A 227837-nucleotide genomic window follows, 5' to 3' on the forward strand; every position below is an offset into this window, starting at 1 on the left:
CGCTTGCCTGCATAAAGCCTAAAGACTCAGGTTTGATTCTCCAGAACCCATGAAAGCCAGCCACACAAGGTGACTCATGCACACAAGGTGGCACACACGTCTGGAGTCCAACTGCAGTGGCTAGAGGCCCTGTCATGGCAATTCTCTCTCCCTTTTTCTTGCTCTTGCTCTCTCTCTCATAAAAAGAAAAAAAAGAAGAAAAAACCCAACAAAAGAGAGCTTTCTTTTTTCTTTCTTTCTTTCTTTTTTCTTTCTTTCTTTCTTTTTTTTTTTTTTTTTACATATAGCAGTTTTTGAATCAGATTGGCATAAATGCCTTCACTTGCCAAGATGGCTAATCTTGATTATTGATTTGATTGAGTCTAGGATCACCTAGGAGGCAAATTTCTGGGTATGACGAAGGAGTTTCTAGATTAGGTAAAAATGAGTTGGAAAGACCTACCCTATAGTGTGGGCAGCACCATTCTATGGGCTGGGGTCCTGGGCTGAACACAAAGGAGAAAGTCGGGCTGGAGAGATGGCCTAGAAGATAAGGTGCTTGCCTGCAAAGCTGAAGGACTCAGGTTCCACCCCCTAGGGCTTCATCTAAGCCAGGTGCACAACGTGGTGCATGCATCTGGAGTTTGCAGTGGCTGGAGGCCCTGGTGCACCCATTCTCTTTTTCTCTACCTCTCTCTGAAATAAATAAATAAAAATAAAAACAGTTTTTAAAAAAGGAGAAAGTTGGGGCTGGAGAGATTGCTCAGTGGTTGAGGTGCTTTCCTACAAAACCTAATTACCTGGGTTTGATTCCTCAGTATTCACATAAAACCTGATGCACAAAGTGGTTCATGCATCTGAAGTTTGCTTACAGTGGCTAGAGGCTCTGGCATGACTATTCTCTCCCTCCCTCCCCCCTCTCTCTCCTCTCTGTTTCTCTCTGCATGCAAATAAATAAATAAACAAAATATTTTAAAAATACGGAGAAGGTGCGGGTTGGGTGTGGCATGCCTTTAAACCCATAACTCCAGAGGCGAGGTAGGAGGATCACTTCATGAGTTTGAAGCCAGTCAGGGGCTACAGGGTGAGTTCCAGGTCAGCCTGGGCTGGCATAAGACCCTACCTCAGTGCCCCCCCCACACTCCACACACACACACAAAAAAAAAACAACTAAAAGGGAGAAAGTGAGCTGAGCACATTCATTCTTGTTTTCTGACCAAGGCTGCAATGTGACCAGCTGCTTCATGCTCCTGCCACCACACCTGCCCTGTCACGGTGCACTGCATCCCGGGAGCTGTGGTCCAAAGCAAACCCTTCCTCCCTTAGGCTGCTTCTCACCCGGTATTGGTCACAGCAAGGAGAAGAGCAGCCAGAGGCCCCTCCGGCAACCATGACAGACAGGCGCCGCCAGTCACTCTCGAAGGTCCTCTGGTTGCAGGCAGAAGGCTTAGGGCAACCTGAGCCCACAATCAAGTAGTCCAAGGTGCCTTCTTAGGGGAGAGTATCTGCGACCCCTCTGCCAAGAAAACAGACTCAGATTGTCACCGATTTCATAACTGGCCTGGGAGAATATGAGGTTTTTGTAAAAGACTCTAGAAATTACAGGGGGGTGTAAAACAGAAGTTTCTGTGCAAATAATTTGTCTTTCCCACAACCCTGAACTGTGTCTCTTCCAAATTCAACACGTTGACATTGTAACCCCCGCAATGATGGCATTGGGAGATGGGGCCTTTGGGAGGTGATAAAGTCATAAGGGTGGAGCCTTCACAAGTGGGATTGGGCTATTACAAAAGAGGCCCCAGGGACGCCCTTCACCCTCCTACCTTATGAGGTTAGGGTGAAAAAGTACCACTCTTCCAGGCACAACAGAATACTCACCAGACTTCAGCTATACTGACACCCTGACCTTGGACTTCTGGCACCTAGAACTGTGAGAAATGAATTCCTGTTGTTTATAAGCCACCCAGTCCATGGCATTTTGTTATGGAGTCTGATGTAAGACAGAGCCCTACCCTCATTACCTCATCTGAACCGAATCACCGCCCACAGACTCCATTTCCAAACACATCACACTGGGAGTCAGGGCTTCATTGGAGGAACAGTCTAGTCTGCAGCACCTATTGTGCTCCAGGCTCTGAGAGAGGTTTGGGGGCGCAGCAGTGAATCAGACCCGGTAGCAAGCCAAAGGACTAGACTCTTCCTTAGAGAGGAAGGATGAGGCAGGGCAGCTAATCCTCCTACCTCCACCTCCCAAGTGCTGGGATTACAAGCATGTACCACCACATCCAATGCCAATGACATTTTTTTCAGGATGTTTATATAGTGAAAATAATGCCAGAAGAGACTTTGCAAGTAGTTTATATTAAAGGTTATTTATTTTAACATGGAATGTACTATAATATTTAGTTGCCTACAAGAAAATGACAAGAGTTTTTTTTTTTTTTTTTGCCAGGGGGGCTGTCATGCCTCTGAGATGGGCCAGGTCCTGCTTGTTGTGGGGAGCAGGAACTGAACATTCTGGGGAAAGAGGTCACGTAAGCCAGACACAGAGAGGTGAGGCAAGCACAAGGTCACACATGCCCACTGGATGGTGCAGGTGTCTGGAGTTTGATTACAGTGGCTGAGGCCCTGGCATGTCAATTCTCTTCCTCTCTCTGTCTCTCCCTCTCTTTAAACTGAAAAAACAAATTAAAAAAAAAAAAAGTCAGCCTGTCACAGTGGTGCATGCCTTTAATTCCAGCACTTGGGGGAAAGAGGTAGGAGGATGGCCGAGAGCTTGAGGCCACCCTGAGACTACATAGTGAATTCCAGGGCAGCTTGAGCCAGAGTGAGACCCTACCTCAAAAAACAAAACCAAAAAGTCTGTTCAGTCTCCTTGCCCAGCCCTACCCTGCATTTGGGTTAATTTTTTTTTTTTTTTCAGGTAGGGCCTCGCTCTAACCCAGGCTGCCCTGGAATTCACTATGTAGTCTCAGGCTGGCCTTGAAATCATGGCAATTCTCTAACCTCTGCCTCCCAAATGCTGGGATTAAAGGCGTGCGCCACCATGCCCTGTAATTCTTTTATTATATTATTTCTCTCTCTCTCTCTCTGTGTATTATGTGTGTTAATCAGATGTGCAGGTGTGTTCATATATGTGTGGGTACGTATGTGGATGTGCCTCAACATGGAGGTCAGAAATCAATGTATAGTGTTTCCTCCAATCACTCTCAGCCTTATTTTCTGAGGCAGGCTCTCTCACTGAACATAGAGCTCACCCAATCAATTAGACTGGCTATCCAGGGAACCCCATGGATCAGGTAAGTCTGCTTCCTCAGCACTGGGGTTACAGACACGGACCACTGCTCCTGGCTTTTAAGTAGGTGCTGGGGACTTGAACTCAGGTCCACATGTTTGCATGATAAGCTCTTTATTCACTGAGCCATATCCCTGGCTTCACTTTTTTTTTTCTTTCTTTCTTTTATTTTTTCGAAGTAGGGTCTCACTCTATTCTGGGCTGACCTGAAATTCACTAGGTAGTCTCAGGGTGGCCTTGAACTCAAGGCGATTCTCCTACTTCTGCCTCCCAAGTGTTGGAATTCAAGGTGTGTGCCACCACACCCAGCCTTGGCTCCACTTTTTTTAAAATTTTTGTTTATTTTTATTTATTTATTTTAGAGCAACAGACAGAGAGAAAGGCAGATAGAAAGAGCGAGAATGTACACTCCAGAGCCTCCAGCCACTGCAAATAAACTCCAGATGTGTGCATCCCCTTGTGCATCTGGCTAACGTGGGTCCTGGGGCATCTAGCCTCAAACCAGGGTCCTTAGGCCTCACAGGCAAGCGCTTAACCTCTAAGCTATTTCTCCAGCCCCCCACTTTTGGTTTTTAAAGAATATTTTCATATGGGCTGGAGAGATGTCTTAGTGGTTAAAGCACTTGCCTGTGAAGCCTAAGGACTCAGATTCAGTTCCCTAGTATCCACATAAGCCAGATGCATGAAGCCCTGGTATGCCTATTCTCTCTCTCTATCTGCCTCCCCACTCTCTCCCTCTCTTTGTCAAATAAATAATAATAAAAAGAATATTTTCAGGACTGGGAAGATGGTTTAGTGATTAAGGCATTTGCCTACAAAGCCAAAGGACCCAGGTTTGATTCCCTAGGACCCATGTAAGTCACATGCACAAGGTGATGCATGTGTCTGGAGTTCATTTACAGTGGCTGAAGGCCCTTGCATGCCCATTCTCTCTCTCTTCCTCCCTATTGGCCTCTCTCTCTCTCTCTTAAATAAATAAAATAGAAAGAGTACTTTCAGTGTGCAATTGGTTAAATCCATGGATGTAGAACACAGATATGAAGGGTCGACTGTACAAAAGCCAGTTCTTTATTGTTAGAGTCAACTCTTTTTCATTAAATTGGTTTTTTTTTTGCTAATTAATTTTATTTGAGAGTAGGAGAGATAGGCAGATAGAGAGACAGAGAGAGAGAGAGAGAGAGAGAGAGAGAGAGAGAATGATAGAACTGATATAGTAGGGTCTCTAGCCACTGTAAACAAACTCCAGATGCATGCACCACCTCGTGCTTCTGGCTTACGTGAGTACTGGGGAATTGAACCTGATTCCTCAGGCTCCACAGGCAAGCACCTAAACTGCTAAGCAATCTCTCCAGCCACCCCCGTTTTTTGAGGTAGGGTCTCACTCTGACCTGGAATTTACTCTATAGTCTCAGGGTGGCCCAGAACTCATGGTGATCCTCCTGCCTCTGCCGCCTGAGTGCTGGGATCAAAGGCATGTGCCACCATGTCTGGCTCGGCTTCAAATTTGTTTTTATATTTTATTTTTATTTATTTATTTCTTTGACAGAGAAAGAGGGAGAACAAGTGATTGAATGGGCGCACCAAGGCCTCCAGCCACTGCAAACAAACTTCAGATACATGCGCCCCCTTGTACATCTGGTTAATGTGGGTCCTGGGGAAATCGAACCTGGGTCCTTTGGCTTTGCAGGGAAATGCCTTAACCACTAAGCCATCCCTCCAGCCCTTTTCTTAAAAAATATTTAATTAATTTATTTATTTAAGAGAGAGAGAGAAAATGAGCATGCCATGGCCTCTAGCCACTGCAAACTAACTCCAGACACATGTGCCACCTTGGACATCTGGTTTTACATGGGTATTAGGAAATCAAACCTGGGTCCTTTGGCTTTGCAGGCAAGTGCCTTAATTGCTAAGCCACAATTTTCTTTCAATATTTATTTGAGTGCTGGAGAGAAGGCTCAGCAGTTAAAGATGCTTGCTTGTAAAGCCTGACAACCCAGATTTGATTCCCTAGTGCCTGTGGTAAGCCTGATACACAGTGGCAAACGCATCTGAAGTTTGCAGTGACAAGCAGCCCTGGTACACCCATATTCTCTTTCTCTCCCACCCTCTGCCTGAAAATAAATAAATTAAACAATGTTTATTTGGGGGCTAGAGAGATGACTTAGAAGTTAAGGTAGTTACCTTCAAAGCCTAAGGACCTAGGTTAGACTCCCCAGAATCCATGTAAGCCAGCTGCACAGGGTGGTGCATGTGTCTGGAGTTCATTTGCAGTGGCTAGAGGCCCTAGCCATGCCTTTTCTCTCTGTATTTCTGTAATAAATAAATAAATAAATTTTAAAAAATGTTTATTTGAGACTTCCGGTCAGGATGGTGTCTGCATAACTACACCTCACCTCACAGGGAAGGAAAGATGGATGCAGATCCTAAGAAGAGAATCAGCCCATTGCACCTCACCAGGGCCTCAGCTGAAACCATAGAGTAATTGGGGAAATGAGCAAGAGTGCTGCTTTCTTGCTGATACCGGCCCTAGGGTGAAGGAAATAGACACAGAGAACACTCAACTCCTACCAAACCAGAGATCCAGAGACACAGAGGCTCCCAAGACCTCATCACTGAAACAAACATAAAATGAACCCAACATGGCTTATGGAAATTTGTGGAAGAGGGGGAGGAAAGGTTGTTAGAGTTACAGGTTGGGTCATTATGCACGGACCATTGCCTCTTACCCGTAACTGACGGCTAACCCCACAATGCCCGACCCACATTTCCCAACTTGGAGGGTCCCTACAGAGGGGAGGACAGGGAGGAGGCTAACGATGGTACCAACACAGCTGTGTCCACACTGTGTACATAACTAATTTAAAAAAATAAGAAATAAAAAAAAACTGGAAAAAAAACCAAAAAAAATCTTAAAGGATACTCTCTCAATTCTTGAACATAATTAAAGTCCAAAATTTCCCATTCATACTTAAAGCTTTTTTTGACATGGTTTATTGAATTAATAAAAATAATATTGGGCTGGAGAGATGGCTTAGCGGTTAAGCGCTTGCCTGTGAAGCCTAAGGACCCCAGTTCAAGGCTCGGTTCCCCAGGTCCCACGTTAGCCAGATGCACAAGGGGGCGCACGCATCTGGAGTTCGTTTGCAGAGGCTGGAAGCCCTGGCGTGCCCATTCTCTCTCTCTCCCTCTACCTGTCTTTCTCTCTGTGTCTGTCGCTCTCAAATAAAAAAAAAAAAAATTAAAAAAAAATAAAGTCATGTTCACAAGCTGGGGAGACATGGAGCCAGCGGAAGCTGGAGAAGGCAACAAAGGATCCTGTCTTCTCTGTGAAGCTTAGGTTGGCCTGACCATAGACTTCAGACTTCTGCCCTCCAGCCCTGTGAGAGAATAATCCCTGTGAGAGAAAAAACTTCCTTCTTTTACATTTTATTTTTATTTATTTACTTGAGAGATAGAGAATGGGCACACCAGGACCTCCAGCCATTGCAAATGAACTCCAGATGCAATGGGTCATTTTGTGCTTCTGGCTTATGTGCATCCTGGGCAACTGAACCTGGGTCCTTAGGCTTTGCAGGCAAGCAGCTTAACCACTAAGACATTTCTCCAGTCCAAAACTTTCATTCAAAAAAACATTTATTTAGGGCTGGAGAGATGGCTTAGCGGTTAAGTGCTTGCCTGTGAAGCCTAAGGACCCCGGTTCGAGGCTCGGTTCTCCAGGTCCCACGTTAGCCAGATGCACAAGGGGGCGCACGCGTCTGGAGTTCGTTTGCAGAGGCTGGAAGCCCTGGCGCGCCCATTCTCTCTCTCCCTCTATCTGTCTTTCTCTCTATGTCTGTCGCTCTCAAATAAATAAATAAAAAATTAAAAACAACAACAACAACAAAAAAACCAAAAAAACACATTTATTTATTTGGGAGAGACAGAAGGAGTGAGAAGGAGGCATATAGAGAATGGGTACCCCAGGGCCTCTCTAGCCACTGCAAACGAACTTCAGATGCATGTGCCACCTTGTGCATCTGGCTTACGTGGGTACTAGGGATTTAACCCGGGTCTTTAGGCTTCGCAGGCAAGTGCATTAACTGCTAAGCCATCTCCAGCCCCAAACTTTCATTTTTTTAAGCCACCAAGTTTGTGGCAATTTGTTAAGGCTCCTAGTGTAGGTATCCTGGAACAGAAAAAGGACATCAGGGAAAAACTAATAAAGGGCTGGAGAGATGGTGTTGCAGTCAGATTTGCATTGCTGGCAGAAGTCACTCAACCAAGAGCAGCTTGTGGGAAAAGAAAGGTTTATTTTGGCATACAGGCTTGAGGGGAAGCTCCATGATGATAGGGGAAAATGATGGCATGAGCAGAGGGTAGACATCACACCTGGCCAACATCAGGTGGACAATAGGAACAGGAGAGTGTGCCAGAGCGGAATATGAATGGGTCCTGAACTCTTTCCAACCATGTAAAAAATATCATCTACTTTAACTTACCTTTGATTCAGAATTGGTGTGCCCTGAGTTTGGACAAGACCTTAAACATCATTTGGAGAGTGACTACACTCCTGCCCTCAGCCTTTTTGAGAAATTTTACACCCATGACATGGTTGATGTCTGTCACCACATTTCATGTTTGAATCATGAGACTCTACTCCTAAGAGTGATTCACTGACTGATCAGGACTGAATGCCTGACCCAGGGCAAACCAAGTCTACATTCTTGCCAATGGCCTTTCAAATTCTCAAGAAAGAATATGAATTATAAAACCCAGAAACAGAGAGCTGCGAGTTGAGTCACCATGGTGGGGCTGTCTCAGAACTGATCTCATCACAATCCTTCCACAGCTGAGTTGTCAGCTTCTCTGGAGATGTGATGTGAGTTGAATTGCTGTCATTGTTGATTAGATAAGGTCGTGCTCTGGGTAGGCTGGACAGCTAAATTCTGTTTTTTAAACTTTATATTTATTTATGAGAGAGAGAGAGAAAGAGAGAGGCAGAGAGAAAATGGGCATGCCAGGGCCTCCAGCCACTGCAAATGAACTCCAGACGCATGCCCCCTCACCCTTGTGTATCTGGCTTACGTGGGTCCCAGGGAATCAAACCAAGGTCCTTTGGTTTTGCAGGCAAAGGCCTTAACCACTAAGCAATCTCTCCATCCCTGGACAGCTAAATTCTTTTCAGAAACATCCTTCAATCTGAGTAAATCTGAGAAGGAAGGATTCCCTTCATGAAATGGAAAGGACATTACTACTAGGCATAGTGGTGCACACTCAGTACTAGGGAGGCAGAGGTAAGAGGGTCACTGTGAGTTCAAGGCCACCCTGAGACTACATAGTAAATTCCAGGTCAGCCTGCACTAGAGGGAGACCCTATCTCACAAAACTAAAAAAAAAAAAAAAAAAAAAAAAAAAGGGGTAGCCACTGGGTTAGCCTACTCATTCTGTGTGGAATCAAATGACCATTTCTTACCTGCTTGAATTCCATCAGTGATAAGACCCTCACTAACTCTCATTGCTACTCATTTCATATGGGAGAGTTCTACTCTTAGAATAATCTTTCATTTATTCTGCCTCAAAAGTATTTGAGGGGACTGGGAAGATTGCTCAGTGGTTAGAAATGCTTGCTTGCAAAGCCTAGTGGCTTGAGTTCGATTCCCTAGTATCCACATAAAGCCAGATGCACAAAGTGGAACATACATCTGGAATTTTTTTTGCAGTGGCAAGCTTCCTTGGCATGCCCAGTCTCATTCTCTCTCTCCTCTCTCTTTCTCTCTTTGCCTGCAAATAAATAAATAGTAATATTTCTTAAAAGTATGGGGGGACCCTGGAGAAATGGCTCAGCAGTTAAAGTCCTCTCTTGCAAAGACTGATGGTCTGGGTTTGATTTCCCAAGGCCCACACAAAGCCAGATGCATAAAGTGACACATGTATCTGGAGTTTATATGCGGTGACAGCAGGCCCTAACACACCCATAAAAATATTTAAGATGGTGATAGTGGTACATGCCTTTAATCCTAGCACTTAGGAGGCAGAGGTAGGAGGAGCACCTTGAGTTCAAGGCCAGCCTGAGATTACATAGTGAATTCTAGGTTAGCCTGGGCTACAGTGAGACCCTACTTTGAAAATTGAAAAACAGTATTGTAGGCTGGAGACATGGCTTAGCAGTTAAGGCACTTGCCTGTGAAGCCTAAGGACCCATGTTTGACTCTCCAGATCCCACATAAGCCAGATGCACAAAGGTGAGGCAAGCACAAGCTTGCACATGCCCACTAGGTGGTGCAAGTGTCTGGAGGTCAATTGCAGTGGCTGAGGCCCTGGAATGCCAATTCTCTCTCTCTTTAAAATAATAATAATTAAAAAAAAATTAAAAAAAAAAGTTGTTTAAACTGGGCATGGTGGTGCATGCCTTTAATCCCAGCCCTTGGGAGGCAAAGGTAGGAGGATTGCCGTCAGTTTGAGCCCAGCCTCTTGAGACTACATAGTGAATTCCAGGTCAGCCTGGGCCAGAGTGAGATCCTACCTCAAAAAAAAAAAAAAAAGAAAAGAAAAGAAAAAAGTTGTTTTAAAGAAAGTACTGTGGGGGCTGGGGAGGTGACTTAGTGGTTAAAGGTGCAAGTCTTCCAGCCTGGGTTCAAATCCCAAGTGCCCATGTAAAACCAGATGTACCAAGTGGCACATGCATCTGGAGTGCATTTGCAATGGCAAGAGGCCCTGTGTGCCCATTCTCTCTTTCCTCACATATAAATAAATAAATTTTTAAAAAAGTATTTTACTTTAATCCCAGTTTTTCCATTTTGGGTCATTCAGAAGAAGTCTATCTCTTAGATATAATTTTGTTGTTCTTTTTCCTTACTTACCAAAAGGATACTGAGTCATTTTTTAAAAGTCAAAACTCAGGGCTGGAGAGATGGCTTAGTGGTTAAGTGCTTGCCTGTGAAGCCTAAGGACTCCGGTTTGAGGCTCAATTCCCCAGCACCCACGTTGGCCAGATGCACAAGGGGGCGCACGCATCTGGAGTTCATTAGCAGTGGCTGGAAGCCCTGGCGCGCGCCCATTCTCTCACTCTTTCTCTCTGTCTGTTGTTCTCAAATAAATAAAAATTTTTTAATTTTTAAATTTTTTAATTTTTAAATTTTTTAAAAGTCAAATTTCATAAATATTGCTCCTCCCCCTTTTTGGTGATTTTGGGGTAGGGTCTCATTCTTGTGGCCCAAGCCAGCCTAGAATACATGGCAAGTCTCTCTTCTGGGATTAATGGTATATGCCCATACCTGGCTCTTACAGATACATTATAGGACTGTTGTAGTTTCCTTCTTGTTAATGGGACAAGGCATCTGACCAAAAGCAGGGAGGAAAGGATTTATTTTGGTTTATAGTCTCTAGGGGATTTATAGTATATATAGTTTATAGTCTCTTTGTGATGCCAGGGGAAAGCCGAGCATGAACAGGGGACATCACCTCTGTCACAGCAGGTGGAAACGAGCAGCAGGAGAGTGAGCCAATCTCTGGGAATGGGGAGCTGGATATAACACCCCTAAGCCCACCCCCAACAACACATCTCCTCCAGCAAGGTGCCACCTCCCAAAGTACCATCAACTGGAGACTAACCATTCAGAACACAGGAGTTGATTGGGGGACAATTGCTTCAATTCCCACAAATGTTCTAGTCCTTTTTCTACATGATAGCCCTTCACCTATTGGAAGAAGGTGATCCTCTCTGAGCCAGGAACCCTTTCAGTTGTTCCGCACACAGCACGTAGTAGAGTTTCAAAATCTCCACAGACCTGATTTTAGTTGTTCTGCATTCCAATGCAGACAGTTATGAGTCATGAGCAAATCCATGAGGCCAGCACACAGTGTGGTAAAGATGATCTCATGGGTGTGACCAAGATGATGTGATGGGATAAAGACTGGAGATGGCCTTGGGAGGGGACTCAAAAGAACAGCGTTCTTAGGAAGGAAGAGTTTTAAGAAGCCATGTGAGTGCTTCTGGAATTCTCAAACCTCAAAGCTTGCCTATTGAGGGTGAAACTGAGGGGGAGTTGTCATTGTGGGAGAAAGTAGAAGAAAGCTCTGACCTAAAATGGGGGTGGGGCTGGTCTACTGGGATGTCCTGCTTGTTTCCCATTGAGGGTTGCATCCAATTCCCAACTTATTTGCATTCTGAAGTCGAATCAAAGGGAACTGCTGCTTTGGACCAAGTTCTGAACAAAATTGTGGAATGGGGGTCTGGAGAGATGACTTAGCAGTTAAGGCGCTTGCCTTTGAAGCCTAAGGACCTAGGTGGCACATGTGTCTAGAGTTCATTTGCAGTGGCTGAAGGCTGTGGTACACACATTCTCTCCTTTCTCTCTCCTTTGCTCTCAAATAAATATATTTTTTTAAGTTGTGGCATGGTGGTGTGGGAGTAAGTACACCAACAGAGACTTTATGACTAGAAGTAAAAGAGTGGCCAAGGGCTGGAGAGATGGCTTAATGGTTAAGCGCTTGCCTGTGAAGCCTAAGGACCCCGGTTCAGGCTCGATTCCCCAGGACCCACATTAGCCAGATGCACAAGGGGGCACTTGCGTCTGGAGTTCGTTTGCCGTGGCTGGAAGCCCTGGTGTGCCCATTCCCTCTCTCTCTCTCCTCCTCTCTGTCTGTTACTCTCAAATAAATAAATAAAAATAAACAAAATTTTTTTTTTAATTCTAAAAAAAATAAAATAAGATTAAGAAACCATGTGTAAACCTAATTACTAGCTAGCAAATTAAAAATATGTAAGTATTGAACATAGATAATGAACCAGAAGTCATAGGTTGTTATTAGTAAACTTTCAGTGCCAGGGGTGGGCTGCTTTCCAATGAATTGTTAGCCAGGGAGGCCCTGATGTCCCCTAAACATTACAAGTTATGGCCAAGGCCCTGGGTCGTGCCCTAGAGCTAGTTGGTAAGACTTTTACTGAAGATCTAACCTGCTTAGGCTGCAAGTCACTGAGAAGTCAAGCTGGAGCTGAGATGGAAGCCTTCTTCCTATTTTGTTTTTTTTTTTTGTTTGTTTGTTTGTTTGCTTTTCGAGGTAGGGTCTCACTCTAGTCCAGGCTGAACTGGAATTCACTATGTAGTCTTGGGGTGGCCTCAAACTCATGGTGATCCTCCCACCTCTGCCTCTTGAGCGCTGGGATTAAAGGTGTGCGCCACCACAACTGGCAGCTTTAAATTTTTTTGTTGTAAAGATTTTTTTTTTTAATTTGTTTGCAAGCAGAGAGACTGAGTGGACACATCTGAGCCTCCTTCAGATGAAACAAACCTCAAATGGATGTGTTGCTTTGTGCATCTGGCTTTACTTGGGTACTAGGGGATCAAACCCAGGTTGTCAGGTTTTGCAAGCAAGCGCCTTTAACCAGTAAGCAATCTCCCCAGCCATGTTTTAATTTTTAATTAACATACAAGTTAACAGATTTCTCTGTGGCATATTTTTTCAAATAACTTTTATTTATTTATTTATTTTATTTGATAGAGAGAGAAAGAGGCAGATAGAGAGGGGGGAGAATGGGCACACCAGGGCCTTAAGCCACTGCAAACAAACTCCAGAAGCATGTGCCACCATGCGCATCTGGCTTATGTGGGTCCTGAGGAATCAAACCTTTGACTTTGCAGGTAAGCACCTTAACTGCTAAGGCATCCCTCCAGCCCCAGCATTTCTTAAAAAAATTTTTTTTTTATTGACAACTTACATACCTACAGACAATAAACCATGATAGTTCCCTCCCCACCCTACTCCCTTTCACATCTCCACTCTCCATCATGTCCCCTCCCTCTCTCCATTAGTCTGTCTTTTATTTTGATGTCATCATTTTTTTCTCCCATTATGTAGGTCTTGTGAAGGTATTGCTAGGTACTGTGAGGTCATGGATATCGAAGCCAGTTTCTGTCTGGACGGTTGCATTGTACGGAGGGGTACCCTTCCTTTGGCTCTTACATTCTTTCCGCCACCTCTTCCGCAATGGACCCTGAGCCTTGGAGGATGTGATAGAGATGTTTCAGTGGGGGACACTCCTATGTTACTTCTTCTCAGCACTATGTTGCCTTTAGGGTCATCCCAGTGGTCACTGCCATCTGAAAAGAGAAGCTTTTCTAACCAAAAGTGAGAGTAGCATTAATACATGAATATGAACATTAAATGTAGTGTTTTCAGGGCAGACAAGAGCAGGCTTTATACCCCTAAGGCTCATGACCTTTCCTGCCATAGGTTTTTGATTAGGTTTTCAGTACTAGGCATGTATTCCCTACTATAGAGTGGGCCTCCAGTCCAATTAGAGAGTAGTTGGTTTCCCCCAGAGCAGACATGCCACTATTGCACCTATTTGGTCATTTGGCCTGTCTGGCCAAACTTGAGGATTCCGGTGTCCACTGTTTTCACTGTTGATGATGTCTGTCTCCCATAAGGCTGCATACAGTGCAGCTTTTTCCAGAATTCAGTTGGCTTAGCTACAGGGAGAAGGTTTTGTGCTCAGCACCAGCTTGATTTCTCAGTGACCTTGCTACCAGGCATGTGAAGTCTTCAGCAATAGGGTCTTACCATCTGTTTCTCATGGGAAACCAAGGGCCTTGGCAATAGCCTGCAATGTTTTGGAAGCAACAGGGACCTCTCTGGCCAACAACTAACTGGAAGGTATACCATCCCTGGAACTGAAAATTTTCTAGTAGCAATCTATGCTTCTGGATGTGCCATTATCCAAAAAAGTAGCCTTTCATATATCTTATTCAGAATATCTTGAATTTTGATTGACTCTCCCCCCACCCTTCTTACTCAATCTCTTCCCCTGGCCTCACTTAGACCATTCCACTCCCTGTAATCTGTTCTTCTACTTACACATATTCAATACCATCCCCTTAAGTCCTTCCCTCTTCTCCCTCCCTTATAGCCTTTTTCTAGCTTACTGGCTTCTGCTACCAATTTTTGGTTCCAGCTCACACACAAATTTAAATATTTGTAGCTAGGATCCATATATGAGAGAGAACCTGTGACGTTTGGCTTTCTGGGCCTGGGATACTGCACTTAGTATAATCCTTTCCAGATCCATCCATTTCCTTGCAAATTTCATTTTCCTTTACCAATGAATAGAACTCCGTTGTCTAAATGTACCACATGTTTATTGTCCATTCATCTGTGGAGGGACATCTAGGCTGGTTCTGTTTCCTAGCTATTGTGAGTAGAGCAGCGATAAAGAGGCTTGTACAAGTGTCTAAGGTAGTGAGAAGAGTCATTAGAACATATGCCTAGGAGTGCTATAGCTGGATCATATGGTAAATCTATTTTTAGCTCTCTCAAGAACCTCCACACTGATTTCCACAATGGCTGGATCAGACTACCTTCCAACCAACAGTGTAGAAGAGTTCCCCTTTTTCCATATACTCGCCAACATTTATTGTCATTTGTTTTTTTTTGATGGCAGCCATTCTGATGGGAGAGAGATGGAATCTCAAAGTAGTTTTAATCTACATTTCCCTGATGGCTAAGGATATAGAACATTTTTTAGATTTTATATGCCATCTGTATTTCTTCCTTTGAGAACTCTCCATTTCGTTCCATAGCCTATTTTTTTTTTTTTTTGATTGGGTTGTTTGATTCCTTACTGTTCTGTTTTTTTTTAGTTCTTTGTATATTCTGGATATTAATCCTCTGTCAGATGTATAGCTGGCAATGATTTTCTCCCATTCTGTAGGTTGTCTCTTTGCTCTATTTACAGTGTCCTTTGCTGTACAAAAGCTTTGTAACGTCATGAGATCCCAGTGGTTGATTTCAAACATATTTAGTTTGGGTTGATCCTCTCCTCTCACCTGTTCCTTCCTCCATCTTCCTGCCTCCTCCTCCTCCATGCATGTACCCCAAAGCCTCCAGGAGTTTCCTTTTGCTGTTTCACCTCCTGGAAGCTCTCCCAATCTTTATTCCTGGTGTTCTAATACATCATGATAGGTTTCACTTACTGTGCTGAGCATTAGTTGTGCTTTTCAATTTGAGAGTCCATGTCACCGAATTTTGGGAAGTTTCATATCAATTATTTGATAATGCCATCCAGTTCATTTTCAAAATCTCTGTAATTCTGGCTAGATTTTTCTGTGTTTTTAATATTTCATATGTGCAATATTGTTTTCCTATATCTTTGAGTATATTAGTAGTTTTAATGTTTTCTTTTTCCTGTCTGTCTGCATTGTCTCTGGGCTTTCTATTTCTTTGCCTTTGGGCGGGGGTCATTCCGTAGCCCAGGCTGGCCCAGAACTCACTATGTAGTCCAGGACTGGCTGGCAGTCCTGCCACAGCTTTCCAAGTGCTAAGATTACAGGTTTGCACCACCATGTGGCTTTCATTTCATCTTTTTTTACTGTTTGATAGACATTTATTAAATGTATATGTAGACATAGCTTTTGGTTAGTCTTTACCAATTAAAAAAATATTTGAGCAGTGTGTGGTAGCACAGGCCTTTAACCCCAGCACTTGGGAGGCAGAGGTAGGAGGACCACTGTGAGTTCGAAGCCACCCTGAGACTACATGGTGAATTCCAGGACAGCCTGAGCTAGAGTGAGACTCTACCTCAAAAAACCAAAAATTTTTTTAAAATTTTATTATTATTTTTTATTTGAGAGAGAGAGACAGAGAAAAAGAGGTGGGGAAGGGTGGAAATGGGTGTGCCAGGGCCTCAAGCCACTGCAAAGGAACTCCAGATTCATGCATCACCTTGTGCATCTGGCTTATGTGGGTCCTGGGAAATTGAATTTGGGTCCTTTGGCTTTGCAGGCAAACCCCTTAACCACTAAGCTGTTTCCCCAGCCCCGAGTCCCATGTTTAACTGGAAGATTCAGGGTCTTCCCTGCAGGGAAAGAAGAGCTAAGGGAATGAGAACATGGGCTTTGGTGCTAGACAGAGCAATAGTCAACTTCCAGTTTTACCTCTTCATAATCCAATGTATCTTCAAGTAAGAAAATGAACCTTCCTGAGCCTTCAATTCATCACCTGAAACGTGAGAAAGTTGTCACCCTTAGCTCACAGGGGTGTTTTAAGTATTGACTCTGATAAAGCAGGTTTGAACCCAGGCTTATTAGTATAAGGCCATGCTCTGAACCATCAATGCAGCCTGCCTTAAAACCAGCATGACTCAGAAAGTGGCTACTTTCAGCCTGCGTTCCTGGAGAAAGATGTTATGTAGAGTAAAGCCATAGCTGACTCATGCTGTGAGGGCTGAATCTTGATGTTTACAAGCCACTAAGATTCTGAGATTGTCACTGCAGTACCGTTTGGTGAAAACTGACAGATGCGACAGCAGCCTACCGCTTCAGGAAGATGCTAGGTCAACCTGGGTAAGGCCAGCAGATGAGGCAGCCAGGACGTGTGTGAGATTGACAACAACAGAATCTGGGGCAGTGTGAGACGCAGCACCAAACAGTGGGAGGGGGGCAAGATGACTTCTGGAGACATTAACTTGTTCTCACTGGCTTTCCAGTTCCCCCTCCCCAGCTCTTTCAAGCAGAGAGTAGCCCTTGCTATTTCCTTGCTTTGGTTATTTTTGGTGGTCAGCGCCTAGAAGTTACTGTTATGAATCATTCTGACCTTTCTCTTTCTCTCTCTTACTTTCTTTCTTCCTTTCATTTTTAACTATTTTTCTTTATTTATTTGAGAGAGAGAAAGAAAGAAAGAGGCAGAGAGAGAGAGAGAAAATGGGTGCGCTGGGGCCTCTAGCCATTCCAAAAAAACTCTACTACCTTGTCCATCTGGCTTTACATGGGTCCTGGGGATTCAAACATGTGTCCTTTGGCTTTGCAGGCAAATACCTTAACCACTAAGCCATCTCTCCAGCCTCTTTCTTCCCTCCTTCCTTCCTACCTTTCTTTTTTTCTTTCTTCCTCCCTCCCTCCCACCTTTCCTTCCTTCCTTTCTTTTTTGAGGTGGGATATTACTCTATGCCAGACTGACCTGGAATCCACTATGTAGTCTCAGGCTGGCCTTGAACTCATGGCAATCTTCCTACCTCTGCCTCCTGAGTGCCCACACTAAAGGTGTGTGCCACTATGCCCGGCTTCTTTCTGACTTTTTTTTTTTTCCAGGTAGGGTCTCACTCTAGTCCAGGCTGACCTGGAATTCACTGTGTAGTTTCATGGTGGCTTCAAAACTCACAGCAATCCTCCTACTCTGCCTCCTGAGTGCTGGATTAAAGGTGTATACCACCACACCTGGATCTTTCTGTCTTTTGTAATAACCTTTTTTATTTTTATTTTTGTTTTGTTTTTGTATTTTGAGGTAGGGTCTTGGTCTAGCCCAGGCTGACCTGGAATTCACTATGTAGTCTCAGGGTGGCCTGGAACTCATGGAGATCCTCCTACCTCTGCCTCCTGAGTGCTGGCCACTTCTTGATCACTTATACATGAACTCCTTAAAATTCACCCAGACATAGATGGAAATAAGGAACATGAAGGCCAAAAGGAAAGAGGAGGTTACATCCCAGAAAGGTTTCATAAGCCCAAGTTCCCAGGAGACCTGGTACCAGATGTTATCATTTGCAGCAGCCGAGTATAGTACTTGCTGCTATGGGGACAGCTCTAGGGGCACATTGGTAAGAAACCTACAACACCTAGGGGTGTTGCATCATGCCCCAAGGGACTGTTTCTAACAAAACATCGCTGTTCCTGGAAATACCATCTCCAAGTGCACCCGGGCAACTCAGGAGCTGTTGGGTTTGTGGATGAGTGTGTGCAGTGGGTGGGTGGAGGGGCAGGCCTGGGATCAAGGGCTTGAGGCAGAGGTGTTTGCAGAAGGTTTAGTGAGCCTGAGAGGCAGGATTTACTGCTAGGCCTGCTGTTAGGTGATAGGAAGATCCAAGTAGTCCTGTGCTTGAGGAATAAGTGGAGGCTGAGGCACCCAGGCAAGAGGCATAGAACAGGAGAGTTTTACAAAACAGTTTATTTGCAAAGATATATAGCTTTATCTATATTTATATATCTATATTTATCTATACACACACAGAGAGAGAGAGAGAGAGAGAGAGAGAGAGAGAGAGAGAGAGAGAGGGAGGGAGGGAGAGAGATTGGGTGCACTAGGGCCTCTAGCTGCTACAGATGAACTCCAGATGAATACACCACTTTGTGCATCTGACTTTACATGGGTACTGAGGAATTGAACTCTGGTTGTTAGGCTTTGCAGGCAAGCACCTTAACTACTGAGCCATCTTTCCAGCCCCAACCAGGAGATTTCAAAAAACATTTTATCTTTATCATCTCCATACATATATATAATGTACCCTGATCATAATGCCCTTCTACTACCCTTCTTTATTCTCCTTCCTTCTTGTTTTTCAACTAGTCTTTCTTCTTTTTTAAAAATTATTTTTATTTATTTGAGAGAGAGAGAGAGAGAGAGAGAGAGAGAGAGAGAGAGAGAGAGAGAGAGGCAGGTAGAAAGAGAGTGAATGGGCATGCCAGGGCCTCCACCCACTACAAATGAATTCCAGATGCATGTGCCCCTATGTGCATTTGGCTTATGTTGGTACTGGGGAGTTGAACCTGGGTCCTTAGGTTTTGCAGGCAAGAGCCTTAACTGATAAGCCATCTCTCCAGCCCTAGTCTCTCTTCTTTGGAGGTCATCAGTTTTTATTTATTTTTATTTTCTTTGGTTTTTCAAGATAGGGTCTTGCTTTAGCCCAGGCTGACCTGGAATTCACTATGCAGTCTCAGGGCAGCCTTGAACTCATGGCAACCCTCCTACCTTTGCCTCCCAAGTGTTAGGATTAAAGGCGTGAACCGCCACACCTGGACATTTTTAATTTTTGCCCTCACATTATACAGGTCTTATGTAGGTAGCTATAGCCACTGTGAGGTCATAAATGCAACAGCCACTTTGTGTTTGCATGACAGTATTACAAAGCACTCTTCCCATCATTTGGTGCTTACATTCCTTCTACCTCTACTTCCAAAATGGCCCCTGAGCCTTGGCAGGTGTAGTAGAGATGTCTGTCTTCATGCTGAACACTCCACTATCACTTCTCAACACTTTGATGAGTTTTGAGCTGCCGTTATAGTCACTGCTATCTGAAAAAAAGAAGTTATTTTTTTAACAAAAAGAGTAGCATTAACATATGGGCATAAACATAAATATTTAGAAGGAAATTTGATGGGCATAACATAACCAGTAGTAGCGCTCTTGCCCCCCTACCAGGGCCCACGACCTCTCCAGCCATAGGTTTTTGACTAGGTTTTCAGTACCAGGCACAACTCCCCTCTGGTGGAACAGAACTCAAGTCCAATCAGAGAGCAGTTGGTTTTCCCCGTAACAGATATGCCACTGCATTACCAGGTGGCAGATTTTGCTTGGCTGGCCAGACATGTAGCTTATAGGGTCTACTTCTGGTTAAGACTATTAATGACTTTGCTCCCCCAACAGGCTGCATAGTACTTTACAGCATCATAACAACTAGTCAACAGGTAGGAGGCTTCTCAGCTCATCCCAGAACTCAAACTCACTATGTAGGAAAGGATGACCTTGAACTTTAAAATATATTTTAATTTTTTGTTTATTTATTTATTTGAGAGTAACAGAGAGAGAAAGAGGCAGAGAGGCAAAGAAAGAGAGAGAGAGAGAGAGAGAGAGAGAGAGAGAGAGAGAGAGAGAGAGAGAGAGAATGGGTGCACTAGGGCCTCCAGACACTGCAAATGAACTCCAGATGTGTGTGTACCTTGTACATCTGGCTAATGTGGGTCCTGGGGAATCGAGCCTTGAACCAGGGTCCTTAGGCTTCACAGGCAAGCACTTAACCTCTAAGCCATCTCTCCAGCCCCAAATATTTTATTTTTATTTATTTATTTGAGAGAGAGACAGAGAGAGTTGGGGGGGAGAATGGGTATGCTGGGCCTCTAGCCACTACAAATGAACTCCAGACACATGAACCACTACATGCATCTGGCTTATGAGGGTACTAGGGGAATTGAACCTGAGTCCTTAGGCTTTGCAGGCAAGTGCCTTAATCACTAAGCCATCTCTCCAGCTGCCCCTTTTTGAGGCAAGGTCTTATTCTAGCCTAGGCTGGCCTTGAGTTCATGGTGATATTCCTACCTCAGCCTCCCAGTTGCTAGGATTAAAGGTGTGAGTCACCATGCATAGCTGACCGTGAACTTTAAATCCTGCTGCCTCTGTCTCCTGAGTGCTGGATTATAGGAATACAATACCACTCATGGTTTATGTGGTTTGGGGAATAGAATCAAAGTCTTGAATATGCTGGGCAAGCACTTAGCAACTGAGCTATGTCCGCAGCCTGACAGGGAGACCTCTGAAGCCCAACTTACCAGCCAATCCCAGTCCAGTTACCAGAGAGGGCCTTGTAGTCTATCCCTGACATTTCCTGGTTGTGCCTCCTTCCTCTTTTTTAGCATGATGCTGTCGGATTTTTACCTACGAACTAGTTAGTAATGCCTCCTTTCTGAATGTTGTGAAGGCAGGATGCAGAAACTCCATCCACTGCCTAGTTGGACATAGTTCTTGCTTTGGACTTCTTCCAAGGTGATGGTCGAGCTCTTAGCAGGCCTGCTGCCCTCTGGGCCTAGAAGGACCATTACCAAGATAGTCCAGATGGTTCACTTGGCAGGAAGATACTTAAGTGTTTTCATGGCATGGTGGCTACTTCCTCCACATTGAGTGATCCAAGGGATGGAACAAGGTGGAAGCCACGGGTCTATTATGACCTTGCCATCTTGAATACTGTGGTCACCATGACCTCATGATGACACTGAGCTAATCTTAGGACAGAAGTCCTTGCCTGATTGTGTTAGGTACCCTCAGTTCTGGTGTTATTGTGTTACACTTACCCCTTAGTATCTTGATATATCTTCCTACAAGTTCCCTTTTTTGTCAAATGTTGTGGTTGATACCTATAATCCTACTTGGGAGGTAGAGGCAGGAAGATCAGGTGTTTAAGACCATCCCTGGATACACAGTGAGTTAGAGGCTAGCTGGGGATAAATGAGGCCCTGTCTTAGAAAAGAAAAGAAAAGAAAAGAAAGATTCCCTTTCTTACTAAAGTTGCTAGAGTTGACTTTGGTGACATACAACCAAAACCCCTGACTGAGGCTAGAGAGGAATGTCACACTGTCTGCTTGTTAAGAGACAAGGGAAAGGGGTCTTGTCAGCTAATGCTCAGAAAGGTGACCCCGTTTTGTAGGGTTCAAGAACAAGCACTGTGAGGGGAAGAAAGCCCGCGCTTTGCATGTGTGAACGGTCAAGATGAGCCTGAAGGACAAATGCTTGCAGTTATGATATGACTGGATCTGCCTATTTCTCCAGCTGCGTCTGTGGCCGAGCCTCAGCCTAGGAACAGAATCTGTCTCTTCACCCTCTCCTTCCTTAGATTCCCTGCTTAACTTTGGGGTTGGGCAAATTCCAGCAGAGTGGCCAGCACGAAGGGAATCTCTGAGGTTGGAACGAGCAGGGAGAATGCTGAATGTACACAGGTTTGGTCTCCTCCCAAAACTAGGCCAACAAATCAGGACTCACTGAGCTCTCTGTTGCCTGCATGCGGGCACTGGCAAGCAGCCCCGTTTCCAAAGGGAGAGATGCCGTTTGAACTCATCCCCTTCTGATCTTGTGCATGGGCTGCAGCTGGGGCCACAGTTGCTGGGTGGCCCACAGAAGCTGGCAGCATAATCACTGACAAGCATGGTAATTATGTGCTGGGAAGACAGGGCTCCGCTCCCTTCTCCAGCTGGGCCCCAAAGGTACACATGCCCAGGGACAGGCTGCAGAGTGGAAAATGACCAAGGGTCATGTTCATTCCATTCATTCCAACTCACACTCTCTTTTATTTTATGTTTTATTTTTATTTGTTTATTTGCAAGAAGAGAGAGAGAGAGAGAGATCGAGCGAGCGAGCCTCTTACCACTGCAAATAAACTCCAGACACATGTGCTACTTTGTGCATCTGGCTTTATGTGGGTACTGAGAATCAAAACCTGGGTGGGTGGGCTTTGTAAACAAGCGCCTTTAGCCTCTAAGCCATCTCCCCAGCCCCGTATCTCATGCTTTTTTTTGCAGCTCATAGAGGCAGTGATGAATGAGGAAAGGAAGCATTTCTCCAGACACATGCACTACCTTGTGCATCTGAGTTATGTGGGTCCCGGGGAATTGAACCTGGGTCCTTTGTCTTTGCAGGAAAGCACCTTAACCACCAAGTCATCTTTCCAGCCCAGGAGGCATTTCTTAGAAGCAAGGTCTGTTTAGCAATGACCTCCAGCATTCTATTTTAGGACTCAGGCAAAAGGGCAGAGCAGAAGAAAGAGAGTGCTGGCTCTGCATCTTCCTCTTTTGCCAAGACTCAGTTTTCATCTTTGAAAGATAACAAATTGAACAATAAGATGTCAGATGTAAGAAAGACAGAGGAATTTTTCTGGTGGCCTAGTATGTAAAATAAAATGTTTCTGGGTCCAAGTAACAAAGACTCAACTACAATTAGCTTGAATCATAAACATGCGTTTCACCACACAACAAGGCGTTCAGAGATTGGGTGGGTCACAGTTTGTTGACTCAGCATCTCTGTGATTACATTTTGGACATAATGATACAGGTTCATTACATCCTCCCACTGGACTTTCCTCTGGTGTCAGCAGCTCACTGTCACAGAGGCCAGATGTCAGTAATAGTTCCAGGTAGTTGCAGGTAGTTGAGGCATAAAATGTTTTCCTACCTTCCTTCCTTCCTTCCTTCCTTCCTTCCTTCCTCCCTCCCTCCCTCCTTCTCTCCCTCCCTCCTCCCTCCCTCCCCTCCTCTCCCCTTTCTTCCCTTCTGCTCTGCATCTCATTGCCCCTCCAGGACACCCAACACGTATCATTGACCAGAATCATGTCGCATGCCCATGATTAAAACAATCCCTGATGTGGAGATAGGCATGGCCACCTTTGGCTCAAAACAACCAACCGTACCCCTTGGATTGGGAAGGTCCATGAAGCACAAGGAGGGAAGCGGGATGGTGAGAGTGGAACAGTGTTATTGTTGAGCTTCGCCTCTAGCAGACGGAACTGGGGTTGGGAGGCATTGCTTGGAGCCAAGTCCTGCAGCAATTGATAACAGTTGGGGTGATTGTAAGCAATCACCCCAGACTGTTGTTTCTGGCCTTTATAATCTCTGGCATGGAACTGAAAATTTGATACTCTATGGATGCTTTTCCTTCTAGAATCACCCTAGCCCAAAAGGTATTGGAAGGGAAAGAGGAATAAAAGCATGGCAGAAGTGTCATCCAGGGATCGGGAAGCTGCTATGTACACCCAGGAGCCTACACACATCATTACTGAGCCTCTAGACGTGCACCTCCCAGCCCTTACCCAGCTACTGCCGCTGTGTACTCAGCTAGACAGCCGTAGTTAGTGTATTGTGAAACAGGCACGGTGACACTGAGTGGTGAGGGGTAGGCTCAAGAATATGACCATAAAGGACTTTAGCACAGCAGCTCAGGAGGAGGGACTCAACAGAAGTGGGGGTTCTGTTCACCGTTGTCATCATCAGAACTGTCATCCCCTTCACCACCATCACATCATCATTATCACTGTCATCACCACCACCACCATCACCACCACCACCATCACCACCACCGCTGTCAGCAATCACCCAATGCTTCTGGTCACAGCTTTTACAATAAGCTCCCAGGCCTCTTTACATCAGGGCCCTACTTACTCTTCCAGGGACAATTAGGGCTTTCATAAATCTTTTATTAGTCCCCCCTCCTTTGAATTTACCAAAAGTTCTCACATGGTAATAGCCATGCTTCCTGTCTTATGACAGAACACATCAAATGCCAAAAGTTCCCATGAATTAAAGTACACCTTTGAATGACCTCATTCTTTTTTCCTGTTATTTAGAAACCAACAGATTCCTTGAAGGACTGTCCTACAGCCTGAGGCTACCTTCTTTGGATGGGGAGAGCTCTTTAGCTTGAGCGTGGATCCTCCTAGTCCTGAAGCTGAACGCTTAGCTAGGCTGTCAAAACCCTGCATGGTCGGCTTTATCGCTGCCCACCTCTCCCACTTGTTTTGCCACTTACACCACACTTCCCTTCCCTTCCCTTCCCTTCCCTTCCCTTCCCTTCCCTTCCCTTCCCTTCCCTTCCCTTCCCTTCCCTTCCCTTCCCTTCTTTCCTTCCTTCCTTCCTTCCTTCCTTCCTTCCTTCCTTCCTTCCTTCCTTCCTTCCTTCTTTCCTTCCTATCTTCCTTCCTTCTTTCCCTCCTTCCTACTTTCCTACCTCCTTTCCTTCCTGATGAGAGCTCACAGTGTTTCCCAGGCAGGATTGCAACCTTGAGATCCAGTGGTTCCCCTGCCTCAGCCTCCAAAGTAGCTGGGACTATAGGCATGGGCTATCACATCCAACTCCCTGCTTCCCTCTGTTGGACATATATCTATGTCCTCTTTCTGTTTTATCCTCCCATTTAGAGGTCTTTATAATTTCTGTTACTTCTTCCTGGAATACACACTCATACCCACCCATATATACACACACATGAAGTAATATATAAGAAGTATATATCATAAGAGAAATAATGTTTTATACACACACACACACACACACACACACACACACACACACATATATATATATATATACACATATATATAAATTGAACTCCAAATGTCTGCAACCTTGTGTCACTGTGCATCTGGCTTATGTGGGATCTGCAGAGTAGAACATGAGTCCTTAGGCTTCACAGGCAAGCACCTTAATTGCTAAGCCAGCTCTCCAGCCATTTATTTGTTTATTGTTTTTATTTATTTATTTGCATGAGAGAGAGAGAGAGAGAAAATGAATATGGGTGTACCAGGGCTAATACAAACTCCAGATGCATGTGTCACTTTGTGCATCTGGCTTTAAATGGGTACTGGGCAATCAAACCCACACTGGCAGGCTTTGTAAGCAAGCACCTTTGACCACTGTGCCATCCTCACAGTCCTGCTCTTATTACTTCTGACTCGCCCTCCTAATACAGATATTTTTGGTTGCAGCAGTCCAAAACCCAGACCAAAAGTGATGTAAGCAAAACCAGAAGTTATTGGTTGTTAAAGCTGAAAATCCCAGCTTCAGGCATGGCTTGATCGGGGCACTCAAACAATGACATCAATACTTACTAACGCTGAAGTGGCTCAGGAGCCCATTGGCTGAGACCCATTGCGGTGGCCAGGGAAATGGCCCATGCTAAATGTCACACCCAAATAAACTGAGCTGATACCAGGAGGAAGTAAGGCTTCCCCGAGGAAGATCAGGTGCAGAGTTAAGAAGGAAGAGTGAGTTTGAGGAGTGAATGCAAAACAGTGGCTCCCATGTCTCAGGTCAGGGCAGTCTCTGGATGCTGGCTCTCTCCCCGTCCTCCTGGGATACACACTTAGAGCCTTTGAACTTCTTCCACCAGATTATGCATTCCCAGGAGGCAGGAGCTCTTTAGCCGTTGTGTTCTGAGTGTCAGGGCTGATGCCTGCATGTAACAGTTTTTTTTTTCTCTCACTCTTTTCAAATATTTTATTTATTAATCTATATTTATGAGAGAGAGAGAGAGAGAGAGAGGCAAGAGAGAGAATGGGCGCACAAGGGCCTCTAGCCACTGCAAACAAGCTCCAGACACATGTGCCACCTTGTACCTCTGGCTTTAGTGGGCACTGAGGAATCAAACCGGGGTCTTCAGGCTTTGCAGGCAAGATCCTTAACCACTGAGCCATCTAACCAGCCCCCTCCCACGCCCCTGTCTCTCTCTCTCTCTCTCTTTTGGTTTTACAAGGTAGAGTCTTGTTGTAGCCCAGGCTGACCTGACTCCAACTCATGGCGATCCTCCCACCTCTGCCTCCCAAGTGTTGGGACTAAATGTGTGTGCCACCACATCCGGGTCTTTTTTTTTTTTTTGAGACAGGATCTCATGTAGCTCAAGGTTCTTTGAACTCACTGTGTAGCTGATGATGTCTTTAAACTCCTAATCCTCTTGCCTCCACCTTCCAAGGCTGTCAGAGGGATAAGTCTGGGGTCCTTTCTATGACCAGGCTGAGTTGATTGACTTTCCAGCTGTGCCATCATCTAGCTGTCTAATTTCCACAATCCTATAAGCAAGCTTGGAGAAAATATACAGGACACATCTCCCCCCTGAGATGTGACAGTTTTCTCATGGGACCAGGCCGGCCTGCATCCCAGGACCTGGGAGGGGGACTCTATGAATCAGAAAAGGAGCTGGGCAGGGGGAGGGGAGGAGGTTACTTTGGATTAAGAGTTTTAAAAAGGGTGATTCATGATCATTGTGGCTGACATTTAAAAAGCCCCAAATACTTTTGGTAACCAGCATGCTGCTTTGCATTTTGCCTCCCATTTATCCTGGGAACGGAGCAGACCGCGGTTGCCCTGGGGTATATCATATTTCACTTTCTGCTTCTGAAGCTTTGGTGATGTTTGACTCCTCAGTTTCCCATATTTAACCTGTTATTCCAGGACTGATCATGGAAGCTCTTGCACAGTGTAGACAGGGGTTTAGGTGTCGGATAGCCTAGAGCTGGCAACTTGCTTCTTTTCTGCCATCTGTTGTGTGACTGAGGAAGGCTACTTACTGTCTCAGAGGCATTGAATCCTCTCCAAAGAAAGCAAGGACAATAATGCCAATGTTGTAGGGTATTGGAGGGCATAGGTGGAGTTATTTCTGTGTAGTATGGACTTAAAGTTTAGTTTAAACTATGATGGATGAGATGGTGGAAGGTAGGAGTGGGCAGAAGCAGGTGTCTGGTATGGGGGAGGAATGTGGGTATCTGTCCTGCTAAGGCATTGGCATAAGTCTGAGTGCCCACAAGAAAGTGTGGGTAGAACTTGAAGGGTTTGTTGGATGTAAACATTGCAAGACATAGGGCTTCCTGGCCAATGTGACATTTGTGGGACTTTTTTGTGGTGGGGGAGGAGTTGGGAAGGGTGGCCCAGTAGCCTGGGTTACTGGAACTGTGGATCTTCCCACACACATATGGACTTTCAGAGTTAACACTCAGAGTCTTGGGCACTTCTTGGCGGGCCACCCTGTAAATGTGTTCTCAATTGTGCCTGGGACTTGGAGGAACTTTAGCACCTCCAAGGACTCCAGAGCCTCAGCTTGCCCAGCCTGATGCAGGCCACCAGGGGCAGAGAGGACACTAGGTGACCTCATTATCTCTCCTCAGACATGCTCAGAAAGACTTGGTTGAAGGTTTGCAGAGGCTGGAGGCCTAGATGGATGAAGAATTACCCAAGTAGAGTGCTGCTTAATAAGGCCTAAGGAAACATGGACTCCATACTCTATACAAAGTGCTTGCCACTCGCTGAGATGTATGTTTAAATTATATGTACTTTAACATTTTTATTTGTTTATTTGAGAGAGAGAGAGAGAGAGGGAGAGAGACAGAAACAGAAACAGAGAGAATGGGCATGCCAGGGCCTCTAGCTGCTGCAAACAAACTCCAGAAACATGTGCTACCTTGTGCATCTGACTTATGTGGGTCCTGGGCAATCAAACCTTGATCCTTTGGCTCATCTGGAATTCACTATGTAGTCTTAGGGTGGCCTTGAACTCACAGTGATCCTCCTTCCTCTTTCTGCTGAGTGCTGGGATTAAAGGCGTGCACCACCATGCCTAGCTCAAAACCAATTTTTAAAGCTTTGAATCTGGTCATATTAGAAAAATCATTCATCTTAATGTCTGAGTTGATTCCCCTGGATTCTTGGACATAAAACCACATTATCTGCTGTGCTGATCAGTGCCTTCTCTGGCTCCTGCAACTGTGCCCTATTGGCTCCGTTGCGCTTCTCAGAACACACAGACAATCTGAGATGACAGTAGCCATGGTTGTTTGTGGGTTTGTTATTCCTGTCACATTAGATATGCTCAGGGAAGACTTTGGTGTCAGGACCCTCTTCAGAAGTACACCTACTGTGCCCTAGCCCCAGGGACCATGCTAGTGCTTTCCTGTTAAACATCTCGAAGGCTCTTAGCTGGAAAGAAATGACCTCTTTTATTTATTTTTTATTTTTTATTTTTTTGACATAGGGCCTCACTCTAGCCCAGGCTGACCTGGAATTCACTATGTTGTCTCAGGGTGGCCTCTAAGTCTCTATGACCCTCCTACCCCTGCCTCCCGAGTGCTGGGATTCAAGGCATGCACCATCATGCCAGGCAATAAATAAAAATATAAAAAATAAAATATAAAAAAAACAGGGCTTTGAAAGTCAGGGGAAAGAATCTAATAGAAGACTTAGATTTATAGGGGTAGGTAATTTTCATTTTCTTCCCCTAACAGTTTCTAGCAGTTAGGGGCCAGGATTGAGCAGGCCTAGAGCAAGGTAGGAGGGCGCAGGGCACAGTGGCTATTGTGGGCATTTGGCAACACAGCCCATCTAATCTCTGCGAGGCAGACATCTTTAATCCTAGACTTATATCAGAGGAAAGCAGCTCAGAGAGGTGAAGTCAGCAGTCCAAGGTCTAGGAAAGGGCAGTGCTGACACGGGGGGGGGGGGGGGGGGGGGGAGGATGCTACAGTGCTCCCTCCGTTCCAGACGAATTCAATGAGGAGGCCTGGGGAAGGAGGCCCTGGCCCTCTGTGAATGGCTGACCCCTGTGCGGAGAAGGAAGTAAGATCCTGAGGGAGAAGGCATGGAAACTGCACTTTTGCATTTAGATAGCAAGGCAGCTCATGCCTGTGATGAACTGAATACTCCACCCCACCCCCCCTCCCAGGACCGCAGTGTCTTCTGGGAACTGTTGAGTGCAATCTGGTAGACTGATGTGTCAGGAGGGAGACTGGGCAGAGGTAGCCAGGTTTGTCTCTCTTCCCAGCCACACTGACCGCCTGCCTGACCTGAAACTAAGAACTGAAATGGAAATTCAACTGCAAGTCTGAGCAGCTCTGGCTAGAGTCCCTGTGACCATGGGGAATGGATTGAAGCCTGGTGTGGAGTGGGCTCTGTTGTGTGCTAGGGACGCTCCTACTGGCCGGCTACGGCGGGCAGAGGGGCACTTAGTCTCCAGTAGCACTAGGGCTGTTCTTGAGTCCACTGACACCTCCTAGTGTTAGGATTTGTTTGTTTGTTTGTTTTTGTTTTTTCCAGATAGGGTCTTGCTCTAGCCCAGGCGGACCTGGAATTTATTACATAGTCTCAGCATGGCCTCGAACTCACAGTGATTCTCCTACCTGTGCCTTCCTAGTGCTGGGACTGGAGGCGTGTGCCACCACGCCAGGTTGGATTCTTCCTTCTCCTCATGTATGTGTGTGTGTGTGTGTGTGTGTGTGTGTGTGTGTGTGTGTGAGAGAGAGAGAGAGAGAGAGAGCGAGAGAGGCGGGGGGGGGGGGAGACACAGAGACACAGAGAGAGGGTCTTACTACATAGCTTGGGCCAGTCTAGAACTCACGGCGGTCCCCTTTCCTCAGGCTCATGAGTGTTAGGATCACAGGTCTGAGTCATCACTCTTGGCATCTCTGGGAGTCTTGGGAACCTTACTGGGTGGCTTACCCGGAGGTTTGGATTACTTCCATCTACGTGACCCTTTTTTAAATTTTTTTTTGTTCATTTATTTATTTATTTATCTATTTGAGAGCAGCAGACATAGAGAGAAAGACAGAGGGAGAGAGAGAGAATGGGCGCGCCAGGGCTTCCAGCCTCTGCAAACGATCTCCAGAAGCGTGTGCCCCCTTGTGCATCTGGCTAACGTGGGACCTGGGGAACCGAGCCTCGAACCAGGGTCCTTAGGCTTCACAGGCAAGCGCTTAACCGCTAAGCCATCTCTCCAGCCCTACGTGACCCTTTTTATTGTGGCAGTCCTCAAGGCCTGCAGAAATTCTCATTTCACAGGGAAGAGAAGTGTTTGGGGATCTACAGGTACAGGTCCAAGGAGGGGTGGGGTGAGTTATTGTCCACAGCCCAACACTGTGACTTCCTGGAGTGTCCCAGGCTAAGGTTCTGAGTAGAGCAAAAGTGGGCTCTTAGTGATTCCACAAGTAGATGTTCCTCACCTTCCTATCTGTCTCTAGATCCTTCTTAACCTTAGATTTCTAAGTCTACAGTCCCCGAATTGCAGATCTGGAAATTACTTTTGAGGATGGAAAGGGTAAGTGATCAGCTCAGGATGGCACACGGGAGGTACTGGGGCAGGGAACCATTGCCTGTAGTCTTTGCTGAGCCTCCAGACCTCAGCACCACCCTGTCATGGGCATAAGGCTCAAGGATCCCCAAAGGGGAAGCAGGGACACGAAGAGCCAGCCAAGGAGGACAGGGTCAGGAGGGCTGGAGCCTCAGAAGCAGCAAGGTCATTGTGGAGTCATCAAGGTCAGACTTCTGGCATGCTGTGCAGGGAGAAGAAAGTGGTTGCTCATTGTTACTCGCATGCACTTTAGTGGTTCAAGGCACTTTCTCCATGAATTACTCTTGATTTACAGGGATCCAGATGCTAGCTGAACAAATTACCCTCTCAGATTACACATCCAAGGCATTTGAAAACACACTGTAATTTAGGTGGACTGGCAGGTGATATTGCAAAAAACCCTTTCCTGTTTTTCAAGACATCATCATTGAACCAGTGGTACTTTTATGGGATAGACATTGTTTAACGTGCTTTTTAACTCGACCAGTGGCCAGTAAAAGATGACAAGCCGCATAGAGGGGCTGTAGGACTACTTGCTCCTCTCCTCTGGTTTGCTGGAGGCTCTGGGACATCTGGGCTGTCTCGGGCACCTGCATCTGTCCCAGCGCCGCCGCCACAGCAGGGACTCCAGCCTGGAGCACGCCTCCGGGTCTTGACTGTAGCTGGCTCGTGGCCCAGGCGGCGGCCTCTCAGGGTCGCTCCTGGACCGCAGTAGGAAAGGTGTGGACCGGCCAGAGAGGAAAAGCAGCGCCGGCGCACCAGGGTCTCGGTGGACCTGGACAGCTAGGGAGGGCGTGAGGGCCACCACCCCTCCCAAGAGACTGTCTCCGGGTGTCAGATGACATTCAGGGGCGTCGCCCTCGGCTGGTGCCACCGAGGTTTAGAGACTCACGTCCCATACACACAGCTAGCTGGGTGACAGACAGCATGTGGGGCATGCCGTTTTGACATCGCACCCGGGAATCCTCGTAGCCCCCATTTCTGCAAGGCGGACGCCCCTTCCCTTGGTTCTGATCCTGCGAAGCAAGGAGTGGGGCACCCGGACTAGTCCTTTGGTTAGGAGACGAGGCCCTCCTCGCCCAGCCATCACCCTCGTGCACACCGAGGCGAGGCTTGGCAAGTCGTGGAGTGACAAGTGGTCCCCAGCAACCGAGGACCTGGAATGTGGGTGCCCTTCCGACCACTCGGAAGGGAGGTCTTTCGGCAGGCTTCCTAAAAGACCGGCACAAGGTGCCTAGCCCAGTGCAGCGACCGTGATGGCCACGCAGGAACCTGGAGGTCCGGGTTCAGGTGTCCCCGAGCCAGCGGCGGTTGTGCGACCTTGGTCAAGTCCCATGCTTTGCTCTGGGCCGCCCGGCAGGAGAGCCAACCCCCCCCCCCCACCCCCGGCGGTGGCTGGCCGCGCATGCTCCGTGGCGGGCGGCCCGGAGCGAAGCGGGCGGGCGCCCGGGCTGCTTTGCATTGACGCCAGCAGCTGCTGGAGGTCACCGCTGGGGGGCTGGGCGCGGCGCGCCACCGCCAAGACCCGGCTCGGAGCGCGGAGCCGGAGTCCCCCGCGGCGCCGCCAGACGCGGCCGCGCGAGCCGCTCGGGGGCGCGTCTCGACGGCGCGGCCCGGAGTCGAGTGGAGGCCCACCGCTCGCCCAGCGCGGCGGCCGTCCTCGCGCGGCCGCCCCCTCGCAGCTCGGGCCGGGCGCTCGTCCAGAGCTCGCTGACAGACGGCCGTGCGCGCCGAGGTGCGGGGCCGTGTGGAGGAGCGGCGCGGGGCGTCTGCCCCTCGGGGACCGGAGGGAGGGGGGGCGGCGGAGGGGAAGGGGAGACGTCGATCGAGCCGAGGGCGGCGTCGCGAGCGCCGCGCGGGCTCCCCGGTGGCCCAGGGCGTCAATCTCCTCCCCTGACTTATTCCCCCGGAAGCGCGGCGGCCGCGGCGATGTGAGGAGGGAGGCGGCGGCGGCGGCGGCTCCCGCCTCAGGAAGGGCATGTTCGGAGGGGCGGCCGCGGCGCGCCTCTCGCCCCGGAGCCCCGTCCCCACGGCCACGGCCACGGCCGCCGCGCCCGCACCGAGATAAAAGGGGACGGCCGCCGCGTTTCCTGCCGCGAGAGCCACCCGCGCCCGCCCAGGCAGGCGGCGATGACACCGCGCCCGCGGCGGCCCCGAGGCGCCGGGCGGGCCGTTTGCTGAAGCGGATCGCCGCGGCTGCCCGCCAACGTGTCCGTCGGCATGGGCTGCGCCCCAAGTATCCACAGCTCGCAGGGCCGGGCGTCGTATCGCGGCGGCGGCAGCAGCGAGGACGAGGACGAGGACGAAGACGCGCGGGGCCCTGCGCCGCTACCTCGACCCAGCGGAGGGCCGGGTCGTCCCCGCTTCCCAAAGCTGCCCGCGGCCACCGGTCGCACCGGCCTCGTGGAGTCCGAGCCTCACGACGGTTCGAAGGTGAGGCAAGCGCCCCGGGTCGGGGGTGGGGTTGGGGGGGTGAGGCGGCGACGCGCAGCTTCGCTTAGGGCCGGGTGGGGCTCCCTCGGTTTGGCGGCCGTCGCAACCCCGTCGCCCCGCCGAGGGGGCCTTTGCCCGATGCCTGCAGCCCTCGTGTTGGGTGGGTGGGTGGGGTCGCGCGGATCGAGACTGCTGGAGTCGCGGCGTCCGTCGGTCCGTCCAACAGGTCCGACGCCGCTAGCAAACGGGACTAGCCGGGGCGCTCGAGTCCCTCCCATCCATCGGGTGGGTGGGTGTGGATGTGGGGGAACCCCCCCCCACTAGGTCCCGAGAGGGTAGACGAGTGTACACCTCGCTCTTTAAGAGGTCCCGATGGGAGAAACGGGGGAAGGACGCAGGAGCCTGCGTGCAGGGTTCCTGGACCCGGCCGCCCCGTGGGGCTCTCTCGAACCTCGGTCAGTCTTGCACATACACTTTCACTTTTCCGTTTTCTTTGGGACACTTGGAATGTGATCTGCAACCTCAGCTTGATTTCACCGCACGTGTATCCGAAATTGACGTTCGTTAGCATTCGGGCTGTATTTAAAGCCTGTGGAATTAGGAAATGCTATTCTAAACGCGATTTTTCAAGGGTTCAGCAGGACAAAGTTAATTTTTTATGAGGCAGTCTGGGACACGCTGTGGCTGTGAGTGTGTGAGTGTGTGTGTGTGTGTTTTCTTTTTCCCCTTTGAATGTCTTCCCCACTGTGTTTTGCCTCGCTTGGCTTTGTCAAAGTTCCGAGGCTCTCTTTGCTAAGGTTTTCTAAAGGTAAAAAAGGAAAGGTTAAGGCAGCTTAACTACTTCTAAGAATTTTAAAACAGTCACAACTCACGTATTGGCTCTATGTTTTATTAAGGTAGTAAATAAACAAACAAAACCTCTGGGGTGCTTGGCTGCAGATAACTGAACATCAATCAGCCCTTCTGGTCGCTGCCAATTTTCAAGTTTTACAATTTCTTTCTTTTTTTTTTTTTATTCTTGCTTACTGAGGATTACCGAATCTCCCAAATTGGAAGAAGAGAGTTGATCTGCTTACTGTCTTAAATTTCTGGCAATCATTAAGATGTTTTTCTATATGAAAGGGAAAAATCTTCTTTAACATTTGTAACTGAAGTGATTTCCACACCCCTACCATGCCTTAAGTGAAAAAATAACTTTGTTTAATTTTTTCCTCTGTAGTTTCTTTACATAAACCTGTGATGTGATGTTAAGACGTTAGGCCAAGCTGTTTGTAATGTTAGCTTAAAAACAGAAGCAAACAAACAAACATTATATAGGTGGATTTTGAATGGGAAACTTTAACAAATTTCACAATTTTAAAAATTTTTATTTATTTGCAAGGAAGGGGACACAGAGAGAGAATGAGTGCACCAGGGCCTCTTGCCACTGCAAATAAATTCCAGATGCATGTACCACTTTGTGCATTCGGCTTTACATGGGTACTGGGGAATTGAGCCTTGATGTCTGGCTTTGCAAACAAGCAGCTTTTAATTGCTGAGCCATCTCCCCAGCTGCAAATGTCATTTTCCTATCCAAATCTAATTTTTTTTTTTTTTGCTATTTATTTATTAGTAAGCAGAGAGAGAGATAGAAGAGAGACAGACAGAATGAGCATGCTAGGGCCTCCAGCCCCCACAAACAAACTGGAGATGTATGCACCACTTTGTGCATCTGGCTTTATGTGGGTACTGGGGAATTGAACTGGAGTTGTTAGGCTTTACAAGCAAGTGCCTTAACTGCTGAGCCATTATCTCCAGCCTTTAACATTGCTTGTTTTGCATTAACTAATAACAAACTTCGAAAGTAATATTTTTAGTACAACTCCTTGGTTCTTACAGGCTTTTGTATGGCAGCCTGGAAGTCTTGAAATTTATGTTAGACATCTTGTAAGTCTCTTCAGTGCAACAATATTTTATTCTTATGATCTCTGTAGGCCCCTGGGCATCTGAGTTCCTGTTCCAAGTATTCTGCTACATTATGTTGGGGCCCAGAAAATGCACTCATCCTTGCAGTGTCAAGTCTGGTGTCATGTATTATAGTATGTGCTTAATAAGTGTTTATTTATTTATTTAGTTAGTTTTTTTTTGAGGCTGGATCTCACTCTATCCCAGACTGACCTGGAATTCAGTCTGTAGTTCCAGGTTGGCCTCAAACTAATGGAGATCCTCTTACCTCTGCATCTCAAGTGCTGGATTAAAGGTGTGTGCCACTATGCTCAGCAATATTTATTTTATTTGTGTGGGTGTGTGTGTCCATACATGAGTGTGCATGTGCCATGCATCCAACTTTGCATTTTTTCCGAGGTAGGGTCTCACTCTAGCTCAGGCTGACCTGGATGCATTCAGTTTTATGTGGGTACTGGGGAATCAAACCTGGGCCAAAGGCTTTGTAAGCAAGCATCTTTAACCACTGAGCCACTTTCCAGCTCTGAATTTATTATTTATATTTTCATTTTTTAAATATATATTTTTTAATACTGTCATTATTTATTTGAAAGAGAGAGAAAGAAAAAAAATGGATGCTTCAGGGCCTCTAGCCACTGTAAATGAACTCCAGACACATATGCCACCTTGTGCATCTGGCTTACATGGATACTGTAGAATCGAACCTGGATCCTTAGGTTTTATAGGCAATGTCTTAACCACTATGCCATCTCTTCAGTGGCCCCTCCCCTTTTTTGAGGTAGGGTCCTGCTGTAGACCAGGCTGACCTGGAATTTACTATGTAGTCTCAGGGTGGCCTCGAACTCATGCAGTCCTCCTACCTCTGCCTCCCAGGAGTGCTAGGATTAAAGGTATGCACTACCATACCCAGGTCTTACTTTCATTTTTGATGTGTGTATGTGATATGCATGCATGTATATATGTTCATGTGTTTGTAGGTACATGTGTGTACAGAAGCTAGAGGTCCACACTGGCTGTTTTCTTCAATCAATCTCTTTATTCTTTGAGACAGGGTCTCTTGTTGAGCCTAGAGCTCACTCATTTGGCTAGACTGTTGAGCCCTAGGGATTCTCTTTATCTACTTCTCCAGAGCTGGGATTACAGGCAGTGTCCCAAAGCCTGGCATTTTATATGGGTGCTGGGGATCCAAACTCAGGTCCTTATGCTCATATAGCAAGCACCTTGCCCACTGAGCCATCTCCCCAGCCTGGATTTATTTTTATTGTTAACTGAATGATGATACTAATGTCACTGGAATTTGGTTCCACAAAGCACCTGATAGGCTTTAAAGTAATCCTACTGGGAGGAATCAAATCATAAGCAGCAACAGCACAACCAATAGAAATGAGAGTCTCTCCCATACTTGTTATTCATGAGCTGGTCATCTTTAAGCATACCAAGTGATAGATTGAGGTAGTTATCAGCTTTAGTCCAGCATTTTTCTTTTAAAATTAAGATTTAAATAAACTCTGAGCATTGAAAAAATGTTAGAGAAGATAAACTTCCAACAATTTAGCAAAATAAAATTACAATTAACTTGAGTTTCTTTTATAATAAGATCTTAGTTTAGTTCATTAATTTTTATTTATTTATTTTTAGTTTTTCTAGGTAGTGTCTCCCTTTAGCCTTGGCTGACCTGGAGGTTACTATGTAGTCTCAGGGTAGCCTCCAATTTACTACGATTCTCCTACCTCTTCTCCTCCTCTGCCTCCTAAGTGCTGGGACTAAAGGTATGTGCCACCATGCCAGGCTCATTAAAATTTTTAAAATGTAACAAGTCAGTGAATCTTTCAGTGAATTTCAACAAGAAATTTGGTGGGTGATGTTTTATATTCCCACAGTGTAAATAGTTCCTCAAAGTTTCTGGAAAACTGATGATTAAAAAATACGTTTCAGATTAAACAGTGTATGTTCGACACTATAATATATCCCACATATGTTCCATGGAATAATGTGGACTGTTAATAATTATTACATGAATAAAGGGTTCCACAGTCAAATCAGTTTGAGAAATGGTGGCTCAAACTAAGTTGAGCTATGTTCTTTCTTTTTCAGACAGTGTCACTATATTGCCCAAGCTGACCTTGATTTTGTGATCATGCTGCCTCAGCTTTCCAAAGCGTGTGCTCCCAAGTCCATGTCAGCCAAATTCTTTATGTAGGTCTTGTCAGAGAACTCAGCTTCTTAACATAACCTATGATTCTCCAAGTGGTGTTTAGATTATGCTGATTTTCCCAAACTTGTTTGATTATGGACCCCTTTTCTTAATGTTTTATCTTAGGCAAGAAGTATATTTAGCAGTAAAATGCAACAAATGTGATTTGCTTCTTAATGATTCCAAAGATGCTCTAAGTTCTAGTAATGAATCAGGTTGATGAAGATATAACTTATTTAAGTATTACTAACAATACTCTGGCTATTTATTCATTTCAGGAGTTATATCATCCATGTGGTTACAGATAATGAATACCATGTTCAAATTTACAGTTTTGTTTATTTTTAATCAATGTGAGCTTTAACTGTAACATTTTAATATTTTTTAGTCAGTCTTTGGATTGACTGTTTTCTTTTTCCTTAGCTGGAACTTGAGGTGTCCTTGAAACACTTGTGTACGGGGGAGGGGGTGTTAGCCTATGCTCACTCTCCCATTTTTATAAACACCCAGTGTATTTCTAGTTTTTAAAAACATGGCTATTTATTTATTTACAAGAGACAGACAGAGATAGATAGATAGATAGATAGATAGATAGATAGATAGATAGATAGATAGATAAGATAGATAGATAGAGAGAGAGAGAGAGAGAGGCACTCTAGAGCCTCCAGCCACTGCACATAAACTCCCGATGCATGTGCCACCATGTGCATCTGGCTTATGTGGGTTCTGGGTAGTTGAACCTGGGTCCTTAAAGCAAGTAAGTGCCTTTAATGCTAAGTCATCTCTCCAGCTGTCACCCAGTGTAATTCTAATGATTGGTGGCCTCCATCCCTAGCCTCATTCATCAGCTCCGAGGTGTCAGTTATATCTGTTTTTCTTTAGGCCTAGTATACAGTAGTTGTTGAATTTGAGGATTGTTTGAACCAGATTTATGAATCTCCTGTGTATATTACAAAGTAGAAATAGAAACCACTTTTAAAATATTCTTTTAGAGCAAGAGTGAGCGAGGGAGAGAGAATTAGTGCACCAGGGCCTCAGCCACTGCATTCAAACTCCAGACGCTTTCGCCACCTAGTGGACATGTGTGACCTTGTGCTTGCCTCACCTTTGTGTGTCTGGCTTACTTGGGATCTGCAGAGTTGATCATGGGTCCTTAGGCTTCACAGGCAAGTGCTTTAACCACTGAGCAATCTCTCCAGCTCAGAAACCACTTTTAACTAGAGTGGAGGCTATGAAGTTTGAATTTGGCTTTGTGGGAATCTCTGGCTATTGCTCCTAGAGCATTGCACCCAGGGGATAATGTATTTTCATCTCAGTGAGCAGTATTGATTTTCCTGTAAAGATGTAAGGATTTAGTGCAGCTAGAAGGGCAGTACATAGCAGCTGATTAATAATATGTGGCCACACAGTAATCTGACGAAGTGTTAGTGTTATTCTTAGCACTTTCTCAAGATCCTCATGCTCTCCAGCTTGTTTCTATTCCCTGTTCCTTCTTTCATTCTCCTTTTTCTTCTCTGTTTTTCTCTCATTCTTTAAATTTAAATTTTTATTTTTATTTGTTTTGAAACAGCATCTTACATAAGCCAGATTGGCTTTAAATTCACTATGTAGCCAAGGATGACCTTGACTTCTTGGTATACCTCCCAAGTGTTGGGAATACTAGCAGGTGTCACCACCACACCTGGCCTTTTCTCTCATTTTTCTTTGCCTTCTCCTTCTTCCTAGTCTTCTTGCTACTGCCTGCCAGCCCCCCTTCTCCACAAAACTGACCACTTTAGTCAACCAAAAGGTATTGGCTTCTTAGCCATGGAATAAATTTTATTGTATGTACATATATATGTATATAGTAAGTATTATTGCCTGATCTTGATTTACAAGTGGATCAATCATCAATCACATTTTTATGTTTGCCTAAATTAAAGCAATTTTCTTTGTGTGCCACCTGATTGACTTTGTTCCTCCACCAAATTACTTAAATTTTTCCTCTGAAAATATAGTTGAGAAAATGAGATCTAACTTTCTGCTACTATTATAATGTAATGCAGTTTATCTCTGGCAGTCCAGATAGCATTTTCTCATCATTGTGTTCTTAAGTCTTTCTTTTAAAAAATATTTATTTATTTGAGAGAGAGAGAGAGAGAGAGTCAGGGAGAGAGGAAGAAGGAGAAAGAGAGACAGAGAGAGAGAATTGGTGCACCAGGGCCTTTAGCTACTGCAAATGAACTCCAGACACATGCACTACCTTGGGTACTGGGGAATCAAACCTGGGTCCTTAAACTTTGCAAGAAAATGCCTTAACTGCTAAGTCATCGCTCCAACCCTTAAGCCTTTTTTTTTTTTCTTTCTTTCTTCTTCTTCATCTTTCTTTTTCTTTTTGGATTTTTGGTTTTTTGGTCTTTTGAGGTAGGGTCTTACTCTATCCCAGGTTGACCTGGAATTCACTATGTAGTCTTAGGGTAGCCTCGAATTTATGGCGATCCTCCTACATCTGCTTCCTGAGTGCTTGGATTAAAGTCATGTACTACCATGCCTGGCTCCTTAAGACTTACTTTATATAGAATTTTACCTTTTAGGATTAGCTATGAAGATTTTTTTATTTGCATTTTCTTACATTTTTGTTATATTCATAAACTATTTTGCATCTGTATACCATAACATTTCACAAATATTTCCCACTGTCATTTATTTGGTGGAGGAACAAATCAGATAAAGCATAAAGAGAAAATTCCTTTAATTGAGGCAAACAAAAATGTGATTAATTCACTTATAAACTAAGATCAGACATCAAACTTTATTCCAGCATGCATGCATGCAGATGTACAAGATAAGAAACACCATAACTTTGTCTGGTTCTTAAGATAAATATTATGTCACAATTCTGTCACATGCCTTGGGCTTTGACGCTTTTCATGCTGAAATGAGGGTTATGCTGGGGCCTGTGGTCTTTTTGGCACTGATGTTCCCTTTGAAGAGGCTTGTGACACTTTACCCCAGGATGGCTTGCCTATTTGGACTGGGTTCTTAAGCAGGGGAAGGTTCAAGGTATGAGGCCATGGAATGAGGCAAACTTCTGAGAGTAACCTAAAATGTCTTAAAGGACAGAGTATTTCAGAAAATGAAAACAAAAAGAAATTTCAAAGAATAGAGAGAGAAATTACTTAAGATATAAGTAAACCCTCAGTCATGTTTAAGGTCAGTGGTTTCTCAGTAGAGTGAGGCAATTAAAGGCCGTGAGTTCTTAGAGTGCAGATTATTCTTATTAGTAATATCTTCCATTTTCTTGGATGCCCTCTACTTTGTAAGCCTTGTGCTCAATCATTTCAGATGATATCTATTTAATTCTTGTAGCCCTGTGGGGGTGGCGATCACTTCTCTTTAGTAGGCAAGGTACCAGAGATTAGAGATTTGCCCTTGGTCCAAATTCCATTATTTCTGGCTCTTAATCTCTAGGTTGTTATTCTTGGTTACCTGCCTATGTTCATTATACCTCTCATTCTTTGAATTTCTTTTTTTCAATTTTCTTTTTGAAGCAGGGTCTCACTCTAGCCCAGGTTGGCCTGGAACTTACTCTGTAGCCCAGGTTGTCCTTGAACACAGGGAGATCCTCCTACCCCAGTCTCCTGAGTGCTGGGATTAAAGGAGTGCACCCTTATGTTGGACCTTTTTGTAACACTATATGTGAATTAACTCACCTGGGTTTTAATGAAGCATTCTGAATTTGCATTACCAGAATGTTAAATCTTTACTTTTTGAGGAAGTTGGTTATATAACCCTACCTTAGGTTCCTGTGTTTGTGGAAGTTATGGCCACTTGGGATGTTCTCCAGTCTGTTTGTGTGTGTGTGTGTGTGTGTGTGTGTGTCTGAATGAGCTGGCAGAGAATCCATGGAGTTCTTCCCCTGTTCCACAGGCTACAACCCTCCTAAGCAGGAGCTAGTTCCCCAGGAGCAAGGTCTTCCCCCTAGGTGTCCGTGTAGGCATCCTCTCAAGCCCAGCTGAAAGCTTTCTTGAGTCCCTGGTTGGGCTTGCAATCTTTGTTGTGCTTTTGAAACCTTCCTCTACAGCCTTTGTAGTCTACAATTTCTATTTTGGGCTTTCTCCTGGATTAGAGACTTCTTGAGGGTAAGGACTGTGTCCTAGTTTCAGTACGCTTCCTAAATGTTTGGCACACAGTAAATATTTAAGTTGGCACTCCAGTTTTTGAGACCGATAAGGATTTGATATATATTTGTAGGGTCTATCTCACCTTGTTTAAATTCAACAAAAATTGGCAGGATGTATTGCATGTGTTTTAACAAAAAGCCAAAGTACCCTTGAGCCAGTGATTAATCTGTGGGGTTATTAATAAAACGTTTGCCTTTAATTTTGGCTGTGTTCAGGTTGAGCAATGTTCTTAGGTCCCCTCCTTCTGTTCTACTTTTGTTCTGCTCTGTTTGGTAGGAAGAGTGTTGGAATATCATGTCTGAGCACTGTTTTGACAAGTTTTGTATTGCTGTTTGGTAGCTGCAGGCATGAAATGTAGCTTGCCTATCCACACAGACAGGAAGGATGTTACAAATTTCCCTGAACTCTGAGCATGACCTCAAAGGACTCAGTGGTGGGGGACTCACTAGTACTTTAGTTCTGCATGGGTTGGAAATACACCTTCTTTGCAGAACTCATCCTCTTTCATTCTGTTTCCCTTTCATGTCCTACATGATAGCTTCAGCTCTTACCCCACTGCCAAGTGGGTTAGTTCAAACAGCTCCAGGTCCATGCAGTCCTCAGGTGTTGGAGTTGATGGCAGCTCCCCAGCTGAGGTAGTGTTGAAAGGATACTACAGGAGAAGCTAGAAACATGGCTGAGGTCCATTTCAGAAGTATTGGCAAGTCCCAATCTTGCTTTCTTTCACATAGGGATGTGGGTCAGTAGAAAAGCACTTGACTAACATGTTGATTCCCTCTGCCCCACACACAATATTCACACAAAAGAAGGGCTGGAGAGATGGTTCAATGGTTAAATGCTTGCTTATAAAGTCTTGATGGCCCAGGTTCGATTCCCCAGTACTGACAAAGTGGCAGATACATCCTGACTTAATTTGCATTGGCAGGAGGCCCTTCTCTCCCTCTCCCTCATTTACAAACAACAACAACAACAACAAAAAGAAAAAAGGAGACTAGAATATCTTAGTCATAATGAGGATTATGTGTGAAAGTATTTTGTAAACTAAGGCATTGTTATAGCATATAAAGATTAATCATTTTCTTTTTATTTTTTCCTATACTGGGATCAAACCTAGGGCCTTTCTGGGACAGTCAATTTTTTTTTTTAATTTTTATTAACATTTTCCATGATTATAAAATATATCCCATGGTAATTCCCTCCCTCCCCACCAATTTTTTTTTTTGATGCTTTATTTTTATTAGTTAGTTTTGTATTCAGCAAATACAGTCACTTTGGTACCATTATTAGGCTCATCTGTGACTTACCTCCTTCCTTTGGCCCCTCCTTGTTGAGGTATATGGGTCATGCATTGTGGAGTTAGTCCACAGTTATGGGCAGGATAAATGTCTCTGCATATCATGACCCAACATGTGGCTCTGACATTCTTTCCGCCCCCTCTTCTGCAAAATTTCCCTGAGCCATGTTGGGTTCATTTTTGGTCTGCTTCAATGATGAGGTGTTGGGGGCCTCTGGGTCTCTGGCTCTCTGATTTGATAGGAGTTGATTTTTCTCTGTGTTGATCTCCTTTTCCCTTGTGCTGGTATCTGGTTCACCAGGAAAACAGCACCCTTGCTTGTTTTGCCAATTTTTCGTAGTTTCAGCCGGGGCACCTTTGAGATATGATGGGGTGGCTCTCTCCTTAGGATCTGCTTCTATCTGAAAAAGAGAAGCAGCTTCTCCAATGGAGAGTAAGTTAGCACCAGGACACATGAGATAACCCTTACTTTTTTAATAGAGAATTTAATAGATGTAGGCTCTCTTGCAGCCCATGATTGATGGTAGCTTGGAGAACGGGCTTATATTTGGATATGGTTCTGACTTGTTTCCCAGCTCCAGCTGTGGGTCCCGTAACACTGAGGGGATCAGTTAGCTGAATCAAGAGCAGGTGGTTCCCCACCATGGCTGTGTGCCACTATTGCACTTGTGTGGGCATCACAACAGGTTATTTATTGCTAAGTAGGTTAGACCATGAGTTACTTGGACAGATATTGGTCATTTTCCCCCAATCGCCTATGTAGCACCTTTGGCACTAGACACACTGACTGTCTGGGGACTGACTCTCTTCCAGCTTCCAGCCATGCCATTCCATTTTACATGTCTACCACATAAGGTGTCTTCAGCAGTAGGGTCTTACCACTAACCTTTGGTGGGCCATCAAGTACTCTGACAGAAATCTGTCTGTCTTTTAGGAAACCTTGTAGGTCTCTGTGATCAAAAGCTCATTGTGGATGATAGCCACATGCTGGTACTGGGAATTACAGGTCAGTGCCCATTAAGAAAAGGAAGAAAAAGATAACTAATATACACGAGTTAGAGAGAAGAGAGAGAGGGACTGAGAGAGAGGGAGAGGGAGGGAAGGAAGCTTTAGAAGATTAAGGTTAGTCTTCATCATACCCTCTCTAGTGTCTTGTGGTTCAGGTGTACCCTCTAAGGGCCTGGTGAAGGCTCAGCCATTTGGTCTGCCTTTTAGGAAGTAAAATTTTATGGTACCATTGCCGTTTGGGTCTAGATTTGTGTTTCCCACCCTTCCGTTGCCTTCCCCTCCCTCCTCACCCATCCTATTGTCTAGTCCATGAGATGCTTGCTGGGTATGTAAGGCATCTTGGGTAGATTCAGGTTAGGTGCTGTAGATGAGTGAGACTATGTGGCGATTTTTTTTTTTCTGTGATTGGGTAAGTTCACTGAGAATGATCTGTTCCAGGTTCAACCATTTTTCCTCAAATTTCATTGTGTCATTTTTTTCTTACTGCTGTATAGAATTCCATTGTGTAGATATACCACATCTTAGTTATCCACAGTCACTTTTCGTAAAGGTATATATGTTTTTTAAAGACATATTTTCTCTATATATCCATCCCTTTTTCCATCCATCAATTCATTTTATTTTTGGATGCCTTTCCCACAAATAAATTTATTCTGTCTGTATGCTTAACCCCGAAACACCTCAGTATGACCATCATTTACTAGTACCTACTCATACCGAGTCCTGTTGTGTCTTGTTCCCCTTAGTAGGTTTTTGAGAGTCATCTGTGACAACGATTCAGTCACTTTTTTCTTCTTGCCAAATTAAGTAGTAGTCTTTTTTTTTTTTTTTTTTTTCGAGGTAGGGTCTCACTATAGCCCTGGCTGACCTGGAATTTACTATGTAGTCTCAGAGTGGCCTTGAACTCACAGTGAACCTCCTACCTCTGCCTTCCGAGTGCTGGGATTAAAGGTGTGCGCCACCACGCCTGACTTCCAAATTAAGTAGTATTCTGTTACATGAGTAAGTCACAGTTCACTTATCCATTCTCATGTTTATTGATAGTATTTCTAAGTTTTGGATGTGGACATGTGCTTTTTTAAAAAAATATGTTTATTTGAGAAAGAGAGAGAGAGAAGAGGCAGATAAAGAAAGAATGGGTGCGCCAGGGCCTCCAGTCACTGGAAACGAACTCTAGATACATGTGCCACCTTGTGCATATGGCTTATGTGGATACTGGGGAATCGAGCCTGGGTTATTAGGCTTTGCAGGCAAGTGCCTTAACCACTAAGCCATCTCTCCAGCTCAACATATTTTGAGGGGGTTAAGACTAAGATGTGGAATCTGGGTCTTGAATAGGTATGTATTTTTATTTATTTTTTTAAACTACTTTAAAATGATTTATTTATTTGAGAGAGAGAGAAGGAGGTAGAGAGAATGTGTGAAAGAGAGAATGGGCATGCCAGGGCCTCCAGCCACTGCAAATGAATTCCACACGTATGTGCTCCCTTGTGCATCTGGCTTACACGGGTCCTGGGGAATCCAACTGAGATCCTTTGGCTTTGCAGGCAAGCGCCTTAACTGCTAAGCTGTCTCAGCCTCCCCACCATTTTTTTTCTCAAGGTAGGGTCTCACTCTAGCTCAGGCTGACCTGAAATTCACTATGTAGTCGAAGGGTGGCCTCAGACTCTATGGTGATCCTCCAACCTCTGCCTACCAAGTGCTGGGATTAAAGGTGTGTGCCATCATGACCAGCTTGTATTTAATTTTATAAAAAACTGCTTCACTTTTTCCTAAATGGTTGATACAGTATTAGACTTGTTCCAACAATATGCAATACAGATTCAGTTTTGCCTCCACGTCTTTGCCATCATTGGGTGCTATCAATCTGAATCTTACCCTTGCTGGTGTGGTGGGGGTAGAATCCTTATTGTGGATTTGACTTGCATGGTAAATGGTTTTGAGTACCTTTTCACATACTATATTGATTATTTGACTTTACTTTTGAAGTTTTTAACACTTTATTAAAAGAATATACATACATATTTGGTATCTCAAAGTAGAGAAGCCATAATAGAGAGGTTATACAGGCATTTGCAATAAAGGAAGAGGTTAATAAACTCATCAAAGGCTGGAGCAATGGTAACGGTTAAGGGGCTTGCCTGCAAAGCCTGAAGACCCAGGTTGGATTCCTCAGATCCCACATAAGCCAGATGTACATGGTGACACATGGGTCTGGAGTTTTTTTTGCAGTGGCTAGAGGCCCTTACATATTCATTCTCATTCATTCTTTCTAAATAATAAATAAATGATAAAATATTTAAAAGGGAGAAAATAAGAACTCATCAAATGAGAATGAAAAGCAAAGCCATTGACTAGAAGAAACTTGCAGTGCATAATAGCAAAATATATAAGAAATAGAAAGCCAGGTGTGGTGGCGCATGCCTTTAATCCCAGCACTTGGGGAGGCAGAGGTAGAAGGCTCACCGTGAGTTTGAGGCCACCCTGAGACTACATAGTGAATTTCAGGTCAGCCTGAGCTAGAGTGAGACTCTACCTTGAGAAAAAAAAAATGGTGCCTTAACTGATAAGCCATTTCTCTCTTAAATAATTTTCTTTTGACAAGGGTTTTACCATGTACCACATGCTGATGTTGAATTTAAGATCCTCAGCCTTCCAAATGCTTGGATTAAAAGAATATGTCACCTTGCCTGGATGTGTAAATAAATAGTATAAAGTGTTAAAAATCTATTTTTTTTTTTTTTTTTGGTTAGTGCTGAGGATTGAACCCAAGGCCTCATGCATACTACACAAGCACTCTACCAGTGAGCCTTGTCCTCAGTGTATGAAAATTCCTAAGTGAGGCTGAGGTAGGAGGATGTGAGTTTGAGGCCAGCCTAGGGCTACAGAGCGAGTTTCAGGTCAGCCTGGGCTAGAGTGAGACCCTACCTCTAAAAAAAAAACCAAAAAAATTGCATTTATGAAGTCTGCCAATTTGTCATAGGGTAATTAAAAAAGTGTCAAACAAGCCGGGCGTGGTGGCACATGCCTTTAATCCCAGCACTTGGGAGGCAGAGGTAGGAGGATTGCCGTGAGTTCAAGGCCACCCTGAGAATACAGAGTTAATTCCAAGTCAGCCTGGACCAGAGTGAGACCCTACCTCGAAAAACCAAAAAAAAAAAAAGTGTCAAACATACTGTTTAATTCACTTTGTAACAACTTTACAGTTTTCTACATGAATTAAAACAAAACACTCACATGGTAGTGATAAATCCTTGAACATTTTAGTCTATTAATATGTAGTACATAATATTCTAATCATATTAATATTTCCCTTGCATTCATTTAAAATTAACTTTTTTGTGATGCTGGGATTGAACATAGGACCTCATGAAGCTAGACAACCACTCAAATCATTGAGCTACATTGCTATGCCTAAATTTAAATTTAAATTTAATTAACTTTTTATTAGAAAGAGAGAGAGACAGAGAGAAAATAGGCATACCCGGGCCTCTAGCCACTATAAATGAACTCTAAATGAATGTGCCATCCAGTGCATCAGGCTCTACATGGGTACTGGAGAATCTCACTTGGGTCCTTTGGCATTGCAGATGAGTTGCCTTAACCACTGAGCCATCTCTCCAGCCCAAATTTAAAATTTTAAATAAATATGTCTGTCTGCTTTTATGTCTTGACTTTAAAATTTAATAATAAATTACATCTGTTTCCCTTGCCATTAAATTGTTTCTAAACATAACTTACAATACTAAAGCTGCAATGTATCTTTTCATAAGTCCCGCCACATCTGTGATCATTTTCTTAGGTTTATTCTTAGAAGCTGAATCTATTTTTAAGTCTTGACTTAAACAATAATTTTATTAGAACAAGTTTGAAAACATTTTGGTACAGTCTAATGGAAAAGCATTCTCTTTTATTTAAATTTTTTATTTTGAACTTGGCTCAGATAAATCAGATTTTATTGAACTCTTTCATCTTTATGAGAAATTTATTCCCTACTAGAACTTTTGACTTTACGATATTCAACACACTTGTATTATGAGACAGAAAGTTGAAGCCTTAAGGCATCTGGGCAATAAGTCCCAGATCACACTGCAAGTACTGGGAATGCTATAATAATGACCCCATGCTAAACTTGTCTCATATTCTCTGGTGCTTTCTATCTATATGGGAAGTGGACTAGAGAAGTTATCTCCTGTGGTCTTTTTATTGAGATGAATAAGCACCAAATTATCTGCATGCTCATCTCATACAAGTTTGCAAAATACTCTTGTCCAGTGGTTTTACTATGTCAGAAGCAGTAAAAATGTTGAATGCCTAGAATTGCTAAACTTGAATAGTGATAGGGGAAATGAATGGCTAATTATTGAAAAAATGACTTTTTATATTTATTTATTTATTTATTTATTGGTTTTTTGAGGCAGGGTCTCATTCTAGCCCAGGCTGACCTGAAATTTACTATGTAGTCTTAGGGTGGCCTCAAACTCACATTGATGCTCCTACCTCTGCATTCCAATTGCTGGATTAAAGGTGTGTGCCACCATGCCAGACTATGACTTTTTATTTTTAAGACCTGTATACGTGCTTGTTTTCAGTTTATAACTCTATAAAGTTGGAATTGGATCATAGTAATCATTCATTCATAGTATATTTAGCTACTTTTTAAAAATTGCCTCAACGTTGTTTAGATAAAAACAAGAAGTTTTGCTGAGTGTGGTTGTACATGTCTTTAATCCCAGGAGGGGATTAAATGTAATTCCAGGCGGGAGGTAGAGGTAGAAGGATCACCGTGAGTTTGAAGCTAGCCTAGGACTACAGAATGAGTTCCAGGTCAGCCTAAGCTAGAGTGAGACCCTACCTCAAAACAAACAAACAAAGACAACCTAAGAAGTTTTATTCCTTTTACTTCCCTGAGCTTTTGTGCTATGACTTTTGCTATTCTAATTTTAAGAAACTGGGCCCTAGCCCTTGTGTCTGACCTTTCTCCAGCTCTGGTCCACTTCCAATATTGGAAGTGTTGTTCTTCCCTAATAAAGTATCTCTTCTTCAATTTTTAAAAATTAAAAAAATTCATTTATTATTTAATAATAAATGATAAATAAATAATAACATGAGAGAGAGAGATAATGACTATGGGCATGCCAGGGCCTGTAGCGATTGTAAATGAGCTTCAGACATATGCTGCATATGCATCTATCTGGCTTACATGGATTCTGGGGAGTCAAACCTGGGTCCTTAGGCTTCACAGGCAAGTGCCTTAACCACTAGCCATCTCCACAGCACTCTTCTATGTTTATTTATATATTTTTTGCTTTTTGAGGTAGGGTCTTGCTCTTGCTCTAGTCCAGCCTTATCTGGAATTCACTAGGCAGTCTCAGGGTAGCCTCAAGCTCTTGAAGATCCTCCTTCCTCTGCATCCCAAGTGCTGGGATTAAAGGTGTGCACCACCATACCTGGCTCACTAAATAAATAAATAAATAAATAAATAAATGGAAAAGGGACAATCTTTTTTTGTGCTTTCTTTTTATTTATTTATAATTATTTTTATTAACAACTTCCATGATTGTAAACAATATCCCATGGTAATTCCCTCCCTCCCCCATACTCCCCTTTGAAATTCCATTCTCCATCATATCTCCTCCTCTCAGTCAGTCTCTCTTATTTTGATGTCATGATCTTTTCCTCCTGTTATGATGGCCATATGTAGGTAGTGTCAGGCACTGTGAGGTCATGGATATCCAGGCCATTTTTGTCTGAAGGAGCATGTTATAAGAAGTCCTACCCTTCCTTTGGCTCGTACATTCGTTCCTCCACCTCTTCCGCAATGGACCCTGAGCCTTGGAAGGTGATAAAGATATTGTAGTGCTGAGCACTCCTGTCACTTCTTCCCAGCACCATGATGCCTTCTTAGTCATCCCAAGGTCACTGCCATCTGAAAAGAGAAGGTTCTCTACCAAAAGTGAGATTAGCATTAATATATGAGTATGAACATTAAGAAAAGTGCTTACTGGGCAATTTGATGAGCATAGTATATACATTTAGCCAGACATCAGCAGACATTACACCCCTAGGGCTCATGACTATCCCTGTTTTAGGTTTTCAGTATTAGGGATGTATTCCCTCCTATGGAGCGGGCCTCCAGTCCAATTAGAGGGCAGTTGGTTTCCACTGTGACAGACATGCCACTATTGCACTCATTGGCTCATTTGGCCTGGCTGGCAAAATATAAGGCTTGCAGTGTCCACTGTTGAGTATCTCCACTGGTGATTTCTCTCTTTCCCATTGAACTCATGTACAATGGCTTCTTCCAGCTTTCTGTTAGCTGGTCTGCATGGAGGAGGTTATCAGCTCAGTTCCAGCAGGATTTTTTCAGTGGCCTTGCAGCCCATCTATGTGAAGTCTTCAGCAATAGGGCCTTCCCATCTATTCCTGATGGGAAACCAAGGGCCTTGATAATGGCCCTTGTTTTGGGGGCATCAGGGATCTCCCTGGCCAACAACTCACTGGAAGGTATCCCATCCCTGGCAGAAAAGGGACAATCTTGAAAAGCCAAAAGTTCCCAGTGAGGTGAATAGTAGTAAAACTGTAATGGAGAAATTGGGGTTCTGGGGGGCTTCCTGGAACCCCAAGCCCTGAGTTCATACCTGCAAGCTAACCAAAGAATTGGCAATTCCAGATTCAAGAGAATGATTTTTTTTTAAATTTTTTTTTAATTTATTTATTTGAGAGCGATAGACACAGAGAGAAAGACAGATAGCGGGAGAGAGACAGAATGGGCGCGCCAGGGCTTTCAAGCCTCTGCAAACGAACTCCAGACGCGTGCGCCCCCTTGTGCATCTGGCTAACGTGGGACCTGGGGAACCGAGCCTCGAACCGGGGTCCTTAGGCTTCACAGGCAAGCGCTTAACCGCTAAGCCATCTCTCCAGCCCAAGAGAATGATTTTTAAAATACCATATTTTATTCAGATTTTCCAAAGGAGTGTTGAAAGGGGAAGGCTGGGAGGTAAGAGGAGATAAAGTAGAGAGAAGTACACCATGTGGAGCCCAAAAGCCCATGTGGGCCTCGCATAACTCAGGAATCTATGTGACTAGATATGGATCTGGTAATCTGGGTAAAAAGCAAGGAAAGAAAAGCGAAAAAGAAATTTCCAGGAGCTCCTGCCATGTGAGGAGCTGGAGGACATAAAGAACCCATATGGAGAGTAAGGGTTAGGGGTCCCTCCCCACTGGGCTTGGCCCAAGCCAGCCCAGGCCAGCCCAGGGAAAAACTCACCCACACCTTTAAGTTCCCAAGTGATCAGAGAAGAGAGCCTGCCCTCCCCTTGCAAAGGAATTTATAACCTTAGGTAGTGGGCAACCACAATGTGAATCCTATGAAAGACCTCCCTCCCAGGAGGGGTCCTGATTATTTGTGGAAAACAAAACAAAACAAAACAACAACAACAAAAAACACCAGTCCTGTGGAGCAATAGATAAGAAAAACTTTCCTGCTTGTTTTACCTTCAGGGGACCAGTCACCCTAACTCTTCCTCTCCCCTCCCACCCTAAAAACTTTGTCTAGGAATGAAGGAGGCAGACATAGCATTGGTCAGGCCCTGTGGTCCAGCATGATTATCAAAAGGGTTAGAATACCTTTATGTGAGTTAGCATATAGTCTTTTCCAGTGCTGGTGACAGTCTGTACTTCCATGTGCTCTTCATCTCTTATAACATTAGTTTTCAGAAATTGTGAGTTATAAAGTGTTTTAGTAGATTTCTAGACCTATTTCTTGAACTTCATTATGGGCATTCTGTACTTCTCCATCTTTGGCTTCATAAATAAGAAGGTGTGGGGCATCCCTTCTAAACTGTTAAGAAACATAAAAGTGAGAGTCTTTTCTTTATTCTATACCTTGGTGCATTATCCATAGTTGTTGACTAGTGTGTCAGAGGAGAAGGAAGCTCTGCTATAACCCTTTCTGGGCTGCTGAATATCCTATACTGATAATGGAAAAATAAACAGGGATGCATTGGTTTTCTGGCCTATAAACTGAAAATAATTTCCAGTGCCAATACTTGTGTTTGTATTGAGAAACAAAGAATGTTTCTCCAGTGTAGGGCAACTTCAGATTCCACAGGAGATCTTTGGGCAGACACACAGGTTTGGTTCAGGCTTATTTGTTTATGGATCTAGCATTGCTGTGACTTGCTGGGGGATGGTCTTTGGTCAGGGCCACTATGAATTGAACTTGTTTTTTCAGTGTGCAGATATTCACAAATCAGGGACTGTGTGCTTATCCTATAGCCAAACTCTGGAAAGGCCTTCAAATGACTTAAATGAGTCTTGCCTCGTTGATTTGGAGTCTGCAGTTTCTACATGGTGGCAGTGAGGACTTCGTTCTGGATCTCCACATACATTCTTTTTTGTTTGTTTGTGCAACCTTGCGCATCTGGCTTATGTGTGGGTTTCGGGGAATAGAACCTTAGTCCTTTGGCTTTGCAGGCAAGTGCCTTAACCACCAAGACATCTCTCCAGCCCATTTTTTTTTAATTTATTTGAGAGAGAGAGAGAGAGAGAGAGAGAGAGAGAGAGAGAGAGAGAGATAGATATTGGGAGAACCAGGACCTTCAGCCACTGCAAACAAAATCCAGACACATGAGCCACCTCTTGCATCTGGCTTATGTGGGTCCTGGGGAATCAAATGTTGATCCTTTGGCTTTGCAGGTAAGTGCCTTAACCACTAAGACATCTTTCCAGCCAATTTTGTTTTTAATTATTTGATTTGAGAGAGAGACAGAGACATTGGGAGCACTGGGACCTTCCGCCACTGTGGACAAACTCCAGACACATACCACCTTGTGCATCTGGCTTATCGAACCTGGGTCTTTTGGCTTTGTAGGCAAGTGCCTTAGCCACTAAGCCATTTTTCCAGCCCTCAAATTATAAGCTTTTAATAAACTACTGAATCAAATGGGAGACATTCATTCAAACTACCACATTCCACCCCTGACCCCCAATAGATTCACCATCTCACATTGTATATTGTGTTCAATTCAAATTCAAAGGTCCCCATAGTCTTTACCAACTTAAGAGTCCTAAAGTACTAAGTCTCTTCTGAGATTTAAGATTGTCTCTTAGCTGTGAGTCCTGTAAAATCAAAACAAGTTATATACTTTCAACATATAAAGGCACAGATAATAAACATTTTCAACTGTTATAAAGAGAGACTAGAACAATGCAAACTTAATAACTATCAAGCAAACATCAGACATTTGCAGTTCAAGTCCGATATCAGTGACTGACAGTCTCCAGATTTTTCATTTCCACCCCTCCATCTGGGCTGAAACTTTGAGCCAAAAGCCTCCATGATAGCCCTTGCACAGTCCTGGTATATCTAAACAGCCTTGGGTTTCCACTGCAAACCATGCTGCGTCTTCCAATGGCTTTGCTAGCCCATTCATGAGGGTCATCACGCCTTGCCTATATGCTGTGTCTCAGCAGTGGTTCCTGGGACCATGTGAAATTCATGACCACTGCACATATTTTTGATGTTTCCAAAACTAATACCAGGTATGCAGGACACAGCCATATTCTTAATTCAGGCACTAAATAAATTGTGACCTTGAATAGCAGGTTTCTTCTTTTCGGATCTCTCAAAAGTGTTTACATTCTTATCATCAGTCTTTCTGGGGTGGGATCACCTCAGGCATTCTCTCCATTGTTTGAATATAAAGCAGTTGACCATCTTCCATATGACTGATAATGAGTTTGACAATAGTAGTTTCATCAACCAGTACCTGTGCCAGTAATTTTAAACTTGTTTGAGGTTTTTGAACTTAAAATCTTAAATTTCTCAGTCCCATATATTTAGCCAAGCACATCAGTCTATTACAAATTTTAACCATGATCACTCTCTGGGCCTGGGCATCAGAACACAGCCAGCCCTTGTGACAGTATCCCAGTTCCAACATAATCCTCTGCACTCTTCTCCTTAGAAAGCTCATAAGTCAAGCCTCCAAATACAGTTCTCTCTGCACTTAGCATTTTCAAACTCTGATCAGAATAGTCCATAATAGCTGGGCATTGTGGCACATGCCTCTAATCCTAGCACTCTGGAGGCCAAGGTAGAAGAATCATGGTAAGTTTGAGGCCACCCTGAGAGTACATAGTGAATTCTAGGTCATCCTGGGCTAGAAGTAAAACCATACCTTAATACTTGGCTTACCACTGTGACGGGGTCTTCAGTTGCAAGTACCAGGTCTATGCGCATTCCTCCAAAACAAAAGTTTCAAAAGATCAAAATCCACATGGTCAGCTTCATCACATAGCAACTCTTCCCCAATCCTGGTACTAATTCTGTAGTAGATAGCTTCAGGATGCTAGGATGAACCTTCAGACCAGACATGGTTTATGAGAGAAAGAAAATTTTTTTGAAGCTTACAGATCCAGGGGAAGTTCCATAATGGCAGAAGAAGTTGGCCCCTTTTCATAGGACAAAGCAGAGAGAGAAAGCCACCAACAGAAAGCAAGAAAACACACTTCAAGAACTCCAGAAAAAGCTCAAACACTTTACATATCTTTAGACTGGAATTCCAAATCCCTCTCCACACTTTAGGGCTGGTCCCTAGGACCCACCAACAGTGACATCTCCTTCAGCCAGGCAACTGAAAATCAAAATTACATGTTTTCAGTAAACTCCTGAATTAGTTGGGGGACATTCATTGAAACTACCACAGAGCAAAATGAGGCATTAAAAACCTGATTGTGCAGGCTGGAGAGATTTCTCAATGGTTAGGGCACTTGCCTGTAAAGCCTAACAACTCAAGTTTGGTTCCCCAGTATCCACATAAAGGCAGATGCACAAAGTGGCACATGTGTCTGGAGTTCATTTGCAACAGCTGGAGGCTCTGATGTGCCCATTCTCCCTCTCTTTCTGTCTCTCTTCTACCTCTCTCTGCAAATAAGTAAATACATTTAAAACAAACCTGATTGCTTTATTTCCCTGCTTAAATCCTCTCTGACTCCCCTTGTCAAATTAATGCTCATGTCTCAGACCTAGGGAGCCCATATCCAGCCTCATCTTGTGCCTGAGTGTGCACACTACAGTGATCTCTGACTGACTGCAGTGTCCTTGCCAGTTCTCTATGAGAAAGTCTTCCTAACTTTAAGTCAGAAGAATTAGTAAAAGAACCTTGATGGAGTTAGAACACTTAAGAAAGTTTGGTGACTATGGGGTAAAGTATTTTATATCTGGAACAAATGCCCTCAGAAGGTTTTGCTTATGGGTATTCCATTATAAACATATAAACATAAGGACAAGACTAAGGTTGAAGGGTCAAACTATCAAGGTCATACACACTCAGGATGAAGAAGTTGCTATGAACTTATGTGAGACTTAATATGAACCTGTTCTTTTTTTGTGTTCATTTTTATTTAGTTAGTTTAGAGTGAGTGAGTGAGAGAGAGAGAGAGAGACAGAGAGAGAGAGAAGAGAGAGAGAGAGAGAGAGAGAGAGAGAGAGAGAGAGAGAGAATGGGCACGCCAGGGCCTCCAGCCAGTGCAAACGAACTCCAGACACGTACGCCCCCTTGTGCATCTGGCTAACGTGGGTTCTGGGGAATCAAGCCTCGAACTGGTGTCCTTAGGCTTCATAGGCAAGTGCTTAACTGCTAAACCATATCTCTAGCCCTGAACCTGTTTTTTTAATGTACAGATGTTCACAAATCAGGATAGTGTGCCTGTCCATTAGCCAGACTCCGGAAAAGTTTCCAAATGTGGCACTTGAACTGGGCACTGGCTCTGCTGTTTCACTCTAGCCCAAAGAGTTGAAGAAGGTCAGTTGAAAATTGATGGATAGCTTAGAGAAAAGAGGAGTGTTCTTGTGGCTAAGAGGGCTGTAGGTTTCTTGCTGAACTAGAAAAATCTGAGGCTGCTGATGTGATCCCTTGTGGAACACCTGCAGGAGTTATCCTGTCATTATAAATCAAAGATCTTTTGGATTTGCTGGTGAATTGCTGAGTATAATCATTCATGATTATATGGGATGAGCATACTTATATGATCAACTTGACACCAGTTTTTCTAGCTTGTGATAAAACTTGAAAATATGGATCGTTCACCTGAGAATCACTAGTGCTAAGATATATAACAATAAAGCTGTCATGTGTCAACTATTTACTACATACCAATACTGTTATAAGGATTTTTTTAAATATGAAGTAATCCTTATGACCACCTATGGGCCTGCTGTTTCCTTAAAGGCTCACCTTTAAGGTTAAAAAAATGGAAATGAGTAGGAGGTTAAGCCATTTGCCCTAAGTTTCATACTTAATATTGGCAGCACTTGGATTAACCAAGGTAACCTGGCTCCTGAGTCCATGTCTTAATTACTATTAGGTAAGAAAATATTCATCTCCATAGTGTTCTCAATAGATCCCTTCTGCTACTAAATATGCAGGGGTAGGGGTCCCTCAAACAAAACAACTCATCAGTTCTCTGTGGACACTAACAAGGCAACTGGAATTAGTATAGATCTCACAGATTTAGGACTCATTTCAACAAGGCTGCCCCCACCCTGCAATTCAGACATCAATAGCAAATAGGGCATCTCAGTTAATCCCAGTTTATGTCCAGTTTGCCTATAAGTTGGAGGTTCTCATGACCTCATTTTTGAGTTTGATAGTTTGCTAGAAGAAAGCAGCAGTGTTCTTACTAGACTAACAGTTCATTATGAAGAAATAAAGAATATACAGAAGAGGAAGAGAAGTGATACATAGAGCAAGGTCTGACAGGATACTCTTATGATTTGGTCTCAAAATGTTCCTCAAAGGTTCATGTGTTCTTAGTCTTAGTTGCCAGCTTTTGTAGGCTTCCAAGAGATGATTGGATCATGAGGACTGTAACTTTATCAGTTCATCAATGGATTTATTGATGAATTCATCCATATTAGGGCTATTTAGGAGTGGGGTCTGGTTGGTGGAAGTAGGTTATTGGTGGCATCTTTGAAAGATACATGTTGTCCCTGGCCCCTTGTGCTTTTCTTTGCTTCCTGCCTATCATAAAGTGAGTAGCTTTTTTTTTTCCTCCCATGCCTTTTGTTGTGATTTTTCTTGCCTTGCAATGGGCCTGAAAACAATGGAACCAGCTGACCATGGACTGAAACCTCTGAAATTGTGAGCCTAAATGAATGCCTCCTTCCTTAAATTGTTTTCTCAGGTATTTTAATGCAGGGACAGAAAAACTGATATAGGCATAGCATCTTCTGCTTCACTAAGATTGTGTGTCATCCTTCTGGTTCATGGATATGTTCTTGCTCAAGAACATGTAGGCTCCTGTACCTATACTTTTGGCTTATTATGGGGATTTCATTACAGGAATATGGTTGATTAAATAATTGAGCATTTGTTAGCTGGGCGTGGTGGTGCATGCCTTTAAGCCCAGCACTTGGGGGCAGAGGTAGGAGGATTGCTGTGAGTTTGAGGCCATCCAGAGACTACATAGTGAATTCTAGGTCAGCCTGGGCTAGGAGACCATACCTCGAAAACCAGATCAAAACAAAAAAATAAATAAAATAACATAAATTATTGGCCATTTGTCATTAACTCAACTTTTAGATTTTCTCTCATCTGCGAGGGGACGTGAAAATTCCAATCCTCTAGTCATGGTTGGTTCCCCAGGCAACTAGCTTACGTTGAGTATTTCATTATTATAAACCCAGGTATAGTCAAAAGGAGCTTGTTATGAATAACAAAGAATACTTCTCTTGCCTTCCTTTTTTTTTTTTTTTTTTTTTTTTAAATTTTTGAGACAAGGTCTTACTGTGAAGCCCAGGTTGGCCTCTAACTTTTGCTCTTCCTGCCTCAGGCTCCAAAAGTGTGCTAACACACCCAGCTTTTTGTCTTCATTTTCCTGCAGCTATTCCAGAGTAGTTTTAGGACAAAACACCAAATAAATGTAAATACATATATATAAATAAATAAGCTATCAACCATGAGCTGTATTTATATTATGTTGTATTCTCATTGTATTTCAGTTATACTTCAGTATATCTATATTTGATGAGTTTTGCAAAATGTCACAAATACTTTCTCTGTGGTTTTTCTTTAAAATTTTTTAAAATATTTATTCATAAGTAGAGAGAGAGAAAGAGAAGAAGAGAGAAGAGAAGAGTAAAGGAGACAGAGAGAATGGGTATGCCAGGGCCTTTACTCACTGCAAATGAACTCCAGAAGTGTGCGCCACTTTGTGCATCTGGCTTATGTGGATACTAGGGAATTAAACCTGGATCCTTAGGATTCACAGGCAAGCCCCTATATAGTTTTTCTTTCTTTAAAAAATATTTAAGAGCGAGGAAGAGAGAATGGGTGCACCACGGCCTTCAGCCACTACAAACAAACTTCGAATGCCTGTGCTACCTTGTGCATCTGGCTTACATGGGTTCTGGGGAGTTGAACCTGGGTTCTTAGGCTTTGCAGACAAGGACCTTAACCACTAAGCCATCTCTCCAGCTCCCTGTGTGGTTTTTGAGAAAATTTCTCAATTACAGTCGTCTCTCTTGAAAGGGGATTCTTTCTAGGACCTTGGGTAGCAAAATCTGTAGGTTCTCAAGACCCTTATATAAAGCAGTATATTTGAATATAATCAATGACTATTCTCTCATATACTTTAAATCCTTTTAGATGATTTATTCTTAATGCAATATAGGTACTATGCAGATAGTTGCTATTTGTTTAGGGAATAATGACAAGAAAAAAGTCTGTATGTTCAGCACAATTATTTTTCTTTCTTTCCTTTTTTTTTTTTAAAGTAGGGTTTCACTGTGCCCCAGGTTGACCTGGAACTCACTAGGTAGTCTCAGGGTAGCCTCAAACTCATGGCAATCCTCCAACCTCTGCCCCCTGAGTGCTGGGATTAAAGGCATGAGCCACCATGTCCGGCCAGCACAATTATTTTTCATACACCTATCCATACTTGGTTGAATTCATGAATGCAGACTCACAGCTATATAAAGAGGGTCTACTGTAAATTGGTCAGAATTCTTTTTTCACACTACAAATGAAAACCCAGTCTATGCTAGCTAAGGCCAAATGAAGAATTTGTGGGCCACCATAGCCTGGCTTACAAAACCAAACATGGCAAGGACATAGGTATGTTGGCCTCAGTGAAAAATAAAACTAGGTGCTGGAGAGATGGTTTAGTGGTTAAGGTGGTTGCCTGAGAAACCTAAGGACTTAGGTTTGATTCCCCAGTGCCCACATAAGTCAGATGCACAAGGTGGCACATGTGTCTGGAGTTCGTTTGCAGTGGCTAGAAGCCCTGGCATGCCCATTCTCTCTCTATCTGCCCTTCTCTCTCTCCCTCTCTCTCAAATAAATAAACAAATAAGATTAAAAAGATAGCCGGGTGTGGTGGCACATGCCTTTAATCCCAGCACTTGGGAGCTAGAGGTAGGAGGATTGCCATGAGTTCGAGGCCACCCTGAAACTCCATAGTGAATTCCAGGTCAGCCTGGGCTAGAGTGAGACCCTACCTTGAAAAACAAAAAAAAAAAAAAAAAAAAAAAAAAAACCCCAAACACTAGGAGCCAGGTGTATTGGCATATGCCTTTAATCCCAACACTTGTCAGGCAGCAGTAGTAGGATCGCCATGAGTTCAAGGCCACTCTGAGACTACATAGTGAATTCCAGGTCAGCTTGGGTCAGAGCAAGACCCTACCTCGAAAAAAAAAAAAAAATCAACATAAATAAATAAATAAATAAAACTAGGACGCTTTTTCCTCCAAGATCCTGTTATTGGTAGTCACTTTGTCTTCTAGGGTTGCCTTATGTATCCAAGAGGCAACAATCTGTACCTGGCCTCCTTTCATGGCCTTGTCAGTAGAAAACCTCTTCTCTTAATTCCAATTTGAAGAGGCCTAGGGAGGAAGCAAGATGGGCTTGGTGTGACACTCTTGCCTCCCTCTTTGGCCAATGGGGTAAACTTCATGCTAGGCACCAGTGCTCCTGGAACTAGGCAGTTGGCATGGGGAGGAATAACCCTCAGAGGAAGGGAAGGTGTTGGTTGGAGAAGACAATGCTGCCCTGTACTGGGATTCAGCCCAAGCCCCCCCCCCTGCCAGTACTTTTCAGCTTAAGAATTAATGCCACTTTCATCAACCTGTATAATGTATAATGACCATTATTTCATATACCAGCTGTGAGGCCATTTGCATATTATCAGAATAGTTAATAACTGAAGGGAAAATTTGTAAAAAGGTTTGACATAAAAAGAATATCCCAATTTAACTTTTAAACTTTTTTTTAAAAGTCACTTATTTATTTGAGAGAGAGAGATAAAGAAATAGAATGAGAATGGACACACCAGAGCCTCTAGCCACTGCAAATGAATGCCAGAGGCATGTACCACCGTGTGCATCTGGCTTCCATGGGTACTGGGAGATAGAACCTGGGTCCTTAGGCTTCACAGGTATTTAAATGCCTTAACTGCTGGGCCATCTCTCCAGTCCTTGACTTTCTTTTTTTATTTTTTTCTTTATTTATTTGAGACTGACAGACAGAGAGAGAAAGAGATAGAGAGATTTCCTTTTTAAAAAAATATTTTTTATTTATTTGAGACAAGTGGAGGGGGTATTATGGGCATGCCAGGGCCTTATGATGCTGCAAATGAACTCCAGATGCATGTGCCACTTTGTGCGTATGGTTTTACATGGGTACCAGGGAATTGATCCCAGGCTATCAGGCTTTACAAGCAAGTGCCTTTAACTACTGAGCCATCTCTCCAGTCCTGAGAAATGTATATCTTATTTCTTTTCCACCAAAAATAATAAAATATACTCATATAGTCCTGTTTTTGCAACTTTTCCGAAGTTTGTCTTTTTGTCAAGCAAGTACACAGAATGCACATTGCAGAATGCATTTGATTTTTAGCTATGTATTGTCTCTATTATGTCTAATCAAAAAGATTTTGATTAGAATGTTCTAAATTTTTTTGAATAGTTTGAGAAAAATGTCACATAGCATTGAAAGGACATTTTGAGAGAATTATGTGGTATTTAATAAGGCAATTGGAAATAACCTGGCATTTAGGGACTGTTGCTCAAGAAGTTTATTTGCATAACCAGAATCTGTTGACTCAGCAGCAGACACCTTCACCTGTGGTGGCAAATGTAAACCATGGAAGTCCAGCCTGACTCATTCCTCTCAGAATGTGGAGAATAACAGCCTCAGCACTGAACTGACCTATCTTGCTAGGTTTCAGAAGGATTTGAAGTAACTTAAAGACTATGTAGAGAAGTAGAGAAGGGAATGAAGGCCAAGTAAACACAAAGGTGGACTAAATTAGTTAAGCCAGGAGGCAGGGCGGTGTGTGAAGATGCAAGCCACAGGAACATACAAACTTGCCCACAGCTTCATCAAATAGGAAAATTAGGAATGACTAAGAAGAAGTATAGTTTCTGAGCTGAGGCCTAAAGAAATTGCTCTCCCAGGCTATTTTTTCATGTGTGGTGATGACTATCTGAGAGGAGGAAAGGTGGAACGGTGGGCACATAGAGGAATACCCAGGCAGTATTCTCTGCTCTGCTGCTGTGGATGTTGTGCACTGAGATGCCATTCCACAAGTTGTGTGATCTCTTTCTTCCGCAGAGTTTGGCCAGTCTTGTGTTTCTTTGGCCTAGTTAGATTGATCTGGAATTAGAGTTTTGAGACTATTATTAGCTATTGACAAGGTAGCAAGAACAAGTGGTATGTTTGGCGGAAGTGATAGGCATTAGAGGGAACCTGGGGGGACTAGAACAGGTGAGATAAAAGCCTGAAAGTCTTATTTACAAGGAACAAATGCTAGGTGCTTAAGAAGCACAGTTCTCTAGAAGGTGGAAATGTGCAGCACTGTTAACTCCATGTGCGCCAGTGAAGACTGTGGAAGAGGGGCCAGGGAGATGACTCAGCCAGCAACAGTGCTTGCTGTGTGAGCATCATGACCTGAGTTCAATACCTAGTACCTACATTACAAAAATAAGCCTGGAGAGATGGCTCAGTGCTTCCACGTGCTCTTTTACAAAGCCTGATGACCAGGATTTGATTCTCCAGTACCCAATAAAGCCAGATGAACAAAGTGGCACATGTTTCTGGAGTTTGTTTGTGGTGGCAGGCAGCCCTAGCACTCCCATACTCAATCATCTTTTTCTCTCTGTCTGCCTCTTTTTCTCTGCCTCTCTCTCAAATAAATAAATAAAAATATTTTAAAAAACAAACTAAAACAGGGCTGGGGAGATTTTTTAGTGGTTAAAGGCACTTGCTTGCAAAGCCTGACCTCCCAGGTTTGAGTCCCCAGTGCCCACATAAGCCAGATGCCCAAAGTGGCACATGTGTCTGGAGTTCATTTGCAGTGGTAGGAGGCCTTGGAATGACCATGTGCTCATTCTCTACCTTGTAAATAAATTTAAAAAATAAAAATAAAAGCTGGGTATGATGGCTTTAATCCTAGCACGTAGGAAGCAAAGGTAGGAGGATCACTGTGAGTTTGAGGTCAGTCTCGGACTATAGAGTACATTCCAGGTTAGCCTGGGCTATAGTGAAACCTTACCGTAGAAAATCATAAATAAATAAGTAATAAATAAAATAAAAAACCCAGCATGGCTATACATACCTGTAATCCCAGTGCTAAGGGGAATGGAGATAGGAGAGGCTCTAGGTCTCACTGGTGAGCCATTGTTCTCTGGCCTCTGCACCTGCACCTGCACACACAGGGCATGTACACACACACACACACACACACACACACACACACACACACACACACACACACAGTAAAAGAAGCCAGCCAGCAACAGACAAACCTGGCCTCTGCTGTGAGAAGTCAGCACAGCATACTGGTAGGTGGGTGCATGGATAGGCAGGAGCACCCATCTAGTATGTTGGTAATGTTGCTTCTTGATCTGAGGCTGGTGTTACAGACATATAACACTATATAATAGTGATGGTGCATCTCTTACTATACTTAGGACAGATGTACCTTGTGTGTTCAGTGAAGTGTTCAAAAAACACGGAAAGTGTACACTTTAGTTACACATCACTTGAAATCCCAGCTGTGTCACTCTATAACTGTTGGAACTTCACTTAACCTCTCTGTGCTTTAAAATATTTTTATTTATTTATGAGAGAGCATGAGGCAGGGAGAGAGAGAGAGAGAGAATGGGTGTGCCAGGGCCTCCAGCCAGTGCAAATGAACTCCAGACGCATGCACCCCCTTGTGCATCTGGCTTACGTGGGTCCTGGAGAGTCGAACCTGGGTCCTTTGGCTTTGCAGGCAAACACTTTAACCACTAAGCCATGTCTCCAGCCCCTCTCTGTGCTTTAGATTTCAAGTCATATAAAATAAGAATAATAGCACAGTTGATACATGTCATGTGAATGGTGCCTAGTACCTACTGAACACTTCCTGAGTTTATCTGTTGTTAGTTACATTTGCTCATAATTGCTATTAGTAATGAGAAGATATGTGATGAATTGGGAAATTTTGGTCGGAAATTGCTTATCGGCATTCTGCTAAGTGAAATCCTCAGTGTAGTTTGCAATGGTGACTGTATGGAGTGGCTTTGATTTGCAGGTCACAGACATAATTAAAGGGAGGGAACTATGAGGGGTGTTGTCCTATGAACCTTGATGTTATATGGATAGAACCTGGGGTAGAGAAAACTGCAGATGAGGCCCCAAGATCCTTAATGAATGTTGGTGGCCCAGAGATCAAGAGGAAGTGGCAAAGGTAGCATTGATGGTGATGTGGTTCCAGAGAGCTGGCGCTGGGCGGTGGGGGGGGGGGGGGCGGCTCTCTGGAGAAATAAGAAGCAGCCTTGTTAGGGGAGGGGTCTGCAGAAGTAAATGTGGCTTTGCAGAGTCCTAGCCCAGGGCTTTCCTCTGTGCTTGTGCAGATAGTAGTCTAGGCTGTCAGAAGGCACAAGGCAGTCACTGTGTTGTAACATTGTAATTTGGGTTAGTTCCCTCTGTGTCAGTGCTGTCAGAATTCCACTCTCAGTCTGCTGGCATCTGTAGTTGGACTGGCTCCGTTTTGGCCTTTCTGCTTGAACCTTGACTAGATTTGCTTTAGCCTGGCCAGACCTTCCTCCAAGCTTCATACTTCTCCCTCCGCTCGCAGATCAGCTACAGGAAGTTGAAGTTCTCTAGTTCCACACTTTGGGTCTCAGCATATTTCTAATAACTGGGCCTTGTGGCTGTGCACATACTCCCAAATGAAGTCTGCAGCCAGTGACAGGGCTTGATCTTATGTCCCTGCCAGGGCTCTTGTTTCTCTATTCTTGGAGTTACCATTGTGTTTGGCTAACCCCTTTTTTGACCCCAGACTGAAGGGACGATATCCTGTCATCTGACATAGACTTCCTCCCTTTCCCTGACTCTTCTGGAACCCTTTGCTTTTATCCTACTCCACCCTACCCTGCCCCCACCTGCCTGAATACCCCCCTGTACTGACTGTCCCTGAGGCCTGCTCTCTCTGTTGGAATCTGACCTCCTTCTCCTTCTTCCTACCTGAGTAATCCTGCACTTATGCCACCTCAGTGAGCCTGTGAGGCTTCCTGGGCACTTCCCACCCAGCCTGCCTTCCTCTTCAGGGCCTCTGTCCTGACAGTAGGCACATGGCAGGAACAGGTTTTGAGTCCCATAAAAGAAAAAGGAAGTGCCTTTGCACAACTTCTGTTTTTCCCCCTCAGTCTTCCTGGTGTGTTAGTTTATATGTATAAATGTGTGCTTAGTCAGTTGGGGATTAAGGATATTCAAAATGAAGAATGATAGGAGAGTTGAAAAGTAATTAATTTGATGACTAGGCAAAGGAAGTCCAAAAAGCCAACCTATGCAGACTATTCTAGTTCTCTTATCTACTAATATAAAATTAGTAATATGAAAAGTAGGCTTTGAGCTAGGCGTGGTGGTGCATGCCTTTAATCTTAGCCCTCGGGAGGCAGAGGTAGGAGGATCACTGTGAGTTTGAGGCCACCTTGAGACTACATAGTGAATTCTAGGTCAGCTTGAGCTTGAGCAAGACCCTACCTTAAAAATAAAATAAAATAAAGTAAAAAGGCTTCTTTTGAGAGTGATGGTTAGAAAACTATTGGGTTATAGTCATATAAACTGGTTTAGAAGGGCTGGGGAGATGGCTTAGTAGTTAAAGGCACTTTTTTGTTGTTGTTGTTTGCCAAGCCTAAAGGCTTGGGTTCCATTCCCCAGCACTCATGTAAGGCCAGATCACAAATTGTTACATGTGTCTGAAGTTCATTTATAGTGGCACTAGGCCCTGGCATGCCCATTCTCATTTTCTCTCTCTCGTTGCAAATAAATAAATAAAAATATCTGAAAAGCGGTTTCTAAGTAGACTAACAAAATACCATTTCTGTACATAATTTCTATGACCTGGAAATAATCATGTTTTAGATGATTCTCTGTAATGGGATTTGTTGTCCTAACAGCTCACCTATTGTAACAGGGATTTGGGGTGATAAATAATGAAATTTATGTAAAGGAGTATCCAGGAGGATTTGAGGCTAGAGAGGGACCATGAAAAGTTTTGACTGTGGGCTGGAGAGATAGTTTAGCAGTTAAGGCGCTTGCCTACAAAGCCTAAGGACCCAGGTTTGACTCCCCAGAACCCATGTGAGCCAGATGCACTAGGTCATGCATGTGTATAAGGTCACACCTGTGCACAAAGTGGCACATGCATCTGGAGTTCAATTTCAGTGGCTAGAGACCCTGGCATGCTAATTCTCTGTCTCTCTCTTATTAAAAAATTTTTTAAAGTTTTGAGATTCTCCAGATTGTGGTAGGGGATCTTGTCTGTTATGAAAAATGCAAACTAACCACAAAACAAGTGTTGTAAGTAGGAATATATGTTAGTAAGATCACTTTAGAAAATTATTGGCAGTATTTAATAAAATTACACATAGTCATCTTCTCTAACCCACCAATTCTATTTCTACATATGTAGGTAACCAAGGTGTGTATATGCTCACTAAAACTCACATACTAGAATGTTCATTGCATACTAGGTGAGCCTGGGCTAGAGTGAGACTCTACCTCAACCACCCCCCCCCCAAAAAAAACCCCAAAAACAAAACCAAAAAAAATTCCTATGGATCCCCCACCCCCTCAGTATGCAATACACCTGAGCTGTTTTCGTGCCTGTTTTTTCTGTTCCTAGACTTAGCTTGTGGTTATACCTCTGGATTAGTCCTTTTCATGCAGTTCCTACTCCTGTAAGCTGCCCACCATGTCCCTACTGGATTTTCAGTTTCCCTCTTATACATGTTGTTGGCACCTCAGCTGTGATTGCTTATGCAGTCAGAGTGTGAGTAGTTGATTGCTAGCCTCCTGAGCTGTGAGCTTTAGGAGAGTAGAGGCTGGGCCACTTCATGGCAGTCATTCTGTCTCTAGGCACTGCCACAGTTCCCATGCTCATTGGTACTTTTTGAGTGGATGAACTGAATGGACTGACTTCAAAGGGAGAAATGTTTTTCTTCACCCTTTAGCTTTTAGTGGAGGAAGCAGAGGCTTGAAGGAGCCATGAAATTGCCTGGAACATGTTTGAGACTATATAGTAACTTTAACAGCCTCAGGAAAATTCAGCTGAAAGAGGGAAACAGGATTGGCTAATCAGTGTCCCTTAACCTAGTTCTATGTCCACTAGGAATGTTCCTGAGAAAGAACAACTTATATATGATGACTTCATTTGTTCTGGCTTTTCTCATGACAGTCCTAAGGTCAAGTCTATTTTAAGCCTGAGAAATACGTCCTGGAAGTCAGCTCAAGAATCCTTATTTCCTTTTTCTTTCCTTATTACTGAAATCTTGGCTATCCTCTCTCTCTCCTCCCTCAAACTACTTTGCAGCTAGGATAAATATCATCTGTTTTAATTTTTCTCTGAACTTTGGTTCTTCTCAACTACATGTAGGAAAATAGCACCTTTTCACTTATTCTAGTAGGATATTTAGCCCAAAGAAATGCTCCAGTTACCATAGTAGTGAGTTTTTTCTTAAACATTTTTTTTTCCTTGTATATGTGGTAGGTAAATGGTTCTGGAGCCACTTGTTACCAGTTCAGATTGTCCTGGCTTTACTACTCTCTACTTTTTGACTTGTGGCAAATCATATGACTGCAGTTTTTTCCTATTTGTAAAATTGGGTAGTTACCAAGATCTAAATAACTTGGGAATGCAAAATAGTTCGCTTAATGCCTAAAACATTATAAAAATAGCTGCAGTTACCTAAGAGGGAAAGTTCACACTTTATTGTTGGAAAGTGATTAAATATATATTACTTATTTGAGTCTAAAAAGAAAATTATGGAATTCTTTTAAAGAAAGGAAAGTGTTTCCTCATCAATTTCTGATTGCCTTAGCATTAAAGGCTGCACTAAAAACTCTGCATTTATTAGTGAGCAAAGGGAAAACAAAATTATTTTGCAAAGGATGGAAAGTTATATTTATATATAATTTACATATATGGACCAATTTTATTTTATCTTATTTATTTTATTGATTTATGACAGAGAGATAGAATGGGTACAGCAGAATAGCCACTGCAAACTCCAGACACATGCATCACCATGTGCATCTGGATTATGTGGGTTCTGAGGAGTCTAGCCTAGGTCCTTAGGCTTCGCAGGCAAGTGCCTTAACTACTAAGCCATCTCACCAGCCCTTGATCAACTTTAATCCTTAAAAGACCTGAGAGTTAAATTGTAAGGTCAAAAAGGGCTTTAAGATGTTGAAAAAAACCTAGAGACTGCCTATTCTGTCTCTACAATAGCATCTTAACCAAGTTACTAACTTCTTTGAGCATTTCTGACTCTCTCCTTTCCTTACTTTTCCCTCTGGTTTCCCCCTTCTCCCCATCTTCTCTCTTCCTCCTCCTCCTCTCCTTTTTCTTCTTCTTTTTAAAAAATAACATTTTATTTATTTATTTGAGAGGAAAAGAGATGCAGATAGAGAATGGGCATGTCAGGGCTTGCTATAAAATGACCTCCAGATGCATGTGCCACCTGGTGCATCTGGCTTTACGTGGGTACTGGGGAATCAAACCTGGGTCCTTTGGCTTTGCGAACAAGGGCCTTAATCACTAAGCCATCTCTCCAGCCCCTCTTTCTCTTTTGGGTCAGTCTTTTGTTATATGGCTCAGATTGGTCTTGAAGTTACTGTGTAGTCCAGGCTGGCCTTGAACTCACAGTAATCTTCCTAAGTGCTGGGGATTATAGGTGTGCACCACCATTCTTGATTTGAGCATTGCTTTCCTATTTACAAAATGCAAATGACAGGTTCTGCATTGTAGAGTGACAGACACAGAGAGAAAGACAGATAGAGGGAGAGAGAGAATGGGTGCGCCAGGGCTTCCAGCCACTGCAAACGAACTCCAGACGCGTGCGCCCCCTTGTGCATCTGGCTAATGTGGGACCTGGGGAACCGAGCCTCGAACCGGGGTCCATAGGCTTCACAGGCAAGCGCTTAACTGCTAAGCCATCTCTCCAGCCCAGGATTTTGATTTTTTTTCAAGGTAGGGTTTCACCCTAGCCCAGGCTGACCTGGAATTCACTATGTAGTCTCAGGGTGGCCTCGAACCCATGGTGATCCTCCTACCTCTGCCTCCTGAGTGCTGGGATTAAAGGTGTGCGCCATCATGCCCGGCTGATTTTTTTTTTTTGAAGCAGGATTTCACTCTAGCTATCCCAGGCTGATCTGGAACTCGCTCTGTAGTCTAGGTTGGCCTGGGACTTAGTGATCCTCTCCAGTTCTGGGATTGAAGGCATGTGCCACCACATCTGGCAAGAGTTTTTGAGAGCATGTGATAAATTATACTTTTCCTTAGAGACAATGAGATAGATGTAAAGGAATGAGTTTTTAGTAGTTCTTCTACTTCTGTAATTTAATCTATTATGTACTCTGGAAAGAATAAAGGAATGTAAAGGATTTCCTGTAATTAGTTGACTTAGTATTCTGAAATATTTTATTGTGGAGAATTTATAATAGGATAATACTTGTTATATAACAAATTATCCCAAAACACACTGGCTAAAGCAATAATAACCATTTTTTCTTTCTTTTCTGTTTTCTTTCCCTTCCTTCCTCCCTCCCTCCCTCGCTTTCTTTTTGATGTAGGGGTTTCATTCTAGGCCAAGCCGACCTGGAATTCACTCTGTAGACCAGACAGGCCTTGAACTCACAGTAATCTTCCTACCTTAGCCTCCAGAGTACTAGGATTAAAGGTATACACTACCAAGCCTGGCATCTATCTATCTATCTTTCTTTCTTTCTTTCTTTCTTTCTTTCTTTCTTTCTTTCTTTCTTTCTTTCTTTCTTCTTTTTTTGTTTTGAGAGAGAGAGATACAGAGGGAGAGAGAATTGGCATGCCAGGGCCTCGCCACTGCAGTTGAACTCCAGATGCTTGTGCCACTTAGTGGGCACCCTTGCGCACTTACCTCACCTTTGTGCATGTGGCTTACGTGGGATCTGGAGAGAGATTGAACATGGGTCTTTGCAGGCAAGTGCCTTAACTGCTAAGCCATCACTCCAGCCTTTCTTTTCTTTTTTAATTGACAATCTCCATACATATACACAATTTACCCTGATCATAATCCCCATAGTTTCTTGTAATATTGCTGTCAATTGTTGTCTGGACTGCAGTCAGCCTGAAACTTGGCTGGACCAGAGGATTCATTTCCAAGGTGGTTGACTCCCTTGATTGATCCACTAGTGCAGGATGCCTCGGAAGTGGGAGAAGGGCCAGTTTCTGTCCTGTGGGCCATGTGGTGCTGCTCAGGTCTGTTCATGATATAGCAGTGTGGTGGCTGGCTTCCCCTAAAAAAGCATCCAGGGGGCCAAGACAGAAGTCTTGGAGGCTAGAGGCTGGGGGTGTATCTCAGTTGCACAAGCATGAGGACCTGAGTTTAATCCCCAGAGCCCATGTAAAAATATCAGTTATGGTGGCACATGCCTGCAGTCCAGCACTGGAGACGCAGAGACAGGAGAGTCTTTGGGGCTCACTGGTAAGCCCCTGTAGCCTAATGGGTGAGCTCTAGGCCCGTTAGAAACCTATCTCAAAAAAGGATGACATCCAAGTCCTCTGACCTCTTCACATACATATACACATGTGGACATGTACCCTCACCTGCACATACATGAACATGCCACACAGGCGTTGACAAAAAGTTTGTGAAGTTAGATATCCATTCTGCCATACTCTGTTGGCCACATAGGCTCAGTGAGGGTGAATACTATACCAGATCTTGGATAATCATATCTTTACTTCACTAGTGGTAATATGGTAGCAAATGTTGATAGTCTGTCATTCTTTTTTAAAAATTTAATACCACATACTCTCTAAGAAGAAACAATAAAGTTTGAATCACATAAGCAAGGTGTTTCATTTCTTGCCCTTCATTTACCAGTTTTCAAAATAATAATTTGTTTCCTAATTCCCCCCCCCCTTTTTTTTGGTTTTTGCCAGGTAGGCTGTCATTCTAGTCCAGGCTGACTTGGAAATTAATATGTACTCCCAGGCTGGCCTTGAACCCACAGCAGTCCTCCTACCTCTGCCGCCTCTAGTGCTGGGAATATAGGCATGTACCAACACAGTTAAGTTTTTTTTTTTTTTTTTTTTTTTTACTTTTTATATATTTATTTGCAAGCAGAGAAGAGATAGAGAGAAGAGAGACAGAGAAAATGGGTGCACTAAGGCCTCTAGCTGCTGAAAATGAACTCCAGATGCATGCACCATTGTACTTTATGTGGGTAGTGAGGAATCAAACCCAGGTCATTAGGCTCTGCAGGCAAGCACCTTAATTGCTAAGCCATCTTTTCAGCCCCAAGTTTTTTATTCTTTTTTTGGTTTTGTTTTTCAAGGTAGGGTCTCACTGTAGTCCAGACTGACCTGGAATTCACCATGTAGTCTCAGGCTGGCCTTGAACTCACAGCAGTCCTCCTACTGCCTTGAGAGTGCTGTGATTAAAGGTGTGTGCTGCCCAGCCTTGTTTTTTCTTTATAGTATTATGGCTTTAAGAATTTTTACATATATGATATACTTCAGTCTATTATATTTATTATCTGTGTTTTTATTCTATTTATTAAAAATATTTTTATTAATCTGAGAGACACAGTATGGCTGCACCAGGACCTCTTGCTACTTCAAATGTATACCAAACACATGTGCCACTTCATGCATCTGGCTTTAAGTGGGCAATGGAGTCTTGAACCGTGGCTGTCAGGCTTTGTAAGCAAGAACCTTTAACTGTTGAGCCATCTCCCAAGCACTTACTTATGTTTTAAAAAATATATTTAGTTAATTAATTTATTTATTTGAGAGAGAGAGAGGCAGATAGAGAGTGGGGGTGCCAGGGCCTCTAGCCACTGTAAACTCCAGGTGCATGTGCTACCTTGTGCATCTGGCTTTACATGTATATTACCTGGGTCCTTTGGCTTTGCAGGCAAGTGCCTTAACTGCTAAGCCATATCCCCCTTATTTATGTTTTTTTTTTTAAATTCTATTTGCACATGTGTGTGTATGGATGCACCAGGGCCTCTTGCTGCTACAATTAATGTGTCCAGCTTATGCCAGCTTTGGGACTGAACCTGGGCTGGTAGGCTTTACAAGCATGCTTCCTCCTTTTACCACCAAGCAATCTTCCCATTCCTTTTATTATCTATATTGATATTTATTTATTCATTTAATTTAATGTTTTGACATAGTATCTTGCTCTGTAACCCAGGCTGTCCTCGAATTTGAGATCCTCTTGCATCTCACATGTTAGCTTTAAATTGTCTCCACTCACTTGGCTTAGGTCTCTTTTTTCTTTTTGTTTTGTTTTGCTTTTTTGTTTTTCGAGGTAGGGTCCCACTCTAGCTCAGGCTGACCTGGAATTCATGGTGATCCTCCTACCTCTGCCTCCCAAGTGCTGGGATTAAAGGCATGCGCCACCATGCCCGGCTTTAGATCTCTTTTTGGTGAATGGTAACATATTATGTATAATGCTCTTGACTTTCTCTTTCTCACTCAACTGCATATTCTTAAGATCCACATGTGGCTCCATCATTGTTGTGAAAATCGCCGAGATATAATTCATGTAATTCCAGCAGTGGAATCCACGGTCTAGCAGATGTTAGGTAAACACTCTACCACTGAACTATATCCCAAGCCCTAATTACTCTTACAGTTTGGTTTGTAGCATATTCACAGAGTTGTACAACCATTATCACTAAATCTGGCATAGTTTTGTCAAAGGAACCCTATACTTATTAGTAGTCATTCTTTATTGCCTTCTGTTCCTCTCCTCACTCTTAGGCCTTAGCAACCACTGATCTCCTTTCTGTCTCTTTGGATTTTCCGATGGACATTGCATTTAAATGCCTTTATTAAAGTTCTGGCCTTATTTTACTTAGTATGATTTTTTTCAGAATTCATCCATGTTGTAGGCAGAGTCAGTGTCTCATTTTTAAAAAAAATTGATGTATTTATTAGAGTGTGACAGAGAGAGAAAGAGGCAGATAAATAGAGGGAGAATGGGTGCACTAGGGCCTCCAGTCACTGCAAATGAACTCCAGATGAGATGGCTTAGTGGTTAAGTGCTTGCCTGTGAAGCCTACTGACCGCGGTTCAAGGCTCAACTCCCCAGGACCCACGTTAGCCAGATGCACGAGGGGGCGCACGCATCTGGAATTCGTTTGTAGTGGCTGGAGGCCCTGGCGTGCCCATTCTCTGTCCTTATCTCTATCTTCCTCTTTCTTTGTCTGTCGCTCTCAAATAAATAAATAAAAATATTTTAAAAAATGTTTAAAAAAATGAACTCCAGATGCATGCGCCCCCTTGTGCATCTGGCTTATATGGGTTCTGGGGAATCGAACTTAGGTCCTTTGGCTTTGCAGGTAAGTGCCTTAACCACTAAGCCATTTCTCCAGCCCTCATTTTTTTTTAAAAAACAGCGCAATAATTCTCCACATAATTCCTCTATCTATGCCCTAGTCAACTAGCCCAAATTGGTGAACATTTTAAGTTATTTATGGCTCACTTGTATTCCTTTTTCTGTGAATTTTCTGGTTATATGTCTTTAGGCTATTTCCCCAGAGGTTTGTCTTTTCCTTTCATTTTTGGATTCCCTTTCTGAATTACAAATTGGTTTTTGATCCTTATTTCTCTTTTTCCTTTTTTTTTTTTTTTGAGATAGGCTCTCTTATAGTTCAAGCTGGCCTCAAACTTTATGTAGCCAAGAATGACCTTGAACTTCTGATTGTCCTGCCTCTACCTCTAGAATATTGGGACTATAGGTCTACACCACCATAGTTTTATGCAGTCCTTGATCAAACCTAGGGCTTCTTGCACACTGTCCAAACACTCTACCAACTGACCTACATTCCCCAGCTCCCACTTTACTTTTTGTTTGTTTGTTCTTTTGAGGTAGGGTCTCACTGTAGCCCAGGCTGACCTGACACTCACTCTGTAGTCCCAGGTTAGCCTCGAACTCACAGTGCTTCAGTTCTCCTACTTCTGCCTCCTCAGTGCTGGGATTAAAAGTGTGCTCCACCATGCCCAGCTCCCCCTTCTTGACAATAATGTGGCTTGTCATATGAATTAAAACATTTTATTGTTGTCTCACTCTGTAGCTCATCCTGGCTTTGAGTAGTGGTCCTCTTATGTCAGCTTCCCAAGTGCTAGTAATCCATGTGCCACCACACCCAGCTAAATTTTCCATGTAACTAATTCTAACCATTTTTTCCTTATTGCTTCTGGGAGTTTGAGTCATAGGTGAGAAATTTTTCCTTACTCTTGTGTTATAATATACTTATCCATGTACCCAATTTTTTTTTTTAGCATTTAAATCTCTTACCACTTGGAATTTTTCTTGCTATATTATAGGAAGACAAGATCTAATTTTATTCTGTTTTCTATATCACTGAGGCATATTCCCAGCACCATTTACTGATGTCTATTTTTCCCCACTGATTTGATATACAACCTTTATGACAAATTCCATACACAGTTGGGTCCATTGCTGGATTTTCTGTTCTGTTCAATTTATCTATTCACTTATGTGTCGTTACTACCTTGTTTTAATTATGAGGCTTCCTAGCATATTTTAATATCTGTTAAATGCACCCTCTATTTTTCATATTTTCAGGGTTTCTTGGCTATTGTTTGTTTTTACAGATGGACTTTATGATTTATTTATTTATTTGTATTGGGAACCTAATGTGTGACCTTACACATGCTAGGCAAGCACTCTCTTACTGAGCTACAGCCATCCTCAGCTCTCTTTTTACTTTTAAAAATATTTTATTTACTTATTTTGAGAGAGAGGGGGAGAATAGGTGTGCTAGTGCCTCCAGCCACTGAGTGTAAACAAACTCCAGATGCATGCAACACCTTGTGCCTCTGGTTTACGAGGGTACTGGGGAATCAAATCTGGCACTTTAACTGGTAAGCAATCTCTCCAGCTCTCTTTTTACTTTTTATTTTGAGTTATTATCTCACTAAATTACCTAATTTGGACTTGAACTTGGTTTGCCTTGAATTTGCCTCAGCCTCCTGAGTAGTTAGGATTATATGACTATACCACCAAACTTGGTTTACAGATGGACTTGATCTTCAGTTTGTCTAGCTTCAAAAAGAAAATTCAGAGGCATTTTTTGCTAGAGTTGTGTTAAATTTACAGATTAGGACAGGAAGAACTGATACCTTTATAATATTTTATCTTCTTGCCTAAAAACAAAGTATATCTTTTCATTTATTCACATATGTTGTGTCTTTTGAGAATGTTTTTATAAAACTCATTTTATACTTCTATTAGTTTTTGCTTTTATACATGGGAATTTACTCTTCCATTATATCTTTTAGCTGAATGTTCCTTTTTATATATAAATGAAGCCTATTGATTTTGATATGTTAATATTATATAACTTGCTGGTTTTATGATTTGTAATCATACTTTTCTCCATATATATCATTATATTATTTGTAAATAGAGTTTTATCTCATTTTTGGTTTTTAAATATTTTTATTTTCAAGCAGAGAGGGGGAAGGGAGGGAAGGAGAGAGAGAGAGAGAATGAAAATGGACCTCCCCATGCCTCTAGCCATTGCAAACAAACTTAAGATGCATGCACCACTTTGTACATTTGGCTTTATGTGGGTGCTAGGGAATCAAACCCAGGCCGTTAGGCTTTGCAGGCGAGAGTCTTAACCGTTGTGCCATCTCTCCAGCCCCTATTTTTAGTTTTTAGATCACTAATTGTAGTTTCTTGTCTAATTGCAGTGGATAATATGTTCAAACAATGTTAAAATGTACAGAAAATAGTATTTTAAAATATGAGATAGTCTTATTTCTAATTTTGCCACAAAATTTCTAGTTTTTCTCCATTAATATTTATTGGACTTTTACCCTGAATAGAGCAACAGAAGGAAATTAAGTGGGAAAAGTATTTTTTATTTGCTGTGTCGTGTGTGTTGTATGCATGTGTATACACAAAGGAAGACACTAGGTGTCCTGTTGCTCATCTGCTCTCTTTCCCCGAGGCAAAGCCTCTCACTGAACTGGAGCTCCCCATTTTTCAGTTAAGACTGGCTGACCAAGGAGCCCCAGTGATTCTCCTGTCTCCACCTTCCTCAGCACTGGGGTTACTTACAGGCATGCTTGGACATGCTTGGCTTTTAATATAGGTCCTAGGGATTGAACTAAGGTTCTCATGCTGTGCAGCAACAAAGCCATCTCCCTGGACCCTTATTTGCTTCTGTTTAAAGTATGAGTAATGGGCATGGTGGTGGAATGCACCTTTAATCTCAGCACTTGGGAGGCTGAGGTAGGAGGATCACCAAGAGTTCAAGACCAGCTTGGACTATAATAAGTTCTAGGTCAGCCTGGGCTAGAGTGAGTCCCTGCCTCAAAAAACAAAACAGACCACCACCAACAAGAAGTATGAGTGAGTCATATTCAAGAATGGTGGGAATAAATGTGATTAATCCTTTTGCCATGTAATTTTTATTTTATCAGTTAGTGAAGTTAGTGGTTATTCTAAACTAGTAAAGAAAAAAACTTACTGTATGTAGGTGATTAGAAACATGAGAGAAACTTGTTACTATGCAACTTTAATTTTGAGTATAATTGTCTAGAAAAATAGATGAGAGAGGGTTAAAAAAATCAAACTGTGGTTTGATTTTATTATATTGCCATTTTATCCCTGGGCTTTGGGGTTGTAGTGGGACAAAACAAACAAAATAAACCATCATCGGTTGACTGCTTTAGTGACAGTATTGCTTGTTAGCTTAGTCTGTTGAATCGAACTAATCACATGACCTGGTTTCAAGGGGTATGGAAGGGTAATCCTCTGTGCCTCGAAAGAGAACCAGATGTGGGCATGCTTTATATAAGACCTGTTATAGTATAGAGTCTTGGAAAGTGTGGTAGAAGTGTTTCAGTGCTGAGCACTCCTTTGTCACTCTTCTCAGCACCATGGTGCCTTTTGAGTCCTCCCAGAGGTCACTGCCATCTGATAGGCTGGGAATTCTTTTTTTTTCTTCTTACAAAATATTTTACCTATTTATTTGACAGAGAAAGAGGAAGAGAGACAATGGCCCCGTTAGGGTCTCCAGCCACTGCAAACAAACTCTAGATATGTGCATTCTGCATCTGGCTAACGTGGGACTTGGGAATTGCACCTGGGTTCTTTGGCTTTGCAGGCAAATGCCTCAACCACTAAGCCATCTCTCCATAGGCTGGGAATTCTTGAAGGTTGGTTTTATCAGCTATGATTCATGACCACTGTGCCTGTAGGTAGTCTCTTCGAGGGGCTGCTGCTTCTCATAGCATGGTGATTGGGTTCCAAAGTGGGTGTCCCTAGAGGAATCATTCAGATTCAGTATTCTAAGAATACAGGTAGATATTTACATTAATCAGCTAGTAACCTGTCTCATAAGTCACATGGCATTACTTCTGCTGTCATAATTTTGCCCAGATTCTGGAGATCTTCTACTTCTCAGTGGATAGAGGGTAAAAACATTTGCAACTCTTAGAAACTGCTACAACTTTGTTTTAAAGAAGCATAGAATATAGAATAATAGAGTGCCTCATATATAATAGAATAGGTATTGTAAAACATGTAATAATGTGTATATTCTGGATCATGATGTATGTTTTCACTTAGACTACACTTTCTTAAACATTGTTTAACTATAGATAATTTGGTTCACGAACACCAAATTTTTATCTGTTAATACTTTATAGATTACTACTATGTGGTTCCTAGTTGTAAAGATGAGAATTAAGGAATTGATTGTGATTGCCTATTAAAAAAAGGCAAAAGTAAGGCCTCTCCTTTTCAGATCCAATTTCCTCCTATACCAACAGGCCCTTGAGGCCCTATTCAACTATGGACCAGACTCAAGATTCCCTGTACATCAGAAGGGGCTGTGGTCCAGACTTAACTGTCAGAACTTCCCTAAAAATTAAGCCTAATCCTTGTCATTTTCCTTTAACTGCCGAAACATCTCTTTAGCCCCTCCTTACCATTTTCCTATAAGAATAACAAACATGTGAAATGAAGGGGGCATACTTTTATTTGCATGCAACATAAAAATAAGTAAGTATCTGGAAGCTGCCATGTGATCCATAACTGAGAGACAGCCATTCTGCTGAGTATGGTGCTGAGTTTTGGGGAAAGGCTTTCTACATTGGTGTTGGAACCAAGAGAAAAGACTGGGATTGGGGTCTTCAGAAAAGATGTGCTCATTGCCAAAAGAATTTGCCTTCCTTCCTGAACTGTATTATACTGAGAGTACTTGGTTATTCTTTCTCTTTGAAGGAAGTGTGTAAAGATGACTGAGCAGTGGCATTTACTGTTATTTTACAGAACATTCTATTGAAAACAACAATTTTTGAGGAACAGTGCCATAAAATGACAAATTTTTTGCTCAGATATTTTAGTTCATATTATTATTATTATTATTATATTATATTATATTATTATTAGTTCATATATTTAGTTAATACTTTATTGTGAATATGGTATATACTTATTTTATAAAACTATAAAATGTAGATAAACAGAGCTGAAAAATGATTCACCAGGGCTGGAGAGATGGCTTAGCAGTTAAGGCAATTGCCTGCACAGCCCAAGGACCCATGTTCAATCTCTTTCCAGATTCCACATAAGCCAGACAAAGGGGATGCAAGTGCTAGGTCTCACATATGTACTAGGTGGTGCAAGCATCTGGAGTTCATTTGCGGTGGCTGAGGTCCTGGAGCACCAATTCTCTCTCTCACATGCGTGCTCTTACTCTCTCTTTTAAAAAAAATAGAGTCAGCAGTTAAAGGTGCATGCTTGCAAAACCTAACAGACCAGGTTCAGTTCCCCAGTACACATGTAAAGCCAGATGCACAAAGTGGTACATGCATCTGGAGTTTGTTTACAATGGCTAGAGGCTCTTGCAGGCCCATTCTCTCTTGCTGTTTCTCCTGTATCTCAAGTAAATCAAATTTTAAAAAATACAGAAAAAAACCCCAAAAAATAAAAATCAGGTTATTTTACCATTTACAACCACTGATTTATTTTGGTGCATACCTTTTCTGTCATTTTATTGTGTTATATAAAAACATATTCATACAAGCATATATTGTATGATGGGCATTATTTCCCCATAACCCTGTCCATCCTCTTTTCTCCCTCTCTCCCTCTGGTTAATACCTTTATTCCCTAGTCTACTTTCATTGTAATATATGCATCATTGATTTTATGTATCTATAAAATCTAGGAACTACAAATGAGAGAGAGCATACAATATTTGTCTTTCTGAGATGGGCTTAGTTTACTACGATTATCTTGAATTGTATCCATTTTCTGCAAATGACAATTTTGTTCTTTGTTCTTTATGACTGAAAAAATATTCCATTGTACAAATACAAGTTTTTAAAAAGCTACTTATTTGAGGGGAGGAAGAGGCAGATAAACACACACACACACACACATACTGAGAAAGAGAGAAAGGGAGAATGGGTACACCAGGGCCTCTGGCCACTGCAAATGAACTCCAGATACATATGCCACCTTGTGCATCTGACTTATATGGGTACTGGGAATCAAATCTAGGTCTTTAGGCTTTTCAGGCAACTGCCTTAACTGATAATCCATCTCTTCTGCCCAAAATAAAAATTTTTGTATCCATTCCTCTGTTGTTAGACACACAGGGTGGTTCCATAGCTTAATTATTGCAAATAGTACTGCAGTAAACATTGATGTGCAAGTATCTCTGTGATACACTGACATAGAATCCTTTTGGTAAATATCCAGTACTGGCATAACTGAGCCATGTGGTAGATGCATTAAATCTATATATCCTTTTTCCATCCTATAATTATTTTTAAATTTGTTTGTTTATATAACATATGGACATGGTACGTGTATGATTGATTCATCCATCTTTCTTTGCTTCCTTCTTTCAAATAGGGTCTTGTGCAGCCCAGTCAAATGAGAATGACTTAGAACAGCTTCTTTATTTTTATTTTACGGTTTTTTTTTGTTTTTCAAGGTAGGGTTTCACTGTAGCCCAGGCTGACCTGAAATTCACTATGGAGTCTCAGGGTGGCTTTGAACTCATGGCGATCCTCCTACCTCTGCCTCCTGAGTGCTGGGATTAAAGGTGTGCACCACCACACCTGGCTTGTTTTTAGATTTTAGATGTAGGGTCTCACTGTAGCCCAGGCTGACCTGGATCTCACTCTGTAGTTCCAGGCTAGCCTTGAATTCACGCTAATCTTCCTATCTCTGCCTCTGAGTGCGAGGATTAAAGGCATGCATTACTATGTCTAGCCAACTTCAAGGATAGCCTGGGACTACAGAGTGAGATCCAGAGTAGCCTGGGCTAGAGTGAGAACTTACCTCAAAGAAAAGAAATTATATATACATATACATATACATATACATATACATATATATATATATATATATGTATGTATGTATAATTTATTTATTTATTTATTTATTTGAGAGTGACAGACACAGAGAGAAAGACAGATAGAGGGAGAGAGAGAGAATGGGCGTGCCAGGGCTTCCAGCCTCTGCAAAAGAACTCTAGACACCTGCACCCCCTTGTGCATCTGGCTAACGTGGGACCTGGGGAACCGAGCCTCGAACCGGGGTCCTTAGGCTTCACAGGCAAGCGCTTAACCACTAAGCCATCTCTCCAGCCCCAGATATATATATATATAAAATGTAACTTTTTTGTTTATTGAGGGTGAAGGGGGAGGGAACCAGAGATACAGGGGTGAGGGAAGGGGAGAAAACAGGTACATCAGGGCTCTTTTTACAACAAAAGAAACTTTAGACACATGCTCACCACTTTGCCTCTAGCTTTATGTGGGTATTGGGGAAATGAACCCTGGGTCAGCAGAATGTACAAACAAGTACTTTATTTGCTGAGCCATCTTACAAGCCCAACTTAAAAAAAGACTATTTATTTATTTATTTATTGTGTGTGTGTGTGTGTGTGTGTGTGTGTGTGTGTGTGTGTGTGTTGGGCATGCCAGAGATTTCTTTTGCCATTGGAAATGAATGCCAAGTTCTTGCACCACTTTTACATCCGGCTTTAATTGACAATTTTTATACATGTAAATAATGAATTTTCATCATAATCCTCTCCCATTACCTTTTCTTGGCCCTCCTTCCTGTCCCCCTTCCACTGAATCCTTTCTTCCAACTAGTTCTCTTCTACTTTGTGTGTGTGTGTCTGTGTCCCACTGAAGTTTTTTCTTTAATTTATTTATTTGCAAGCAGAGAGTGACAGAGAGAAGAAGATACAGAGAGAGAATGGGTGCACCAGGGGCCTCTAGCCATTGCAAACTTCAGACACATATGCCACTTTGTGCATATGGCTTTATGTGGGTACTGGGAAATTGAACTTGGGTCTTTAGGCTTTACAGGCAAGCACCTTAACTGCTGAGCCATCTCTCCAGCCCACTTTTCTTATATTCATTGCCTTTTCCATTCTCTTTCCTCCACATCATGTATGTACTTCAAACTCCTTCAGATCTGTTTGGTCTTCATGAGTTCTTCCTCCTACCTTCTCTCTCTCCCTCCTCCTTTCCTTCCTCCCTCCCTCCTTTCCTCTTCTCCTTTTCTCTATCCTCTCTCTCTCTTTCCTCTCTCCCATGTGGCTCTGGCTGGCTTGGTATTCACTGTGTACTTCAGGCTAGCCTTGAATGTATGGTTCTCAGATCCACATGTCAGGTTAGTAACTTTCTGTGGATTTTAGAATTTCTTCTACACATTTACAGAGACAGTGACTATTTACTAGATTCTTTTCTTTATCTATTGCATTCCGTATATCTGTTCATCTCTTCCCCAAACATATAGCATTTTACTTCCCTTTATTCATTTTTCTTACTGAAGTGTGTATGTACACTTAGCCAAATTGTGAAAAGGCTCAATAGTAAACACAGCCAATGAAACTGAGTTAGAAGCACTTTCTGATATCTAATATCTTGCCAAGCCTTTACCAGACCTTTGCAGTTACACATTTTGTCATATTCGTCTTTGATCTTGAGTAAAGGTTAAGAATTGTGAGTTGGGCTGGGCATGGTAGTTCATGCCTTTAATCCCAGAACTCCGGAGGCAGAGGTAGGAGGATTGCCATGAGTTTGAGGCCACCCTGAGATGACATAGTGAATGCCAAGTCAGCCTGGGCTATGAAAAACTAAAAAAATAAGTAAATAAATAAATAAAAGAAAAAAAAAGGATGGTGAGTTGGGAAACCCTAGAACACTTCTTTCTTTTGATATGAAGCAGTAGCTCACATAGTCTCATGGCTTTGTCTAAGGCAGGCAAAACTAGGCAATTTTCATTTAATAGGGAGGAAAAGTTTCCCATTAAATTATTCTCCCACTAGCTGCACCTTTGCTGTGTTTCAGAGAAGGATGGTTTCTTGTCACCAAAGAAGTGTGCTAGGAGAGAAAGCCAACTGAGAACAGGGTGGAGAGGCTGTTATAGGTGAATTCTCCTTCCAGTCTCTCTTAGCTCTCCTTTCTGTGAAGTCTTAGAGGTGCTTAAAACAGCTATGATTTCTTCCTGAGTGTGTTCATTTCTCAGACTGTCTTCAGCTTCTTGAACCTGTCATAATGATTTTTGTCTTGCCTCTGTAGCCTCTATTGAACCAACCCCCTTGCTCCCTGTTCACAGTCATGGTCACTGGTTTTCTTCTTGATGGTGAGAATTAGTCACTCACTCTCAGCTCTGGCTGTGGTCAGAGTGGAGAAGGCAGGAACTCTGTGAGGAGTAAGAGGTGGGGTGAGGAGGGGTGGTACTACAATTACTTCTGTTTTTTAACCTGGTACTTATGACTGTATACTTGAGTACTGACCTGACTGAAGAATTAATTGTTGGGACTCTCAGTGAACAAGGCCCTCTTGTCATCTGCCCCCTCTGGATCCTCATCTAATATGAAATCTTCCATCTTAAACACACTCTGCCATTTGCTGTTCCTGAGCATGGCTCAGTGGAGTCATCTTTCCATGTCTTTTACATAATGCTTTCTCTTTCTAGAATGTTCTTCTTGCCTGGAAAAGCCTGACTTTTTCTTCAAGATTTACCTCAGCAGGCATCACTGCTCTGAAAAATTTTGTGATCCCCACCGCCTTGGGCAGAGTTAATCAGTCACTTTTCAGTCACATTCTGTACAAGTTTTTGTTGTTAAACATTCACAAAATGTTGTAATTGTCTGTTTATATTTTTCTAGCCTTGTATTTTTAGCTTTTTCTAGAAGATAGGATCCAAGTTTTTAATTCTATATTGCCATTATCCTATAAGTTTAGTGCATAAATGTTGCTCCACATTTTTGTTGAAATGAATGAATGACACTTTCATAGCCAGACCTTCCAACTAATAACACTTATCCTTATGACAGCAAGTCTACGTATTAAAAGGTTATAACTTATAAAACTTATGGTACTTCATTATCTAAAACAACCTGGTAGTTGATACATTTCTTACTTGGTGGACCAGACTGCATTAGTGAGTAGTCCAAGGCCACTTGGTACTGAGAAGCAGAGCTGGCAACTAGGCTTCTAGGTCTTTGTTTTTCAAGCCATTCCTTGTAACAGATTTGTGAATTAGCATCATGTGTGTGGCTATCAAACACTTGCTTTTGATCTCCTCTCCTGTGAGCTTTTGCTCACTTGGACTTTTCTCTACTTCTCTGTTTGCCAGTCTGGCCTGCCATTCTAGACTCAGCCTAATCATTACCTTTTCTGACTATCTCAGTCAAAAAGATCTCTTAAACCCTTTTCTGAGTTTCCATAGCCATTTTAGCACAAGAGACAATACAGTGAATAACTGAGCCTTGGGGGACACAAAGGCTTAGATCCAAGGTTCACAACTGCACTTAGTTACAGTAAGTCTGATGAATAGGTTATCATCTCAGAATCTCTCTTTCCAAATCTATAATTAAGAATAATAGGATTGGAGAGATGGCTTAGTGGTTAAGGAACTTGCCTGTGAAGCCTAAGGACCCAGATCCAACTCTCCAGGTCCCACATAAGCCAGATGCATGAGGTGATGCAAGCATGCAAGGTTGCACATACGCACAAGGTGGTACATGTGTCTGGAGTTCAATTACAGTGGCTGGAGAACCTGGCATGCCAATTCTCTCTCTCTTTCTCTCTCTGTCCCTCACTTGGTCTCACTCTCTCCCATTAAAAAAAAGCCAGTCTTTTGGGCTTGCCTCAATAAAATAAAAAAAAAAAAAGAAGAATAGCAACAGTTCTTACTTTATAGGGTTGATGTGATGATTAAGATGTCTTCAGACTGCGGGGAGATAGATGGATATGAAGAAGATTATACTAAGTGAGGTAACCCAGGCTCAGAAAGTCAAATACCTTATATGTAGATCCTAGATTTAAATATTTAGATTTGCATATGAATTGAAGTGAAAGTCAGTAGTAGAAACCAGAAAGCTAGAAAGGGGCTATGAGGAAAGGAAGCAAGAGGAGGGCTTATGGGGCAGATATAGTAGATATGTAAGTAGAAGGGCAAAATACTTGGGGATAGCTTAAAGGGAGGGGATGGAGGAGGTGGGAGAAGGGCTAATCAAAATTTAAGATTTACACTGGGCTTGCTGGTGCACACCTTTAATTCCAGAACTCGGGAGGCAGGAGTAGGAGGATCACCATGAGTTCAAGGCCACCTTGAGACTACATGGTGAATTCCAGGTCAGCCTGGACTAGAGTGAAACCCTACCCCCAAAAATCTAAATAAATAAATAAATAAAATTTAAGGTTTATGAATAAGCCATATGGAAATCTACTTCACTAGTTAATCATATATATGTTAAAAAAGAAGCCAGCATGGTGGTGCATGCCTTTAATCCCAGCACTCGGGAGGCAGAGGTAGTAGAATCACCATGAGTTTGAAACTACCCTGAAATAACATAGTGAATTCCAGGTCAGCCTGGGCTAGAGTGAGACCCTACTTCACAAAACAAAACAAAGCAAAACAAAAAAAGGCATAACTTCTTTAAAAATAAAATAAATTTAAAAAAGAGAGGGTTTGGCCAGGTATGGTGGCACACATCTTTAATTCCAGCACTTAAGAAGCAGAGGTAGGATTGTTTGAGTTTGAAACCAGCCTGAGACTGCATACTGCATAGTAAATTCCAGGTCAGCCTGAGCTAAAGCAAGAACATACCTCAAAAAACCAACAGAGAGGACTGATGGCTTAGTGGTTAAGGTGCTTGCCTGCAAAGACTAAGGACCCAGGTTGGACTCTCTAAGTCCCACGTAAGCCAGCTGTACAAGGTGGCCCATGTGTCTGGAATTCACTTGCTGTGAAGTATCCAGCAGAGGTGGATAATGTTATACCCAGAAGCCATAGATTGTTATTAGAAAAATTTCTGTGCCAGGGGTGGAATACTTTCCAGTGAATTCTTGGCCAGGGAGGCCCCTGATGCTCCACAAACATTGTAGGATATTGCCAAGGCTGTTGATTGCCCACCATAACTAGATGACAAGAACCTATTGCTAAAGACTCCACATGCTTGGACTGTAGGAAACTGAGAAGTCAAGTTGGAGCTGAGCTAGAAGCCTCCTCCCTGTTGCCTGGTTGTCAGGATGCTAAAAAGACCTATGCAGCCTGTTGGGGGAGAAGTTATCAATGGTGTTAACCAGCAGTGGTCCCTTCGAGCTTTATGGCTGGTCAGCCAGGACAAATGTGCAACTGATGCAACTGGTGGCATGTCTGTTATGGTGAAACCAACCACTGTCTGATTGGACTTTAGGCCCATTCCGTGGGAGGGAATTACTGCCTGTACTGAAAACCTAATCAAAAGTCTATGGCTAGGGAGGTCATAAGCCCTAGTGGAGAAACTACTGCTGTTGTATCTGGATAAATGTATATATTATGCCCACCAAACTTCCCTCTAAACACTTAACTTTATGCCTACATAATAATGCTACTCTCACTTTTAGTTAGAGAAGCTTCTCTTTTCAGATGGCAGTGTCCACTGGGGTGACTCAAAAGTAGCCACAGTGCTAAGAAGAAGTGACAGTGGAGTATTCACTACTGCATGAGGCATCTCTACCATACCCTCTATGATAGTTTGAATGTGATAATATAAATGTATGGCCCCATATCAGCTGCTTTATTTAAACTGAGGTAGGAGGATTGCTGTGAGTTTGGGGCCACTCTGAGACTACAGAGTGAATTCCAGGTCAGCCTGGGCTAGAGTGAGACCCTACTACCTCAAAACAAACAAACAAACAAAAAACCTGAGTTTGCAACTTCAGCTCCTAGCAGGCAGATTCCTGCTTGGGGGTGTGTGTCACTGGGGGTGGATCTGAATTTTAGTTCAAAGGTGTGTGGAGAGAGTAGTTTTGAGTTCTGGAGGTTCCTGCTTGCTGCTTGCTGCTTGCTGGTGTTTGCTGTAGTTGTTTCTTTGTTTAGATGTGTGGGAGGTAGCAGCTTCTTCCACCATTGATGGACTTTCCCCTGGATATGTAAGCCTGACATAAATCCCTTTCTCCCATCAACTGTGTCTTTCTGTTTTGGAAGTTTGTCCCAGCTGACTACAACACCCACCAAGACTCAGGGACCATTGACCATTGCAGAAGAGGTGATGGAAAGAATGGAATTGCTAAAGGAGGGAGGAGTGCTTATAATACTGTCTTCCAGACACAAAGTGGCTTTGATATTCATGACCTCATAATAGCTGATGCTACATGCTACCTACACAAGACTTTCACACTAGGAGGGAAAAAAATGATGGCATTAAAATAGAAAAGAGACTAAAGAAAAGAAGGAATTCAATGGATGGAGGAAAGGGAGGATGGTTGGAAGGGATTGTGATCATGGTATATATTGTTTATATTTATGGAAGTTGTTAATAGAAAAGTTTAAGCTGGGTGTGGTGGCACATGCCTTTAATCCTAGCACTCAGGAGGCTGAGGTAAGAGGATCACTGTGAGTTTGAGGCCAGCCTTAGACTACATCATGAATTCCAGGTCAGCTTGGGCTAAAGCGAGACCCTACCTCAAAAAAACCAAAAAGAAGTCAGACGTGGTGGTACACGTCTTTAATCCCAGCACTCAGGAGGCAGAGGTAGGAGGATTGCTGTTCGAGACCACCCTGACACTACATAGTTAATTCCAGGTCAGCCTGAGCCAGAGTGAGACCCTACCTCGAAAAACCAAAAAAGAAAAAAAAAGTTTTTTGAAATGATGTCCTCAGATACTAAATAAATACTAAGATATTAGAGGCTGTTAGTGTTAGTGGTGGCTGGCTGGATAAGTCATAGAGGCTGGTGATTGGTTTTTACTAGCTCTAGTTCTGTGTGTCATTGGTGCTTGGTTGAATGAGGGTACACAATTTAAAAGGGGCATGTGTTAAACTCACAGTCTACCCTCAAAATACTCATTGGAATGTTTCTGCAAATAAGGTTCACTTACAATTTTTGGTCCTTGGCATATGTATATGCCAGTGCTTTGCCATATGGAGCTTGTTCATTTGTAAAGTGGATGTTTCTTTGTAAAAGTTGTTTCTGAGATCTGAAAAACAGAATGTTTCCTTTCTCCACTTTGCAGCTAAACCAGTTTAAGTTCAGTGTTTGTACAGCTCCAAGTCTACACTAACTAAGGAAAGACAGTTTTAATGAAAAGTCACTGCAGAAAGTTTGTATATATTCCCTTGTTTGACACTATATTACAAGCTCACCTGTTAATATAAAAGGAGTAGTCCGTAATTTTCTTTACTGTCTTCCTGATTAATAATAACCCATAGCAACTACCTATCCATGACGTGAGTTAGTTTGGCTATTTGAATTTTTAAAAATTTTTATTTATTATTATGGTTATTATCCTTTTGGTTTTTTGAGGTAAGATCTTGCTCTAACCCAGGCTGACCTGGCTTTTACTATGTAGTCTCAGGCTGGCCTTTAACTAAAAGTGATCCTCCTACCTCTGCCTTCTGAGTGCTGGGATTAAAGGTGTGCACCACCACACCAGGCTTTTTGTTTGAATTTTATTTGCCTTATAAATGAGAAACCAGAAAAATACTGTGTAGTTATTAAAGAAGAAGCAAAGATCATAGAAACTTTTAAAAAGTTTTTATTGGGCTGGAGAGATGGGTTAGTGGTTAAGGTACTTGCCAGCAAAGCCAAAGAACCCAGGTTCGGTTCCCCAGTACCCACGTAAAGTCATAAGCACAAAGTGGCACATGTGTCTGGAGTTCGTTTGCAGTGGCTAGAGGCCCTAACATGCCCATTTTCTCTCAAATAAATTAATAAAACATTGAAAAAAAACCTTTTAATTGACAGCCTCCAGACATACATACATTATACCATAACATCCTCTCTCACTACCTTCCCTTCTCCCTCCCTTCCCTATCCCTTCACAGAATCCATTCTTCTTTCCAGCTAGTCCCTGTTCTATCTTTAAATATTTATTTGTTTGAGAAAGAGAAGCAGAGAGAGATAGAGAGTGAATGGGTATGCCACTGCAAATGCATGTGCCACCTTGTGCATCTAGCTTATGTGGGTCCTAGGGAATCGAACCTAGCTCCTTTGGCATTGCCTACAAGGGTCTTAACTGCTAAGCCATCTTCCCAGGCCCCTGTTCTACTTTTTCCATCTCCATTATGCAGAGAAACTAACTTAAAAAGAATCTATAGTTATCTAGTTTTTTAAGACGTATGCTTGCTTGTTTTATTTCTAAAAGCTTATGTAATAAATCTATCATCTTCTTTGATTTACAAGGGAACTAAAATGTGGAAAATTTGATCATTAAGGGTGTGATTTTTGGTTTATGGGATTGTTTATTTTTAAGTTTAAACATTTCAGTGTCTCATGATACTCTTGGTTAAATATGTTTATAAGAAAAGATTCATTTTTGTTTTCAAGGTAGGGTTCCACTCTAGCCCAGGCTGACCTGGAATTCACTGTGTAGTCTCAGGGTGGGCCTAACTCATGGTGATCCTTCTCTGCCTCCTGAGTGCTGGGATTAAAGGTGTGCCACCACGCCTGTTTTAAAAGACTCAGTTTTAAGTGGAAAAAAGTTAATTTCTATGCACTGGGATAAAATGGATGTATATATTTTTAAATTTTCATTTATTTGGATGTATGTTTTAATGCTAGCAGGGAGTACTTTCAAGCAATGAGATTTCAGATAGTAGCGTTTTATTTTTGTTCTCCTCTGTATTTTTTCTTGTTTGGATTTTTCAGTGACTATGTTTTACCTTACATATAAACAATTTTAGGTCTGTTTTGTTTTTGGAGGAAAAAAGGTAGAAAAAAATATTTGAAAATGATAAAGTCAACCTCCCCCCACCTATGCCTTCTGCCCAGGGAAATTATCTCCAGGATTGAGAAGAAAAATAAATAGAAATGAAAATTATACAAAAAAATAGAAAACCTCAAGCCAGAAAATAATCAGGGGTTTTGAAAGATTGAACTCTGAGCAGGAGAGGAAGTAGATAAGATACTTGGAGCTACAGATTTAAGGAAATGAGAAACAATAAAATCCCACCCTGCAAAAGTTTTTCCAAAGAGGGATTTATCCTGGAATTCAAAACCAAGATTCTTCACTTGAAATAGTGGAAATGAGTATACAAGTCAGTGGCAGGAACTTCCCAACATCCAGTTTGATTCTAAAACACAGAGGAGGATGAATTGAAAGGAACTTCGACAGACGGTACTCTCAGGAAGTAGAGTGACCATGCAGCAGCAGGAAGAAGAGACTTGGACTCTGCATAGGCCTCTGCTGCTGCTGCAGAGAGCAGCTCAAGAATACTACCCTGATGCTGAGCACACTTGCATACAGTGCTGTCTGAGAAAACCCTGGCTCTGCTCTTCTCCCAAAAGAATCTTCTACAAAGAGCCAGACTAAGAGAAACTGTCCTCAAAAAATGAATGACAACAAAACATATCATTATAGTTGTGTGTGGTGGTTTGGGTCTGTAATCCTACCTCTGTGGAGGTTGAGGCAGGAGGATTAGGAATTCAAGATCATTCTTGGCTACATAGTTATAGCCTAACCTAGACTATGTAATAAACTGTTTTAACCCCTTCCCCAAAAATGTATGGCAGATATTTTAGGGCTGGAGATATTGCTCAGCAGTTAAGACATTTGCCTGCAAAGCCTAATGGCTGGGGTTCCATTTCCCAGTACCCATGTAAAGCCAAATACACAAAGGAGCACATGAATTTGGAGTTCATTTGCAGTGGCTGGAGGTCCTGGTATGCTCACTCTCTCTGATTTTCTCTTGTCTCTCTGTTTGTTAAAAAAAAAAAAAAATTAAGCTGGGTCTGGTGGCACATGCCTTTAATCCCAGCACTCAGGAGGCAGAAGTAGGAGGACCGCCATGAGTTTGAGGTTACCCTGAGACTACTACTAATAATAGTAATAATAATAACAATAATAATAATAAAGAGATTTTAAAATAGATTTAAAACAGAGTACATAGAAAGTACCTCTGTCTTTCTGTCTCTCTCAAATAAATAAAATTTATTTTTATTATTATTATTATTATTAACAACATATTTCGTATGGATACATCATGTATTGGTACCTCTTTTCCCTCATCCCTGCCCCCATCTCACTGGGGACCCTCCTCAGTGGGATTGCAGATATTCCCTATGGGGTTGTGGGGCTATGCGTTACAATAACAGCAGATAGTTATATTTTGGGGCGAGGGAATGCTTCTGGGCAGGATGTTTCAACCTGTGACTCTTGCAGTATTTCCTCCCCCTCTTCCATAAAATTCTCTGAGCCGTGGTTGGTGAGTTTTAAGTCTACTTCAGTGATGAACTTTTAGAAGCCTCTGGATCTCTGCTTTGGTAGGTGTTGATTACCCTCAGGGTCTGTCTCCTACACTCTAGTGCTGATTATCAGGTTCAGCATGGGAGCAGCACTCATGTGCATCTCCCCAATTTCTCTGTAGTTTCAGCTGTGGCTTGGCTGAAGTGCTAGGGGTGGTTTATCTCCTCGGGTCTTGCTATCTTCTGAAAAAGAACAGATTCTCCAACGGAGAGTGAAGTCAGCAGAGTTTAAATGGGATAAGTATTATTAATTTAGGGAGAATTTGATATATGTAACCCCTCTTTTAGCCAAACAATAATAAGAGCTTGACTGTTGTTACAGTCCCATAAATACAATCTTGTTAGTTTTGGGAGTTATATCTCAAAAGGCTGCTAAGGAACTTGTGTGTATATGTGAATTGTAGGTTTTCCCCCCTCTTGGGGACATTTTTTTTTTTTTTAAAACTTATTAATGACCTCCGTATATATAGACAATATACCATGACCATACTTTTTTTTCACCATTCTCCCTTAACCTCTCCCAACCCCCTTTATGGAATCTCTTCTTCTTTCCAACTAATCTGTCTTCTGTTCTGATGTTATCATTTTCCACCTCCTGTTATGCAGATCTTGTGCAGGTAGTAGCATCAGCCACTGTGAGGTCATGAGTACCATGTCTATCTACATTGTGTCTGGAAGACAATATTGCAAAGCATTTCTTCCCCCCCCCCCCCCGCCCTTTTTTTGGCTCTTACATTCTTTTTTTGTTGTTTTTCAAGGTAGAGTCTCACTCTAGCCCAGACTGACCTGGAACTCACTCTGTAGTCCCAGGCTGGCCTTGAACGTACAGCAGTCCCCACCTACTTTGGCCTCCCGAGTGTTGGGATTAAGGACGTGTGCCACCAAGCCTGGCTTTTGGCTATTATATTCTCTCTGTCACCTCTTCTGCAATGGTCCCTGAGCCTTGGGGGTGTGATAGAGTTGTCTCATTTAGTGCTAGACACACCAACTGTCACTTCTCAGCACTTTGGTGAGTTTTGAGTCTTGGTAGTGGTCACTACCATCTGAAAAGAGAAGTTTCTTTAACCAGATTGAAAATAGCATTAACACGTGGGCATAATCATGAGTATTTAGAGGACAGTTTGGTGGATAAAGTATATCCATTTAGCCAAATAACAGTAGTAGTTTTCTCCCTAGGGCTTATGACCTCCCAAGCCATAGGCTTTTGATTAGGTTTTCAGTATCAGGAAGGAATTCCTTTCCATGGAGAGGGCTTCAAGTTTAATCAGAGAGCAGTTTTCTCATAACACAACATGCAGCCATTGTACCAGTTGGCACATTTGACCTGGCTAGCCAGCCATAAAGTTTTCTGGGTCCTCTGCTAATAAAGATCACTGATAACTTTTCTCCTCCTGCTGGCTATATAGGTCTTTCTAGCATTCTGAGAGCTAGTCAACAGGGAGGAGGCTTCCAGCTAATCTCAATCTTGATTTCTATGTCTTTTGGTGTAAGCATGTGGTGTCTTCAGCAATAGGGTCTTACTATCTAGTTCTAATGAACAACCAAGAGCCTTGGCAATAGCCTGTAGGTTGTGGAGGGCATTCATGGCCTTCCTGACCAAACAACTCACTAGAAGGTATCCCACACCTTGCATTGAAATTTTCTTAAAACAGCCTGTTGCTGTAAGCTTCATGTTGCTGGCAGAAAACACCAGACCAAGAGCAGCTTTTGGGAAGAAAGAGTTTATTTTGGCTTACAGACTCCAGGGGAAGCTCCATGATGGCTGGGGAAAATGATGGCATGAGAAGAGAGTGGACATCACCTCCTGGCCAACATAAGATGGACAACAGCACCAGGAGATTATGCCAAACACTGGCAAAGAGAAGCTGGCTACAACACCCATAAGCCTGCCTCTAACAATACACTGCTTCCAGGAGGCTCCAATTCCCAAATTGCCACCAGCTGGGGACCTAGCATTCAGAACACATAAGTTTATGGGGGACACGTGAATCAAACTATCACATTTTACTCCTGGCCCCCATAAACTGATAACCATTCATTATATAATGTACAATGCATTCAACAAGTCCCTTTAGTTTTATCAGTCCTACTAATCTTCAAACATCCCTATAGTCCAAAGTTTCCCCCCCCCCCAGGGTTTTGTTTTGTTTTTAACTGAGCCATGTATGCTTATGCCTGAAGAATGGTTCATTGCTATTTTAACATTCTTATTTGAAACATCTCTATATCACTGTGCTGGAATTCTTGATACTCAGCTGGCAAGAAACTTCAACCTGATTCTGGGAAGAAGGACTCCTTTCCTTTACCATGTCCCCTTAATTTCCCTATATTTCTATCTTGTCACAATTCAACAGAGTTTCCAAGCACTATACTATAATTCTGGTTTTATGAAGTGAATAGAACTCAGAAACTTAGTTTGGCAGGAGAAACAAGAGATCCGTGATTAGAATTCCACTGTGATGAAGACCAGCCTGGGAAATACACAGGAATAGCTCTTCATCCACAGGAAGTTTGGGGTCATTGACGTTGGAGATGCCTCTGTACTTGAGACCTGAAAGTTGATGGAGGAATTAGGAGAGAAAAAAGTTTGCCAGGCATGGTACTATATTAGAAGATCACAGGGCCTTCAAGGACTTGTAAGTGATTTGGGGAAGTTTGAAATTCAGGCTTTAAGGACTTGAGAAACCTTGAATGCCATATCTGAGCATCTAGGCTTTAGCTAGGGCATTGTGAAGCCTCTGGGTTTTACATTTATGATCATATTCTGATAACTTTATGCATTCTCCCTTTTCTGTTGAATTCAGGTAATAATGATAAAGGAAGACAGAATTGATTTGTCTTGCTCTTCAGGCTCTTAAGACAATGCCTAAGTGTAATCAAAACAAAATAAGCAGAGAGAGATTTCACTATGTCTTACTTTGGCTTTTTTGGGTCAGTATTTTTGTACATCTTGTAGAAATATGTCATTCCCTGTATGAATTTCAGACACATAAGATTTGGAGGTTATGAATTCCTTCTTAGAGCTTGTATAGATGCATTCTCATTATTAATTATTGCTGAAGTAAAGAGGAAATGATATCAGCAGATGTGTGGAGCTTTTATTCACATTGAATACACTATTCATTTAGACAAAAAGATCATTTTTAATTCAAATCGGAATATTCTAATTTAAGGTCTAACTCAGTTGTGTCATAATCTCTATGGAAACAAAACTTTCTACTGTGTAGTAGTAGTTTCTAATGTGTAATAGTTAATGTAGATAACTCATTTCCCCCTGTAGATACACAAATTGTCAATGTAGATATTTTTTTCCATTTTCTCTTAAGAAATCTTTTAAAATATTTTATTTTTATTTATTAGAGAGAGAAAAAGAGGCAGAGAGAGAATATGGATACACCAGAGCCTTCATCCACTGCAAATGAACTCCAGATGAATGCACCACCTTGTGTATCTAGCTTAAGTAGGTCCTGTGGAATCAAACCTGGGTCCTTTGGCTTTGTAGGCAAACAAACATCTTAACTGCTGAACCATCCCGCCACCCCTTAAGAAGTCTTTTAAAATAGTACTTTAGCCATTGACTTATGCTTATGTGTTTTTATAAAATTTAAAACATGTTTAACTTTTCTGTTTACATATGTTCTTACAACATTGGTAAAACCTGAAAGTTGTTGATGGAGCTCACTTTCTTTTTCCAGTTGAGTTCAGGCAGAGAGGATTGAATCCTCTTTTCTCAGATGTTAATAATCTGTACAAGGTACTCTTCAGTGGAGCTGTATTTTCCTTATTAATCTTCAGGTATCTTTTTTATACTTTAGGTAGGAATCTTTTGTCAGGTATCTTTCAAAGTTTGAGGCTTACGTTTTCCTTTTCTTTCTTTCTTTTTCTTTTTTTCTTTTTTTTTAAACTAAGATCCTTCTTTTAAGATATAGAGAGACTATTAGATTATGAGAAAGAAAGAGAAGGAAGTACAGAGAGAGCTCTTGTCATGTGGAAGGCAGGAGGGGGTAGAGAGCTCATGTGGGAGTAGGAAATCATCTCTCTTTTTGTACACATCACAGCTGGGATGTGGGAAGGCTTACCAGAGCAGGAACCTGGAGGTTTAGGTGTCAGGAGATGAACAGCCAAGAAGAGGTCTTGCCCACTGGGTACAGATTTATTTCTAATCTGTTCTGGTGGTCTTTACTCTCAAGCTCAGGTGATTTCTGAGAGAATGCTGACTAGTGTGGATTCAGGGGGCTGGCTCAGGAAGAGGCCAACCATGACACCAACTCTTAGTGCTGTGCTTAATCAACCACAATGCCAGGATCAAATTTAAACCTTAGGAAAGGGGAACCCCTTTCCAGAGAGGGACTCAAGTTGTTTATAGAAAGACAGATCTAGGTAACTGTTTTAGGCAAGAAACAAGAAAAGGCCAGAAATTACCTTTTAATGAGTAGAAATTATTAATTTAAACACCTAATTTGGGGCTAGGAATATGGTTCACTGGTTGGAGGCACTAGCCTGCAAAGCCTGACAGTCCAGGTTCAATTCCCCAGTATCCACGTAAAGCCAGATACATGTGTCCAGAGTTTCTTTGTAGCAGTGTGTGCCACCATGCCTTGCTGTTTAAGAAAGTTTTGTTGCAGTGAAATTAAAAATAAAAAAATGGCCCGGCACAGTGGTGCACGACTCCCAGCACTAGGGAGGCAGAGGGAAGAGGATTATTGTGAGTTCAAGGCCAACCTGAGACTACATAGTGAAGGCCTGCCTCATAAAACCAAAACCAACCAACCAACCAACCAGAAAAAAAAAAAAATCCAAAATGGAATCTTCTACTTAGTAAAGGAAACAAGTAACAGAGTGAAGAGACAGCCTGAAGACTGGAAGTAAATACTTTCAAATCATACATCAGATAAGGAACTGGTAGCCAAAATATATAAGAAGCTATTCAATAACAAGAAAAGAAATAATCTCATTAAAAAAAAATAGACAAAGGGACTGGAGAAATGGTTTAGTGGGTGAGATGCTTGCCTGCAAAGCCTAAGGACCAGGTTCTATTCCCTAACACCCATGTGAGCCAGATGCGCATGGTGGCACATGCATCTGGAGTTCATTTGCAGTGGCTGTAGGCCCTGGCACACCCATTCTTTCTTTTTTTCTCTCTCTAATAAATAAACAAATCAAATAAAAATTCTTTAAAATAGGCAAAGGACAGGAATACACATTGCTCAAAAGAGATACTTATCAACAGATGTGTTAAAACACACAAGCAAAAAGAACCCTCAATACCTTGAATCTTTAGAGAAATGCAACCAGAACAAGCTGTTACCTAATACCTGTTAGACTGGCTGTTACGGAAAAGATGAATGATAGTACGTGTTGATGAGGATATGGAGAAAGAGGTATACAGAGTTGAAGGTATTTTAAATTAGCATAACTGTTTTGGAAAACACATGGAAGTTCCTCCATAAAACTAAAAGTAGAATGGTCATGTGATTTAGCAGTCTGATTTCTGGGTATCTCTCCAAAGGACTGAAATTAGTGTGTGTGGTAGACAGATTCACAATCTTGGATGATCATCCAGCCAAACACAGTTTATGGGGGAGGAAAGGATTTATTTCAGGCTCACAGATCCAGGGGAAGTTTCATTAATGGCAGAAAAACCTGGCTTCCTTTCATAGATCCAAGCAAAGAGAAACAGCCAACAAACACCAAAAGCAGCAAACAGGAACCCTACCAGAGCTCCTACTTCCCTCACAATTTGGACTAGAATCCGATCTTCCCCCAAACGCAACTTTGGGCTGGATATCCTCCATCTAGATGGCTGGAGATGCAAATTGCAAGCTTAATAAAACACCTGTGTCTATGGGGGACATACATTCACAGTCAAACCACGACAGTATGTAAATGAGATGGATACACTCTCATCTTCATTGTAGAATCATTTGCAATAGCCTATGATATGGAAACAACTGAAGTGCCCCTCAGTGGATGAATGAACGAATGTCATCTATATACACAATGGAATATTAGTCTTTAAGAAGCAAGAAATTCTGTTACTTATGATACTGTAGATGAACTTAGAAGACATTATGATAAGCAAAATGAGCCAGACAGAACAGGTACCATAATATCAAACTTCTAGGTAGAATATAAAAAAGTTGAATTTAAAACTAGAGAGTAGGGGCTGGAGAGATGGCTTAGCGGTTAAGCGCTTGCCTGTGAAGCCTAAGGACCCTGGTTCAAGGCTCGATTCTCCAGCACCCACATTAGCCAGATGCACAAGGGGGCGCACGCGTCTGGAGTTTGTTTGCAGTGGCTGGAAGCCCTGGCGTGCCCATTCTCTCTATCTGCCTCTTTCTCTTTCTGTATCTCTCTCTCTCATCTATCTGCCTCCTTCTCTCTCTGTCACTATCCAATAAATAAATAAAAATGAACAAAAAAAAAATTTTAAAAGTAGAGAGTAGAATGGTGGATTCTTCTAGACAGGGAAAGGGGAGATTTTGATCAGAGGGTACAAAGTTTCAGTTAGATCAGAATAAGTTCTGGTGGTCTGATGTATAGCATGGTAGCAATAGTCAATGCAATACATTAGTGTTATATATTTCAAAGGAACTGAAAGAGACTTTAAATGTTCTCATGACAAAGAAATGAGGATATTAGGAGTGAAATTCTGGCCAGTACTTACTCTGCTCCAGCCCTCTATCAGATATCTTGGCAAGGTCTCCAGTTTGCTAAAGACATATGGAGCCCAGAAAGGCAGGTCTGTAGGGCCTGACAATGATGGACTAGTCTAGACTAGAGTCTGTTCTGGGAGGTAGGGAGGAAACAGGTAAAGAGAAATAGGAAAGATCCTACATATAGTTGTCACTGAACTTTACAGACTTTACCCTTTCACTTTTGGCTACTTTGTTTCAAAATGCCTTGTGGAAACAAAGCACATCTTGACCATTCCATCTGCAGTGGGTTGGCTAATATGCAGAAGATACCAGAACCTTGTCTGCTCTGAGTCTGAGCAGCCTTCATGTGGGGACAGCAGCCACTTGTCAGGTGATGGTGTCTGTAATATTTAAGGTGATGGGATTTTTTTTTTTTTAAACTCTGAAACCCAAACGTGGAGTTTTCAGCAGTAGGGTCTTACTGTTTAGTTCTGGTGGGAAACTAAGAGCCTTATATGGATACATGAAATCAATGATGTATATATGACATGAAAGTAGACTAGGGAAACAAAAGGTCTTAACAGGAGGGAGAGGTGGGAGGAAGAGAAGGGATAAGGTTATGGGAGGAAATATGTTCATCATACAGTATATACTTGAATGAAGATATTCTTGCATAACACAGTAAAACAATAGAAAAGATATGTAACAAAAAAATCAGTGGTTGCAAATGGTAAAAGTAGCATACGATTTTTATTTTCTTATTTTTGTTTATCTATTTTTAAAGTTTTGTTTATTTGAGAGAGAAAGAGCAAAAGAGAATGGAATGCTAGGGCCTCTTGAAGTCGCCGCAAACAAACACCAGATGCATGCACCACTTTTGCATCTAGCTTTACGTGGGCGCTAGAAAATTGAACCCAGGCAGGAAAGTTTTGTAAGCATGCACCTTTAACTGCTGAGCCATCTCCCTGGCCCTTGTTCTTATATTTTTAATGCATGTAAATATTATATTGCAGATATCATTTTCTTTCCTTTTTACCACACAGTATGCTTAAATTTATTTATTTTTACGTTATGTGTGTGTGATGTGCACAGTGTATGCAAGTGTTTGTGTAAGTGTGCGTGCCCTGTACACATGCACAGAGGTCAGAGGAGAACATTAGACATTCTCTATCCTTCTCTGCCTTACTTCTCAAGACAGAGTCTCTCTCATCACCTGGAGCTGCTGGTTTTTCTTTTTTTAATATGAATTTTTATTTTATATTAGTTATAACATGTTGTCCTCTTTTATTCCCTTGCCCAGCTCCTATTACCCTAGAGACCCTCTTCAGTGGGATCATGGTATTCACTGTTATTTTTTTTTCTTCCTTTTTTTTCTGGTCAGACTGGCTGACCATCAAGTCCCAGTGATTCTCCTGTCTCCAGTTCCCTCAGGACTGGGTTGCAGACATGCATGGCCACACCTGGCTTTTAAATTTTTTTTCTTTTTTTTTTTCATTTATTTTTATTTATTTGAGAGCGACAGAGAGAGAAAGAGGCAGAGAGGGAGAGAGAGAATGGGCACACCAGGGCCTCAGCCACTGTAAACGAACTCCTGATGCATGCGCCCCTTTGTGCATCTGGCTAACGTGGGTCTTGGGGAATCAAGCCTCGAACTAGGGTTCTTGGGCTTCACAGGCAAGCGCTTAACCACTAAGCCATCTCTCCAGCCCCACACCTGGCTTTTTATGAGAGTGCTGGGCACTGAGCTCAGATCCTCATGTTTGCATGGCAAGTACTTTTACCCACTGAGCCATCTCCCCAGCCCCACTGTAGCATGTTTTTAAGATCCATTATATTACTGTTGCCCAGTTAGCTATTCATATTCAAATACTGCAACCTCCTACTGCCACCCAGAACCCTGAACAGACATCTTTGTCCCCTTCTATGAATTGGGCCAGGCTTAAAACTTCTGGGGCACAGTTTGGTAATATAAGTACAAGCATTTTTAGCTTAACATAAGTAATTGGTTTCTGAATATTTAAGTGAGAATTTCAACCAGGCACCAGTTATTATTTAGTAGTAGTTTTTTTGTTTTGTTTGTTTCGAGGTAGGTTCTCACTCTAGCCCAGGCTTACATGGAATTCACTCTGTTGTCTCAGGCTGCCCTCAGACTCACAGCAGTCCTCTTCCCCTCTGCCTTTCTGAGTGCTGGGATTAAAGGCATGCACCACCACAACCAGCTGTCTTACTGTGTTTTTAATATTTTATTTATTTATTTGAGAAAAGGGGAAGAGAGAGAGAAAAGAACGGAGAACGGGCATACCAGGGCCTCTACCACTGCAAAGGAGCTCCAAATGCATACTCCAAAGTGGGGACTTTGTGAGTGATTCTCACATTCCCCTTTACTAATAGTGGTTTTACTGATGGAGCACTGGACTGTATCAGGGGCGAAGTCAGAGTTGAAACTGCTCTCTTCAACCTTCACAGTTCTTATTATGGGAACTGTTGGCACGAGGCAGACAATCCTATTGTGTGGATTGTCATTCTCAGTGTAATCCCCCTTTGTATCATACTAAGGCTAATCAGTTAACCTAGAAAAACCTAGGCTCTCCTTTGCAGTCAGGATACCAGGAGGAATCAAGCAGGCAGAAAGCCACTGTAGAACCTTATAAACAAGGCTTACTGTTGTTTGTGCAGTGTGTTTCATAAACATGATTGATAAATACACCAGAAATAGACTCATCCCAGGGAGACAGATGCTAATTTGTTCTTTGGAGGTTTTCTATTTTTTTTTTTGTTTTGTTGTTGTTGTTATTGTTGCTTTGGGACAAAGGACCTGAACTCATAGTATCCTAGTTGACCTTGAATTCCAGGTGATCCTCCTGCCTCAGCCACAAGTACAGGCATGCACCAATCACACTTGGTGCTAATCTGTTAATTGATAATTGAGAGTATGCTCTTTGAATATCCAGATCATCCATTTTTGCTGCTGAATCAACAGCAGGGCATTTTCAACCTGTCTTCCCTTCTTTGGGATAGCCTGTAGACCCTCTTACCATCTTAACAGTTGCTAAGTCAGTGATCACTTTCCAATATTGGGAGAAACATGGATGGCTTCTAGTTGTGCTTTCATGATATTACACCTCTAATTTCTACAATTGGGTTTGAGAGTTCTAGAGTCTCAGGACTGTAATTTTTTTGCGGCAGAGCATCAGGGGCCTCACTTACCAACAGCTTGCTGAAAAGTATTCCGACCTCTGGAACTGAAATTTTATAACAATCTATGACTTCTGGATATAGTATTATTGACCCTCGCATGGTACTTCTGAAGTTAAAAGCTTTTATTAGACCTTAGTGCTCCAAATTAAAAAAACTTTAGGAAAATAGTTTTTTTAATTACTTATGTGTGCGTATCTAATTAGTTATAGTTTAATAGCCAAAATTTCTTAGAAAGTCCATGCTTTAGATATTTAGAGTTAACTGGGCATTTGTGTGCTTAGTTACTATGGCTTGCTCTTTCCTTCCTTCCTTCCTTTTTCCCTCCCTCTTCCTTCCTTCCTTCCTTCCTTCCTTCCTTCCTTCCTTCCTTCCTTCCTTCCCTCCCTCCCTCCCTCCCTCCCTCCCTCCCTCCCTCCCTCCCTCCTTCCTTCCTTCCTTCCTTCCTTCCTTCCTTCCTTTCTTTCTTAAACTTGCCGGGCATGGTGGCACACGCCTTTAATCCCAGGATTTGAGAGGCAGAGAGAGGTATGAGGATCACCATGAGTTCAAGGCCACTCTAAGAATATAAAGTGAATTCCAGGTCAACCTGAGCTAAAGTGAGACTCTACCTTGAAAAAACAACAAGGAAGAAGGATCAGCAATTAAAGGTGCCATCCTTGATTACTTAGTTGGAAGCCAGCTAGGGACTGAGTCTCAAACAAACAAATAAACTGGCAAGAACAAATTGGATTTAAACATGGTTGGAGTTAAAGTATTTAACATGTTAGATACCCTTTTTGTTTTTTTACCAAAAATGACCACTATATTGTTATTTACATTTTTCTTCCTACCATACAACAGTACTTGTTCTTTGTACCTCTAGTACTTAACATTATACTTGATTTATAATAGTATGGTGGTGCACGCCTTTAATCCCAGCACTCGGGAGGCAGAGGTAGGAGGATTATCATGAGTTCTAGGCCACCCTGAGATGACAGAGTTAATTCCAGGTCAGCCTGGACCAAAGTGAGACCCTACCTCGAAAAACAAAACAAAACAAAAAAAATAGTAATAGGTTGCTTGCAAATGTCTGCATAATTTAGACCTCCATATTTAAGAACTGGTTTCTGGGCTGGAGAGATAGCTTAGCAGTTAATGCGCTTGCCTGTGAAGCCTAAGGACCCAGGTTAGATTCCCCAGGACCCACATAAGTCAGATGTACAAGGTGATACATGCATCTGGAATTTGTTTGCAGTGGCTGGAGATTCTAGAGCCAACATTCTCTCTCTTATAAAAAATGAAAATGTGGAGAATGGAATTTCAAAGGAGAAAGTGTGGGGGGAGGGGGCGTTTTGAAAGCAAGCACTTTTAACCACTGAGCTCTCTCCCCATCCCAGTCATAGGCTTTTGATTAGATTTTCAGTACCAATCAAGAATTTCCATCTCAAATCCAATCACAGAGCAGTTGGTTTCTCCCTTAATAGACATGTCACCATTGCACCAGTTGGTACATTTGGCCTGGATGGCCAGCCATAGAACTTCTAGAGTCCACTGCTGGTTAAGATCATTGATTTATTTTCTCCCCTGATAGGTCACATAGATTTTTGACAGCTAGTATACAGGAAGGAGGCTTCCAGCTGAGCTCCAACTTGATTTCTATGATCTGCAGCCCAAGTATGTACTGTCTTCAGCAATAGGGTCTTATCACCTAGTTCTGGCAGGCCATCAGAGGCCTTTTTTGTCAACAACTCACTGGAAAGTATCATGCACTGGCTCTGAAATTTTTCTTTTTTTTCACTTTTTAAATTTATTATTATTTTTTTTTACAAAGATTGTAGTCTTATTTTTTTCAAATTTTTATTAACAACTGCCATGATTATAAAAAAAATGGTAATACCCTCCCTTCCCCCACTTGCCCCTTTGAAACTCCATTCTCCATCATATCCCTTCCCCATCTCAGTCAGTCTCTCTTTTATTTTGATGTCATAATCTTTTTCTCCTCTTATGATGGTCTGATGTAGGTAGTATCAGGCAATGCGAGGTCATGGGTATCTAGGCCATTTTGTGTCTGGGGGGAACACGTTGTAAGTAGTCCTACCCTTCCTTTGGCTCTTACATTCTGTTTTTAAAAATATTTTTGTTTACTTTTACTTATTTAAGAGTGACAGAGAGAGAAAGAGGCAGATAGAGAGAATGGGCGTGCCAGGGCTTCCAGCCACTGAAAACAAAACTCCAGACGTGTGTGCCCCCTTATGCATCTGGCTAACATGGGTCCTGGGGAGTCGAGCCTCGAAACAGGGTCCTTAGGCTTCATAGTCAAGCACTTAACTGCTAAGCCATTTCTCCAGCCCAGCTCTTACATTCTTTCCACAAACCTCTTCCACACAGACCCTGAGCCTTGGAAGGTGTGATAGAGATATTATAGTACTGAGTACTCGGGTCACTTCTTTCCAGCACCGTGATACCTTCTGAGTCGTCCCAAGGTCACTGCCATCTGAAAAGAGAAGATTCTCTCCCAAAAGTGAGAGTAGCATTAATATAAGGATATGAAAATTAAGAGAAATGCTTACTGGGCAGTTTGATGAGTGTAGTATATACATTTAGCCAGACAGCAGCAGACATTACACCCCTAGGGCTCAAGGCTACCATTGTTTTAAGTTTTCAGTATCAGGGATGTATTTCCACCCATGGAGCGGGCCTCCAGTCCAATTAATGGGCAGTTAGTTTCCACCATGATAGACGTGCCACTATTGGCACCTGTTGGCTCATTTGGCCTGGCTGGCCAAATCTAAGGCTTGTAGTGTCCACTGTTTAGTATCTTCACTGGTGATTTCTCTTTCTCTCATTGAACTGCATGCAGAATGGCTTCTTCCAGCTTTCTGTCAGCTGGTCTACATGGAGGAGGTTATCAGCTCAGTTCCAGCAAGATTTCTCAGTGGCCTTGCAGCCCAAGTATGTGGAGTCTTCAAAATAGGGTCTTACCATCTATTCCTGGTGGGAACCCAAGGGCCTTGGCAAAGGCCTATAATGTTTTGGGGACATCTGGGACCTCCCTGGCCAACAACTCACTGGAAGGTATCCCATCCCTGGCACTGAAATTTTTCTAGCAACAATCTATGACTCCTGGGTGTTCCATTGTCCAAAAAAGTAGGATTCCATATGATTTATTTCCTATCCATTTTTTTAAAAACTTTATTTATTTATTTGAGAGAGATAAAGAGGCAGAGAGAGGGAGAGAGTGACAATGGTGCACCAAGGCCTCCAGCCACTGCAAATGAACTCTAGACACATGTGCCCCCTTGTGCATCTGGCTTATGTGGGTCCTGGGGAATCAAACGGAGGTCCTTTGGTTTTTCAGGCAAAGGCCTTAACTGCTAAGCTATTTCTCCAGCCCCAATTTTTGTTTTTAACAGAGGGGAAGTAGGAAAGTGATCACATGATTATGTTTCCTAGTTTTTGGAATTACATAAGATTCTTTCCTTTTTATTCTTTAATTAAATATAAATTATTCTGAAAACAAGATGTGCTATATTATACATGTATAATGTATTATAATTTCCAGATATATGCTTAGTTCAGAAAGATCAATGTTGAGTGAACATTCATTCAAAAATATTTTTGAGCTGGGTGTGGTGGTGCATGCTTTGAAACCCAGCACTCAAGAGGCAGAGGTAGGAAGACTGCTGTGAGTTCAAGGCCACTCTGAGACTACATAGTGAATTCAGCCTGGGCTAGAGTGAGACCTTACCTCAAAAAACAAAACAAACAAACAAACAAAAAACGTTTTGAGTACCTATCATGTTCCAAGCACTATTTTGGATATTGAGAAAATAGTTAATAAGTGTGTATATCTTTGTCTTCATAGACCTTGACTTTCTAGTGGGAGAAATAGAAAATAAAGAAAATGAATTAATAAAATAGGTACTGTATTAAATCATGACTAGGGGCTAAGAAGTAAAACAACAGCAGCCATGAGTGTTATGGGAGGGTGGGTCACCAACTGATCTTTGATTTGCTATGAGCCTGCTACATGAGAAAGAATTCATGCCTGGTTACGGAAAACCTCCCTAATCAAAAACTTATGGCTGGGAAGGTCATAGGCTCTAGGAGAGAAGATATTACTATTGCTTGGCTAAATATATATATTGTACCATAAAATTGACCCTTAAATATTTATGTCTATGCCCATAGATCAGTACTGCTCTCACCTTTTGTCAGAGAAGTTTCTTTTTGCATATAGCTGTAACTACTCGGGAGACTCAAAGCTCATTATAGTGCTGAGAATAAGTCACTGGTGAGTGCTCAGCACTAAATGAGACATCTCTATCACCCTCCAAGGCTCAGGGAGTACTGCAGAAGAAGAGTCAGAGAAAAAAATGTAAGTCAGAGGATGGGAGGAGTGCTTTGGAGTTCTGTCTTGATGTAGTCATTGTGTTTATAACCTCACACAGCTCTCATTACTTGTACAAGACCTGCATAATATTGGGTCCATCACCAAGTTGTCATGGATGATGAAAGAGCCTCCCAATCCCCAAAAAAGACATCAGAGCAGAGGAGAGACTAGTTTGAAAGAAAAAGTGGAAGGTGGGGGTCAAGGGAATGTATTATGATCAAAATACATTATGCAAATATATGAAAATTGTCAATTAAAAAGTTAAATAAAATTAACAGCAGGACAGGGATAAGAGGGAGACTTGCAAGAGTAGGAATTTAACATTCTCCCCACTCCTCCCCCACAAGGCATGTATCACCATAGTCAGCTTCACTGACTGGTATAATTAGTACTATCTACTTTTTTATGAGAGAGTAAGAGAATTGGGAAACCAGGGCCTCCAGCCACTGCAGTTGAGCTCCAGACATGTGCATCAAGACCTTGTGTGCATGTGCAATCTTGCACGCTTGTGTCACCTTGTGAGTCTGGCTTACGTGGGGTCTGGAGAGTTGAACATGAGTCCTTAGGCTTCACAGGCAAACACCTTAACCACTAAGCCATCTCCAGCCCTAATATCAACTCTTGAACATATTATTTCTGTATTATCTAAAAGGCCAGTTGCTTTATCAGCTGAAAGATTAAATGAAAGTTATTAAAATTGATTCGAAGTGACTGTTCTCTTCTAAATATTAATGTAAGAACTAAATTAGGAGGGCTGTGAACTGAAGCATTAGGTCAGTTTCGTGCTGATTATTAGACACAAAGAAAGGCTGGATGCAGGAATTCCTGTAGTTCTCACCCCTTATCCAGAGCAGTTGGGAAGTTGTTTACTCTTTGAGGGCCTGCAGCTGACGTCAGCTCACTAAGTAATGTCATCAGATTTCCTGGTGGTGGTTATTTGGGGAGGGGGGGGCAGTGGTAAGTAGTTGTCCGCCTGTAGTGATTCTCTGCTTGAGTCCTGAGAGGTCCTGAGAGCCGGATGTTCCCTGTAGACAGGATGTGAGGCTAAATGCAATCTAGTTAAGTAAATAAAGTGTTCAGTGGTAAACTGGACTTGCTGAAACATGATCCTTTTAAAATGATATTGCTAACATTATATAGTGTACAAAATTCACTATTGTCTTTAAAAAAATGAATACAAGCTTTTAAATCTTAAAATATATCTGGTGTTTATTTTTATAAGTTGAGATCATAAAGTTATGTTGTCTTTTCTAAAAATTATTTCACCCAACTTTGTATATTTATGATTTGCAAGCCGAGATAGAGAGATAGGAGACAGAATGGGTACACTAGGGCCTCTAGCCATTGCAAACGAACTCCAGAAGCATGCACCACTTTGTGCATCTGGTTAACATGGGTACTGGGGAATCAAACCTGGATACTTAGGCCTCACAGGCAAGCACCTTGACCGCTAAGCCATGCTTCATCCTGTACTCAGTGTTGTTTCTCAGGAGGGCAGTAGGTCTTTAGCTGTGTTCTACCTGTACTTTTATCTTGTTCCTCAGCTGTGATTAAAAGTGTACGTTTTGGGCCAGGCGGGCATGGTGAGAGAGAGACAGGAGAGAATGGGCGCCCCAGGGCTTCCAGCCACTGCAAACAAACTCCAGACGCATGGGCCACCTTGTGCATCTGGCTTGTGTGGGTCCTGGGGAATTAAACCAGGGTCCTTTGGCTTTACAGGCAAATGCTTTAACTGCTAAGTCATCCCTCTAGCCCTTGGGTGTTTTTTGTTGTTGTTGTTGCTTTGTGTGTGTTTGTTTTGTTTTTGTACTGGAATTGAACCCAGGCCTCATGAATGTTAGGTCAGTGTTCTACTGAAGAGCTATATACCCAAACTTTTCTTAGTTTCTGGTTTGATTGCATTGTGGTTAAAGAGTACAGTTTTCACCTTGAGGAATATGTTTCAAGGCTTTTCTATCATCTGGTTTTCTTTTCCTTTTTTTTTTTTCCGAGGTGGGGGAGTCTCATTCTAGTCCAGGCTGACCTAGAACCCACTCTGTAGTCCCAGGTTGGCCTTGAACTTACAGTGATCCTCCTATTTCTGCCTCTGTGAGTGCTGGGACTAAAGGTGTGCACTATCATGCCTGGCTTTAAAATATATTTTATTTATTTGACTGCAGTGGTTGGGGGAGGGAGGTTGTGGGTCTATACACACCGGGGCCTCTTGCCTCTGTAAATCAACTCCTTTAATCCCAGCATTCAGGAGGCTGAGGTAGAAAGATTGTTGTGAGTTCAGGGCCAGCCTGAGACTAATTTCAAGTCAGCCTGGGCTAGAGCAAGACCCTATCTTAGAAAACCAAAATACATAAATAACAACAACAACAACAAAATGCCAACTCCAAATGCATGTGCCACTTTGTGCATCTGGCTTTATGTGGGTACTGGGGAATTGAACCTAGGTCTTAGGCTTCGCAGGCAAGCACCTTTAACTGCTCCCCTTATCTGTTTTTTAATAATATTTGTAAATATTTTTCTTTTCTAAAAATTTTGTTTATTTGAGAGAGAGAAAAAATGGGCACGCCAGGGCTTTTTGCCACTGTAAATGAACCCCAGACACATGCACCACCTTGTGCATCTGTGTTCAGTGGTAAACTGGACTTGCTGAAACATGATGAAACATTATGTGGATCCTGGGGAATTGAACCTGGTTCCTTTGGCTTTGCAGGCAAACACCTTAACTGCTAAGCCATGTTTCTAGCCCTATTCTTTTTTTTTTTTGTTTTTTCGAGGTAGGGTTTCACTCTAGTCCAGGCTGACCTGGAATTCACTATGTAGTCTTAGGGTGGCCTTGAACTCATAGTGATCCTCCTACCTCTGCCTCCCAAGTGCTGGGATTAAAGGCATGTGCCACCACACCTGGCACCCTATTTCTCTTTTTATCCAAACTACTTTGTGTATGTGTATGATTGTGGTATGTGTGTGTGTACGTGCATATGTAAGCATGCCATGGAATATATGTGGAAGATAGAGATAGCTTTGGGTGTGGGTCCTCAGTTTTCACCTGGATTGAGGCAGTCTTTTGTTCACTGCTGAATTTACCAGGCTAGCTGGCCCACAAACTTCTGGGGAGTGTCATGTCTCTGCCTACCATCTCATAATGGCTATGCTGGGTTACAGACACTGGCACGACCACATCCAGCTTTGCATTGGTTTCTAGGATCCGAACTCAGGTCTTCACACTTGCTGATTTATCTATAGAATATCTCCTCAGCCCTCAAACTTTAATTTTTATTTACTTGCTTCTTTAAAGCAAAATTAGTATACTAGCATTCTCTGCCAGATGCTAAAGACTCCATTTGGTACATAAGGCACAAGTGCTCTCTAAATTTTACCTTGGCCAGCAACAGCATCCTTCCTGTTGATGTTTTCTTGCTTTGTTATGAAATTGCTCCATACTGTAGAAAACCAACAAGATGATTTCCCTTCTCTTTCTTCTTCCTGTTATTTTCTTCCTTTCGCCTCCTAAATAATTCCATTATATTCTCTAAGACATAGGCTTTTCTTCTTTCATTTATTTTTTGCTCTAAACTTTTCTCATAAAAAGCAGTAAATAAAAAATCACATCAAATTGATTCTTCACTGTTTCTTGCTTTTCTTCTTACTGCCTGATAAGAGAATGATTATATAAACCAGACCTTCCTCTCTGTCTCCCCTCCCTCATTCCTCCTTTTTTTAAAAAAAAAGTGGCAAAATATTCATAAAAATTTACTTCCTTAATTATTTTTAAATGTTCAGTTCACTGGCATTAAATAAAATTCATAATGTATACTTATCACCAGCACCCATCTTTATAACTTGTAAAAGTAAGATTCTGTGTCCATTAAGCAATAACTTCCCAGTTCCCACTCTCTCTAACTTAGACAACCAACCTTTTATTTTCTTTCTCTGTGGACTACTCCAGTGTACTTTATGTAAGTGTGATCATATACATTTTGTGACAGGCTTATTTCACTATCTGTAATATTTTCAAAGTTTATCCATGTTATAGCATATGTTAGAATTTTTGTCTTTTTCATGTTTGAATAACATCCTGTTGTATTTATATGCTTCCTTTTGCTTATCTGCTCATCAGCTAATGGATATTTAGGTTGTTATGCTTCAGCTATTCTTTTTTTAAAAAATTATTTATTTGAGAAAGAGAGAATGAATGGGCATGTAGGGTCTCCTGCTACTGTAAAGCACTCCAGATATATGTGCCACCATGTGAAGCTGGCTTTTAAAAAATGTTATTTATTTGAGAGAGACAGGGAAAGAAGGGGAGAGAGAGAAAATGGGTACATCAGGGCCTCCAGCCATTGCAATTGAACTCCAGATGCATGTGCCCCCTTGTGCATCTGGCTAACATGGGTCCTGGGGAATCGAGCCTTGAACTAGGGTCCTTAGGCTTCACAGGCAAGCACTTAACCACTAAGCCATCTCTCCAGCCCATGAAGCTTTTTATGTGGTTACTGGGGAGTCAAACCCAGCATATGATATCAGGTTTTGTAGCAAATGCCTTTACCCACTGAGCCATCTCTCTAATCCTCAGTTATTCTTAATAATTCTGCTATGAACATGGGTGTATAGGTAACTATTTGAATTACTATTTTCAATTATTTTGAGTATATACCCAAAAGTGGAATTGATAACTCACATGGTAATTCAGTTTATTTATTTGGTTTTTTGAGGTAGGATCTCGCTCTAGCTGAGGCTGACCTGAAATTCACTATGTAGTCTCATGTGGCCTCAAACTCACAGCAATCCTCCTACCTCAGCCTTCTGAGTTCTGGGATTAAAGATGTGCACCACCATGCCCAGCTGGTAATTCTGTTTTTTTAACTTTTCTTTGGAATCACCACAGTAGCTTGTGCCATTTTATATTATTTACCATACTCAAGTTCTCTATATTCTCTATATGCGTATCAATGCTTTCTTGCTTTTTAAATAACAGCTTCCTTAGTTGGAATGAGGTGGTATCTCATTGTGGTCTTTATTTGTATTTCCTTAATGATTGGTGATGTTGAACATTTTTTTCATGCGTCCAATCTCTCTGTCTGACTCTTCCTCTCTCTCACTGTGTCAAGTAAACAAATAAAATATCTTTTAAAAATTAACTTAAAATGGATTAAAGACCTAAATAGAAGATCAAAAATATTGAGCTGCGGAAATGATGGCTCACTGGTTAAGTGTACTTGTTTGGAAAGCCTATCATTACTGGGTTCAATTCTCCAGTACCCACATAAAGCCAGATGCACAAAGTGGCCCATGCATATGGAGTTCATTCCAAAGCAGAAAGCATGCCCATTCTCTCTCTGTCCTTCCCTCCTTTTCTCCCTCCCTCCCTTGGTTCCTCCCTGTCTTCTGCATAAGCAGCCACAGAGACAGACAGACAGACAAAGTGAACACTCTAGGTCCTCTAGCCACTGCAAATGAACTCCAGATGCATGTACCATTTTGTGCATTCAGCTTTACTTGGGTCATTACGCTTTACAGGCAAGAGCCTTAACTGCTGAGCCGTCTCTCCATCCTCAAAAATTATTTTTTAAAAGGTCTAAAATAAACTGGGTGTGGTGGCATACACATTTAATCCCAGTATTCGGGAGGCGTAGAGGTAGGAGGATCGCTGAGAGTTTGAGGCCAGATCAGGCTGAGCTAGAGTAAAAAACCAAAAGAAAATAATAATAATAATAATAATGGTCTAAAATAGGCTGAGTATGGTGGCACACACCTTTAATCCCAGCACTTAGGAGGCAGAGGTAGGAGGATTGCCATGAGTTCAAGGCCACCCTGAGATTACATAGTGAGTTACAGGTCAGCCCTAGCTAAACACAAAAACAAAACAAAAAAAAAGATCTAAAATATAAAACTCATATAAGAAACATAGGACAAAAGCTTCTCAACATTGCATTTAACAGTAGTTTCTTAGATTCCTGATTTTAGAGAAAAACTTTCAGTCTTTCACCCCTAATATGTTGTTTGCTGTTGCATTCAATTTGACCTTTATGCTAGGGCATTTCCCTTCTCTTCCTAGTTTTTGAGTATTTTTGTCATGAAAGAATGTTCATTTAGAATTTTGTCAAATGCCTTTATGGTATCAATTGAGATTATCACATGGTATTTTTCTTCATTCTGTTAATACAGTATATTCTGGTTTTCATGTATTTAATCCTCCTCATATTCCAGAATATCTCCCACTTGGTCATGTGGTATAATCATTTTAATATGTTGCTACTAGGTTGAGTTTGCTAATATTTGTTGAGGATTTTTTGTTTGATTTTTCAAGGTAGGGTCTCGCTCTTGCCCAGGCTGACCTAGAAATCACTATGTATTCTCAGAATGGCCTTGAACTCACAGTGATCTTCCTATCTCTACTGGGATTAAAGGCGTGAGCCACCATACCCGGCTGTTTGAAGATTTTTATATCAATGCTCTTATGGGATATTGGTCTATAGTTTTCTTGTTGTCTTTTTGTACTGTTTTGGAATCAGGGTAATACCAGCCTTAGAGAATGAGTTAGGGAATGGTCCCTTTTATCAAATGTTTGGAAACATTTGACAGTACAACCATTGCTTAAATAATAGATAAAATTAATCTATAAAGCCATCAAATCCATGGTTTTTCTTTATTCAGAGATTTAAAAAATATTTTATTTTTACTTATTTATTTGATAGAGAGAGAGAAAAATGGGTGTGCCAGGGCCTCCAGCCACTGCAAATGAACTCTGGGTCCTGGGGAATTGAACCTGGGTCCTTTGGCTTTTCAGACAAACGCCTTAACCGCTAAGCCATCCCTCCATCTCTATTCAGAGATTTTTTTTTTTTTGAGGTAGGGTCTCACTCTAACCCAGGCTGACCTGGAATTCACTCTGTATTCTCAGGGTGGCCTCGAACTCACAGCAATCCTCCTACCTCCGCCTCCTGCGTGCTGGGATTAAAGGTGTGAGCCACCACGCCTGGCTCTATTCAGAGATTTTTGACTACTGACTCATTTTCCTTTCTAGTCATGGGTCTGCTCATATTCTTTGCTACTTTGTGATTCAATAGTAATGAGTTTTTGGGTTTCTAGAAATTTTTATATCTCATCCAGGTTATCTAGTTTGTTGAGTGGATAGTTGTTCATAGTGCTTTCATAATCCTTTTCATTTCTAGAAAATTGGAAATGATATCTCCATTTTTGTTTGTGATTTTAGTAACTTGAGTTTTCTCTCTTTTTCTTAGTCCTTGTAACTAAAGATCTGTTATTTTTTTCTCTTTAAAACCTTAAGTTTTTGCTTCACTGATTTTTTTCTTTTGTATGTCCTCTATTTCATTTATTCATATTCTAGTCCTTATTATTTTCTTCCTTCTACAAGCTTTTGGTTAATTTGGTTTTTTTCCTGGTTTCTTAAATTATAAAAGTTAGATTGGTAATTTGAGATCTATTGTGATTCCTTATATAAACCATTTTTGTAGCTATCAGTGTTCCTTTAACACTGTTTTTACTGCTGCCTGCTTCTTGGTCAGAGCAATAATCAATTCAATTCAGTGATCAGAAACAACAATCATGATTAGAACATGTTTTACTGAGATTTGGAGGGCATGATCCCTTGTGGCCACCTTGTTTCCTGAAAGTTGTGTTCAGATTGCTCCAGGAATATGTGCACAGCTTCCTGCCATGGAGCCAGGTCTGGGGGCCAGATAGCTATTGTATGCTCAGGATAACAATTTACTGAGATTAGGGTTGGAGTGATGGGTCAGTGGTTAAAGATTGCTTTCTTGCAAAGCCTGATAGCCCAAGTTCAATTCCCCAGTACCCACATAAAGCTAAACACAAAGTGACACATGTGTCTGGAGCTTGTTTGCGGTTGCAAGAGTCCCTTTTATGCCCATTCTCTTCCTCCCTCCCTCTGCCTGTCCTCCCCCCCCCCACACACACACAGATGAATAAATAAATTTTTTTAAAAAAAAATTTACTGAAATTAACCATATTTACTGTGGGGGCCTTTCTAATAGAAGTACAAACCTTTAATAGACCCCAGAGTTCCCAAAGTAGCATTTTGTTTGTTTGTTTGTTTTTGAGGTAGGGTCTCAGTTGAGCCCGGGCTGACCTGGCACACACTCTGTAGTCCCAGGCTGGCCTCAAACTCACAGTGCTCCTCTTACTTCTGCCTCAAAGGTGTGTGCCACCACACCCAGCCCAAAATAGTTATATTGGACACAATTCACCAGTGTAGTGTTATTCAGGTAAAAAAAAAAATGTCTGGTTCTGCTTATTCTGTCTTCCTCTACATCTGTCATTTTAATGTCTCTCCTGATCCTCTTGGGCCATATGTCCTTTCAGAAATCCTGGCTGTGGCATCCAGTTATGCCTGTCAATAGTATGTATACCCACAGTTAAAATGCCCGAGAGGATAGGTGGTGCCTCAGGCTATATGTTGTCCTTACCTTTAACTTTTCCAAAGACCCTTTAGTGTTAGCTGTGGAATAGTAATATTCATTCTTCTAATTCCTTTTAAGAAATACAATTATCAAAAGGCAAATCAGGAGCTTAGCCAAGTAGTCCATAATTAGTGGACATTAGCTTCTCATGATTAAAATGATAATTGTTGGGAGGGGGACACTGGAGAAATGGCTCAGCTAGTAAGGTACTTGTCACATATGCATGAGGACCTGAGTTTGGGTCCCCAGCACCCATGTAAGAGCCAGATGAGGCAGCACATACCTGCAATCCCAGCACTGGGGAGTTGGGTAAACAGAAGGATCCCTGCAGCTTGCTGGCAAGCTAGTTTAGCCTCATAGTGAGTTCCATGTTCAGTGAAAAGGCTCTGTCTCAAAAAGAATACAATGGAGGACAGTTGGGGAAGATACCTGACCTAGCCTTCACACATGTGTACCTACACACGTACAAACACGTACACACAAAGAAAAAATAAAAGTGGATTTCTATCATCACTGAGCAAACTTTGATATGTAACATACTTACTATAGAGAGGGCAGATGAAAGATTGGCAGACAGGAGACATTTTGTAGGATCTTTACTTGAGTTGCTATTCTAGATAGGAAATCATATTCTTCCCTGGAAGGCTAGAGGAGGGGGTCTCTTCAACACCCAATCTCACAGTAGATTCCTAAGTCTTTCTCTTCCGCTGGGTGGAACCTACAATAAGCATTTATCACATGGGGCTAAATTTCAGCCCCACTTTCTCAGTCTCTTAGGCAACTTTGTGCAGAGCACAGACTATCCAAACCTTCCAGTGGCTCTGAGTTTGCAGCATGAGGTCTAGAACTAAACAGATGGGGGACTTATCCCAGCATTGGCACTTCTTAGCTGTGTAGCCTTAGCAAGGTACCTGGAACTTCAGTTTGCCAGGTGCAAACTCTCACCCATTGCAGTGAAGATGTAGTGAGATAGCATATGTTCAGCTAGCCAAGAGCACAATAATCTGTGTTAGTGTTATGATTGCTGTTATTAGGGGTTGGATATGACATTGTGTGGTTTAGTGTCAAGTGTTGTAGTGTCATCTTCTATGGATAAACATGTGCTGATTGGTGCTGTTGAATTTCTCTGTAAAAGGAAGTGTCAACTATTTCTCAAGGAAGTTTGAAAAAAATCATGTATTTATTTGCAAGGAGGTGGGGTGAGGGGAAGTGTGGGCACGTCAGGCTTCCAGTCTGTACAAACTCCAGACACATGTGCCACTTTGTGCATCTGGCTTTACATGGGTACTGAGGAATTGAACCCAGACAGGCTTTGCAAGCAAGCACCTTTAGCCTTTGAGCCATCTCCCCAACCCTCAAGTGTTTATGGTTAACACCTTATTGTTCTGATTGCTGAATTGCATAATTCATGTGCCTTTTTTTTTGAGATAGGATCTTACCCTAGCCTAGGCTGATCTGAAACTTACTCTGTAGCCCAGGCTGGCTTCGAACCCACTGGGTTCCTCTTACCTCAGCCTTCCAAGTGCTCTGATTAAAGGTGTGTGACACTCGGCTTCATGTGCTATTTTGGATGTAAGATCTTATCACCCAGGAGAAAGGTCGAAATATGCATGAGGGAACAACCAATGTTTACTTGGTGTCTCCTATTTGGAGGCTCTTGGCATTATAATCTTACTTTCCATTTGTGATTTTTTAAAATTAATTTATTTATTAGAGACAGGGGAGAGAGAGGGAAGGAGAGAATGGGCATGCCATGGCCTCTAGCTACTGCAAACAAACTCCAGATGCATGCATCAGCATGTGCATCTGGTTTAAGTGGGGCCTAGAGAGTCGAACCTGGGTCCTTAGGCTTCACAGGCAAGTGCCTTAACCATTAATCCATCTGTCTAGCTCTTACTTTCCATTTGTAACAAATGGCAAACTTAAGCTGAGGAAGGTTGAAAATTCTTTTCAAGTTATAGTTAGTAAAAGCAGCACCCCTAAAGTAGATACATTTTGCTTCTATTTTCCTGTTTGATTTCTTCTGGGGTTATAAGGATATGATTGTTACTAGCTTACTTCTGTATTTAGTTTATATAATTTTTCCTAAATATTTCATCTGTGGCATTGAGTAGAGAGATAAAAATATATTAAGATTTTCTTTCTTTTTTTCTCCCAAATCTCTTTCTTACAGATTGCTGTAACTGATGTGCAGTTTGGTCCAATGAGATTTCATCAAGATCAACTTCAGGTACCAATGAACAATACTATAATAGTCACATTTCAGTTTTCCTTAAAATTATACATTTAAAATGCCAACACTTCTATTTTAGATAATTGTATTGGGTTAATGTTAAATTCCCTGAACTTGATAGCAATGCTCTAGTTACCTAAGAGAATGTCCTTTCCTTAGGAAAGCACATTGATATAGTATTGAGGGTTAAAGACCTGTCTGCAGCTTACATTCAGCTCGTTGCAATAAAGGGGAGTGTATAGTTGTAGCAGGGATGGGGTGATGGCTCATTTGGTAAAGTGCTTACTTACTACACACATATGAGGACCAGATTTTGGACCCCCAGCACCCACCTAAATGCCAGGTGTAGTGGTACATCTGTAATACCAGAACTTTAGTGGCAGCGATAGGCATCTCCCCCAGGGCAAACTCTTAGCTAGAGAAGCCAAGTTGAGCTCTGGATTCAGTGAGAGACCTGTCTCAATATATAAGGTGGAAAGCAATGGAGAGAGGTCCTTGACATTGACCTCTGGACTCTGGACTCTACACATTCATGGGTGTACACACATTTATGAACATGCATACATAAACAGACCATATACACTCATGCCAGAAAAAGTTAAAACATCATCTTCACCACTCCTGATCTATTTCCTGTCAATTGTCTAATTCAAAAGATGAGCAAGAAAGCAGGGCACGGTGGTGCACACTTTTATCCTAGTACTTGGGAGGCAGATGTAGGAGGATCACCATGAGTTGAAGGCCACCCTGGGACTACATAGTGAAGTCCAGGTCAGCCTGAGATAGAGTGAAACCCTACCTTGAAAAACAAAACAAAACAAAAAGATGAGCAGGAATATATCCAGTTAGAATGTAGGTAAGTTATTTGAGTCATCATGCACATGAACATGTTAGCTATTCATTTTAAAAGTGTGAAAGAGTTCGGACAGCAGTGTGTACACCTAGCTCCTTGCATTTGTGGTCTTTGACCAGTTGAGTAAACCATAAAGGAAGTACACCTTGGAGAAGAGGGTTTCTATCAGCCTTGTAGTTGCTGCCTCCCCGGCAGCTCCATTGCTCTATCAGCATCCACCCCCAGTGGTTTATTAGTGAGTCTGACTCTGAAGGAATAGAGCAGAGATGCACCTCAACCAGATTTGGCTGAGAGGCATGGCTGGATATGAAAAAAAGGCAGCAAGCAGATGCAGCCCAGGCACCAAGATGGCCAGCCATTTTCCTCCCATTGATACAGATGCTGCCTCTTGAATTTGGTGCTGCTCCTCCTTAATCGGCAGGCTTTGGAATGTAATTGCTTAGTTTTCTTCAAGTCTTCTCTCATGTTCAAAGTGATTTTTTTTAACTTGGAAAAATTACATAAAATCTTGAGTCACAACATTTAACTCTATTGTATATTACTTAAAGGTTACATTTTTCAATAGTCTAACTGAAATGTTAGCATATGCCATCTAATACATACTCAATTAACTGTTTGTTAAATATTTGTGTTTTGATTCAGTTTCAAGATGAACTGCCTTACTTAGTCTTTATTGAGTTTTCTCAATGACTGTTAGCAAATGAAATAAAACATATGGTCCAAGCACTTGGACTTCCAGGTGAAGAGCACATAGAAAATAGTACTTTTTGGGTCACTAAGGGAAAAGGTTCTGTATTGACAGATACTATATTCATATATGTGTCATGTCTTTGTCTTGAAAACACTTGACAATATTCTATAGCTCATTAAGAAATGACAATTAGCCGGGCGTGGTTGTGTACACCTTTAATCCTAGCACTCGGGAGGCAGAGGTAGGAGGATCACCTGAGTTCAAGGCCACCCTGAGACTCCATAGTGAATTCCAGGTCAGCCTGAGCCAGAGTGAGACTCTACCTCGAAAAACCAAAAAAAAAAAAAAAAAAAAAAAAAAAAAGAAATAACAGTTATAAAATGTGTTTTTGATTCAGGTACTTTTAGTGTTTACCAAAGAAGATAACCAGTGTAACGGATTCTGGAGGGCATGTGAAAAAGCAGGGTTTAAATGTACAGTCACCAAGGAAGCGCAAGCTGTCCTTGGCTGTTTCCTGGACAAGCTCCATGACATCATCATCATAGACAACAGGAATCCCCGGCAGCTAGATGCAGAGGCACTGTGTAGGTAAGCCATTTGTGACAGTAAATGCAAACACATGAATTTAAATACAGCAAACACATTTGAGTTACATGCAGAATAAGCAGGACATTAGAACCTTATTGTTTCTAGGGCTAATCTTTATCTCTTGCTTTACTTTCTTTGAGTAAGAACTTGCCTTGCATGCATGCAGTCCAGGGTTTGGTCCCCTCTACTGCAATAAAGTAAAATAAGGGGCTGGGGAGATGGTTCTGTTGGTAAAGTACTTGTCCCATAAGCTCGAGAACCTGAGTTTAGATCCCCAGCATGTGCATAAAAGCCAGGTGTGCCCAGCAGCAACCTCTTGTCAAACTATGAAAATAATAAAAATAAATATATTTTTAAAAGCAAAATGACATAACAGTGAGAAAATATAAGTGACATTAAGGGTTAATCTGAAACCCAACATTTTATTAACCCCAATTATCAATTGCAGATTATTGTAAATATTATTATAGCTTTCCAGATGATTTTAAGGCTATTTTTAAACATTTGAAAATTACATTTGAAAATTTGAAATTAATCAAATGTTAGATTAGTGTGACTTATTTATAATATAGAACATTAACATCATGAGATATCTGGGATGCAGACTTAACTAAGAAAAGTGCTTAAAATTAAAGGTTTTCTTTCTCTTTCTCTTTTTTTTTTTGTCTTTACAACTGGTAAGTGCAAGGCAAAATAAAACCCCATTTTAATAGAATAAAAATCTTAAGCTCAGTATATAAAACTTTATAACATAATAATTTTAAGGATATTTAAAATTTAGACTTTTAATAGAAAATACTTGGCCAAATATTACAAGGGTTAGGCATCGACATAAAAACAGTTACCATGTTAAAACATTGTTTGCACGGTGCTGGATGGCTTTACTATATGCTGATGTTCTTGGTGGGAGGATTTCACATTTCTGGTAGTCAAACCAGATAGCTTGCTTCTAGTTTCCCCTCTGGCTTTCATCTAGCACCTCAAAGTGCTACCTAGAGTTGTTGTACATGTCATTTGGTCAATCACCTAGCTCATTTGGCCAACAAGCACACAGCAGGCCCTGAAAAATGGATAGCGTTCTGGAAATGGCAGAGGAAGTTTGTTGCAGTCAGGTTCGCATTGCTGGTAGAAATCACCCAACCAAGAGCAGCTTGTGGGAAAAAAGAGGTTTATTTTGGCTTGCAGGCTCTAGGGGAAGCTCCACGATGGCAGGGGAAAACGATAGCATGAGCAGAGGGTGGACATCACCCCCTGGCCCACGTAAGGTGGACAACAGGAACAGGGAAGTGTGTCAAGCACCAGCAAGGGGGAGCTGTCTATAATACCCATAAGCCTGCCCCCAACAATACACTGCCTCCAGGAGGCGTTAATTACCAAATCTCCATCAGCTGGGAACCTAGCATTCAGAACACTTAAGTTTATGAGGAACACCTGAATCAAACCACCACAAAGGTCCAGGTCATAGCTATTCACTTGCCTAGTAGCTGGACCTGGGTAACTTATTGCCTTCTCTGGGTATATTTTATCACACCTGTAAATTTGAAACACTTGGTTTCCAAAATTCCTGTATCCCTATCATTCAATGAATTTCGCTCAGAGGAAGTGAAGAAAATATTTCAATTATATGCTGCTTGGGTATCTAAATACTCAGTCTTGGTAGTATGTTGCAAACAGGAGAAATATCTAAGGAAGGACAAAGGGCTGCTAAGATGGAAAAGATGAAGTAAGGTGGGGAGTTGGTGGACATGCTGAGGAAAATAGCCTCTTTCCATTTTTTTTCAGGCCCACAAGTAAATGCTAGAAATCTGAACTCATAAGGAATTTTACTTGGACCAGAATGAGACCCACCTTGAAAAACCAAAAAAAAAAAGGAATTTTACTAGATCATCTTATATTGTAAAAGAAAATTTAAGTTGTATTTATTATATTCCATTTTTATTTTTATTATGGTAAATACGCATAACATGAAATTATGCTCTACTTTAAAAAAATAATTTTCTTTACTTATTTGCAAGGAGAGAGAGAGAAAGAAAGAGAACAGATATGCCAGGGACTAGTGCAAACAACTGTAGGCACATACACCACTTTGTGCATTTGGCTTTATGTGGGTACTAGGGAATTGAACTCAGGCCTTCAGGCCTTACAAACAAGTGCCTTTACCCATTGAACCATCTCTGTAGCCCTATAATCCATTTTTAATAGAAGAAAATGTACTATTTGTTGCATGTTTTTTAATTTTTTTTAAATTTTTTATTTATTTGAGAACAGCAGACAGAGAGAAAGAGACAGATATATATATAGAGAGAACAGGCACGCCAGGGCCTCCAGCCACTGCAGACGAACTCCAGACGCGTGCGCCCCCTTGTGCATCTGGCTAACGTGGATCCTGGGGAGTTGAGCCTCAAACCGGGGTCCTTAGGCTTCATAGGCAAGCGCTTAACCGCTAAGCCATCTCTCTAGTCTTGTTGCATGTTTTAAGAATAGTCTATGGCTGAAGAGATTTCTTAGTGTTTGAGGCACTTGCCTGCAAAGCCAAAGGACCCAGGTTCAATTCCGCAGGACCCATGTAAGCCAGATACACAAGGTGGTATGTGTATTTGGAGTTTGTTTGTAGCAGCTGGAGGACCCAGGCACCCATTCTCTCTATATATATATCTGCCTCGTTCTCTCTGTCAAATAAATAAAAATTTGTTTTAAAAAATAGTCTAAATAACTCTGTATACAAAAATTACCTGGACCAGAAGTAAATACAATGAAATTTATATCTTTTAGAAGGTTATTGCCTAATGAAAAGAGAAATGTTAAATGTTATATTATACTAAAAAAAAAAAAATCTTGAGAGAAGCTGGGAAGATGGCTCAGCAATTAAAGGCACTTGCTTACAAAGTATGCCATCCTGGGCTCAAACCCTTAGCACCCATGTAAAGCCAGGTGCATAGTGGCACACGAGCCTTGCATTTGTTTGCAGCAGTAAGAGACCCTGATATGCTCCCACAAATATTTTTTTTTAATTCTCAGATATACCAAATTTTATAAGCATTATAGCAAACCAGAGTTCTGTCATTGCGTAAATGATAGTTTTATGCAGTAATTTTAATTTTTAAATATTTTTTAAAAACCAATTAATTTATTTATGGGAAAGAGAGAGAAAAAGAGATTGTGTGTGTGTGTGTGTGTGTGTGTGTGAGAGAGAGAGAGAGAGAGAGAGAGAGAGAGAGAGAGAGAGAGAAAGTGTATACCCTTGCCATTGCAAACAAACTCCAGATGCATGCCCTTCCTTCTGCGTCTGGCTTCATGTGGGTACTGGGGAATCAAATCCAGGCCACCAGGCTTTGTAAACAAATACCTGTAACCACTGAGCAATTTCCCCAGCTTCTTTACTTTCTATGTCTAACTTAGACACCCAAGAGGGGATGAACCGAACAGTGATTTTTTTTTCTTACCATGTTATAAGAAGAGACAGAAGTATAAGGAGAAGGACAATAGCATTTCTTACTGTGCAATTTAAGAATAGCAAACTAGGGCTGGAGAGATACTTAGTGGTTAAGGCACTTGCCTGTGAAGCCTAAGGACCCATGTTCTACTCTCCAGATCCCATATTAGATGCACAAAGTTGAGGTAAACACAAGGTCGCACATGCCCACTAGGTGGTGCAAGCGTCTAGATTTAGATTACAGTGGCTGAAGCCCTGGCATGACAATTCTCCCTCCACTCCTCTCTCTCTCTCTCTCTCCCTCTCTATCACTCACTCTAAAGATAAAAGAAAAAAATAAGAATAGCACCAGGCATGGTGGTGCACATCTTTAATCCCAGCACTTGGGAGGCAGAGGTAGGTGGATTGTCATAAGTTCTAGGCCACCCTGAGACTACATAGTGAATTGCAGGTCATCCTGGGTTAGAGCAAGACCCTACCTCAAAAAAAAAAAAAAAAAAGCAAACTACATCAATTCTAAGGTATGTAGCAGATACACACTACTTGATGGTAGTATTTGCCAAGCCTCAGCTGCACTTGACTTATAGCCCAGATCTTAGAGAAGAATGGCTGCTGACACCTGAGGCCCTAGGCTGCAGGGTTATATCATACCTTTCTGACCTTGAAACCTGCCATTCTAATGCCTGGGTGTATATTTTGACTATGTCAAGTCATTTCTTCCTAGTTTCATAAATTCTAAAGCAAAACTTTTGTTTTTCAAGGCAGGTATCTGACATTTCTATTTCTAGCCAGTTCTTTTCACTAGAAAAAGTTGAGCACAACACCTCTTAACTTTTATCTTTGTATACAGTTATAGAGCTGCCTTGAGAGGGTTGTCTGTAGGTAGACATGATCTTCTCTTCTGCTTCCTCCTCACCCTAGTGTGCCTTGTTCTTTTTCTCCAGTTATGGGCAGCTCCTCACCAACATCACCTGCATGGTTGCCTACTTGCTACTATAATACCCATAGCTATGTTTTTTCTTCTAAAAAGATGAGAACTGCTTTGCCATAGCTGGCTACAAACTTACATATCCATTTATTCCACATCTCTGAGATATGATGGAAGGCGTGATAGAATTATACATGAACAGAAACAGTGCCCCTAGAAGTCACAGAAATAGCATTTATGCGTCTGTGCTTCTCCCCTGCTGAAGACCAGTACTAGGATGACTTGGTCACCAGAAGTACACTAACTGTCCAGGTGAGTGTCTGCTGTACCAGTAACCCTTCCACACCTGATTCCCCCTTCCTGCAGTAAGCTGAGTCTGATCTCCAGGCAGGAAGACCATGGTTTGATACCTAACCAGCAAGGCCCATGGTGGCATATTGGGAAAGTCTCTTCCAGTAGAGACTGCAAGACCTTTCTAGGAGGAAGGACAGATGGGAGTTAGAGGAGTTGTGTGAACACTGGATAAAGTAGGAATGTTGAGAAAAAGGAAGGTAGGGAATGAGTTATGTGCCTGTGAGAGATACTGGTTTGTTCTTGGAGCTGCATTTCATTCCTAAGCGGGTCTTCTCCCCAGGGCTAGTCTCCATCTACCCTTAGACTCACCTGCTTCAGCTTGGGTCCCACAGAGGACTGCAGCCCACATGCCTCAAAGCAGGTGTGAGCAAAAGACAGGCATTGCTCATTCTGTGGTTGCCCTCTTGCTACAATGGTAAAGATGGGTAGTTGGGACAGAGTGCATATGGATACATATGATCTTCAAAACCTAAAATACTCTCTGGCCTTTTACAGATAAGATTGCCAAAACCAAGGCATCCACTATACACAATGACTCTCTCATAGACATCTAGAATTGTTTTGTTATGTACCATCTTTGAGAGGATTGAAAAATAGCCACTCAATTCATTTTCTGTGTTCTGTGATCCAGAAGTGGCTCTATTTCTTGAACTAACAGAGCTGAAGTCATGCAGTCAGCTTTGACTGGTCTTTGTACCATCCTGAACACATCCTCCAAGAGGCCAACATACTTCTCCCTTGACTGGGACAATTTGGGTATGGTCCTCTCTACCCCCTCCTTCTAAAGCCCCTCTCCAGTATGATTCTCCCTCTGTCCGGCTGGGCCGGGCTCCTTACTCCAGCCCCACTTTTTTCTCCCAAAGGATAAGTTCAAAGCTATTGCATGGCTCCAGCAGAACAATCCCTTCTCTCACTCCTTTGCATCCCACCTGTGACTTCCCTCTGATCTCTTAGCTATATTGTCTTCTCTCGCGGTTTCTGAAGCTGCTTCTCCTGGAGGGTTGTGTTTCTGGCCAGGTGGGGGAATCTCATACTCTGTGGGTGATATGGGTGAGTGGTGTCTGCTGTTTCTCTCCATGACTGCCATCTTTACTTTTTCTCAGAGAAGAGTATTTTGTGTTCCCTAGTTTTGGTTTTGTGGTGATGTTAACTTTGCCTGTTTTTACCTTGGAACTCTTTATTCTTTGTGCTACTTAAGATATAGTGAAGAGCTGCTGATTGAGCTCATCCATTGCCACCCTCTGCATAGCCTGTGATGATGCACAGAAGCTGCATTTCCTTTGCACAGGCAGAGACAAGTAACTGTAGCCCCTAAGCACAAAGTCAGGAATTCTCCACCTGAAATAACCTGACTCATACAAGGCTTGCCATCTTAATTAGCTGTTTCGTTTATACACAATAATTGTTATGGTTATTACATTAGGAGTTTGTCCCCAAAGAGAATGATCAAGTACCCAGGAAGGTGAATACCGAGTGTGAAGAGATCTTTTTCTCTCCCTTGCTTCCCTCCCCAACTTGAATTGTGCACTAAAATTATGAAAGTTTATTTGTCTTAAGAATTATTTTTATATTTACTTAAGAATTTATTTTTTTTAAGGTCTATCAGGTCATCAAAACTCTCAGAAAACACGGTTATTGTTGGTGTAGTACGCAGGTAAACTTTTTTTTTTATTCTGAAATTAAAGTGTCAGTGCAATGCTTGCTTTTAACAGATGGTAGAATAAGAGCCTGACTGCTGTGACAGGTGAGCCTCTTTGAAATCTTTATTCTTTAGCATTTTGTTTTGCTTCTCCAGGTGACTTCAGGGAGGGAATTGTGTTCCCAGGGTAGGCTTTCTGATTTTTATTGTTGTTTATGAGGTTGGATATTACTCTATCCCAGGCTGACCTGGAACTCACAGTGATCTTCCTACCTCTGCATGCTGAGTGTTGGGATTAAAGGCATGGGGCATGATGCCAACTAGTCTTTCATTTTAGAAGCAGGAAACCTTGTGAGAATTCTAGTCCCATAAAAATGAAATTTTTCCTTTGGCATCTTCCTAGGGCCTTTAATTTCAGGTATCTGTAAAGATTTAAATGATACATAAACAGAGAGAATCTTATTCTTAAATTGGAATTAGGAGTAAGGAAAGAAGAGACTTATGTAAGATAGCAAGTATTCAAAGAAATGTTATTTAATATATATATATGTATATATATATATATTTGTAGATAGAAGAAATGTTCATGTGTCCTTTAATCTATTTGAAGTAAAAGATAAGAATAAATTTAATTTACTTTAAAATTTTCACATATTAAATAGATATGTGAGCACTATTCTGTTAATGTAATCTTTAAAATCTAAGTATTTTAATACCTGGCTGCAGTGTCACACAACTGTAGTCCCAGCATTCCGGAGGGCAAGGTAGGAAGATTGCTTGACCCCAGGTATTTGAGGCCACCCTGAGCAAGATAGCAAGACCCCTTGTTAAAGAAAATTAATATGCTGCCAGAAAACCTAGATATGAAGTTGAAACAAAGAAATGATTTTCAGGTTTATACTAATATATACAACTCACACACACACACACACACACACACACACACAAGTAGTTCTTATACAACTATTCATTATGTGACAGTTAAAAGAATTACGTAAAAAAAAGAACTACGTAAGTTAGTGACTAGTAAAAGAGGTAAGGTATAACTAGTAAACACTAACCCTTTTCCGTCTTTTTTTGAAGAGCGGACAAAGAAGAGTTGTCTGTAATGCCCTTTATTGCTGCTGGCTTCACAAGGGTATGTACCCACTTCCTTGTTACACAAGTATAATCATTATAAGAAATTACTTCATCTTAACTTGGTATCCAGCAAGTTTTGAATTGATTTGAAGAAAAAATCCTTATATTGTGTCGTAGTTTAGTTCGACTTTATTATCTGCTAATCTAATCTATAAAACTTCATTTTCTTAGTCTATGCCTGCCAAAGTCATTGAAACATAGTAAAATATCCTATAAGGGCATACTCATTACAAATTCTATTATGTAATGTGTTGGTAAAATACTTACATGTAGATATACAATTTTTAAAGCAGTTCAGCAGTTCTGGATCCAAACATAGCCCCCTTTTCCTCTATTCTCTCTAACCTGTTGGTTTCTCTTAAGCTAAAGACTTCTCGGGGATTTAGTCAGCTGGTTGTGAATGAGGCTATGGGAGCTGGAGGCATAATTCAGTGATAGAACTCTTGCCTCCAGTCACTACAAATGAACTCACATGCATGCACCACTATGTACATCTGGCTTATGTGGGTTCTGGGGACTCAAACTTGAGTCCTTAGGCTTCACAGGAAAGCACCTTAACCAGTAAGCCCTCTCTCTAGCCCAGTAACAATTTTAATTTACCAGGACAAAAATTATCTGGCATGTAACACACAGACATAATGACAAGAAATAAGTGAAAGAATATTAAGAAAGGTGGAGGATAGAGTGTGTAGTTCCAGGAGAAGAGGAAAAATAGAATATAGGAGAAGCTTGAAGAGTAAGTGGCTGCAAAATTTTCAGTACTGATGAGACAAATCAACAAATTAGAAAATTTCAAGTCTAAAAAATAAAATCTTAAAATCAGCCAAAGAAAAAAAGGACTGTCTTGAAAAGAATCACAGACTAATGGCTAGCTCTCAGCAACAAGTGAAAAACAGAAGACACTGTAATAATACTGCCAATGTGACAAAAAAAAAGAAAGTAACTGCCACCCTAGAAACCTATACCCAGAATAAATGTCTATATATCATATCATATCATATCATATCATATCATATCATATCATATCATATCATATATATAATTGGAGAGAGAGAAAGAGGCAGAGAGAGAGAGCACGCACACAGATGTGCCAGGGCCTCCAGCTACTGCAAATGAACACCAGATGCACCCTTTTGCATCTGGCTTAGGTAGGTCCTAGAGAATCAAACCAGGATCCTTTGGCTTCGCAGGCAAATGCCTTAACCACTAAGCCATCTCTCCAGAATCTCCCCCCCCAAATAAATGTCTTTATAAAATGAGTGTGAAATAAAGACTTGGAAAATAATAGTAAACCAAAGTTTATAACTAGCAGATTCAGACCAGAAAAGTCTAACTGATATATTTTATTGGAAGGAATGTAAATCCTGGTGAGAGATCTGAAATGCAAGAAACAAAGAAAAAAAGAAAATGGTGACTGTGGAGTAAATAAACACATTTACCCTATAACATAGCAAAAAAGATGTCTTGTTTGATTAGAGAGTTCAGAGAGAAAAGGACTGCAAATCCTCCTCATATGTCCATATGAAAGTCATCTACTTTTCAAAGCAAAAGAGAATATTTTTCAGGTTATTTCTTTGAAGGTTGCACATAAAAATCAGAGACATATTTTTCCCAAGAGCTCTGTCTATGGGAAATAAGTGAGAAATGGACTCTAACTGTACATGAAAGTCACTGGCAATATGAGAACAGAAACTTCAAGATGAAGGAAGGTGAAGAGGAGAGGAAGCAATGCACAATAAACCACATAATTTGCCTATACCCCCCAACTGTCTCTCCTTCCTCCCTCTGTGTATGTACATATATGGATGTGCATTTAATTCAATGTATGCATCTATAAAACAGTCCCAAGTGGGTACACATAGGCTAGTATATAACAATTTTAACAGAAAGAATGTACCTAAAGGGAAGTTTTCATAATAGCTCAAGATATAAATTCTAGTCTGTTGTAACCAGGCCTAGGTATTTCTAAGATTTATGGGTAGGAGGTGGGGTTAAATACATCCTCATGGGCTTACTGAAGAGATAGGAAATGAGGGGTGGACATTGAAAGCATTCTGAAATTTTCATCTGTGAAAAATATCTAGAATAGAGCATTGCTGTCTGTGAGAGATAACTTTGATCATGGGGACAATTGGTGTCTTGTTTTCTTTAAAAAAATTTAGGGCTGGAGAGATGGCTTAGTGGTTAATGCACTTGCCTGCAAAGCCTAAGAACTCATTTTCCAATCTCCAGTTCCAATGTAAGCCAAATGCACAGTTACACAAGCACATAGTGTTGCACACACTCACAAGGGGGCTCAAGCATCTGGCATTCTTTTGCAGTGGCTGAAGGCCCTGGCATGCCCATTCTCTCTCTTCCTTGTTCTCTCAGATAAATAAAATTTTATTGATTTAACTTGAGAGAGAGAGAAAATAGGTGTGCCAGGCCTTCTAGCCCCTGCAAATGAACTCCAGACATATGTACCACTTTGTGCATCTGGCTTACATGGGTATTGGTGAATCAAACCCAGTCCTTAGGCTTTGCAGGCAAGCACCTTAACTGCCCAGTATCTCTCTAGCCCCGTATCCTGTTTCCAAATAATAGAAGGAAATAATAGAAGGAAATCTGTCTGCTTTAGAGATCAGTGAAAAGGAAGGTATTCTTTAGTTGAACAGAAATGTTGAATTAAACTTTCAACTTAACAAGAATTTGGTAGTTTGAATGAAATGCTTCCCATAGGCTCATATGTTTTGAATTCTTGGTCCCCAGCTGGTAACAATTTGGGAGGTGAAGTCTTGCCAGAGGAGGTGTGTTGCGGGAACAAACTTTAGGGTGTAGTAGCCCAGCTTAATGGTGCTAGTTTATTGATATTACTTCCACTCAGCTAGCTTCCTGCACGTGCCATGCTTTCCTGTCATGATGGGGCTTCCCCTCAAAACTGTAAGCTTGAGATGAATCCTTTTCTCCTCTCCATGCTGCTTCTGGTTGGCTGTTTTGTCTCAGCAACAGGAGGCTGAATGCCACAAAGGGGAACTATAGAATTTGCAGTAACTTGATCAAACTAACAAGAACAAGAAGAAGAACCAGCCACTGTGCAACTGCTCATAAGCACAAAGTGAAGTCAAAAGAATAGCACGTACAGGGCTGAAGAGATGGCTCAGTGGTTAAGGTGCTTGCTTGCAAAGCCTAAGGACCCAGGTTCAATTCCCCAGTAGTACTCACATAAAGCCAAATGCACAAAGTGGCACGTGCATCTGGAGTTTGTTTGCAGTGGCAGGAGACCCTGGCATGCCATTCTTTGTCTCTGTGTGCCAATCCTAGAGACCACAAGTGCTTACTAATCTCCAGAGCCCCTAACTTTAATGTGACAAAAGGATAAGCAGCTAGATTTAGAAGGCCTGGGTTCTCTCACAGCTCATGGCTTAATGGTGACAATGCTAAGGCTTGAATTAAACACTATGTTGTGAATAGTGATGTTCGGGGGACTATTTTGTGGATTAGCCATGGGTCAGAGCACAAAGTGGAGGTAGAACCTGTTTATCTCCTCAGACTTGGCAACTGAGTACTTGCTGACTTAAGTCTCTAGGGTTGGTGTTAAATGTCTCCCTGCTACCCTGCTGAGTTACATTAGAATTCTCTGTAGGGCCCCAGAGAAACTACTTGGCCTAGGGTGATGTCTGCACACTGGTATTGTTTTTTCTAAGATGCAGCAGAAGTTGAAAACCACTAAGGTGATGTCTGCCAAAATGTATTAGGGCTCCTGTCTCGGGAAGGTGAGGTTGAGTCAGCTCAAGAAGTGTGCAGGATTTGCGGCCTCAGCCTTTTCACAGGATAAGGAGAGGAGGCCAGCTGCCATTTAAACAGAGGGAATAACAGTCTGTTTCCTGAGGTTCTCTGGGCCTTCTTCTTTACTCTATATGTCCAGTGGGATTTTTGAGACAGAAATGAAACTTAAAGAGAAGAAAGATGAGCCATTTACACCAAACAAGGCTAATATGATGAAGGGAAGGCATAAATAATGATGCTTTACATGTGGCCAGTGTGTTGGTTTTGTCTTTTAACCTTGATTTCTACCTTGAGGGTAAAATATTTGGTGATCATGTAATATTCTTAACCCAGTAAAAAAGCTTGTTGCATGGGAGGCCACTTGTAGATGTCAGATAAGTAGTCATTCCCTTTCCCAAAAAGTAATCTGAAAAGCAGTTGGAGTGGTTTATTGTCTCAAGGCCTCTACTCATCTCCTAGATTGATATAAGCACTGCACCCAGGAATCCTCCCTCACTATCCCTGTCTGGTCAGCAGTAGTGCCTGTGTGATGGGTAGCATTTTGGGTGTTTCCGTGGAGTCCTGGCTGATGTGGACAGCAGGTCTAGCACTCTCAGCCTCTGTCCAGTAGTGAGAACTAGAAAGCAAATCACCTCTGCCTTACCACTGGGTAAGAAGAGCTGTGGTTTGGCCTACAGGCATAAGGCCCCAGCCTCAGTCCTTGCCTTCCCTGCTGGGGTGGCAATAGCTGTTCTTTTGATTTCTTTAGCATTTTGTAGGTAGAAAGCCTCCTCTGGCTCTATCCTCATGGTGATCTGCAGTGGGTAGAAACAGTATTACTTGTTTTACGGGTGAGGAAACAGCCTCAGGAAGGGTAAGTGCCTCACTAAGATCATACAAATTTTAAGGCCTGAACCTGGGGCTGGATTTTTAGATGGCTTAACATCCAGATAATACCTTGATCATGATTGAAACATGTCTTTAAATTTCAGTAGACAAACCAAGAAGTTTGTTTAGATTTTTTAAAAATTTATTTTATTCAAAGATGACTCTTTGTTTATGTAAAAACCCCTTTCTGTTTATAGAGATATATAGAAAACCCAAACATCATGGCATGTTACAATGAACTTGTCCAGTTGGAGTTTGGAGAGGTGCGATCACAACTGAAACTCAGGTAATTCTGCCCCTGCTGGCAAGCCCTTTAAGCACCCCCCCCCCCCAAGCAACTTTACAAGTGAGAACCTCAGGTCCAAACTGATACTAGTTAAGATGGGATGGGAGGTGGACTAGCAACACTCCTCACACACACTTTTGGGAGTCTGCCTCAGTGTCTAATGAGGGTCATGTAGTGACTGAAGACCTCCATTTAAATATTAACCACAAACTAATAACAACTGGAAAAAAGGTAGCACACAAAACCATATAGACTAGGTCTTCTGCTTTGTGTTCTAAGGAGAAAATACTTTAATGATACACATATATCCAACTTACTGACATTTTTATTTCTGCCAGTTGACATATTTTTTCCTACTCTACAATGTGAATTTGATAACTTGTTTTTTTGTTTGTTTTGCTTTTGGTTTTTGAGACAGAGTTTCATGTAGCACAGGTTTGCCTGGAACTCCCTATGGAGTTTAGGATGACCTGAAACTGATCCTCCTGCCTCTGTCACCTAAATGCTGGGATTACAAGCATAAGTTACCATAACTGGCTATTTTTCTTGATAATTTGTTTTAGGTTGAACACAACTTTATTGTGTATACAAATCACAGGTGCACCAATTCATCTAATGAAGGAAACTCAGTCAGATTGGTGATTTAGCTAATACGGGATTTTGAATTGTTCTTGATAATTTTGATCTTCATTTTGTTTTGAGATGGTCTTGCTATGTAGCCCAGAATAGTCTTGAACTTGCAGTCTTCCTGCCTTACTCTCTTTAGTGCTTAGATCACAGATCAATGCCAGCACTTATAGATGATTTTTTTTAAGTGAAATAAGAATAGGAAACCTGGTTATTTATACAGCAAGTCAGAAAAAACAGCAAAATTATATCAGGTTCACATAAGGAAAATAAAGTTAATAGTTCTCTGTCAGTCTTTGTTTCGCCATTTTCCTTTTCTGTGATCAAAGAAAGAAGTGATCCTTCTGTGTGTTTATGATCAAGGCAGAGGGAAAAGAGTCAGAACTGGAGTATTAAATTAACAGGGACTGATACAAGGTTCCACGTGCAGGGAAGAAAAGTGCTGTACAGAGAGAATAAAATTAATGGATGGCACTAAACAGAAATGTTTCAAGGCTAGTATGATATGCAGAAGAGCTCCTTTATGTTGCTGGATTGTGTAAAGAACTTGACACAGACCTTTGCTTGTGGGCCTGCTGGCCATCCACTGCCTGGCCACAGCACTCCCAGTGCACTGGGTGGGCTACCACTTTCTCTCTCAGGATCAGTAGGTGATGTTTGAACCTACTTTATCCAGAAAAGATGCAGGAAGGTTGGGAATAGTGGCCCGTACCTGTAATCGGAGCAGAGGTGGTGGCAGGAGGATCATGAGTTCAAGGCCATTTTCAGCTATATCCTTGGTCCCAGGCCAGCCTAGGATACATGAGATCTTGTCTCACAATAAAAAGAAAAGAAGAGAGCCGGGTGTGATGGTGCACGCCTTTAGTCCCAGCACTCGGGAGGCAGAGGTAGGAGGATTGCCGTGAGTTCGAGGCCACCCTGAGATTCCATAGTGAATTCCAGGTCAGCCTGGGCTAGAGTAAGACCCTACCTCGAAAAACAAAAGAAAAGCAAAGAAGATACAGAAAATGAGCCAAGGAAGTTAATTAACTCTCAGCCAAGATCTTAGAAACAGGTTGTAACTCACATTTTCAGAAGTGTAGTTACTGTCTTTCCCCATCTCTAAATTAAAGTAACCTTTCCCCAAATACCTCAGGCTGGTGAACACCCCACTACCTGTAAATCGTCCTAAATTAAGATACCTGTCTTCTGTCATGCTCTGCTATAGCTGACAGCCAATGGAGATGTCTATTACAAAAAGAAATACATGTAATGCTAGAGACAGGAGACATGGAGAATTATTCTTTCAGACACCAGAAAGCAGTAACAAGCATCTTTGTCACTCCTAGGTCACAAACTAGAATGTAAAATCTAGAAATAGATGAGTATATTTAAAGATTGGTTTGTGAGCATCAAACCAACATGGAAAAGAATGGAATTTTCAGTGAACAGGATTCTGACTTGTTAAGTAGTTGGAAGAAAATTAATGTAGCCCTATTTTATACCCTTCCCAATGAGTTAAATAATTAAGTGGAAAAGTTTAGGTCCACACAAATGCTCAACAATATAAATGATATGTAAATGTAACTGGATGAAGTCTTTTTAAATTCAGCATGTCATAAAAGCTAGATTCCACAAAGGAAATCAATTAGATAACACAAAATGTTGTACCATGTACAGTTTTTTAAAAAGACAAAGCCTGAAATAATGTTAGAATTTTAGACATGACAAGCTGAATTGAGAAAAATATCTTTTCACATGTAGAACAGGCATCAGGTTAGTATCCTAAATTAGAGCTTTGATGAATCAATTTTAAAAATGTGGAAATTATCCAATAGAAAAAATTTAAGTCATGCACTAGTAACTCACAAGATATATTAATAGTCAGAAAACATGAAAAGATGGTTCAGTCATTAGTAATAAAAGCAATGAAAAAAATGTAAAACATTTTCATTTACTGTATTCACAAAAGTTAAGTATGAATGATAAACCCGATAGTGCTTCTTAAAAATTAATCTCCAAGCTATATATTTCAGAGGTAGGAATTTTTCTTTTTTACTTATTTGCTTTTAATGCTTATATATTTATTTGCGAGCAAAGAGGGACAGAGACACAGAGAGAGACAGAGAGAAAATGGTGCTCCAGGGCCTCTTGTCATTATAAACAAACTCCACATGCATGTACCACTTTGTGCATCTGGCTTTATATGGGTACTAGGGAATCAAACCCAGGCCAACAGACGTTGCAAGCATAGTACCTTTAACTGCTGAGCCACCTCCCCCAGCCCCATTCTTTCATTTTTTTTTAAAATAACAGCTTTATTGAGCAAGAATAATGTAAAAGCATTGTTATTTAGTGTATAGTTACTTACTGCCTGTCTTTGTACCTTGTGAACAAGCCAAAATTTACTTGTTTATTTTAATCTTCTGAGACAAGAGAAGCTCCTAATCATCCTTTGAAATGTTTCTTTTACAAGACAAAAGCCTAGAAACACCCCTTGTATCTGGTAATGGGATTTGTTGAATAATGGTGTAGCCTTGTAATAGAATAGTATATGCTTGTTCAAAGATGGTAATAAGAAATCATAATTATTGATATGGTAAAATACTAATATATATTGACCAGTGAGAAAAGATTATAAAACTCTATATATGATCGTGTTTTTTAAATATATATTTACTGTACATATATACTTCAAGAAGGAGCCTAGAATAGCAGTTGATATGTATAGGTGTTGGGATTTTAGATGTAAAATAAATTATTTGAGACAGGAAGAAAGAGGCAGACAGAGAAAGAGTGAGTATGGGTGTGCCAGGACCTCCTGCCCCTGCAAATGAACTCCAGATGTATGCACTGCTTTGTGCACCTGGGTTTATGTGGCTACTGGGGAATCAAACCCAAGCTGTCAAGCTTTGCAAGCAAGTGCCTCTAAACACTTAGCCATATCTCCAGCCCATCCAGGTGGGATCTCACTCTAACCCAGGTTAACCAGGAACTCACTCTATAGCCCCAGGCTGGCCTTGAACTCACAGCAAGCTTTCTTCCTCCAGAGTGAGTGCTGGGACTAAAAGCATGTCCCATCATACTCGGCTTACTCATTTATTTTCAAACAGCTTTATTAAGATATACTTCACATATCATGCAACTTACCTGTTTCTGGTACATAATTTAGTAGCTCTTATATTCAAAGAGTTGTGTACTCCTTGCCACAATTGTAGAACATTTTCCATTAGCCCCAGGCCTAGGCCATTATTCTACTTTCTTTCTCTGTAGATTTACATGGTCCAGACATTTCATTTAAATTGAACCATTAATATGTAATTACCTATGACTTCTTTCACTTAAACGTAATGTTTCAAGGTTCACTCATGCTATTGTATTTTACTGGACATCACTGGTTTTTAATATCTGCATAATGTTCTATTGTATAGATATATCATATATTTTATTTATCTATATTTTGGTGATGGATATTTGTGTTGTCTATACTTGTTAGCTGAATAATGTTGCTGTGAGTAAGATTTTATGTGGACATACACTTTCATTTGTGTTAACTATATATCTTAGGAGTGGAATAGCCGAGTCATATGGGGTTTCTGTGTTTAACCACTTGAACAGCTTCGAGACTGTTTTCTAAAAATGGGACTTCCGGTTAAGATGGTGGCGTAGGTACCATGCCAAAGCAGGCTAGGGGGCAAAAAAGACTAAAAAACTCAGCAAAATACACACTTTTACTAAAAAGTGAGGTGTATAGGAAATTGAAGCAGCAGCGGAGAAGTAGAAGAGTTATAGAGCATCCAGAGCCTGCACAGGTGGGAAAAGCGGCTCCGGCAGCTCGGCCAACCGCCGCGGCCGCGGTGCACCAGAAAGCCGCCAGACTCGGCTCGAGCCGCAGGAAAAGCCAGGTGCGGGAGCTTTCCCTCACACCACGCTCTCCGCAACTCGGGAAATGTGCGTGAGGGGAGAGCAGCAGCGAGCAGCGAGCAGCAGAGGAGCAGACCGCGAGGTAGAAGAACACGTGGAGCAGCGAGAGAACCAGAGCAGCTGCGGCTCCCTCCCCTCCCCCACCACCTAAGCCCAGCTCAGGCGAACACAGCAGCGGCCCGGGACCCGGCCACGCCAACTTGGGCTGACAGCAGGACCCAAGCAGGAGCAGAGTTCGGCAGCAACATCAACGGCTCCAGCACCGGTAACAGCGGCCGCAGCAGCAGCAGACCCAGGAGTGGCAGCAGCAGTACACTCGGCGGCAGCAGCTTCAGGGGGAGCAGCGGCAGTGGACACAGCAGCAGCAGCTTCAGCAGCAGTGGTGGCTCCAGCAGTGGCAGCTACAGCAGCAGCAGAGGCAGCAGCAGCGGTGGGTCCAGCAGCAACACCTTCAGCAGCAGTGGCTACAGCCCAGCAGGGACAGCTTGAGCAGCAGCAGTTCCAGCAGCAGGGGAGCTGATCTGCAGGGCCACACTTGCCAGGCTCGGTTGGCCCCACAGGAAAAGCAATTGCCCAGCTCCAGAAATCAGAACAGCAGCCCGACGACCCAGGCAGCAACTTGACTGAGACCAAAATCATCCAAGGTAACTGGGATTGCACCAGGGAAGGGTCTCACTTGGTCGCAAGCTGACTTGAATCCCTCAACAGACCAGAAATCTTAACCTTTTTGTTGATAGAGGATCTGGTCGTTATAATAACTACTCTTGCATACATACTCGGGGCTGTTTTTGATTGAATGTGTACAGTGTTTAGTTAAATTTTAGAATTTCCCTGTATTTTATTCCACTTAGCCTGCTTGAATACTCCTATAGCAGGGAAACTCAACCCCTAAGAACATCTTTGTAGATACTCTGAGAGTCGTAAGAGCCACACCTTACACCTTAAGGTTCTACCCTGAAAATATATTACATCAAATCAATTGATACAGCTAAGAATACACAGCTAGCTAGAAAATCCAAGCATTAACTTAATCCAAGATGCAAAAATATATACATTATAACACAAGAAACACTAAAAAGCAAGACGATATAAATCCACCTAAAAGTATTAATGCATCAGAAATGTCCTCCAGTGAGAAAGAGTTAGAGGAAATGCCTGAGAAAGAGTTCAAAAGAATGATTATAAATATGTTCAAAGAGGTCAAAGAACACATGAAAACAATCAAAGAGGAAATCAAAGAGGAAATCAAAGGAATCAAAGAAGATGCAGGACACCAATTTAATGAAATAAAGAAGGCAATACAAGACATAAATAAGGAAATAGAAATAATAAAGAAAAACCAGTCAGAATTACTAGCAATGAAGAACACAGTTAATGAAATAAAAAACTCTGTAGAAAATCTCACCAGTAGGATGGATGAGGGAGAGGACAGAATATCTAAGCTAGAAGACCAGGTGGCAGACCTAATGCAGTCCAACAAAGAGAAAGACAAACTTATAGAAAAGTATGAGTGGGAATTTCAAGATATTCAGGACACTATGAAAAGATCCAATATAAGAATTCAGGGCATAGTAGAAGGAGAAGAACTCCACTCCAGAGGCATAGTAGGCATCTTCAACAAAATAATAGAGGAAAATTTCCCCCAAATTGGGAAAGAGGTGCCAATACAGATACAGGAAGCCTTTAGAACCCCAGCCAGACAAAACCCAGAAAGAACCTCTCCTCACCATATTATAATCAAACTTCCAAACACACACACCAAAGAAAAAATATTGAAAGCAGTTAGAGAGAAAAATCAAGTTACCTACAAAAGCAAGCCCATCAGGATTACAGCAGATTATTCAACACAAACTTTTAAAGCCAGAAGGGCTTGTAGTGATATATTCCAAATTCTGAAAGATAACAACTGTCAACCAAGGTTACTTTATCCTGCAAAGTTATCCATTCAAATAGATGGAGAAATAAAGACATTCCATGACAAAAGCAGGTTAAAGGAGTATTTGAAGACAAAACCAGCTCTACAGAAAATACTTGATAGAATCCTCCATGCTGAACAAAAGGAAAAGCACACATATAAGGAACCTAGAAAAAACAAGCTATACTCAAATACCAGTTAACAGAAGAGAGCACAGGTAGAACCAGTAACACACACACACACACACAAAAATGGCAAACATAAATACACACCTTTCAATAATATCTCTTAATATCAATGGTCTCAATGCCCCAACGAAAAGACATAGATTTGCAGACTGGGTTAAAAAGCAGGATCCTACAATTTGTTGTCTCCAAGAAACTCACCTTTCTACAAAGGATAGACATTATCTTAGGGTGAAAGGTTGGAAGACGGTCTTTCAAGCAAATGGGCCTAGAAAACAAGCAGGGGTTGCTATCCTAATATCAGACAGGGTAGACTTTAGTCCGACGTTAGTCAAGAAAGATAAGGAAGGTCACTTTATATTGATTAAGGGCACACTCCAACAGGAGGACATTACAATCCTAAACATATATGCACCTAACATGGGGGCTCCCAAATTCGTCAAACAAACACTATTAGAACTAAGGTCACAGATAACACCAAACACAGTGGTGGTGGGTGACTTTAACACCCCACTCTCATCAATTGACAGGTCATCCAGGGAAAGAATAAACAGAGAGGCATCTGGACTAAATGAGGTCATAGAAGGAATGGACCTAACAGATATATACAGGACATTTCATCCAAAGGCTGCAGAATATACATTCTTTTCAGCAGCACATGGAACATTCTCTAAAATAGACCATATATTAGGACAAAAAACAAATCTTAACAAATTCAGGAAAATTGAAATAATTCCTTGCATTCTATCTGACCACAATGGAATTAAACTACAAATCAGTAGCAAGAAAGGCTATAGAGCATACACAAAATCATGGAAACTAAACAATACACTACTAAATGATGAATGGGTCAATGAAGAAATCAAAAAGGAAATCAAAAAATTTATAGAGTCAAATGATAATGAGAACACAACATACCAAAATCTCTGGGACACAATGAAGGCAGTTCTAAGAGGTAAATTTATAGCCTTAAGTGCCTATATTAAGAAATTAGAAAGGTCGCAAGTAAACGACCTAATGCTTCGCCTTAAAGCCTTGGAAAAAGAAGAACAAGGCAAACCAAAAATCAGTAGACGGGAAGAAATAATAAAGATTAGGGCAGAAATTAATGAAATAGAAACAAAAAGAACAATCCAAAGAATTAATGAAACAAAGAGTTGGTTCTTTGAAAGGATAAACAAGATTGATAAACCCTTAGCAAATCTGACCAAAAGAAAGAGAGAAGAGACACAAATTAATAAAATCAGAGATGAACAAGGTAACATCACAACAGATTCCAGAGAAATTCAAAAAATCATAGGGACATACTATAAAAGCATATACTCCACAAAGTATGAAAATCTGAAAGAAATGGATGATTTCCTTGATCTATATGACCTACCTAAATTAAATCAAAATGAGATTAATCACTTAAATAGACCTATAACAAACATGCAGATCCGAACAGTTATCAGTAATCTCCCAACTAAAAAAAGCCCAGGCCCGGATGGATTCACTGCTGAATTTTACCAGACTTTTAAGGAAGAGCTAACACCATTGCTTCTTAAGCTTTTCCAGGAAATAGAAAAAGAAGGAATTCTACCAAACTCCTTCTATGAGGCCAGCATCACCCTGATACCAAAACCAGGCAAAGATAGAACAAAAAAAGAAAATTACAGACCAATCTCCCTCATGAACATAGATGCAAAAATTCTCAACAAAATATTGGCAAACAGAATACAAGAGTATATCAAAAAGATCATTCACCCTGACCAAGTAGGCTTTATCCCAGAGATGCAGGGATGGTTCAACATACGCAAATCTATAAATGTAATACATTACATAAACGGGTTGAAGGACAAAAATCACATGATCATCTCATTAGATGCAGAGAAAGCATTTGACAAACTCCAACATCCCTTCATGATAAAAGTCCTACAGAGACTGGGAATAGAAGGAACATATCTCAATATAATAAAGGCTATTTATGACAAGCCTACAGCCAGCATATTACTAAATGGGGAAAAACTGGAAGCTTTTCCACTAAAATCAGGAACAAGACAAGGGTGTCCACTGTCCCCACTTCTATTTAATATAGTTTTGGAAGTCTTAGCCTAGCAATAAGGCAAGAGACACACATAAAAGGGATACAAATTGGAAAGGAAGAAATCAAGTTATCATTATTTGCAGATGACATGATTCTATATATAAAGGACCCTAAAGACTCTACTAGCAAGCTGTTAGAGCTGATCAAAACCTACAGCAATGTAGCAGGATACAAAATAAATACACAGAAATCAGTAGCCTTCATATATGCTAACAACAAACACACAGAGGATGAAATCAGAGAATCACTCCCATTCACAGTTGCATCAAAAAAAAAATAAAATACCTTGGAATAAACCTAACCAAGGAAGTAAAGAATCTATACAATGAGAACTTTAAAACACTCAAGCGAGAAATTGCAGAAGACACTAGAAAGTGGAGAAACATCCCTTGTTCCTGGCTTGGAAGAATCAATATCTGAAAATGGCAACCTTACCTAAAGCAATCTACACATTTAATGTAATCCCTATCAAAATTCCAAAGGCTTTCTTCATGGAAATAGAAAAAACAATCCCAAAATTCATTTGGAATCACAAAAAACCTCGAATATCTAAAATAATACTGAGCAACAAAAAAGAGGCTGGTGGTATCACCATACCTGATTTTAACCTATACTACAGAGCCATAGTAACAAAAACAGCATGGTACTGGCACAAAAACAGACATGTAGATCAGTGGAACAGAATAGAGGACCCAGATGTAAGCCCAAGTAGCTATAGCCACCTGATATTCGATAAAAATGCCAAAAATACTCATTGGAGAAGAGACAGCCTCTTCAGCAAATGGTGTTTTGAAAACTGGATATATATCTGCAGAAGGATGAAAATAGATTCTTCTCTCTCGCCATGCACAAGAATTAAGTCCAAATGGATTAAAGACCTTAACATCAGACTGGAAACTCTGAAACTGCTAGAGGAAAAAGTAGGGGAAACCCTTCAACATATTGGTCTTGGCAAAGACTTTCTGAATACAACCCCAATTGCTCAGGCAATAAAACCACAGATTAACCACTGGGACCTAATGAAATTACAAAGATTTTGCACCGCAAAGGACACAGTGAAAAAAGCAAAGAGGCAACCTACAGAATGGGAAAAAATCTTCACCAGCTATATATCTGATAGAGGATTAATATCTAGGATATACAAAGAACTCAAAAAGTTAAATAATAAGGAATCAAACAAGCCAATCAAAAAATGGGCTATGGAGCTAAATAGAGAGTTCTCAAAGGAAGAAATATGAATGGCATATAAGCATCTAAAAAAATGTTCTACGTCACTAGTCATCAGGGAAATGCAGATTAAAACTACATTGAGATTCCATCTCACTCCTGTCAGATTGGCCACCATCATGAAAACAAATGATCATAAATGTTGGCGGGGATGTGGAAAAAAAGGAACCCTTCTGCACTGCTGGTGGGAATGCAATCTGGTCCAGCCATTGTGGAAAACCGTGTGGAGGTTCCTAAAACAGCTAGAGATTGAGCTACCATATGACCCAGCTATAGCACTCCTAGGCATATATCCAAAGGACTCATCTCATTTCCTTAGAAGTACGTGCTCAACCATGTTTATTGCTGCTCAGTTTATAATAGCTGGGAAATGGAACCAGCCTAGATGTCCCTCAACTGATGAGTGGATAATGAAGATGTGGCACATTTATACAATGGAGTTCTACTCAGCGGTAAAGAAAAATGAAGTTACAAAATTTGCAGAAAAATCGATGGACCTGGAAAGTATTATACTAAGTCAGGTAACCCAGGCCCAGAAAGCCAAGTGCCACATGTTCTCTCTCATTGTGGATCCTAGCTACAGAAGATTGGGCTTCTGCGTGAGAATGAAAATACTTAGTAGCAGAGGCCAGTAAGTTAAAAAGGAGACATAAAGGGTAGAGAAAGGAAGGGAGGAGGATACTTAATAGGTTGATATTGTACATATGTAATTACAATGAATGTAATGGGGAGGTAATATGATGGAGAATGGAATTTCAAATGGGAAAGTGTGGGGGTGCGGAGGGAGGGAATTACCATGGGATATATTTTATAATCATGGAAAATGTTAATAAAAATTAAAAATTTAAAAAAATAAATAAATAAATAAAAATGGGACTGACCTGATAGAGGCATTGTCACTGGGTGATCTTAAGGTGTGGTGGTGGGTTTCTGATTTCAATCTAAAGATACGCAAAGTGTGCCTAGCTGGAGTTCCTGAAGTGTGCTGTGGCTTTTGACCTTTAGGCTTGTGCTTCTCTCTGTCTGCTTGGGCCTGTGAAGGCAGGCCAGCTTCTTCTGCCATTATGGAACTTCCCCTGGAGCTGTAAGCTTCAATAAATCTCTTCCTCCATAAAAAAATAAAATAAAATAAAATAAAAATGGGGCTGTATCATTATACATTCCTAGTAACAATATATGAGTTCCTTATTAATACTTATTGCTTATCTTTAATGATATGCTACTTCATTTATTCTTGCTTATCTTTTTTTTTTAAATTTTGTCAATAAACATTTATTACTTGTATAACTAAGAAAACATTTCAAGCACTAAGGACATAGGGAAATGCTCACAGAATAAGCCTACATGAAGAAAGTAGTCAACAAAGCCTGATATTCCCAATGACCCCAATTTTATGAAAATAGTTTAAAGTAATAGCTATAAGTGGTTGGCCAGCTCCCTTGTGCCAAGCTCTAAGCATTTTAAAATATTTTTATTTATTTGCAAACAGAGAGAGATAGAAGAGAGACATGGAATGGGCATGCCAGAGCCTCCAGCTGCTGTAAACAAACTCCATATGTATGCACCAATTTGTGTATCTGCCTTTATGTGGGTACTGGGGAATCAAACCCTGGTTGTTAGGCATCGTAGGCAAGCGCCTTAACTGCTGAGCCATCTCTCTAGCCCATTAATCATTTTTTACTCTCTTCTCTCATTTATTCCCTGTAAACGCTCTTTAATATTGAGAAAAGACAGTATAAGGAACTCAGTTATGCCACAGCCCCTGCAGAGCTATGATTTGACCCTAGTGTGTGACCATCCTGGCTTAATGCCTCCTTGTATTAGAGGAAAGCCATAGCAGTATATGCAGTGATGTTCCCAAAAGCTGGGGATTTATGTTTTTAAATATTTCCTTCTTTTTTCATATGTAAAACAAAACTTTATTACATTACATCTAGACAGATGTTTAACTAGACATGTGAATATACTAGTTGTGACAATTCATCTTTTTTTATTATTAAAAAGAAACTTTGTATGAACACATCATTTCCCTCCTCTTTGCCCCCACTCACAGAGGGACCTCCTTAGTAGAACTTCTGGTATTCACCATGTGGTTGTAGGTTATGAGTTATGAGAACAGCAGTCTGTCATTCCCACCCTATGGCTCTTACATTCTTTCCACCCTCCCTTCGGAAATTTTTCTCATCCTTTGTGGATATGTTTTAAGCCTACTTTACTGTTGGGCTCTCAGCAGCTTCTGGATTTCTGCTTTGGTGCATTTTGAGTATCCCCAGTGTCTGCCTGCATCACCCTGGCCCAGGTTATCATGCTCCATGTGGAAGCAGCATACTTGTTCATCTCGCCAGTTCCTCTGTGATTTCACCTGGGCCCTGGCTGCTGTTTGAGGGATGGTTCATCTCTTACCGGGGAGTCAGCTATCTATCCTTGTCTTGTTGGTAGATTACGGTTGTCCTTGATTCTCGCTGCTTTTTGAAAAACAAAAACAGATTAATGGTGTTTGGCATGGCCCTGCTCCCACTCCTTCTTTTTAATGAGTAGGCATTACCTTTATAAGTCTGACAAAAACATACTCAAATAAGCTAATGTTATACCTCAAGATTATATTAATTTTGATAGTTATGATTAATGAAAATACATTTATCAGTCCTTTTGTTTCTATCCATAAAGGGCTTGTAACTCAATATTCACTGCATTAGAGAAAAGTCAAGAAGCAATTGAAATTACAAGTGAAGACCACATTATACAGGTTTGTTATTTTGGAAGTTTATACTCCTGGCTATCTTGTTTAATTTGTTCTCATTTTTATGATTGTAACCCTCCAGTATGACTTTTTTCTTTTAAGAAAATTGGTGTGTGTATGGTTGTGTATGATAATGGTGTATATGTGCCTGCATATGTGGAGATCATAGAACAACCTCTGGGCATTAGTCCTTTCCTTCTATCTTCCCCCCTCCATCATCTTATCATTTTTTGTTTGCTTGTTTTGAGTGGGATCTCTTGTTTTGGTGCTGGAACCAGACAAGTTGGTCTCATGAGCTTCAGAATATTTCTGACTCTGCTTCCCCTTGCCATGGTTTCATTGGGATTACAGATGGGTGTGCCACTTTTGCTTCCAGCTTTATGTGCATGCTGGGGATACAAACTGCCATCAATATGCGTATATAGCAATTGTCTTTAACCACTAAGCCATCTCCCAGCCCCCGATTGTTTTCTTCATTTTGAAATCCAAGTGACGATCTCGGCCTTTTGGCTAAGATCAAGTGTTGAAATCCAAGCAACTAGTTTTTCCTGAATTGATTATAAGAAGAAAAAGCAATAAAATATGTAATTTAAAATAAATTACTAGATAAGAATAATAATTGCTTTTGATACTACAAACATAGAAATATCATATTTATGTCCACTGTTTCTCATGGTGTGAGTCTGTGTTTGCTTAGCAAGGAGACTTACTCAAAAGGAGTGCTTTGGAGACTGTCCATAGGGAGAACCATTATTAGATTGAAAGCTTTTTTTTTTGTTTTGCTGTGCTTATATCTTTCTCACTATTGTTGGAGATAGTTAAGACTTTTAGAAACTTGTTAGAAATAAATAAATCAAAAATAAGAGACTAGCTGGGTGTGGTGATGCACGCCTTTAATTCTAACAATCAGGAGGAAGAGGTTCAGGAGGATCACCATGAGTTCAAGGCCAGCCTGACACTACAATAGTGAATCTCAGGTCAGCCCAGACTAGAGTGAGCCCTACCTTGAAAAACTAACAACAACAAAAAAAAAAAATTAAAAAGACTAAACTATGAATATTAGTGAAATGGGCTTCTATAAAGGACTTAAGATAATATGGCTTATACTTTTTAAAATATGGAGTGGTTCCAGGGAAATAAATATTCCTTTGGTCTGAGAACAAGTACCACTTTCATTTTATTTCTGGGCACCCCAGTCCTTCATGTAATATAACTTGTGACTTCCTTGGTGACAAGTCATGGTGTTGACATTTGGAACTTAGTACCAAGAGGCAGCCTGAGCCAGTGGTTGAGGGCAGAATTCCCATCCACCTCAGCCAAACATCTTTGGTCAAGATGTTTAATCAAGCTAAGTTCTGTTGTTCATCAGTACAAATGGGATGACAATAATGGCAGCTTTTTTACAAAAGTTTTTTTTTTTTTGAGGTAGGGTCTCACCCAGGCTAACCTGAATTTCACTATGTAGTTTCAAGGTGGCCTTGAACTCACAGCAATCCTCCCACCTCTGCTTCCCAAGTGCTGGGATTAAAGGTGTGTGCCACCACGCCCAGCTTAAAAAAGATTTTTAATACTATTTATTTATTTATTTGAGAGAGAGAGAGGCAGATAGAGAGAAAATGGGTGCATCAGGGCCTCCAGCCACTGCAAATGAACTCCAGACGCATACACCACTGTGTGCATCTGATCTTATGTGGGCACTGAGGAATCAAACCTAGGTACTTTGGCTTTGCAACCAAGTGCCTTGACTGCTAAGCTGTCTTTCCAGCACAGTAGCAGCTTTTATATGGTTATTTTGAGGGCTAAATGATTTAATACATGTCAAGTGCTTACTATAGTGTCTTACAAGGAAAAAGATATTGATAAATAAGAACAAGTTACTATTTTATCATCTTCAACACATACACAGTTTTCCATATATTTTCTGCTTATTTTATAGTCCCATTTGAAACTTAGCAATCAAGCATTATACTTGCTTGCTTTCTACATACATTATGCATGTAAATCATAGGGGAGAGACATGTGTGTCATTCCTGTCATTCAGATGAGCAGTCAGTTCTGATCAATGCAGTGACTTGCAGAGGTCTAGCTGGGTGAGAGGGCAGGGCCTGAGTCTTGTGCATCCTAGCCTGGTGCTTTATTCTAATGCAGCACAACCTGAGCAACTCTTGTATAGCCCTAGTTTGTCCCAAGGAGATAGATGCCTTCTTTTGCCTTAGCTGAAGTTGGGTCATGCCTGTTGCCTTCCTGAAGCCTCAGGAGAACACAGAGGAAAGCCCAGCCACATGTCACTGAGGAGAAGCTTCTCTGGGCTCCAGAATTCCTATGACTTCAGGATGACTGTGGCAAGAGCCAGACTTCTGGGATTTCTGAGGGGACAACTGGGGGGTTTAGGTGGAAGACCTCTAATTATCTTTTTTTTTCAAAGCATATTCTAATTCTCTTGATTTTCTTTTCTTTTGTCTCCCACTAGTATGCAAATCCTGCATTTGAAACAGCAATGGGTTATCAGAAAGGTGAATTAATAGGGAAGGAGTTAGCAGAAGTACCCATGAATGAAAAAAAAGCTGACCTGCTGGATACCATAAATTCATGTATCAGGATAGGCAAGGTAAGTAGATGTCAGTCCCTTTGTCATTTTCTGATAAGGAGGAAAAGAAGATTCAGTGTTTGGTGAACATTGTGAGTACCCGGTGATCTCAGTTTACTTATCCCAGCAACCTTGGGAAGCATAGGTAGTTTCCCTGTTACTCCCATTTTACAGATGAGGAAACTAAAACCAATAAAATATATGATATAATTAGCTGATAAGCAAAGTAACATTTTTTTTGAGGTATTGTCTCACTTTAGCTTAAGCTGTCCTGGAACTCACTCTGTAGTTCCAGGCTGGCCTTAAACTCACAGTGATCTTCCTACCTCTTTCCTGAGTGCTGGGATTAAAGGCGTGTGCTACCACATCCTGCCTGGTATCATTTGAATTGACTTAAAATCATTATTTTATCTTTATGAGGAGTAAGTTGATCTTTCTTGATCTTCTAAGTGGTGGGTATTGGCACATGGTTCTAGGTAAGGGTTTCTAATAAGGCAGTACACCCTTAAAGCAAGCACATCTGAGCCTTAGTTATTTATTGAGTGATTTGCAAATACCTGTGTGTGCCAAGCATCGTGCTAGAATATGATAGACAAGTCAGAACAAGACAAGAGAGCCTCAGTGAGCTCATTTTCCACATTATGCAATGATGTGAGAAGTCTCATAATTATAATGCTGAACGAACAGACAAAAGGCAGGTGCAGTTAGACCTCTTCTCTGAAGTGTCTCCTGTCTAAACCTCCCTGTCATCAAGGCTTTCAGGTATCATGAGAAGGAAGGATTTACCTGTGATCAGTTATTTTGCATCCTTTTACTGTTCTTTTCCTCCCTTCAAAAATGGGAAAGGAGTATTAATGTTATTTGAAACATCCTCAAAATTGGTGACTTGTTCTGCTGCCTTCTCTGAGGAGACACAGTAGAATGTATCCTCTCCTGTGCCACTGGGCAGGGACCATAGTTATAAAAGACTTATATCCCACTTGGCTTGGGCCCCTTGAACACACTGAATGCCTTGTTTTCCTTTGCTTTCCCTGTGGCTCTGAGCACATGGTGTTGCCTTGAACTGAGGTCACAGAAAGAGCAGCTTGACTGCTAGAGCCCAGCGGTATACTGTTAGGGGAATGTCAAAGGGAGTCCTATTTGCCTTCAGTTCTTAAACACAGGATGGTATTTGTCTTGCTACAAGGAGTGGAGGGTGAAATGAAGGCTGAGTAGATGAAGAGACCTCAGTGCTCTGGGTGGGTTAGATCAAGTATTTCCTTTGGGTTAAGAGGACATTTTCAGGCTGGAGAGATGACTTAGTGGTTAAGGCACTTGCCCGCAAAGCCAAAGGATCCAGGTTCAATTCTCTAGTACCCACATAAGCCATAGGTACAAGGTAATGCATGCATCTGGAGTTCTTTTACAGTGGCTGGAGTCCCTGGTGTACCCATTCTATCTCTACCTGCCTCCTTCTCTCTCAAATAAATAAATAAACTGTATATATATATGGCGGGTGTGATAGCACACTCCTTTAATCCCAGCACTCAGGAGGCAGAGGTAGGAGGATTGCCTTGAGTTCGAGGCCACGCTGAGACTCCATAGTGAATTCCAGATCAGCCTGGGCTAGAGTAAGACCCTACCTCAAAAAAACAAAACAAAAAAAAAGACATTTTTTTTGTAGCTGGGTATGGTGGTATATGCCTTTAATCCCAGCACTCGGGAAGTAGAAATAGGTGGATTGCTATGTGTTCAAGACCAGTCTGAGACTACGTAGTAAATTCCAGGTTAGCCTGGGCTACAGTGAGGCCTTATCTCGAAAAAACAAAAAAGGACATTTTTTGAAGGGTGCTACAGATAGGGCAGTCATCCAGCCTGCAGTGGCCATGGAGGGGCTTTACCATGACCATTCAATCATGGCATTTTATCCCTTGCTACCACTAGGTTAGCCAGAGGTTTTGTTCACCAGATATGGTAGTCACCTTCTTCTTGTTAGGACAGAGCACCCAACCAAAAGCAGCTGATCAGAAGTAACTGTTTATTTTGGCTACAGTCTCAAAGGGAAGGTTTATGATGGCAGGGGAAACATGTCTGCCTCTGCATGGGCAGAGGCTGGACATCATCCCTGCCACAGCAGGTGGAAAACAGCAGCAGGAGAGTGAACCAAGCTCTGGAAATGGAAGATGGCTGTAATACCCAAAGCCTGACCCTAGCAACACACCTCCTCCAGCAAGACTCCACTTCCCAAATTGCCATTAGCTGGGGACCAAGACTTCAAAACACATGTGTTTATGGAATGCATCTGATTTAAACCATCACACTGGTATGGTCCACACCCTGTCGGGTGTTCTGGGACCCTCTTACTGAGGAGAGGAAGTGAAAATCAAAGAGCTTGTGGTCAGTGGGTTGTCTTTAGGTCCCAGGGCATCAGGTCTGTGAATCAGGTGCCTTGTTTCTGTTGGAGTGACACTGTTAAGGACCAGTACAGAACTCTTCAACTCTGAATAACAGAAGACTGTTCCACAAAGGCAGAATTGATTGTGAGCAAAAAATAGGAACATTTATCATGTTATTAGCCCCATACTACTCTATTTCTGAAAAGAGTCGGGCCATTTGCTTAGTATATTTCAGAGTTCCTAGGGAAAGTGAAAAGTGATTTTTGCCTTTTGTCAGTAACCTGCTGGTTCACTGAGGTTCCTGAGGTGAGGGAATAGATAGCCTGTCTAACTCAGATGTAGGGGTGAGAGCTGGTAGAGGAGCCAGTGGCCTTATGAAGCCACCAGGCTATGAGTAATTTTCAAGGAGAACTCAGATGTCCACTAAGGAGGAAACTCAGCAAATGGTCAGATGGCCAGGGATATAGGTACTGGAGTATCACATTATGGGTGATTGATATCTAAGTTAGAAATTTTCATGTTAGAGAAGTTCTGGTATTGTTTATGTGGAATATTGCAGACACTTAGTGCCCTTCACAAACCTGTCTGCCTGCTGCTGTCATTGGCCTAGAGAGAGAAACTACCTTAATCTTTAGCCTCACAGCCATGCTTCCTAGGATCCTTTCCCTTCCTCCTCCAGCATCTGTCAGAACTCTAGAACTATAATCTCCCATCTTCTCAGATGCCTAAGCTTTACGCAACCTTCTAGAAATCTTGACTTTTTCTCTTTTATGCTTCCCCTGACACATATTTGGCACAATGTTGGTCACATGTATTCCTATCTGTGATAATGATGGGTGGCTGTAGGACCTTTGACCTTCCTTAGCTTCTGTGATCTTCCTCCCTGGCAGGCTCCCCTTTCCTACTCTTCTGTCTTCTGTTTCCTCCCACATGTACCTGGACTTTGGTCTTTCCCCCTCTGCTATTGCTCTCAAATTAGATTGTCTGACAGTACTTCTCTCATCTTCTAACAACAACAATTTCTGGGTCTTTTCCAATTCCTGCTCAGTTCATGAGCCATCCTCACCGTTGCCTGTCTTAGATTCCTGGGATGGGTTGATTTCATCTCCACCCTTCAGCCTCTTGCATCAAATCAGCCAACCAACCCTGCTGGCTGTTAGCTGCCTTGCACTTAGTACACATTGCCTGACCTGTTCTAGGCCTTCTTCATACCCTCTGGAATTATGATGGTCAAATCCAGTTAGGTCTCCTGTCCCAGTCTTTCACTTCACTCTTATCTGCCCTACACTGTGTATGAGAAGTCTTAGTTAGTAATCATTTTGTCCAGTACTCCCTCTTAGTGCTTAGATTGTTTAGCCTGGTGGCCAAGATTCTGTGATTGACTTCGGCCACTCATAAACAAAAGCCCCCTGTGTTCCTTGATTGTTTACTGTGGGCATACACTGTGCCAGCCCTGGGGCTAGGACAGCTGGATGAGGGTGATGATGATGTAATTTTATGACAATGGATGCTAAAAGGGATTGTATCAATATTCACAGAATCCTAGCCTGATGTATAGCTTGTACTGGACAGCAGAGAGGCATGGGCCTTACTGCTGTGCACTGGGGAGCTTATTCAGAGACTTGACTGTGCAGAAGCGCCTGTGCCCCAAATAGGCAGGTTGCTAAACTTGCCATGTATGTAGTCTTTGCATTACTGTTATAGTTACCTTCTAGCTCCTGAGGAAGAACACCAAACCACAATAGCTGATGGGAAGAAAGGACTTATTTTAGCTCACAGTCTCAAGGAGAAGCTTCAGGATGGCAGGAAAAGAATGTTAGAGCTGAGGCTAGACATCATTTCTTGTCACAAGCTGGCAGAAAGCAAGAAAATGAGCCAAGCCTTGGCAAGGAGAAGCCGGGCTATTAACACCCCAAAGCCCGCACTCAGCAACACACCACCTCCAGCAAAGCTCCACCTTCCAGCTGGGGACCAAGCATTCTAAACACATGAGTTTATGGAGAACACCACCACTGTTACCCAACTTTAAAATCCTTATGACCCCATTCTAAGGTATTCTCAAGAACTCAAACTTATTTTGATACTTAAAATAAAATATAGTTTATATATTTACAATAAATACATATAGTCTATACTAAGTATTTTTTATGTCCATTGGTAACCAGAAAACTTAGAGTTAATTCTGTCCCTCACATAAGAGTTCATTCTGGCTCCTCAGGCAAGTCACTGGCTTGATCATTTCCTTTGGAGAGTCTGTGGAGCTTTGGCTGGTACAACATGTTAATCATTGGCTTAGCATCTGTCAGTTGCTTGAGTTTATACAGAAAGAACTAGAAAAGGAAATCTTAATGTATTTTTCAAAATGCTAGCAGCTTGATTTATGAGTCTGCTATTTCTTTCTCTCTCTTTTTCCTCTTTTAAAATAACAGATCTATTGAGATATAATTCTCATACCACATAGTTCATCCACTTAAAATATTCAGTTCACAGTGCTTGAGAGGCTGAGGCAGAAGGATCATTGCAGTGTTGAGGCCAAGCCTGGTCTACATAGTGAATTGCAGGCCAGCCAGAACTATATACTGATAACGGGCGTGGTGGCACATGCCTTTAATCCCTATACTTGGGAGACAAAGGTAGGAGGCTTGCTGTGAGTTTGAGGCCAGCCTGGGACTACAGAATGCTAGGTCAGTGTGGGCTGGAGTGAGATCCTCTCTTGAAAACACAAATAAAAAAATCAAAACAAGAAAAGGGGGCCTAGAGAGATGGCTCAGTGGTAAAAGTGGCTTGCTTGCAAAGCCTGTCAACCTGGGTTCAGTTCTCCAGTATGCACATAAAGCCAGATGCACAAAATGGTGCATGCATCAGAAGTTCATTTGGAGTGGCAGGAGGCCTTGGTATGCCCATACTCACTCTCTGTCTTTCTCTTTGAAATAAATAAATAAAATATTTTAAAGCAAAATTTTAAAACACAAAAGTATATAGTTCAGTGGGTTTTAGTATAATTGTGGTTGCACAAACATCTGTACCATGTTCCTCATTCCCTTGAGTAGTAACCCTTAGACCTGTCTGCTTTTCAAGGTGATCACATGGGCTGTGGAGATGAGGACAGCCTGTTCCTTCCTGTCTGGAGGGTCCCTGCTTAGCCCTTGCTGGTGTCTTGCATAGCCTCTCTCTAGTCTTTCTGTTCAGAACTGTGCTGAGTGAAGCCTGCTCCTTCCTTCTGTTCCAGTGGGAGCTGGAGTCTTCTGCTGTTTTTTTTTTGTTTGTTTGTTTGTTTTGTTTTTCCAAGGTAGGGTTTCACTGTAGCCCAGGCTGACCTGGAATTCACTATGTAATCTCAGGGTGGCCTTGAACTCATGGCGATCCTCCTACCTGTGGCTCCCAACTGCTGGGATTAAAGGCATGCACCACCACACCCGGCTTTGTATTTTTTTTCATAAGCAGGAGAAAGAGAGAGAATTGGCATGCCAGGGCCTCCACCACTGCAATCAAACTCCAGACATGTGTGCCATCTTGTGCACATGTGCAACCTTGCACGCTTATGTCACCTTGTGCATTTGGCTTATGTGGGATCTGGAGAGTCAAACATGGGTCCTTAGGATTTGCAGGCAAGTGACTTAACTGCTAAGCTATCTGTCCAGCCCCTTTGGCTGTTTTTAACGTAGTTCTTTGGTGTTCATTATTTTCAGAATTATGTTATTCAGTAATTAGCTTCAGGATCTACTTGAGTATCCTGGCTTATTTTTTAAGCTAGCTTTCTTTTTTTTTTTAACTTATTTTTATTTGAGACAGAAAGAGAGGGAGAGAAAAAGAGAGAGAATGGGTGTGCCAGAGCCTCTAGCCAGTGCAAACGAACTCCAGACACATGTGCTAGCTACCTTGTGCATCTAGCTTATGTGGGACCTGGAGAATTGAACCTGAGTCCTTAAGCTTTGCAGGCAAGTGCCTTAACCACTAAGCCATCTCTCCAGCCCCTGGCTCCTTTGTAATCCAGTTTCTCATGGCTATCCAAGGACAAATGCTTCCTTTGGGATTTGCCTGTTGGTTGCCATGCCACCAGTGTTGATTTCAGAACTGACCTTGAGTGAGGATCTGGAAAGAGACCTCAGCAGAGTTCCCCAGACTGCCATAGTGATCCACTTCCCATCTGGATTGATATAGGCCCTGAGGGACTCTGGAAGGTTAAGAACATTATGGAATGTCCTAAACATTCAGTGTTGTACAGTTAGTTTGGGGGATTTTTTTTTTTAGCTCCAAGTACAAACTTTATTTCTATTAGAAGGATGTTGATAATAATTATAACAGTAAAACAAAATGAAGGAAAGAGGGTGCTGGGGCCTCAGTCCTAATTGGTCAGTGTTCAGCATGGCCCTTGTTAGGGTAAGCAGCCCTTATTCTCTCCTTTAGAGGGCAGTGAAAACAAGCCACACTTCCCCTTAGGAACAGAAGGCAGTGATGCCCAATGTGGAGGAAGTAGTTTAAATGGCTTCAGAGAATGTTCATAGCTTAGCGCCTGGGTGACTTGTCCAAAAAATTCAGAACTTTTATGGATGATGATGAGTCCCCAGTTCTCATCACTCCAAAGGGAGGGGAAGCACTGAGTCCTATTCCCTCCCACAGTTGTGTTCTCCCCGCTGAAGGAATCTCTGGTTCCCATCATATGAGCATGATTTTTCAAAATCACAACACCAGCTTTCATAGTCACTCACACTATCACAGTCCCAGGCTCACAGCTTCACCTGTTTGTACTGCTACCTGAGCTCAGTCCTACCTGTTGCTTTATAACACACAACATCTGCAGAGGAACTGGAATGTCCTCTTGTTCCAGAGCCTTGAGCTATTTAGAGTCAGAAGCAGGAAGCATTCCACTTGGTGATGGTCATAGAATGGCCTCTTCTGTGCCCAAGTCCTGAGATTTTTCTTGTCCAAGCTTCCTCCTCCAATGCAGCAGGTACCATTTAAGAAAGGAGGAGCTTGTGTGTTATATGAGGGAGTACTCTCTCAGCAACAAATGACCACTGAAAACATGACCTCTTAGACCTTGGTGGCCTGACTTTTGTCAGCAACCTAAGAGGAAGTAGCTTTGGAGGGTGAGGAAGAATTATCAGATTACATGAATTGTGATTGAGGTTAGGATCTTTTTTTTTTAAATCCTAATTACTTTAGCAATGGCCAATAGATCAGAATAAAATGAAACATGTTCGGGACTTACGTTTTGAACACAAAGTGTAATGATGCTTACATTTCATTTATAGGAGTGGGAAGGAATTTATCATACCAAAAAGAAAAACGGAGATAATTTACAACAAAATGTGAAGATAATACCTGTCATTGGGCAGGGTGGGTAAGTGAAAAAAAAACCAGCTTCAGTCAGCATTCCACACTTTGAATTTGCCTTGAGTAAGTAAGCTCAAATAGCAAGCTCGTTTCTTATACGATGCCCTTCCAGGGTGATGCCTTCCACCTGTAGCTCACAGCCATCAGACATGGGACATTTTTGTTTGTGCTGTGTGGATACCCAAGAGACTGCAATGTTTAAATTAGAATGTCATTTTTTTTCAAAGCTGAACGCTAATAATGCTAACTGGTAGGCGCCTTTTGTTTAAAAGATTTTTATCTAATTGGATGTAGTTATTCCTGCAAAGCCTGTCACATTAGAGAAAAATATTTTGAATACTAATAATTGTGAAATTTTTAGCTTATGTAAAAGGTATGATTTCAGATTGGAGATGAGTTTATATTAGATGCCTAAAATTTTCAGTTTGTCTTGGAGCCTAATAATAATTAAGGGAAGTAGAAAATTCTAAAGATGAATTGTAGAATACCCAGCAGTAAAATATATAACTATTATAAGTAATGATCATGGAAAGTTAGATTCTAAGGAGAAACCTTATGATACAATGTTAAATGCAAAAGGCAAAATATAAGGCCAGACCTAGTGTATAGTCACAGTAACGAACAGAAGGGAGAAAAGAGCAGGAGGAAGAACGGCCTTGATTGTCTTAGGAACTGCTTTGTGGTAGATGCCACTTCATTTCATCCTAAGTACGGTTTTGTGAGGTTGGCCCTTTGATGTCACCACTTTACAGATGAGGAAACTGAGGCTTAGAGAGGTGTGGTTTCTGGGTGCAGCCCTGGTTGTTGTTTGTGCTGGTGCCTGGTGCAGCCCTCAGCGCTGACTGCACAGCTCACGTGCAATGTCATCAGGCTTTGCTACCAGTTGGCAGTTGCCTCAGGGAGGCAGATCTGTGGAGCCCTCTGTTCTGATTCTTTCCTCTTTCATGTCCTTTCCAGATTTTTTTGTGATGACTTTGTAAGGATTTGACTATGGGGTAGGGTAAAAAGGTGAAAAAACAATAAATAAATGGAAAGAGTCAGCAGCTTCTGAGTTCAGCCTTCATTGTTTTGTTTTGGACTCTGGTTAACCAAAGCCAGCAAGAACCTTGACCCCTGTGGCCTATGGCTGTTTCCATGAGCAGACTGGAACTTAAAGAAGAGCATCAGTGTAAGGGTCAAAATGACATGCAGGGAAACTAAAGGTTCTTGTTTGGTTAACATAAGGTACATTTTTTTAAAGCAAATGAACTCTTGGTCTGTTGTGATAATTGCAGAGGTGATTGCTGAAGTCACTTCTCCAGAGACACCAGGGGATGTTTACAAACTTTTGTTCATGTATTGGTGGCCTTGGCTTTTAAAAAAAAGAAGACTAAATGCTCTCCAAGCATTTTGTGAAAGGGAGGTGCTCTTTTCATAATGAAAGATTAACTATGTATCTGTCAGACTATAGTTAGGAGAAAATGATGCATTGTTTTTTACTTACAGAAAAATTAGACACTATGTGTCCCTTATCACAGTGTGCAATGGCAACAATAAGGTAGGTAAAGAAAGCCTTGGGACACAGGCATTCCCCAGCAACATTTCCAAGCAGTCAGAACTAATGCCTTGTAATTTTTTTTTTTTTTTAGGCTGAAAAAATACCTGAATGTGCTGTGCTATCTGACAGTGTGACAGGTATGTTTTATACTCATCCTTTGGGTTGAGTTTGGTGTGGAAAAACCCATAGGTCCTTACTTTGATTGGATGCCTGGTACAGTGGTGGGACCCTTTGTTTTTCTAGTACCAAATCAACCCAAGGTGGTTTGAATTAAGGGACTAAGTACTTGTAGGCATCTTGTAGGTGCCCTAGGGTGTAGCTGAGCCTATGGAGAGACCTGGTGGACTCCAGTGCATGATTTATATGAAGATGTGTTGAATGAATGATTTTATAACCTGGCCTATGTGTTAAGAGGCAAAAAGGGACCTGGAGAGATTGATCAGAGGTTAAAGGCATTTGCCTTCAAAGCCTGATAGTCTGGATTCAGTTCCCCAGTACCCTTGTAATGCTAGGCGTATATAGCAGCACATGTATCTGTAGTTTATTTGCAATAATAGCAAGAGGCCTTGGCATGCCCATTACACACACTCTCTCTCCCCCTCCCTCCCTCCCTCCCTCCATGCAAACAAAATAAAAATAAGTGAAAATGTAAAAAAGAGAGACAGACAAGGAATACCATAGTACTTTAGCAGGGATATCTCCACCTGCCCTGACAGTCACCATGCCAGTCTCCACGGAGTGCCCCCTGAGACTTGCCTCATCTCATGTCTGCGTTACTGTAACGACTTTTGTCTGGCCTAGAGTTGCAAGCTGCAGCTTGCTACCTCCTGATCTGGTCCTCAGGATGAGGGGTGGACTAATGGTGCAGTTTTTCACAGGGGCCTTGACTACTCTGCCAAGCCCATGAATTATACTCTCCTGAGAGCAGACTTTGTTTCCATCCTCTTATTTCTATTGGTGATGTACTTCCCACCATGACAGAACAGCTCATTCATTCAGTCTATAGATATTTACTGTGTCTTTCTGAGTATTTGCCATTACAAGGTACTATGCTGTTTATTTAAATGATTTATTGGAGTGACCCAAAAAGGACTTTTATAGATGATTTTTGTCCAGGTAAGAAAACTGTCAGGCTACATAATTTGCCCAAGATACTCAGAAAGAAAGTGACACACATAGATGGACCTTGAATCTATAAAGACTGACTCCAGAGCTTTGAGGCACATGCTAGGACAGCTGCTGTAAGTACTCTAAGCGCAGTCAGCTTTAATCTGGGAAGAAAAGGTGCAGCAAGTGATGAGACATGGTCAGAGGGATGGGGCCATGTGGCTCACAGGAAAAGAGAAATTTTCCAGATAGGGAGAGGCAGAGTTGAATGAGAAGAAGGGTGTGGAAGGAAACATTTCAGCAATGAAAACAGGCAGAGAAGAGGGAAAGTCCAGGGTGTGTTCCAGAAAGAACAAGTATTAAATGTAGACTGGCATAAAGGGTCAGCAGGGATAGAAGCCTGGATTAATCATGATCCTTAAAGGGCAGGTGGGAAATTAGACCTTTCACCCAGAGGCAGAGGGAGGAATTCTCTTGAAGATTTCTGACCAAGTGAGTAGTATGAAGACCTCTGAACTCTAAGAAGCTCTTTGATTATGTTTGTAACACACTTTGCATAGAAGAATTCACAACATTGGCACTTAAATTGTGGCTGAAAGGAATAATGTGATGTTAGTAGGAAAAAAGAAGGAGAGAGAGGACTAATATAATGGTATGAAACCAGAGAGAGGAAAAAAGAAACATCAGTCCAAAAATAAAGTTCTTTCTGGCCTGATGTAATTAATGGTGAATATCTTAATCCCAGCACTTGGGAGGCAGAACTTGGGAGGCAGAGGTAGGAGGATTGCTGTGAGTTCCAGGCTACCCTGAGACTACATAGTGGATTCTAGGTCAGCCTGGGCTAGAGTGAGATTTTACCTTAGGGGGAAAAAAAAAGATTACTTCTGAGCCAGAACTGGGAAAGATAAATGTGGACTGCTTTACCTATGAGGTCCTAGTGAACCATTGTGTGAGTTTATTCATTCATTCCTCCTTTGTTCCTGTACAAGTCTATATTGAGCATTTGGGCATTGGTTCCTGGGCTCTGCAAAGAGGTAAGGACTAGAGATGCAGGAATGTTGGATCCAGCAAAGCATCAACAAGTAACACAGATATGGAACTGCTACAGTGGAGCCCAGGGACATAAAGGGAAATAGGAACTTTGAGGTTACCATGGAAGAGAATAGCAGGAAAAGGGAGCGGAGGGGTGAGGCAAGTTCCTGGAGACCACCTGCGTCAGAGAAGGAGGAAGCTGAGCAGAGATGGGGGTCAGAAAAAGGGGAGTCTGGAGTCTGTCACTACAGCAGCTGAGGGCAGGGCAGAGCTGCAGACTCTGGCTTCCCATGGAGAGCGCCTACAAACAGTGGAGGTGCAGGTGCAGAGAAAGGTAAAACAGAAGCCAAGTTGTAGGGGTCCGAAGAGTCAGAGGAGAAGTGGCAGACCTGACCTATTATGGCACGAGTTTTATGCTGCAAGCTCACAGTTTGGTTTAGTGGTGGTGGTTTATGTGTTTTAGTTCTTCAGTATAGCCATGTGAAGTGGGCATGACTGTCTTTAACACTGCTGTGCCACAGAGGAAACTGGGTCAGAATTAGGTAAATGGAATCCTAGAGTTGGGCAGCCAAGAAATGACAAAGCTGGACCTGGGCGCCTGCTGGACCTGGGCGCCTAGTCATTGTCAGTCACAGGAAGGGTTAGACAGGGAGGAATCTCCCAGGGGCACTGTGTGCAGCATTTGCTCATTGTACTTGAGCCATATGCACTTAGCAGCTGTAGCCATCACCTAGCTGAGCCATCCACCCAACCATCTGCATTCTCATGGCAGCAAAACAGCTCTGTGCCTGAAGACCTCAGAAGGCTGTGTTACCTTCCGAGGGCAGATGGGCCATGACCAACAGATCAGTTCTTGAGCAGAAATGGAGTTTATTAAAAAGAAATAGAGTAGCTTATAGATTGGATAAAAGAATTCAAGAACCAGTTTGGGAAGTGGGGCAGAAAGTAAAGGAAGCTTGGCAGCTGCCCCTACTACTCTGGGTGCGTTATAGAAGCAGTATGGTTGAGTACCACTTGCATCACCACTGAGCTTTGGCTGTCACTGGATCTTGTGAGGCCCAGGTCTGGGGTCATTCTTTCTTGCTTTACTTTCTTCAGTGCAGACTCTGAGGAGAAGTCTTATTTGGTTGGGCCTAGGTCACCTGCCTACTCCTTTTTTGCCTGGCTGTATAGTAAAGGAGGCTCTGGCCCCCTCCCTTCTATAGAGGGAGGCCCTGGAACTCTCCAGGTAAGGGTAAGGAGGTTCAGAGTCTTTACATCTAGAAAAGTGATAAAGGACCAGCACATACTCCCCTTTTCCTGGCCAGTGTGTCATTTCAGATGATGATGTGACTCATTAAAAACACAGAATAATTGTTGTAACAATAGGTCATTCTATAAACCTTGACTTTTCCAGCCTTAGGGACACTGAAATGAACATGGGCTCACTGTCTGATGGAAGTGATCTAATACACTGTCATGTGCAGCAGCACCACACTGGGGAAGTGGGGACACTTCCAGATGATGGTGGTTGAGCAGGTGTCTAGAAGAGAGGAGTCAGGAGGAGGAGCACACACACAGGGAGGCAGGCCAGCAAGGAAAGTTGAGGAAGATTACTCAAGTAAGTGAGAAGGATCAGTTCTTGTAGTTGTGGTGACAGTATAACGACTAAAGACAGAGAAAAGCAGTGGAGAAATTGTATTGAAGAGTTGTGGTTACTTTCCCATCACTGGATAGACAAACATCTGACCAGAAGCAGCTTATGGGGAAAAGGGGTTTATTTCAGGATTATAGACTCCAAAGGAAACACCATCAGTGGTGGAAGAAGCTGCCTCACTCCATAGGTCATAGCAGAGAGACCCCACCAAACAGCTGGCATGGACAGCCAGAGTTCCAGCAGGCTCTGAACACACCTTAGAGCTGGACTTAAGATCTGCTTCCTCCCCCACCCCTACCCCCATCCTGGAGACTTAAATTTGCAAGCTTAATCAAAAATGCCACAGGCTATAGGGGACCGTACATTCACACTTAAAGCACCACAGGCCAGGTGTTCCTTAGGAGTAATTGGAAGCACTTGTGTACTGTGATGAGGAAAGGAGGGTAACATTAAGGCCTGTGGTCTGGCCCCTGGATAGTGCTGATTAAAGTGATACATGCATACAAGGCCATGAGAAGAAGCACAGGGAAAGGATAAATTTAGATTTGAAGTTAATACATCTGAAGTGCTTGGAGTGTTCTAGTGGTGATGTCTGGTAGTATATGGAGGCAGGTAAAACTCTGGGCCCTACACCAACTCTGAAAGTGGCAGGAAGACCATGAACGGAGAGTAGAACCTGACAGTGACAGAGTGTATAAGAGATGGACAAGGGAGCACTGGGGAGCAGGATGTAGAAGTCATTTGCTTAGTGCAATCATGATGTATGTGGCAGGCTTCTTTGTTTCTGCTTAGGAGTATATCACATTATGCTACAGAGAGGAAAGTGCAAAGAGTGAAAGAATGGGAAGAATAGTTACATGACAAGCTTTGCTTCAGGGAGTATAGAATGAGGCCTAGGCCTCAGGGTAATTCACAGATCTTTTCAGGGGCTCCCAGGGTTGGGACAGCTGAAGTAGACCTTTCAATTCTCTGAAGAGACACAGAGACTCTTCTGGATCTAAAGATAGAGAGCCATCTTTCTGGGGCTATAAAAGGCACAAGGACCAGCAGGAAGGCATAGCACACAGGCCTAAACTGCTGAGAGTTCCCAAGCATGTACTCTAATAGCCTTTGGAGTCCCAGCACAGTAAGTTGTAGGTAAGTCAGGTAAGGTACTTGGCTTCAGATTTATGATATCTAACTGAGCTCTTGCTTCCAGGCTACAGGTTCATGCATTCAGAGGAAGCTGCTATGCAAAGGATGCTGACTGTCTACCATCTTTCCCATTGCCCCTACTGCTTCTCCAAGGTTCCTTGGATTGTCCCAGCAGGCCACAGAAATGCTGCTAATGTGTCTGAAAAGAGGGCAGAGTTTAAGGATCTTATCTTACAGAATAGGAAATTAACCCCAAGCCCTGGTCATGGGCCTTTTTGGCTCTTTGTGCATTGATAGGCCTGATATTATATCAAATCAGTCTGTTATCTGTTGTGTACCCACTAGGTACAAGATCCTCTAAAGCCTTAGACTGGTGCTTCTTCAAGAACTAGGATTCTCTTTGGGAGGTGAACCTCATACTCCTTCATTCAACCCCTAGGTATTCCCTGAGGGCTACATCTAAAACCCAGGCTCTGCCCGGTGGCTCATGCCTTTCATCCCAGCACTTGGGAAGCTGAGATAGGAGGATCTGTGGATCTGTGTGAGTTTAAGGCGAGCCTGGACTACAGAGCAAGTTCCAGGACAACTGGGCTAGAATGAGACCCTGCAGCCTAAAAACAACAACAGCAAACAACAAAAAGAGGCAGGCCCTGGGGCATAGAGTCAAGGCATACATGGTCCATCTCCACCTGCTGGGTGAAAATATATAGTCACCTATAAAGTACTACCAGGGATACAGTGGGAGAGCAATCCTAACATGGCTTTGGGGTAGGGGGTGGGGCAGCAGAATCTAATATTTACACAGAGATAAAGACATTGTATTATTTCTTTTATGAAATCACTTTATAATACTTCAGTAGGGCTAGACAGATGGCTTAGCAGTTAAGGCACTTGCCTGCAAAGTAGGGACCCAGGTTCAATTCCCTAGTACCCATATAAGCCAGATGCACAAGGTGGTGCATGTGTCTGGAGTTCGTTTGTAGTGGTTGGAGCCCCTTGTGTGCCCATACTGTCTCTATGTGCCCCCCTCTCTCATATGTAAATAAATGAAATTGGGCTGGAGAAGTGGCTTAGTGGTTAAGGTACTTCCCTGTTAAGCCTAAGGACCCAGGTTTGACTCCTAGGAATCCACGTAAGCCAGATGCACAAAGTGGCACATGCATCTGGGGTTCATTAGCAATGGCTAGAGGCCCTGATGCATGTGTGTGCTCTCTTTCATTCTCTGTCTCTAATAAATAAAAATAAATATAAATATTTATAAAAAAATAAAATTTTAAAAAATACTTCAGTAGAAATTAAAACTGCTTCCTCCTCCAATGTCACCACAGCACCATCCTGATGTGTTTCTCTTTGCGTCTTTCCAACCATACTCAACTCCAGCTCCTCCTTCATGTTAACATTCTTCCTATAATTCTGTTTACCTGTCATTGATTCTCACTACACAATCCCTTGTTGAGGATATGTACCGTATTTTACTCATTGTCACATCCCTAATGCTGGATGTGTTAGTCAATTTTCCATAATTTGTAACAAAATAGCTGAGATAACTAGCTTATAAAGAGAAAAGATGCTGGGTGTGGTGGTGCACACCTTCAATCCCAACATTGGGAGGCAGAGGTAGGAGGATCACTGTGAGTCCAAGGCCACATAGTAAATTCCAGGTCAGCCTGGGCTGACTCAAAAAGAAAAAAAAGAAAGAAAGAAAGGATGGAAGAAAGAGAAGGAAAGGAAAGGAAAAAGAAAGAAAGAAAAAAGAAGAGTTATTTTGGCTCACAGTTTTGGAGATTCCAGTCCATTATCAACTGGCCTTCTAGCTTTGGGTTCATAGTGGGAGCACATGGCAAACAAAACCACTACCTTTTGGCCAGCTAAATAGAGGAAAAGGAAGGAATGAAGGGTTCACTATCTCCCTCTGGGCATACTCCAGATGACCTGAAAACCTCCCATTGGGCCCCTTCCCTTAAAGGTATTATGCATGCTTTATTAACCTGTTGTGCCCTGGTACTCACCTCTCAGAGACAACCATTAGAAAACATTCAGGCAACAAATGAGGAAGTGTGAAGTTTACATCCCAAAGGGCACCATCACAGGAGCCTTTGAGGCATATTCAAGATCTACACTATAGCACCAGTCTTAGGTGCTATCACAGGTTGGGGGATGCTCAGTGAATGTTGAATGGATGAAAGAAAGTCAAACCAGTAAGTTCATAGCCTAACATACTGGACAGCTGTGTGGATATGAGTCATATGAAGCTCCAAAAAAGTAGAGACACTTGGGACCACATACAGTTTGGAGGAAGTGCCATTTGAAGGAGAGGATATACTATCACATCAGAGTGGAGGAGCAGGTATCAAGCTGCTCCAGAGATGTGGGCATAATAGTTGTGCAGGCAAGCACACATAGTAAAGACCAGTGAGAAACAGAAGGCAGGCTGTTTCAGCAGAACACACTTGCCCTTGGAAGGCAGAAGGGTTTTGAGCAGGGGAGAGTCTGAGTGGGTTTACTGGCCATCTGCTATGTGCTAGGCCTGGTGTTCATCACCTAGAAAAGACTGTCCTGCTCTCAGGGTGCTCACAGGCAAGGCAGACTAGAAAACATGTTATCCCACATGCTCAGGTTGTGTGGAGAACACACCCAAAGTTCAGGGTACTGGAAAAGCATTTTACCAGATAACGGAGTTAACCAGAGAAAGGAGATAGTATGAGAAAGGCATATTCCCAAGTAAATAATTTATACCAATGGGAAAGCTGTAGGAAGCACTGAGATCTTTGAAGGAGGATTGTTGACTGAGAAGAGGAAGGGGACTACTGATAGAGCCTTTTAGAAACCAGTTTGGAAACACTGGGAGGCTGAGAAAGAGGAAAGGAACCCATCCAAGAAAGGAATGCTATAAGGGAAGAAAAACCTGGAGAGCATGGATTCTGAAAACAGAAGTGTCTGGAGAGGGATTAGCCAATAAGACCTGACTATGGACCTGCACAGTTAGCAACAAGGAGGTCATCACAGCTTTTCAAGTTCACATAAATGCCTGTGGAGAAGTGACTGGCTTATGTTGGGTCAGGAGGCAAGGGGCAGGGGTTGAGGGTGAGGCTCAGTGATACAAGTGCTTTGCCTAGCATACTTAAGATTTCATCCCCAGCACCACACACACAGGGGGCAGGGGTGAAGAACTTTTCCATGGTTCACAGATGCACATGGGACCTGCACTGGTGGTTCATACTGTGGTAAATGTAAAAGGGTCAGATGAGCACACAGAATGACCCAAAGTGAGGCTGAGAAGCTCACACATCCTAGGAAGAGCTGACCTGAGGCCTGCCCTGTCATGTCCTGTGCTCATCTGCTGGATGATTCCCAACTTTCTTGTCTGTGAGATGAGGATATGAGTTGCTGCTCATGAAGCCTCCAGCACCAGGCATTCAGCAAATACAGAGGAGGGGCAGGAAGGAAGATCAGGCTTGCTTTGTCAGTGATAGTCATGGGACAGGGTCTAGACAGGAGTCAGATAACATTTGTTTGGAGCTTAAGATAGCAGTAATGTCCTTTACTGAAAGGAAAGGGAGAAAGGTGTTTTTCTTTAAGATTTTTATTTTTATTTATTTAATAGAGACTGAGAGAGTGAGAATGGACTCGCCAGGGCCTCTAGCTCCTGCAAACAAACTCCAGATACATGCGCCACCATGTACATCTGACTTACAGGGAACCTGGAAAATCGAACCTGGGTCCTTAGGCTTCTCAGGCATGTGCTTTAACCGTTAAGCCATCTCTTCCAGTCCTAAAGTGTTTTTATAATATACCCCAAACTGTGCCCGGCCCTCCATCCTAGAAAAGAGAACATTCACTAAAAGATGTTGCAGAGAAAATAAACAAGTGGAAATAAATAAGTACATTTTGTTTTTCTCATTTGGGTCAGAGTTAATGGGGATCAGAATTTTCCCAGTATTGGATTTGAATATATGGAAATGTAGCAAGAGAACTCCTGAGGCAATTTCTGCTTGTTGTTAGTCTATGTTTTGGGACATCTTTGGAGAAAGAGTGTTTATAGTCTACTTCTGTGCCTGGTGCTGATTTTTGTAGCATCTTAAATGGTATATTTTAGTCTCTACATTTGCATTTTTTGATTAAGCTTGATTTCCTTTGCTGATATGCTGTTAACATCTCTGAAGAGATGATTTATAACTTAATTGTTTCCACAGATAGTCAGCCAAGCAAACATCAAGACATGAGGAAAGGCTCATTGGACATCAAAGCTGTTACCTCTCGGACAAGTGAAGGTGAGTGACAGACGAGAGAGAAGAAAAGATCATGTAGGCCTTGACCACATGTCCCTGCAGCCTCTCACCTCCGATCACTGTGAATTATGCATGCATGGGAAGGGAAGGACCCTTTAAGAACCAGTGTCCCGCTCCCCCTGCCTTCTACATCAGTGGACTCCATTCTGAGCCTTTAAATGGACTTGAGAATGAGAACAAAGCAACAAGGCAAAGAAGCAGGTAGTAGGTATTCTGTATGATTTTCTAAACCCCAACAGCAGATGGCATTAGTTAATCTGTTGTAATCATGAGTACCACATCTGGCAGTTCTGAAAGACAGACTTTGCAGTTTACCATAGAAGCTTACCTTTGGGAGGGGTAAGGTTGATTTGGAGATTGAGAGTGACTTACTTTACAATTTTGGGAGAATGTTTTGAGACAGGTCTCACTCTAATCTAGGCTGGCCTCCAACTCATAGTATTTCTTTTACCTTAGCGTCCTGAGTGACGAGATTACACATGTTAGCCACTGTCCAGATGAAATACAATTTTTTTGAGTCAGGTCTCATATAACAGGTTGGCCTAGAACTCCTTATGTAGCCAAGGATGACCTTAAACTTCTCCTGATTCTCCCAAATGCTAGGATTACAGGTGGGTGCCACCTTGCCCAGCCAAAATACAATTTTTAAGATCATGTAGATGCATGCTGAATGACCTACTTCTTTTTAATTTTTATTTTACTGATTTATTTGAGAGAGAGGTGGAGAGGGAAAGAGACAGAGAATGGGCACACCAGGGTCTCTAGCCACTGCAAATGAACTCCAGACGTATGTGCCACCTTGTGCATCTGGCTTATGTGGGTCCTGGGGAACTGAACCTAGATCCTTAGGCTTCACAGGCAAGTTCCATAACCACTAAACTAAACCTTCTCTCCAGCTGCCAACGTACTTCTTTTTTTTTTGTTTGTTTGTTTATTTTTACTTATTTGAGAGTGACAGAGAGAAAGAGGCAGATAGAGAGAGAATGGGCGCGCCAGGGCCTCCAGCCACTACAAATGAACTCCAGACGCGTGTGCCCCCTTGTGCATCTGGCTAACGTGGGTCCTGGAGAATCGAGCCTCGAGCCGGGGTCCTCAGGCTTCACAGGCAAGCTCTTAACCACTAAGCCATCTCTCCAGGTCTTTTTTTTTTTTTTTTCGCCAACATACTTCTTAATATGATCAAAATTGCTTATGGTACGGAGGCAAACATTGCTCTGGCTATGCAAATTCTTTGGTGAAAGATGAATAGGGAAGGATATGGAGCTGGTTGCTATTCAGAAGGCAAAGCTTTTCAAGACAGCATAGCTGAGATTTTATCTCCCCCCTTTCCTCACAGACTTTTGGGAGACTAACGTGACAGGCTATATACTCGTTGTACCCAAGGGACTGTATGGATTATGCTCCTGCTATAAGGGCAGGTTAGAGTGATGACAGCAGGGAGCAGTATGGTCTCCTGGGGAGTAATATGGGCTTTGTTTCCAAGATGACTGGTTCAAGTTCTTCACCTACCTTCTGTGCAGCCTTGAGGAGAGATTTCTGTGCTTCCTTTGCGAGACTGACAAAATAGGGATAATTGTGCTGTCAGAAGATTGTGTGAGGTACCTGGGAGGGGTAGACGCCCACTCAGTATTAGCTTCCATCATCATCCTCACTGTGCCCTTGTCATTATGTCCTCATAATCTTCTGCAGTCCCAGGGTAATGCAAAGTAGGCATGAGGCAGCTTCTACCCAGAATGGTCGCCACTCTGTAACTCCCATGATCCTTGGGATTCCCTGTGCGTTTATGTGATTTTTGCTTGTTTTTTTGTTTCAAGAGAAGGTTTTTACTGATTTATATATTTTTGATGTATATATTTTACCTTGCTTTTGAAACAATTTTAAATTGAATTATAATTTAAATATGATACAGTTCAGATACCAAATGTTCTGTTCATTTTTATGGGTTTTAATTCTGTTTCATTGTTCTGATTATCTATGTTTGCACAAATAGCACAGTCTATCCCATGATGTCACAGTAAGATGATGTCTGATAGAGAAGTTGTTCTTATTTGGTATCTTGGATGTTCTAGATCTTTTTCATTTCCATATAACACATCAGCTAATTAGTTTACACATGCACACACTTTTTTTTTAGATGCCTTGAATCTATAGGTCAGTTAATTTTGGGTAAATTGAAACCCCAATAATATTGAGACCTTCAAACCATGAACGTACTATATTTCCATTTATTTAGATTTTTTGTTAGCAATACTTTGCATTTTAATTATAGAAATCTTTAAATTTTTTTTCATTACATTTATTCCTAGGTATTAATGTCCTTTAATGTATTTGAATGGTGTTTTTATTTCAGTTTTCAAATGTGTGTTGTTAGTTTATAAGAAATCCAATATAGGGCTGGAGAAATGGCTTCGTGGTTAGGTGCTTGCCTGTGAAGCCTAAAGACTTCAGTTTGAGGCTCGACTCCCCAGGACCCACGTTAGCCAGATGCACAAGGAGGCACACACGTCTGGAGTTCATTTGCAGTGGCTGGAGGCCCTGGTGCGCCCATTCCCTCTCTTCCTCTCTCTATCTGCCTCTTTCTCTCTCTGTCTGTCGCTCTCAAATAAATAACAAAATAATAAATAATAATAATAAAAAGAACAAAAAAAATTTTTAAAAAGAAATCCAATGTATTTTGGGCTGAAGAGATGCCTTAGCGGTTAAGGTTCTTGTCTGCAAAGCCTAAGGACTCAGGTTTAATTCCCCAGGACCTATGTAAGCGAAATGCACAAGGTGGTACATGTGTCCAGAGGCCCTGGTACATCTGTTCTGTCTCTCTCTCTCTCTCTCTCTCTCTCTCTCTCTCTCTCTCTCTCTCTGCCTCTTTCTCTCACAAATAAATAAATAAAATATTAAATTTTTTAAATAAGTCCAGTATATTTTAATATACTGATCCTGTACTCAACAGCTTTCTAAAACAGTTTATGTAAGGGCACCCAGCTAGCCCAGTCAGTCGAGCATGAGACTCTTAAAAAATATTTATTTATGCCGGGTGTGGGTAGTGCACGCTGTTAATCTCAGCACCTGGTAGGATGATCACCATGAGTTCAAGGCCCTACCTACCCTACCTCAAAAAAAAAATTATTTATTTATTTGTGTTTGTATTCATGTATGGGAATGCCAGGGTCTTTTGCTGCATCTGAAGTCTAGCTTTATGTGGGTGGCTGGGGAATTGAACCTGGGCTGGCAGGCTTTGCAACTACTAAGCCCCTCAATAGCTTTGATAGACTTATTAATTGAATCTAATTACAATAGTATATTTGCATATTTGGGGGGTTCTCTGATTACATATGATAATCTTTGTGTGTTTTATTTTTTCTTATCATTAGACTTAAACTTTTTGATATTTTCTATTTATTTATTTTTGTTTTTCCAGGTAGGGTCTCACTGTATCCAGGCTGACCTGGAATTCACTCTGTATTCTCAGAGTGGCCTCGAACTCATGGCCTAGCTTCTAATTATTTTAAACTAAAAATTTTTTGAATTGATAAATTAGAATTGTATGCATACAACTGATGATACATTGTGGAATGACTAAATCAAGCTAATAAATGTATTGCTTCATGTCCTTATTCTTTGTGTAATGAAAATATAACATCTCTCAAGTTTTTAAGAAAACAATATATAATAGTTTTTTATTTTTATTTTTATTAATTATAAACTTTACTATATGAACAGCTCACATACTGGTCATCCTTTCATCAAGTTATACTGTTATATTCCTCTCTCCTGCCCCCATTCCACTGAGGGCCTTGCTCAGTGGGGTTATTGGTATTTACTGTGGGGTCATGATCTTGTTTTTAAATATTTTTATTTATTTGCAAGCAGAGAGAGAATGAGAATTAATGAATTCCAGATGTATATGCCACTTTGTGCATCTGACTTTATGTGGGCACTGGGGAATTGAACCCAGGCCATCAGGCTTTGCAAGCAAGCACCCTTTAACTGTTGAGCCATCTCTCCAGCCCAAAAATAATCATGTTATGATAGTGATAAAATAGTGAGTTTATTTGTTGTTGTTGTTGGTTAGTAAATGTTGTATAAAATGGAAAGTTGCCAACCATAGGCTAATCACCAAAATTAGTTTTAAGTCTTGTTGGTGTCCCAGGCATGTTAAACTTAGATAGTATCTCTTTGGGCCTCCGTTTCTTCATGGCCACACAAGGCTAATGCATCATTCTGTTGAACGGTCTCTAGTAGTTTACGTCTTTACTAAGCATCATCTGTGACAGTAAAGTATTCATAGATACACAGGACTGTGTGGCTATTCTTTTTTTTAATTTATCTTAATTTTTTGTTTGGGAGAAAAAGAGGGAGGAAAAAGAGAGAGAGAATATGGACCTGGTTATTCTTTTCTTGCCTATACATTGCCCAGACTTCTCCCTCCTCAAAGAGCCATGTCTGTACAGGAGCAACAAATGTAACTAGCTTTACTTAAAGCCCAAGAGCTTCTACCTGCCTCATTTAAGATATTTAACTAATCAGTTTACATCAGGAAAGTAGGGGAAGCAGCGGGGCCCTTGAAATACATAACCAGAAATCCATTGATTCAGTTAATGGTGATGAAGTCATTGCGCCCCTCGTGTGAGGGGAGAGCCTGTGCAGCATCCTCTTCCAGACATGTTTCCTCCTGGAGAGCAGCAAGAGGAGTAATTGTAAAGCCTATTGTTATAGAGATTGTGTGGCCTTGACCTGGTAGATTGTTTCCTGTTTTCTCTCTGACCTGTGATATCATAAGCTCAGTCCATGGGGACATATATGCATCCTAGAGGCTATGAATGAAGGAGCAAGCTGGTTATGCAGCAGCCAGGCTTGTCATATCAGAAGGAAGCTCCATAGCTTCCTTAGTCCATAGTCTTATACCTTCACTATGCAGCTGAGTGCACTGAGGCCTGGGAAGGGAAGCCATGAAGCCCTTGGAGGTCAAGACAGGTATACCAGGCTGTGCACATCCTGATTTCTCACCTTTTTCCACAGCTTCTAACCAAAGGCGACATTCCTCCCTGGCTCGGATACATTCTATGATGATTGAGGCACCCATCACCAAGGTCAGTCAGTCTTCACTGGTCATAGGAGCCCCTTACACTCCCATTGACAAGAAACAGTGGCCTACAATCATAGGATTACTCTTAAGAGTTGTATAGTGCTGCCTCCTCTGAAGAGATGTGTGTGGAAGAACACTGTAACTAACACTAGTGTAGTCACACAGGATGCACTATTTGGAGCTTGACTGTTAACTGCTTTTAGATTGCTTGTAAAGTTATAAAAGTCAAGTCTTTCTTTCCCTGATGTAGATAATCAATATTATCAATGCTGCCCAAGAAAACAGTCCTGTACCTGTGACAGAAGCTCTGAACCGGGTGCTGGAAATTCTGAGAACCACTGAATTATATTCGCCACAGCTTGGAGCTGAGAATGATGATCCTCATGCCACTGACCTCGTGGAGGGCTTGATGTCCGTAAGTTTATTTGAGCAAGCTGCTGGCTACAGCTTATCTGTTCTTGTTTGTTTTCTTAGAGGTTGTTTCTGTAAACAAGGTCCTGTGGAGAGGCGAGCAGTGAGCCATATGTAGGACTCACTCAAGGCCAGAATTGCTCCACAGCCTGTTTAACCACCCTGGAGCTGAGCTGTGATCACCTGCTGCTCATGTTGCAGGGAGCAGCGGGGGATGCTATTCTAGATAGTCCATGGATCCAGTTCTCCTTTGTCACTTAGGATTTTTACAAGTCATTTATTTGGACAAACCATTTCCAGCTGTACAGATGATTTTAAAAACTGGGGCAGAAGAAAAGAGATTGCATACTTGAGGTAGAGGTGTTACTGAGTAGTAAAATAGTTGTCTAGCTTTTTTTTTTTTCGAGGTAGGGTCTCTCTTTAGCCCAGGCTGACCTGAAATTCAGTAGTCTCGGGGTGGCCTCAAACTCCTACTTCTGCCTCCCGAGTGTGGGGTGAAAGGTGTGTAGCATCATACCCAGCCTTGCCTAGCATTTGTAAGACCTTGAGTTCCATCCCCAGTAATTGTGGTGATGGGGGAGGGGGCAGTCTCAGACTGAAAGCTACATGCCAAATTGCAAATCAAGAAGAGTTACTCCCATTTTGTGTGCTTTAAAAGATGCCAGAACTACCTTTAGTCCTTCCCCATCTGGGTAGCTTCACAGAAAAGAAGGCTTTAGCGACATGTTACTATGTATAGATGGTACCTCCACTTATCTAGAATAGAGTCTCACAAGAGGACACAGATCACATCATGGCTGGCAGTTGTTGTCTTGGTCAGAAATCAAATTCACTTCTCATCCAATTCCTACTTCCTGAAATTACTTGATTTCATAAAAATAAGGTTTGGGACAGTCTAGATTCTAGAAGGTAGAGTGAGTGGTTCCCAGTGATAACCTCTAAATCTGGGCTTTACTATTGGAGGACAAAAGCACCCCTAACCTATAGGTCAAGAATAAGCATAAGGCAGGAAGAGTGTCCTAGAGGTGATTAGATGACAGTGACTGTGAGACTGGAACAGAAGGCCTGGTAAGAGAGTTTTTGGGGAGCCCAAGAAAGCCAGTTAGGAGATAAGAAAGTATTCATTGTCCCAAAGGAAAAGCTGAGGGAAGAGGGTGGTGAGAAAATAGAGAAAGACTGAGAGCACAGGAGAGTTGTCCTAAGATACCAAAGTGTTCCTGGAATTTGGACATGAATGCTGGGCTTTAGAGCTCCCTCTTAAACTCACTTCACTAGTGTTGACTCTGGTTGAACCCAGAACCAGATTGCTCAGCTCCTTGGAAAGTGACTGAATTCAAGACAGGACACAGTAATGGTCAGCTTGCTGGGCCTGGGGCAGCCCTGTAGTGAGCGGATGGGGAGGGCTGTCCTGGATTTTCCTCTGGGGCTGGCCACCTGGGGTTTACAAGGAGGAAAGAAGGGCTGTGACCTTTCTTTTTCTTATTTCCTTGGTTTTTACTAGGATGGTTTACGAAGATTATCAGGGAACGAATATGTTCTTTCATCAAAAAGTGAGTTGTTTTTAATTTCTTTCATCATTACAATGTTATAGTCAAGGTTAAATAATGAAAATAGTTTTTCTCACTACTAAGAAGTTTCTAGGTATGTCATAAAGCATCAGAAATAAATAGCCATCCTGATGTACGACTACTATCCTTCCTACAAAACAGTTAACCCTTTGTTAACATTATTCTCCAAACCACACCACCACAGGCCTTCTGCAGGCTTCAAGTAGTGTGATCACTCCCATCTCCCTTCATGATGTCCCACCTCGAATCGCCCTAGCCGTGGAAAATGAAGAATATTGGGACTTTGACATTTTTGAACTGGAGGCTGCAACCCAAAAGAGGTGAGTCAAGCTAGAGTCTCAGGGCCTGGGCGAGGACCCACCTGAAGAGTATGGGATTGTGCAGAGCTTTTTCCTGGGTGGAGGGGGATTCTGAGGAAGTAGTAACAGGATGGTAAGTGGTTCTGAGTCTCTTGGGCCTGAGGTATTGTTGGCTTCCCCAAAATGGACACAGCAGATTTTTGGAAGGTGTGAAACTGAGAAAGTGCCTTAACTTTTCCAAAGATCAGTGTTACTTTTGTTTATGTTTCCCTATGAAATGGGATGATATTGAGGTAATAGCAAAGAAGACTGCTCAGAGCCTGGACCAAAATTGGTTAGAAACACACATTTAGGCATACTGATGCATACCTTTAATCCCAGTATTCAGAAGTCAAAGGTGGGAGGATTGCTGTGAATTCAAGGCTAGCCTGGGACTACTTAGTGAATTCCAGGTCATCCTGGGCTAGAATGAGGCTCTACCTCAATATCTCTCTCTCTCTCTCTCTCTCTCTCTCTCTCTCTCTTTCTCTCTCTGTCTCTCTCTTTTTCTTGAAAAGAGATTGTGGTGGTACATGCCTTTAATCCCAGCTCTTGGGAGGTAGATGTAGGAGGATCACTATGAGTTTAAGGCCACCCTGAGACTAGTGAATTCTAAGTCAACCTGGGCTAGAGCAAGACCCTACCTCAAAAAAAAGAAAAGTGGGTAAGGCATTTGATTGCAAAGTCTAAGGACCCAAGTTCAATTCCTCAGTACTCACATAAGCCAGATGCATAAGATGGTGCATCATGCACCTGGAGTTCGTTTACAGTGGCTAGAGGTCTTGGTATGCTTATTCTATCTATCCATCTGCCTCTTTCTCTCTCTCTCTCAAATAAATAAATAATAATTTTTTAAGTTTCTTTTAAAAAGAGAGATTACATCATATTATCTTGGTTGCCATGTTGGCAGTTGGCACAGGGACATTCACACCCCCAGTCATGCTCATCCACTTATGATCACACAATAGGTTTTTGTGTTTTGCTGAATGAGATCTTTAGACTGGGTCATGACACACAGGATGAGGCAGCCACAGCCAGCACAGAGCTGCTGTCAGGGCTCAGGAGAGGTCTGCTCTTGGGCTTCCGAGGATTCATCAGGTTTCATCCTGTCTTGGGGAGCTGTCTCCATGGAGTCCTCAGCTTTGCTCTCAATGTTCACCTTCCAGTACATTTAACATCCATGTGCCCCAGACAGCCAAGCAGAGTGGAAAAGAATACTCCCTTAGCAACTGAGTCTCTGAGGACCTGGTTTGCATACCAGGGACATTATGTCCATGGGAATTCCATTAAGTCAGGTCAGGTTGAGTCCTGTGGACACTTCTTCAACAGGGTCAGTTTCTTAGTCTTCCAAACCCAAAGATCTAGTAATCAAGGTGACTTCTCAAGGCCTTCCCCACTTGCTGGCACTTGGTCTCCTTTTCAGTGGAAACTACACCCAGCTCCAGATTATTAGGTGAGCATGTATCAGTGTCTGACTCATGTGCAGTTTGCAGTTATTTTCTAGGCAGGGAATCTATCAAGTAGCATATATGTCCAGCAAGTCCAAAGGAAAGGAGAGGATTCCAGGTGGTATAAGCTAACCCTGAAAAGGGGGTAATTTTGAGGATTCCACTAGTGCAAGTAAGAATTTGAATCAGAAAGGGTAGTATGACAAACCTCACCCCAGTGAATGGGGAAGTCCAAAAGGACTAAGACCAGAAGCTGTTCTATGGCCCTCTGAAGGTAAGAAGGTAAGAACCTGGCTACTCCATGGTTGGCTGCAAGAGGCCAGTTCTGCCACAGCAGCTACTCTTGGCTGTCTGGTGTACTCTGTAGTCTGGCATAGATTTGTTTGTTAGGCCTGAACCTCTTCAGACTTCTGCATACCAGTTCTTTGCATTGTTTTTTATTGTAGATGTTTTTCTCTATAGGCCTTTGATTTATCTAGGTCTCAAAACATTTGCTCGTTTTGGAATCTGTGAATTCTTAAACTGCCCTGAGTCAATACTGAAATCATGGCTACAAATGATTGAAAGCAATTATCACTCGTCTAACCCCTACCATAATTCAACACATGCTGCGGATGTGCTTCACGCCACTGCCTATTTCCTCTCCAGGGAAAAAATAAAGGTAAGCCCACTTTTGTGCTTCATGCTTAACAGCAATAGCAGTAGGGAAGTCTAATGTTTCTGCCTCCACTGAGTAGTCACTTAGTGTGACCACTAAGAAGTAATCCCCACATATGTGCAGCTTGAGACATAAAGGAAGAAGTGTGTGAAATTGGGTAGGAGACACACTGAAGCCTTGAGGAATCAACATGTTAATCTGAGGCTACACCTTAGCCATTCCCTGAGAGTATAAGCAGCAAGGTATGGTTCCTGGGTAGAAAGCCAGCAAAAAGGACAGAGTTGTTTTGGTGTTTCACTCTGAGCCAGTAGGCACATTCAACATCTTTAGGATTCACTACTACTGTGCAAGTAATTTTTAATTTTCAGTTACTTCAAAATTTGCCTCCTGACCCAGATGGACCAGTGAATTCTTCAGCCCTAAAAATAATTTTCCACATTTTCCACAAATCTTTTCAGAGCCTTGAAAGGGATAGAAAGCTTCCAGATCATTTTATCAAAATCATAAAACTCTGACATCAGCCTAACAAAACTAATATCAAAAGGGAGGAGGAAAACTTGGCATGGTGTTGCACACCTTTAATCCCAGCAGAGGTAGGGGGATCACCATGAGTTCATGGCCACTCTGAGACTACCTAGTGAATTCCAGGTCAGCCTACCCTAGGGAGAAACCCTACCTTAAAAAATTGAAAATAAAAAGAGGGGAGATAGTAGAGGAAACTAGATCAATTAACATATATGTATATCTTAAAATGATTTCTTATTTAGCAATATTAGTTTCTGTTGGTCTGAGTTAAAGTCTCAGGCTACAGGCCTTGTTGGTAAAAATGGGTCTGGAGGAAGACTAATTGTGGAGGTGACTCTTATCTGTTGAGGACTCCCTATATCCTTAACTTGTAAAGCTAAGTTTCAGAAAATATTCCCTAGTAAACATATGTAGAAATATAACTGCTTCAGGGTAGGAATGGGAAAGCAAGATTTGCTCAAACAAAGTGCCTATTTAGATATCTGAGAAATTCTTACCTTTAAAAGTAAAGCAAGAGAGAAAAGAAAGGCTTCCTTGCTTCGGTATCATACCCCAGCTTTCAAAAGATCTCTTGTTTTCAGGCAACTTTAGAACCAATTGATGAAGTTGCTGCCCTCATTGCAGCTGCTATTCACGACGTGGATCACCCTGGGAAAACCAACTCCTTCCTTTGCAATGCAGGGAGTGAGCTGGCTATTTTATACAATGACAGTGCTGTGCTGGAAAGCCACCATGCAGCCTTGGCCTTCCAGCTAACTCTTGGAGATGACAAATACAATATTTTTAAAAACATGGAGCGGTAAGAACAATGTCTGTGAAATATGTTGATGGCTTTGTCTCTGTTTTTTTTTAATGGATTTATTGAAATATAATTTATATGGGCTGGAGAAGATGGCTTAGCAGTTAAGGTACTTGCCTGAAAAGCCAAAGGATCATGGTTATATTCCCCAGGACCCACATAAGCCAGATGCACTAGGTAGCCTATACATCTAGAATTTGTTTACAGTGGCTGGAGGCCCTGGCACACGCAGTCTCTCTCTACCTCTTTCTCTCTCTCTATCTCAAATAAATAAATAAATAAAATATATCTTAAAACAATTTTTTAAAAAAAGAAAAAGAAATGTAATTTACCTCCTTTACATTTCACTATGTAGAGGGCATCAGATTGGCTTTAAGTATAGTCACAGAACTGTACAATCATCACCACATTCAATTTTAGAACAATTTCTATACCTTAACTTCAAATCTTCAAATATCCCCTCCTCACCTCCCACCTAGTTCTTTTAGTCCTGAGCAAGTGCTGATCCTTTGTCATGGGGGTTGAACTCAGGGCCTTGAGCATGTTAGGCAAGCAAGTATTCTACCACTGAACTACATCTTCAGCATCCCCCTTCCTTAAACTTTTTATTGAAAAGTTCCATAACTATAGACAGTAAACCATGATAATTCCTAACCTCCACCCCACCCCCATTCATCTTCCACTGAATCCCTTCTTCTTTGTAATTAATCTCTTTTCTATTTTTTTAAATTTTTGTAAAATTTGAGACAGGGAGAGAAAGAGAGAGAGAATATGGGTATATCAGGGTCTCTAACCACCACAAATGAACTCCAGATACATGTGCCACCTTGTGCTTCTGGCTTACATGGGTCCTAGGGAATTAAACCTGGGTCCTTGGGCTTTGCAGGTGAGTGCCTTAACCACTAAGCCATTTCTCCAGCCTACATCTTAAGTTATGATTAACCTTCTCACCCCTCCTTTTCTCTATACCTTCCCCTGATCCCACTTAGATCATTTCACCTGGTATTCTTCACCTCTCCTTACATATCTCAATACATTCCCCTTAAGCCTTCCTCTTTCCTCCCTTCCTTATGGCCCCTTACTAGGTCTCAGCCCTTTTTAATGTTCTTTATCTTTATTTTTCTTTATTTTAGAGAGCTAGGGGCAGACAGAGAGAGAGAGAAAGAGAGAAAGAAAATGGCACACCAGAGCCTCCAACTGTTCCAAATGAACTCCAGACACATGTGCCACCTTTTGTATCTGGCTTACATGGGTCCTGGGAAATCAAACCTAGGTCCTTTGGCTTTGCAGGCAAGTGCCTTAACTGCTAAGCCATCTCTCAGGCCATAATTGTTTTTGTGTGTTTTTTTGTTTGTTTTTTTTTTTTTCCTCTAAGTTTCCCAGTTAGGTCAAGGAGTTTGCCTGGCAAACTCCTCCCTGTCCTATTGTCCCCAGTAAACTTCTTGCCTTTATCTGTTTATAAGTCATTCCTTTGGGGAAGCCTTCCATGATCTCTCACACTAAGTTAAACTCTCTTTAATTTTTTAAAAATTTATCTATTTATTTACTTATTTGAGAGAAAGAGAGAGAGGAAGAGAGAATGGGCGTGCCAGGGCCTCTAGCCATCTCAAATGAATTCCAGACACTTGCACCACCTTGTGCATCTGGCTTTATGTGGGTACTGGGAAATTGAGTCCAGGTCCTTTGGTTTTGTAGGCAAGCACCTTAATTGCTAAGCCATCTCTTCAGCCCCTAAACTCTCTTAATAACTTAGTATGGAGGTTTTTCTTAGCATATGTCACATTTATAGAAACAGATCTTTAGACTTCTGTCTGCTTTCCCCTTACTAATGATGTTGGCACTAACCTAGCATTTCCACATTTTTAAAATTTTTATTAATTAACTAATTTATATATTTGTGAGAGACAGAGAGAATGGGTGCACCAAGGCCTGTAACCACTTCAAACAAACTCTAGATGCATGTGCTACCTTGTGCATCTGGCTTATGTCAGTACTGGGGAATCGAACCTGGATCCTTAGGCTTCTCAGGCAAGTGCCTTAATTCTAAGCCATCTCTCCAGCCCCATTTCCACATTCTTTTAAAGTGTGACTTCCAATGGCATTAAACTTATAGCTGCAGTACCCAGACATCCTGAATAACAGATTGTTTGTAGGAGAACCTATCTGGTCTGGGTCAGTAACTTATAGCAGCCTCTCATTTGTCACCTGAAACAGGAATGACTACCGGACACTGCGTCAGGGTATTATTGACATGGTCCTAGCCACAGAAATGACAAAGCACTTCGAACATGTCAACAAATTTATCAACAGCATCACCAAACCATTGGCAGCACTAGAAGAAAATGAGGTAAAGGTAATTTACTCTAAGAGGACCAGAGTCTGGGCCTTCACACCTGTGTTATGAAGAACACACACTAGGAGATCTTAAGCCAGGGAGCCTCAGTGAGTGCACTGAATTTAGTTCTCCTTTTTAATTATTGCTTTATTTTGTAAATTTTATCCATTTTTTAGACTTCTTATTGACAGCTTCTGTAAGTATAGACAGTAAACCATAATTCACACCCAGCACCCCCTTATTTCCCTCCTAAATCTACCCTCAACTGAATCCCTTCTTCTTTCTAATTAGTCTCTTTTCTATTGTGATGTCACTGTTTCTTCTTCCTGTTATAAAGGTCTTGTGTAGGTAGTGTCAAGCACTGTAAGGTCATGAATATCATAGCCATTTTGTTTCTAGAAGACAGCATTGTTAGTAGTCCTGTACTTCCTTTGGCTCTTACATTCTTTTCACCACCTCTTCCCCAATGGACCAGAGCCTTGAAGGGTATGATAGAGATGCCTTGGTGTGAAACATTCCCCTGTTACTTCTCTGCTGTGGTGAGCTTTGAGTCACCCCAGTGGTCACCACCTCTGAAAATAGAAACTTCTCTAACCAAAAGTGAGAGTAACATTAATATATGGGCATAAACATAAGTGTTTAAAGGGCAGTTTGGTGGACATAATATCCATTTATCCATTTACCAGACAACAGTAGCTATCTCTCTCCTAGGGCTTATGACCTCCCTAGCCATAGGCTATTGACTAGGCTTTCAGTACCAGGCATGTATTCCCTCCAGTGGAGTGGCCCTCCAGTCCAATAACGCGGTTAGTTTCCCCCATAACAGACATGCCACTATTGTACCAGTTGGCAAATTTGGCCTAGCTGGGCAGCTGTAAAACTTGCAGGGTCCATTGCTAATTAACACCCTTGGTGACCTCTGTTTCCCAAAAAGGTAAATGCTGCATAGGTCTTTCCAGCACTCTAACAGCTAGTCAACAGGGAGGAGGCTTTCATCTCATCTCCAGCTTGATTTCTCAGTGACCTACAGCCCAAGAATATGGAGTCTTCAACAATAGGGTCTTATCTAGTTCTGGTGAGCAACCAAGAACATTGGCAATAGCCTATAATGTTTTGGAGGTGTCAAGGGCCTCCCTAACCAACAATTCTCTGGAAGGTATCCCACCTCTGGCATTGAAATTTTTCTAATAACAGCCTATGGCTTCTGGGTGCACCATTATCCACCTCCACTGGGTACCTCTACCCAAACTTTTTTTTTTTTTTTTTGAGGTAGGGTTTCACTCTAGCCCAGGCTGACCTGGAATTCACTCTGTAGTCTAAGGCTGGCCTCAAACCCCCAGTGATCCTCCTACCTCTGCCTCCTGAGTGCTGGAATTAGAAGTGTGTGCCACCATACCCAGCAACTCCTCTCTTTTAAAAAGAACATAAATATTATTGGCTAACAAAGAAGTAGGTTTTCATATGACTTATTTATAACATCTTAAATTTTGATTAACCCTCCTCATACCTTTCCTTTCCTCCATCCTATCTTATTTTATTTTTTAATATTTATTTGCAAGTAGAGAGAAAGGGAGTGAGCAAGTTATTATGGGCACTCCAGGGCCTCAAGCCACTACAAATGAACTCCAGATGCATGCCTCATTTTGTGTATCTGGCTTTACATGGGTATTGAGATGTTGAGCTATCTCAGTCGTTCCTTTAAATTTTTTAAAAATATTTGAGAGAGAAAGGTTGGCATGCCAGAGCCTCTTGCCACTGCAAACAAAATCCAGACATTACACAGGTACTGGGGAATCAAACCTGAGATGGCAGGCTTTACAAGCAAGTGCCTTTAACCACTGAGCCATCATTTTGCTCTTTCCTCTCTCTCTCACTCACTCTCTCTCTCTTTGGTTTTTTGAGGTAGGGTCTCACTCTAGCTCAGGCTGACCTGGAATTACTATGTAGACTCAGAGTGGCCTTGAACTCACAGCTATCCTCCTACCTCTGCCTCCCGAGTGCTGGGATTAAAAGCGTACGCCACTACACCCACCCCCCTCCCTCTCTTTCTTCCTTTCTTTCGTAGGTTCTTACTCTGATGCCTAGACAAGGCTGGAACTCACAACCATTAGTACCTGAGCTCACTCTCCCTAGTGCTGAGATTACCACATGTGAGTCACCATACTTAGCTGAATGAGGTTGGTGGCTCATGCCTTTTAATACCCGCACTCTGGAGGCTGAGGTAGAAGGATTGCAGAGTTCCAGCCTTGCCTGGGACCCTACCTCAAAAGACAAACAGAAAAATCGTTTAAAATATAAAAAATGGTAGGGAAAAAATAGGCTATGCAAATAGATGTAGACATTTTTTTATACAGTGGGCAATTCCTTCTCCCTGTATTACACATATCTTCTTCCCTCCACTTGGGCGTTTTTTAATTGGAGCCCTGGAGGGCTCTCATCAGCCACCTGCTAATGGGCACTCTCCATGGTAGCAGAAGCTGTCCTTGCAGGAAAGTAGGTTGGAAAGGACCCTCTATTGGGGTTGCAGCAGTGACGATATTGTTGCCCTCCTTTCTGGAATTGAGGCATGGAATCAACAGCTACCTGGCAAGGGTGACATTAAGCCTCTGGCTAGGAAGGAGACCCTCACTGTCACATCCTAGTTCTGCATTACCACTTTGCTTATGAAATGGGGATGGCAAGCCTCAAGGTGTAGACAGGATTCATAGGCATGGCACCGGCTGGTGTTTCATTATACCAGATCGACTGTGTGAAGCCTTTAGGTTCATCAAGCCTCGCCATGAGGCCCACAGATCTACCCCTCTCCCTCCCTGTCTCCTGTCATAATCCTTAGATGTTTGACATACACAAGGATGGCTTACCTCTCAGGCTTGGATCACAACTGCTGTACTTCTAATTTGTTTGGCTGTGGCCTTTGGCTACTTACTCACTGTCCTTCTAGTGTACCAGCCTTGACCCTTACTCCTGTTGAACATGATGTGAAGCCTGTGGAAAACTCTGCTTCCTCACCCTTCCCCATTCTCCCAGTGTGTCAGCCTGCCCCTCTCTGCACCACCTTCCCAAGGGACAGCTACTGCAAAGGCAGCCTTTCCAGCCTCTTTTATTGTCTCCTTCCTGTCATCTTGGGTAGTGCTATTTGTCACTACCTTTGGCTAGACCTATGACACCACATACATGGTTTTCTCCATCAGTTTGTGGCTGTCCAAAACTGAGGTAAATTCTCTGCTCAGCATGACAGTCTGTTGTTCATCTCTGTGGTCACTACTTGGAAGTCGTTAGCCAGTGAGTCAGTGCAGAGACAATGCCATAGGAAATGATTGTTTGCAGGTTGGCAGTGCTGAACTGGAGTCACTGGGAGGGCTGGCAGGAAGCTGGACAGTAGCAGAAAGCAGGAGCTTGAAGACCCCAGGGAAGCTGCAGAGTTGCAGTCGTCCTGTACTCTGCAGAAGACTGAGCAGCCTCATCTCTGGAGCCCACCTGCCCATCTGTCCCCTGGGGATGGGTCTGTTCTCCTCCTTAGACTGTTCTTGTGCACTAAAGTCACATGATGCCTCCTTTGGAAGGCTGCTCCAGAGTGAGGAGACTTGCTTGCTGGGATCCTTGTCATTGCTCTTGCCTTGCCACTCTCTCTTCCTCCAGCAAGCAGAAGTCCTGTTACCCATTGAGTCTCCATTCTGGGAGCTCCTTAAAGACACAGCATCAGAATGGGAGCAGTCAGAGACTCAGGGTAGATCTTCCATCCTGATAGTGGCCCTGCTGTGAATGAATTACCTCACTCATAATTCCAGTGCCCTTGTTTGTAAAATGTACTAGTAATGATGCTTTCCATGGTTCCCACAGGATCTTTTTGTGAGTGCAGATCCAAAGATAAGTTCTTTGTGTACTTGTATATCACAGATGTTAGGGCAGAATGAGGAACTATCACTACATCTGACACAGTCTGGGTTCACTGAAAGCTGATTCCCAAAGCACCTGTCACAAGGAGGGATTGAGAACTGGGCTGTAAAAAGAAGGGAACCTAATGGTCCAGAGAACCCCTTTCTTAGTGTATATTAATTTTTAATAAATATCCTAAAAAGATAAAACCAGCCTTTGAATGCTATCCAATGGGCAAAAAGAGAGTAGAGCCTAAAGGAAAGGCAACCATAAGAAAGATTTACAGTTAAAATAAAGAAAGAAAAAGACAAAGAAGCTGGGCGTGGAGGCACCTGCCTTTAATACCAGCACTCAGAGGCAGAGGTGGGAGAAAGGAAGGGAGGGAGGGAGGGAGGGAGGGAGGGAGGGAGGGAGGGAGAAAGAAAGGAAGGGAAGGAGGAAGGGAAAAGAAAGAAAAAGTCAAAGAGAGGAGGAGGTCAGACCAGCTACTCCCCAGTGCTGCCCTCTAGGTCTGTCTTGCTGAACTCACTGGGCCTTGATTTCCTCCTGGTATGGTGAAAGGCCAAGCTCAGTGCTCAAAGCATCTCCTGCACTGTCTTATGAGACTCTTAACTTGTACATCTGACTAGAGCCTTCCTGTGCGCACAGGACCCCAGCAGTAAGAGGGCTTAGCACAGAGTGCCCCTACTGATTGCTTTGTGTTCTACTCATGGTTCAGGAAACTGGCAAGGACCAGGCAGCCATAGACACTATGCTCAAGACTCCAGAGAACCGGGCTCTCATTAAACGAATGATGATTAAGTGTAGTGATGTGTCCAACCCCTGCCGGCCCCTGGAGTACTGCATTGAGTGGGCTGCCCGCATTTCAGAAGAGTATTTTTCCCAGGTAAGAAACTGCCTCTTACATATCCTGCTACACATGCACACAGACAGGGACCACGAGCTGGTAGACTTGAAACAAAGAAATGGAACTCTGAAATTCTGCCCTTGAAGAACATTTCTTGCATTACACATTTACTGATAATGAATTCTGTTTATCTGAAATTGTGTCCATTTTGTCTTCAATCTTGCAGGACATCTTTGCTTGATATGGAATCTGGGTTGACAGGTTTCTCCTAAAAGCACTTTAAGGAAGCTAACGGTCCTTCATAGTCTCTTTGGCAGAAAGGAAATAAATTGGACAAGGTTTTTCCAGATTTGGTAGAGGATATATGTACATAGATTTAAGAAGTCCAGTGAGGCTTAACGTGTAGTTCAGTAAAATAACACTTGCTCAGAATTCACAAAGCCCTGAGTTTGAGCCCCAGAACCTAAAAAAAAAAAAGCACAGTGAGGGTTAACCCCTGTGAGGTATGCCATAGTCAAATAGCCACAGCATTTTGTTTTGTTTTGTTTTTCGAAGTAGGGTCTCACTCTAGCCCAGGCTGACCTGGAATTCACTATGTAGTCTCAGGGTGGCCTTGAACTCACGGTAATCCTCCTACCTCTGCCTCCCTCCTGAGTACTGGGACTAAAGGCATGCACCACCACGCCCAGCTCATTTTTTTAAAAATTATTTATGTTTGTGGGCAGAGAGGTAGAGAATAGGCACACCAGGGCCTCTTGCCATTGTAAATAAATTCCAGATGCATGTGCCACTTTGTGCATCTGTCTTTACATGGATACTAGGGAATTGAACCCAGCCATTAGGCTTTTCAAGCAAGCCCCTAATAGAATTTCTTTTTTGAGGCAGTATCTCACTGTAGCTCAGGCTGACCTAGAACTCATTATGTAGCCCATGCTGGCCTCAAAATCATGATAATCCTCCTACCTCAGCCTCCCAAGTGCTGGGATTAAAGGTGTGCACCAAAGACTTAAGAAAAAAAAATATTTTGAAATCATTAAAAAAAAATGACAAGTCTTACAAGAAAAAAATCACATTCTCATGTTTTCTGACTTTCTGTCAGAAACTTTGAAGGCCAGAAGACACTGAACATCATCTTTAAACTGCTATTAGAAGAAAACTATCAACCCAGACTTCTATATCCAGTGAGAATATCCTTCAAGAATCAGGGCAAGATAAGCACATTCTCAGATAAGGAACACTAACTGAATTCATTACCAGTGAACCTACAATACAGGAAATGCTAAAGGAAGTTCTTAAGACTGAAAGGAAGTGTTCACAGATGCAAACCTGGATCTTCAAGAAGGAATAAAAAGCACCAAAAATGGTAAATATCTCTGCAGCTATACAAGAATTACTTGTTCTCTACGTTTTTTCTGTACTAAATACATAGGACTACGGTAAGAAAAGCTTTTCACGTTGCAGTGTAGGTTCCATGCTCTGTGTGACTATTAGGTACATGACAGCTACAACAGAACAGCTAGAGAAGAGATTGACGCACATGGTTCTGAGGCTTAAATATTTGACATGAATGTTATACTAGCTCAAGTTAAACAAGAAGGATTTGTATTATAACCCTGTAGCAGTCATCATAGTTTAATAGCTATTAGACCAATTTTAATAGATGTCTAAAATATACTAAAGTAATACGGCCTTGGGTTAATTCCTCAGTACCCGAGTAAAGCCAGATGCACAAAGGGGCACATGTGTCTAGAGTTTGCAGTGGCAGGAGTCTTTGGCTTGCTTATACTCACTCTCTTTCAGCCTGCCTGTCTCTCTTTCTTTCTCTCAAGTAAACAAATAAAAATAACTTAATTAAAAGTCAGTTGTATTTTAAAGTTTTTTTTTTTTAACTTATTAGAGAGATAGGGAAAGAAAGAATGGGCATGCCAGGGCCTCCAGACACTGCAAATGAACTCCTGACGTATGCGCCCCCTTGTGTATCTGGCTTATGTGGGTTCTGGGGATTCAAACTGAGGTCCTTTGGCTTTGCAGCCACATGCCTTAACTGCTAAGCCATCACTCCAGCCCCAGTTGTATTTTATATACCAGCAGTAAGCAATGAGAAAAATGATAGCAAAAACAGTTCTGAGCCAAGCATGGTGGCACACTCCTTTAACCCCAGCACTTCAGAGGCAGAGGTAGGAGGATCACCGTGAGTTTGAGGTTACCCTGAGACCACATAGTGAATTCCAGGCCACCCTGGGCTAGAGTGAGACTCTACCTTGAGAAACAAAAAAAAAAAAAAAAAAAAAAAGACATACACACAGTCCTATTTACAATAGCAATAAAAAGCAAAAATTTACTTCCAGTAGATGTCCAGACCTTACAAAACATTACTGAAAAGTTAAGGAACACTTGCATAAATTGGGAACTACCCTGCAATCACATATTTGGAGGCACAAAGGTTAAGATTCAGCTCTCCCCAGGTCATGTATCCTTTCAACACAGTGCCAGCCAGTCCAGCAGGGGATTTTTTGTTTTGTTCAGTTTGTTTGTTTGTTTGTTGAAACTTGACAAATGAGTCTGAATTACACATGAAAATGTGAAGGACCTTGAATAAGCAAAAGCAAACTTGAAGAACAAAGTTGTTATGCTTATGGTAATTAGCCTCAAAACTTTCGGTAATGAAAATAGTACCGGCATAAAGATAAACAGCAGGTGTGGTGGCACACGCCTTTAATCCCAACACTGAGAGGCAGAGGTAGGCAGATCACCATGAATTTGAGGCCACCCTGAGACTAGCTTGGGCTACAGTGAGACCCTATCTCAAAAATGAAAAAAAAAAACAAACACAGATAAATACAGTTGTAGAACAGAATAGAACCAGACCACATTTACATAGGCATAGGAAAAGTAAAAATTTTTCTGCAAGTGGCATTGGGATGCAAAAAGAACCCCAGCTCCTCCTGCCTCATACCACAGAGCACTCTCACTTCCCAGGAGGTCACAGGCATGACTAGAGAAGCTAAAGCCATAAAGCTTTTAGAGCAACCACAGCAGAATAGCAGAAGCTTAGAAATGGATGAAGATTCCTTAAGCTTAGTTAGCAAGGGCCATAAAAAGAAAATGTAAGAAATTAAACATCATCAAAATAAAAAAAAAAAAATTGCTCAACCAAACACAGCAAAGAAAATGAGTAAGCAGGCCTTACTTAAATCTGATTTCTGACAAAGGACTATATCCAGAGCATATAAAGAAGTGCACCACAGTAGCAAGACAAGTTACCCAGTTAGAAGTGAGTAAATATTACAAAAGATAATATGAATGCCTAGTTAGTACCTGAAAAAGTGCCTTGCTTCATCAGGGGAATTCAAATTAAAGTCGCAATGAATTGCCACCACATATCAGCAGAATGGCCTAAAGTTGAAAACACTGAGGTCAGACATGGTGGCACACACCTGCAACCCCGGCACATGGGAGGTGGAAGCAGGAGGGTCAGGAGTTCAGCATCATTCTAGCTGCACAGTCAGCATGAGACCCTGTCTCAACAAAACACAAGCAAGCAAGCAATAAATGGAAAGAAGGAAGGAAAAGGAAAGAAAACCCCTGACACCACCAAATCTGGTTGAGATGTAAGACAGCTGGACTTGATATACTACTGAAGGTGTGTAAAACATGGCAGCCAGTTTGGTAAGCTGATGAGCATATTTGGTTTTGTGTAGTAAAAATTACCATTTTAGCCAGGCGTGGTGGCACATGCCTTTAATCCCAGTGCTCAGGAGGCAGGGGTAGGAGGATTGCTGTGAGTTCAAGGTCACGTTGAGAATAGCTCGGTATCTGTCAGAAATGGCTCGCTTGACCAATTCTTCACTGGTTGCTCTGGAGATGCTGTCTGTGGGTGGAGCTGCTCCAAGGTGGGCCAAGTTAGATGCTGGAGTCCTGAGATCACAAAGTGTTCTGCTTTGCAGACTGATGAAGAGAAGGAGAAGGATTTGCCTGTGGTGATGCCAGTTTTTGACAGAAACACCTGCAGCATCCCCAAGTCTCAGATCTCTTTCATTGACTACTTCATCACAGCCATGTTTGATGCCTGGGATGGTAAGCATGTCTCTTTTAAGGAGAAAATATATATTAAATAGTAACTGGTGTGTGGGTCTTAGACCTTCAAGGTGGAATTAGAAGAAAGAACGTGTCCTAGATGCCCCACCCTAAAGGTAGAGAGTTGAACTTAGAGTCAAAGGCTAGCAGTAGAAGGGCCTGGATTCAAGCCCAGTGTTTCTGCGTGATCTCCTTATCATCTGCCATCCCCAGCTGTACTCAGGCCCCACTTGGTCTGTACACCCCAAGCTTGGGATGGTTTCTGGGCATGGCATTCTCCTTTTCCATTTGACTTCCAGGTTGGGTCAGCAAGCCTGTCAAATAAAAGCTATCAAGAGGATCCCAAGGCTACTCCTCCTCCCCCATCTCCTTGTGTCAACCCCAAGAGCTGGAGGAGATCCAGGACACACACTTGAGGTTCAGGGAGACAGGGCAGGTGCTATGGCTGAGAAAGGTTTCCTTGTGCTCCAGCCCCTGGTGTTTGCCCTGGTCTCCTTGATATACCAACACCAACACCCTTCTGGCCGCCTTTTGTTTGTTTGTTTTCCAGGTAGGGTTTCTCTTTAGCCCAGGCTGACATGAAACTCACTCTGTAGTTCTAGGCTGGCCCCAAATTCACATTGATCCTCCTACCCTTGCCTCCCAAGTTCCTGGGATTAAAGGTGTGCAACACCATGCCCAGCTGGCCTTCTTTCTTAACATGCTATCATTAGAAAGTATAAACTGGGGCTCAGGGCTGCATCTGAGAGATAGAAGCTTCCCTAAGTATGTACAAGGCCTGGATTCCATCCTGTCAAAGAAAAAAAAAAGGAAGACTAAACCATAAAGGACTGTGAAAGGATATCCCATTTGTGTATATGTCTCTCTCTCTCTCTCTCTCTTTTTCTCTCAACAGCCTTTGTGGACCTGCCTGACCTAATGCAGCACCTGGACAACAACTTCAAATACTGGAAAGGACTGGATGAAAAGAACCTGCGGAGCCTCCGACCCCCTCCAGAATAGTGTGGGGCACTCACTGGGCCCAGAGGTTTTCTCCTGTTCGCACTCCCCTAGCACAGCCCAGAGTCTCAGCCCTTTCAGTATTAGGCAGACCCATTCCCTCATCTGCAGAGCCTGTGACAGGAAGCACATAGGGACCAACCTTCTGTGGCCACCATCCAATGCCATAGTACAAGCCTGCTGCAGAGGCTCTTCAGAAAGGCACCCCAAACCCCAGAATTGCATCAGCTTTGTGTCACCACAGGTCTGGGGCCCCACAGAGCTGTCAGCAGCGCTGTAAAGCAGCAGTCCTCCCAGTTTCCTGCAGCACTTCCCAGAGCCAAGGCTGTGAGATCTGCAGCTGCTGTGCTCACACCCGGGAACACTACTGAAAGTGACCTCCCTCAAGATGGAGAAGCAAAGGAGACATAAATTTTGAGCTTGATTGTTATCAATTATTAAATATTTTATTTATTTTATTCAATATTTTCTATGAGTTTAAAAACACTTGAAAGCCAAAGCCAACTTCAAATGCCATGACCAAATTTACATGATTCATATTCATTCATTAAATACACATGACTTGGTGTACAGACTTATTTTCATAATGTACATTTGAAATATAAAAGGATACATTTTTACTGAATTATAGAAGTACTTGTGTTTGTAAAACTCTTTTCTGTGATGTTAATTGGAAAAAGCTGTTTCCCTGGTGGGTCTCAGTCTAGAGAGCTAGCAGAGAAGGTGGCTTCTATTATCCAGAACCTGGGCACTGAAACATGCCAGTAATCTGGTGCATTTGAAGGTTATTCCTCAGAGAAAAATTACAATGTCACCATTTTTCCTAAAATTTTTAACGGAATTTCTAAAAGTCTGCCTTATTTTATACTGTTTCTAAAAATATGCCCTATAAAAACAAAGAGCAAACATTGAAAATTTAATGATTAACATTTTATAGTCACCATGTTTTCATCTGTCGTGGGAATCTTTGATTCTAGAAATTTGTAAAAGTTCTATATCTTCACATTTTGAATAAGCATAATACTATAAAAGTGACACTTGATGATATGTCAAAATTTTAGTTTCATTTTAAACTTGTATTTTCTTCCAGATAAAAAATGAAATTAAACTATTTGTTTTTAAGATTGTTTATTGCCAGTTCTTTGATGTTTCCTCTAAGAGCATTCATAGTCTTTCTAAGTAAAGTGCATACCTTCATTAATAGAACATATCACTAACTAAATGACCTGGTGCCCCATTCAGATAAGTCAGGTCACTATGGAGAACTAATAAGACAAGGCCTGAAGGGTTTCTAGTGAAACAAAGATTCTTTTATCCTAGGATCAAACATTTGTATAAGATAAGTGTGCTGGGGCTGGAGAGATGGCTCAGTGGTTAAAGGGACTTGCTTGCCATATGCACAAATTTAAAAAAGAAAGGTAGCTGAGCTAGATAGACTATTTCTATATTTTTTTCCTTCCCAGATGCTAGGAAAAAGGAAATTAAAAACACTTCAGCCACCATGAAGTGAGAAACAGCAAAGTATGTAAAATATGGAATTTAAGGTAGGGTCTAGCTCTAACTCAATCTGACCTGGAATTCACTATGTGGTCTCAGGGTGGCCTTGAACTTGTGATCCTCCTACTTCTGCCTCCCAAATGCTGGGATTAAAGGCATGCACCACTATGCCCAGCCAAGATATTTTTTTAAATAGATATGAAAAAGAACCAAATGAAACATTCTAGTGGTAAGAATATAGTGAGAACTAAAAACAGAATAGACAAAATATCTGAAGAGAGAATTTGTAAATTGGAAAACAACAGAGTCACTTAAAACACAAAAGAAGCTAGGCATGGTGGTGCATGTCTTTAATCCCAGCACTTGGGAGGCAGAAGTGGGAGGATCACTGTGAGTTTGTGGCCAAGCCAAGACTACATAGTGAATTCTGGGTTAGCCTGGGCTAAAGTAACACCCTCCAGTGAAAAACAAGCAAACAGCAGAGACAAAAAATTGAAAATACAAAAAAGGCTAAAATAATGGAAATAGAATGAAGGAGGTGCACTTGTGCCTAGCCAGTAGATCCATGAGGGACAGTAGATTTAGATAGGCACTCTTAGCCAAGGCAGGGTGAAAGGTCACCATGATTTGATAGACATCATCATCAGATTTCAAATGTTCCAACCTATACAAGCAAAAGAAAATTGATATATATAGTATACAGAGAACTGAGAGAACTAAACAAGCCAGTGTGGTGGCACATGCCCTTAATGCCAGCTCTCAAAGGCAGAGGTAGGAGGATCACTATGATTTTGAGGCCAGCCTGAGGCTACACAATGAATTCCAGATTAGTCGGGGCTAGCATGTATCCTACCTCAAAAAAAATAAAATAAAATTAGCCAGGTGTGGTGGCACATGCCTTTAATCCCAGCATTAGGGAGGCAGAAGTAGGAGTAGCGCCATGAGTTCGAGGCCACCCTGAGACTACATAGTGAATTCCAGGTCAGCCGGAGCTAGAGTGAAACCCTACCTCGAAAAACAAAATAAATCAATAAAATGAGATAAACCGAACAGAGAGTTCTTCAGAGAAGAAATAGAGATAGTTCATGAACATGTTTTTTTAATATTTTTATATCTAAGGAGAGAGAGACAAAATGGTTGTGTCAGGGCCTCTTGCCACTGCAGACAAACTCCAGATGCATGCACCATGTTGGGCATCTGTGCCGGGCTCCTCCCCAGCGGGTAGGTAGTGCTGAGGAGGGACCAGGCCCGCTGGTTCCTCCCAAGGGGTTGAGAAAGAAGGATGAATGTCAAACAACTCAGAACCTCTCCTAGTCACCAGAGAAAAAAAACCACACTGAGTCAGGAGTCTTGTCGAACTCAGTTTATTGTTACAAGCAGTTGCCTGTATAATGTTGGGAATGAAGGTGGGGATTCTAGGACTGGGGGAGGGGGAGGTAAGGGCCAATAGTAAACTGTGACTATTGAAATGATAATTCCAACTCCTGGGCAGAAGTAGCAAGCAAGAAGCCATTAGGTGTCTTGCTGAGTCCTAGCTGGCCAGAGGCAGATCACCAAACTTTAGCTAGGCTCAGGAAGTTCCACTATGCCCCACACCCATGCCTCTCAAGGCCCAACATCTCCCCCTTTTGTTTTTGTAAGAGCATTAGTCACCATGGCCCCTGTCTTAGGTTGTCCCCCTCTGGGGATCTTACCCGCCACTGGGTACCATGTGTTTAGCTCTCTGGGAACCCACTCCATGGCCTATCTTAGGTTGTTTCAGTCAGTCTGAGATCTTACCTGTCATTGGTCACATGGAGGGCAGAGGAGGTGGCAATGGGTCATCTGAGGAACTTAATTCCTGAGTTGCCAGCCTGTGGTAATGTATCTCAACCTGATGGAGTTTTATTGCCTCTAGCCGCTGGTGAATGAATTGTGTAATTTGTTAATTACACAAGGCCTGACAAGGAGGAGGAGAAGGAGGGGCCCAAGTAAAGGGAGAAGGTAGGGCAAGAAGCCATATAAGCCCATCCACAGTGGGCTATCCTGGAGGTCCCGCCTTCTCTTCTCCAAGTCTTCCTGGAGCCTCTTAATCTTGTCCTGGATGATTCCTGATTTATTGGCGTAAAAGCAGAATTTTTCCTATAAAAACAAGCATATGCCTCCCTTTTCAGCCATTAGTAGGTCTAGTCCCCTCCTGTTTTGTAGGACTACCTCTAGATGTTGTTAGAAATAGGTCTCCCTCTGATAGAATCAAAAGAGGGCATAGGGAGGGCCTCATTTCCAGTAGTGATATCTACATCTGGGATTAAAGTGGGGGGCACAAAGGCCCATCCAATTGGTGGACAGAAAGTCATAGGCCATCCTGCCTCCACAACATAAACCATTCCAGAAGGCAGGCAGCGTTGAGCATTGGGATCAGTTGTGTTAAAAGTACAGAAGGAAGGATGAATGTATCCCACATCTATACTGGAATTATTAGGGGAAGGTGGGGTCCAAATGCAAGTTCCAGAGGAAACATTGGGAAAAGCTAGACGGGGATGGGGAAGGTGGCTGAGCAATTTTTTAAGGTTCTTTATCTTTAGAAAAATTTAAAATATTTAGGGTAAATAATGCCTTTTTTAGTTGGTCATGTGGGGATAAAGGATTCCCCCTTTTGTTTTTGTAATTGAGACTTAAGAGTCTGATTATCCTATTTTTAAATTTTTAGTTGTATTATGGTAGTATAATCCTTATATATGAGGTATAGAAAGTAGACATATCTCATATTTTAAATATTTAATACTTATAAGTATCTCATATTTTAAATATTAAACATTTATAAACACAGGCAGAACCTGTTACCAGTCTTGAAAACAGTACCAATTGATTTATAGACTAACTTATTTAACCTAGAAATTTTTAGCACCTGTGTTTGAAAACATCTCTGATTAGTTTATAACTGTATTGGTACCAATTACCCAGAGAACATTGGAAACAGAACCATAACACTTGATAAATCTTTTTGAAAGAGAAAACATTATTTGATAACCCATGATTTTGGCTTAAGCTTGATGGTTATTGATTTTATGTACCACAGAAACTTTTATTAACATAAAACAATTTTATGTTTTACCCATGACTTAAATTTAATAAAGCGGCCAGGTGCGGTGGCGCGTGCCTGTAGTCTCAGCTACTCGGGAGGCTGAGACAGGAGGATCGCTTGAGTCCAGGAGTTCTGGGCTGTAGTGCGCTATGCCGATCGGGTGTCCGCACTAAGTTCAGCATCAATATGGTGACCTCCCGGGAGTGGGGGACCACCAGGTTGCCTAAGGAGGGGTGAACCAGTCAAAACTCCCGTGCTGATCAGTAGTGGGATCGCGCCTGTGAATAGCCACTGCACTCCAGCCTGGGCAACATGCGAGACCCTGTCTCTTTTGGTCCTTATTTCTAGTCCTTTTTTTTCCCTTTTGTTATTATTGTTGCTTTGTTTTTCGTATTTTTTACCGATGAACTCTAAAGATATTTTTTTTTTCCCCAGGGCTTCATAAGTTTATGGATATATATCAATATTGTCAGGGTCTCCTTTCTTGTGATTATCCCTTATCGCTTCTTTATCCTTAATATTCTGGCCACGGTTTTGTTTCTTTACAGTTAAAACTCACCGATTTAATTATGATAATACGTATCTTGTGGCCTCCTCAGTACTGACCCCTACTGGAATATTGTCAAAATATCTCCAAAAAAGGATGTTATTACTCAAGGAACTGATAGTGGCTGCTCGTTTGCCCAAAACCAACTGGAGAAAAATACCCTGAGAATAGAAGTTCCTTCAACAATTTGCTGAGTTGGGCTTGTGACTTAGTGGCAAAAGATGTGTTTAGCTGTGCCGGAAGTCCTGGGTCTTATTCTCGACATGTTTTTTTGTGCTTTTTATGAATACAGCCAATTTATATTAAGTCTTTATTTTATTTTATTTTATTTTTTTTGATTTTTTGAGGTAGGGTCTCACTCTAGCCCAGGCTGACCTGGAATTCACTGTGGAGTCTCAGGGTGGCCTCAAACTCATGGTGATCCTCCTACCTCTGCCTCCCGAGTGCTGGGATTAAAGGCGTGCGCCACCACGCCCGGCCTATATTAAGTCTTACTGCGGATGAACACAAGATGAACTTTTGAGAACTTGGAAGCTAGAGCTAAAGATAGAAGCCTCATGAAAGTATGCTAACTTAAAATGTAAAGGTCCTGGGGCTTTATCCCCAGCACTGCAAAAAGAAAAAAAAGAATGAAATAATTAAAAAGTCATAGACAAATAATTAGATTTTACTAAGTGGGAAATGGTGGTTTTTAATCCATCCTGGTAAACCAATGATTTTATCTTATTAGGGTTACTTAAAGAACTAATCGTGAGGGGTTACTTACAAGGATATGAGCTACTCAACTCAGGCAGCTGTATCCACAAAAACTCCACTACTCACAGAAATTGCACCTCTGGAATTCACTGCACAACTTCCAGATTTTAAAGAAAATCTTGCCCTTCTACACCACAAAAAAAGAGACTTTTTGTTTTATTTTTACTTTTTGGCTTTTTCGAGGTAGGGTCTCACTCTGGTCCAGGCTAACCCGGAATTAACACTGTCATCTCAGGGTGGCCTTGAACTCATGGCAATCCTCCTACCTCTGCCTCCCGAGTGCTGGGATTAAAGGCGTGTGCCACCAAGCTCAGCTTAAAAGAGACTTTTAAAAAATATTTATTTGGGGCTGGAGAGATGGCTTAGTGGTTAAGTGCTTGTCTGTGGAAAAAAAAAAAAGAAAAAAAATTTGATAAAGCTTAAGCAAGCTATACAGGAAGATGAAAGTTATCATTACTGAAATTAAATCACTTAAACCTAAGTGATTAAACCTAGTTATGACCATTCAATAGAATTAGCATAAATAAGACAAAAGCTATTTTTAAAGTTACAATGTCTTTAGGTATGAGTATTTCACCTTTGGAAAATAACCACTTCTATGTGAGCCTTTATCTTAAGAATAGTTAAAACCTTGATGAAAAGAGGAACCTAATTTACTTTACTGAGAGAGTCTAAAGCCAGTTTTATAACCCTTAAATCATAAAAAATTAGCATCAGTGACCTGTTAATGAGTGAGGTCTTATCATAAGACTCAGTTTCTCCATTGATTAAAACCTTGGCATCAGGTAAACATTAGATTTAATCCAATTAAATGCTTTAATGAAGAGGCCCTTACCCTGATACACACATTAGATAAGCCTGATGCTTATGTAAGGAATTTGTAACCTGGTCAAATACCTTGACTCAGTTTACCTGTTTAACATTTTGTCTAGTGAGAAACTTTATCTAACAGATGTGACTTTAGGTGTTTAAAAGAGAAGAACTAAAGAGAACCATAGTTATATGTTATGCTCCTTTTTCTTTGTCAGAGACAATTGGCTATTTTGTCTCTAGTCAGAGTCTGGGGGACACGTGGCTTAAACTTGTATGGGGTCTGAGATAAAGGGGGTTTTATCCATTTTTTTTTTTTAGAGTCCAGCTTTCCATGAATTTAAGTAGTATATGTTGGACAGCAAGAGCAAAATGAAATTACAGAGCAGAGAGATAAGCTTCTTGACATTTCTTATCCTATTCTGAAGTTGTTTGTTTTTACATAGAAAATTTATCCATTTGCAAAACACAAGGTGATAGATCTTGTCTATGTTTAACCTGGTTAAACCTCCAATCACATCTGTACTTATGACTTTGTGACCCACCTAGCATAGGTATCACCTGTCTCTAATGTAAGATGAATTTAGATTAAGACTATGTCCCTATATAAAACTTTTAGAGTATCCTTAAGAGTCTGTAAACAGTTGAAAAATCTCTAACTTTAGGCATGGTGTTTAGGTTTAGCCTGAAAATTCTTTCCTACATATGCACATCAGTCCATTACAAATTTAACCTTGATTAAACTCTCTGGGCCTGGGCAGCAGGACACAGCCAGCCCTTATGCCAGGAGCCCAGTTCTAACAAAGTCCTCTGCAGTCTTTCCTTTCCCTTAGAAAGCTCATAAGCCAAACCTCGAAGTTCAATGCTGTTTGCACTTAGCACTTTTAGATTCTCATTAGAATAGTCCATAAAATTTGGCTTACCACTCCAGAAGACACCTTCAATTGTAAGCACCAAGTCCATGCCTATCCCTTTAAAACAAAGGTTCCAAAAGATCAACATCCACATGGTCAGGTTCATCTCAGTCCACTTCTTGGTACCAAGTTCTGTATCAGATAGCTTCAGGTTCGCTGAGATAAACTTCCAGACCAGGTACAGTTATGGAGAGAGGGATATTTATTGAAGCTTACAGATTTCAAGGGAAGTTCCATAATGGCAGAAAAAGCTGGCCTACCTTCACAGGCCCAAGCAGAGACAGAGAGAGAGAGAGAGAGAGAGAGAGAGAGAGAGAGAGAGAAGCACAAGCCTAAAGGTCAAAAGTCACACAGTGTGTCCACTAGGGACATATGACCCATTTAGAAATACAAAAGCCGCAGATGCAGCTTGCTGGGACCCAAAAGTGAAAGGAAAGAGAAAGAGAACGAAGAGATGTTGACAAGCAAGTACAGGTTATAGAAGCAAAGTTTAGCACATTAAATATGAGGACTGCCTCATAACTTATGAGGTTATGCTCACACATGTACACCAATTAACCTCCTCAACAAGAATGCCTCACATGGGGCACTAGTCTGCCGGGTTCCCAGAACCCCACGTTAGGCGTCAGATGCCAGGCTCCTCTCCGGTGGGTAGGTAGTTGCCCCGGCCAGTGGGGAGTTGAACAAGGACTTGGGGAGAAGCTAACCTGAATGGGGGAGGCAAACAGACACAAGAAGGAGACCAAGCTAGGTATTTGTCAAGGTCTCGAAGTTTATTTTTACACATGGTTTTTATAGGGTTGTAGGGGGAAGGAGTCATAATCAGGCCAGAGATCACAGGGTTACTGGCTAATTGCAATTTCTTTGTTTCTTCATCAATTACTGGCAGTACCAGGAGAGGCTATCACCCAGGCGTAACGGCTCCTTCATTTCTGGTAACAGATCATTAGATGAGGAAATAGAAACTTAACTTGCTATATGGCAGTTTCTGTCAACATGGCCGAGGTTTGGTTCATAGCTCCCAACAGGTAGTGCTGAGGAGGGACCAGGCCCGCTGGTTCCTCCCAAGGGGTTGAGAAAGAAGGGTGAATGTCGGATGACTCAGAACCTCTCCTAGCCACCAGAGAAAAACCACACTGAGTCAGGAGTCTTGTCGAAGCAGGAACTCACTTTATTGTTACAAGCAGTTGCCTATATAATGTTGGGAATGAAGGCAGGGATTCTAGGATGGGGGGGGGGGGAAGGGCCAATAGTAAACTGTGACTATTGAAATGATAATTCCAACTCCTGGGTGGAAGTAGCAGGCCAGAAGCCATTAGGCGTCTTGCTGAGTCCTAGCTGGCCAGAGAGATCACCAAACTTTAGCTAGGCTCAGGAAGTTCCACTACGCCTCATGCCCAGGCCTCTCAAGGCCCAACACATCTGGCTTTACAGGGTACTGGGGAATCAAACCCAGGCCAGCAGGCTTTGCAAACAAGCACCTTTAACCACTGAGCTATCTCCCCATTCCTAGTTCATGACTATTTGAAACTGTTCAACCTCATCAGCCATCAGGGAAATGCAAGTTTAAATTACTTTGAGATTCCATTTCACCCCTGTCAAGATAACTATAACCAAGTAAAGAAATGACAACAAATGCTGCCAACAATGTGGATAAAGAGGAATCCTTATTCACTTTTGGTAGGATTGTAAAATGGAATAGTTACTGTGGAAAACTGTGAGGTTCCTCAAAAAACTAAAAATAGAGCTGCCATATGATTCAGCTACACCACCCTTGAGTGTATATTCTCTATCCTGCCACAGAGACTCCGGCACTTCTTCCATGTTCATTGCTGCTCTGTGCACAATAGTAAGGAAACTGAATCAGCCTAGATGTCTGTCAGCTGATGACTGGAGAATGACGATGTGGTACATGTACACAATGGAATTGTATTTGCTGTAGTGAAAAATGATACTGGTCTGGAGAGTGTCAGTGGATAAAGTGTTTGCTGCTGTAGCCTTGCTACCCAAATTTGATCCCCAAGCCTCACATAAAAATCTGGAAGGTGAGCTGGAGAGAGGGCTTAGCAGTTAAGACACATGCCTGCAAAGCCTAAGGACCCAGGTTCGATTCTTCAGGTCCTATATAAGCCATATGCACATGGTGGCACCTGTGTCTGGAATTTGTTTGCAATGGCTAGAGGCCCTGGTGCGCCCATTCTCACTTTCTTCCTCTCTCTCTCCCTCTCTTTGTCTCTAATAAATTAATAACTAAAAATAAAATATTTTTTTAAAACCTGGAAGATACGGTAGACTTCTTTATTTCCAAAATGCTGCTGGAAAAATGGGAGACAGGGACAGGAGAATGTTGTAGAAGCTGGTGTCTAGCTCAGCAAAAGAAAAACGGTGAAATCCAGGTGTGGTTGCACACACCTTTAATCCCAGCACTCAAGAAGCAGAGGTAGGAAGATCGCTGTGGGTTTGAGGACACCCTGTGACTACATAGTGAATTCCAGGTCTGCCTGGGCTACAGTAAAACCCTACCTCAAAAAAAAAGAAAAGAAAGAAATGCTGCCTGGAACAAAGTGGAAGGTGGGACAGACACCTGCAAGTAGTCTTCTGACCTGCACAGGTGTGCTTTGGAACCCATACACCCACATCCATACACTCAGAACAAAAAATGGTAAGAAATTTATAGGAAAAATTGGGCTGGAGAGATGGCTTAGTGGTTAAGCGCTTGCCTGTGAAGCCTAAGGACCCCGGTTCGAGGCTCGGTTCCCCAGGTCCCACGTTAGCCAGATGCACAAGGGGGCGCATGCGTCTGGAGTTCGTTTGCAGAGGCTGGAAGCCCTGGTGCGCCCATTCTCTCTCTCTCTCTCTCTCTCTGTCTCTCTCTCTCTCTGTCTTTCTCTCTGTGTCTGTCGCTCTCAAATAAATAAATAAATAATTTTTTTAAAAAAAGAAATTTATAGGAAAAATTGATGGAACTGGAAATATATTAAGTAAACCAGACTTAGACAGACACCACATGCCCTCTTGTATGTAGATCTCAGTTTGTCATTTTTCTATATGTCTGCCTATGTGGGAGTATGTGTGTAGAGCCAGGAAGCTAGAAAGGGGCCCATGAGAGGGGAACTTGAGGCTTTAAGGGGGAGGGGTGGGAAGGTACTAAAACACCTGTGACAGGAAAGTGGAAGAAGAAATACTGGTGGTTGAAGGGTGTAATTTGGAATGGGAGAGATGGGGAAAGAAGGGAGCTGGATGGTAGTTTCCATCAAACCTATCTGGGTAAGATGGCAGCATAGTAGCCATGCCAAAGCAGCCGGAGGGGGGCGGTGGTAGCAGAAAAACAGAAAAAAAAGACTCTTCTACTGAAAAGTGAAAGTGCATAAGGAATTATCAACCACAGCAGAGAAGCAGAAACCAGCCGGAATCGGCTCCGCTGCAGCACCGCGTCTGTGGGTGCACCTGGCCCGCCCTGCCTGAGTCTGGGGAACAGAAACCAGTGGAAGGGACTTTTCCACTCACACCAACCTCCTCACAAAGTCAAGAAACCTGAAGAAGACAGCAGGGTCCAGTTGAGCAGCTGCTGAAGGAGATCACAAAGGAGGCCAGCTGAGCAGCTCCAACGCTACTCCAGGCACCCTGCCCAGCCTCCCTGACCCCAGTCCCAATGTTGGGAACCACCGGAAAACTCATCCACCCTCCAGCCACACAGCATCCAGCACAGCCAATCATAACACCAGATCCAGCGGCCCAAGCAGCCTAACCAAGTACACAGCACAACAGGACATAAGGATATTCCACAACAAAAACAGGCTAAGGGAATATATGACCATTAAACCAACTCTATAGAAAATGCCTGGAGCATTATCAATGTGAGGACGCTCCCTCCTAACTCTTGGGTTTCATTTGCCCTCCCTAAGTCTGGGAGACATCCCTGGTGGAGGGACTGGCCACTCTAGTCCTTGTCCTCCCCGAACGGTCTCTAAATTATCTGTTCCAAAAGAACCTCCACTGGCATGTCTCAAGGCTAATATAAAGGAGCTCAAACTTCCTGAACTCCTTCCTGCCTGCCAAATTACTCCAATTCTCTATCCAAATTTGGCCATAATATTCTCTAAACAATGGCCAATGCTGGGCTAAATATGATAGTGTAGATTTCAACATTTTCATTGGTTTTGATAACTTTCTTTGATGACAGGGCAAAAGGTAAGTGTGGCTCCCTCCCCGGTTCCTGCCCCTCCTAAAACTACATCTCACACACAGTTCTGTCAGCCAGCCATGACTTGCCAGGGTCTCACCCTTTCACACCAAATTCAAGCCATCTCACTAAATCAAATACAAACCCTGCCTTCTTTAAAAAAAAAAAAAAAAAAAAAAAACTCCTGTCTTTACTCTCTTTAACTCCTTCTGCATATGGATACCTACTTTCTCTTTTTTGTTTTTCCCCTTTCCTGCTAGAGAAAAACCTGCAGGGGAGGCGAGACAATCACTGTAAACCAGCAACTACCTCACAGCTAGATAAAATAAACAAACACAGGCACCTTCGGAGGTCCTTGCGGGTGGCTAATGGCCAGTAGAAAAAAGAAATCAGCTTCAAAATTCAAACTAAGGACAGCTATTGCCCTGTTGTTATTGGTGGCTGTTGCAGTCCAGTTCGCATTGCTGGTAGAAATCACCCAACCAAGAGCAGCTTCTGAGAAAAAGAGGTTTATTTTGGCTTACAGGCTTGAGGGGGAAGCTCCACGATGGCAGGGGAAAACGATGGCATGAGCAGAGGGTGGACATCACCCTCTGGCCAGCATAAGGTGGACCACAGCAACAGGAGGGTGTGCCCAACACTGGCAAGGGGAAACTGGCTTTAATACCCATAAGCCGGCCCCCAACAATACACTCCCTCCAGGAGGCGTTAATTCCCAAATCTCCATCAGCTGGAAACCTAGCATTCAGAACACCTAAGTTTATGGGGGACAGCTGAATCAAACCACCGCAGTGGCTGTCTGTCCCGGGCCCAAACCCCAATCCCATACAGTTTCTGGTGTCCGCCCTATCTCTTTCTCCTTTCACCATGATAAATTGCTTGAAAATTCCAACTCCCCTGGGCTCTCAAAACTCCCAGATGGTTGAAACAGATCTCCATTAGCCAGATAGAATAATTCACGTGCCCTACCTCTGACCATCGAGAGGCCATTTGCCGTAGCCACTTCATTTTAGCCCAAAGAGGGAGTAAGTAAGCCTCCGTCTGTCTGTCTGTCTTCATAAGGTACCTAGGAAGACAGACCTGGTTTCCTTGTCTTGTGCTCAAAGGATTGCCCTGAAAGCCTCCAGTCAAAATGCCTGCTTGCCTTTTGAACTCCCTGTCCTTCTCCAGGAGGTCTCCAACCTCTGTCTTCAGATCAGAGACTCCTGATCCTCAGAAAGATGTCCCTGCACTTTTCACCCTTTGTGAGTTCCCAGATTTGTAAAACTCCACTGGCCTCCCTGCTGGGTTATCTCCTGACCAATCTTAAAATGACACAATTGGCTTCCAAATTCTTTTTCTTTTTCTTTTCTTTTGTTTTGTTTTTCGAGGTAGGGTCTCACTCTGGTTCAGGCTGACCTGGAATTAACTACATAGTCTCAGGGTGGCCTCGAACTCATGGCAATCCTCCTACCTCTGCCTTCCGAGTGCTGAGATTAAAGGCATGAGTCACCAAGCCCAGCTCTAAATTCTTAAAGGTCTTGATAACTTCATAAACTGAATTGGCAGCTGACTGTTCTTCTACCCATGATCTCTTCTCTATCAGTTATGCTCTCTGGCCCAGGCCCTCCTGGGGAACAACCTTCCTTCCACCCCATTCCTATTAGTGCCCCACTCTTCCTTAGCTCAAGAAGATGACCTCAAGCCCTCCTTTACCGTGCCACTACAAATGACAATCTAATCCTAAACTGTAGTTCCTTGCTTAACCTGTTTCTGTTCAAAGTACAGTTATAAAACTGGCATTTAAAAATGGCCTCCAGCCCATTCTCCAGACTCCACTGATTTCCTGGTGCCTCTTGTTCTACCTTGAAGTTTTCTAAGATGATTTGCTTTCCCAGAGAAATCTGCATCTATGATCAACAGGCACATGGTGAGATGGGGGCTCTGTTCTCTCCTCTGTGGAACGTCATAAACGGTGGCCACACAGATTGTCCTTTATGGCTCCAGGTAGAATCAATAATAGGACTTGCTCATCAACTCCACGCCTTCCCAGAGGGCATGCAGGCCTCTCCCGCAGGTTAAGAGTCCCTTCTCCCCCCACAAAAAAGTAAACTAAAATTAAGACATCTTTTCATGTTTCATATTCTTTTGCATGTCTAAATTCGTGGTCACTAATTGTTCCAATGCTTATGGTCATTAAGTATTCTGATGATTATAGATATATTTTAAGATAATGTTAAGTTGCTAAAATCTGGTTTATGATACATTGCTGACTTTATGCTTGTTCATGCTTATTACACAATTATATTCCAGGGTGATCCTGTCTCTAACAATGCCTTTTGAATGTTTATGAATTAAATCTTTAGAGAAATGATTGATTTGCGTTTACTGACAAAACACAAACATATTGATATGTTTCACCTATATTTATCAATATTAAGATATGATATACATGCTTTCTGTTGAATAAAATTATTTTTTTTAATCTTATTATATTTCTAATGTTCTGAGCCTACACCAGTCTGGATGGAGTATAATCAATATATCTATGAAAATGTGTGGATACACCTAAGACTTTCTGTAAAACAGCAAATATTGCACTCCCCTCTTCTGAAACTGCTGCAAGGAAGATTCCTTTATGATAGCTAATAGATAACAAAAATTCTGTAACGATTTACAACTAAATATAAACAAACAGGAACTGACTTCAGGCCTGGCCCTTTTAGACAGTGTATAAGTACTGTATCTCAGGAGACAACAACCTCTCTTATTTGACAGAAAGGAATGTCTTAATCCTCACAGACCATAAATCTGTTTCCTCTACAAGCACAGGAAAATTCAAACACAGGATTGTCAAGGATGTGAAACTTTAGCACAATCAGTGTTTGGGAACTCCATACATGAAAGCCTCCGTGAAAGCTCTTTCCCTCTCTCTGAAGTAAATTCTGCCTAAAAGTGTGTCTTCAGGGCTGGAGAGATGGCTTAGCGGTTGAGCACTTGCCTGTGAAGCCTAAGGACCCCGGTTCGAGGCTCGGTTCCCCAGGTCCCACGTTAGCCAGATGCACAAGGGGGCGCACACATCTGGAGTTCGTTTGCAGAGGCTGGAAGCCCTGGCGCGCCCATTCTCTCTCTCTCCCTCTATCTGTCTTGCTCTCTGTGTCTGTCTCTCTCAAATAAATAAATAAAAAATTTTTTAAAAAACTGAGTCTTCAGTTAAAGTATTTTCAGTTAAGATGGGTTAATATAAAAAGTTGTTTTTCTGTACTACTCTTGCCTTAATTGTTTATCTAATTCAAACTTAACTCTCTGTAATCAGTTGATAAATTTAGTTACAGTGCCACATCTTATATTGAAATAAAAACTGGGGTTAGCAGCTGACAGAAAGCTGGAAGAAGCCATTTTGCATGCAGTTCAATGGGAGAAAGATAAATCACCAGTGAAAATACTCAACAGTAGACACTGCAAGCCTTAGATTTGGCCACCCAGGCCAAATGAGCCAACGGGTACCAGAGTGGCACATCTGTCATGGTGGAAACCAACTGCCCTCTAATTGGACTGCAGGCCAACTCCATGGGAGGGAACACATCCCTGATCCTGTAAACAACAGGGGCAGTCATGAGCCCTAGGGGTGTAATGTCTGCTAAATGTATATACTATGCTTACCAAACTGCCCAGTAAGCACTTCTCTTAATGTTCATACCCTTATATTAATGCTACTCTCACTTTTGGTAGAGAATCTTCTCTTTTCAGATGGTAGTGACCACAGGATGATTCAGAAGGCATCATGGTGCTGGGAAGAAGTGACAGGAGTGCTCAGTACTGCAATATCTCTATCACACCTTCCAAGGCTCAGGGTCTAATGCAGAAGAGGTGGCAGAAAAGAATGTAAACGCCAAAGGAAGGGTAGGACTCCTTACAACATGCTCCCCCCAGACACAAAATGGCCTGGATATCCATGAGCTTACGGTGCCTGACACTACCTACACAAGACCATCATAATAGGAGGAAAAGATCATGACATCAAAATAAAAGAGAGACTGATTGAGAGGGGGAGGGGATATGATGGAGAGTGGAGTTTCAAAGGGGAAAGTGGTGGGAGGGAGGGCATTACCATGGGATTTTTTTTATAATCATGGAAGTTGTTAATAAAAAAATACCAAAAAAATGATTGAAGCAAAAAAAAAAAATGGGGTTAGAAAATATAAAAAGCTGCTGGGCATGGTGGCACACGCCTTTCATCCTAGCACTCAGGAGGCAGAGGTAGGAGGATTGCTGTGAGTTCAAGGCAATCCTGAGATTACAGAGCAAATACCAGGACAGCCTGGGCTAGAGAGAGACCCTACCTCAAAAAAAAAAAAAAAAAAAAAAACGAACAATCAAAAAGTAAAAGACCCTGACCCTAAATTATGTCCTGTATTGTAAAAAACTTTTTTTGTTTAATTTTTATTTATTTATTTGAGAGAGACAGACACACAAAGAGAGAGAGAATGGGTGCACCAGGGCCTCCAGCCACTGCAAATGAACTCCAGACGCGTGTGCCCCCTTGTGCATCTGGCTAATGTGGGTCCTGGGGAATCGAGCCTCGAACCAGGGTCCTTAGGCTTCACAGGCAAGCGCTTAACTGCTAAGCCATCTCTCCAGCCCAGAACTTTTTAAAAAATTTTTTTTGTTTATTTATTTGAGAGCGACAGACACAGAGAGAAAGACAGATAGAGGAAGAGAGAGAGAATGGGCGTGCCAGGGCTTCCAGCCTCTGCAAATGAACTCCAGATGTGTGCGCCCCTTTGTGCATCTGGCTAACATGGGACCTGGGGAACCGAGCCTTGAACCGGGGTCCTTAGGCTTCACAGGCAAGTGCTTAACCACTAAGCCATCTCTCCAGCCCCCAAAACTTTTTAAAAAAATATTTTACTTGCATTTATTTATTTGAGAAAGAGAGAGATACAGTAATAGTCAGGTAGAGAGAGACAGAGAATGGACCTACAACCACTGCAAATAAATTCCAGATGTGTGCACCCCCTTGTGCATATGGCTTATATGGGTCCTGGGGAGTCAAATCTGTGTCCTTTGGCTTTGCAAGCAAATGTCTTAACTGCTAAGCCATCTCTCCAATGGCCCCCCTTTTTTATGTAGAGTTTCACTCTAGCCCAGGCTGACCTGGTATTCACTATGTAGTCTCAGGGTGGCCTCAAACTCACAGTGATCTTCCTACCTCTGCCTCCCAAGTGTTGGGAATAAAGATGTACGCCACCACGCCTGTGCTGTGATAGACTTTTGTACTGGTAATGTTCCACACTGCGTGGTCTTGTGTACTGACGCTGTAGTTTTTGCATGGTTTCAAGACCATAATTTTTTTTTTACAGCTTTTGACCTATACTGAAAATCATCTTGTGTTTTTTCTTAAAAGATTGATATAAATGACCATCTGGACATGTACAGTTCTGCCAGTTCACCTGGGAGGGCCCTATAGCAGACAACTCCATCTATCAAGGCCCCTTTTGATGGTTCTCCAAGGCCTAAAAGTCAACAAGAGTAGAGACTCCTCCTTTCACGGTCCCACTTCAGCTTGAAAAAGTCAGGCTTGAACCCGCCATCCATCTTCCAAAAACTTGGGGTCTCTCTCCACTGACACTAGACTTGGAGGTCATTAGAATACAGACCCAATTTCCTTTGTCTCTGGTAATATTAAAAAAAAATTCTCGTGATCCTAACCAAGGACATAAAATATATAAACTGTGCTGATAGATTAAAAGGGTTATAAAAGTATTTCTGATTAAGATAACTAAGTTATATCCAAACGCTTAGCTTGTATGTTTTCCATCTGATAAAGCCTGCATTTTGTTGCAGAGAGACAGACAGAATGGGTGCACCAGGGCCCCCAGCCACTGCAAATGAACTCCAGATGAATGCGCTACTTTGTGCATCTGGCTTACATGGGGTCTGGGGAATTGAACCTGGGTCCTTTGGTTTTGTAGGCAAGCACATTACCCACTAAGCCATCTCTCCAGCCCTTAAATCTTTTTATTTGAGGCAAGCCCAGCAGACTGCCTTTTTTCTTCCATAATTGTAAATAATATCCCATGGTAATTCCCTCCCCCCCCCCACTTTCCTCTTTGAAACTCCATGCTCCATCATATCCCCCCCATCAGTCTCTCTTTTATTTTGATGTCATCATCCTTTCCTCCTATTATGATGGTCTTGTGTAGGTAGTGCCAGGCACTGTGAGGTCATGGGTATCCAGGCCATTTGTTTCTGGAGCAACTGGGGTTGTATTCAGAAAGTCTTTGCCAAGACCAATATGTTGAAGGATTTTCCCTACCTTTCCTCTATCAATTTCAGAGTTTCAGGTCTGATATTAAGGTCTTTGATCCATTTGGACTTAATTCTTTTTTTTTTTTTTTTCCCGACATAGGGTCTCACTCTAGCCCAGGCCAACCTGGAATTCACTATATAGTTTCAGGGTGCACTTGAACTTACAGCAATCCTCCTACCTCTGCCTCCTGAGTGCTGGGATTAAAGGCATGCACCACCATACATAGCATGGACTTAATTCTTGTGTATGGAGAGAGATAAGGATCAATTTTCATCCTTCTACAGATACAAATCCAGTTTTCCCAACACCATTTGCTGAAGAGGCTGTCTTTTCTCCAAAGAGTATTTTTGGCATTTTTGTCAAAGATCAGGTGGCTGTAGCTACCTGGACTTAAATCTGGGTCCTCTATTCTGTTCCATTGATCTACATGTCTGCTGTTGTGCCAGTACCATGCTGTTTTTGTTACTATGGCTCTGCAATATAGGTTGAAATCAGGTATGGTGATACCACCAGACCTATTTTTGTTGCTCAAAATTATTTTAGATATTCGAGATTTTTTGTGATTCCAAATGAATTTTTGAATTTTTTTTTCTATTTCTGTGAAGAATGCCATTGGAATTTTGATGGGGATTGCATTAAATGTACAGATTGCTTTTGGAAAGATTGCCATTTTCACAATATTGATTCCTCCAATCAGAGAACAAGGAATGTCTTCCCATTTCCTACTGTCTTCTGCAATTTCTCACTTGAGTGTTTTAAAGCTTTCATTGTAGAGATCCTTCATTTCCTTGATTAGGTTTATTCTAAGGTACTTTTTCTAAAATGCAGTTGTGAACAGGAGTGATTCTCTGATTGCATGCACTATGTGTTTGTTGTTAGCATATAGGAAGGCTACTGATTTCTGTGTGTTTATTTTGCTTCCTGCTACATGTCTTTAGGTGTTTATCAGCTCTAATATTTTGCTGTATAGAATCCTGTCATCTGCAAATAATGATAACTTGATCTCTTTCTTTCCAATTTGCATCCCTTTTATGTGTGTCTTTTGTATTATTGTTATGGCTAAGACTTCCACTACTATATTAAGTAAAAGTGGGGACAGTGGACACCCTTGTCTTGTTCCTGATTTTAGTGGAAAAGCTTCCAGTTTTTCCCCATTTAGTAATATGTTGGCTGTATGTTTGTCATAAATAGCCTTTATTATGTTGATATATATTCCTTCTATTCCCAGTCTCTGTAGGACTTTTATCATGAAGGGATGTTGGATTTTGTCAAATGCTTTTTCTGCATCTAATGAGATAATCATGAAATTTTTTCCCTTCAGTCAATTTATATAATGTATTACTTTTACTGATTTTTGTATGTTGAACCATCCCTGCATCTCTGGGATAAAGCCTACTTGGTTAGGATGAATGAACTTTCTGATATATACTTGCATTCTGTTTGCCAACATTTTGTTGAGAATTTTTGCATCTACATATATGAGTGAGATTGGTCCGTAATTTTCTATTTTTGTTCTATCTTTGTCTGTTTTTGGTATCAGGGTGATGCTGGGTTCATAAAAAGAGTTTGGCAGGATTCCTTCCTTTTTTATTTTATGAAAAAGTTTAGGTAGCAATGGTGTTAGCTCTACCATGAAGGTCTGGTAAAATTCACCATTGAATCCATCTGGACCTGAACTTTTCTAGTTGGGACTTTGTTGTTTGTAATTGCTTAGATCTCCATAATTTTTATAGGTCTATTTAAGTGGTTAATCTCATCTTGATTTAATTTATGTAGGTCGTATAAATCAAGGAAATCATCCATTTCTTTCAGATTTTCAAATTTAGTGAGTTATGTGTTCTTATAGTATGTCCCTATGATTTTTTGAATTTCTCTGTTAACTGTTGTGATTGTATCTTTTTCATCTCTAATTTTATTTTATTTTATTTATTTGTTTGTTTGTTTTTTGAGGTAGGGCCTCACTTTAGCCCAGGCTGACCTGGAATTCACTCTGTATTCTCAGGATGGCCTCAAACTCCAGACGATCCTCCTACCTCTGCCTCCCAAGTACTGGGATTATACATGTGCGCCACCATGCCTGGCTCTAATTTTATTAATTTGTATCTCTTCTCTCTTTCTTTTGGTCAGATTTGCTAAGGGTTCATCTATCTTGTTTATCCTTTCAAAGAACCAACTCTTTGTTTCATTGATTCTTTGGATTTTTTTTTTAGTTGATTGTATGTTGTGTTCTCATAATCATTTGACTCTATGAATTTTTTTATTTCCTTCTTGATTTCTTCATTGACCCACTCATCATTTAGTAGTGTATTGTTTAGTTTCCATGATTTTGTGTATGTTCTATAGTTTTTTATTGTTCCTGATTTGTATTTTGATCCCATTGTGATCAGATAGAGTGCAAAGAATAATTTCAATTTTCCTGAATTTGTTAAGATTTGATTTGTGTCCTAATATATGGTCTGTTTTAGAGAATGTTCCATGTTCTGAAAAGAATGTGTATTGTGGGGCTGGAGAGATGGCTTAGTGGTTAAGTGCTTGCCTGTGAAGCCTAAGGACCCCGGTTCGAGGCTCAATTCCCCAGGACCCATGTTAGCCAGATGCACAAAGGGGTGCAGAGGCCCTGACATGCCCATTCTCTCTCTCTCTCTCCCTGCCTCTTTCTCTCTCTGTCTGTCGCTTTCAAATAAATAAATAAAAATAACAAAAAAAAGGATGTGTATTCTGTAGCATTTGGAATGAAGTGTCTTATATATATCTGTTAGGTCCATTTGTTCTATGACCTCACACTGTGTTTGGTGTTATCTGTGACCTTAGTTCTAATAGTGTTTGTTTGATGAAATTGGGAGCCCCCATGTTCAGTGCGTATATCATTAGGATTGTAATGTCCTCCGGTTGGAGTATTCCTTTAATCAACATAAAGTGATCTTCCTTATCTTTCCTAACTAATATTGGTCTGAAGTCTACCCTGTCAGATATTAGGATAGTGACCCCTGCTTGTTTGCTAGGACATTTGCTTGAAACACTGTTTTCCAACCTTTCACCCCAAGTTAATGTCCATCCTTTGTAGAAAGGTGAGTTTCTTGGAGGCAACAAATTGAAGGATCCTGCTTTTTCACCCAGTCTAAAAACCTATGTCTTTTGGTTGGGCATTGAGGCTGTTGATATTAAGAGATATTATTGAAAGGTGCCATTTTTCTTGTTTTGTAGTTCTGATTTTAACTTTGCTCTCTTGTATTAACTAGTATTTGAGTATGGTTTGTTTTTTCCAGGTTCCTTATATGTGTGCTTTTCTTTCTCTTTAGCATGGAGGATCTTTCAAGTATTTTCTATAGAGCTGGTTTTGTCTTCAAATATTCCTTTAGCCTGCTTTTGTTGCAGAATGTCCTTATTTCTCTGTGTATTTGAATAGATAGTTTTGCAGGATAAAGTAACCTTGGTTGACAGTTGTTATCTTTCTGGTTTGTAGAGGGTTACAAGTCTTCTTGTGGCCAAGTAAGACCCTTCCCCAATGAATGACAGAAGAGGAAACAAAGGCACTATAAGTCAGGAAGCAACAAATGACAAACCCAACATAGAGCTTATTTAAGAATGGCAAATATGACCATTCATCAGATTTAACATATAATTTACCCTGACATGCAAGGTTCAATTACCACTTCCCATGCAAGCCTATATACCAGGCTTATTTGGTGGGTACTGATCTGGTGTAATCTCAGTTACCTTTTCAGATGGCTTTGGTCTCAAGTTTGTAAGGAGGCTGGTGTGAATGGAAAATCCCCTTACCTGGCTTTCCTTGTGGCTTAGGCAGCCTTGCAGCTGTGGCCACGCAGACTTGGTACCACCGCTGCTGGAGCCACTTCTGCCTGCTTCTGTGGTCTCTAGACACTCTGGATCTCTCCCACTTCTCTGCTGTGGTTGATAATTTATTATCCACCTTCCCTTTTTAGTGTATTTTGCTGTTTTTTTTTTTTTTTTTTTTTGGCCTTTTCTCCCCTATACTGCTTTGGCGTGGTTCCTACAGTGCCATCTTAGCTGGAAGTCCCCTGTATTAGCCTTTTTAATGGCCAATAATATTATTTCTCTGCATGTGACTTGACATCTCTCTATGATCAGCTTTAATATCTATTGTTTTAAGTTAAAAAAAAAAAACTTACAGCTCCACTCCCTTCGAGTTAAACCTATCCTGTCTCTGACATGTACTTTATTCCCCTGATTATAACAATATTCACCCTCTCCTTTGGTGCTTTCATACTCAGATACATCACTGAATTCCTCCAACACAGAATACATGCCTTCTCTTCACAGCTAGTCACTGAATTCTTCATGGCCACTGAATATCAGTCCTTGGACATCCAGCCTTCACAGGACTGTGCAGGACACCCTGTAGGAACTACTACTGCTCTAGTTCAATTCTCCAGGTCCCTTGTAAGCCAGATGCCATGGTGACACATGCGTCTGGAGTTCATTTGTAGTAGTTAGAGGCCCTGGCATGCCCATCCTCTTTTCTCTCTAATAAATAAATAAATAAAAATTTTAAGTCACCATTATAACACATACCAATGAAATTCAGAAAATCATGAGGACATACTTTAAGAACATATACTCTACTAAGTTTGAAAATCTGAAAGAAATGAATGCTTTCCTTGATTTATATGACCTACAAAAATTTAATCAAGATCAAATAAACCATTTAAACAGATCTATAACAATCACAGAGATCAAAACCATTATTAAAAAAGTCTCCCAACTAAAAAATTCCAGGCCCAGATAGATGCACTGGTGAATTTTACCAGAACTTCACAGAAGAACTAACACCAATGCTTCTCAAACTTTTCCACAAAATAGAAAAGGAAGGAATACTACCAAACCCCTTCTACAAAGCCAGCATTACCCTGATACCAAAACCAGATAAAAAGAACAAAAAAGATAATTACAGACCAGTCTCCCTCATGAACATAGATGAAAAACTTCTTAACAAAACACTAGAAAACAAAATACAGGAATATATAGCAAAAAGATCATTTGCCCTGACCAAGTAGGCTTTATCCCAGAGATGAAAGGATGTTTCGACATATGCAAACTGACACATGTAAAGCACTATATAAATAGACTAAAGGACACAAATCACATGATCATATCAAGAGATGCAGCATATAGGCAGGGCATGATGACCCTCATGAATAACCTGGGAAAGCCATTGGAAGATGGACCATGGTTTGCATGGAGACCCAAGGATGTTTTGGTTATACCAAGACTGTGCAAGGGCTACCATGGAAGCTGTTGGCTTGGGATGGAAGTTCTCCCCTGGCTATTCAGCCCAGCTGGAGGATCAGAATTGGAAAATCTGGAAACTGTCAGCCACTGGTTTTGATATCAGACTTGAACTGCAGAAGTTTCATGTTTGCTTGATGGTTGTCGAGTAAACTCAACATTATTGTTCTAGTCTCTTCATGTTATGCCTTATAGCAGTTGAAAATGTTTACTATCTATGCCTTTATATGTTGAAAGTATATGACTTGTTTTGATTTTACAGGACTCATAGCTAAGAGACCATCTTAAATCTCAGATGAGACTTAGGACTTTGGAACTATGTTAAGTTGGTAAAGACTGTGGAGACCTTTGAATTTAACAATATACAATGTGAGATGATTATGAATCTATTGGAGGCCAGGGGCAGAATGTAGTAATTTGAATGAGTGGCCCCCCAGTATATTCAGGATTTTTATTAAAGTTTGTAATTTAGATCTGCAGCCACCTGGCTGGAGGTGGTATCACTATGGGTGAATCCTAGGGTCCAGCCCTAAGGTGTGAGGGTGGATTTGGAATTCCAGTCTAAAGTTATGCAAAGTGCCTGAGCTTTGCCTGGAGTTCAGTAAGTGTGCCTGTTTGCTTGTGGTAGCTTGTGGTTTCTCTCTCTGCTTGGACCTGTGAAAACAGGCCAGCTTCTTCTACCATTATGGAGCTTCCCCTGGATCTGTAAGCTTCAAATAAATATCTTCCTCCCATAACTGCACCTGGTTTGGAGGTTCATTCCAACAACATAAGGCTTGTCTACTACAGTCCCCATCCCTGTATTTATTATGCTCTGTGAGTTCTTCTTATTGCAAATTAAGCAAAGGGTGCTTTTGAATTCTGTGAGCCATTTAGGAAATTGTCAGGCTCAACCAGTGGGCTGTGGAAGCCCTAGACTGAGAAGACTTCTTGAGCCCTTTACCCACAGGGTCTGCACTGACTCCCGGCAGTTAGGGTGGAACTGAACTACAGGTCACCCCGCTGAAGTCCCCCGCTGAAGTCTGGAGAAGTACCTGGCATGACGGAAACCCCACAAATTTGGTGCCACAAACGTGAGTGAAAGCAGTTCAGAGACGGAAAGTCAAGGAATTCTGGAAATGAAGAATAAGGAGACAGCTGCCCTAAGGCATGGGAACGTTATAAAGATGCCATGATTAGTCAATCAAGCTCTGGACCATGTCAAGGTGAAGAAATAGAACTGATCAGACCCTAGAAATGCACCAAAACATGAGCCAGCTGGGCATAGTGGCACATGCCTTTAATCCCAGTGTAATGGGGTGCTAAGGGTCCAGGAAAGTCCTTGCACCCCAAATCCTAGGTTCGTTTCTAATTTGAATCAAAGAATTGAATAAAAAAAGACTGAGAAGCACAGCTGGGCATGGTGGCGCACGCCTTTAATCTTAGCATTTGGGAGGCAGAGGTAGGAGGATTGCCTTGAGTTTGAGGCCATCCTGAGACTCCATAGTGAATTCCAGGTCAGCCTGGGCCAGAGTGAGACCCTGCCTTGAAAAACTAAAACAGGGCTGGAGAGATGGCTTAGCGGTTAAGTGCTTGCCTGTAAAGCCTAAGGACCCCGGTTCGAGGCTCCGTTCCCCAGGACCCACGTTAGCCAGATGCACAAGGGGGCACACGCGTCTGGAGTTCATTTGCAGAAGCTGGAAGCCCTGGTGTGCCCATTCTCTCTCTCTCCCTCTATTTGTCTTTCTCTCTGTGTCTGTCGCTCTCAAATAAATAAATAAATAATTTTTTTTTTAAAAAAAGAAAGAAAAACTAAAATAATAATAATAATAATAATAATAATAATAATACTGAGAAGCATAATTATTAAATTATTACATTTACTGAGGGAACTACAGAGCCAAGAAAAGGCACTCACGTGGCTAGAGATCCCGTGTGGAGGGCCTAGAAGAAAGCACGGAAAGAAAAGGAGTAAAGAAGGTTCAAGGAGCTCCTGCTATGTGGGGAGCTGGTGGGGATAAAGAACCCATGCAGGAGAGCAAGAGCTGGGAGCCCTCTGGGCTGGGCCTGGGCTGGCTTGGCCCAGGCCCTGCTGAGGGATAAACTCACCCACAGCTGCAAGTTCCCAAGTGGTCAGAGAACCTGCCCTCCCCTTGCAAAGGTATTTATGACCTTAGGGTGGTGAGCTGTCTTCCAGCTCAGGTGAACCAGAGGGTCAGCTGGTTGGTTAGGGCTGTCTCAGGAAGAGGTTAGCTTTAGTGCCAGGTTCCAGGGACTGAACTTGACCAACCACAATGTTTTAAATCTTATGAAAGATCTCCCTCCCAGGAGAGGTTCTGGCTGTTTGTGGAAAAATAGGTCTGGGGCACTAGACAAGAGATAAGACATCAGATCATCTTTGATGTCTAGCAAGTGCAAATTTTCCTTCTTTTTTTACCTGCAGGGGTCCAGTCACCCTAACTGTACCCACCTCTCACCAGCACTTGGAAGGCAGAGGTAGGAGGATCACAGTGAATTTGAGGCCAGCCTGAGACTATACAGTGAATTCCAGGTCAGCCTGGTCTAGAGGGACACCCTACCTCACAAAAACAAAAACATTAGCCAGGCTTGGTGTACAGGTCTGCAACCCCAGCTGCTTCAGGGGCTGAGGCAGGAGGATTTGCAAGTTCAGGGATCACCTGGATTACTCTATAGTTCAAAGCCAGCCAGGGCAACTTCATGAGATCTTGTCTCAAAAAGTAAAAAGAAGAGTGGTGATATTATTCAGTGGTAGTGAAACAGGATGTTAGGGGTTCAGGAATAGAGTACTTGAACCCCAAACCCTAGGTTTGTGTCTACTTCTAACCAAAGAATTTGATAAGATTGAGAAGGATAATTATTGAATTATTATGTTTATTTAGGGAAAAACAAAACCAAGGAAAAGAAAATTAATACCCACCCATGTGGTAGGCCTGGAAGAAACCATAAAGAGTTACAGAGGAAAGAAAAGAAAGTCCAAAGAGCTCCTGCCGTGTGGAGGGCGGGGGACCCTGTGGGGTGTTAGGAGCACAGTGTGGCTGGTTGGATAGTCAAAGTGACACTGAGGCAGGCAGCCAGCCCCAAGGTGGTCGCTATACGCAAAGCAGCCAACCCTAAGGTGGTTATCAGCGGCACAGAATGGGACTTAGGACCACTACCACGTCAAAAGGCAGGAGTTCCAGATGTTAGCTGTCAGTCGACACAGAGAACGTTTTGGCGGCAGCAGTGTTGATACCTGCCACTAGAATCCTGAGCAGCCTGTGAGAACCCCCAGAGATCACTCAGGACCAAGTATCATTGGTGAACTGCCTTGGGATTAGGTCAGAAGGAGGAAGAGAGTTGTTGAATGCTAAGAGTGTGAATAAATGATTTCAGCGTACTGTAAGGGACTCCCGAGCTCCTGATTGTTTGCAACATGGGAGTAGGGTTTAGGGGGTTCTCCCCTTGTTTGAGAGACAAGGGGAAGACTCATCAGAACCTAAAGATTCACAAGTGATGAATGGGCCACCAAGAAAAGTTGCCCTTCCCTGGTAAATGTATTCATAACCTTTTGGTGGTGGGTCCTATCTTCCAGGTCAGGTGATCCAGAGAGACAGCCAATCCATCTGGGCTAGGGCTGTCTCAGGAAGAGGCTAGCCATGATGCCATTCTGGGGGCTCAACGTGACCAACCAATGTTAGGATTAGATTTAAATCCTAGAAAAGAAGATGTCCCTCCCAGGAGAGGCCCAGGTTGTTTGTGGAAAAACAGATGTAGGGAAGAAATAAGAAGTCAGATCATACTTTGATCTCTAACAAAGTGGAGATTGCAAGGATATTTTCAGGGGTCCAGTCACTTTAACTGCTGAACAAAGCTACCTGGCTCCCTTTCAGTAGAAAACTTGCCTAGAGTGCATGAGACCCTGCACTGAGTCCCCAGTATGTAAAACAAAACTACACAAGTGCACAGGAACCCACACATGACAACAGCTGAAAGTTTATCTCCTTGGAGATGCTTACTCAATAGATGGTATTGGGATGTCGGTGCAGCTATCTGGGAAATAAATTTTTGTGGATTTATTGTATTTATTTATTTTATTTATTTGAGAGAGAGAGAGAGAGATAGAAATGGAGATTGGGCATGCTAGGGCTTCCAGCCACTGCAAACGAACTCCAGATGCATGTGCCACTTTGTGCATCTGGCTTTATGTGGGTACTTGGGAATCAAACCTGGGTCCTTTCGCTTTGCTGGCAAATGCCTTAACTTCTAAGGCATCTCTACCCTGGGTTTTTATTTTTATTTTTGTTTTTTTGAGGTAGGGTTTCTCTCTAGTTCTGCTTACCTGGAATTCACTATGTAATTTCAGGTGGCCTTGAACTCATGGGGATCCTCCTACTTCTGCCTGCTGGGATTAAAGGCATGCACCGCCATGCCGGGCTTGGGTTGGTTTTCTGATAGGGTCTCACTATCACCTCAGCTTACTTCAAACTCGCAATTCTGCTTCAGAGGTCTCCTGAATAGTAGAGTTACAGGCATATGCTATTATGGACAATAAATTAGTATGCTAGGGGCTGGGGAAATAGCTTAGTGGTTAAGGTGTTTGCCTGTGAAGCCTAAGGACCCCAGTTTGATTGACTCCCCAGGACCCACATAAGCCAGATGCACAAGGGGGTACATGCATCTGGACTTCGTTTGCAGTGGCCAGAGGCCCTAGCATGCCCATTCTCTCTTTCTCTCTGCCTCTTCCCCTCTCTATTTCTCTCAAATAAATAAAATAAAATAATCAGCATGCCAATGCTTTATAAGTGAAAACAAAAAAAATATCATCTCAGAGTGGAAAATGGCATGACATAAGCACATATGTCATAGAAAAAATATTATTTTACCTAACTTAAAAGAAACAAGGGAAACCAGGTGTGGTGACACACACCTTAAATCCCAGCACTCTGGAAGCAGAAGTAGGAGGATCACTGTGAGTTTGAGGTGAGTCTGGGACTACAGAGAGAGTTCTAGGTCAGCCTGGGCTAGAATGAGATCCTACCTCAAAAAAAGGGGGGTGGTGGCTGGAGAGATAGCTTAGTAGTTGAGGTGCTTAACTGTGAAACCTAGGGACCCAGGTTCAATTCCAAGGTACCCACATAAACCAGATGCACAAGGTGGCACATGCATCTGGAGTTCATTTGCCATGGTTAGAGGCCCTGGCTCATCCAATCTTTCTCTTTCTATCTGCTTCTTTCTCTCTCTCTCTCTCTCAAATGAATTTAAAACAATTTTCTTCCAGTTTTTGAGGTAGGGTCTCACTCTAACTCAGGCTGAACTAGTCTCAGGGTGCCCTTGAATTTGTGGTGATCATCCTACTTCTGCCTCCTGGGTGCTGGGATTAAAATCAAGAGCCACCACGCCTGATAAAATAAAAATTTTAAATAGTTCAAAGAATGACTGAGAGATTAGAAATAGCTATCATGCCCAGCAAGTGACTGTTAAGAAAACTTTAGTGTGGGCTGGAGAAATGGCTTAGTGGTTAAGGAGTTTGTCTGCAAAGCCAAAGGATCCTGGTTCGACTCTCCAGGTCCCATGTAAGCCAGATGCACATGGGTATGCATGCATCTGGAGTTTGCAGTGGCTGGAGGCCCTGGTGTGCCCATTCTCTCTCTCTGTCTCTCCATCCCTTCTCTGTCTCTCAAATAAATAACATGTACAAAAAAAAAAAAAAAAACTTTAGTGAGTTCCTGATGGAGTTCTTTGCAGCCACTAAAAGCAATGACTTGGGGGTCCATTCATGGAAATGGGGAGCCCTTGTGGTTGTGTTCATTGAAAGCGCCTGTGGACCACACATAAGGGAATGCCCCATCTGAACTCGAAGAGACATACTTGTTACATTGCTTCGCTTTAGAGGATGGGATTTTAGGTGAGTTATTTCCTGTTTTGTGCTTTTCTTAAACCATAATACATCGAAGTCCTTTTGCAATGAGAAAGACCAAGGGTCTAAAATTGGAATAACAGGGAACACAATGAGTCACATCACCAGGAAGTGCTGGAGACATGGCTGATTTTTTTAGGGGAGGTGACCAGACCAGGCTGAGTGAGGTTTGTGGTCAGCCAGAGAGAGAAGCCTCCCTGGAAATGGACGCTGGGCCCTAGCAGGTGCCTCACTCACTCCACGGATGTGGTATGTGTTAGGTCAGGACAAAATGGAGTTGCAGCTGGAGGGTGATACGGACACAAGGAAGTGGGTCATCCACATTCCTCAAGAAATCACCCAGACATCATCCCTTCCTTGCCTAACAATGCCCCAGGTCTAGGTTTCCTGCCCCCTTATCTCTCAGGACACCTGGTCTCTGTTCTGGTCTCACTCCCTAGCTAGTTGAAATCTAAAGTACAAAGGAGTTCTTTTCCCTTCCTCACCTTCCCCCAACTGAAGAACTCTATCTAGCCTACTGTCTGTAATGTCAAAGTTGACTGCTCCGCTCTTGAGAGTCAGTCCTGGCAGCTCATGTCCCCCCCACACCCCCAAATAAAATCTTCCATCTTTGCCTCAGAGTGGTCTCCGTGGTCTTGGTCACTCCTGGACCTTAACAGTATGAGCCTGGGGAGAGCTGCACCCTGGTCCATGTGGCAGCTGTGGAGGAGGTCCAGTGCCTGGAACCTCCTAGAGCTGGAAATTTCCCACCTCCAGCATGGACGTCCTCCCAGGGAACTCTGAGACCTCACTTGAGAGGGACAAGGGTGCGTGAGCACTGCTACTATGTCCCCAGGAACAGAGAGGCACACAGTGAAACTTTTTTTTTTTGAGGTAGGTTCTCACTTTGGCCCCGGGCAGACCTGGAATTCACTATGTAATCTCAGGGTGGCCTTGAACTCATGGCAATCCTCCTACCTCTGCCTGCTGAGTGCTGGGATTAAAGGCCTGTGTCACCACACCCGGCTCTCAAGTAGAAATTTCTGGAGAAATTCAAAGGTTTGTGTATTCACCTCACTTAGGCTGAGCTTTCCATACTGGAGAGAAAAGGTGGAGGAAAAGAAGGACACACCCCACGTTTCTTCACAGAAATAGCTGGATGTAGAAGAAGGGGTTTGTGAGTCATAAGACAGCCTTTTCCCCATTGGGAGCAGCAGCAATGGGATGGGGAGTATGAACTCCACCAACTCGCACAAGCTCAGGAAGATGCTGAATAAACTGTCATCCTGTATGCCGAGAGGAACCTTCACACCGCTCTGGACTATCACGTCTATGGTAATATGCCCACTATGCTGAGAGGAAACCTCACTCCGCTGTGGACCATCACATCTATGGTAATATACTGCTATGCTATCACATCTATGGTAATATACCCACTATGCTGAGGGGAACCCTCACACCGCTGTGGACCATCACGTCTATGGTAATATACCGCTGTGCTCTCACGTCTATGGTAATACACCCGCTATGCTGAGAGGAAACTTCACACCGCTCTGGACTATCACGTCTATGGTAATATGCCCACTATGCTGAGAGAAAACCTCACACCACTCTGGACCATCATGTCTGTGGTAATATACCTGTACATGCTAGGCAAATGGCCACCAGCCAGGCCCCATTCTCAGCTCAGGGAGGCAGGCCTGTTTGATCTAGAAGGGAGAAGGCACACTCAGCTGTCAGGAAGCAATAGACCTCACACAGGGTCAAGAACAACACTGGGGAAATTGCTTCCATTCAACAAGACTTTTCCAGAACAAATGTATTTGGAGCCAGGCATGGTGGCTCATGTCTTTAATCTCAGCCATCTGTAAGGGCAGAGGTAGAATAGCTGTGAGTTTGAGGCCACCCTGAGACTTCATAGTGAATTCCAGGTCAGCCTGGACTAGAGCAAGGCCTACCTAAAAAAAAAATAATTAAAAAACTACAACATGACAATGTGTAAAATGCAGTGAAAGCATTGCTTAAAGAATTTATAGCTGGATTACGTATTAAAAAAGGAAAAAGTCTCAAATCAACAGCATACCTCAGTAAACTGGAAGTATAAACTAAACCTCCTAGCATAATGAAGACAATAATAAAGATTATAGGGTTGGGGATATGACTCCATAGGTGACCATTTGCCTAGCATGTACGAATCCTTGGGTTTAGTAGCAGAAATCAGTTAAAAAAAAAAAAAAAGAAAGAAAGAAAGAAAGAAAACTGAACAAACCCAAAAACTGGTTTGTTTGTTTTTTTCAAGGTAGGGTCTTGTTAGGCCTTGACAGGCCCGGGCGTGAGGCCTAGTGAAACTTCCTGAGCCTAGCTAAAGCTTGGTGACCTGTCTCTGGCCAGCTAGGACTCAGCAAGACGCCTAATGGCTTCTTGTCTGCTACTTCCGCACAGGAGTTGGAATTATCATTTCAATAGTCACAGTTTACTATTGGCCCTTACCTCTTCCCCCATCCTAAAATCCCCACCTTCATCCCCAACATTATATAGGCAACTGCTTGTAACAATAAAGCGAGTTCCTGCTTGGACAAGACTCCCAACTCAGTGCGGTTTTCCTCCAGTGAATAGGAGAGATTTTGAGTCTTCTGATGCTCATCCTTCTCAACCCCTTGGGAGGAACCAGCGGGCCTGGCTCCTCCTCAGCACTACCTACCTGCTGGGGAGGAGCCCGCCAGGGTCTCACTCTAGCCCAGGCTAACCTGGAATTCACTTTGCAGTCCCAGGCTGGCCTTGAACTCAGCGATCTTCCTACCTCTCTGCCTCCCCAAGTGCTGGGATTAAAGGCATAGGCTACCATGCCCAGCAGATGACCAAAAGATATTCTTTGAAAAGATGATAAAGACCAAGGTAAAATGATCATGGTGAGCTTGAGGCCGGCATAGTAAATTCCAGGTTATTCTGGGCTAGAGTGAGACCCTACCTCAAAAAAACAAAAATGAGGAAGGTGGAGAGTAACTGAGGGAGACACTCAACATTAACCCCTGGCCTCTTTATACACGTGTACCAACACACACAAACGTGTGCACATCACACACATACAAATGCATACACACATGTACACCCATGTTAGCCAGATGTACAAGGGAGCGCATGCGTCTGTTCGTTTGCAGTGGCTGGAAGCCCTGGTGTGCCTATTCTCTCTCTCTCTCTGTCTGTCACTCTCAAATAAATAAATAATAAAAAACAAATTTAAAAAATGTTTTAAAAATAATTTTATTTATTGGGGAGAGGGGCCTAGGTAGAAAGAATGGATGCGCCAGGGCCTCCGGCTGCTGCAAGCGAACTCCAGATGCATGCGCTACCTTGTATATCTGGCTTTACGTGGATCCTGGGGAACTGAACCTGGGTCCTTAGATTTTGCAGGCAAGTGCCTTAACTGCTAAGACATCTCTCCAGTCCTATTTTGGTGACATCATTGTTTCCCTATCATGCAGGTCTTGTGTAGGTAACATCAGCTAGTGTGAGATCATGAGTGCCATGGCCACCTTGTGTCTAGAAGACAGTATTGTAAGTACTACTCTCCTTCCTTTGACAATTACATTCTTTCTGCCCCCTCTTTCACAATGGTCCCTGGAGGGTGTGATAGAATTGTCTCATTTAGTGTTGAACACACCATTGTCACTTCCCGAGTCTCCTCAGGGGTCACCACTATTTGAAAAGAGAAGCTTCTCTAACCAAAAGTGAAAATAGCATTAATATTTGGGAAGAAATTCTTGTCTTGGGCAGTAGCAGGGTGCTTGCTTAGCAGATATGGGGGATACATCTTCCCTGGAGACTTGCAAATAAACCCTGGAGGTTGACTTTCTCCCTATTTCTAACATTTCTTTACTGAAAATTAATTTGTGCTTTTTAAATAGATTTGTATCTTCTCAGTACCTTGAGTTTAAAAAAAAATAGTCAGGGTTTGATAGTGCACACCTTTAATTCCAGCACTCAGGAGAGCTGAGGTAGGTTCCATGTGAGTTCAAAGCCAGCTTGGGCAGAGTGAAACTGTACCTCAGGAAAAAAAAAAAAAAAAAAACAAAAAACCTTAAGCTTGTGTTCATTTTGTTTCTATTTCATTTTTGTTTGCTGAAAACCACCAAGGACTACATATGAAACACTGGAGCACTTTTGAGTGTTCAAGAAGCAGAGTGTCCTCTAAAGGTGATGGCTGGACAACATACTTTATGCCAAGAGCTCCTGCTCTGGGACACCATTGGAGGAGCCAGCTTTGCCTGCAAGGTCCATGGAGGTTGTAACGAAAGTCATCAAGTGTGTGGTTCCACACTGAAGGAACTGAGACCTGGAGGTTAGCTCTGCTAGGGCATGGGTAACAGCTGCCTCATGATGCCCCAGGTGGCAGCCCTCTTCCTCATGCCCCACCCAGAACCTAAATTACCTAGTGCTGGCACAGGAGCAAGGAGAGACAACACTGCCACCTCGTGGAAATGTGGAGCAAGTATCCTGACATCTAATGTCTCCCCAGAACACAAAAAAGTATGTATTTAGCCCTGACCATTTGGGAACCTGTGGGTTTTTCCCTTTGCTGGTCCAGGAGGCCCCCCTAACCCTTACTCTCCACATGGGCTCTTTATCCCCTCCCAACACCCCACATGGCAGGAGTTCCTTGAACTTTTTTTCTTTCCATGCTTTTTTTCCAAATCCATATGTAGTCACATGGACTCCTGAACTATACATGGCACCACATGGGCTTTTGGGCCCCATGAGGTTCTCCATCTCTTCTCCCCACTTTATCTCCCCTTATTTCCCAGCCTTCCCCTTTCTCCACTCCTTTGTAAAATCCGAATAAAGTGTGGTATTTTGAAAAACAAACAAAAAAAGTATGTATTTAGAAGGCAAGATTTTCTGAGGGTGCACTAACAAATGTAGACAGAGGGTGAGGGTGGCCGTAAATAAATGGGTTAGAAAAATCATAGATGCCAAACTCTAAGCACAATGTTGAACAGGTTATCTATATTTATTTTTTTTTAGTTTTTGCTCATTGAGAGTGAGAGAGAAAGGCAAGTAATGGGCAGGCCAGGGCTTCCAGCCACTGAAAACAAACTCCAGATGTGTGCACCCCCTTCGTGCATCTGAGGAATTGAGCCTTGAATCGGGGTCCTTAGGATTCACAAGCAAGGGTTTAAAGAATAAGCCATCTCTCCAACCCAGGATATATTTTTAAAGTTTTATTTATTGAGAGAAAATGGGCACACCAGCCACTGCAAATAAAACTCCAGAAGCATGCACCACCCTGTGCCTTTGGTTTATGGGCTACTGGGGAATCAAACCTGGGTCCTTTAGGCTTCACAGGCAAGCACCTGAACTTCTTAGCCACCTCTCCAGCCCTTAAACAGGATATTTAAGTTCCTCAAATTAAAATTACTGATTTGCAAGCAGGAGGGGACACCAGGACCTCTAGCCATTACAAACAAGACTCCAGACATGTGCACCCTTTGTACATCTGGCTTACATGGGTCCTGGGGAATCGAACCTGGGTTCTTTTTAACTGCCGTATCTCCAGCCTTTTAAAAAATTTCTTATTTTTAATAGCACATGTGACATTGCATGCTTGCATTATTGTGCATCTGATTTATGTGGGACCTGGAGATTTGGACACGACTTCTTGGGAATAAACAGGCAAGTGCCTTACAGCAAAGCCACCTCTCTAGCCCCTCTCCCTTTTTTATTTTGAGTCAGATAAAAGGATCTCCTTGAGTTTTACAGCCCGGCACTAAAGATACACACCTATAAAACAGGGAAACATGAGGATTATAAATCCTTGGTAATCTGAGGTCTGCCTGAGGCATATGTGACCCTGTTCCCCCACCCACCAGTTATTTCTTGAGGCAGGGTCTCACTCTATAGCCCCAGGGTGGCTAAAGTGAGACCCTCCCTCATGTAAGCTCAGGGCAATCCTCTCAGTCTCCAGAACACTAAGGTTAAAGGCATGCACCACACTGGCTCCCCACCCAACTTTTTGTACCTACATGACAAATGAGCGAGCCTGTAATAGTTTTGAAGCCAGCCTGACTTTTCACCCCTGTCAAGGATCTGACAGCCTGGGTTACCAACAGCTCCTTCTGTCTGACCTTTGGCACCACCAGTAGGCTGCCAACCTCTGCAACACGCAGGTTACAGTTAGCTAGCTGCTTCCCTTTGTAAACCAGCAAAAATGTGGCATTCTAATTCTCAATCTATTTATTCTAGGGCTGGGACCAAAATGCCTACATCCAAGTGCCAGTGTGACACAGGGCAGACACTTTCACTACCGGTTAAGTTTGACACTAGTATACACAAAGACACTGTTGTCCTTGAGATGTGGGCAGGTTCGCTTCTGCACACTGGAGACTCAAGAAGGGAGGAGCTGTCAGCAAAGTACCTTTCTAAGCTTTGTCCCCAAGGCCTCTGGGACCTTTCCATATGCTACACTTTTGCACATGGCATACACCAACCCTGTTCTCCCAGTAAGCTCCTATGTCAAAAACTCCATCCCTTAGCCAACCCATGCCCACCAGCACAGATGAGACAGGCAAGTCATTCCCAGATTTATTGAAAACATTACAGAATAGCAGAAAACATTCAAACAGCTCCGCGTGGTGTTTTGAAATTCATCCCCACTGTAGGCTGAGTGACCTGCAGGTTGGAGAGACTGCCAAAGTCCTGGAAGAACAAACAGAATGACAATGAGTTAACCCATGCTCAGGCCCAGCACCACTGCCAGATTGAAGGGCCTCTCCAAGGCAGCCACGCCTCCCCACGAAGGACCTCTCCCCCCACCTGCCAGGCTGTTTGTCCCTTTGCTCTAAAGCAGTGTTTCTCCATCTTAGTACAGGTCGTGGGTACCGTTCTGGGCATGTAGCGAGCACAGCAGCATCCTCTAGCTGTGACCAGTCAAATTGGGCTTAATGCTTACCTTCTTTTGACAAAACCTATCCCTTTCAGAATCTGCCTACTACTCTATGGTCCCACAAACTAGATTAAATGTACTCGGAAAAAAAAAATCTGCATTGAACATGTATACTTTTTTTTACCATTATTCCCCAAATACAGCTTATCAATTAATCTGCAAAGGATTTGTCCTACCAGGGATAATCTTAAAAATAAAGCATACAGTTAAGAATGTAAGCAATGCAAAAGCACACCTGAAATTTGCTATTTTTTGGTGGTGGAAACAAATCTAAGAGTACAGACACACTACGGATCAGTCACTGGGTTTCCAAGGATCACTAAGCCAATCAGGATCTGGGGAAGGACTGTGTACAAGGTAACAAGTGGAAAGAGCAGGGCACATCAGGGCTTGTCCCTAAGCAAGCCCAGCTCCCAAAGGCCTGATTTCAAAAGCCTATTTACAAGATAAACACCATAGCTGTACTGTCTTTGCGTATGAAGCAGCGTACAGGTAGAGTACTTTGTTCAAGCACTAGTGGCATGCCAGACTCAAGACGCCACTGAAGACACTGGAGATTATCTTTCGTGCCCGCTATCTGGAAATGAGACCAACCCAGCATTCATAGTCTCCAGAGAAAACAGGCAGTGAAGACGGGCACACTTGAGGAGCCAGCCACAGAAACAAGAAAATGAAAGCCAGATGGGAGCAAGCCATTTCAACGCACACCACCCTGAGCTATCACCCACAACCATTTTCTAAAACCTTATTTGTAAGCAGAGGGACAGAAAAGATGAATGGATATGCTGGGGTCTCCAGCCACTGCAAATAGCTTCCGCAGTTACTGCGGAATCGAACCCAGGTTGTTAGGCTCTACCCGCAAGCGCCTTAACTGCCGAACCGTTTCTCCAGCGCCCACAACCATTTTTAAAGCATGGTTAAAAACTCACCAAAAGCTTCAGCATTTCCTTAGTGTCAGGATCCACCTCAATGATCTCCTGATCCAAGGCTGAGACCTAAAAGTAAAGGAAGTAGGTTTAAATTATCAGTTTTTAGCTGGGCATGGTGGTGTACACCTTTAATCCCAGCATTTGGGAAGCAGAGATGGGAGGATCGCCCTGAGTTTGAGGCCAGCCTGAGACTACATAGTCAATTCCAGGTCAGCCTAGTAGGCTAGAGTGAGACTCTACCTCGAAAATGAGAAATCAGTTTCCACCTTTTAAAGGTAGGGTCTTGATTATTGATGTTTCTGCCTACAAGCACAGAAGTCACTGGTGTGTGCTACCATGAGTCTCCACCACTTTACTAAGTTGATTCTGTTACATTACTACCAACTGTTGTAGCTTTACTATCTTTTGGGTGTTCAGAGGCCTATCATGTGAAAAACAAGTGGGTTTAACCTGGTCCTGATGGAGCAAAAAGAGGCTAACGGGCAGATTAAGGCATCCACAGGTGATTAAGGGGAGTAAATGAGACTTTCTCAGACTCAGCTGAGGAAGGAGCCTTTGGGAGCCAGTTCCCCAGTGTTTTCAGGAGCCTCCTGAACACTTGAACACGAGCGAAGGAGAGCTCTAGAGAAAATAACCCAGAAAGCTTACCTCAGGAACATAGTTATCTCTCCTCTCTCTCTCTTCTTCCTGTAGCTTGATGGAGATTCCTCTCACAGGACCTCTCTGAATCCGTTTCATCAGATGCGTGACATAGCTGAAAGTACACATGCCCAAGGGTAACACATGTCAACTGCTCACCAGTATCCAGACCATCTGGACACATGAACACCAGGTTTGGCATTTAGTCGTTTTCTACAGTGAGAGAGGAGAGTACTGACTCACTAAGAAAAGAACTTCTCATACAGAAGTCCGCTAAAGCATTGCGGTGGTCCCTTTAGTTTCTCCTGCTACTTAAACCCTCCTTCAACTCCCCCTCCCCCAGGCAGCTTAGCATCTTAGCATCTATACTTCGGGCCTTGCTGTGTAGTTACGACTCTTCCAGACATGTCTCCACCAGCTTTGGGAGGAACATGGCAACAGGTACAGAAACAACCAAGCCTAAGACCAGAGCTCTGCCTTCAGCTACCGTAACAGCCTGTCCGCGGCCTCCACTCACCCTGCTATCTTGTTGCGGAGCTTCTTGCTGGGAATGATGGCGATCTCCTCGCACACGCGCTTGTTGGTGTGGAAGTCATTGCCCAGGCGCGTGTAGTACTTCTCGATGATGACCCGGGCCGCTTTCTTCACGGTCTTCGTGCGCACGCGGCCCTGAGAGTGGGGAACACACAGTCACTGCGGAGCCGCCTTCGACCCGCGGCCCCGGCGCCCGGAGCGCGCAGAGACGGGTCCGGGCGGAAGCCCGAGGCCTCCGCCGCTCCAAGCTGACACGTTCCCACCTCGGCCAGGCCTAGAAACTCTCGCTGCCGGCCGGGGACCCCAGCAAGCTGAGGATGGAGGGCGATTGAGGGGGAAGGAGGTCTCCGACCCGATCACCTACCATGTTGGCGGGTCCTAGGAAAAGAGGAAACAGGAAGCACAAGAGAGGCCTATAAAGCGCACGCCCAGAGAGCCACTTCCGCCCAGCCCCGACTGCGCGGAGCTGGCTGGCGCACTACAGCGACCCCTGTCGGAGCGGGGCGGAAAAGGTGGCGCGCCGTGCGGTGGGCTGGGCGAATCTCTGCACCAGCTGGGTGGACGTCGGGGTGGGTGGGGAGGTGTCCCTCCCGAGGTTTCTGCGCGTTCTACTGCTTGGGACGGTTGGAAGCTCTGTCCTTAGCCCTTCAGTGTGCTCTAGACTAGGAGGGGTGTGCAGCACCTACGCGAAGGAGCGAAGGGGGAGGCTTCGAGGCCTTGGGAAGGCAGTAAATTCGTGCTATGGAAAGGTAAGTAGGGGGAGGCATCTCCCCTTGACCTGCACTCAGGCCATGGCATGCGTGGGTCAGAGGTTTGTCACATGGGGACACGTGTTGAGACACGGCGAGGGGTTGGGGAGTCTTCTTTTTCTTTTGGGTGTCAGCTCAAACATCACCTTATCAGAGGGGCCTCCCATCAGGACTGTGCCCGGTTTTTTTTTTTTTTGAGGTAAGGTTTCACTCTAGTCCAGGCTGACCTGGAATTCACTTTGTAGTTTCAGGCTGGCCTTGAATTCACAGCAATCCTCCTACCTCAGCCTTCCAGATGCTGGGATTAAAAGGTGTGCACTATCACACCAAACCCAATGTTGTTTTAAAACTGCATTTACAGTGGTGGCGAATACATTTAACCCCAGCACTCGGGAGGTTCCTGAAGTAAGAAGTTGAGCAAGACGCTATCTTGAAAAAACAAAACAAAAAATTGCACTTATAATTTCTTAGCACATCACATAACCTGTTTTCTCAACTAGGACTGAACTCGAAGGAAGTAAGGACCATTATGCCCAGCTAACTTCAGTGCTTAAACAGTGATTGGCTTGCAATAGGCCCTTAAACGTTTAAATTTCAGTTCTGTAGTGTTTCCAACAGTGGAAGGCACCTTCACCACTCAAGCTTTTTTAGTAAGTTCTTGCCACAGGCTGTCCACATTGCCCCTCGTCAGCTTAGGGGGGCCCTTGCCCCTTTCCTCCAGCTCTGCTCCCTGGGTTGGAGTTCTAGGCCCCCTACTTGAGTTAAGGAAAGCCTGCACTGGCTGGGTTGGATGGATTAAATGTGGGGTGGGGGTGAGGTGGTGCTTCATCCCTCAGGTCATCTGTGCCACTGACTTCCATATGGAAGGGTGAAGGGCAGAAAGTCCTCTCACCCAGAAAGTAGCTCTTGGAGAAGAGACAAGAGAGGTGTCATATCTATGGAACAGGAGAGAGATCCACAGGTCAGAATCTCCAGAGAATTGCAGTAAATTTCCAATGAAGTAACTGCCAGGCCCCAAATGGAAAACTGGGCCTCACAGACTTACATGAGCCGACACTGTCCACTAGTGAAGCTTTTGCATCTCACAGAAAGAATGCTTCAGTGGTAGGATTCCTTCCACTCAGACTAAATTGGAGTCTCCAAACTGATCAATCTAACAGGCTAGTTCAAAACTTCTCTACCTGAAAAAAGCATCAGTAGATATGTCACAAACCACTAGAGCTTGTCAGAGTCGAGTGCAGCGTAAGGGCTCTCTGAAGAAAACAAAGCAAATCTGTGCTTCAGCACAGATGAGTACAGCAGAATGAGAAGCGTCCCAAAGAAGCTACTTGCCAGAGTTCAGGAGAAACAAGAGGCTCCGGAGAGCAAGAGGCTCCTGACACACCCAGGCAGTTGTGCCTCTGGAATTTTCAGTGCTCCATTTTAGAGGCTGTGAAGAATCCGAAGAAATGTGAAGTGCCCCCCCCCCCCCACCAAGATAGGGTCTCAATGTAGCCCAGGCTGACCTGGAATTTTACTATGTAGTCTCAGGGTGGCTTTGAAATCACAATGATCCTCCTAAGTGTTGGGACTAAAAGGTGTGTGCCACCACACCTTACTTTTCAAGATGCAGTGTCACAAGTAAACCTAGAGCTCACTGATTTGGCTCATGAGCTCCAGTGGATTACAGGAATGTACTGCCATGCCCAGCATTCTTACATGGGAACTGAGGAGCTGAAGTTAGGTCCTCATGCTTGTAAGGCAAGCACTTTACCCACTGAACCATCCCCCTGCCCCATGTGCTTGTTTGTATGTTAGAAGCACTCAGCCACTGGAGAGGCAACTCCAAAGTATATTTGGCCCTAGAAGTGACCAAATGCTATTTGTAGGAGTAAGTCTCCCACATAGTTCTACCATCATCCTAGGCTGGAATCCCACCACAGATTCCAAAGCATTGTGTTTTTTTTTTTTTTTTTTTAAGATATTATTTGTTTGTGTGGTATGCCAAGGTCTTTTGCTACTGCAAACAAATTCCAGACATGAGCATCACTTTTTGAATGTAGCTTTACGTGGGTACTGAGGGAGGAACTGAATGTAGGCAGGCAGGCTCTGCATGCAAGCCAGCCCTTTAACTGCTGAGCCATCTCCCCAGCCCAGAAGAGTCTTTCTTTGGAATCTGGTTAGCCCATTGCTGCTTGCTTCTACACCGCAGACACACAGAAACAAAACAAAACAAAAACAAATTCTGCTGCAACGTGTTTATTATGTGCCAAAAAAACTACACCACAGCTTACTCCACACATCTGTAGGAGAGTGCAGTCTTGCCTGCATATACTACAATGAGGTAGAGACTTCACACACAGCTTCACAAAGCCCACAGAGTAGCTGGGATATGCAACAATGCAACATCAGCTCAGCAGGAGGGAGGAGAGGGGTTATGACACTGGTTCTTTGGCACACAGCTTCCCTAAGAGGGGCAAGTAGTAATTAAAAAGAAAACATTAAAAGGAAAGAGTCAAGTTTTCAAATTCCAGTAGCATTTTAGTCAACTGCAGTTGTTGATTCGTACATTCCTCAAATAAAAGATAAAATAAATGGTACTTGCCTCCTCTAAGAGAAAGGGCTCCTGTGAGCCTTCATCTGCCCCCACCGGAAAAGCAGCCCTTTTTTTTTTTAAGCTCTGTTACAAAAGAAAAAAGTCCTGTGACTGTGATTAAAAACTTCTATCAACCCTCCCCCCCCAACATAAGTGCAACTTAAGAAGGTGCAATAAACCATTTAAAACTATATACAGCAGCTGCTCAAAACACCGTTTTTCTCGGTCCAGTTTCAAATAAAACTTTTTTTCTTGGTTGCAAATGCTTTGATTCACAACAGTGAGAAACAGTGACCAGCAGTCCCCCAGACACAAATTTGTTATAATGTTAAAAGCTGCCAGGAAAAAAAAGTCTCTTGTTCCAAACGACTTAAAAACTGTTTTTAAGGAGTGTAAAAAGGAACCGGTAAAAACCCTCGAGCGTAAAATATGAAATATGATTTGGTT

General features: G+C 42.3%; 2 protein-coding genes across 3 annotated transcripts; one reads left to right on the forward strand and one right to left on the reverse strand.

Annotated features, from left to right (window-relative positions):
- Positions 1 to 32577: 32577 nt before the first annotated feature.
- Positions 32578 to 186894, forward strand: Pde8a (phosphodiesterase 8A). Of its 2 annotated transcripts, none has more exons than XM_045145454.1 (22): positions 32578 to 32813; positions 114534 to 114590; positions 116535 to 116725; positions 123038 to 123094; positions 124163 to 124217; positions 129049 to 129137; positions 141748 to 141826; positions 144291 to 144428; positions 152038 to 152126; positions 153605 to 153656; positions 153748 to 153793; positions 162759 to 162836; positions 167871 to 167941; positions 168188 to 168352; positions 169850 to 169898; positions 170101 to 170236; positions 172165 to 172363; positions 173467 to 173684; positions 175899 to 176031; positions 180614 to 180781; positions 184690 to 184819; positions 185715 to 186894. In XM_045145454.1, the coding sequence occupies exons 1-22, from the start codon at positions 32601 to 32603 to the stop codon at positions 185819 to 185821; spliced, it is 2520 nt and encodes an 839-aa protein (XP_045001389.1). In that variant the 5' UTR covers positions 32578 to 32600; the 3' UTR covers positions 185822 to 186894. The 2 variants fall into 2 exon arrangements, 1 of the variants encoding a protein (XP_045001389.1); XR_006636234.1 differs by lacking the exon at positions 185715 to 186894 and adding an exon at positions 181842 to 182105.
- A 34695-nt stretch (positions 186895 to 221589) lies between these two features.
- Positions 221590 to 224526, reverse strand: Rps17 (ribosomal protein S17). The gene is made up of 5 exons (XM_004658214.3): positions 224431 to 224526; positions 224050 to 224201; positions 223542 to 223647; positions 222894 to 222959; positions 221590 to 221717 (listed from the first exon to the last, which is right to left on the reverse strand). Exons 1-5 carry the CDS (start codon positions 224431 to 224433, stop codon positions 221637 to 221639), a joined length of 408 nt encoding a protein of 135 aa, XP_004658271.1. The 5' UTR covers positions 224434 to 224526; the 3' UTR covers positions 221590 to 221636.
- Between the last annotated feature and the right edge of the window lie 3311 nt (positions 224527 to 227837).

The sequence above is a fragment of the Jaculus jaculus genome, chromosome 3 (assembly GCF_020740685.1).
Source record: "Jaculus jaculus isolate mJacJac1 chromosome 3, mJacJac1.mat.Y.cur, whole genome shotgun sequence".
NCBI classification, from domain to species: Eukaryota; Metazoa; Chordata; class Mammalia; order Rodentia; family Dipodidae; genus Jaculus; species Jaculus jaculus.

Bases quoted from the DNA above. Each gene is read 5' to 3' on its own strand.
- Rps17 (XM_004658214.3), bottom strand. The intron at 223,648-224,049 runs GTGAGTGGAGGC...GTGTACTTTCAG, and splicing joins CTCCGCAACAAGATAGCAGG to CTATGTCACGCATCTGATGA. The intron at 221,718-222,893 runs GTGAGTTTTTAA...TTGTTCTTCCAG, and splicing joins AGGAAATGCTGAAGCTTTTG to GACTTTGGCAGTCTCTCCAA.
- Pde8a (XM_045145454.1), top strand. From the start codon at position 32,601: ATGGGCTGCGCCCCAAGTATCCACAGCTCGCAGGGCCGGGCGTCGTAT. The intron at 32,814-114,533 runs GTGAGGCAAGCG...TCTTTCTTACAG, and splicing joins AGCCTCACGACGGTTCGAAG to ATTGCTGTAACTGATGTGCA. The intron at 116,726-123,037 runs GTAAGCCATTTG...ATTTTTTTTAAG, and splicing joins GATGCAGAGGCACTGTGTAG to GTCTATCAGGTCATCAAAAC.